General features: G+C 41.8%; 7 protein-coding genes, 3 long non-coding RNA genes and 1 pseudogene across 60 annotated transcripts; 6 read left to right on the forward strand and 5 right to left on the reverse strand.

Moving 5' to 3' along the window:
• The first annotated feature begins 3,546 nt into the window (after positions 1–3,546).
• LOC103160461 (C-type lectin domain family 2 member A) lies at positions 3,547–15,219 on the forward strand. The gene is made up of 6 exons (XM_027429819.2): positions 3,547–3,685; positions 5,304–5,466; positions 7,067–7,186; positions 9,867–10,036; positions 11,423–11,526; positions 12,443–15,219. Exons 2-6 carry the CDS (start codon positions 5,409–5,411, stop codon positions 12,540–12,542), a joined length of 552 nt encoding a protein of 183 aa, XP_027285620.1. The 5' UTR covers positions 3,547–3,685; positions 5,304–5,408; the 3' UTR covers positions 12,543–15,219.
• A 6,561-nt stretch (positions 15,220–21,780) lies between these two features.
• LOC103160463 (killer cell lectin-like receptor subfamily F member 1) lies at positions 21,781–33,632 on the reverse strand. Its single transcript, XM_027429818.2, has 7 exons — positions 32,679–33,632; positions 30,140–30,231; positions 28,230–28,328; positions 27,072–27,197; positions 24,445–24,587; positions 23,490–23,602; positions 21,781–22,230 (listed from the first exon to the last, which is right to left on the reverse strand). Exons 2-7 carry the CDS (start codon positions 30,228–30,230, stop codon positions 22,101–22,103), a joined length of 702 nt encoding a protein of 233 aa, XP_027285619.1. The 5' UTR covers position 30,231; positions 32,679–33,632; the 3' UTR covers positions 21,781–22,100.
• Positions 33,633–50,283: 16,651 nt separating this feature from the next.
• On the reverse strand, positions 50,284–57,642 carry LOC113837108. The gene is made up of 3 exons (XR_004771087.1): positions 57,179–57,642; positions 54,374–54,968; positions 50,284–54,094 (listed from the first exon to the last, which is right to left on the reverse strand). It is a non-coding gene; the product is annotated as an uncharacterized LOC113837108 (long non-coding RNA).
• Positions 54,823–68,859, forward strand: LOC103160462. 3 transcript variants are annotated; one of them, XR_003487770.2, is made up of 4 exons: positions 54,823–54,959; positions 58,761–59,984; positions 64,885–65,008; positions 67,975–68,859. It is a non-coding gene; the product is annotated as an uncharacterized LOC103160462 (long non-coding RNA). The 3 variants fall into 3 exon arrangements; XR_004771088.1 differs by having other exon boundaries at positions 58,761–58,832; XR_004771089.1 differs by lacking the exon at positions 58,761–59,984 and having other exon boundaries at positions 54,856–54,959.
• A 12,618-nt stretch (positions 68,860–81,477) lies between these two features.
• LOC100761692 (C-type lectin domain family 2 member D11) lies at positions 81,478–90,137 on the reverse strand. The gene is made up of 5 exons (XM_027429808.2): positions 89,942–90,137; positions 85,691–85,816; positions 84,099–84,277; positions 83,410–83,516; positions 81,478–82,479 (listed from the first exon to the last, which is right to left on the reverse strand). Exons 1-5 carry the CDS (start codon positions 90,015–90,017, stop codon positions 82,335–82,337), a joined length of 633 nt encoding a protein of 210 aa, XP_027285609.1. The 5' UTR covers positions 90,018–90,137; the 3' UTR covers positions 81,478–82,334.
• On the forward strand, positions 88,314–130,478 carry LOC103162176. 14 transcript variants are annotated; one of them, XR_004771170.1, is made up of 10 exons: positions 88,314–88,443; positions 88,876–88,976; positions 91,754–91,844; positions 107,753–107,889; positions 116,336–116,504; positions 117,639–117,787; positions 119,085–119,159; positions 119,433–119,528; positions 124,294–127,679; positions 129,026–130,478. It is a non-coding gene; the product is annotated as an uncharacterized LOC103162176 (long non-coding RNA). The 14 variants fall into 14 exon arrangements; XR_003487759.2 differs by lacking the exon at positions 124,294–127,679 and adding an exon at positions 124,130–124,258 and having other exon boundaries at positions 129,026–129,972; XR_004771172.1 differs by lacking the exon at positions 124,294–127,679 and adding an exon at positions 124,133–124,258 and having other exon boundaries at positions 129,026–129,972.
• On the reverse strand, positions 95,232–198,647 carry LOC100762270 (killer cell lectin-like receptor subfamily B member 1F). 34 transcript variants are annotated; one of them, XM_035448976.1, is made up of 9 exons: positions 198,380–198,647; positions 159,714–159,870; positions 137,455–137,558; positions 135,350–135,448; positions 134,647–134,721; positions 133,958–134,112; positions 133,496–133,611; positions 107,951–108,049; positions 95,235–96,247 (listed from the first exon to the last, which is right to left on the reverse strand). In XM_035448976.1, the coding sequence occupies exons 3-9, from the start codon at positions 137,537–137,539 to the stop codon at positions 96,019–96,021; spliced, it is 858 nt and encodes a 285-aa protein (XP_035304867.1). In that variant the 5' UTR covers positions 137,540–137,558; positions 159,714–159,870; positions 198,380–198,647; the 3' UTR covers positions 95,235–96,018. The 34 variants fall into 34 exon arrangements, 22 of the variants coding, with proteins under 22 accessions (XP_035304869.1, XP_027285594.1, XP_035304870.1 ...); XM_027429789.2 differs by lacking the exons at positions 159,714–159,870; positions 198,380–198,647 and adding exons at positions 143,055–143,151; positions 146,300–146,428 and having other exon boundaries at positions 95,236–96,247; XM_027429782.2 differs by lacking the exon at positions 159,714–159,870 and adding an exon at positions 183,663–184,017 and having other exon boundaries at positions 95,264–96,247.
• Positions 144,530–168,167, forward strand: LOC100761404 (C-type lectin domain family 2 member E). 3 transcript variants are annotated; one of them, XM_027429804.2, is made up of 6 exons: positions 144,530–144,973; positions 159,795–159,889; positions 161,970–162,101; positions 164,805–164,980; positions 165,507–165,613; positions 166,745–168,167. In XM_027429804.2, exons 2-6 carry the CDS (start codon positions 159,802–159,804, stop codon positions 166,887–166,889), a joined length of 648 nt encoding a protein of 215 aa, XP_027285605.1. In that variant the 5' UTR covers positions 144,530–144,973; positions 159,795–159,801; the 3' UTR covers positions 166,890–168,167. The 3 variants fall into 3 exon arrangements, with proteins under 3 accessions (XP_027285605.1, XP_027285604.1, XP_027285606.1); XM_027429803.2 differs by lacking the exon at positions 144,530–144,973 and adding an exon at positions 147,110–147,171; XM_027429805.2 differs by lacking the exon at positions 144,530–144,973 and adding an exon at positions 157,824–158,484.
• Positions 194,442–205,387, forward strand: LOC100762568 (C-type lectin domain family 2 member D11-like). Its single transcript, XM_035448733.1, has 5 exons — positions 194,442–194,481; positions 202,142–202,273; positions 204,262–204,440; positions 204,969–205,075; positions 205,243–205,387. The coding sequence occupies exons 1-5, from the start codon at positions 194,442–194,444 to the stop codon at positions 205,379–205,381; spliced, it is 597 nt and encodes a 198-aa protein (XP_035304624.1). The 3' UTR covers positions 205,382–205,387.
• Positions 205,388–215,742: 10,355 nt separating this feature from the next.
• Positions 215,743–219,954, reverse strand: LOC103161699 (annotated as a pseudogene).
• Positions 219,955–236,394: 16,440 nt separating this feature from the next.
• On the forward strand, positions 236,395–249,800 carry LOC113837106 (C-type lectin domain family 2 member D11-like). The gene is made up of 5 exons (XM_035448734.1): positions 236,395–236,416; positions 238,536–238,667; positions 247,932–248,110; positions 248,676–248,782; positions 249,656–249,800. Exons 1-5 carry the CDS (start codon positions 236,395–236,397, stop codon positions 249,798–249,800), a joined length of 585 nt encoding a protein of 194 aa, XP_035304625.1.
• The last annotated feature ends 16,598 nt before the right edge of the window (positions 249,801–266,398 follow it).

The following is a 266,398-nucleotide window of genomic DNA, read 5'->3' on the forward strand; positions in this document are numbered from 1 at the left end:
GCATAGATTGTCATTGGTGTTTTATATTTTAGCCATTCTGGCGTGTGTAAGATGGTATCTTAGAGTTGTTTTGAGTTGCATTTCTCTGATGGACAAGGATTTTGAGCACTTTCTTAAGTGTCTTTCAGCCTTTTCTGATTCCTCTGTTGAGAAGCAACATAAAATATCTTGGGATAACACTAACCAAAAAAGTGAAAGACCTGTATAGTAAAGAAAGAAGTTAAAGAAGATACCAGAAAATGGAAAGATCTCCCATGCTCTTGGATAGGTAGAATCAACATAGTAAAAATGGCAATCTTGCCAAAAGTAATCTACAGATTCAACGCAATCCCCATCAAAATCCCAACACAGTTCTTCACAGACCTTGAAAGAACAATACTCAACTTTATATGGAAAAAAAAAAACCTAGGATAGCCAAAACAACTCTGTACAATAAAGGGTCTTCTGGAGGCATCACCATCCCTGACTTCAAGCTCTATTATAGAGCCATAGTCCTGAAAACAGCTTGGTATTGGCACAAAAATAGACAGATAGACCAATGGAATCAAATTGAAAACCCTGATATTAACCCACACACCTACAACAAATGGTGATGGCACAACTAGATTCGGGCATGCAGAAGACTGCAGATAGATCCATATCTGTCACTATGCACAAACCTTAAATGCAAATGGATCAAAGATCTCAACATAAATCCAGCCACACTGAATCTTCTAGAAGAGAAAGTGGGAGATACCCTTGAACAAATTGGCATGGGAGACCGCTTCCTGAACATTATACCAGTAGCACAGACATTGAGATTTGCAATTAATAAATGGGAACTCCTGAAACTGAGAAGCTTCTGTAAGGCAAAGGACCCAGTCGGTAAGACAAATCAACAGCCCACAGAATGGGAAAAGATCTTCACCATCCCTACATCTGACAGAGGGCTGATTTCCAAAATATACAATGAACTCAAGAAACTACCCACCAAAACACCAAACAATGAAATTATCTCCCCCACTTTATAAGACGCTGATAAAATGTTTTAAACCCTCTCCCAACCTGGTAAAAAACCTTTGTTTACATAAAGCCTGCTCCCCCCACCACACACACACACACACACACACACACACACACACACACACACACACACACACACACACATTTCAGAACATGATGTCCTGGAGCAGTGACCTCTTGATCCTTCCCTTCATTCCCTGTGTGCCAATTCTTTTAAATCTATCCAGTCCAATGAGACTGTGGAAGGTGATTCCTGAGTCTGGAGTCTGTGAGTCACTGATGAAAACAGCCTTATATAGAGAGAATAGCTTCATCTTGCACTGGTCTTGGTGGATAATGAAGTTATTATCACGGAGAGAAACGCAGGCTACTCTGTGATTTAAAAAGAAAAGTCACACTTCCCCAAGTGACAGCACATATTGTCACCTGGTACAAATACATCAGCTGAGCCAAACTCTGTTGTACTGATAAAATCCAACTGCCCCAATGAGTAAGATTCTTTTTTCTTCTGTGTCTACTAACTAAAACAGAGGACTGATTCCTTGATTGCCCAAATGTCAATTCTGTAGGGCAAGACAAGACTATCACGTGACCTTTATATGAAAAATTTGCCCCCTTTTGACTTTGTAGCAATAAAATGAATGACTCACAAATAAAACGAAAGTCATTTGTTACTGTTTTCAAATTTGTCAATTGAGCCATCCAGCGTCGTGTAGGCGAAATGGGTCCTCCGTATGTTGAGTATTTTAATAAATGCTGTGTTTTTTTCTAAGTACAGTAATTAGTGTTCACAGTGATACATGTGGGACTAAAAGGAAAAAATACATCACTTGTAGAGCTTAAGAGACAGGATAGTAGCCACTGCTTTGCCACTGTACTTGAGACATGCATTTATAAACTTGTTGATCCTTGGGATCCAAAGTTTTCTAGAAAAACTGTTTATATATTTGTGCTTAGCTCTTATTTTATTTTCCTTTTATTTATGTGCTCTGTGTTTGCACACATGTGTGGAGGTGCCTGTAGATGCCAGGAGAAGGAATCAGATCCCTTGGTGCTGGCATTATTGGTCGTTGTAAACAGCATTTCATGGATGCTGGCAACCCAATTCTGGTCCTGTGCCAGAGCAGCAAGAACTCCAAACCACTAAGCCATCTCTCTGGGCCTAAGTGCTTAATTCTAAGTTAATAAATAACTAAATAATAACTTTTAATACAGAAACAAAATTGGAAAACATTTCCCCAAATGGAATACAGTGCTTGCTATATTTCTTTGCTTATTTTTTGTGTATGGTGTTTTGCCTGCATGTGTGTCAGTACATGACATATGTGTGCGGTGTGTGCAGAGATCAGCAGATCCTCTGGTACCGGAAATTGAACCCAAACCCTGAAGAGTCACAACTGAGCTATCCCTCCAGTCCTTCTTTACTATTTTAAAATGTATTTCTCCTATTCAGTAGCTGATGGTCCTTGTTAAACTTGAAGGGGAATACAGGATTAGGCAAGAACTTGGGCATCTAGTCACTTTTGCTTTCCCTAACTTATAATGAATTTCTTTCTCCTTCCTTCCTTCCTTCCTTCCTTCCTTCCTTCCTTCCTTCCTTCCTTCCTTCCTTCCTCCCTCCCTTCCTACTTCCCTCCTTCCGTCATTTCTTGTACATCCAGGCCAGTTTGCCCTCCCTCCTCTCCTCCACCCCCACCCCCACCCCACCTCTATTCCCATCCCCCAATCCACTCCTCTTCTGTTTCTGTTCCAGAAAGGGCAGGTCTCCCTTGGATATCATCAAAACGGAGCGTATCAACTTTCAATAAGACTAATCATCTCCCCTTGTATTAAGGTTGGGCAAGGTGACCCAGTATGAGGAGTAGGGTCCCAAAAGCCAGTAAAAGAGTCAGGGGCAACCCCTGCTCCCCTGTTAGGAGTCCTACAAGAGGGCCAAGCTACACAACTAACACACACACACACACACACACACACACACACACACACACACACACACACATATATATATATATATATATATATATATATATATATATATTGCACCTAGGTCCCATTCTTTCACATGGAAGATTTTCCATGTTGGCTTTCAAACAATGGAGGTTTAGGAAGATAATTGGAAGAGTCTGTATATGAAAGCCTAAGCAATATGTGTGTATGAAGGATTCCCGAATAAACTTTATGTCCTCTGTGAGAAGGGGAAACTACTTTAAAGGTGGATGAAAATGGAAATAACTGAAGGGTGGAGAATAGCTTTCCCAGTGGGGAACATGGAGCAGTTAAGGGCTCCAAGGTATCATAGGTAGCTCTCCTGGATATTCTGCTGAATAAACTGATCTCCTGTGCACTTAAGGAGAAATGTAAGGAGTTTTCCCTTAAATTGTTGCAGTTTTGCTTCTCTCTTCCTCTTTCTCACTTGACCCACAATTAGGGTTTGGATTTTTCTAAGTCCTGAGGTTTGGGGTTACTTAGCTCAGCTTTCATTTTCCTCTCACTGTGACTATATATGAGTCACTCGTTGCCTGTTACTTCTGATCCTACAGAGGGCAGAAGTCCAGAGGGCGAGAGCTGGGCAGAGGAGAGAACATCAGATTCCCTTGGAAACATCTTGGTTTTTCAGAGTCAGCATCCAGACATTCAACTAGTCTGAGAAAAGTCACTCAGAAGAAAAGCAGAGAGAACTGCAGTGAGTATTTGGGACCTGGCCTGGCAGAGGGAAGCATGTGAAAGGGAAAGTTTCTTGTTTTCTCTTTCTTCACTTTTGGGACTCTGAATTTAATGAATGACTTAGAGAAACTTAGCAGTCTCAAAGTAACAAAACTGTAATAGCAGAATGTGCATACTCACATGGGTGCTACAGGAATAAAATGAAGTTTATCAATTGATAATTAGTAAACATTTCTGGTCATTCCTTACTTAATAGGATATAATTTGCTCTCTCTTTCTGCTACATCACTGACATCTCCAAGAGAAGACAGAACCTTCAGCCTGGATCCCAATTTTAACCAAATGCAGGACAGACTTTGTGAGAGGAGATGTTAATTTAGTTAGAGCTTAGGTATAGTTTGTAACACAGTATTGAACAGCTATTGCTAAATGAGACAAAAGTAAATTTACAGAATAGTATGTGACACTTGAAGTAATGTAGTTCATTCTTCCTTTCTCTCCCCTTCTCCCCTCCCCCACATGTATGCAAGTGTGTGTGTGTGTGTGTGTGTGTGTGTGTGTGTGTGTGTGTGTGTGTGTATGAAAGAGGGAGAAAGAGATACAGTTTGTTTGTTAAAAAAAACTGGATTGTCATGTAAAACAATCTTGTTTCTAATTCAAATAAAAAATCTGCAAAAAAAAAAAAAACTCTTAGGAATGAGATTGACCAATTTCAATCATTCAGCATAAAATTATTCTTTTTTAACCCAGCTTAAAATTTCAATTACTTGTCATGATGTCAAGTAATATTACATGATTGTAATTATCTAAATTTGACATAGTAATCCAGTGCTTTTTGCTAGTGGACTTGAGACATGGTAATATCGGCTCAGCATATGAGGACATTTTCAGCAAAACCTAACAGGGAATCAGTAGAGTTTCTCTGAGTGGTTATATGAGCAGAGTCCTGATATCCATGCATGGCAACTGTTAAATATACTGAAAGAAGGGCAGGCTGGGAATTACAGCTGACATGTAATTCCCTTCATGAGGTTTATTAAAGTAAAGGGGCCTCTGAGTCATGACTCAGGCCCTGGGCTAACAGCTACACATTAGCTGTTTCCTTAAAGAAGCTTTTCAACCTCCCTAGTGTTTTAAGAAGTTAGCACATCTGTGAATTAAAGATCATATTTGATAACAGTGTGAATCTAAATAAAGTCATAGATATCAAGAGCTAAAACCTAGGCTATCATAAATCAAATACAAATTAGTGATGAGATGTGATCCTTCCTAGTGTTATTATTTTTGGTATTAAGGGCAAATTGGATTTCCTTCAACTGAATGCTGTTATTTCGTGCTCAAATAACTTAAGACAAAAACTGTGGCTTATCAAAATTAAACAAAAAAGTTGCTAAGCTGGAGTGGTGGTAAGAAGATGAAATATGGTGACTTCACTGGTGTGTGAGCCTCACTCCCCTCCATTGAGCTCAACAGAAGAACCCATTCATGTCTTCAGCTGAGTCCATTGTTCTTTCCAATGTATTGACATTTAAAGTCTTTTGGATGAAGTAACGGATTTTGAAGAGGTTATAAGGCCAGTCACAGTTCTGAGGAACTTTGGATATCTTATTTATGTTACCATGACAATCTCACTTTAGACATTCTTCATCTACATGATTGAAGTTAAATCCAAGGAGTGGCAGGCCTGATCCTGAACCCAGGGTGTCCATCACGACCAGACCACGTCTTTTTGTTTTAACTTGATGAGAGATATGAGTGAGGAGATAACACTGACAAATTCAGGAGACTTTCAATCTACAGGTAAGTCAGGCACATATAAAGGTTCAGTGGTCTTCATAAAAGTAGACTTTTGTCATGTGTGTTTATTTTTTCCTGGTATCCTTTGTTGTTGTAATGACTTAAGATGTAACACTGCTCTTTGGGACTCATAGTTCATTGTCTTATCTCTAAGTAGAAAAATGTTTATTCATTCACTCATTCTTGGTCATATTTGTTTTTCTGGTCTAGTTTTACTGTGAACAAGTTGTCTCTAAAATTAGTGTGTACATCTTAGTCTGTACTAATTCTACACATATGCTTCCATTTCTGTTGGGAAAACACCTAGGAATAGAATGTGTAAGCCCCAAGACAGTCATGGGCATGTCTTTGTGCATGTGCTGGAGGAGCCCAGCAGAGGACATTGGATCCCCTGGAGCTGGAATTTCAGGAGTTTGTGTCTGGATTTGAGGAACTGAATGCAGGTGCTCCGTAAAGACAGCAAGATCTTTTAATCACTGAGTCATCTTTCCAGCTGCTACTTGGCCCTTTTTCAATGACTAGTGGGGATTGATATTTTAACTCACACGTGGTTATCCAGATATCTTCTTTAGCATGTGTCTTTTCAGTTCTTTTGCTTAAACTTTTCTTGCCAGGTGTTGTTCATTAAATATGGAGATCTCATATATCCTGAATAAAAGTCCTTTGTCAGATGTAGAAAATGCAGCTGTTTTCTCTCAGTCTCTGGATTGTCTCTTCTTTCCTAGCACAGTCTTTTGAAGACCCAAAGTTATTAATTTTTAGGAAATCCCCTGTGTTTTCTGGTAGATCATGTTGTTAAAGAAATCTTTACTTATCCCAAGGTCACAAGGAAGTTTCTCCATGTCCCACTCTATCCTTTGAGGCTTTCTCTTCTCTGATCCATTGTGTTACTTTGTGCCAATGGGTTCAAATTTGATTGAAATAATTTCTCACACATACATATTCCTTTCTTCCAGTACCATTTATGAAAATGATTGTCTATTTTGTGTCTTTATCAAAAACTAATGGCCACACAGATGTGTATCCTTTTTTCTATTCTTTCTGTTTGTCTTTACACCAAAACCATGCTGTGTTGATAGCCCCAGCTTTAATGTCCTTCGGCCAGGCGATGCTTAACCTCTGAGAGAATTCTTTCCCAAAGTTGTTCCATGTGTTTCAGTTTCTTTACATTTTCATAAGTACTTCATAAGTAGTTTTCCAATATCTTCCAAAACAACAAAAACCAAAACCTGCTGAGAATTCTTTGCTGGGAATTACCATAAATCTGTAAATTGGTTTTGGTAGAATTAATAGCTTAGCAGAACTATGCCTTTTAAAGTTTGAAAACATCCTTTCCATCTGCTTATGCCCATGTTTCTCTCAGCAATGTTTTGTCATCCTCAATGGACTGATATTGCATGCCTTTTGATGTGTTTTTCATAAGTGGTTAATACTTTACCGTATCTCATATTTTACTTTACATTGATAGCTGCTAGTACATAGAAACACTATCAGTTTGTATTCATTGGTCTTGACATCATAGTCTATCTTTAACACACTTATCAGTATTGTAGACCTGCTTGGCATTTTATAGGAAATAATATCTTGTGCATTCATCCCACAGAGTCTCAGGAATTTCAAACCAGGAGCAAAAGGAGATTTTACCCTTCTCAAGTCACCAGCCTTCGTTTGATGATTGTAGTCTTCCTTTCGGTGATTGTAGCCTTGGGAGCGTCTTTAGCAGGTGGGTTCCCCCATTGTTATTAGGAAGTCTTTTGTCCTGTGTGTGTCTATCATGCTTAGTCAAGTGTTAGGGGTGATTTCAAGCCACACTGGATCCTGATCTTCCTACAGATGCTTCTTGACTTCATCTCAAGAAGCCCATTATAAACTGGGAAGTCATGGTAAGTTCCAGGCCTTCTATGATGAGGTCAGGAGGTGATGATATCCATTCAAGCTAGTAAATTTACCAAAGAGGCTTCAGTATTTTCAGTAAAAAGTAGTTAACTACAAAAATACACTTCCTTGTGGGATGCCACAAAAGTTATAATTTTATACACAACTAGAAATGATACATAGTTCTGAACAGAGTAATGAGCATTACTTATGTATATATATATATGTATATATATATATATACATATATATATCCATCATTTACAATATCTTTTCATGTATAATATATCATTTGTAATTTTGAGTTACCCAGTGAAGTGGGAACAGTGCTGTTGTCCTTTTTCCTTGTAAGGAACAGATAATAATATTGCAATCTATAGCAGCGTCTTCTGACTCATTTCTCTTTATGGCACCAATAATGTTGCATCTTTGTGAATAAGTTCATTTTCTCGGTTTTATATAGATGACATGTGTCATCCCATTCTTGGCAGAAAGCTTTGCCCAGGCCACCTGCCACTATGTGAGGACCATCGTCCCTCACAAAGTGCTTATGACACCCCCTCAGTGGAATTCCCACTGACTTCCTGCTGGCTCCCTGGTTGGAGCTATGCCCAAAGACTTTCTTACAATCTGATCACAAAAGTGTGGATAATTTGTGTAATCCAACAAAAGGTCCATAATTCAATTTCCTGATTTTCTCGCTGCTTAACTAACTTATTGAACAGTTGTTATCTCAGATTCCCCATCAATAGATAATTTGATTTGACTAGATAATTTTTACTGGCACTTGTTGCACTAAATGTCCCTGGTGCTCTAAAATTGTTCAGCAAAAGTTAAGTAAGGAATACTTGACACAATTCAGTAGAAGAAAAATAAGCGTAGCAAACTCATATATGGGTTGAATGACTGATTTTGTGCTTTAGAATAAGCAGTTTTCTTATTCAATAGATGTTGATACCGGGGCTAAAATGTATACTATGTCTAAGTTCTCTCTGGACACAAAGTAAAAAATATCCCTGTACTTAGGTATATTTGAGAAGGATGGGCACATGACGGTTATGTATCCTCAGGTGAAGTAATTCTCTATAGACATGAGGCTTTATAACAAGGATACAGTCTAACTTAAGAGTCATTAGATGATCTCATGATTACACAAACATCATTGGCTGTATTTACACAAAACTACAGGGGACAGGTGAGTCATCACTGTAGCATCTGATGCAGTTACAAATAAAGTAAATACAGAAGACTACTGTAATATACGAAGTCTGCTATTGACGGGATTGTGTGTGTGTGTGTGTGTGTGTGTGTGTGTGTATTGTAGAAAGAGATGTGTATACATTACACACACGTACATACAATACTTACATACATTGTTATATGTTGCCAATAGTTAAGGAAAGATCATCAATATTAAGGAAGGAAATAAGGAGGCAGAAAGTATCACTATGACTATGATATATTAAACTCAATGCTTTATTAAAAGCAAAGAGCATAGAAAATATTATTGGTCAATTCTACAGGACTGAGAGAAAGGAAGTTCCTAGGTAAGGTCATGCTTTAACAAATATGTCATTGCAATACTAGGCCATACTTGACAACTAGATTTGTTCATAGTGAGGACCTAGCATTGTAGACCATTTATCATTATAAACAAAGGCTCAGACATTATTTGCTGTATTACCTTATGGTATGTGCATGAACTACATGAGCTTTGGTATAAAGGAAGTTATACCTTTATATAATGAAGCATCTCCAGAATGGAGCATCTCCAGAGAGAATAAAGCACCCAACATAATTACAGATCAAATCCTGATATAATATTATTTTATTTTTTGTTAGGTCTAAAGAAAAGTATTGTAAACCTAGCAAAAGAAATTGCACTCCTGCTTTAGGTATATTTCACTTGGTTGTCTTGAGACCTTAAAATTTAACACTATCTTGCCTGTCTTAAATGCCTACAGTAGTCTCTGTATCACCTGCTCACCTCTCAGCCACATAAACTGCCATTGTCTGTCTAGTATGTAAAGATATGTCAGAAAAAATGAAAAACATGTATACTATAATCCTCACTTACAAAATAGAACTGCCCTCAACATGCAGAAGTTCTCTCAGTGATATTTCTCTTAGAAAGATTCCTTCTGGATATTTTCCTGAATTTATAGTGATTTGTTCACTAGTTCAGCACAACAATGGAGGAAATCATGCCTACAACATATTAGTGAAGGTTAATGCCAGGCAAACAAGCTCAGCCATCTAGGAAGAGCCTTGATGAGTAATATCATCAGTGACTCGAGTGGCTTCTATCAAGTGTTTATTTCAACCTACTGAAGTACAACAATTTAATGGAAAAAATAACAGTAAAAATACCATCCCTAAAACTTTCAGATTGAAGAACCAAAACCAGTCTCCAAATTGTATTCATCTGGAGAGGAAAAAATGTTTAAAATTATATTTTCCTATGTCATCAAAAGGAAATTCAACCTTCAGATCCTTCTGTCCTTAACATTCTGTTAAATCATTCTTAGTTGAAAAAAAGAAATTTCAAACCGATCATACACGATGCCTAGATGACTGGATTGGTTACCAACAAAAGTGCTTCCTTTTTTCTGAAAATACAACGACATGGAAAATGAGCCAGAGCTTCTGTGCCTCTTACCAAGCAACGCTCGCAGTATTCAACAGCACAAAAGAACTGGTAAGACAACAGCAGTCATTTTCAGAGGTTATACCTAATCTATGGAAGACACAAGTACAGTAGAAACTATAGAAATGATTGTGCAGTGCAGGGAAGACCACTTTTAAAAAATCATTAAAATAACATTTATTTTTCTGTTATTTACATTGGTGTTTTGTTTGCATGTATGTCTATACGAGGATATCAAATCCCCTAAAACTGGAGTTATGGACAATTGTGAGCTCTGAATGCCCAGGTCCTCTGGGAGAGCAGCTTCTTAACCACGAAGCCATCTCTCCTGAGACCACTTTTTATATGAGCATAAAACATTACAAATAACTTCACCACAAAATATTTTAAACTTTGTCAATATTGATAATTGTATAAAGAATTTTTTAAGTAATGGTTTTGACAATCTAGAATGTAGAACAAGTATGGAGACTAATTTCATGAAGAATAGAATATGTAGATTATCCTTTCTAAACCAACTAAACACAAAAAATAAAAAGTCAGCCCAACAACTGAAATAAGGAAAAAGAAAAAAAAAAGACAAAAAATGCACCATTAATAAATCGAAACCTAAACCTAGCAGCAGTTGCAATAAACAGTCTATTTAACTCATTTAAATGTATTTATTTAAACTTTTGATTTTACTAAAAAAGAAAATCATCAAGATGATTCTCTAAAAGCAACAAAGTGGAGCAAGAGAGACAGCTCAGTGGTTCAGAGCATACGTTGTTCTTACAAATGACCCAGGTATGGTTTCCAACACCTCAGGTGGCTCACAAGTGCCCTTAACTCTGGTCTCAGGGGAACTGATGCCCTCTGGCACCTGCATAAGATCCATAAATGTTGATTCAGGCACAAATACATATACATAAGAAGTAAATAAACAATACTGATTTTTAAAAGAAACAAAGTAAAGTGGCTGCTTACAGAGGCATGTCTGAACACGTGTGCACATACTCACAGGAAAATTAAAGAACGTGATAGTGAGAGATATGAAGAGCAACTACCAGCAATTGGCAAGCCATACCAGACCAATCACATTAGAAAATAAGATGCATCAGAATAAACTATAAGGCAATCTGAAATATGAAATTTGAATGAAATTGTAACCACTCATGCATTTAGCCACTAACCAAAATTCTCCCATAGTCAAAGGAACCAATGCTAGCAAACACACCAGCCCACACGAAACAGATTATCCCTACCTCATAAAAAGTCTTCTAGCTGGAAAGGTTGCTGTGTAATAAACACAGGCGCCAGGTGAAAGCAATGTGATCCCTAAGGTATTTCCCAAACAAATCTGCCCATAATTCTATAAAGAGTACGTTGAATGAATTGAATGACAATCTGAGATAATGGATCATTTGATGTGTGTCCTGTAAATGCTCCTTACTGAAGAACTTCCTGAAGCGATATGCAGACCATTCTCATTATTGGATTGGACTGAGTCGAGAAGAAGGCACAGAGTGGCAGTGGGCAGACGGAACCATATACAACAGTAGGTGAGTTCCAGTTTACATAACAAAGCCTTGGCGTAAGCCCTTCTCCATTACAGACAACGCCATCCTCTGGGAAGCTTTCTTTGTGGGGAAGTCTAACAGACATCAAAGGGGAATGAAGTCATCATTAACACAGTAATTTAATACTTTCAATATCCCAAACACATTGATTCTTAGTCCATGTGTATTTTGACTTGGACAGACATACCAAGAATGAGTATGTTCGAGTCCATTTTGCAGGTGAAACCCCTGACCCCACAGATTTTGAATACACAATACTCTGTAACACAAAATATTTGACAAAAAAAAACCTCACCCTTCCCCCAATATATAGGCTATAGGATTGTGTTATGGTTGAGTGAAAATGAGGGCAGGACCAAAGTATGACTGAGGAAAAGGATTGCAAAAGGTAGATATGAGGGAGAACAGCTGGAGGCATCTGGAAGAGTCCAGATTGAACTTTGCCAACAGAATATATTGGGCCATGAGAGGAGGAGGAATGGTGGAGAGCAAGAAAGGAAGAGAAGAGAGAGAGAGAGGAGAGGGCGGGGAGACAGAGAGCAAGCCTGCCAAGAGCCAAGAGGGCACAGAGCCAAAATAGCTGCATTATATAGGAATCACAAGCTGGGGAAGGTAAGAGAAGCCCAGCCCCTGGGCTGGAGAGGTCTAGGTTAGGGGGTGGGATGAGATGTTCTGGGAGTAGCCTCGGGTCCTGGGACTTGTTCAGGGTTTCTTTAGGACCTGAAAGTGGTCATGTCTCCTTGTATAAAAAAGCGACATTTTAAGTCAGAAAAAGAATGAATTCAGTTTGATTGGTAGCTAATAATTATTGTGATAGTAGGTGATGAATATTTTTCTCTGACACTTCCAATTAGCACTTATTAATTCTATGGCCTTTTCTCTATGTATTTTGTTCTAGGATTAAAATCACTGGTAATGGACAGTACGCATATCTACACAAAAATGGCATTAGCAGCTCAAGCAGCCATTTGTTTCAAAAGTGGATTTGTAGCAAATGAGATGCCTACACACCAAGAAATTAAGGCCTCATAGATGTAAGATATTCTACATTAAATGTAGCTTTAATTCTTCCTGGGAAAAAATTATATTAATATGATCATGCATGAAATTCATGCTTAGAACTGTTCATTCTCGTCTCATTTCAGATTTGATTTCCAAATCTAGGTTTTGTAAATCTGTCCAATTCTTGACAAGCAAGATGACTCTGTTGTAACCTATTTAAAAGTTTCTTGGCCTGGGGACAGCTCAGTGGTAGAGCGTATACTTGCTTACTATTTGCAAGGCCCTGAATCTTACCTCAGGTTAGACATATAAACATTCCAAATCTTATTATCAAATGAAAAATTTCATAATTAATATATTAAGTGTGAATGAAAATTGTCAACATATTTAATATATTCAAAGAATATATTAATTCCTTAAATTGATTTGAATTTGAATTGAAATTAATCTCATGTATAATTACCTCCCAAGAGCTCTAACTTGTCTGGATTTTAGAGGGTTTTCTCCTAACTTTTATGATCAATACTAGCAGTTAGCTATCTTTTACTTATGCAATATTTGCACTATTTTTTAATACAACACAAGTATGTAGTATAATTGACGCACAAGAATTTTACAGAAAACAAAATCCTTGCACTGTGGTCTTTCCGTGAGAGGCTTGCCAGCCTGTAAGTAAATGAATTGTCTGAATTAGCACCTCTCTCTACCTGTGACTGCCCAGGGTCTGTCACCTGATGGGCACTGGGAGTGGTAAGGCTCTAGCACTTAAGGGCGTGTTCTGAACTTTGCTGTTCAAACCTCTCCTAAGACTGAGGGAGATTCAGTGTTAAACATCAGCCTCTTCAGAGGATAGCCGTTCCATGCTCACTGAGGTTAACACTGTTTCCGTACAGCACACAAGCCTTTCTTAAAGTTACTGTGAAGCTGGTGACATGCGTCCTATGGCTGAAATTTAAATGGTCATGGGATGAAACCCAGAATGAGGCAAGAGCTTGGTACCTTTGTCTGCCATTGCTGACCACCTTAGCCTCTGTCTGTCTACTCTCTTCACCCTCATTCTTCCTTCCTTTCTTTTTCTTTCTATGCTTCCAATATCCCCACTGCTATAAGTGTTCCTTTGATTATTTCAGTCCCAAAATGAATAGAGGAGATTACTCTTCACAGTTAAGTACATCAAGTCAGTAAGAGACTAAAAAATGCAATGTCCTTTCTAGCCAGAACCCACCATGGCACATGGAATAGAACTCGGGAATTTGTTCCTTGCATCTTTATGCAATCTAGTTATATTGAATAATTACTCCACCATTCTCCTGTATCAGGAATAAACTAATAGGCTACAAATGGTAGTGGTGGAATCTTAGAACTAAACTTATAAATAATTCAGAAAATCAGAGACTCAATAAGTGTGTGGCTTTAGTGTTTTTACCAAATACTACAAGATGTACAAAAACAAATTTGTCAGGCATAAGAAGTGGTTAGTGGCAGAGCATAATGAAATAGCCAATGAAATTATCACAGGAAAAATATTTTCAGGTGGATAAGTAAAGAAAAAAAGAATGAACAAAAGGAAGAAAGAAAGAAAGAAGGAAGGAAGGAAGGAAGGAAGGAAGGAAAGAAAGAAAGAAAGAGAGAGAAAGAGAGAAAGATAGAAAGAAAGAAAGAAAGAAAGAAAGAAAGAAAGAAAGAAAGATTGATTGATTCTTAGGCAGACAAGGCAGTTTAGGTCTATAATTCAATACTGGGGAGGCGAAGGCAGGAGGATCTCAGGTTCACAGTCAATCTGTGCTATATAAAAATAACCTGGGCAGCGAGGCAAAACAAGAAAAAAGGACAAATACATTTCTACGCAGAAAATTCTCACCAGAAACAAAAGGCTCTTGTGAGGTTTGCACAATTTAAAAGTTGTGAGTTACGATGGCCTAGAAACATTGGAATGATGGAGTTTTTAAAACTAAGAGTTCAGGATGGGAGCAGACACTATGGACAAAGTGACCACCATGATCACTTAGAGAATTATAATTCAGGCTGAGTGGGTCAGCTTTGCTAGGAAATTACTAACTAACTAGATGGGTTTGTGACTCCTTCAAATGTGACCCCTCAGCTTTAATGATTGTTCTTGTGCTTTTCTGAATTTTCTCTGAATTTTGGTAAAACAAGGAATTTTATATAAACTTTTGTTGTTGTTGTTGTTGTTGTTGTTGTTGTTATATAGAGGAAAATACAATGAGGGTAGTACCAGCCATGATGGCAGGGAGAACAGAGAGAAGCTGATGGTTTGGGGGAATCTTAGACATAAATTTAATCAACACAGGATGAGACAGACAAGGACAAATTGGCAATATAATCAAATCCCGAGTTTGTGTCTCAGTTTACCAAATGTATTCCAGCACTGTCAGCCGACACAGAAAGGAGGGGGTACTGAGACAAGCTGAGCTTCACAGGGGGGTGCATATTCCTGGCAGAAATTCAGCCAGAAGCAAGAGGTGCAGCCATGGGAATAAGAAAGCGGTCTGGGATGAACACCGGAGACAGACATCAGGAGAGCTGCAGGGATGTGAAGAGAAAGCCTAGAGGATGAGAGGAGAGAGGTGGGGGCAGGGACAACAAGCAAGCAGCCATCACACTTATTTCCATGGTGCAAAAAGGAAGGAAGGAAAGAAGGAAGGAAGGAAGGAAGGAAGGGAGGGAGGGAGGGGGAGGGAGGGAGGGAGGGAGGAGGGAGGGAGGGAGGGAGGAAGGAAGGAAGGAAGGAAGGAAGGAAGGAAGGAAAACCTTCCTCCTTTGTTTTCTTTTATTCTTTGTTCATGTCTCTAGCTTTTTAGGAGGGGTGAGGTGGGGTGGGAGTGCTTCTTTAGGTCTTCTCTTTTCTAAGCTAAATTGTGCCTAGACTTGAATGAGTAAACAATACTATGGCTTCAGATAGAAGATTCTGTCACCACACATCTGCAGAAGTGGTAACTAACAGTGCTGCACAGTTTAGGAGATTGCTCTAACACACTATTGGATCTGCGATAATCCTCGGGCTGAGTAATGTCTGAACACAGTAAGAAAATGTTTAAATGGCTCTTTTTTTCCTTTGTGTTATAGTTTGTAATTCATATGACCATTCTGTTAGTGTTTTTGATGGTGATGTGTTCATATCAAGAACCCCTCTGTACAACTCATGGTTTTCACAGCACCTTACGCTTTTTTACACTTGTTGACACAGACTTTAAAATGTTGACTCATTCTTGTTAACTAATACTAAAATAAAAACTTAAAGAATAAATTGAGATTTTTGCTCATTTTTTTAAAAAAAAATAAAATCACTAATATCCCCACATAGCTATTGAAGGAAGTAGTGGGAAATTTTACCTGTAAATACTTACCGATAAGAATCTGGAAACGTGCATCTAAGGGTTGGAATAATGTTCTTGTTCACTGTAAAGATTTGTCACTTGTATTGGTTTAATAAAATGCTGATTGGCCAGTAGCCAGACAGGAAGTATAGGAGGGGCTGCCAGACAAGAAGAATTCTGGGAAGAGGAAAGGCAGAGAAGCAGTTTCCAGCCACATGCAGAGGAAGCAAGATGAGAATGCCTTACAACTGAGAAAAGGTACCAAGCCACATGACTAAACATAAGTAAGAATTATGGGTGTTAAGATATACACCTGGCTGACCTTGACCCCTAACGATGGGCGGAGCACGCACAGAAAACTGTGCTATGTCATCACCACATCACCTGCCACTCATTACGGCCTTGTGAGGACTCTGCGCATGCGTGAAACCTTAGTGCACATTCTCAGTCTTCCCTTTAAAAGGTCCAACCTCCACCCCTCCCTCTCTTCTTGGGTTGGCTGACAATCCAGCCCCATTCTCCCAGTCTAACAATTAAGTTGTATGAGTTTGTTAGGAATAAGCCTGAGCAATTGGCCAGTTTATAATTAATGTAAGTGTGTGTGTGTGTGTGTGTGTTTGTGTGTGTGTGTGTGTGTGTGTGTGTGTGTGTGTTTGTGTGTGTGTGTGTGTGTGTGTGAACCATGCGTGTGCAGGAGCCCACAGAATGTAAGTGCTAAAGTTAATCCCTAAGCCCCATTTACCCAAAGGCGGATAATTCCTGGAATGCTGAGGACTGTGGTTCTCGTGAGATAACAAGTCATATGCTTTTACCTCAATAAACAAGGTTGATTGTCCCAACTGCCCGGGTTGTTGAGATCACATGCAGGTGGGAGATATGTAGGCAGGAAGTATGTCATGGTGTATATTTACTCCAGATTAGAGGAAGGCGGGTAGTACCACAGGTTTGTAGAGTTTGTTTTTATGAGCACCTGACTGGACTAAATTCAGGCCCACGTCTCTGAGAATCCTGGGTATGGAGCTGGCCAGAGTTCAGTTTCCTGGCAAGTACTAAATAAAGCTTGCTTTAAATGGACAATTACCGTGACAATGTTAAAGCTTAACATCTGGAATTCCCTAGAGAGAGCAGACCCTTCACCCAAATTTTGAAGCTGGCCCTGCCTGGGCTCCTACAGTCATCCAGGAGGCATGCCCCTTAGATTCCAAGGATCTAGGACATACCTTTCAAAAGGGAAACAGCAAGCCAGCATGGTTTTCTTTTTCACGAATGCCCCCTTCTGGAAAGTCATAGGAACTTATCAGCATTTTCTGTAACATCTGGTTTCTGGTTCTGTGGGATTCCAACCTGGGGACACAAGGGTGATAAGAACCAAATATTTCCCTGTCCAGGGCAAAGTGAGACATCACATGGCCCTCTGGTTATTTCTGGTTAATTGGGAGTCCGGCCAGGGTCACCAGTTTCTTTCCTAACTTGCCTTAAGATACTGGCAATGCCCTGGTGGAGACTTGGGACTGAGAATAAACTTGGCAGGGACAGCACCTGGGCATCCAGTGGCTGGGTGTCAATGCCGAGGCTGTACAACAGAATGAGGACCTATAAGGAATTCACAACACCGGGAGCCAAGCGAAGGGTTTGGAGAGGCCCAGCGCAGGATGTCAGGCATTCTGGGAGCTGAGAATATTCAGACCTCTGGTGGGTCCCCAAGTGTCTGGATTGTGCGGGGCTGCTACTCAGGGAAAAGAGGGGCCTTCTATTTGTTAAGCAAAGTTCTTTGGTCAAACTAGTGAATCTCTGGATGATTTCAATCGTTGATGTCATTGTCTTGTGTTTGCTGCTGTCCTATTTGCACTGTGTCTTGTGTTATGTCTTACCTGTTTTTCATGTGCTCTGAGAAAAGAGAAAGTTGCATCTGTTTTATGTGTGTGGCTGTGGCTGTGCTTTCTGTTATGTCCATAAACTTTGTATTGCGAACATGGAGCTAAGGAAGAAATGGGTCAGGCTCGGTTTAATTATGAATTACAGCATGTTTTGTTTCTGACTGTTCTCCTTTAAATGTGTGAGTTTCCACCACCCCCATGGCTTTTTTGACAGCTGGGGCTCAGAATTTATCTCTGAGCCTTCTGGTCTCTGGGTTTAGTTCACAGTAGTTGTAAACTGGCTTTTGGATATGGATAATATTAAAGTTATTTTATGCTGTTCTACTTAATTGAAAATCTGTAGGTGGAGTTTTCTTGTCCCAGATCCTAAATAACCACACAGATACTTATTGTGAGCTATAAATGCTGTGTTGAAGGCTTAGGCTTGTTACTAGCCACCTCTTACAACTTAAATTAACCCATATTTCTTATCTATGCTTTGCCACATGGAAGTACCTTTCTTCAGCACAGCATATTCTTGTCCTGCTTCCTTTATATCCGGCTGGTGGCTACTTGTGACTCCACCCTTCTTCTTCCCAGCATCCTCTCTGTCTGGCTCTCCCACCTAACTTCTTCCTTCCTAGCTATTGGCCAGCTAGATCTTTATTAAACCAATGAGAGTAATACATGTCCACAGTGTACAAAAGGAGTATTCCACAGTAGAAATCTGGCTTTGGAATTGGGTTCTTTCCTTTTCAGACCCAGGCATGCTCTAAAAGTCCGTCTGGGGTCAGAGGATCCACCTGCTGCTGGGACAGGGAAAAGAGAACAAAGTAGAATAACTACAAAAGATTATTGGTTTCATTTAATTGCCTGAGACTTTTATTGAGATACAAACCTTATCTCAAGATTTGTAAGTTTATTGAGTATGGTTAAAAGTCTGTAATATGTGTAAAAAAAAAAGTTAACTCAGTAACATGGGATCGATAGTTTAAAAAAAAAAAAAAAACTATGCTTAGGTAATCTTAAAAGAGCCATGTGGCATGATGCCATTTTGGGACATAAGTAACATATGACTTTGCCACCATCTTTAGGCAGCCACATGGCTGGCAGCCATCTTTGCTAGGGTTAAAGAAGATAAATGGCATGTGATTTCCCCACCATCGTGATTAAAGATGATCACATGATGTGGGCCAACAAGGAGGTAACAATGGTTTCCAACATATTTTAGATTATGATGGATTTTTGTATGATAATTCCCATCTTGAAAACAAGGTTTATTAAAGGTAGGATTTAAAAACAACGCTTGTTTAACAAGTCATTCAAAGCAAGCCTCCAAGCAGTCACATACAAGAATGCACCTCATGCTGACAGCCAAACTTTATAATGTAAGAGTCATCCGGGTGGTGCTGGTTTTAGAGATATGCAGTCATCCTGGAGAGAAGCTGAGACTTGGCACTTTATGGCAGGGCTGGAATTCCTAAGAGATCCCAGCTGCAATGAGACCCCAGCAGTTTTGGAGATACAGGTGCCGTTGAAGGGACCAGCTCCCCATTTCGGCAGCCATGGAAGCCTAACACGTGCTTGCCTGACCTTGCCTTGGTCACTAGGAGGTCAGATGCCTGCCTCGTGGCAAGGAACCAATCAGAAGTTAGCTGGTGGTGCTATGCTTTATGGCTCTGGGTGTGCTTTACCGACAAGTGCACAGCAATGACTCGCAAAGCATAGCAACCATCCTGGGAGGGCCTATGGGCCATAACCACCAGTTGACCAATCAACACAGAGCAAGCCTGGAGGCACACCAATCGTGAGCCTGTGAGTACCCCTAGACACTCTCCTTATGCTGCCCTACAAGATCTCTATGCCATGGCTTCACCGCGTCTTTTCTAGCCATCCTCCATGGTGGATGGATGAAAGGCCAGAGCTAACATTGGGTTAGCTTGTTAAACAACTTCAATAAAGCCTCGTGCTGTTTGCATCAAGCTTTTGCCTCTGCTCCGTGATTAGGGTCATCGAGGTCCTGGGCCGAGATCCTGGGGGCCTGAGCCCCTGGGGGCCTTTCACTGTGTGATAACCACCCCAGTTCCAATGGAAAAAAAAATCTATCTGGGGCCTAGAACACGGGCTGTGTATGCTGTTGAGGGTGGGACCAAAGAGGTGACCTGAACCCCTTGAGAAAGCAGAGGATTATGAATGAAACCCAGATACTGAACACAATTGTTTGCACTGTTGCAGGTAAGTTTCACCTTGTGCAGATTATAGTTGTGCCCTGAATCACCCCTCTTGAAAAAAAGAAAAAGTTCTTTACTTTTTTTTATATTGCAGGAGCACACAGTTGAGAGATTATAAACTTGTTGTCTGTGAGATATTTCAGGATAACAATGGGGGGGGGGAAATCTGAAACATTTACTTATTCACCATGTACATGCCAGATGTCTACACAATGATGAGCAGTACTGATGATAATGGGTTCTGTCGTGTTAAAAATACCATAATTATACACATAAGATACAAAGTCTACAGGAAACTTAAAAACATGTTTCAAATCCACATAATTTATTCTGGAGTGGAAACGGTCAAAGCAGCATTCCCCGCCTAATGGCGTGTGACAACCTGAACAACAGAGTTAAATGGGGCCTGAGTGTGTGGCTCAACGGCAGAACGCTTGCCTGGAGTGCACGAGTCACTGGGTTTAATTCTCAGCACTAAAAGAATAAATACAATTAAAGAGACAAATAGGAAGAATGTTAAATGGAGACAACCAAATGTAAGAAGGTGAAGGGCCAGAGAGTCTGTCAGAGAAGAAGTGAATAAAGCTTAGATTGACGTAAATAGAGGCTTAGAAGTAGGGGCACAATGAGACAAAGCCACAGAGTGAGGAGGCTGGGGAAACAGAAAGTCCCCAGGGGATAAACAGAAGGCAGCATAGTCTGATGTGAAGTTTAGAGTAGCTGTACTGAGAGAGGGGAGCCATGGTGTGTCACAGAGCCACCCAGGACTGAGAGAGGAAGCCATGGAATGTCACGAGCCACCCAGTACTGACAATGGATTTGGCAAACAAAATATAAGTGAACAAAGAAGGCTCTCCTTGAAACCCAGAACAATAAACTGGGTACGAAGATAATGCAGATAAATCAAAATTAATCCAATTTGTAGGACTTAAGTGAAGCTTTGAATACTGAGGGAGAGAGGAGGGGAAAGTCATGGCGCACTCCAAGATCTCAGCTTAACTAGTGCAGGCAGGCTTCCGAAAATCTACTGGACCAGCAACGATAATAACATGGGAGACTGAGAGACCCCAAGATACCATATAGAGACGTCTAATGGACAGTCACTTGGCAAGGCCCAGTTTGTAAATGAGGGTTGGGAAGTAATAAAATGAGGACATTATGAAGTGGATGAGTTCAGTCAAAATGGATTCAGGCAAAACTATGCAGAATCTCCATATTTAGGAGAACAGAGGAGAGAACCCACAAAGGAAGGGCTACAACGACAGATGGAAGTGTGCCATAGACACCAGGCTAACCTTTCAAGATGAAAGGAATTGGTTAATACCAAGCAGAGCTGTTAAGAGCTCCAAAAATCTAGAGAGTCATCATTGTACTTACCTGGATGTCAGCCACTGGTTGCATGATGAAAACATTTTACTGAAGCAGGTAAAGTCGAAACCAGATTTTAAAGGAACTTGAAATAGGAGATAGGAAGTGGAAAACACAGGCACTGAAAAATTTTTTCGGCAAGTTTTTCTCAAAAGAGGTGGGAAAAACTGAACAGAAACCAGAAGCCGCAGGTGGTTACAGGACTGTTTTCTTGTAGATCCTGTAGGCTTGGTCATGATAAACAAGAAGTGAGAAAAGAGACAGAAGGAAAAAAGAAGAGGTCGGAAAACTTTGAAAGGCTGAAATTCAAACTACAGATTATGAGATTTGATTTAGTCAGAAAGGGGGGGGGCTTTATCCACAGTAAGCCCAGGAAGAGTAACAAGCAGCCATCTGTGCATACTCAGTGGTTTAAAAAAAAGTTCCAGAAATCATCTAATGGTCTCTTTTATTCTTGGAGTAAAATTAGATCTTTTGCGAGAGGTGAGTGGATTGGAGAAAGGTTTTCTCTTAAGGAACAGCTGTCAAGAATGATGATGAGATCTTGTCTCAGTGACAGGGGTGACCTCGGGAGTTCACATTTGTAGACACATATTTACACGTTATTGAACAGAGGCAGAAGAATATCTGTGAATTTGAGGCCAGCTGGTCTACATGAGTTCCAGAACAGCCACGGCTACATAGTGAGACCTTTTCTGAGAAAAAATACAAATCTCCATAGTATCTGATTCCTTTCTAGCAGGAGAAATAGCTGTGATCATTCAAACACTGTCCTCTGTAGATGAGTCTTGACAAATCCAGTGATGGTCGATGAAACACTTTTCAGAGAAAATGCCCTTCCTTGTTATCAGGGCGCAGGCATTGTCTTCAAGCTGGCCTGTAACTTGAAATCTGCAGAGGCAAAGGCCACACGTTAGAGACTCTCAAGAGGGCTGGGCTCCACTCCAGATACCCACCCTCTGTCGTGGTCTATAGGGTTGTTTTGTGTGTGTGTTTTCCTTCTTCTCTGAGGTAGAGCCTTCAGATATTACGATGTTCAGACAAAACCAGAGCCAGGTAGCCTGGAGTGCTGAGTAGCAAAGCAGAAGTAATAAGAGAAACCCTGCCTCAATGCAGGAGAAATAACTCCTAATGGTTGTCATTTCACACGGTCACTGTGGCATGAATGTGTGTGCCCCCCCACACGTAAATACATGTTTTGCAAATAAAAAGTAAATCAAATTATGAACCTTTTCATATTCCAGACCCAAGGCCCATAGGTCTCGATTCAAAACACTTTTCCTCATTGCTATAAAAAGAAAATCCTTTATTCTAATAATAATAACTAAAACATGCCTATTCTTTGGTATATTGTGACCATGCTAAAGATAGAAATACCAACTGCAGTCAGGGCTGAGGACAGAGTTAAGTGAAGACACTTTCGCCACACCTTTGTTCCACGGTGTTCAGACCAATCTTTTTTTTTTTTTCCTGTCTTAGATAAACAAATGACAACACAATTTCATGACCATGGTAGCTAATCTTGACTATTGACTTGACACATCTGGTAAGAGGGAACCTCAGCTGAAGAGCTGCCTCCAGCAGAATGGCCCATGGCCCTGATCCTGGATCATTTTCCTGAATGCTAATTGATGGAGGAGTTCCTAGCTCACTGTGAGTGGTGCCATCCCTGGGGAGGTAGCCCTGGGATATATAAAAAAGGTAGCTAAGTAAGCCTTGGAGAGCAAGCCAGTAAGTGAATTTCTTCCATGGCCTCTACTTCAGTTCCTTCCTCCAAATTCCTGCCCTGCTTGATTGAACTTCTCCCTTGACTTCTCTCACTGATGGATTGGTCAGAAAGTGTAAGCCAAATAAACCCTTTCCTCCCCTTGCTTTTGGTCATAATATCTATCACTGCAAGAGAATGCAAACTAGGATATGCTGATTTTAATTTTCCACTTCTAACTTCTGCATTATTAAATTAAATGGAGATGTAAATAGGACCATACACTACTTTAATAGCCTCTGGTTCTCTAAGACAAATTCTAAGAACCCTGTTATATTAACAGGTATCAAGCTCTCCCATCCTACAATCACCTGACCACTTAAAGCTCCTGAGAGCTACCAGTAGGGGGTGGACTATGGAGGTCTCCCAAACACCAAACACTCACAGCTGTGGGTGTAACGGTGTACCATCCAGCCAGGTCCATGTTTTCCGTGTGTCTGTAACATTCAGTCCAATCCAAAAGTAAACACCATCATGTATTTTGCTCTGGATGAAGTCCTGAGAAAAAAAGAGCCAGAGGAAATCATCTGGATGTCAGCTACAAAGAGAGACACTTCAGCCTTCTTCTGTTCAAACCTAAAAAGATTCTGATGCTCATATTTCCATCCAGAAATGCTATAAGAAGTCTTCTATATAGTGAGGAAGGCAAACCATATGGGGAGGTTTATCAACTGTGTGACTCTCGTGTACATTCTGTTTGATGGGACTATGGAGGATACAAATCACAGACTATGAAAGGGTACAGAGCAGGCCAAAGCTAGAAGAAAGCAATGGCTTGAAGGTGGCAGATACGCAGACTTTGAATGTGTGTAGAGACAGGTGAATCAAGACTAAACATCTGTTCTAACTAAAATATCTTCCCAATTACCAAGGTTCAGACATACTGCTATTAATTGGCAATATTTTATATTCTATTTGTTTTGTTATAAGGGTCTCACTGCATAGTCTAGGCTAGCCTCAAACTCACCTATCTCAATCCTCTTGCTCAGTCCAGTAAGCACTCCCATAGCTGGCTAAATTGGGAATGTTTTGATGGGTCCTTCAAACTCCTCTTTTTCTCCATGCAGGAGCTCAATATTGATAGTAAATTATCCTAAGACCCCGACTTACATGTAGAGTAACATAATCAATTTATGCCCCTGGAGAAATTGTGTATTCCCCCTGTAGCTGTAGGGAAAATTCTGTCTCACAAGTTTCATCTTAGAGGTAATTAAGATGAGAGTATTAAATTTCACTGCATAATGCCTAGCACGTGACTGTCATTCAACATATGACAGTAATTAACAGTGAAATAATTATGTTCATGACATGTACCCACATCTCCTGGTTTAGTTTCTTACCAATTCTGCTTTGTCTTGGATCACTAAGAGATGTGATTTCTTTACTGCACAGGATATTTCACTATGAATCCATGACTTAAAGTTCATGTAAAATTTGTAACACTTCCCTTGTTTCTGGAACCAGTCTTCGGGGCATGACTTTCCTGGAAGGAAAAAAAATAAAACAATATGGAAAGAAATAAGAACAAGAAAGAAGTGTGAAGACCAGAAGAAATTGTTGCATTGCTTTTAAACTTTAAAAGTTAACAACAACAAAGAAAAGGGGGTCTGCTAAAGTGCCTCAGTGGTTAAGAACACTTGCCTCTTTTGCAGAGAACCCAGTTGCAATACCCACTATCCATGTGGCAGCTGTAACTCCAGTTCCAAGAACCCAATGCCCTTTTCTGGGCTGTGTAGGCACTGTACATACAGGGTGCACAGACATGCAGGCATAAGACTCATACAAATAAAATAAGAATAAAGACATTTATTAAAAATAAAACATTGCCTCACTTTTAGGGAACCAACTCCCCTCTCACTTTCCATCAATGAACACATTTACAGTCAAATTTATTGACTAGCTACCATGCATGAAGTCTTTTCCTAAATTCTGAAAGCATGTGAATGTATGAAATATTTTCCTTACAAAAAACTTAAGACAGGTATAAAGGTATTAACTTCACATTCCTCAGTATGTAAATAAAGACAGTAAAGTTAAACTCAATAAAAATACAGAAAAACAGAACTTTAAATAACTGACTCGGGGTCGTATAACTGATTAGCGGTGGGCGGAGTGAAAATTAAAGCAGCAGCCACACATCCAAGCCGACTGCAGAAGAGATCCACGGTGGCCTCCGAGGCACACAAGGATAAATTCTCCACAGCTCATACTCTCTGTCTTAAACCCAGCTGTTCTATAACAGGGACCAGAGAAAGAAGTGCATCCTTTACCATTATCAAGATCTGACAAATTCACCTAAATAAATCTTTATTTACTCTCTCTCTCTCTCTCTCTCTCTCTGTGTGTGTGTGTGTGTGTGTGTGTGTGTGTGTGTGTGTACGTGAATGCACGAATACTCCACAGCCCTCATATGGAGGAATCAGTTCTCTCTTTCACCATGTGGGTCCCAGGGTTGGAACTCAGCCTGTCAGGATAGATGACTGGTGTTTTGCCTGCTGAACCATATGGCCAGCCAGGTAGAACAAGTTTTAAAACTACAACCATAAAAAATACTTTAATCTCTTTACAATAGATAATCACAGACTTTGCGGTTTTGAAGTAATGATCTAAGGGTGTTTAAAAACAGACACATTGGCTCCGAATGAAAAGTGCCATGCTGTGTGACATTTTGTTTGTGTTCTGAAAAATAAAGCTCACTTGTAGTCAGAGGGTGGAGCTAGCCACTAGTTAACCATAGAGATTGGGAGGACTGCAGACATAGAGACAGGAAGTGATAAGGTGGGTGGAGAGGGGATCTTGGCCCTTTTGGAGGGAGGAACATAAGCGGTAAGAAGGCACTGGTGGCCTCTTCTCGGCTTCTCTGATCAGTCAGGTTTTTACCCTAATATCTGACCCCTGATGTTTTTATCGGTAAAGAATAGTTGGATAAACGCTTCAGTGCTGTCGAAGCAGTTATTTTCAAAATCCTCTTCCAATACAGAAACTATCTTCTTCATACACTGCAAGAACATTGTAAGATAATTTAACCTCGGAGACCACTAGATTTATCTCCCTGAAAAGGAAAAATATGAATATTAAAATAAACCAATATTCAGAAATTAGTACATATGTTTTAATTGAAATAATTATTTATGCCTTAAGCTAAGTTGCAGGTATATAAAATTCTACTTTACTTAAATTTTAGTTATTTTTATCTAAGTAGTGAATATTTTTAAATGTTCATAAATATTTTAAAAACTTGATACATATCAAAGAGGATTAATGTGAAAGTAGAATCTTCCAAAAAATTTTGAAAATAAATGTTACACAAAAGCCAGCCATTGAGACTGGGAAGTTTTTCCTCAAGAAATGCAGAAATGTGTTTGTTTGTCTTGATTTTGTTTTGAGACAAGATCTCTCTGTGTACTTCAGGCTGGCATAGGACATTTGATGATCCTCCTGCCTCAGCCTCTTGAGTGCTGAAGGAATCTGTAACTGTCATAAAGGGCTTAGGGGGACCAGCAACATATCTCAGTGGGTAAGAGTGTCTGCCACCAAGCCTTCCAATCTGAAAGAACAAAGCAAAACAAAACCCCACAATTCCCCCAAGTTGTATTTGGTCCTCCACAAGTACATCTTGGCACATGCATCCACATACATGTGTACACACACACACACACACACACACCACACACACACACACACACACACACACACAGAGAGAGAGAGAGAGAGAGAGAGAGAGAGAGAGAGAGAGAGAGAAATTAAGATAAAAATAAGGGATTTCTCCCTTCCCTGACCTCAGGAATCTAGGTGAGGAAGTTGGTGAGCTAGCCTCTTCTTGTGTTAGTTCCCAGGTGCATTCCAATAACTTTTCTGTCATGAATTTGTCTTTTATCAGCTAAATTTGCTTAGCCCCAAAAGCAAAGGCTGAAAGGATAGAGGGAAAGATTCCCCTTCCTAAATGGCAGTAACATGAATCTCTTACCTGTGGAGGTTTTGTCCTGTTGTCCCTCACGAGGAATATCCATACAGCCACAATATCTGGTTTCATTATTACCAGGTATCCCCTCATTAGGCTTATCAATTAAGGAATACCTGCTCAGATGACTTACTGAGAAGTAAAAAATTGCAACACTAATTATATTTCTACAATACAAGCCTGCACCCCTTTGTCTTAATAAAATCACTACTGGATACACAAACTGCTCTTCAAGAAGGGGCTCTGATCAATAATATCTCCACCTTTTACTTTTATAAAGGACATGTGAATTTAGAGATGAGGTTTCTCCTTCCCAAGAGTCATATAGAGACACAAAATAATATTATCTAAATCAAACTAAAATAAATAAAACTTTTCTTTACCCATAATAAAGATTAAAAAAGCTAAATTTCCTTTATAGTTATTAAAATTTCCTGATGCGATGGATTGGAATTGTATGTGAGCTTATTAAGCTAGTCATAGGATCATTACACCACTTAGTGCCCTCATATGCACCAAAAGGAAAGTACTTGACACACTCCAGGTTCTCTGGAGACTGAAACATACTGTAAATCAGTCATTTATCCCAATTCGTAATAAGCCATCCTGTAAATCAGTCATTTATCAATCACTATTCTTAGCAAGCCATACTGTATCACAGTTCCTAAGAAGCCATACTGTAAGTCAGTCATTTATCACAATTGATAACAAGCAAGATCTGTAAATGGAGCAACAACAAACTTCAACTGTATATTTTTTATTTGCGTGCTCTTGACTTTAGCCATAGACCTTACATTTAATTTTGACCTAACTTTTCAACCAGCTGGTAAGTTTTGTTCCAAGTTTCAAAACATCTAATTTTGTAATACACTTAAAGAAAAGGCCAACTTTCATTAAGCTTGAATTCTCTCCCCGAAATCTACAACTTCATTTCCTACAAGAATTATGGCCAAATTCACATACTTACCAATTAGCTAAAATTAAGGCAGGACAGGTTTTCAAACTGACATATGCATAGGACATCATGAGTGATCACAGTGGGATCATTTCATGACAACAGAAGAAAAATAGTGACAGAAACCAGCATAAGGCAACATGCAAAATGATTCTGTAACTGGAGAAATCCAGGGAAACATCTGGGCAGGTAGCTTTGAATGCACTCACCGTAGATGACTAGTCCTATCACTGTGGCCACCAAGAAAACCACTGCAAAGCTGGCCAGTCTCAGAGCTATCCCATGCCATCTTGGACACTCAGGGTAATCTACAATGATGAAATTTCCTTCTATAATATTAAAAAATTTAAAATGTACTTGTAAACCTTTTATAATATAAATTGCTGAGAGAACACACTGTCTTAAGACAGGAAAGAAACCCATCATCTCTTAAGTGTAATGACTGAGATCTCTAAATGTAGCATTCAGGAAGTTCAGGCAAGAGCATTGCCAAGTGTTCATGGCCAGCCTGGGATAACAGAGTGAGAGTGTCTTTTTTTTTTTTCTTTCCTCCATTTTTGTATTTGAATTAGAAACAAGATTGTTTTACATGTCAATCCCAGTTCCCTCTCCCTCCCCTCCTCCCCTGTCCCCCACCCAACTAACACCCTATCTATCCTATACCCTTTCTGCTCCCCAGGGAGGGTGAGTCCTTCCCTAGGGTGTCTTCAGGGTCTGTCTTATCCTTTGGGATAGGGCCTAGGCCCTCCCCTGTGTGTCTAGGCTTAGGGAGTATCCCTCTATGTGGAATGGGTTCCCAAAGTCCATTCCTATGCTAGGGATAAGTACTGATCTACTACAAGAGGCCCCATAGATTTCCGAGGTCTCCTCACTGACACCCACGTTCATGTGGTATGGATCAGTCTCATGCTAGTTTCCCAGCTATCAATCTGGGGACCAAGAGCTCCCCCTTGTTCAAGTCAGCTGTTTGCCTGGTCTTGACCCCTTTGCTCATCCAGAGTGAGACTGTCTTAAGCAAACAAACAACAACCCCACCCAAGTTTTTCTGAGATGAATATAAGCTTAATTATCTTGAAAAATTGGATTATTGAGTCTAAGCGATAAAGATACTTTTTTTTTCACCCTCATTAAATAGTCTTATGTTGATGGGGGAAGACCTTCTGTATGCTGTGAATATATGTTTCACTTATTAGTTTCTTATAAAATGCTGATTATTCAGGAGCCAGGCAGGAAGTATAGGTGGGGCTATCCGATAAGGATAATTCTGGGAAGAGGACACAGGGAGGAGCCACCAGGGAGAGACTCCATGTAGATACCGGGAGATAGGACACACCCAGGATTCTCTGGCAAGATAATGCCATGTAGAAATACATAGATTAATAGCTATTGGTTAATAGTTAAGAGACACTTAGCCAATAAGAAGCCTGAGCCATTGACCAAATAGTTTATAACTAATATAAGTCTCTATGTGTTTATCTGGGGCTAAACGGCTGTGGGACCAGGTGGGACAGAACCTCCATCTACATTATGTTGGCCATTTCTTTCTAAAATCACCTTACACAGTAAAGTAAGTTATTTAGCTTTTGTTTGCACAATGACTGAGTTACTTAGATAATATCACAAGGAATTGACTTCCAGGAAGAAACACACAAGTAATGGCAAGTAATTGAGTGAAAGTAAAACAAAACAAAAACTAATTGTCTGATGAGGTATATGAGCAAAACTAGTTTTAATCATCTTTTCAAAACAAAATACATTTATATTGATTCATGTAACAAAACTCGGGTGCTGATCATTATCATCGTACATTTTACTTTAGTAAAGACTCCCTTAATCTTCAATTCAGGAAATATATAACTCATTACACTCACTCTAAGTATATGTATAAATATATTTTATGTGCCAAGAATTGGTCTACTATACAGTTACAGGTACAGATAACTACACACTCTAGTAGGTAGGCAAATAGATATGAATAGATCATTGCAAAATAGGTAACAACTTTCTTAAGACTAAGCTAGTTTAACTTGTAATTATTAACACTGAAAGTAGAGTTAAAATTCCCATTAACTTTCTAGGCATCTAGCCAGTCATCGAGTATAGGATTCTAGATTCCCACCTTTGTATGTCCACTTGTGTTGGCAGGGGTAGTAATGTTTTCTAGGCTTCTTTACAGTCACTCTTTCTGCGTGTTGCATCTGTCCAACCATCCTGTAAATAGAATAATCCATTTTTGAAAGAAACAGAGACATCATCTAAGAGAAAAAAAAAAGGTGCTTATAAAATTGTAGCACTGAAACACAACCAACACTGTAAAACCACAAAAGATATGGTCAGTGGGAGGAGAAAGGGGATCTGTGCTTTAAACCACAGACTTCCTTTTATTAAAAGTTTTAGAGTTGCAGAAAATTGCCGAAACCTCTCAAGTAGCCAATGCTCAGCCTTCGCTATTTTTATCTTATTCTCTTTCCTTATGGAGACAGACAGATGTGGAGAAAATGTGGAGGAAAAGCAGACATGCCATTTTTACGATAAATGTGCCACAATTGATGACTCAATATTTATGATCATTCCTAATTAATCCCTTGTCCAGATTTCCCCTATTCCCTGCATTTGAAGACTCAAGTGCCTACAGCAAGGCACAGTGCGCTTATCCTTCCTATCTCTTTGGGACATGCTTGGCTCTGACAGTTTGTTACTCCTTCTTAGTTTTTGAATATTTTGAAAGTTTTGAGGCATGCTGATAACGTATTTCATAGAACGTTCCCAATTTGAAATGGTCAGGTATTTTTCTCACGATTGCACTTAGGGAATAGATTTTGGATGAATAGAAAAAGGTGAATTGTCATTCTCACCATATCCTCGAGAGGGCGCCAATCATCAGCATAAATATCGCTGTATCTATTAACTACATAGCATTTGTCAAGTGCGTTTACCATCATATTTATTCCTCTACTTGGCTCTGTTTGAAGAAATTATACAAAGAAAATCTATAAACATTCACGTGACGGCTTTCCTAAGGCTTAGTTTTTTAAATGAGAAGGGTGATTCCAGAACCGTACCCCAGGTTGTCTTGCTTTATACAAACCTACTAAACTATCTTTCAGAGCAGCTGTTCCTTTCTCTGCTGACAGCGTGAATGAAGAGCCCCCGTACGTCATCACTTGATTTCAAGAACTTTAATGTTAGCATTGTAACAGGCATCTGCTGACAACTCAGGGCTGGCTTCATTTGCATTTCCCCACTGACAGATGATGCTGGACGTGTTTATGTGCTAATTGCTCTCCTATTCGTCGTCTTTCGTGCATCTATTTGGACTATAGTCTCAGTTTTTACTTGGGCTGTGCAGTACTCAAAGTTCTTAGGATATGTGAACATTCATCGTTTTATTGTTTGTGTTTTGCAAATTTGTGCTTCTAGTTTGCAGAAATGCAAATTCCCTTTTTTCTTATTCATGGATTGACTTTTAGGCATTCTATATAAAGTCTGCTTACCAAGTTAAGTTTATATAAATCATCACCTGTATTTTCTTCTGAGAGTTTTACAGTTGTATATTTAGTTGTTTGTCTAATTATTTGTTTGTTTCAAAATTAAGTTTGTCTAAAGTGTAGAAATTTATAAATTCTTTAAATTTTTTATATATTGAAATGTATTTTTCTGGCACCATTTATTATACACATCTCTGCATACTGTTTGTGTGTGCACGCAAATAAGAGTGTGCATCATACATGTTAGCTAGTGAAAGGCCTTGTGTTTTTCTCAAAAACTGAATCAGTTGCATTGATGTGACTTTATTGGGGGAATCATATTCTGTTCTGCGTATTTATGCATCTGTTTGTCCTTTTGTTGACTTTTGTTTTATTTTGTTCTTTGAAACAGGATCTCATGTAGCACAAATTGGCCTTGAACTATGTGTGCAAACAAGGTTTACCTTGACCAAAACCTGATCCTCCTGCCTATACCATTCAATGACAGATATGTACACAATGACTTCTCTATCAGTTTGTTCTGTAGGACCATGCTTATTTGAATATGCTAGATTGGAACCTTAAAATTGTTCCTTATGGATCCTCCAATGTTTTTATTTCTTATCAAAATTGTGGTGATTTTTCTAGTTGTTTCTATATACTTAAAATCAGTTTTTCAAAATCCTCAGGATTTATTTGAGATAGTAGACCATAGACAAAATTGGGGAAATTTGATATCTTAACAAGAGTGAGTCTACCCATCCACAAATATAGAAGGCCTCTGCATTTATTGAACAATTTCATTTCTTTTGGAGTTTGTAGTTTCGCACATTTATGTCATATATATTTACATCTAAATTTTTAATGTTTTGGTGCTTTCATAAATTGCACTTCTAAATACTAAATTCAAGTTATTCATTGTTAATATGCAGGAAACAATTAGCTTCTTAACGTTAACCTTCAACCCTGAATGTTTAAAGTTCTCCCTTCTACTTTGGCGAATTTTTTGGGAATTTTTTTTATCTTGGTTTTACAGATGGTCTACCTGGACAGATCATGTCATCTGATAAAGAAACTACTTTCTAAATATTGATTGAATAAAAGAAAAAATAAGTTAATATTTCCTTCCTTCCAACAATCTCATGGTTAAAAAAAGAAATTCTTTGGTTCATTCTTTTCAAGTCGCTATACCTTTTGCTTTGTTCTCATATGAGTCCAGGACTTCTCTTTCTTCACAAAGAGCTTGGGCTTCCAGTCTAGTGTGAAAACAGGTGGTTAAAATGGATATCTTTGCTTCTGATTCTTGAGGAAGACATATTTTTGTCTCTCACCTTAAAACCCAATGTAAGCTGAAAGCTTAGATATTCAGATCTCTAGGAGTTCTATGCTAGCTTGTTTCACATAGCAAGTTCCATGCCAGCCTAGGCTTCATAGTGAGACACTGGATAAAGAAAGAAATGAAAGGACAGGGGGCATACCTTACTTACATAATATAGGGCAACACAAGCGTTTTATTTCTGCAATGATGTTATTTCTGCTCCAACACAGGACAAAATACATAGACGCAAAATTGTGAACCAGAAGGAAGGCCTGGTGACATACATCTATAATCCCAGAGTGGGAGAGTGAGACAAGAGTTCACTTAGTTCAAAGCAGAGTGAGCTACATAGCAATACCTTGTCTCAAAACAACAAACAAACAAAAAACAACAAATAAACAAACAAACAAAAAATGTTAAGTAGAAAGTACATAGAACAATCACTCTATACCCCAAATTCTAAACACATTTGGTCCTGTTAGTTAAGGGCCCTGCTCAGATTTCTAAACTTCTTCCTACATCAAAGAAAGGCAGCATGGTGGGGCAACCGCAGCCAGTTCCTTGTCAGCAGCATCAGTGAGGATGTCATTTCTTAGACACACTGTGAAGACTGTGGTTTATCTAGATTCTTATCATCTATTTCCTGTGTATCCATAATTTGACATTTTTGCAAAAAACTTAATCGTTCAGAGTAGCATGCACGAAAGTACACACAACACACAATCTGCAAGCTTGAGGGGTGGGAGCAGTAACAGAAGAATCACGTGGAAGAGAAGCTTGGCCTCCAAGGGGATTCTTCAATCTCCACTAGGAAAGACTATTTGTCAAGAGGTTGGAGCAGGCGGAGAAGCAGAGAGCAGAATAGAGCAAACTGGAGAATGAAAATCACAATGAGTTTAAAGGCAGTTCTGAACAATGCGTTTGTGCATACGAGGAAGCTCTCCTGATGCCTAGTGCAAGTTGTTAATGCAAATGTGGTGCACAGACATACAGATCAGAAAAGAGCATCCGATTCCCCGGAACTTCAGTTACAGATGGGTGTGAGCCCTCGTGTGGGTGCTGGGAATGGAGTCCTGGGTCTTCTGCAAACAAACATACACACAAAATAACAAATGTAAATGACCTTAGTCATTTTCCCATTCACTACTAATAATTCAAATTGACCTTAAGAAAATTAAAGATGTAGTCTTCCAGGTAAATCCCAATTCTGAATCAAAGCATGCATTTCTAGAAGGCTATGTGGAAAGAAAGCCCTTCTCAGAAAACCAAGCCTGGTCTGTGAAATGGAAGATAGCATCTCTCATCTACACATTACCTGATCTTTAGAAATAGTGCTAAGCCAAGCACCCTTCAGGACTTGGACTATTGCACCTGACCACGCAGATAGAACATGCCTTTTATTGTGTTGATGAAACTGCAACACAACTGAGAATAAACTATGACGTTCTAGAATGAAAATACCTGTCTTTTCATATACAGTCTATCATAACTTTGGAGGTAAGAATCTATTAACATGACATTTTGAATTGGTGGCCTTGGTGTGTTGTAGAATGTGGCACTGCATTTTGAACCAATTAAGACACAAAGCATTTTTAAGTATTTTAAGGATTTTTGCCATCAATGAAATAAAGGTTACTATGAATCCTGCCATTTGAGTGTGCGATGAGATAATGAGATGAGCCAGATATATCTACATGACAGTGAAACAAATGATTGTTCTGAACTTGCAGTGGTGTAACAGGTCTTTCTCTGTCCCACCTGTCAGCTCCCAAATAACCACAGAGCCTTCTTGTTAATTATGAATGTTCAGCCTTAGCTAGACTTATTTCTAACTAGTTTTTGTAACTTAAATTACCCATATCTTTTAATCTATGTTCTTTTACGTGGCTTGGTTACCTTTATTCTGTACTGTCCATTCTGCTTCCTCTATGTCTACCTGATGACCATGTTTTCTTCCTCCCTGAGTCCTCTCTCTTCCCAGAAGTCCTGCATAACCTCTTTCTGCCTAGGTTGCCAAGGACTGATGCCTTTGGGGCTGTGATCAGAACCAGCCAAACAACCCTGGGTCTGACCCTGAGTGGGGGAGTGTGGACAAGGGAAGACTAGCTATCCAACAACGTTAAAGAAAAGACAGACATCTGATCATAACAGGAGGGCAGGGTCAGTCAATATTGAATGTGCCCAGTTTATTGATGCATCATCTTAAGTAACCATCCAAAAGTGGGGACAATGGAAGAAGACATCTATTGTCGTGTATAAAGGACTGATAGCAGTTATTTCCCTTAATCCTAAAGATACTCCTTTGCAGCACATGCTCAAGCCTTCAGGCACCCCATACCAGCAAGTCTCACCCAGTCTTCAGGGTGGGTGGAAACTCACCCTGGCCCAAGTCTATTGTTATTTAGATAGGAACCATTCTTCACCAAGGCAGGACATGCAGCAGTTATTAGCTGACATCTAAAAGACAATAGAAATCGAGGCTCTCCTGAACTCATGGCAGGGTGGAATAGCTTTCCAAATATGGGCCCGACACTAGGTAACGGCCATTTCGCTCTTTATTAAACCAATCACAGTGGCACATCTTCACACAGTGTAAAGGAATATTTCACAACACAATGGCAGCATCCACATATACGCATTCTTTTTTTTTTTTTTTTTTGAAGGTAGATTCTTGGTCTCAATCTTAAACTCTAATCCAATAGATTTAGGATAGTATGTAGGATTATGTGTTTTAAACAGTAACTGCCTCAGAGAAGATAAGCACATTTATTGAAAATACTAAAGTTCGGAAAAAGAAGATTAAAAAATATGTCAAAGTGTTAGCTGCTTATTCAGACAGTTTCACCAGAAAAGGAGAAACTAGGTCACACAGGCCTGGTTCCGTCCTAGTATTCTCCCCAGAACACAATTCTACCTTATCAAGTGCTTCAGAGATTACTGAATACAGCAACCTTGTGATTATTTTTTACAGTGTTTTACCATGTGACCATGGCTGTACTTGTTATGTTTTTGTTTAAAAAGAAGAAAAGAGACATGGTAACCAGTTTATTAGAGGCCCAGCAGAGTAGGGAGACTGAGAGAGAAGAGGAACAGGGCTAATGGCTGACCGCCATGGCCAGTTACCATAGAGAGACAGAGAGAGCACCTAGGTGAGAGAGAGCCAAGAAGAAACAGAGAGAGAGCAGCAGGGAAGTTGGAACTTTTAAAGGGAAGACTGTGTGCGTGCACTGAGGTTCCACACATGCCCAGAGTCCTCAGCAGGCTGTAATGCGTGGCAGGTGATGTGGTGATGACGTAGCACGTTTTCCTGTGTATGCCCTGACTGTTGTCGGGGGCAGGGTCTGTCTCTTAAAGAGATATTGCTGGTCAGTATTAAAGCCTGAACCTTTCATTCCCACCTCTACTTATTATTTTAAAAGGTGGGGTGTTAGACATTGCAGGTTAAGGAATAAGGGTGTTAAATTCTCAAGACTGCTTCCTGCTGACGTGGGGTGCATTGACCATCTTTGGGGGACCTGAGAAAGTTGGGGTGCTGCCACGTCCTGGAGTAGCTGGTTGTTTCATCGCAGTCTAGGCTGTATGGAACTCCTTGGCACCTCTTAGAGCTGGCAAGATGTTGGCAGAGCAGAGAATAAGGTTAAGTTTAGAAAATTTTTTTTCTTAGGTCCTGTCACTTGAGGGGAAGATTATAAGATGAGGGAGGGGTTCCTGAGAACTCCCAACATAAGAGAAGGGAGTCCTAAGACCAGGGAAAGATTGAATAACTGGAGTGGATCTGACCTGTTTGTTTGGATCCAATTCAGCTCCCTGGAACTTAAAAGAATCCTTAGAGTTTGTGGAAACATAAGTATCAGACACATTAACAGCATATTCTTGTTAGAAGCAACTTGGCTGAGAGCATTAACATTTTAAAATTGACAGATTTGTTTAGGACAATGAAAAGCATCTTAACCTTGACCTTGTAGTTATGATCCTATAGTGGTATTGTAGAACTTTACAATGAACAGTAGCATGAGAAATAGAGAAATCAGGAACATATTTCATTCTTTTTAATATCTCAACTCACTTTATCATCACTTAAGCCTTTTATCCTCAGACCTTCATAACATTAATTCATACCTTACCTTACCATCTTAGACCTTCCATTTTCAGACCTTTATACCTTCCATTCTCAGACCTTCATAAATTTGCATTTATCCACCATGTTAGACCTTTCCATCCTCAGACCTTTGTAATTGCTTTAAGCTGGCAAGACTACCAGTCATCAAAAGCATCAGAACTCTTGAGAAGGATAAAATTTTACCTGAATTCATGATTAAAGAATAACAGAGACTTGCCAGCAGGCTGCATGGACAGCCATCCCCCAAGGTCCTCCATCCATAGTAGCGGGCTGCAAGACACCTGCCTTCTTGCTGATAGCATGTGACCTGTGGATTACAGACTATACAAAGACTCGCCTACCATTGGCCCAAGCAACGTGGGGAAAGTCGATTCCACTGTCATCTTGTCCACGGTCTGGAGTATTTTGTAGCAGTTAAGGTGAAGAGCAGGGTTTCTCAGTGACCAGCGTTGTCACTGACTTGAGATAAAGTTTCTTCAGTGTCCATCAGTCTTCTTGGTAGAAATGGGGTGGAGCCAGCATCTGGCCTATCTCTCTGTTATAAAAAGCTTTTTAACAAAACGTTTTAAATGCCGTGTTCCCTAGATCTCTGAGCACTTGAGGGCTATCTGTCTGTTTAGTATCTCAGCAGTTAAAAATTTGCCTTTAGTTGGAGAATAATCCCATTTTGTAATAAAAGCTGTACCTTTGTAAATGGCTTACAGGATGGATTGAGTGGTATAAGTATTTTGTTAATTTGAAATAGACCTTTATGATTTTAAACTTTCATCATTTAAAGATACATGAGTTAAATTTAAGTTGTATAGACTTAGCTTATATTTTAAGTATAGTTAAATTAGACCTTTATGACTTTAAATGTTTACCATCATTTCAAGATACATAGCAATTTAGAAATATGAGATTTAGCACAGTTTAATTTAAGCTGTATATAGAGTTAGGTAAGTATACAGGTACAGAGACAACCAGGACTGGATAAGAGTAAAAGGGGGAACCAGAATGTAATCTCTGATCTGTACATTGTAGCAAATAGACAGGAGATTTAAAGGGACAGAGTAGACTTAAACAGAGGGCCCTGGAAAGGCACAGGGTTTAGTAAACAAGCCATGAGCAACAGAACCAGTGAAAGAAGAAATCACAGACAATAAAATAAAAAGCAAAAAGAATCTGACAGAAATCAAAACTCCAGCAGACAGGTTTGCTGGCACAGGCCTCTGGAGTGGGCATGCCTACAGGTAGGTCACATGGCCAAGATGGTGGTCCTCAGGTCAGTCCATATGGCCAAGATGGCGGCGACCATAAGCCCCTTTTTTGTCTGTTTACCCGCTTGTTGGCTGCAACCAGAAAGGTTCCTTATGCATTTCCCATGGATGAGGCAAGCTAAAATGGCAAAATTCACTCTCCGGAAGCTCGTCAGCCCGGAAGTGGTGCCAGGGCCATGCCTGAAAGACACAGGAGTCTGATAAGGAACTCAGCAGCCCCAATACCAAGGAGGACCCAGCAGTCCCAACTGAAAAATTGGCAAAAGCTCCTCTCCAGATGCCCGTCAGCCTGTGGAAGTGGCCAGGGGCCTGGCCTCAAAGGGGACACAGCTGTCCCTGAAACCGAAAAGGACCCAGTGGTTCAAACTGAAAAAGCAAAAAGCAAAAAAGCACCGCTCCTGGAGCAGGATCCCAAGCCTGACCTATGGGAGATGCACCCAACAAGTAAAAGAAATTGAAAGACCCGCTCGAAATGCCCCTGAGCCCCCTGCCCCGAAGCTGCCGGAGCCTCCCAAGCCTTCACCCCGGCAGGGCTCGCGCCCCCGGCCCGCCCCGCCTGGCACCGCGCCTCGGGGCTGGGGCCGAGCAACGAGCACCAGGTGGGCCGGCACGAGAACGAACACCAAGTGAGCCGGCCTGAAGCCCTGCCCCTGAGCCCCCGCCCGAAGAGAAACACTCCGTCCCAAGGTCTCCGCCCCCAAGGTCAGCCATCAGGAAGGGGGGGGGGATTGAGTCTGCTGTACCAGACACCAGACACCAGACCTTGAGAATATGCTGATCTGGAATGGCTCTGTGTCTCATTTGAACCATCCAATAGAAATAATTCTGTATTTCGCCTCATTTGAAAGACTCTATGTTTCACCTCATTTGAATAACTCTGTACTTTGCCTCATTTGAATAACCCTGTATAGCGCCTCATATACATTGACCAATGGGAATAGCTCTGTACAATGCCTCATTAGAATTATCCAATAGAATCCCTGCTCCTAGCTTGCGCCTTTTTCCCTATATAAGGACCCCTTTCCCTTGGCTCGGGGCGCTTAGCCACACAGAAGCTAAGTCGCCCCGGGTACCCGAGTCTCTAATAAAGCCTCTTGTTTTTGCATCCAGTTCGTGGCCTCGCTGATTCCTGGGTGTGGGTCTCCCTCTACGAAAGTACCTCTTCGGGGGTCTTTCATTTGGGGGCTCGTCCGGGATAGAGACCCCCCACTCAGGGACCACCGACCCACGTTTGGGAGGTAAGTGTTGTGCGGATCCACTGTTTTGTCTTGTCTGGTCTGAGTCCGTCTTGTGAATTGCGCTTGCGTTTGTAGTATACAGCTGTGTACATTTGTATTTGGCGGCTCCGAGAGGAACTGACGAGTTCGGACTCCCGACCGCGGCTCCAGGAGACGTCCTGGTAGCGTTTGAAGCCCTCGGTGTGAGGGATTTGTACTTTGAACTTGGGAAGCCCTCGGCGTGAGGGATTTGTACTTTGAACTTAGATTTATGACTGGACATCTTCCCAGTCTCTTTGGAGAAGGCCCTCGGCTTGAGGGATTTGCAATCTTTACTGGGGACGAAGAAGGAGGGCCCCCTTCTTCGACCCCCCCCCTCAATTCTTTCGACTCTCTGTCGAAACCGCGCTGCGAAAACCTGTTCTGTGTTCTGTGTTGTTTGGCCTTTGTTTTATAATTGATGTGCATAAACGCAAATGAATTACTCTTTGTTCCTCATCTCGAGCGTATAAACTTATCTGGCCTGATCCGGACATCTAAACGGCCTTAAAGTTATTAAGAACTGTAAAAAGGACTTTGATAAAATTTTGATGTTAACTGAGAAATGAAAAAAAAAATATAGGAGACGTAAATAATAAAGAGGGAAAGAAAAAAAAAGAGAAAACTTGTCTAAAAATGTCTAAGAGTCAGAGAAATGAACTAGGAGGTTATAGAGGATTAAAGCAAGTCATAGCAGAAAAGATTGTTATAAAAGGTTATAGAGAGTTAAAGCAAGCGGTAAAAGTTACAGAGGGTTAAAGCAAGTTGTTGGAGGTCACAGAAAGTTACAGAGGGTTAAAGCAAGTTGCAGAAGGTCAGAGGAAAGTTGTAAAAGGTCAGAGGAAAGTTATAGAAGGTCAGAGGAAAGTTGTCAAAGGTCAGAGAAAAGGTTGTTACAAGTCACAGAAAAACCCTGCCTAAGAAAGAAGTTAAGCTACTGTTTAAGGAATCCTGGCACTTAGATGTGCCTGCCCTGGCCTTGCATCACCTGTACCTCTCTAGAGCAGGTGCTAATTATTTACAGAAATAAGACCTTACCTAGCCACCTGTAGATACTTAATGTGTGCTTAAGGCAAGTAATTAAAACAGACAAACAGACCTCTAATGCTTCAGAGATCTTCAGAATATGGCATTTAAATTGTTATCTTTAAAGTTTTTAATGTCAGACAGACTGCCAGATCCTGACAATGACCCAAAATCTCCAAAAGATTACGAGGCACCTCGGTTCCCGCACCTGGACCAGTGAGCGAGATGCTCAGATATAAAACCTGCCGCCTGCCAGAACCTGGCCGAGACCGTGGACAAAGCTGCTGGACGCTGGAAAATTGATTGTACCCCTTTGCCTAGACAAAACAAGGTCAGTCTTTTCCATGTCCCTCTTCCACAGAGAGAAAATAAAACCTCTCACAGTATAGGCCTGGTGAAGATTGTTGTTCTTTGAGACAGCTGCCTCCAACGGTAATGGAGAAACTTGGGTTTGGCTAACTGTATATGGACCTACTTCTAACTGGCTTCTGTCACTTTTTAGTAGATTCGGATAAAATATACCCTTCTCAGATCTCTGAAATATTACTGGTTGTCAGCTTGACAGCATCAGACAGTCAGATCCACTATAGACTAGTCAGTATGTTAGCTGATAAAATAATGACTATCTACTGTTCAGGCACAAGCTCAAGGTTTTTAAGTTTATTTTGGTTGTCATCTAAGTACAAACTTAAAGGGCTTTTCATCAGGCCAAAGGCACCTCTGTCCAATCCATACCCGGCTCTCTGGACAGAGGAGAAATGTACATGCTTATAGCCCAAATCTGTAGTTCTTGCTAGGACTCAAAGTTATAAATATGTTCTTGCTGTTTGAACAGATATCCAGATATCTGCTTTTTCTGCACTGTGGGCTTCAATAAATAAGTTTTAACCTCTGTTCCCAGTTTAAATATGTCTTAAACAGGTTTCTGCTTCTGACAGACATCTGAATATCAGTTGCAGACTACAGGCTGTTCTAAGTAGACTGCGAGCCCTGGACTTGCTATGGATATGAACCAGTCTGCTGATGTGGACACCCCCTACCTCTGCAACAGTGTCTGCTAACCAGAAGCCCCTGATGGATTCCCCATTGCCCAAATTCCTTTTTGCTTTTGACTAGCATTTCAACCTTCTGGGATCCCTAACTTCGTCCCAAAGTCAGCAGGAAGCAGTTTGGAAAGAAATTTTGCCGTCCATTTTCCCTGGTTAGAATGCTAAGTCAAAAGGAACTCCCTTGCATGGGGATGCGAAACGACAGGGGATGCTCACTGGAAGCCTTCATCCTCATGGGACAAGATTCAGGTAACCAGAGGATGGCAAAAGGGCTCCACCGGTACCACCTCTATGCCTCTCCTTATTTCCTTTACAGCGTATTAGGGAAATCAACCCGATATAAGAGGGAGCCAATATCCTTTACCGTGGCCCTATTATTAGGAGGGATAACAGTGGGGGGCATAGCAGCCGGCATAGGGAATTAATCATTTCAAACTTCTACAGCAAGCCATGCACACAGATATCCAGGTCCTAAAAGAGTCAGTCAATGCACTCGAGAAATCCTTAACATCACTCTCTGAGGTAGTCCTATAACAGACCATACAGGAATAGTTAGAGGCAGCATGGCCAAGCTTAGAGAAAGACCTAACCAGAGACCTCTGAATGGAAGATTCCATTCAGTTACAAGAGAAATGGGGGAATGAAAGACCCGCTCGAAATGCCCCTGAGCCCCCTGCCCCGAAGCTGCCGGAGCCTCCCAAGCCTTCACCCCGGCAGGGCTCGCGCCCCCGGCCCGCCCCGCCTGGCACCGCGCCTCGGGGCTGGGGCCGAGCAACGAGCACCAGGTGGGCAGGCCCGAGAACGAGCACCGGGTGGGCCGGCACGAGGGCGAGCACCAGGTGGGCCGGCACGAGAACGAACACCAAGTGAGCCGGCCTGAAGCCCTGCCCCTGAGCCCCCGCCCGAAGAGAAACACTCCGTCCCAAGGTCTCCGCCCCCAAGGTCAGCCATCAGGAAGGGGGGGGGAATTGAGTCTGCTGTACCAGACACCAGACACCAGACCTTGAGAATATGCTGATCTGGAATGGCTCTGTGTCTCATTTGAACCATCCAATAGAAATAATTCTGTATTTCGCCTCATTTGAAAGACTCTATGTTTCACCTCATTTGAATAACTCTGTACTTTGCCTCATTTGAATAACCCTGTATAGCGCCTCATATACATTGACCAATGGGAATAGCTCTGTACAATGCCTCATTAGAATTATCCAATAGAATCCCTGCTCCTAGCTTGCGCCTTTTTCCTATATAAGGACCCCTTTCCCTTGGCTCGGGGCGCTTAGCCACACAGAAGCTAAGTCGCCCCGGGTACCCGAGTCTCTAATAAAGCCTCTTGTTTTTGCATCCAGTTCGTGGCCTCGCTGATTCCTGGGTGTGGGTCTCCCTCTACGAAAGTACCTCTTCGGGGGTCTTTCAAAATCAGAGACAAAAAATAAAAAGCAAGATGTCTGGAGGCAGTGCTTGCCTGTGAAAGTCACTGAACTGAGTGGGCAGGCCTAAGCTAGGTCACATGGTCAGGATGGCAGCTCAGACCACATTGACAAGATGGTGGCCCCCCGGAAGCACATTCTCAACTGCTGGAAGAAGTTTTTCTCCATGAGTCAAACCTCATTCGTGTGGAAAAATGAAAACTAACAAACAAACAAACAAAAAACTCTCAGAGTGTCTCAAGCAGACACTGCCAACCAAGAAGAAACACGGTCAGAGATAGAACAGAAAATGAGGGACATTGCCAGGTGAAAGAAAGTTCCCACTGGGAGGCAGAAGAACTCCGCTTATTTACCTGCTCTCTGGCAGTAACCGAAAGGTCCTGTAACATGTATTTCCCGTGGGTGAGGCTAAAAATGGCACAGATTGCTCTGTCTGAGAGCACCTGGCAGAAAGCCTGAAAGAGGCTCAGCAGTCCGAAACCTAAAAATGGACCCAGTAGACCAAAAGGCAGTGAACTCCAAAATGGAGTGCTGGGTCTGCCCCATGGGAAAAGTAAGGGGGTATCTTACTGGATTGCAGCGAACAGGCAGATGAGTGAGTTCCAGAGATCCTTAGTTTGAAAAGCAGCGAGTTGAAGTTTACAGAGTTCCAGCATCTCAGGCCACTGGAGGTAGGAGGAAGTGTCAGAAAGAGCCAAGATGGAAGTGGGTTATGAGTTCAGATTTTAGGATCCCCAAGATTTCCCGTGCCCCTGGCAGGAGAGGTTAGAGAGAAAGCCTATCCCGCCAGCAGGCTGCAGGAGAGCTTATGGAGAGAGCCTAAACCGAGTCGGGTGCCAAATGTTATGTTTTTGTTTAAAAAGAGGAAAAGAGGCTGATGAGACATATTAACCAGTTTATTATATGGCCCGGTAGAGTAGGGAGACTAAGAGAGAAGAGGAACAGGGGTAATGGCTGACCGCCATGGCCAGTCACCATAGAGAGACAGAGAGAGCGCCTAGGTGAGAGAGAGCCAAGAAGAAACAGAGAGAGAGCAGCAGGGAAGTTGGAACTTTTAAAGGGAAGACTGTGTGTGTGCACTGAGGTTCCACGCATGCCCAGAGTCCTCAGCAGGCCGTAATGCATGGCGGGTGATGTGGTGATGACGTAGCACGTTTTCCTGTGCGTGCCCTGACTGTTGTCGGGGGCAGGGTCTGTCTCTTAAAGAGATATTGCTGATCAGTATTAAAGCCTGAACCTTTCAGTACTGCAAATTGCTATATGGACCTGGCTGACCTCAGACTCACAATGATCCTCCTCCTGCCTTTGCCTCCTGAGTAATGGAGCTAGATTTGGACTTTTTTCATAAATATGTTCTGATTGAAATAGGATTGACAGCTTTGGAGGAAAAGTTGTGTGTTTTTTAACCTAATTATCTTGGACTTTACTCTCCGGGTTATAAATCTCCTTTTGTGTTCTATAACAATATTCTAAGTTACAGTTTTATCAACATTCAAAGTCAGTATTTTGCACAATGATCCTGGACAGCATTTGTAGTTTTTAATAACTATGTCATTATTTCAACCAAGTTAACACTAGAACTCACCTACTTTCCCACTGTCTACTTGTTTGCTGTCATTGTTAAATTATTCAACCTGATTCCATCAGTTCTTGCTTCTTTGCTAAATACAACCTATCTTCAGGCAACACAAAACTTTACTTAAAATCCTTTGGCAGTCAGCTGGTGGATTGTTTTATAAAGTTCACTAAGAAAGTTAGGGTAAGAAAAAGGCAAATGGGGATGGAGAGACGGTTCCATGGTTAAAGGCACTGACTGCTCTTCCTGAAGACCTGGGTCCTATTCCTGGCACACACACCCCCAGCTGTCCACACTACCTGTCACTGCAGTTATTGGGGATTTGATGCCCTCTTCTATCTGCTGATACACAGGCAGATATGCAGGCAAAACAACCATCTATATAAAATAGAAGTGGTGAGTATGAAATTAAAAGAACATAGAACACAAGAAGACCAATCACACAGGGCTAAAGCCATCCTAAAAAGACTGAGCAAAGTGCCCCTTCCCTCAGGGGGAGTATCTTTTCTCCCTTACCATCTCAGGACAGCTGCAGGCATCTTCACAGGTGATAGGAGCCAAAACAGCCAGTCCTCAAGAGTAGGAAGGTACTTGCTGCCATGCAATGCAAGACACGCTTCCCAATCTTTTATCTCTTGTCCCCAATTAACTCCATTCTAATTTGCACAATCACGAAATGGTTCTCACCACACACACACACACACACATACACACACACACACACACACACACACACACACACACACACACACACAAAGGTGAGAAATTTTGTTTGTGGAAATCTGAATTTGTCAACCCAATGTGACCCAATTCTAAAAGGACAACCTTGCAACCCAGGGCTTCATCCAGAATCCTGGGCTTCATCCAGAAGCTTTTCAAGCGTGTGGCTTCCAGGCCAGCCCAGGATTATCCTTTATAAAAGCAATGCCTGTTTTAGAATGCTTCATTTTACCTAAGGTGGAGAAGGCAAATCTCCATGAACTTGCAGCATCTGGTCACATCACATCCCCAGTCAGAAGATAAGAGAGAGTAAACGCATCCTTCTGGGCACTTGTAGACTCCCAACCCAATGGTGCCACCCTCAGTGGTAGGTCTTCCCGCCTCAGGTAACATAAGCAGGGTAATCTCCATGGGCGATTCTAGATTCTTCCAAATTGCCAGTTCGCCTAACCCTTACAGTATATGTAACATGAAAAATAAATGACCCAGAGACTGATACTCTGGATATCAGAAAAGGAAAGCACTGGCCACTAGCTCTCACCCTTTAGCTCAGGCTGAAAGTGCTGATCCTGTCTCCACGAGCTCTTCACCAAGTCTCAGTCTGTAACCTCTCCTCAGTGTGACTGGAGACTGAATCCTCCTCTGAGACCTTGCTTCTGTCTTATATACTTCCCTAATGTTAGGATTAAAGATGTAAGCTACAATTCTCTTTTAGACTGATTTACTCTTGTGTAGATCAAGACCTTGAACTCACAGAGATCTATCTATCTCTTTATCCTGAGTCCTAGGCTTAAAGGTGTGTACCACCACCTCCTAGATTCTGGTTGCTGGGATGAAAGGTGTGTGAAAGGCTTCTATGGCTTGTGGCAGACTTTGCTTTACTGACTCCTCAGTCAAGCTTTAATTATAGATAATTTATCACTACAAGTATCCATTCCCTTCTTTTTCCTGTTGCTGTTGTTGCATCTGGACCTGAGGCTAATGGATAGGCTTCCTCCATTTAGAGACTTCCTCCCTCAGCTTGCTGACTACACACCAATTGTCCCCAGAAGCACCGTGATTTGATAAGCGTCTCCTAACCCAATCAAGTTTCCAACCAAAATTAGAGAACATGCAGACATATGATTAGCACCAAAATGTTAAAAATACCAACAAAATATAAGAAACGTAAAACCCACTAGCCAAAGTGACCAAAATCTTCTCAGAAAAGAAGATATCCAAATGACTTGTGCAGGTATAAAAAGCTGATTGTCATCATTTATGATCAGACAGAATGCAAAGTTTATCCCACAAATGATAGCATTAAATAAATAAACATCAGCAAATTTTAACATACTGAACACTTAAACATCAGTGAGACTATGAAGCAACAGGAATGATCATCTGTCATGAACTTGAGACAGAAAGGGATGCACAATTATTTGGAAAAGTAGTTTAATACTAGCCAGGAAAAGTCACACCAAAACATTCTCATCTAACAAATTCTACTCTTGGGTCTTTTTCCTAGGAAACAAGTAAAATGGCAGAAGTTACATCCATAGAAAACTCTCGAAAACTCTAAGCAGTGATGGCAGTAATTGACAAGTCCATCAAAATATGGGCTACAATGTTATTTCAGAAATTAATGGTCAAGTCAGCTTTCTGTGACAAGGCTGAGTCTCACAAACGTAATACTGTGTGAAAGAATAGTCACTTCATAGACAGAAAACTGATGCAGATGACAAGTAGATGGATACACGATGGCTAGATTATTGATAAATGATACCTAGACAGCTACATATATGCATAGATACACAGATACATAGGTATGTACATACATATACACATACATACGTGCATACATAGACATGTAGATACATAGCTCTAATACAGGTAGAATGAACTCTCTAGTGACTGAGAATGACCCCTATAGACGTGTAGATTTGAATACTTGGTGTGCAGTTGGTGAACTGTTTAAGAAATATTAGGAGGGTGGCCTTGTTGGAGGAGGTGTGTCACTAAGGGCAGGCTTTGAGGTTTCAAAAGCCCGAGCCGTTCCTAGTTAATTCTCTCTCTCTCTCTCTCTCTCTCTCTCTCTCTCTCTCTCTCTCTCTCTCTCTCTCTCTCTCTCTGCCTCTTAATTGTAAATCAGATGTAAGCTCTCAGCTTCTGCTCCAGTGCCTGCATTCGTACTCACCCTCTGAAACTGTAAGCAAGCCCCCAATTAAATGTTTTCCTTTGTAAGTTGCATTGACCGTGGTGTCTCTTCACAGCAACCACAAGCCCGAAAATAAAACCTTTCTTCTGTAAGCAGTCTTAGTCGTGGTATCTTATCACACTAATAGAAAAGGAAGTAAGACAGTGGCACTCCTTGTAACCCAGAAATAAGCACGGGGAGGCAGGAAAATGTTAAGTTTGAAGCTAGTCTATGCTAATGGGAGAGAGAAGAAAGAGGAGCGGGAGAGGAAGAAGCAGGAGGGGGAAGAGGAAGGAGAAGGTGATTAAAATGAAACCCGGAAGACAAGCCTGTATGACTAATAAGATAAAACTATTTTTAGCAGCTCCAAAACCTGTCTTCATTTTTTTTAAAACTTATAAATGACAATCTGTACAAGAGGCTTTTATTTTTAATTATATATTTTAATGTTTATCTTACAAATAATAGCAATACTTGGAAAATAGATGCTGATGCAAGATGGAGATAAGCCATGTATGTTAACACAATGAAAGACAAACGTGGGGTAGGGGCCAACTGATCTTTACCTGAAAAGAAAAAATACTTGTAAAAATAGATTCATCTTGTACAAGAACTTTAGCCACACACTGGGGAAAGCAGGAGTGGAGTGGACTGTTGTGATTTTACCCGTAGCTCTGTGAGAGGACAGAAAATACCCTGTCTTCTCTAACGTTCCCGTCCATTTTCTGGTTTTAATCACTCACTTGCCCACTCTGATATTTTTCCAGTTTGTTAGTAATTTCATCTGCAATGTAAGCTAAGATGAAATGTTATTTCCACAACTCTCTAAAATCTTGACTCTTTTATCTGTGATCTGTACCGTGCATCATATTTGCGCTATATTTGATGTTAAGCGTGAGCATCGGCAGTCAGAGATAGCGAGTTCACAATGACGTAGACGTCACACAGACACAGATGCTAACCCAAGATGAGCAGAGAGGTGAGCGCGAATCGTCTGTGAATAATGGTCCATGAGCGAAAAGTTTTATTTCTACTATTTTAACGTTGCTGCTTTCTCACAGAATCTCTTAGGGGCAGTAATTCTGAAAATGGAATTTTCGGAGAAGCAGCATCCTGATGAGAACGTTTTAAAGATGCTTCAACACCCCCTTGATGGCTTCACTGCTCCAATGTGATAGTCAAGACACAGTGATTGCTATTTGACATGTGATTTGAAAAGCATTTATTTATTTATTTAGAATTGTTTAGCTGCAGAATTTCTACTTGGCTGAGACTGTGCTTTAGCTGATGCATTATGCTGCTGCCTAGTGGCAACAACTTCTAAATGACACATTTACTTTCCATCATTATAGAGTTTCATGTTTTGACACGCCACTAAATGTTTTATGTGGCATTTCTCTAAAACTTCTTTATAAAAGTAATACTTCTTTATAAAACTTGACTTTTTCAGTGTCCGTATAAATACTTTGTTCTTATAAATTTGGTAGGCTGCTATAACAGCTTCAGATACTAATATTGGAAATTCCATTAAAAAGTGTTCCTTATTCTTGACGATATCTAGGTATCTAGATATTTATCTAGATATTTACCTCATCGTTTTGCTAGAATTAAAGCCTGAAAAGCCAAGTAGTCTTTCCTCTTGTTTTCCTCTCCACATATCAACGGTGAAATAATTATCACAATATGGGTAACATTTTCATACAAAGTTCTTTGGGCTTTAGGATCATAGAATGTCCATCTGTGAAAAATATCATATAACCCAAATGTTGCTTATGCATGAAATATATTAATTAGGTACTGATTTATAATTGCATAAATGATAAGATAAATCTTATATAAATCTTATATACCATACATCTTATATAAATGTTTTACATACTATGCATGTGTAATTTTATATAAAGATAATACATATATAAATATAATAAATATATCAATACAAATAAATAAAACATATAATATATAAAATAAATATGTTAAATAAATATTATATATTAATATAAACAAATAAAAATGAAATATAAAATTCATATAAACTTCAAAAATGTATAAAATAAATGTATGTAAATATGAATAAAAATAAAATATAGAAATATATAAAATATGTAAAATGAAATATACATAAAACAAATATAATATATACTAATATAAACAAATAAACATGAAATATAAAATTAAAAAATGAATAAAATAAATATATGTAGATATAAATAAATATGAAATATAGAAGTATATAAAATATATGTAAAGTAAATATACATAAAATAAATATATATTAATATAAACAAATAAATATGAGATGTAAAAATATAAAATATATATAAGCTTAAAAACGTATAAAATAAATGTATGTAGATATAAATAAATGTGAAATATAGAAGTATATAAAATATACATAAAATAATATAGTATATTTTAATATAAACAAATAAATATGAAATATAAAAATATAAAATACATATAAACTTTAAAATGTATAAAATAAACATATGTAAATATAAATGTGAAATACAGAAATATATAAAATATATGTAAAATAAAATATACATAAAGTAAATATAGTACATATTAATATAAACAAATAAATATGAAATATAAATATATAAAATATATATAAACTTAAGAAATGTATAAAATAAATATATGCAGATATAAATAAATATGAAATATAGAAGTATATAAAATATATGTAAAACCAAACATACATACATAAAATAAATGTAATACATATAAATATGAATAAATATTAAATGATCAAACTTAATAAACAACTTGAGAATGGCGGTTGGGTGTGTTAATTGGGATTTGTGTTCCTTGTAAACCGAACGATTTCCTGAGCTGTCGGAAGTGTTAGATCTTTGGTGGGTTACTTCTTCTCTTCCTGTTTTAGCTGAAGACTTAGCAAACACACTTCACGAGATATGACAGATATGACACGGTGTGTTTTCCTGAAGACTGGGGAGAGAGGCTGCAGTGTTAGCTGAGGAGCAGAGATGCGCTCGGGTTCCTACCAGAGCTATCCTTGGTTGTTTTGCGTTTTGCTTTGGTTATTAGTTAGATGAGACTTGGTTCATATGAAAAAAATAATTTTCTCGGGGAGGGGCCAGCAGCAGACAGGTTTCCTCGACTTTCTGCAGTGTTGTTCATTTTGAGTAGGACTCTGAGCAGTGTCAGTTCTGGCAGGTGAAGGTGACCCTTGTGGCTCTTTGAAGGATCATTTTTAGCTATATTGAGCTGGGTGAGAAAACAGGGCAGGGATGGGGGAGAAAGCAGGGCAGGGGAGGAAGGAGGAGAGAGGGGCAGAAGTGAGAAGAGGGCAGGAGCCTCCTGTGTATGGCTGCGTGTGCAGCAGTGCTCAGCAGAGGGCACTGAAATCTTGGGGAACTGGGCTAACAGATGGTTGTAAACTGACTAAAGGGGGCGTCTGGCAACAAAACTGTCCTCTAGAAGGAAAGCCAGCTCCCTTGCCTGCGGAGCCACCTCTCCAGCCCCTCGCTCCTCTTGGTGTTCTTTGCTCTGGAGGAGGAGAAAGGGGACGTGGAAGAGAAGAAGAAAGAAAGAAGAGGAAGAAGAATTGAGGTGATTGAAACCCCATCTGAAATGTAAGCTGCATGCTGATGATATCTGCAAATGTGCACAGATGAAGCGGCTTCCGCATCTCTGTGGTGTGTGGGAGCGGCTCTCGTGCTAGTCTCTACACAGACTAGTTACGGCCGCTCTTGCTCCCAGCATTGCACATCTGATGCTCGGTTCTCAGGGTGAGTAGTCTCTCCAGTTGTCAACATATGCATGCTTGTAATTCCACGTGTGCATGCGTGTGTGTGTGTGTGTGTGTGTGTGTGTGTGTGTGTGTGTGTGTGTGTGTGTTGTGCGTGTGCGCGCGCGCATTGGTCTCCCCTTCCACCACACGTGAGTCCTAGGAATGAAACTCAGGCTATTGGGCCCTGGGAGCAGAGCCCTTTGAGCCATCTCAGCTACCTTCATTTCAGGGGTTTTGCTTGCTTGGGTCTGTAATTGTAGATAGACCCGATTATTCTTGATATAAGAAGCAGTTTTCACTGTGCATCTTGCCTCCCCCCCCCCTTCTTATATGGGCAAAATTTTCAAGCCAAAATTGAGAAAGGCACCCATATTTTCCTTGAAGGACATATAGTGTCATTTTTACAGGCCCAATGATTTGATAGTTTTATGGATTTTCACAGCCAGTCTGTTATGGGGGGCTAGGGGGGGATGGAAGTGTGTTGGTCTCTGTCCTTGCCTAATTTGTTTTGTCTCCTCCATTCATTGGTTAAAAACTCTTAAAGCCCACCAGCAGCTATGTACTTTCTATGTCAAGATCACAGCTCCTAAAGGTTCCATAACATCCCCCCAAACATCACGCCCACCTAGGGACAAAATGTTCAGATACATGAGCCCGTAAGGGGCATTTCTCATTCAAATCACTGCGCAGTCTATCACTGAAGAGAAGTCAAGGCAGCAGGTGTTTGAAGCAGTTGGTCACATTATATCCACAGCGGAGAGGAAGAACAATGAAGTGTTGCACACACCCTAATGCTTGCCTCAGTTTCTACACCCTCCGACAGCTGAAATCCCCTGCCCAGACAATGATGTCACCTAGAGTGGGAGGGCTTTTTCACCTCAGTCTCCCTCAGATATACCCACACGCCAACCTAATCTAGATACTCCCTTTGCAAATGATTGTAGACGTTAAATTGCCAAGTAAAACCAACCATGGGGCGGGGCTGAGTTTAAGAGATAGGTGTAATAACTTTTGCATTTGTCCTTCTCTGCAGTGAAATGGCTGAGTCTACTCCCACTGTACCGGATTTATGAATTCCCTAATTTCTTTCATTGGCACTCATGGAATTTACTACTGTCCTTAGGTGTGGACAAGCATGTGTAGTGTAGTTTGGGCCTCTAGCATTGGAATTGGTGGGTCACATTGTAACAGGAGGCCTGGACCTCCTACTGTAACTGGACTCTGAGGTTCTAACATACTCCAAAGAAGAGTAATGATGGAAATATAAGGGGTTTAAGTAGAATGCCCATTCGGGAAACACAGGAATTAAGGCTGTCTTTAAAAAAAACTGACATCAGCTTGGGTTTTCAAAGAGGAAGAACTGGTGCAGGTGCCCGAGGGCTTCTTACTGTGCTGTGCTTGGTCATCAGCTCAGTTCTGCTTATTCCGGGTGCTTGGAAGAAGTCCCATTGCTTGAGAAAAACCATCCAGTTCCCTAACTCTGCCTGTTGGGACACGAAAGATGAACTTGGGGCCAATGGATCCCTTTCTTTGTTCCTCTTCCTGGTTGATTAAATTTCCTATCTCTGACCCCTGCTTCTGAGTGACAATGAGCCTTGACAGCTCCCCCAGCAAGGAAAAGAGTCAGAGGATGGAGAGAGGCTGACAATTCATCAGAGTCATGAGTTTGGAGCGCTGTCCCCAGCAAAGTTCTGAAAACATTCCCTTCCCAGTCCTTGACATGCACTGACCTCTGCCTGGATGCCAAACTCTGAAGAGAGGCCCCGTCTAGGTGGTTACCACGTTGGCTACCAGGTATTGCTCTAGATACACAGACCCCAGAAAAATCTAATGACCTTTGTAAGCCCCTTCTGAATCTTCAGGGAGTCTGAGTCCACTGTGAAACATTTCTGGCCAGAAACAAAGGAAGGGAAGGGAAAATACAGCTGCTAACCTGCTCTGTGACCCTTTCCTACCCACCGATGCCCTCAGAGGCCCTCCATCCCAAAATGCAAGATGGAAGAAGTCCTCTCTTTTTTTCATATTGAGAAGATTTTTTTTTCGGTGAAGTCATTTTCTTTGTCTCAACACCTTTTCTCTCTACTCAGCTACCTGATGATGGAGCAAAGAAAGCACACCCCAGAATAGCTCTACATAACTGGAGGGGCGGGTGCATAAATGAGCTGAGAAACCTGTGTTCTTTCCTCCTCCTTCAAGTCCTGATCCACAGGCTGCACCACCAGTGCATAGAAAGCTGGGGGAAAGAAAGGGGCAGGTGCAGTGGGACATAAAGGACTATTCAAAGCCTGGAATCCGATCACCCCCTTGTCCCCGCTGAAAATTGCAAAACAGAGAGTTGCAGCACTTCCTCCAACTGCAATGTGTGTTCTTTTCACAGAAACTTCTGCTTTCGTTCGGAAACAGAATTGAAACACAGATGTTAATCTCTGGGCGGGTTTTTCTCAGAATCTCCTATCTACACCAAGTGTGACTCTCACATCCTCAAACAGTTTTATCAAATCCATCGTGCTACACAGCAGACCAACACACACTAATTTGAAGAAGCTATGGAATTGGGGACATTTGGAAGAATCGAATTCAAGAAAACGCAGCCATTGGGATGGGTTGGGGTAGCACTGTTCAGTCACTTTTGTCATTCTTTTTTTTTTTTTTTTTTTTTTTTTTTTTGTCTCTGTGGCTTAGGAGGCTGTCCTGGAACTAGCTCTTGTAGACCTGGCTGGTCTCGAACTCACAGAGATCCACCTGCCTCTGCGGACTCACAGTTCCAAAGTGGGAACTAGTGTAGGAAGGGTGGAAATGATGCCGAAGAAGTAGAATTACATTTGACATCGTTGGCAATTTCGGGAAAGGCACTGAGGTTCTTCTCGCAGCACTTTCGTATAGTCACCAGGGGGCGGTAGAGATCAGTTTCGTCCATCTGTGATTAAGAGGTAAAGAGAGCTGGAGCTTGGCTAGGAGAGGGGCTCTGGAGGTCCCAGCCACCCCTTGCTGAGAAGCTAAGGGCAGTAGTGCCAGGAGGAGAGCCACCTTTCTTCAGAGGCACAGCTATGAAGAGGGTGTGAAACTGGGAAAGGAAAGAGCTAGGGACAGAAAAGCTGGAGGTGTTGTGTGGAGAAGACTATCACCAAAATACATTGTACGTTGCATATGACATTCTCAAAGAACACCTTTCAGATATATTTTTAGAAAGACATACTGCTGCTGCTGCTGCTGCAGCCACAACCTGCCATCCAAATGAGTCCAATAGCTGACTGAAGATGCCATGGCACCGACTTCATTGGGGGGAGGGCTTTATTTTGCAATTATGTTTTTTCCTTCTGTGACAAAATAAAAAGCAACAAATAACAACACATTATAAAGAAATAAAACAACTAGTTATAACTGACTCCATCTTCATTGTAATTGGCTTTGGTATAACCCAATATGGTTAAGAAAAACCACCAGGACTGAGGGCAGGTAGGGATAGGAACTTGAGGAGTTAGGTTGGGTGGTACGTGGAAGGGGAGAATACTGAAAGAGATGACTGGAATTGGGGACATTTGGAGTTGAGGTAGAAACCCGATGCCAGAGAAACTCCCATGAATCTACAAGGATGATTCATTCAGCTTTCTTGTAGCTGAATAGCTGTGCCTCTGAAGAAAGTCTCTTAACAAGAGGGGATGTATGAACTTATCTCCTATGATCAGACTGGAGACTACTCCAATTGTCATCAGAGAGCCTTCATCCAGTAACTGAGGGAAACAGATGCAGAGACCCACGGCCAAACCTTAGGCTGAGCTCAGGTAATCCTGCTGAAGAGAGGGAGGAAGTGTTATATTAACCAGAGGGGTCAAGGACATCACAAGAAAACCCACACCTGGGCTCACAGAAACTCACAGAGCCTGAACTGACAACCAGGGAGCCTGCAGGAGATCAGCCTATATGTGACAGCTGTCCAGCTTGTTCTCCTGCCAGAGTCCTAACAGTCGGAGCGAGGCTGTGTCTAATGCTTTGACTGACTCTTGGGACCATACTCTTCATACTTGCCCAGCCTTATTACACAGGGAGGTGCTTAGTCTCACCATAATTTGATAACCCATGCTTTATTGATCCCCATGGGATGCCTGCCCCTTTCTGAACAGAAACAAAGGAGGAGTGGAAAGGGGGGCAGAAAGTGGGGGGAAAAGGAGGAGAGGAAGAAAACTTTGGTAGGGATGAAATATATAAATAAAAAGAAAAGAGAGAGAGAATAAGCAAATGGGTGACTTAAGGCTTTAAAAAAGGTGTATGTAAATTGAGCCTTAAAAGCTATCCTGAGCACATTTTTAAGCAGGAGAAATCTACTGAGTAACAAGGAAAGAGCAAGTTTGAGAAATCATTAAGCTCATAAATGCTGAGGCCAAAAAAAATAAGCCACTGTGAATGCAAAACAGGGAAAAAAATAACCCAAACCACTAAGCATAATGTTCCAGACACTGCTGCCAACATCAAAGGTCTCTGAATAAGGTCGGTACTTTCCACACCTGCTTACACATGTGCGCTAAAGCGTAGGACAGCCTCCCTACTAGCCGAGAGCCTGTGTTGGCTCTGCATGCTAACCTTGTCTGCCTGTGGTCATAGCCACTTCCCCCTGATTCTTATTCACTAGAAAAACCCCTGTGCTTCCCGAAATGGGACTTCCCCATTCTATGGAGAAAATACACAATTCCTGCCTCCGGGAGTGAAATGGCTATTTCTGGAAATAAAACGGCTTGTTCTATTCTGTTTTTTGAGGGGGTCAGATAGTTTCCAAATAACCTGTCCTAATGTTTGAGTATGGAATGTCTCCCAGAGACCTATGTGCCTTGCTAGGCAACTTGTGCACTGTTAGTAGGGAAGTGCCAGAAACTCTAAAATCTGGGGTCCATTGAAAGAAAGTTAAGTCACTGGTGTCAATGCAAAAACACAGATCTCACCCTCTAAGAGGTAGTTTATTATGGAGCCATTGTGAGTGGCCACGGCCAAGGAACACAGACTTAGGGTACCCCCAAATTCCATGTTCCAACATGGAAACAGTTTTGTGAAGTTTTATACTTTTACAGAACAGATTCACATAAGTCAAGGCGAGTTTAAAATGCACTTAGCAGGGACATCAGAGAGGCAGGGGACAGAAATCTCTCCTAGAGGCCTCAGGTACTGTCTGATGACATTAGCTTGGGAAAGCTAGTAGTCTGTTAAGGAAATGCATTCCAAAAGGTTTTTTTTTTTTTTTTTTTTTTTTTTTTTTTTTTTTTTTTTTTTTTACCTAATTCTCATAGGATGTGAGAAATCCAGGAATTCAGGGCTAGAGGTAGTCTGTTATAGGACAATCAGCCTGTAGACCGACAACATCCCAGCCTCCGCTCCCGCTGCTGTTCTCACCAGCCAGTCTTTGGATAGCTTCTAGCTTCTTTACAGAAATGCCCACTGGCGCTGTGGTTGGGGTTTGGGCAGCCTGTGGGATGTCTTTTGCCCTCTACCTTTCACGTCTTGACAGGGGTGGGAAGAGTAGTTCTGATCTACCCTATAATCTCCCATCTTGGTGCATTGCCTTAACACAGGCCCAGAAGCAATGGGACCAACCAGCCAGCCATCGTCCAAAACCTAATCAACCTCTACCAAATGAGCCTTTTCTCTTTACAAGTTGGCCTTCTCAGGTGTTTTATTATAGCATCAGAAAGTTGATGTGACATCCTTTACCAAGTAACTTTACCCTGTTTTACTCTAAAACAGAACTTCCTTCCTTCCTTCCTTCCTTCCTTCCTTCCTTCCTTCCTTCCTTCCTGTTTTGCTTGTTTTCCTTCCACAGACTTGAACTGCACCTCCCCCTTTGTGCCAGGAAATTCCCCCAGACTTTTAATTCCATGGCTCTGTTAAACAAGGGGATGATGTATTTTGATACCTTGTGTCACAGAGGTCTATCAATAATAGTAGATGAGTTTTTTTTTTTTTTTTTTTTTTTTTTTTTTGCTTCCAACAGAAACATCAGTTAAGTGTGGCTTACCTGAGCTGCAGAGAGAGTTCAAGGCCTGTCTGAACAACTCAGTGACCGAATGCCTGCCTCAGAAGGCCGCCAGCGGGTGGAGCTCTGTGGGGGATACACAGTTCTGGGAACTACACCAGTTTCCAGGAAAACGAAACCGATCCTAACATCTTGGCTTTTTTCCATGTAATTCAATAGACAAAATCATTCCAAAAGCCACAGCCAGGAAGTGTTCTGAGGCATGCTGAGAAGAGATTAATTTGATCAGAGAATAAAAATCCCTAAAATACAAGGTGATTTACCAGCAAAACTAGAGGGTTGTGAGCTATCCTGGAGAGAGCAAGACAAAAGGCGATGGATCTTTGCTTAGGTACACTGCTGTGGCAAGAGAAGCAAGGCCTGGGGTTTATGTGAAGGTTTCAGGGCTCCAGTCTTGGCCAGAACAAATGGAAAATTGTATCAGTTCCTGGATTTATTTAGGCCCTTGGGTTGGGTTTAATAAACAATTCTAGGAAAAGCCTGCAGCAGCTGCCAGGGTCATAAAAAGATGTGGTGTGTGTGTGTGTGTGTGTGTGTGTGTGTGTGTGTGTGTGTGTGTGTGTGTGTGTTTGCCCGCCCTTGACTCGGCTCACACAGGAAAGTGGGGGTGGGGGAGGATTAGGCTGTCTTTCTGATGCTTTGTAGCAGTGCCTGATAGTATGCTTAGCACACAATAGCTGTCCAGCCAAGCTCTAGTGGAATAAACTGAGTGCTTTCTCATTGAGCCCACCATACCTGCCAACTAATGTCAGTACACCTAGGATCATGCTATACATTCGGAGTGTTGATGATTGTAGTTTTCCTCCAGGGATCCCAGCTGAGTTTATTAAAAAGCTGAAAGTTAGCTCAACTCCTAAAGAGGAAAAGTTAGACAGAAGACACATGTCTCTCCCATCCACCATGAGAGAGTCCAGCACATAGATTTTGAAAATTTGTTTATTTTACATCCTGACTATAGTTTCCCTTCCCTCCTCTCCTCCCAGTCTTCCCCCCCACCTCCCCTTTGTCCCACCACCACTATCTACTCCTCTTCCTTTTCTAGTCAGAAAAAGGAAGGCCTCTCATGGATATTGACAAAACATGATATATCAAGATAAAATTAAGCACCCTTGTCTTGTATTAAGGCTGGGCAAGGCAACCCAGTATGAGGAATAGAGCCCCAAAAGCCAGCAAAAGAGTCAGGGACAGTCCCTTCTCTCACTGGTAGGGAGTCGCACAAGAAGAACAAGCTACACAACTGTCATATGTATGCGGAGTGCCTAGGTCACTCTCATGCAGGCTCCCTGGTTGTCAGTTTAGTCTCTGTGAGCCCCTGTGAGTCAGGTTATTTGTTTCTGTGGGTTTCCTGTGATGACTTTGACCCCTCTGGCTCCTACTCCTTCCTCCCTCTCTTCAGCAGGACTCCCTTAGCTAGGAGGCCTAGGGTTTGACTGTGGGTCTCAGCATCTGTTTCCATCAGTTGTTGGACAAAGCCTGTGTGATGACTATTGGGCTGGGCACCAATCTATGAGTATAGCAGAATATCATTAGGCATCATTACACTGACAATTTTTTTTCCCTCCAGTCCTGTTTGATTCTATCCTAGGCCTCTGGGCCATCCAGCCTCTGGATCCTGGTGCTCCAGGAAGTTTAAGAGGTAGGCTCCCTCTTGTGGTACAGGTCTCAGGCTGGACCAGTCATTGGTTGGCCACTCCCACAATCTCAGTGTCACCCTTACCCCAGCACATGCCAAAGGCAGGACAGACTGTAGGTCACAAATTACGTGGCTGGGTTGGTGTCTCAGTCCACAAGGCTAGCCTGTGCAACTTAGTGAATCCCTTCCTGAGTATAAAAGGTAAAACAAAGTCTGGAAATACAGGTCTCTGGCAGTATACTTGTTTAGTATGTACAAGGCCCTAGACTGAACCCCTAGCACTACACCTCTGGAAAAAAAGGAAGGAGGAAACAAGGAAAAGAAGAAAGAATGAGAGAGAGAGAGAGAGAGAGAGAGAGAGAGAGAGAGAGAGAGAGAGAGAGGAAATGTTGGCTTCGTATCATACCCCTCTCTGAAATGGATTCTTGGGAATTGTGGAAAAATTAGATTGTATTGGCTATAATTCACATGAGATAATCTTATGGAAAATATTCTTTCACAGAAAATCTGTCTATGATCCAAATTTATTGCAAAAAATGCTTTGCTTAACAGAAAGAAACTGCTGCATAGTCAATTATGAGCCAATCATTCTGTACAATACTACTCAAGATAGAGCTTGTTGTTGCCTATCGTCTCTGCTAAGCTGTGATTTACTGGTTGCATGTTGTGGCTTGTATTTTGCAAACCTTGAAAATTAGCAGTGCAATCCATGATATCAGGCACATTCTCATATACATGTCAGCAATTTTTATGTTTTTTGGATAAAAATCTATTGAAATCCTCTATCCACCTATGAGTCAGGTTATTCATCACTTGCTACCTTATCTGGGTATAATGTATTGTGATGGTTGGTTGGATTTGGTTGTTAACTTGAACACACACCTGTGTTTGTGTGACTGTTTCCACAACAGAGTGTTTTGTAGGACAGTAACTGGGGCAAAGGAACACACCTTCAGTGTGTACATAAATACTACCAGATGACTGAATGGAAAAACAAAACCAGAATGGATTAGGTACACCTACAAGCTTCTTCTTAATGAACAAGAGCATCTATTGCTGCTGATGGTGGTGATGATGGAGATGATGATGATGGGTGACCACGATGAACTCTAGTTTCTTCCATCTTACAACTTGATCCAGTACCACTGTCTCTAGGTAACTACTAAGTAAAACATTCCAGTCCTTTGATAACATCCTGAGGCAGCTGAATTTCCTGAATTGGGCATTACCTAGTTCTCTGTCTTTCCAGCATACAGAAATCCCACTCGTGTTGGATTCCCCAGCTGATACTGGTCAACCAACACAGTAAATCCCTTACTGGGGATTCTAGATTTGTCAAGCTGAGAGTTGAAGTTAGCCATCACAATTCCCTTTAGAATATGCATTCTGTTGCTTCTGTTTTTCGAGAGGACCTTATATGATGCAAGTGCCTAGTGTTTCAGGCACCTTTGTTTCTGAAATAAATATATACTCCTCTTCTGACCTGAAGCAAAAAACAGAAGGAGAATCATTTGGCTACTGGATGTTTCCTCAATAGCTAGACAAACCAAGGTGAGAAAATCAGGAACCTAGTATTAACTCAGTCTTTGCAATACATATGGAATCTACTTAGAATCATTAACTACACAGGGAGATGGATGAAAATGGGGCCACACTCGGAAAGACAAGTCTCAAATGTTCATCTGTGAAATCTACGGGGAAATAAAAGACTGCAAACATGAACACAGGAAGGGGTCTGTCAGGGGAGCGTAAGGAGTTTGGCGTCAGTGTGTAAGGGGGTTTATCAGTCTTCAGTGGCAGCAGGAGACACTGCTCCACACAAATAGCTGTAGCATCCTGAGTGAGCCTCAACTTGGGTGGACTTTAACTCGAGTGAAGATGATGGTCTTGATTTACACTGCAGAGTAAAATAATTCAAGTCAATACCAAGCAAAGTTGGAATTAATTTTTTTTTAAATATGAATTTAAGCATGCATATTGGGGTGAAGGTAGGGCTTAATTACAACAGTGATACACTCACTGTGGTGGGCATGGCTTGACAAAAGAGGCATGCTGTCTCTAAAACACTTACATGATTACAAAAACACTTACATGATTAAAAAAGTTTTAAGTGTATGCATGATTTGCCATCATGTATGTCTCTGCACTGTGTGCATGAAGTTCTAGAGGAGGCCAGGAGAAGTCATCAGATCCACTGGAACTGGAGTTGCAGATGCTGGTGAGCTGCCATATGGATGCTGGGAACTGACCCTGGGTCTTCTGCAAGAACAGCCAGCACTCTTAACCTCCTAGCCACCTCTCCATCTTATATAATTTAGGAGCTTACATTGCTCAAAGCATTTACATAGTTTTATCTCAGGAAATTTCTTCAGTAGTAAGATCTCATAAGGTGTTTTCTGGAGTGCATTGTGTCAGGTGTACACACTGAAAAGTTCACCAGGAAGTTCTCTGCCTATGTTTTAACTACAAACATCTTTAATCTTTCAACTGTTTATGGATAAAAGAGAAGTTTTAGTCCCAAAGTGACATCTGCTTTCCTTCAAATGTGGTTCATACCATTTTGGCATGCTTATTTGAAATACACCTATTGAAAAATACTGATCTCTGTATGGATGTAATCTTCACAGAATGTTTCTGTAGTTGTACTGAAATTTTTGACTCTTAGACAGACAGAGATTTCAGAGTCCTCAGTGAGTGATCTTTCCCTTGCTGTGTCCCCTTATCTACCCTGTCTTTCTGTCTTGACTCACAGTAGAGGGAAGGGGGAAACATTATCTTCATGCATGACTATGTCACGTCATCCTGCAATATGCTAATAAAAATCAAATAAACTCAATAACTTCTGCCAGATGCTTACATACAAAATTAACTCAAAATATTACACATACATGTAGGATTTTAAATTTTAATGCTTTTAGAAGGAAACAGTCTTAGATAATTAAAAAAAAAAAAACCAGACACCATCAACATTATACGCTACTGTGTCTGAAAAGATGCCATCCAGAAAGTGCAAAGATAAGCCACGAAGTGGAAGGAACTATTTGAAAGTCATGTATCTGGTAAGAAATTTATTTGTAGAATATATGAATGCCTTATACACTTGAAAATTTAAAAGGTAACCCATTTTTAATGTACATACAGGTGTGTGCAAATGTCAGAAGATGGTAATGGTTCCCCTGGAACTGGAGTTAACAGGAAGATGTGGGTGCTGGGAACTGAACTCAGGTTGTCTGCAAGAAAAAGTGCTCTTAACCACTGAGCCACCCCAGACAAAAGTGTTCCGCTATTTAAATGGCGAAAGAACCAGCCATGATGGCATATGCCCATGAACCCAGCATTCAGGTGTCAGAAGCAAGATCTTCACAACTTTCAAGCATAGTGAGTTCCAGGCCAGCCCCTGGCTACTGTTCAAATACTTGTTTTCTCTCTAGAATTGCAGAATAGCTTCCTTCCCCAAATAGCTGGCCTCCACAGCCTTCATAAATCCCTTGTAACTTCTTTCATTTTTGGACACTGGAACCTCAAATGCTGTTCTGATGTCTTCAAGTGCCTGACACACACTAGGGTCAACACTGAGCTAAAATCTCTTCTTTAATTCCTTGATATTGATGTGGGTTGATGCGATGTCTTCATTGCTAAAACTTGCAAGACTTTAATGATAATATCTTTTAAGTACAAATGGTTTTCAATAACTAGCAGTTGCTACATTTGATTCTTAAAGTAAGATGCAGACAGCATCTTATTTTAACACCACTCATTCTGTTCAGTAAAGGAAGACATAAAATACAGCTCTAAATATGTGCAAGCATCTGTATTGTTCAGGGGCCCATTAGTACAAGAGTGTGTAAAAATCGATGTAGGCTCTGACATCTAAAACCTGTCCTCTGCTAAAGATCCAATACTAATATTTTTTCAAACAAATGTCCATTCAGTTCCCTTTTTAAGTGCATACAGCTCGATTTCCAGTACAGATGGTTTTACCATCATAAAACCTTCTCATCTCTCCAGACAAGCAATATCAAACATCTTTTTATCATTGTAAAGATTGTATAAATCCAAATTGAGATTAGCTTCTTTAGGGCCCAAATTTACTCATCCTAAATGCATTAGGATCATGATCTTCTTTATGAATAATAGGTATTGGTGTCACTTATAAAGTCATATGTAAATGGACTAAGATTGGTGCAGTGTCGGTTTTAAATAGTGATTTATCTACTCTGTATACTCCTTTAAAGATTAAGAGAGTCTATCATAAATATCAAAGGCTCTAGCCATCACTGGCAGGCTATGAGGGACAGGTACACTCATCCAAGTGGACAGGCATATTTTGATTTTTTTGCTGAGATAAAAAGCAGACCAAGAAGTGTGGTGTTCTCAACGTGAATTTCTAAGTTCCTGTTAATTGTGACACTGATGAGGCTGGAGTCTAGTCAAGTTATCTCAGTACAGTAGGTTCCTCATTCCAGGAGCAGAGCCTTTGTAGCTTGCCATTTTCCTTGCTTTCCTTTATGCTCAATCTTAAAGCAAATATTACTGAAGGTTCATCCAGAAAATATTTGAAATTTCAAAGAAAGTAGATTCCGCTAGAAATATCACTATTAGGTTTCCAGGACTTGCTGTCTTGTCCATCCAGTACATCCAATCCCAGAGTTTGACTTGCCCCTGCTCTACCTAATCCACAGGTCAGAGGAGCCACAGGAAACCATTCAAGGTCATGATTGACATCCTGGATATGTAACACAGGTTTAGTGATATCAGCATGGCTGCAATAACTGTGCTGATATTTAATTTACTCTTATGCCTTTGTCTCCCCCTTTTATATTCTGTCACACATTACATTTTCTAAGTTAATCTTTAAACTACATATTAATAGGGCTTGTTATGGCATCTCCGTACATTTTTCTCATACATTTGTGATGTTAAATTTATTCTCACTTTTCATTCCTATTGCCTCTACATGTAATCTCCTCAATTCTGTTTCGTTTCCCTTTTTTCCTCCATAGGATAACCTCTTCTACTTCCTTGTCACATGTATTCCATGATGCTTCTGCTAAACTTGAGAATCTCAAAGAGAAAAACACCAAATCCACAATTATCAAATTCAAGCAAACTGTGTTTGGGGGTGCATCCGGGACTGGCCATCCAGCTGTCTCACTGTAAGTCAGGATTTGAGAGAGCAGCCATCTTGGCCCTTGAGATCCTTTTCATAGAAGAGATGAGGTGCTCACAGAGGCAAGAGAGCTGACTGTTACACATTATTAGAAAAACACAATGAAAGGGAAGGAACAAGAGTAATGATGGACGTCATACGAATGGGGTCACAAGTCTAGTGTAGGTTGGAAAACATGCTTTGCAGTTTACATCAGATCTAAGAAACAGAAACTTATGGGCCTCATTCACAACAGAAATCTTAACACGCAAGGTGTATCGTTCCTGTTTTGGTTTCACAATTCCTCTTCCCATGTTCTTAACATTGCTTTGTCTTGTCATTGTTTACCATCTCTCCTTCCCAGCTACCACTCTGTCTTGTTTGTTGTTTGTTTGACAAGGTCTCTTTACAGAATCCCTGCTGCCCAGCAGCTGACTGTGTAGACCAAGATGGCCTCAAAATCACAAAGATCCCATGTTGGCCTCCAGAGCACTAGAATTAAGGGGGTGTGTGCACCCCAGGCCTATATCCTCTTGCTTCGTATGTTCTTTCTATATTTACATGCTCATTAACATGTGTCTCCAGTGTTAGCTTATGTATTTCATTGAAGTATATATTTAAAAGAGAGAGGTTCCTATGTATGTCAGTAAATTATATATTAAAAAAGAGAGGTTGCAAATGATGCCAAAATACTGTAACTCTGAGAAGTTTTTTTTTTTTTCTCTTACCTGCATATATTGCTAAGCTTATGACCGTTCTTTGTGCTACAGGTCTACATCGTAATCTGTGTCCTGTCTATCGCTGGGAAATTCCCTTTAGCGCTTCTCAGAGAGCAGTTCTACTGGTAGTGAGTGTCTTCCTATGTGGATTATCAGTAAATGACTCTATTTTCTTTGTTTTTAAAAGGTGCTTTGGCGGAGCATAGCATTCTTAGTTGACATGACTACAAAGCTATAGTATGAGAGAATCCCTGTGTCGAAGCATGTTTGTCAGCCTGTGCCTCGGTTGGAAGCGGTGGAACCTATAAAAAGTAAGATCATTCTCTTTTCTTCCCCAACTGGACCTTCCGGATGCCTCATGTTCTCCTCTGCCCCTTATCCCCTCCTCTTTCTCCTCCCTCCCCTCCCCCTCCCTCCATGCTCCCAATTTACTCAGGAGATCTTGTTCCTTTCCCCTTCTGGGGCAGGGGTGGGGGTGGGGGTTGGAAGGGTCTCTCTTAGGGTCCTCCCTGTTTCCTAGCTTCTCTGGGGTTGTGGATTGTAGGCTGGTAATCCTTAGCTCTATGTCTAATATCCACTTATGGGTGAGTACATGCCATGTTTGTCTTTCTGTGCCTGGTTTACTTCACTCATGACGGTTTCTTCTAGTTTCATCTATTTGCCTGTGAATTTCAAGATGTCATTGTTTTTTACTGCTGAGTAGTACTCCATTGTGTAAATGTACCACATTTTTTTATCCATTCTTTGGTTGAGGGGCACGTAAGCTGCTTCCAAGTTCTGGCTATTACAAATAATGCTGCTATAAACAAAGTTGAACAGATGTCCTTGTCGTATGAAAGTGCATACTTTGGGTATATGCCTAAGAGTGGAATTGCTGGGTCTTGAGGTAGATTAATTCCCATTTTCCTGAGAAACTGCCATACTGAGAAGGAGAGCAAGGAAAGAGACACCTTAATAGAGGGAGCCATTATGGGCTTAACGAGAAACCCCGTACTAGGGAAATTCCCAGGAATCCACAAGGATGACCCCAACTAAAAATCTAAGCAATAGAGAGAGGCTACCTTAAACGCCCTTCCCCTATAATGAGAATGTTGACTACCTTAAATGTCATCCTAGAGCCTTCATCCAGTGGGTGATGGAAGAAGAAGCAAAGATTCACAGCTAAGCACTAAGCTAAACTCCTCGAATCCAGTTGTAGAAAGGGAGGAGTGATGAGCAAAGGGGTCAAGACCAGGCTGGAGAAACCCACAGAAACAGTTTACCTGAATCAGGTCCTCTAAATCTGAGTGTCAGTTGGGGGGTCTGGACAGTCTATGGGGCCTCTGACAGTAGAACCAGTATTTATCTCTAGTGCATGAATGGGCTTTGGGAGCCCATTCCCTATGGAGGGATACTCTCTCAGCCTATAGACACAGGGGAAGGCCTAGGTTCTGCCCCAAATGATGTGACAGACTTCGTGGGTCCCCCATGGGAGGCCTCACCCTCCCTGAGGAGTGGATGGTGGTGAAATGGAGGGATAGGAGGACAGGAGGGAGAGAGAACTGGGATTGGTATGTAAAATAATATTGTTCTCATTTAAATAAAAATAATTTTAACAAAGAAGTGAGATCATGCTGAGAGAAGTTGGTTCTTTGGGAAGACACCCTTGAAGAGGTTATCAGAACCTTGTGACTGGAGCCCCACCCCGTCACTCTGGTTTTGGCCTGCCTTGAAGTGAACAGGAGCCTTCCACCATGCACTCCTGTCATGATGCACAAGCCCCAAAGCAACAGGACCAAGCCCCTTAGAAGCCATCAGAAGAAACTTTTCCTCCTAAGCTGCTTCTTTCAGGCATTTTGTCCCAGCAATTCAAAGTTCATCTCAGGCACGGTAGCACACATCCCCAGTCCCAGCAACTGGAAATCTGAGGTGGGAGCAATGCCGTAAATCTGATGTGAGTAGCTAGAGTTTGAAACCTTGTCTCAAACAAGCACCACTATAACAGCTCCCTTTGTCCTTCTCCTCTAAATATATCCTCCCACTGTCTCTAGTAGCTGCAGTTTCTCACGAGAAATTAGATGTTCTTAACCTATTAAGGATCAAACTAGCTCAGTCCCTGTACCTCTGCTCTGAGTTTCTGTTTGGTTCCTTTTTATATTCCGAACTCCTTAATGACACTCTCATTTTGTTCAGACATTATTTTCCCCAGCCCTCTTCCACTCTTTGTCTAGTTTTCTTTAATGCATTTTAAATACTTAAGATGGCTGATTCAGTATCCTTAAGTAATAATTCCAATATCTGAGTTTCCTGGGGGATTATTTCTAGAGAACAGTTGGTTTTGCAAATGGGCCAAAACATTTTGCAATGCTTTGCTGAGGAACAGATGTTACCAAGATTGTATTAGGGTTACTCTGATACATTTGATCTCCAGGGATTGTGTTAAATCTTGCTTTTGAAGGGGTGTAACTATCTGTAACTTTCCAAACTACTTTTGTAGAGTATACTTAGTCTGCTTTTACATAGCCATCAAAATTTCTTGTCTGCTGTCTCTGCAGTCAGCCAACTATCTGACAAAGACTTCAGGGACTGCTTCCTTCCAGGGTGGAGGGGGGATAAACAATGTAATTCCCCTAAGGTCCTAATCCACTTCAACCTGATATTTGAATAAACAGACTCCAGCAGCTACACCAGGAACAAAAACAGCCACCCCAGTTCATGGTATGACGGGATGTGGGAAAATAGACTGAAATGTAATCAAAATTTACCATAATCTGTTCATTGAAGTATCTGTGTGATGTCACAAGGGTTCCATTAAGACTTACGGCACAAAGTTAAACTCAAAAGGTCCCAAGTACAGGTGATCTTCAGCTCAGGATGTCTTAACTGAACACTTTGGACTTTATGGAAGAGCAAAAGTAATGGACTTGAATCAAAACTACACTTTGCATGCTGAATTTTTATCTTTGTGAGACACAAACTTTCTCATGAGTAGGCATTGCAGTCACACCACCCTATCAGCCACATGGTCAGCAACTGACACTCTAGTGAATAGTGCATGACTAAGCTGTGATGCTCAGTGTAGACTCAGCATCCTGATTCAATCATCATCAAATGAGCACCAGACTTAGTTCAAGTAGATCATGAGACATGAATCATTGTTAGACAGATGGACAGATTCCTCAAGCTTCCCACTCCAGCCTCATTCCTCCTTGCCTTTGTTTGAAACATGACTGATTTCACACACAACCTTAATATGTTCTTCAGCACTCCTAATTATTAAATGTATTGTCCTCAATAGGATGGTGAAAATCCCTGCAGACACGATGTCACAAAGGGCAAAGCTTCAATCCAAAGTGACACCATCTGTGCGGCATGAACTCAGGAACAAGTTAATAACGTTGTAGATTCTGGGCCTGCATTTAATCTGCTTCATCTGCTAAACATTTGTGCTTGACAACAGTATACACAGCAGAGTATCAGCTGCTGATCACATGTCTTGCACAGAGCTGTGTCTCATTGCTACAGCCCTTGGTCATAAGATACCCTATCTTTATCGCCAGCCTAGCATATCTAAATTCTGCTTTCATATCCTGCCTTCTTGTGCCAGGTTTAGCAAATAACTGAGATAATTTAAATATCAGGGCTTGTAACACCCAGAAAACATGTTAAGACCCTCAATACAAGACAAATTACGACTATCATAGGAGGGAGTGTCATCTCTGAGACTAGTCAACCAAGGACTGTCCTACTTGTCCTAAGAATGGCTACCTTGAATACCAACCTAGAGCCTTCATCCAGTAGCTGATGGAAGCAGAAGCAGAGATCCACAGCTAAGTACTGAGCTGAATTCCTGGAATCCAGCTGTAGAGAGGGAGACGTGATGAGCAAAGGGGTCAAGAACAGGCAGGAGAAACCCAGAGAATACAGCTGACTTGACCAAGTGGGATCACATGGACTCCAGTTGTAAAACTGGGGAACTAGCATTGGACTGAACCAGGCCTTCTGAATGTGGGTGTCGGTTAGGAGGCCTGGGCTGTCTACGGAACCTCTAACAGTGGAACCAGTATTTATCCCTAGTGCACAAATGGACTTTGGGAGCCCAATCCCCATGGAAGGGGTTACTTTCTCAGCCTAGGTCCTCCCCCAAATGATATGACAGACTTTTAATGATCCCCCTTGAATGCCTCACCCTCCTTGGGGAGTGGATGGGGGTGTTATGGGGGTGGGGGGACATGGGAGTATGGGAGGGAGAGGGAACTGGGATTGACATGTAAAATAAGATTGTTTCTAAATTAAATAAAAAATTTTTAAACGTTCTTGACAAATGCTTCATCCTGTTTACAAGAAGATTGCGCATTTCGTTACCCACACATGTACCCTGTGGGAGTTGTAGCAACCGTTGCAGATGGCTTACCACACTTCTGTTGTTTGTCCTCTGCCCTTGAGCTGTCAACCCAGTCCCCACTCTTCACCCACATTCTCACCACAAAACCCTGTGAGTTCGCTGGTTTCCTACAGTGCAGGAGGGAAGGTTTAGGTGCTGAGTGTAGGCCCTTTTAATCTTTCTTTGAATCTTCTTTTTTTTTTTTTTTTCTTTTCTTTTTTTTTTTTTTTTTTTGGTTTTTGGAGACAGGGTTTCTCTGTGTAGCTTTGGAGCCTATCCTGGCACTCACTCTGGAGATCAGACTGGCCTCGAACTCACAGAGATCCACCTGCCTCTGTGGTGCTGGGATTAAAGGCGTGCGCCACCAATGCCTGGCTCATGAATCTTCTAAGCAACTCTCCTTTGCTGATATTGTGATGGATAGAGTCTAGACGCTGCCCAACTCAATTGCTTGGTCTTGGTTGTGACAGAGGAGGGTGGTTGTTTAGGCATTGAATTTCAGATTTCAATAACCATAATTTAGAACTTGTCAAAGTCTTCTGGGACCTAATTTCTCCTTCTTTGCCTGGGTTCAGCCTCACACTTCAATCTCCTAGTGATGTAGTGAGTGGAAGGTTTAGGCACTATGCTTGCCTGCCCAGGTCACCTGGCCTAATGCACTCAGGCAGTACTCTGTCAGCCCAGGGTTCCATTGATACTAAGTCTGCACGCAGGTATAAAGGACCCCTTTAAAAGACAGACCCCTGCCCACTTATGCTCTCCTAATCTTATGCTCTTTTACTTTCCTGTCTCCTCTTACCCTCTCTCTGTCCCTCCCTCTCTTGCTCCCCGCCTCCTGCCCTGTAATAAACTGGTTAATGTACTCTCTATGGTTGGTGTTCCATCGAACCGGTTCCATCTCTCGGCTTCTAATATTTAAACTTAAACAAAAGAACAACTGTGAGGACTGCTCCTCTGGTTCTGAGTACACTGGGTGTTTGCCCTTTCAGGCCACCTCCCTCATCTAGTTCCTGATGCTGAGATTAGAGACATCCTGACTGAGGGGCTAAGCAGAAATAGCAAGTTCCTCCTAGACTCCTAGTCACCTCTTCCTTGTTCCTTCTTCCTGTTTATGAGGTGGGGAGGTTTTTGCCATGTTGGACCAAGCTCTGGCTGCTTCCTACACAGAGGGTCCTGGGGAGTTATGCATCGCTTTGTTTTTGCTTGGTAGCAGTCACTTCTTCACCATCCCCACCCACCCAAAGTTCTTCCTCGATAGCTTTCTTTTTCTGACTTTTCTTACTTTGGTCCTTTCCTTTATTGGCACAGTCTGGGACAGCCTCTAGTCTATGACCTTAGAACGCAGCCCTCTCTAATATATTACTATGTTCAAAATGGCAGCCCATGTGGAATAATAAAAGGATTTGCACAGAAATGGGAATTACCTAAGTATGGAGTATCTCAAGTGTTGCTGACTGTGGCTTATTACAGGCATTAGAAGGATCCATTTACTATTACTTCAGAATGCACAGAGGCTTTTGTTGCTAATCAGATTTGGCTTGATGGATGAGAAAGAGTTATCATAATGCCCTGCTTCCTTTGCTTCATGTCAGGCACATAGTAGAATGTACCTTCAACCATGAAGATCTCTTCTAGAGTGTGCTTAACAAGAAATATTTTATCTTCCAGGAAAGCTAGCTCTATCTGATAAAAATAAGTAAATAAATAAAAAAGACTAGAACATGCTGGAATAGCTAGAAGACTGTGGGGCATTAGTGCCTGCAGATTATTATAATAGCCCCCCTTGTAGTTTTAAGGATTTATTCTGTTTTTTCATGCATACTTAATAAGGAAGTAATATGAAATTTATGTCCCTAGCCTAGAGGACAGCCAGATGGACATTAGCCAAATGCAAACAGACTTTCTTCCCTCTTCATATTTGGTTAGCAAAGTTCAAATGCAATAAAGAGTAAATGTTTTGGCTCAAAGTTCATTCTGAGTAAATGTTTACTGAGTAAAGATTAATGCAGCAATCATGGTAGGACTTGCCCTTAACCTTACCTTTGCCTGTAATCTAAGACAATGGGGGTGAGGCTGCCAGTTACAACAAGGAAAGCAACGGCAAGCAGGATTTAACGTCTTTTTCTTGCAAAGGGAATAATCTAGATACTTTACATATTCATAATTATTTAATCTAAATAGCATGTTGATACACTGTATCTATCGTTTCTTTCATTTCCTTTTTACTATAGCTAACATATAGCTTGTGTGTATCTTATGCATTAACAGTCCTTCACATTCCAGATCACTACAACACAGACCTTTTTTGACTGAAGTGTCCTCAGTAGATTTGTTTGCGCTTTGTTTTTGGTGGTAATGAGGATTGAATCCAGGGTTTATTTATGCTAGACAGGTACCCCTGAGCTACATCATTAGCCTGGGGCAGGGCAAGGGCTTCCAGAAGCTCACAATGAACATGAATATTTTAGGAAATATTAATATTTTAACAATACGCTTGTCATATTTTGTCAAGAGAATATTTTGACCTGTCCTACAAATAATATCCACTTTATACTTAATGTGCGGTTCAATCATTGTAGCAACCCTGGGAACTGAACTGAAATTTCACTTCTTGATATTATAAAATGGTTTAAACAAGAAGCCAGGACTCAGACCCAAGCTGTCTACCCTCACTCTGGCCCCATTCATGCTCCTGAATTCAACCCTGGCTACTGTGTAATATGGCAGCATGATGAGCTATGAGAATGTTAATAAAGAAAGAGCAACTGGGTATTGAGACATGGTAAATAGGAGAAAGATCATAGATGCATCAGGCTTGTGCATAGTTAGTGTCTTAGTGTCCTATTGCTGTGAAGAGATAGCATGACCACAGCGATTCTTATACACAAAAACCTTTAACTGGGGCTTGTTAAAGTTTCAGAGGTTTAGCCCATTTTCATCATGGCAAGGAGCATGGAGGCATGGAGATAAATAATGGTGCTGGAGAAGTCGAGAGTTCTACATCTGCATCTGCAGGCAACAGGAAGAGAGAGCCCCTGGGCCCTGCTTGGGCTTCTGGAACTGTGAAGCCCACCACCAGTGACGCACTTCCTTTAACATGGCCACACTTCCCCAACAATCCCTCCTAATCCCTCTCAAGTACTCCCACTCCCAAATGAGCATCAAATATAAGAGCTTATAGGGGCCATTCTTATTCAGACCACCACAGTTAGTTATTATCTGGGCTTTCAATGAGTTATCAGTTTTTTCTGTATGACTTGGGAGTATGTCTTTCCATGGTATTCTGTTAATAGTCAATAGTTATTTTTTTAAAAAAAAAAAAAAGTCTAACCAACAGTTATGAAGTATTATAGGTGTGGACCAGAGTCCAGAGGACACCTGTTAAGAGTCCCAACTTCTCTTATCCTGAAACAAAGAAGTGCACCAGGAACATGTGGCTAGTGGTAGAAATAGAGGCGCTCTGGGCTGGAGAGCTAAGGCAAGCCTGGGGCTGACAAGTCCCCAGCCCCGTGACATTTGCAAGTCATTTGCCCCAGCCATGATATTTGCAAGTCATTTACACATAGGACCCATCTGCCCCACAGGATTCCCCAGGCCCTTTTTCTCACATGCTTTATTTTGTAACTCTGAGTGAGTTTCCAGTTTTTCTTGTCTTTCCCTTTGCCAACTAGCTTATTTCATATGGTAATCTTGATAACCAATCCACCCCATCAACCACCATGATATCACTATCTCCTGGGATAGTTTCACAGAATCCTTCAGAGTACAGCTGTTCTTGTTTCACAGCAATTCTTTCCTGTTCCTGGTAGCCACACACACAGAAAAGTGGAGAATACACACTGAAATATTCCCTCAAAAGCAACTAATGCCCAAGGAAGGCAAATAATAAAACTAGTTTAAGAAACTGAAAACTCTCATCCTGCCATAGAAATAAAAAAGAAAAGAAAAGAAACAACAACAAAAGCCCAATACAGTGTCACACTTTATATCATATAAACAATCTACATTCCAATGCATCACGTGGTTGGGGAATCAGCCAGGAGGAGGTGAAGGGAGGGAATGGGTGAGAATATGAACAAAGCACAATGGTCTGCATGCAGGGAAAATCCACACGCATGGAAATCTACATGCAGGGAAGTCTACACGCAGGAAAATCCACACGCATGGACATCTACATGCAGGGAAGTCTACACACATTAAAATCCACATACATGGAAATCTACATGCAGGGAAGTCCACATGCATGAAGATTTACTTGCATGGAATGACATAATTTAGCTCACTGTTTTATGAGCTAACCAAAAAGAGATAGCTGAAATAAAAAGAAATTAACTTTATAGTATTTTGAAATGCCATAATTTATAAATGCCAAGCAATTATGCAACCAAAGCAGACGTTATTTCTCAAGAGGTGGGAAGGATTTTGTTCTGTGGCACAGCTGCTTACCACAACTCCTGTTCTGGTCAATGTCCACCAGGAAGAGACAACAGTTTGAAATGTGCTCCAACCCCATAGCTGCCTGAAGGTTACTCTGTTTCCCTAACTCAGACATCTCTCATCTGGCTTGCTGTTTTCTTTTGAGAATATAATAACCACTATCTCTCCGAATATCATGGTCTTCCTTGCCACCCTCTTTTCCCCTGAGACTCCTGTTGCTCATGTTAGATCCATTCATGTTTGTCCTATCATTGTGCATAGTGTTCCCTGTCTTGGCTCCTTGCACGTCAGTCTGATGGCTACTCTGCAGCAATACTGCTCCCTTCTGCAGGGATCAATTCTCACACTAGTTTTCAATTACTAGGTTTCTGTATCAGGCCCCCAGAACTTAGCACAACTGATGCCATTATGGAGATACCATTCGGGCCATACAATGCAGCAAGTAGGCAGCACCACATGCCAGAATGAAAGCAAAGACCTAATTCATCGGAGTTCATACTGCTGGAAAAGTCCCTAAATGTAGCTTCTGGTTAACTGTTCTTATTAATTGGAGTATGTCAACCCAGGATATGGTTTTTGGCCTTAAAAGCTCACACTGAGAAAGGCTTGGTAGTACACTGGCATCCTGAATAGTCAGGGTGGTCTCCAGCCAGTTAATAAAGACTTTCTATTGGCTTAAACCCATGTCCAAGCAGTGTTCTCTGGTGGATACTCCACAACAGTTTCCATTAGCCTTTACCTCAAAATGCTGCTTCTCTAGTGGACCTTCATGGGAGCTTATTGAGGGTACAAGTTAGTTAAATCACCCTCCCTGCCTGGCCACACACACCTACACCCAAGGTCCTGATCATCCTGTAGGTTTTCACTGCTGTGATGACATTTCAGCTCAATGCTTAGTGACAACCACACCGCGGTTCCAAAATACCATGAAGGGAAGCAACCTATGCATTGACTGACAGCTCACGTCTGCCCACCCCTATGAGAAAAATAGTCCTCTAACAGAGAGCCAGGACAATTGACAACCTTCCGTTGGGGCAGCAGAATACTACAGCTTACCACTGCTCACTCTACTCCATACCCAGTAATAATATAGTTCAGTAGAAGCTGCAATTCAGCCAAGGAGGAGCTCTTGTGGAAGTAGTTAATATAGCTAAGTCCCCCATAAGTGATAGAGGACATAGACAAATGATCTGCTGGGAACTTCTGTAAAAACAAGACAAAGAAAAGCATAGGTCGAAATTGAAACTCTAGGACTCTTGATGGTTGTAAAATATCTGTTTCTACATGTACCTCATATGATGAAACTTGTCTGTAAATGAGTCAGGGGTTATAAAGATATGAATAATCTCTTAGCATCCATTCATCTCTAGACTCTGTTACCTGTCAGCCACCATGCCAGATGTGGCCACGGTCACCCTTTGTAAGGAACTTTGCTTGGAACTGAAAAGAGTATCTGTGATTTGTCTTGAGAATTCAGAAAAGGTAATAATTTGTTCTGTGAGCACTATTATAAACAAAATTCTGGGAGCTGGAGAGATGGCTCAGAAGTCAAGAGTACTGGCTACTCTTCCAGAGCGAGGTCCTGAGTTCAATTCCCAGCAATCACATGGTGGCTCACAACCATCTATAATGGGATCTGGTGCCCTCTTCGGGCATACAGCCATATGTGCTGGCAAAGCACTATACATAATAAATAAATAGATCTTAAAAAAAAAAAAAAGAAAAGAAAATTCAGTGCCAAGAACTCAGGCAGGAAATGCTTGAACATTTTACAGCTGGAATATGTGTAGCATTCAGCTAAGTAGAAGGAAAGTAACACATAGGATTGAGAAAAAAACAAAAAATAAAAAAAACAAAAAAACAAGAACAACAACAAAAAACCCCCAGCTTTTTTTAAAGTTTAAGTTTAAGGAAGTTCCAAAAGAGGTAAAAGTGAAATGAATCTGCCTGAGAATTCCCCAAAGCTTAATTAGACAGGCACTATAAAAAGAAAGAAGTCTCAATATAACTCCAGTTCTCACGAAGGCCCAATACTGTACTATATAAATGTGATGATTTCTGAGTCACAGTGTCCTGATTGTACCTGTGTACAACCCTGTGTCCAAAAACTGACACAATATAAAGAGAGGGTTTTCAGCACGAGAGACAAAATTGGGCCACAATCTTCATCTGAGATACTAAACTTGCAGTCGGAGTGGTCCTCAGGGAGTTGCAGTGTGAAGGATACACACAGTTTGATAGATGGTGATGCCACTGAGAAAGGGGATTTTTTTTTTCCTCCCTCCCAAATTTCCAAATAAAGGGTCTATTTAGAAAACAGAAATTAGTAACTAACTGAATACAAAAGGAAAAGAAAAAATGTCCTTTGGGTTAGTCATTACCACACCACAGAAGAATCTCCAGTGACTAATATCGAAGCCCTTTTATAAGAACTTATTCATTGCAATGGTTGAATATAAAAAAAATGGAAATGTCTCACCCCAGTTTTCCTCTGTCTCACTGCTCTTGGAACCTCTACCTTTGATAATAAGATAGGTGGTAGAGATATCAAATGAGTGAAGACCATAAAACACAGTTCATTATAAGACAAAAAGCCCATTTTGTAGCAAAACAGGCCTGTCTTCCATATGGCCCTTGAAGCCTGATAGTTATTTCAATTCAATAGACATAATAAACAGAATAGTGACTCCGAAGACACACTTGTCCTCATCTCCCACATTTCTGTACATGTTACTTCTCATCACAAAGGTTCTTCCAAATGAGGTTAAATTAAAGATCTTCAGATGAAGAGCTCTCCCCAGGCTAAGCAGATAGCCTAACCCAATCCTGGAATTCCTCAATAGAGAAGACAGGAGCATTACTGACAGAGAGAAAGCTGAAGGTGCCAGGCTGTTGTCTCTGAATGTGGAGTAAGAGACTCCATGGTAAACTGTTGCCATGGTAAACAGTTGGCTTCTAGGGATTGTCAAAGCCAGGAAACAGAGTCTGCTCTCACCCCCACTCCCCAAAAGAAAAATGGGCCTAGTATTCATTTGGTCCAATACAATTCATTCTGAACCTCTGGTCTTCAGAACTATGTAATTATGATATGCTTATACCAATTGTTTTAGTACATTTATGTTGCCATAACATTTATCATAAGCTGGGTAGTTTATAAACAATAGAATGTCCAAAATAATTGAAGTGGCACATTTGATGTCATTTGACTCATGGATGTTGTGATTTCACATGGTAGAATGGTAAGAATTCTTTGTGCACTTTTATAAGGGCACTAATTCCACTTATAGGGGTTCCTCCCCATGATCTACTCATGTCAAAGGCCACAACTCTTGATGCCAAGACAGTAAACATCTGAATTTCAATACATGAAGGGACAGCACATCCCTTCCAACCATAGCACTGCTAATTGTCACTATTATAAAATATTGTACACTTGCTCAGTCTCAATATCTATTTGATAATGTATTAGGTACTTTCCTAGGCAGACTTTTCCTGAGAAATCAAATATATAACTCAGGTAAAAATTCCAAATTAACATGATACTATCATACTGATGATGAAGTTATTATTAATTCTTGTCTGCTTAAGTAACACCCTGGACCCCATTGTCCAAGTTGGTATCTCTGTTGCTGTAACAAAATATTGATCAAAAGCAACTTTCGTAGCAAAGTGTTTATTGGCTTACCCTTCCTCATCACAGTTCATTCATCGCTGAGGAAAACTAGAGAAGGAACCTGGATACAGGAACTGATGCAGGACTGCAGAGGACACCGCCCTCTGGCCTGCTTCTCCTGGTTGACACTGCTTGCTTCCTTATACAACCCACCTGCTACAGGTAAAGCCAAGCACTAAGTACATAAAGAAGAAAAAGGTGACATGACTCCTTTTTACATAGAGCTGCAGTTTTCAACCACAGAGTGTCAGCTCACAACCTGAGAGTCCTCACTTAGCTTGAGCTAAGGTAGGACTACTTCTGATACCTGACTGAAGCATCAACACTGAATTGTCCAAAGACAGACCCCTAAGCTCCACACAGCTGGTCTACCACCTGACACATTGAAACACATGAACGGAAGCTTCAAACACCTGCTCGACAAGATTTCCATACCAGTAACAAGTACTTGCCACCTGACTAAAGATGCTTAAGTCTCATTACAAATGGGCAAACATGAATAACAAAAGTACCAAGTCTCCCTGAAAAAATTAGTAAGTCCAGAGTAATGTCCCCTGAGAAAAGCAACCCAGATGATGTACAAGACAATGATTTCAAAAATAGCAATACAAAAATAGACAAAGAATTCAAAGAGAATATAAATAAATGCTAGAACAAACACACCAAACCATGGTTGAATGAAGTTATGAAAAGCCAAGAAATGAAAACAGAATTTAATGGATAGAGAGCTTCTGAAGAAAAGCAAAAATTAAATAGGATTTAAAATGTAAAATTCAGGAATTCAAACAAATATCAGAAAACAAGATCACCGATAGATTGACCGTGTGGGAGAGAAATTATTGGGTCTTGAAGGCAAGTTAGAAGAATTAGATCATTCAATGAAAGAAAATATCTAATGCAAATTATCCCCCAAATCCAAAAGTACAGGAACTTGGACATTATGCAAAGACCAAACCTATAAAAAGTAAGTTCAGAAGAAGAGGAGGCACAGGTCAAAGGTAGAAAAGATTTTTGCAACCAAATCACAGGAAAAAAACTTTCCTTAATCTGAAGTAAGAGGAGCCTATTAAGGTCTGACAGGAATACAGAACATCAAGCAGACAACAATAGAAAAGAAACTCCCTCTGCATGCTGTGAATATGTTGTATTACCATTGGTTAATAAAGAAGCTTCTTTGGCCTATAGCAAAGCAGGATAGAGCCAAGTAAGAAATCAAAGCAGAGATACAGGAGAAAAGGAGGAATCAGGAGCAGATGCCAGTGAGCTGTCTGAGCAACAAGATGTACCAGAGAACTGCTAACGCCTATTATAAATATATAATATAGATTAACAGAAATGGATTAATTTAAGTTGTAAGAGCTAATTAGTAATAAGCCTGAGCAATAGGCCAAATGGTTTGTAATTATTATTAAGTCTCTGAGTGACTATTTTAAAAGTGGCTACAGAATGGGGCAAAACAAAAAAGTCTTCGTTTATACCCCTCATCATGTCAAAATACTAAATGTTCAGTGATGGGGGGGATGTCCTTCTGTATATGTTTCTCTTATTGGTTGATGAATAAAACACTGTTGGGCCAATGGCCAATGAGGCAGGAAGATAGGCGGGACTAGGAGAGGAGAAGTCTGGGAAAGGTAGGCAAGAGAGCCTGCCAGAGTCAGTTGCCATGTAGCAGGCAAAGGGAGTTAGACAAGACCGCTACAGTTCAGAACAACAGCAACAACCAAAATATAAAAACAGCCAGAGAGAAAGACCAAATCACATACAAAGGCAGGCTCATCATAATAACAGCAAATTTTTCAATGGAAACTATGATGGCCAGAAGGTATTGGACTAGTGTTCATAATCAAAAGACCCAAAGCAAGTCTCGGCAAATATAGGAAAATTGAAATTACATTCTGCATTTAATATGACAACTGTGTATTAAAGCTAGATATCAACAATTAAATAGCACAGATTCATGGAATCTAAACAACACATTACTGAATCAAAATTGAGGGAAGGAAGACATCAAGAAGGAAATTTAAGAATTCCCATAATTGAGTGAAATAAAAAAATATAAGGCAATTTCAAGAATAGAGCTTAACTCACTATATGCCTATATAAATTTTTTGAGAAATCTCAAATTAATAACTTATTGATGCATTTGAAGGCCTTAGAAAAACAAGAATAATCAACACCCCCCCCAAAGAAAAGTAGATAGGAAGAGATTATCAAAATCCTGGACAAAATAATGAAATTGAATTGAAAATTACAAAATAAATCAATGAAACAAAGAATTAGTTTGAAAGAATTTAGAAAGCTGACAAACCTATAGCCAAACTAACCAAAAGGAAGAATCCAAATTAATAAAATTAGAGATGAAAGGAACTTTCCACCAGACCCTGAGGAAATTCTGAGAATCATAAGGACATACTTTAAAAACATTATTTTCTACCAAACTGGAAAATATAAAAAGAAAATGGATGAATTTCTAGATAAATTCAAGCTCCCAAAGCTAAATCAAGATGAACTAAATAATTTAAATAGACCCATTGCATTCTGTGAGGTACAAACAATAATTATAAACTGCATATCCCCCCACAAAGCACATGGCCATATGGAATCAGTGCAGAATTCTACCAGACTTTCAAAGAACTAACACAAATACTCCTCAAACTCTTTTTAAAAAAATAGGATATTTTAAAATTCCTTTTATAAATCTGATATTACTCTGATACCCAAAGAAGACAAAGATCCAACAAAAAGAAAGAGAAAGGAAGGGAGGGAGGGAGGAAGGGAGTAAGGAAGGAAGGAAGGAAGGAAGGAAGGAAGGAAGGAAGGAAGGGAGAGAGAGAAAGAAAGAAAAAGAAAGAAAGAAAGAAAGAAAGAAAGAGAAAGGAAGGAAGGAAGGAAAGAAAGAAATTATAGGTCAATATCTTTGATGAACATGGACATAAAAATTTTCAATAAAATATAAAATTTCAAAGAATAAAAAAGAAAAATTTTAAGAATAAATTTGATGGATTTGAACTAGAAGGTGTAAATCCCAATATACTTGGATACTTCCTATAATGTATGTGAACCATTTGCTTTTATAGCCATAATTTACTTATTCTTTATTTATTGTGTGAAACATTGTCTGTCTCTGAACCAGACTGGTGACCAGCAGGCCCTGAGGCTCCTTCTGTCTCTATCCCCTGGAGACTTGCATGCTTGACTTTTTATGTGGAAAATGAGGATTTGAATTCAGGTCTTTGTGTTTGTACAACAAAACTGTTACCCACTGACCTATCTCCCCAGTCCATAAAAACCTAGGCCAGGCTTGGTGGTACACTCCTTTAAACACAGCACTCAGGAGGCTGAGGCAGGGAGATCTCTGAATTCAAGAAGAAAGAAAAAGATTGACTTCCTATATGCTGTTTAAATGATTCATTTAACTAGTGGTAAACTCCCTTGCCTATAAGAAACTGGTTTAAACAGCTCAGGGCAGCTTGTCAGGGGATTCCTTAGAGGGGCCAATGCTCATGAAAACTTACTGTTCTTTTCACAATTATTTCCACAGAGCAATGGAAGAAAACTTACCATGTGTTTACTGTGAGTCAGATGGAGGCACTGGAAAGACATTTCCCTGGGTCATCTCATTCCCTGAGTTTTAGGAGTTGGTATTAGCAAACCATTTTTTTTTTCAAGTCTACATTGCACAAGATTATTGGGTCAGATAAGTTCATAAACCTATCAAGTTTCTTTTGTAGATTAAGTTTACACAGTTCAATGATATAAAATAAACTTTGTGCAGAAATATAACTTCCTTTGTGAGGGACTTAGTTGTAACTAACCAGTCACATCCATAATTGTGAGAACATGGTTCACCCCCCAGGTCAGCTCTGAAGACCCCTGTTCCGAACACACTGCTAGTCCCTGAGGATGTTTACCATCTTCCTATCAGGGTACAGGAAGTAAAAACAGATTGCAAGGAAAAAGGCTTAATATGGCTAAATGAAGTGTGTGTGTGTGTGTGGGGGGGTGTTGAGAAAGTCATTTTCCAGAATAAAATATACTTGCATTCATCTAATAAATAATAAAGCATAGCCTTAAATAAGCATAATACATTACTCATTTGCACTTTTTTCTTAATTAAATTTATTTATTGTGTATATTATTTCCCCTCCCTCCCTTCCTGTAGAGCAGGCTGGTCTCTAACTCAAAGACCTCCTGCCTCTGCTTCCCGAGTCCTGGGATTAAAGGCGTGCGCCTCCAATGCCAGGCTTCTGCTATCCCCTTTATAAAATAAATTTTTGTTTACATTAAAATTAAATACATAAAAGAACTAGGTATAAAAGTATTTTTGAACAGAACAAGAGGGAGAGGGAGAGATGAAGAGGCCAAGGATGCTTTGTAACCTGCTATTTCGTCCTTTTTGGGACTCATCAGTACAGTATAGCTACTCTGTGAAGCTTTTAAATACTTTGATTTTTAGGGTTCAATAGTATACATACTACTGATAGATTAAGTATTGAATGTTTCAGAAACATTCAATATGGTGTGAAATAAATCCAATCAAATGGTGAAACTAACATGACATTTGTTTGTAAGATGTACTTAGAACAATAGAATTGAAATCTAGAGAAACATTTTGACAATGTCACTAATGTTTTAAATTGCAGAGTTTAAAGTAAATCTTAGTTTTAAATATTATTTCAATTCTTTCTTATATTGGAATGAATTTTGAAAAGAATGTAACTGGGCATTAGTGGTGCACGCCTTTAATCTCAGCACTCGGGAGGCAGAGGCAGGCGGATCTCTGAGTTCCAGACCAGCCTAGTCTACAAGAGTGAGTTCAAGGACAGCTGCCAAAGATACAGAGAAACCCAAATTATGGGATGGTGCAAATGGTCAACTGTCATTATTAAATTATCCCCATCCTTTCAGTCTCCCACTGTGAGCCTGTGACCCCCCCCTTTCCAACCCTGAAGCAGCTGGAGTTACAGGTGTGCATTGCACACCTGTCATTCTGAGTCTCTTTTTCTTTCTATCTTTCTCTACCAGCCCCCCCCCCCTGGGTAGTCTTGGCTATCCTAGAACTGTAGACTGAGCTGGCCTTGAACTCACAGTTTCTTCTGATAGGAAGATAGGGGACAGAGTAGCAACTGTAGATAGCAGATTACAAAGCATTTCTTAGCAAAGGCTAGAAAGAAGAAAAAGGAATTTGGCACTGAAGAGCATAGCTGCTGGGCTTGCTACAGATCCATCTCCTGTCTGCATAGACTCTGGCACTGCTGATCCCATTGTTATTCAGGTAGGCATATTCCTCCACTCCTCGGATGGAAACCCTGAAAATAAACCAAAAACAGTCAATCTGCAGAGCCCAGAACTGCATTCGCACCAGCAATGAAACCGTGCCTGTCTCCGCTGCTTGTGTGTAATAGGAATCAAAGGAAGGCAGAGTGCAAGAGGAATCATTTGCCTTTGTTTTGCACCTGCTGCCTTTTACATTCTCAGGATTTGATTTGAACACCATATCTTTGCCATTCATCCATGTTGAACCCTGTAATGCATGTACAAAGCATTTGACTGGTGCTTGATGCCATGTTCAAATGGACTACAGTCCTGGTGGCCTCACTGAGGGTGACTTTTCAATTTTGTTTTGGAGCATTTTACATATGGGAAACCCTCTTCTTAGTAAATCGCTGAAAGAGCTTTGATGGGCAAGACGGGGCTTGTGATCAAACATTCCAGTACAATGACTCCATTCAAAACAGCCATGCTCCATCCAAGAACTGTCTTGGGTGCTCTCTGATTACAAGACTTTAGAGGAGGTTTCCAATGCCCTTGGAGTCTCTGCTTCTGTGAACAGGAGTAGCCCTGCAGACAGTGGACTGTGAGTCTTGCACTTCTGCAGTGGCTTCCTGAAGTTTCAGAGCCCTCGCTGCCCACCTGAGGTTTGTCTCCATTCCACACAGGGCATTTATCAACAGCAAAAAGTTTAAATTGGTGAAGGAGAAGACAATAGCTACCCCAGATGCCATCATCCCAGTAAAGATTTTGAGTGAAATCACACCGTGAAGCTTTTAAAAATGATGGCCAGTGCAGTGTCCCTCTGAGGCTGGACAGTCATGTTTACACGACACAGCCATTCTTCTAGAGACATAACTCACACACTTCCCAACAAATGATCATAACAGGAAGGAGGGATAGCTCAGCCATTAAAGGCTAGGCTCACAACCAAATACGTAAGAAGGAAAAGTGGTATGAAAACATACGAGCTGTTATATTGAGTGTTGTCTGTCCACATCCAAGGGTGTTCTGGTGACTCTCTGCGCAGGCCAATCCAGTAGTCAAAAGCCCCTTTGTATCTCTTCAGGAATTCCTGTCATAGAACACAGAAAGTGAATATATGTGTTTTTCTGTTTCAGATGACCCTTGAGCGTCCCCACCCCACATCTTCCTCATTAGATGACAGGAGGGTGTAACTGAGGGACACAGACTTTGGAGTCATAATAGCCCTCAGTTATCAGTAGATCCAGTTGACATCTATAAACTCTTAAGTACCATATTTGAATTAAAGTAGTAAGTTTAATGACATATCCCTCTGTGGCTGGGACAGTTCCTGGCTAAGCCTCCCCCCACAGTTATTAACAGTTGTCACCTTCAGGATGCAACATATGGTAGCCTGGAGAAAATTGCTCATGACCACCAAGTATCTCTATAAAATGTCAGATCTGACCTTCCAGATTGACTGTGAGCACTACCTGAGAGAATGTTTCTTGAATGTCTCAGGGATCCAACCAGAAGTGTTACCATCAGCAAATGGCACACATTCCCATGTTGCCCATGTCTCCCTCTCTGTGGCATGGAATCCTTCCTCGTGTTTCATCTTTAACCTCCCTAGCTCAAGGCAGTACATACTAAACAGAACAAACAAAAGAAGCGACTCCTGATCCTTTCTTACCAGCTCCTCATCGCTGTCAAATTGAGCTAGATGGGCCTCTTGTTCTTTGCAGAAGTTCTGGCTGAATGTCCAGTCATTTGTGTTTTCAGAAAAATAAAAACATTTACTACCAAATCCAATCCAGTTTCTCGGGCAAAAAGCATAGGTATATTTGTCTGGGGTCTGTTCTGATCTTCTCACTAAAATTTGGACAACACAATGAATTATAACAAGCATTGGCATACTCCACTGAGCTCAGCTCTGAATTGGACTGTAGTTTTTGTAACTGATCTGTAGAAATCCTCTCCTTAGCATGATGGTCTTTTATTTAAAGGCATCCCAGCACTGACCTGTGCCCCAATATCTCTGGGGTTCCCACTGATAATAGGGCTCCCAGGAAGTGAATTTCTATAATGTCATCACTTTTTGTGCTTTATGGTTGCTCACTACAGTAGGGGTTGCTAGAGCAACAATCACTCTGTATGGACACCTATTTTGACAGTCAGCCTGATAATTGAGGTAACAGTGAGTACTATTGGGAAGGTAGCGTATACAGTGTGGACATGTTGCTCTAAGGGATTGTTCATATGTTAGAATACATTGCTGACTGGTTAGAGGCCACAGTCTGCCATAGCCTAGCGGCTTTCTCTCTAAACTTGACAATTTGGTACTCCCTCCCTCCCCAATGAAGCTTCCTGCTCTCTAATAGCCTTATCTGGAGGTTGTCCTTGGGCCTGGAGGACTAACCTTATCTGAAAGCTGTCTCTAAAGCAGATGCCTCTCTCTAAAACCAGATGCCTGATTTGTTTTTAGCTTGACCCTTGATACAGATCCCTGCTAAGAAGACTTGTGCTACAAGCTCTGCTATAGGACCCTACTGCCACATATCAAGTCTTATGATAGGAGTGTGCCACTAAATACAAATTGGGGTTTGTCCCCGGGCTCCCCAGTTCTATATATTCCTTATACTCTGGAATAAAGTTGAGTTGATTCACCGGTCTGTCTCCTGGAAGCCTCCCTTCATCCGTGCTCATGGGCTGCATACAAAGCTTTCTGCACCCCTTCTGCATCTTTCCCTTCTCAACCTAGGGCCCAGGAGGAAAGATGACACCCCACAGATGGCAACAGTACAAGACTTTCATTACACTATTCTAAACAGATCTAAAATTGATCACCTCAAAAACCTTTCATTGACTGCTTTCAAAATACAGTTGAACATGGTAATGGGGGAGGTGCTGTATCTTACTGGCCAGGTTACTCTTCTCTGCCCTCACACTTCCTTGAGGCTCCTGCTTTGAGTTTTCCTCTTCTTGTTCTCTGCCTTGAATTGTTCCCCCAGGAGGACATAGGTCTTCTGCATCTCTCTCTAGAGGTCACTGAATGTCATCTTCCCAGGGATGCAGAGCCTGGCTTTCTGTGCACACCACAGCCTGTGCTGTCCTTCACTACGTCTTCCTGCTAGACAGTAAGTTCCCAGAGACCATGAATTTCTAGTGAGTTTTCTTTAGAGTCCCTCCTAGAGTGAGTCCTTCCTCACAGTATAGGTATGTAAGTATAACTGACAATGTAAACGTGGACAGAATGCTGCAGAATTTTGAGAATGAGCCACTTACCTGACAAAGCAACAGAAAGTGCAAAAACAGCTACAGTGAGGACAGTGATCACTCCATAGCAGCAGTAAAGCTTAACAGGAGACTCAACAGAGACGATTCTGAAACATTGTCCTTGGAGCTTTTTACCTGAAAAATATAAATATGAGAATATCAACTTCAAGAACCTTTTAAGGAAAAAGAAATTTGCCCAGAATCATCTGTAGATTTGGCCTGTACGCTCCCATTGCAAACACCCTTCACAGAAGTTCCTGGTCTACAAATGATGTCTATGGCTCACGGAAGACTAGAAGAAAGGAAAACAGAATTGTTGCTATGGTCTTCCAGTTATTGAACCAAGAGCCAATAAAGGAGCAAGAAACAGAAAGAGTGAAGATCAGGATGAAAAAGAATAATGAAAAACCACCCATAGATTTAGTTCCATAAGACCAGACTGGTTGGGACTGGAGGAAACACTGTGGGGCTTGGTTGGGTGTGGCCTGGATCAGCAAGAGGCAGAGGGGTTAAAGACAGTTGTTGCTCTTCTAGAGGACCCAAGTTTGGCTCCCAGCTCTCACATGGGGCAGCCAATGACTGCATGTGCAAGGCCTGCTCCAGTCAATGAGACAGACACATCGGTACCCTTCTGTATTTCTGGTGCTAGAGAGGCAGAAGCTGGAGAGTCAGGGGTACAAATCCAGCCTTGGCTACATAGGAAATTTGAGGCCAGCCTGAAATACACAAGGGTCAGTTTCCAAAAACCCAATAAGGAAAAAAATTAATAAACACACTGTAATAGAATTGTAATTCTATTACAATTGTAATAGAACACACTGACATAATTAATGGGAGAAATATGGGAGCATTTTAACAGGCTGTCCAAAACCATGTGAAAAAGTTAACATTAGTTCAAATTAACAAAAACTCTTAACAAGTTAGGAATCAAAGAAACTCTTCCCAACATATTTCTGGATATTGAGCATTTCAAAGAAATTGTCAAGATGATTTCATCCTTTTTACATTTATTTTTATTTTATGCACATGAGTGATTTGCCTGTGTGTATGTCTCTGCATGCTGTACATGTCTGATCCACAAGAAGACCAAAAGACGGTGTTGAATCCCTCGGAACTAGAGTTACAGACAGTTGTAAATAGCCATGAGGGTGCTAGGAACTAAACCTGGGTCCTCTGTGCCATCTCTCCAGCTCAAGATAACTTTCAAATTGCATGAAAATGAAAAGGAATTTGTCTAGTTGAGCAATTTAGAAAAAAATACACCATATTTGTAGAAATGACACCACTTAATCACAGAGTAACAGAAACAATTTAGTGACTGTGGAACTATTGAAAGGAAGGAAGAAAGGCAGAAAGAAAGAGAAAAGAAACTACACAGCTATGTGGTTGATTCTCAAGTCAGGCTGCAGGACAGCTACAAAATCAGCTGTCCTGTAGCCTGACTTGAGAATTATTTCTGCTTGAACTAATCTAATCCAACAGTTTTCCTGTTGGTTTTTCTTAACCTTCTGCAAAATAAAAGCAGATGTTGTATTTTGAGCTGCCTTCATATTTCTGAATCTGAAACCGTTCATGGGTTAGTGATGCTTGGAACATAAATCTAAGGCCAACTGTTTGTATGTGACACTGGTGTCATACGTAGATGACTGCCAGATGTAGAAATCCATGTGCACAGCTTCAGGAACAGCAAATGTCAGGTCAGGGGTGGCCATGGTTTGGGAACACAGGAAGGCAGTGTCTGGGAAGAATCCACAATGGGCCTCAGGGCAATTTGGGTGGAGTTAGAGGTCTATATTTCACTGTGATGGAGACATTATAAATATATGTTTTTTTTCAAAACTCAGAAATGAGTACCATTTAAAAAAGGCTTCCACTGACTTAACCTCTATGCTTGTTTATTTCTATACATCTCCAAGTCAGAAGGGAGCTCATGTTTAAACTAACAAGAAAGACAACTGTTAGGGTTAGAAGATTGCAAGCATTATGCAATGTCTTTTGGATTTTGACTCCATACAAAATCCTCAACCTTCATTTTCTGTGGTTTATATTTGGCAAAAAACGTCTTTAGCAAGGAAATTATCATGATTTTTATTTTTTAAAAATTTTTTACTAAGGTGATACTCAAAGTGTCCTTTAAGCTCCCCAAGAAAGCCCACTTGTTCCACTGGTCTCCGGAAGGTCAGTTCATCTGTCAGTCCTTCCTCTTTTCTTCTCTTTGCTTCTATTTTTGAACATTTCTAAGCACCTTCAAATTTGAAATGTCCAGACTTACCTGTGATTTCTGAGTTTAGCATTGTGCTAAAAACCTCTTCCAAACTCTGAATGAATAATGCATACTCCTAGCTAATCCCTCTGACTGATGAGCAGTGTTTGGCTAACTGATTTTACTGAAAGCTGTCACCCTGGTCTACCCATGCTGTCACAAAAGACAGCATGTCATCCTCTCTTAAATTGGATCACAATTCTCCCCACTCATTCACTGAAAGATGCAATTTATTCTGAAGCAATGTTAGAAACGACCTCTCAAAAAAAAAAGAAAAGAAAAAAAAAAAGACAAAGAAGTGCAACTGATTGGGGATGTCCTTCTGCATATACGTTTTTTTTTATTGGTTGATGATTAAGCACTGGCGAATAGAGGCAGGAAGATAGGCGGGTGGAGTTGACGTGGAGAATTCTGGGAAAGGAGGCAGAGGGAGCCCAGCCCGCCAAAAGAGAGATGCCATGGAAGGGCCGGGAAGATAGCATGTGCCAGGTGTTCTCCGGTAAGATAGCATGTGCCAGGTGTTCTCCGGTAAGATAAGACGACGTGGAAATACATAGATTAATAGAAATGTGTTAATCATTAAAACAGAGCTAGCCAATAAGAAGCCTTAACCATTAGCCAACAGTTTAATGATTAACATGTTTCTATGTGTTTATTTGGGGCTAAGAAGGGGGGCGGACCAGGCTAGAAAGAACCTCAGCAACGTGAAATATTGCTGATCAGGTTTTTAGATTTATTTTTTTTTAAAATCCAGGTGGTGGTGGCTCAAGCCTTTAATCCCAGCGCTCAGGAGGCAGAGGTAGACAGACAGATTTCTGAGTTTGAGACTAGACTGGTCTACAGAATGAGTTCCAGGAGAGCCAGGGCTACACAGAGAAACCTCGTCTTGAAAAACAAACAAACAAACAAAATAACCCTGCTTCACTCACAGAACCAGTTATGGCAGTTATGGTTTCAAGAGTGGAGTTTCAAAACACCCAGTTATACAACAGCTGCCCTTTGAATAGGAGTTCCACCCACTGTTCCCATTGGGTAAGTATTTGTTTTCAAATGTCAACTGTGCTGGTGAGGGAGTTTTTGGCCAGCTTGTGATATAATACCAGACTTTCTCAAATAATCAATCAGCAGAAGGCTGAAGCAGCATCATCAATAGATAATAATAACAATAATAATGGTAATAATAATAATAGTTTCAGTTAGGAGAATACTTAAGTGGTAAGCATCAATATTTTTGTCATGAATTTTGTTTTTTGGTAAATATCAGTCTTGTTTTCTCAAAATCCAGGATCTTTCCCTAAATGGAAAAAAAAAAAATTAAGGTGAAGGGACAGGGAAGGGAAAAGAGGATGAAAGAATGAAATATAATGAAACAGACATGTTCAAAATGCAAGAAACACAATTTGGCTTTCTTCCTGAAGACTAAAGTAGAAAACCCCATTAAGTTCTTTTCCATAATTTACTATGAGCTCCAAAATGCAAAGAATTTGGTCCTGGGTGGGGTAAGCCTCCCACCCCAGGCCACCTCCTTACATTCCTTTTTTTCATTAGAGTGGATCTGCAAGACAAAAGCCCCAGCTTCCCAGGCAACGCCTTTGCTGTGGGGCATGTGGGGCAAGAAAGGAGTTGGTGTAATTCACCAATTTACCAGATCCCTGGGTAAAGAGTGCACTAGCAAACTAGCAAGCTAAGTACACAGAGAGAGAGAGAGAGAGAGAGAGAGAGAGAGAGAGAGAGAGAGAGAGAGAGAGAGAGAGGGTGGTAACTATTCAAGTATCATATGCTCCAAGAGAATAACTAATGTAACAACCTCGCAGCTAAACTCCTGTCTGCATTCTCAGGTCTGCAGAGACCCACTGTGACAGTCTCACAGGCGTGAGGTTCAGCTCCCCTGCTCTCTGTGCGTTTCTGTCCGTCTCTATCCCTCCCTGTCTGCCCCTGTCCCTGGCAAGCGCCTCTCTGCTCTTGCAGTTTGGTTCAAATATGGACTAAATACTTACCCATCTCACCCTCCTGCAGGCGGTGTGTTGTACCGAGCATGCCCACAAAAGCTTCTGCTGGCTGGTCAGCACCCATCTCTGAGCCCAGGAGCTGTGGTTCAGCTTACAGGAAGATAGAAACCTAAGGGCTGAGGCACCTCGTTGAAAGCAGTAGGGCGATTAGGAGTCACAGTTTTCCTTTGCCTACAATCAGCTTGCTCCTCCCTTTCCCCTCCTCTACTAGCACACGCACTAGCCAGTTATGAGTGAACACGGATTCACCACCACTTTCTGTCTCCGATAACACGCTCCAATTTGGAAGTGTTTTTGTCAGTGGTGTGGGGACAGAAAGATAGCTCCCACTGTCACCCTCATCAGTCCAAGAAATGCCTCTAGAGCCTTTCTGATGCGGGGTCCTTCAATACAGTTCCTCCTGCTGTGGTGACCCCAACCAGAAAATTATTTCATTGCCACTTCACAGCTACAAGCCTGCTACTGTTAGGAATCAGAATGTAAATATTGATATGCAGGCTATGTGATCCCCAGGATATGGTCATTCGACCCCTGCAAAAGGGTCACAACCCAAAGGTACCCGAGAATCACTGCTCTAGATTTTTCAGGCACCTTTGACTCAGGCCAAACCAAGGTTCATAGCTTTGATGCCAAAAACTTTCTCAGGGCTAGACAGTTAATGAAGCAGACTTGGAGTTTTTCTAAGATTCATCTGTATATTATTTAATTACATTTATATTTATATAAATATATAAATACATATTATATTTAATTATATTTAATTAATTGGGTTTAGAATGCAGGTGCCCCAGAAATGTAGCAAGGGGATATTATCACCCTCAAGAAAAACAGGTGTAGCATTGTTGTTATCACTTAGGAACATATGCCAAGGGAAACTGTAAACATCTTAGAAAGTTCTATTTGGGTGGTGGGAATGGTGGTACAGGACTCTGATCCCCAGAACCAGAGAGGCTATGACTCTCTATGAGTCCGAGGTTAGCCTTGTCTACATAGGGACAGCCAAGCCAGCCAAGGCTAAGTAAAAGTAACAATAGTAAAACATTAAATATAAATTATTATGTCATAAAAACATGAGTTAATAGAAATGTAGTCAAAGGGGTTTTGAATTCAGTTATTTGGGGTACTCAACTGTCAGTGTAGTTGGAGATGAGTGCCACCCAAATTTTCTGATGTCCAAGTATATTGCAGGATATTTGTTTATACTATGTGAAAATATGTCTATGTTTTGCCTAACCTACCTAAGGCGCCAGACTGGTTAATAAAAGGCCGAATGGCCAATATCCAGGCAGGAGAGAATAGGCAGGACTTCTGGGGAGAGAGAGGAACGCTGGGAGTAAGGAAGGGAGAGACATCAGTGAGACATGGAGGGAGCTGGACATACAGAATGGAGAAGAGGTAAAAAGCCATGTGGCGGAATAAAGATTAATAAACGAGCTAATTTACAGTGTAAGAGTTACTTGGGAACAAGTAAGCTAAAGAGCAAATTTTCATAATCAATAATGTCTCCGTGTTATTACTGGGGAGCTGGTGGCCTCAAAAGAAAGTCTTACACAAAAGTTCTGTTACACAAGTAGTTCCATCCTCAGACATCAACACAAGTTTGAGGTACAAGGCAAGACTGTAAGAGTCTATCTCCTGAGGGTTCAGAGCACAGCAGGTATTAAAAGAAACCCAACACCATCTTTTCCATCCAGGATGTAGGCAATCTTTGATCAGTGTCTTTTTTAACTAATGAAGTCGCCTGGTTTTGGACCTCATTCATTCATTCATTCATGCATTCATTCATTCATTCGTCTTCAGGAACTCAAGATGGGAGGGAAGACTCTGTTGTGAACCTAGCCTTTCACGGCCAAGCCATTTCTCCAGCTTCTAGTTATAACGGAGTTGCAAGGTAGGTGTCATGATGATGAGCAAATAGATGATGGAGGAATGGTCGAGAAACAGAAACAGAACGGCTTGTGTGCTGTGGAAAGAGGCAGATCTGCAGAAACAAAGACAGTAGAGAATAGGCTGATGTGGGTGGCCTGCTTGCTGCCCTGGACCAGGTTGACCTCTGGGCCCATATTTCCACAAAAGACCATCCTGCTGCCAGGACCATGCTGATCTGAGTGGCATGTGCTACCACCTGGGGCCATGCCCTGGGTACGGTGTAGGACTGTGTCTGGGTTTTTGGTCCTACCACAGCCAGGATCTGTATTGATGTTCACAGCTTCTGTCAACACTGAAAGCCATGCAAATACATGGAGTCTGGGCCATCACTTGAGGCCAGGTAGGGGTCTGAGAGTCTTGCTTGGAGCCACATAGATCTGACACCCATGGCCACATCTGATCCCTGGCTGCAGCTGAGAACCATGTCTAGGTCCATGGTCCTACTGCAGTTATGGTTTGTGTTGATGTCCATGGCTCCTGATACCACTGAAGGCCACACAGATGCCAGGGTTCTAGGCTGTTACCTGGGATAATATTGGCATCTGAGAACCACGCTGCCACAGGATCCATGCTGACTTGAGTGGCTTATGCTGCCACTCGGGGCAGTGGTGACATCTGAGACTGGGCTGCTGTCAAGGACTCAGTGGGTCTGTGGTCCTACCACAGCTGGGATCTGTGTTGATGTCTGTGGCCCAAGTTGCCATCAAAGGCCACACAGACGCCCAGAGTCTAGGCTGCAATCTGTGGCCATGCTAGTGTCTGAGGACTGTGCCACCATCGAAGTCATGCCTATCACCCAGGGTCATGGTGTCATACAGGCCAAGGCTCCTGCCAAGGGCCATGTCTGGGTCTGTGGTCCTGCTGCAACTGGAGTCTCTGATCATGTCTGTGGTCCATGTTACCACAGTGGGTCATAGGACCCATACAAGTTGAAATCTAAGGGCCATGGGATAGCTGGTCTTACACATCGATGACTATAGTAGGTGAGTTGGCCCAGCTCCTCATAAGAGAGCTGGCCCTCACACTCAGAAGAGATGATCCCACCCCTCATAATGTAAGGACCCCCTCCCCCCGCAGGGGGGGTCTCAGGCCTCCAGGATTTTTTCCCAGGACCGCAGCTACCCCAATCACCATGAGGAGGCAGAAACTTGATGCAAACAGCAAGAGGTTTTAATAAAAGGTAGACGTTTGTACAAATGGGCTCTCTCAGCATGCTGGCTAGAGAGCAGCCCCTTCCCCCAGGCACAGGTGTTTTTAAAGGCAAAAACCACAAGCTTAGGGAGGGGCCTCGACTCTCTGTGCATTGAGTATGTGACCAGAGTCATGGGGTCCTAGGAGGCCCTTTGTCTTGAGGGGAGGCCTGGGAATCAGATGGCCTCCTGACCCCACCAGTTGTAAAACCTGCAGACCTCAGGATGTGCCTGAGCAAATGGTAGCTTTGTTTCATAGGGACCCTTAATTGTTAATTATTGACTCATTGGCCAGTGGGGGAATCTGTTTCCTTCATGAGCCCTCGGGGAGGGTGGCCATCGGGGAATTCTTGGTACCCAGTTATCTTATGGCCTTGGAGTAATTGTTCTTGGCTGGTAAATTCCAGACACTAAGTCATAGTAATGGCCTTAGTCAGTTTCTGGGTTAGGCCGCCTACATTCCGTTTGGAGAGTTTCCTTATCTGGGCTATATTTCTTTGCTAAGTTTTAAGTCTTTCAATAACCCCACCTCACAATTTTAACCTGGGTAGTACCATACCCCGTCCCTCATAAACCCACCTCACAACTCAAATCCTGATCCTTCTCCCTGCCCCACTATCTCTGCCCTCTTCTTGCCTCTCTCTTCTCTCTCTCCCCTTCCTTTCTCTCTGGTCCCCCCACACACACACACTCACACCTCTTTCCCTCTCTTTCTACTTCTCCCCCTCTCTCCTTTCTCCTTCCTCCCTGATCACCCAGCCCTCCACTCCAGATTATAAAATCCTGCTGGCACATGGCTAGAGTCCACGCAGCCAGGCTGGCGCCATCTGGAGATCATTTACTGTTTTACTTTGTGTTTCATTTCTCTTGATCATTTACTGGTTTCCTTTGTGTTTCCTTCCTCTTCAGAGCTCTGAAGGGAAGGGAAACTGTTAACAAAGCAGACCTTACTAAGCCCCCAGGACTTTCAACCCACCTCTAGCTAGAGGCCTCTCCCTCTGAGAGATAATAGACCTCTTCCTGCCTCAGAGTGTAGCCTGGCCCAGTGATAAGCACAGTGGGAAGCCTGGGGCAGGGATGAGTACAGAGTGAATGCTAGCTCAGTGATAAAGACTTCCCATCCTTTTCTTATCACAGGCCTGCAGCAGTTCTTGGAGTGTGTGAGCTCCAGAGAGGCACAGGCAGAGTCTGACTTCTGGCCTGGGTTGGGGAGACACACCAGCAGAAGCCCAGGGACATTTAGGCAGTGAGGCAAGAGAAATGTGGCACACTAAATACTGTAACAAAATGAGGTTACTTTCTCAATGTCACTCCATGTATAAAAAGCTGAAAACCATTTACACAATTTGTTTCAATGTAGTGAAAATCAATCACATAAAATCACATCGTAACCATTAGAAATGGATATTGATGAGTTTTTTTACCATACAGTTGAGCATGCCACCTTTTGTACCACATTAATAATATTTAAAAACAAGAACTTAACCCTGCTGAGAAATCTCACAATGTCTTCTTTCATTGTCTAGAGTGTGTGACACTGAAGCTAACTGCTCTTATTAAAGACATTGATATGAAGTGCAAGCTGGAGAGATGGACCCTCAGTTAAGGGCTAAGGTTCACAACCAAAAGGATTCAGTTCTCAGCACCCAAGTTTGCCCCTCTGGCTTCTTCTTTGCCAAGCATAATAATAGATATGAAATAAACAAACTGATAAATGAATCAGCAATTAATATCTAATCACATGTATGTAATTATCTCCGTTACTATATACTATAACTGTGTATTTAAAGATGGGAGTGGAGGCATACTTGTTAGATCAGGATAGAAGCAGGATAATGAAGGACACCAGTTCTCTGTGGGAGTGGAGACCATGTACCCAGGCCCTTCTGGAGAGAAAAGTTTTATCATAATATATGTTCTTCACTGTCAAGGCTGAGTGATGCCAGCAGGTATTCTATGACTATTTTTTTCTTGTCAGGCAGGCTCTCTGTCTCTCTGTCTCTCTCTGTCTCTCTCTGTCTCTCTGTCTCTCTCTCTCTCTCCCTCCCTTCCTTCTTTCTTTCCCTTCTTTTTAAGAAATTTGTTTATGTTATATCCTGACCACAGTTTCCCCTCTCTCCTCTCCTCCTGTTCCTTCCCCTCTGCCCCCCCTCCCAATCCATTCCCCTGTTTTCTAGTCAGAGAAGGGTGGACCTCCCGTGAATGTCATCAAAACCTGGCATATCAAGTAGCAGTTAAGACTAAGCACCTGCCCTTGTATTAAGGTTGGACAAGGTGATCCAGGATAAGAACTAGTCAAGGACAAAAGCCAGCCAAAGAGTTAGAGACAGCTTCTGCTCCCACTGTTAGGAGTCCCCCAAGAAAGCGAAAGTACTCATATATTGGTACTTATCCCAATTGTCACCAGAGAGACTTCATCCAGTTACTCATGGAAACAGATATAGACCCACAGCCAAACATTAGGCTGAGCTCAGGGAATCCTGCAGAAGAGAGGGAGGAAGGATTATAGGAATCTGACAGGTCAAGGATGTCATAAGAAAAATCTACAGAATCAACTAACCTTGGCTCATAGGACCTCATAGAGTCTGAACCAACATTCAGGGCCCAACATGGGACTGATCTAGGCCCTCTACATATACTTGACAGTTGTGTAGTTTGGCTTTCTTACAGGTTTTCTTATTGTTATGCTGTTTCAAGAGTATCTTTAGTTATCTGAGATTTCTTGTTTTAAGTTGCCTCTGTCCCCTGGCACATGGGTCAGATTGATTTCATGTAGTAGGGGAGTTTTAACTTGACTAGCTGTGTGGGTCCTATAACTGCTCTCATGAGCTCCTGGAGAGAAATCTTTGATGAATTTGACAGGGAACTGTAGTTCATAAGATAAAACCAAAAATTAGAGGACACAGTGAGGGACCTAGTCAGGGTAGCCATTGTTCTAACATGGACCTAGTGATGACAGTGACTTGATCCAAGAGGAACTTCATTTAACAGATTAAAAGGCAGGATGAAAATGTGAGTGTGAGGATAATAAAGAGAAAGGAATGATGAAGGGGAGGAGCCTGAGTGGGAGCAAACCCAAAGTACATCCATAGAAGGAGGCATGGCATTGAAGCTTTTCTTTGGTCCTTCAGTCTCAAGGCAGTCTGGATTTGCTGGTGCAGAAGCAGCATTGTTCCTGGAGGAGGGCACAAATCCCACCATTAACAGTAGTCAGGAGACCTAGTCATCTTTAAGTTTGGATTATTGCAATAATCAAAGAATTGATCTGGAATTTCTATTAGGTTTTCTGAGAGCCGATGGGACAGAGAGATTAACTGATTCAAGCAAGCCCCCAGTCCAGCTGCTTCAGTTCTTCACAGCTGATGAAAGCATAACACACATCATATACGATACACGGTGCTTTATAATTCTCATAAACACATCACTTCTTATACGTTTACTATGCTTTTGTTTAATATTTTAGAAAAATCTCCTTTACATGTAAATATAAACACAGAAATAGACCCATGTGGCATCCTATACTTCATATCCATTGTGTCTCAGTTGCAACAAAGGGCCAATGTAAATGACAGAACCATGGTAAGGTTCTGGGTAAGGGTAAGGGAGTTCCCTCTGTCCTGCCATGGTGGGTTGAAACTCTTGTGAAAATGTGAGCCCTACTATGGCTTTCCTCCCTGAGTTGTGGACATTTTGTCTCAGCGATGAGATGGGCAATGAATTACATCTAATACGTCATCTTACTGCATTTTCCAGTCACATCACAAAGCTGCTGAAATCATCTTCCAGGTCCCAATCTCACTGGGAACGCTTTGTCTTTCTCACCATGGAGCATCGTGCTGCCACTGGTGTTTCACACATGTTCTTTATCAAGTTGAAGTTATTTCCTTCTGTCCTCTGTTTGCATCTATTAATGTGATCATGTTATTTATCCTTTCAGATAGCTAGTGTGTTAAACTGAATTACTTGATTTCATTTTGTTCAGTTTTATGCTTTTAACTGACCCATAATTGTATACATACATTGTAAAACCCCCGGAGACTCAAGCCTCCAGGATCTTTTCCCAGAACCGCAGCCACCCCAATCACTATGTGGAGGCGGAAACATGATGCAAACAGCAAGAGGCTTTAATGAAAGAAAGACGTTTGTACAAACGGCCTGGGGTCAGGGGAGGCCTCCTGACCCACCAGTTGTAAAACCTGCAGACCTCAGGTTGTGTAACTTAATCTTGCCCGAGCAAATGGTAGCTATCTCTTTGTTTCATAGGGACCCTTAATTGTTAATTATTGACTCATTGGCTGGTGGGGCAATCTGTTTCCTTCATGCACCCCTCGGGGAGGGTGGCCGTCTGGGAATTCTTGGTACCCAGTTATCTTATGGCCTTGTTGCTGAGAATATTTTCATGTATATCTTAGGGTAATGATTTGTAACTTCATTGCCTGGGGTGAGTCTTTTCAACTGGATTTATGTAAACTAGATCATGATGGCTTTGTGTCTTTGGTGATCCTATATCCTTGCCGGATGGAAATTTTTTTTTAACTATCTCAATAGGAAAGAGGGATCTCCTTCTCATGTTACACAGATACTAAATGGCAGAGCTGTCTGCCATTCATATTTAGAGGCTCCTCTAGTCCACTCACCACTCTGCTAATCAATTCCCTGACAGTAACAAATGGAGCTTTCCATTTCCTTTTAACTGCAGTCTAGTCAATTAGGTCCCCAATATTCTCTGGGAATTATGAAGATTTCACATAGCAAAAATATAGAAATTATAGAAAAATGACCATTCATAAAATCAACTCCTGCTTGAGATGTCTAGATATTTACAAGAGTTTATAAGAACGGTAGTAATAAAGTGAAAGCTACCAAACATTCACACAACTAGGTTATTCCTATTTCCTTTCTGTGGTAAACACCATGACTAAAAGCAACTTCGGGAGGAAAGGGTTTATTTGGCTTACACATCCGGATCACGGTCATTATTGAGGGAAGACATGACCAGAACTAACATAAGTCAGGAACCTGGAGGCAGGAACTGAAGTCCAAGCCATAGAGGAGTGCTGCTTACTGACTTGCTTCCCATGTGTTGTTTGGCCTCCTTTCTTACATAATCCAGGACTATCTGCCTAAGGGTGACTATGCAAAGTGGGCTGTGCCCTCCCACAATTATCATTAATCAGGAAACTGCCCTACAAAATTTCCCATAGGTCAATCTGATGGAGGCATTTTCTCAGATGAGGTTTCCTCTTCCCAGATGACTTTTCGTCAACCTGCACAAAAGTGGCAAAAGTGTTGTGCAACAACGTGTAAAACACAATCATAGGCAAAGCAATATTTTTGCCTTACTTGAACGTATATGCAGTCTTTCCTTTATAAGCCTCCTACTCACACCACTTAAACAGTCACAATGGGGAGTGCCTGAAATTCATGGTGATCATTATGCCTCATCCTCCAGATGCTGAGTTTGCAATGATGAGCCACAACATCCAGACGACAGTCTTTCATCGTGTATTTATAACATATCTGCCAGACACTGAGAACTACTGAAATGTGAGGAAGGCAGAAAAGTTCTTACTTTCTTAAAACGCTCACCATAAGGAAATATAGAAGAAGCAAAGAGTGAGTGCAGTAAAACTGAAGATAGGCTTACCATATGACCCAGCTCTACCCTTTCTAACCTGTACCCAGAGGACTTCACCACCCAACTTGCACATTCAAGTAACAGAAGCTCTATGCACAATAACAAAGAAATGGGGTCAGCCTAACTGTCCATCAAAGGAAGAGTGAATAACGAAAATGTTACACAAAGACACAATAGAATTTTACCAATCCATGTAGAAAAATGAATTTTCAGAAAAATTCACAGATCTGGAAATTATTGTATTAAGTGAAGTAGCCCCGACTCAGAAAAGCTAATACCACATATGGTCTCTCATTTGAAGATCCTAGATTTTACTTTATGGATTTTAATTTATACATGTATTTATACCTGTTATACATATCATTTTAAAATTTACATACATATGATATATATGTAAATGCTCATGTGTGTGTGAGCGGACCCAAGATTGTGTGTGTGTGTGTGTGTGTGTGTGTGTGTGTGTGTGTGTGTGTGTGTGTGTGTGATAGGTCATGAAAGTAGAAAGGGCAACAGAGGTTTTGTGAATTACATTGACATGAAAGCAGAAAGGGAAAACCAGGGCATAGAAATGTACAAGGGGAGGCTAAGAGATGCGAGCATGTTACTGAAGTTTGACTTAGTGCTTGCTTACTTGAAGAGCTAGTGTTTGCTGAGAATATTAGGAAATATCTGTATAAAGGGCCAAGACACTGTTCAGCAGGAAAAGTCATTTGCATTGCAAGTCTAACAACCCTAGTTTGATTCCCAAAACACATTAAAGGCACATGATGTGGCAAGCATCTGTAATCCTGCACTCCTCTCATGAGATGGGAGAGCTTCCCAGAAGCTCATGGGTCACCTAGCCTGTCATATACAGAGCAGCATAAACAAAAGAGACCTGTCTCAACAACGAGGAAGTAGAGAACTGTTTTAGTTGGGGTTTCTATTGTTGTGATGGATCATCAGGTCCAAAGCAACTTAGTGAGGAGTTTATTTCTCTTATACTTCCATGTCACAGTTCATTATTATTCTGTCACTGTTCTATCGCTGTTAAGAGGCACCATGCCAAGGCAGCTCTTATAAGAGAAATCATTTAATTGGGGGCTTGTTTAGAGGTTCAGAGGCTTAGTGCATTATCCTCATCCAGGTATCATGGCAGTAGGCATGGCACTGGAGAATCTGCTGAGTGCTATATCCTGATCCACAGGCAGCAAGAGGCAGCCTAGCCTGCAATGGGCTTTTGAAACCTCAAAACACACCCCCCTGACACATTTCTTCTAACAAGGCCACACCTACTCCAACAAACCCACACCTAATGCTTCTAATCCTTTAGAATAGTCCCACTCCCTGGTAACTACCTATTCAAATATGAGTCCATTATTATTGAAACCACCATAAGATCCAAGGCAACCATAGCAGGAACTCAAACAGGGCAGGAACTCAGATGTGAAGTGTAAGTCTTGTAAGGGGCCATGGGCCCAAAACTATGCGGCTTAAAGCCCAACTTTGTAAGCCTTTTAATGACCTTTAAGTTTGCGGCTTAAAGCCAGCTCTGTGAGCCTCCTGTAACCTGTAATTAGACACGGTTTGGCCAAGCGGAACTGCTCACTGCTTCTGTTCTGAGAAAGGGCCTGGGGCTTTTCTGTTCACTGTTCCAAGGAAGACCACTAGATGTTCCGGCTGATAAGAATTTTCCAGCCCCAGCAAATACCAGATGTTCCTTCTGTTATTCCTCCCCCCCTCTTACCCAATTTTTTAGTTGCAGGGCTATTTAAGCCCACTTTAAAGCCTTAGTAAATGAGACCTTGACATTGCATAGATGGACTCTTGTCTTTTCTTGCTCTGCTTGGTCTCCTTTCTTTCTCTCGCCCATGACTCTTTCAGGCATGCCCCCTTCAGACCCTGAATAACTGGACCCGCAGGATGGGTCAAGTCTAAACTGTGACTAGAGTCTGGAATGGGTGGAAGTGTCCTAAAATATATAATAGATATCTTAGTGAAACTCAGAAAACTCAAGTATAAAATTTATCTTAGAACATAGGATGGTATGAAATGTTTTTTTCCTATTTTTATTTCAAATCATTCAGAATGAAAGATTCAATAGACAGGTATTGGTGGCTCATTCTTTTAATATCAGCTCTTGGGGGGAGAAGCAGGACAATCTCTGAGTTTGAGGCCAGGCTGGTTGACACAGTGAGTTACAGGACATTCAGAGCTACACAAAGAAATTCTATCCAGTAAAACCAGCAAACAAACAAACAAAGGAGACAAGAGAGAGATAAAACACATTTGGGGAAAATGTGGGTTAAGTATAGGATTGAAGAAAAAGATAGTACTATTGACTCAACTGTTCTAGAACTTTTGCATAGACATGAGATTTCTCTCTCCTTGAACTACTGTGGTTCCATTCATATGCATTATGATCACAAGGGGCAATAGACCTGGCTTTGAATATAAGTGAGGCTACAACTGTATTTTAGTATTCAATAATTTTTAAAGCATCCAAACATTTCCACTTTGGTCATCACCAGTCTTTAAAAAACATTTTCAAATTCTTGTCTTCATCAAGACTAAGATGCATTCCCCAGGAAAAAATATTTTCAAATAAGTGACATATATTTTATGAACTGAAATTCCTTTCTTTGTGTGTGTGTGTGTGTGTGTGTGTGTGTGTGTGTGTGTGTGTGTGTGTGTGTGTCTGTGTGTCTGTGTGTCTGTGTGTCTGTGTGTGCTTGCAAGTATATGGATGTACCCAACCACACAGATACGTAAATGTCTGGGAGATCAGAAGAGGATATCAGATGTCCATTTTTATCATCTCTCCAAGAAACAGGGTCTCTTGTTGCTCCTGGAAGTAGGCTGGCAGGAGCCCCAGTTAGCAGGCCCTTCCCCCCACACAGCACCACCACATACATAGCTGGAATCACAGTCACATGGGCAGCTACACCCAGATGTTTTTGATGTTGGTGTTGGGACTGCTTTGTTTTTTGAAAGAGCTACATGTGTAGCTCTCATGTAGCCGAGGCTGGCCTCAAACTCTTTATGTAGCTGAAGATGACCTTAACATCCTTTTGCTCAGGCCTCTACCTCTGAGGTGCTGGATATGTCGTTATAGATCACCACTCCTGGCAGGAAAGTGCTTTTGAGGCCATCTAGCCCTACCAGACTTTCACACACATGCTGTCTGGAGTTTGCTACAAAACAAAATGATATTGAAGTTTTATATGGTTAAATAAAGCCCTAGTTCCATGCCTTTCCTTATATTTGTGCCATGTGCAATGTGACTTGAAACTCCTTCCATCAATTCACCACCCTTGAACATGGCTCATCCAGCAGAAAGTGCATGAGAGTACACAGAGCTGCACGGAAGGTCAAGTCTTGTTGTGTCTTCCAACTGTGTTCAATGGTCATGTAAACAAGCTGACAAAACACACTGGAAACATGTGGTGTGTCTATCAGTCAGTCCTCAGGTGACTACTCAAGATTCCATGGATGTCAGAGTCAGCCAGGGCAAAAGTCATCTGACTCGACCTGTGGAAATATTTAATCACATGCCAATGCTGCAGCAATATATGAAGCTTCAGGATGTGAAGATGATTGTCATGCTGAATAAGGCACAAATGACAATAATATTTATAGTCATTTATCCCATTGTAGTGTTAGACCCCCGAAAACTCAAGTATCCGGGGTCCCAGGCCACGTTCGAGGTCACCTCAATCACCAGGCAGATTCGAGAGCTTGCTGCAAACTGCACGAGGCTTTATTGTAATTTAACGAGCTAACCCCATGTTAGCTCGGGTCTTTTACCCACCCGCCATGGCGGACAGCTAGAAAAAGACGGCTCCTAGGGTCTCCCAAAAGATCTTATAGGGCAGCCTAAGGGGAGTGTCTAGGGGTACGCACAGGCTCACGATTGGTGTGCTTCCAGGCTTGGAGGGCTTGCCCTGTATTGATTGGTCAACTGTTTGTTATGGCCCATAGGCCCTCCCAGGGTGGTTGCTATGCTCTCTACGTCATTGTCGTGCGCTTGTCCGTAAAGCACACCCAGGGTCGTAAAGCATAGCGCCACCAGGTAACTTCTGATTGGCTCCCTGTCACGAGACAGGCATCTGACTTTCTAGTGTCTAGGTCAAGGTCATAGAAGCACATGTTTGACCATTATGGCTGCCAAAAGGGAAGCCGGTTCCTTCAGTAGTTCTAATTTAATGTTAAAAAACTTCATGAGGTAAATCTAAAATGAGCATGCATCACTTGCTACTGATTTGCTTGCTCTGGTTAAAATGATTAGCATTTTTAACATTTTTTAGATGTTCATATTGTGTTGTTGTTATAGACCAGGGTTATTTCTGTCTGTGTACAGCAGTAACCACAATGGATTCCAATTTATAAAAGCATTATAATCCAACCAAGCAGCTTGATTATTTGCTAAACAAGTGGTAAGTAATAGGAAAGTGTTTACATGCATGTAACAAATGGCCCTCAAGAGTCACATTTCACTTTGTGTGATAAAAAAAATAGACATAGAATTAGATTCAGAATATATGCACTACAAAGCTCGTGGCCAAGACTGGACCTGCAGTGTGACTTCATTGAAAACAGAATTTCCTGCAGTCAGAAATAACCATAGGCCCCATCTTAGGGAACAGAATTAGACATTTTTTCTCTAAAGATTTATTTTTATTTATATGTATTCCAAGTGCCTGAGGGTTCCCAAGGAGTATAGAAGAGGGTGTCAAATCCTGCAGAGTTACAGAGGGTTTGAGTTGCCATCATGGGTTCTGGGAACAGAACCTAAGTTCTCATCAACAGCAATTGCTCCATCCTCTAAGGTTGGATTTCTAAACAAGTATTTAAAATCTCCAGTGGACAAAAGAGAAAAGAAGGATATCAGAAGAAAAGTGAAGATGAACAACTAGTCACATTCCTCTAGGCTGTCTCCAAAGACTATTATCCAGCAAAAGACTTCAAATTCCACCTCACACCCTCATTTATTTGCATTAGCTGAGTACAGCACAGGAAGCCATGCTCCCCTGCTGTTAGGATACATTGATGAAGAAATATGAAAAGAAAGATGTTGTAGAGGTGTTTACATTGTGTATGTGAATGCAATTCTTGACCACTGTTAAAAAAACAACATTTCATCAATGTATTTAAATCATCCTTTATGACCCAAATAACTAATTGCAATATGGCAGTAATAAGCATATATTACTTTTAATGCATTAATCCTGAGATTGTTGCTGATGCATATTAAAAAAAGAGTGAAAGTAGGCTAAAGAAATTCATGGCCAGCCAGGTAGTATTGGAGCAAGCCTTTAATCCCAGCACTCAGGGAGGCAGAGGCAGGCAGAGCTATGCAAGTTCGAGGCCAGCCTGGTCTATAGAGTGAGTTCCATGACAGGTAGGACTTGTTGCACAGAGAAACCCTGAATTGAAAAAACAAAAAAAATTCATGGCCACCAAGAGAGCTCCACAGAAGATGTGTAAAGGACTCCTTTAGCATGAGAGAAAGACAGACAATGGGGAGGAAACAAGCAATATATAGCGACAGGAAATAATACACACCTTTCAATAGTAACTTCCATATTATGGTCCCCATCATTCAGTAAAGAAAACGGACTGGCAGACTGGATTAAAAGACAGGGCCTGCCCATTTATTGCCTCAAGAAACACAGCTCACCATCAAAGATCAGCACTAACTTAGAGTAAAAACATGGAAAATTGTGATCCTACTGCATCCTCCAACTTTCAAAATTAAATATTAGAACATCTCAGATTTTTTGTCTTTATAGGGATATATGGAGAGAGGGAGATTCCTTGATGGTGCATTGGATGTGTTGTTAATTTTTGAGGAGAGTGATTGATCCCTTGCTGTTCTTCATGGCAGCCATGTTAGCTTTCATTCCCATCATGGTGCACAGTTTTCTTTTGCTATATAACCTCCTCAAGATTTTCATCTCTTGTTTTGTTTGGTAATTGGCAGAAGGCAGTGTTTGAACACCTGGCTAACCATAAACATTTGTCCTGGATTCAAGTCATATTTAGGCATGTCAATAAACACTGACTCAGATCCTGTGGCCACCTGTGGGTCCACATCCGCAGTAATCCCACTTGTTAAAGAAGTCAAGACCTCTGGGGAAACCCAGAGAATCAGCTGACTCTAACTAGTGAGAGATCACTGACTCAGGTCTGACAAATGGGGAACTAGACTCCCTTAATATTGGTGACAATGGTGTGACTGGGACAATAGATGAGGCCACTAGCAGTGGGTCCTAGATGTAACACTAATGTACAAACTGACTTAGTGGAGCCCATTCTACATGGATAGCTTGCTTAGCCTATACACAGGGGTGTGGGGGTGGAGAGGCACCTTGGTCCTGCCTCAACTGGATGATGGGACAGACTTAGTAGACTTCCTATCGGAAGCCTTGCCCTCTCTGTGGAGCAGATGGGGGGGGGGAGTGAGGGGAGCGGAAGGAGAGGAGGGAGTGGGGACTGGGATTGGAATGTAAAAAAATAAATTAATAAGAAAGTGAAAAAAAAAGGCACATCTGTGTCTGTGTACATTTATAGAATAAAGACATTGGAAGTGAGCATCTGTAAGTCACAGAGGTTTTATAGTCCATGTTTTGTGCCACCAACTGTGCACTGGGAGGGCCGACAGACTTGACAGTTCAATGCAGATATCTGGTGTGGAAGGTAAAGTAATAGAGATGAGATTCCCAATCAGGAGTCAGGACACAGGATTTCAGTCATGTTTCAGAATCTTTTGGCAGATCCAGTGGTTGTCTGCAGAACAGGTCTCAGAAAACACTTCTTTCTGTGAGATGAAGTTGTTTTCATGTTCCTGCCAGTGATTCACAATCTAAAGAGAAATTAATAGCTGTTCCTAGAGTTTAGGATTTTCTTGCAGTTATCACACCAGCCACTTATTTTTCTGTGGACTTGTAAAGGTGCTGTAGATTACACAGTGTCTAAGCACAGTAACAAACATTATAAACATGTATAAACAGTAAAGATACAGCTGGTAGAAGCTGTGATTTCCAGTTTCGCCCTCACTGGAGAATACTTCCAGTAAGAATCTTCATAATGACGTATAAAAGGGAGAAGATTTTGGAACTGGGGGTGAAAACTCCTTATGCTACTACTAACATGTCATGTGACCATGTGGAAAGCATCTTCACTTTGCTGCGTTTCAGCTTCCTGAAATAGATGGGGTATAACCTGCTAATATTTAGGAAAGCTATTGAGACATACATGAATGTATGACAACAGTTACACACAGTGGGTACTCAAAGTATTCAGCATACAGCTGGGCGGTGGTGGCTCTCGCCTTTAATCCCAAAGCACTCAGGAGGCAGAGCCAGGTGGATCTCTGTGAGTTCGAGGCCAGCCTGGTCAACAGAGCAAGTGCCAGGACAGGCTCCAAAGCTACACAGAGAAACTCTGTCTCAAAAAAAAAAAAAAAAAAAAAGTGAACAAAAAAGTATTCAACACACACAGTGAACACAGTGGGTCTACAGAATTGGATGCAGAGAGAGAAAAAGAGCCTCAACTCACATGGAACAGAATCCAGTTTCTTCCTGTCTCATCCCATAGCTGGTGGGTCTTGGGTTTATCACAACACTAGTCACTAATCGTCACCGCACACCCAGGGTTCCTGGGATCACTGCAGGTGGCAATGAGACCAGAAGTCAAGCACCAACACCGGGAGCTTCTGGGTGATAACAAGGAAGGGATGAGTTCTCAAGACTAGCCTGTGTCCAGCAGAGGATGTCACACATCAGGCAGTAGGCAGGGCTCCCTCACAGCTGTCACTTTTCCTTTGCTCATTTCTTCACAGAGTCCCTTGGCCTTAGCAGCAAATTTGATGTCACCCTAGTACCCAGCATGCTAATCAAACTATGGACTTCCCTCAGCTGGGCTTCTGTAAATGTCCCTACATTTTATTTTTTCATCCTTTAGCTTCTTTCTTCAATCTGTATGCACGCGTATGCGCATGCATTACTATAAATTGCTGATATCTACTTGTACATGAAAAGTTTCAGCCAATTTTGGAATTGTCTTTCAGCCTACTCTGACCCTCTTAAGAATTTGTAAACTAATTTAAAATTTAATTTTCAGGAAAATGGATGTGAGTTACATGTTCAAATTAGTTCATTTAAAACTGACAGATCAGGACTTAAAATCAAGCCATTTGTCCACTTCCAGATCTTCTCTGCTGGTACATAATTTAGTTCAATAGAAAATAACTGTTCTTTTCCCTTTAAGAGGTCCTGCATGAATCACCAATCAAAGATTGTAGTGATAGGCTTCATGTAAAATCTGTATATTCGTGACTTGTTTTCCTTTATTAACCTTCTAAAACACTATTATTCCTGTTCGAACTCCTTCCTAGCTCTCCATCAGCATAATTCTCTGTACTTCATGAAATTGCTTTCTATATATTTGTAATTGATTCATCCCACTATATTCAGTTATTAATTGATTAGTCATATTAGTCTCTAATAAGAGCTGCCAAAAATCCAAGTCTCCACTCCCTCAGCATAGATAACTAGTTAAATCTAAAGATGACAACAAAGCTATGGGAAAGTGTTATGCTCTATTCTACCTTGTTCCTGCTACACCATAAAAATTTCCCAAAGTGGTTGCTTCATCAGTGCATGTTGGAACAAGGTTAATGCTGTCATATGTCAAGGAATCATAATTAATAACAAAGGAGTCATATTATGCTTCGTTTCTATTAATTAACTTCAGACAAAGTAACTGAGGATAAAATAACAGCCAAGTGGATTAAGGGACAAGTGTGGAGACAGGAAATATGAACCAGAAAAGCCCAGAACACATGGATTCACACAGCTCCGAGGTTCCATATGATCTGATTGAGAAGTCAGTCTGTGGATGTTGCTGAAACCCTCAGCTTGCTCACAGTCACACCTGAGCTTGCTCATCTTCAGTCACACCCATCTCAAGGGAAGGGTTAGCAGTCTAAATATGGGGCCTTCCAGTCTTCTTCATTTCTGTCATATTTTTGTCACAGTTGTAACTTTCATTTTTCCGCAGTTCTAGATGCACATATGCCATCCCCCATAATGGCTCTCAGAAAAATTGAGAGCATGGAAGAATCGTGATGTTTCTGTAGTGGACCAGAGTTGTTGTCCTGAAACGTTCAGTATCATTGACCTTCTCCTAGGCTCCAGGTATGAAAAAGACTAATGTTTATGTGGGAAATTATGAAGCTGAAGCTCTTACCTCACTTACCTAAGACACTGAGTCCAGTCAGGCTCAAGACAGGAAGAATCAGCCAAGCACAGCGGAGTTTCAGAGCCAACTGATGCCAGTATGGGAACCGACAGGCATCTAAGAAGTGCAAAGAATACACTTGTTAAATCCACTTGAGTACATCTGAGGTAAAAGTCAGAGGTGATTTTGTCACCACATAATACCTCCCTCATCTCTAAAGACTATTTCCAAGACACCTAGTGGACTGATTGAAACTGGAGATAGTGCTACACTCTGTACACACTGTTACACACACACACACACACACACACACACGCACACACACACACACACACACACAGAGTTTTCCTTCTTAACCAAGCCCATACTACATCTGGTGGCTATAAGTCACACAATTTGATGTGTGACGGTAAGAACAATGTTTTCCAGTAGGTGGAGAACCTCATACTATCTATCACCTTTCATTTAAAGGAATGCAGTATGGCTGCTCTTTGGCATGGCTGCACTGTTGTTATCAATACTTTTTCAATTTGAGGCCATTACTGAGTGAGTGGGTGTTGCTGGGACACAAGCACTGGTGATTCGCCTCTTGACGTACATGCTGTGAGACCTCATTGTTGCTGATCAGGGTAGTGTCCTGCTTAAAACACCAAGCTAATAATTCCTATAATTTTATAGTTAATGGTTTAGGACCGCTGTTGACATAACAGAAGCTACAGACACTGAAATGGCAAATAGTGGGTACTGTTCTGTAACATGACATTGTTAGACCCCCGAAAACTCAAGTATCCAGGGTCCCAGGCCACGTTCGAGGTCACCCCAATCACCAGGTGGATTCGAGAGCTTGCTGCATGCAAACTGCATGAGGCTTTATTGTAATTTAATGAGCTAACTCCATGTTAGCTCGGGTCTTTCACCCACCCACCATGGCGGACAGCTAGAAAAGACGGCTCCTAGGGGCTCCCGAAAGATCTTATAGGGCAGCGTAAGGGGAGTGTCTAGGGGTACGCATAGGCTCACGATTGGTGTGCCTCCAGGCTTGGAGGGCTTGCCCTGTGTTGATTGGTCAACTGGTTGTTATGGCCCATAGGCTCTCCCAGGGTGGTTGCTATGCTCTCTACGTCATTGCTGTTCGATAGTCCGTAAAACACACCCAGGGTCGTAAAGCATAGCGCCACCAGCTAACTTCTGATTGGTTCCTTGTCACGAGACAGGCATCTGACTTTCTAGTTTCTAGGACAAGGTCATAGAAGCACATGTTCGACCGTTATGGCTGCCGAAAGGGAAGCTGGTCCCTTCAACATGATATACATGGTATCTATAGCAGATATGGGGGTTACTGTGCTGTAGGTATAGCAGATATGGAGGCACTGTGTCTGTAGCAGATAAGGGATACTGTGGTGTAACACGGCATAGATTATATCTGTAGCAGATAAGAGGTACTCTGCTATAACATTTCAGGATTCTCTGTGACCACTATAGCCAGTAGTGTAATAATCTACTGTAGGCAAGAAGACAATTCAGTTCAACATGGCTCAGTACCCGGTGTTGGTTCAAACTTCTGGAGTCTGACTCCAAGTAGTTTATTTTTGGCATACTTAAGCACAGAACAATTTGGTGAAAACTTGCCTGGTGATAACTAACTCCAATCCTGTATACAAAATGAAGCTTTTGATGTGACCACAGCAAAACTCTTTGTAAAGTACATTTGACATCTTCCACAAACATAGGTTCTATAGATTGACAAGCTCACCATAGGAGAGGATTCGGTGTGGTCTCAGCCACCCAGTTAGTACACAAGTCTCCAGGGTATAGCCATGTCCACTCCTCCAGATAATGCATCCCTTCCTTTGATGGAACAACAACACTGTGTGTTTAACATTCCTGGTTCCCCTAGTGCTTATCTGTGAACACAGGATTTCCATGCCTTGTGGGGGACCAAATATTTCCACTATGGAATATTTTGAGATCCAGCCTTGGGTTTCACTAAACAGGAGCACCACCCACTATTGTATTGTTAATGCCAGTAAGGCTACTATTGTTTACCATGGCCTCAGGGTAATATGCCTCCTATTTGCATCTCTGTGGGCCTAAGCATCTGGATAGGCCTGCACCTGGTGCAGAGGTGTGTGAGTGACTAGGGAGGACAGGAGTTGGGGCGAGGGACGAGAGCAGAGAGGAGAAGGAAAGAAATGGTTTCCTCGTGGTCATGACAGGATGGTTAAGAAACACCAGAAAAGATGGCTAATAAAGAAATGACTCTAGTTGTACAACATGGAACTGAGAGCTCTCTAAAGATGACAGGATGCCTGTGTTTGGTCTTTATCGCCACTGGGTTGCTGGGAGCTTCCAGGTCCACAACCCCACTCAGACCGAACCTCATGGATTATGGGTGAGACATTCTGGGTCACAACAATGCCTCCTACTTAATGTGACATACACTATGTCTACCACACTGCTCTGCACAAATGCCATGTTAGGTATCTCTGCTTCCCTTGGTAACTATGTCAACAGTGGATGTCTGATATGTATTAAATAGTGAAATGTATTGATTTTTGAAATGTGGTCATCAAGTATCATATATTTGTCAATTTCATTTTCTTCTAGACAATTAAAACAGGGAATTTCATAGGGAAAACAATAATTTTGTTTATAAAGTTAATGTGGAGTTAAGCTGGCTCTTCCATCTCTAATTTAATCTAATTTAATCCCACAGCTATCTGCATGGTACTGAGACCATCTATGATGCTGTAGTTAATCTAGAAATTATCTAAAACATATAGTAATATACACATAGGTCCTGTACAAATAACAAATTTAGTAGAAGAGACTTGAACTTATATGCAGCGGTTCTGGAAGCAATCTGTATAGTCAGAGGTAACACAAAACTGTCATGGAATGAAACACACAGTTCATCGGACTTGTGGAATGCGACCATGGGTCGTCAATTCCCACTGTGTAGGAATGCTATTTTCTGGAAAAGGAGGCAGTAACAGATACCAGATAAGATCCCAAATATGAGGAAACCAGTACTTATAGCTGCCTAGAATTTCTCCTGAACACTAGTGTTGACATAGAGTGACAAAGCCCAATAAATTATCCTAATAAACCATGTTTCGTGTTTTACATATGTGTTTTATTTCATATTTCTGTCTTTTCTCAATCTCTCCCCCCTTTGAAAATCCATTTTGTGTAAAATAGAGAAAGCTTCATAAGTCACCATTTTAATGGCTTTTACTAAAGTCTAAGAATAAGAGCACTCACATCTCAAATTATTGCAATATAACATAGTGCAGTACAGTATAATATTGGGGAAATCTGTTTAACCCTAATAAACCATAAATTTCCTCATCTGTGAAATGGCTGGACAATATCTACTTCACAAACTTTTAGAATTTATGAAACAATTTTTATAAATTCCAAAACTGAATTTCTGGTATAGAGTACTATTTAGTAAACAGTGGTCTTCCTTCCTTCCTCCCTTCCTCCCTCCCTTCCTTCCTTCCTTCCTTCCTGCCTTCCTTCCTTCTGTCCCTTCCTTCCTTCCTTCCTTCCTTCCTTCCTTCCTTCCTTCCTTCCTTCCTTCCTCGGAAAGTGTTTTTTGTTTGTTTATTGTAACTAAAGGTAAAAGTTATTTGGGTGACTTTAGAAATCTCTCTCTCTTATCCCTAAGATATAAGAAACTGCACAGATACTGTGTCCTGAAAGATGAGCTCTATGTCTTGTCATGGCTCTTCTGTATTATATTAGATTGAGTGGAACAGTCATTAGTCTGAAGAGGCTACATGAACATTGGATGTACCTGCTTTGCTATCCACAGGATGCCTTCACTTTCCCCTGACTCTGACGTGAAGATAATAATGAAGCAGATTTGATGACTCTAAGATGGTTTCCTGATTTTAACTTTTATAATTTAATAGTTCCTAACCAAAAGTCCTTTTATAAGGATAATCACATGATTTCCACCATATAGGGATAATGACAAATTAAAAATGTTGCAGAGTTACTGATAATAGTAAATTCAGTTGAGTCATAGAATGCAATTTCATGACAATTTGACCAATTTTCTACCTCAGTTTCTGGACCCTTTTCATATTCCCTCATGTCATGTTATCCTGAGTATTACCTCAGTCTTACACATTTCTTTCATTTAGATTACTGAACTCTCTGGCAGAGGAGAGAGCTGCTTTATCCAATGCTGACTGCCACGGGTGTAACTGCAGTAGAGCTTAGTCAAAGAGTCTGTGTTCTGTATCAGGATTTGGAATGCGCAAGCTATTACAGCAAGTCTGAAGTGTCTGAAAAACAGTTTTCTGTTCATATATGGAATTTTTGTTTGTTTGTTTGTTTTTCGAGACAGGGTTTCTCTGTGTAGCTAGACCAGGCTGGCCTTGAACTCACAGAGATCCACCTGCCTCTGCCTCCCGAGTGCTGGGATTAAAGGCATGTACCACCAACGCCTGGTTAGGCATTGTCATACAGACCAGAGCACCTCTGTGGGACATTTGGGGACAAGTTGGGAAGTTGCAGCCCCAGCCCGTTTTAAAACCAAAGAGATGCATCACAGAGAAGGGAGTAAGAAAGGGGTGCAGAAGATTTATGAGGAAGCATCCCAGGCTGTTGAGATACAGACCTGTCTAAGATGTTCTCAGAAGCCTTGATCAAAGGACAAAAGGAAAATAATTCTTTGTCCTTGCCCAGAGGTAAACTTGGCAAGGCCAGGCTGGAGAACTTGAACATTCTGGCCAAAGAATTTATCGTTTTGGACATGGAATCATAGATTTTTTCCTTCATTAAAAATGGGAGTTACCAGCCTCAAGGCCAGGACGTGTTTATTCTGGCATGCACTTTTGATGCTCTATGTTCCCTTTGTGCTTGGTTAGCTTCCTGCTGGCTCCATCCCATTGTATGATAGCTTTCTTCTGACTCTGTCCCATTTCTCCCCTGGAAATAGTTTATGAGATGCTATATTTCTAATAAATCTTGATTGGCATGAGACACAGCTTCTGCAAGACCTCCCAAGCTCCCCTGTTCTATCTTCTTTATCTCGGATCCGCTGGACCTTCCTTCTCAGGATCTGCCATTGAAAAACAACCTGTTGGCTAGGGTCATCACAAATAGACCCCTCTTTTCAAAGAGGGGTATGTATGGCTGCCAAATTTAAGGTCATGAATGGAATGTTCTGGTTGTCTCCTGGATACTGGAGAACAGATTCTGTATTGCCTGTGGGCATGAAGGGACCAGCTCCCCATTTCGGCAGCCATAACAGCCAAACACATGCTTGTCTGACCTTGTCTTAGTCACTAAGGTCAGATGCTGTTAGACCCCCGGAAAACTCAGGTATCCGGGGTCCCAGGCCACGACCACGATCACCCCTATCACCAGGTGGATTCGAGAGCTTGCTGCAAACTGCACGAGGCTTTATTGTAATTTAATGAGCTAACCCCATGTTAGCTCGGGTCTTTCACTCACCCGCCATGGCGGATGGCTAGCAAAGACAGCTCCTAGGGCCTCCCGAGAGATCTTATAGGACAGCGTGCGTAAGGGGAGTGTCTAGGGGTACGCACAGGCTCATGATTGGTGTGCCTCCAGGCTTGGAGGGCTTGCCCTGTATTGATTGGTCAACTGGTTGTTATGGCCCATAGGCCCTCCCAGGGTGGTTGCTATGCTCTGCGTATCATTGCTGTGTGCTTGTCCGTAAAGCACACCCAGGGTCGTAAAGCATAGCGCCACCAGCTAACTTCTGATTGGTTCCTTGTCACGAGGCAGGCATCTGACTTTCTAGTGACTAAGACAAGGTCATAGAGCACGTGTTTGGCCCTTATGGCTGCCAGAAGGGAAGCTGGTCCTTTCAATGCCTGCCCCTTCGGCAGCCATAACGGCCAAACACTTGCTTGTTTGCAGACATAGAAAAATTCATCCTGAAATCTAAAAGGAATCTCAGAGGATTTAAAACATCAAAAACCATCTTGAAAGACACATGCTGCCTGATTTGAAAACATATTAGTAATCTACTGTAATCTAAATGTGTTGTACTAGCATAGATTCAAACAGACCAAAGGAAAATAGCACAGAACCAAGAACATATAAAAATTGTTGACATTTGATGTAAATAGGGAAATTATCTTGACAATTGATGTAAACAGGGCAAATAATCCCTTCAATGAATAATGTTTAGAAAACAAGATTACATAAATTATATATAATTATATAAAAACTCAAATGGTTTAAGTAGATAAACACAAAACCTAAAATTATAAAATCCCTGTAAGAAAAGATGAAATACCCATGACATTGTACTTCGTAATGGTTTGTGACAACAAAAAGTAAGATAAACAGGACCACATAAATCTAAAATGTTTTTACAACCAAGGTTATAGTTGACAAGATAAAGGGAAAATGAGAGTAGCGATTTGAATAAGAATAGACCCCCATACATTTGAGTGCTTAGTTTCTACTTGGTCGAACTGTTTAAGAAGGACTAGGAGGTGTGGTATTATTGGACAAGATATGTAAATGGACATGGGCTCTGAGATTTCAAATGCAGTCAGTTCTTTCTTTGCCTCCAATTTGTGGATCAGGATGTAAACTCTTGGCTACTGTGGCCGTCTCCCAACTGTCATGCTCCCCAACATGATGATTATAGACTAACCCTCTAAAGTCCAATAAATGTTTTCTTTTATAAATTGCTTTTGTCATGGTGTTTCTTCATAGCAATAGAAAAATAACTAAGACAGAAATTGGTGCCAGGAAGTGGGATGATGCTGTGACAGGCCTGACTACGCTCTGTTTTAGAACAATGTGGAAGATTTGGGACTCTGGACTATGAAAGTGGCCGAATGCTATAAGCAGGCTTAATGTCATTCTAGTAGGAGCTTGGAAGACAGCAGTGGTGAGAGCAGTAAGACAATGGAGGCCTGGCTCAAGAGGATTCAAGGGGGAACAATATCAGCTACTGAATTTAAAGACTGTACTTGTGATTTTAGACATAGAATTTAGATTCTTTAAATTGTTTCCTTGTCCTAAGAATGTCCCCAAGCCTCAACTGAAGAGTTTTGAATTCATCTCATTGGCAGAGAGATTTCAAGAGAATCTGATATCTCCACTAACACTGATTACTGTTATGTATATCTACAATGAAAATCTGTTCTGAAAAAGCAACAATAAATCAAAGCTTCTGCAAATGTAATTTAAAGAGGCAGCCAGCTTCCACCCCAAGCAAAAAGTAGCACTTGGTAGCATTGGCCACATGATTCTGGGTTTAGAGTCATGCAGCACACAGAGGTAAAGGGTTTGTGGATGCTTCCTCTATGGTTTAGGAGTGCCTCTGAGGGATTCTGATTCACTGCATTGAAGTCCAGAGATCCATTCTGTGAAAGTGAAAGTGACCCCTGGATTTCATGGGAAACTCTGAGATAGATATTCGAGATGCCAGAAGTATGAAGACAGAAAATGGAACCAGCTCAAGAGGAAGAAGCCCGTTGCAATCAGCAAAGCGGAAGGTTGAGCCATGGAGCCCTTTGACATCCAGTGGAGAGCTACAGGGTTAGGGGTTTGCCCTGCTGGGTTCCAGTTTCCCGCTGATCTAGTATTTCTGCGCTGTGTGCTTTTTTTCCCTTTTGGAAAGGTATATTTGTGTTTACTGAATCTTGAAAGTCTGTAATTTTGTTGTTTTGATTTTACAGAGGATTACAATTAAGAGATTTCCCCATGTCTCAGAAGAGACTTTGGACTTTGGACTTCTAAGCAATCTTGAAACTGAAAGATTATGGAGACTTATGAAGTTTAATTTAATGCATTTTGTATTATGGTGTGGCCACAAACCTATGAGGTCATGGAGTGCAATGTGGTGGTTTGAATGAGAGTGGCCCTGTTGCATAGGCTCATATTCTTGAGTGCTTGGTCCCAGTGGCTTGTTTTCAAGTGAATAAGAGTTGAGGTCTTGAAGTGAAATACCAATACCGAGGCAGGTATATAGGGTATTTGCTTAGGAGTGCCCTACTTACTCAGAACAGTCTAGCCAACTGGCAGGGAATGAGGTAAGTAGAGCAAGCTGAAGGAGAAGGGGAAGAAGGAGCTCCCATGTGCGTGCCCCTCACTCTTAAACCTCCCTCACATCACCTGACCACGCCCTAGCGGGCGTGGCCAGGCACGCCTGTAACCAGCCCCAAGCAGGTGGTTAGGGCATCCCCTACAAGGTCTTGTTGGAGGAAGTGAGTCAATTAGAGATTTCAAAAGGCCACTCCTTTCCTAATTCTTCCTCTGCTTCCTTGTGAATCAGGGTGTAAGCTCTGTACTCCTGGTCCAGAGCCATGCCTGCCCGCCAGCTGCCGTGTTCCCCACGATGACCCTGGGCTGTAGGAATCGAGAACTGTGAGCCCGAATAAACGTTTTCTTTTCTAGGGAGCACAACGTCAGTAATGATCATGAGGATTAAAGTGAAAACAGTGAGGAAAGACTCCTGACTTCCAGTTTTTCATGAAGGAACTTGAAAGTTTCCAGTTGACCCTCACACAAACACCCGTGCGAACCAGCTAGAAACCAAACACTTCTTCTAGGCTGTGCAAGAGAGGTGAGAACACAAGACAAAGACATACTCCCCAGCACTGGAAAGACAGCGGAGAGAGGGCAGGAAGCCATGTTTCCTGGTAGCCCAGTTCAGCACCGCTCTCCCACCATGGTGTGGCAGCCTATTTGATTACATTGTGAACTCTGAAACTGAGTTAATTAAATAAAATCAACATTAGTCAAGAGGCAGAGCTAGCAGCTGGTTGACAGGAAGTAGCCACAGAGAGTAAGAGGGAGTCGGGGAAACAGGTAGAGAAATACACAAGAAGGACTAAGGAGGCACTTTGAGTCTGATGGCTGTTGAATATTGGATCCCCGGTTACCTGATTCCTCTGCTGCAGATACAGTAAGCCACAAACTGGATTAATAAATCTACATTTAGAGAACAGGGCAAAGCAGAGCCCCCCGGGTGACTGTTAGGAAGGCAGGAAAGAGAACATGAGAGCACACCTGCAGATCTATTGGCCAGATCGTCAATAGTCTATAGGCCATCTTGTGCAGTTCCAGGGGAGGAGCGGCCAGATGGCAGACTTTCTCAGGGGTGGGGTCTGGATTGGGAGGAAAGGGGCTAGGTGGAGCTTCCCAACATCCCAATCTTTTTGGGTATATATGGACACAGGTTTAAGTCTGGCTTCTTCCTGCTGACAAGGGATGACATGGGGAGGGGGGGAGTAGACAGTTGGTGGGCTCACCCCCAGCTGCAGGTATGGCTGAAGAACCATTCGATTAGCTGCCATCCTGGAGACCTCAAGCATCTGTTCCTTGAAGGAGCTGAGAAGGCCAGTTACTAGAAGAAATAATAGATTGCTGTCATCCCCATGAGTTGGGGGGGGGGGCTAGCCACGGGCAGAGTGACACTGCTAGAAAGAATGAAATGGAGAAGTGCTATACTTGGTGGTATAGAAGAGGCACGGATGAATGAATGAGATGCAAGAGCATGCCCTTCATTATGACATCTTGGGAAACCAGGTTTCAGTTCCCTGTTCGAGCCTGCAGAGGCAGTGCCAGAAGCAATGGGGGAATTTATGGGCACCCACACCCTGAGACATTATCACACCTTTCTGACCCTGCACCTCACCAGCAGGCTAAAGGCTAACTTTGCCCTTCCTGATCTGGAACATTGTGTCTGATTGTCTAGGAAAATCACAAGGACAAAACATGTGACTGGAAGATCAAGAACAACCTTTAGAAGAAGACGTGTCAGGGTTGAGGAATTAAAACCAATGAGACATCACCTCCTACTATTGGATGACTAAACTAAGAAGACCGTTTCCCCACTAAGTGTGGGTGAGAATGTGGGGAATTGAAATCATTATTCATTGTGGTGGGGAAAAGATAATAGTGTTACCACCATGGAAAATTGTGCTAAACAAGATAGAGGAGGGAGGGAGGAAGGGAGGGAGGGAGGAGAGAGAGAGAGAGAGAGAGAGAGAGAGAGAGAGAGAGAGAGAGAGGGAGGAGAGAGAGAGAATAGTTTGGAATGTTAAAGTTGGGCAATGATGATGAACTCCTTTAATCCCAGAACTCAAGAGGAAGGGGCAATCTCTTTGAGTTCCAGGTCAGTCTGGTCTTCAGAGCTAGTTCTAGAACAGTCAAGGATACACACAGAGAAACCCTTCTCAAGAACAAACAAACAAAAAACAATATCTACAACCAGATTTCTGGATATATGACTATAAATATTGAAATGTTTATAGTCTGCTATGTTCCCCCCCACCAAAATTAATCTTGAAATTGGATTCCATCAAATAGTAATAAGAAGTGAGAAATCCTCTATGAAGCAGTCCACTACAGATGTTTTGCCAGGTGTACATATAGATAAAATAATTTCAAAATATTAATTTTTATCTTTGTGGAACAGTCACCTCTCAGCCTTGGTCAGACAAGTCTCTTTCAGAAATAGATGTGGGACAAAGTGGGGAATCATAGATGGTCAAATATGGAGAATAAGTAACTGCTCAGCTTCCAAAAAGACATCTATGTCACCTCCTTCAAGACCCAGAGGATAGAGTGGAATAGGGGTGGAGGGACTGATTGTAGGAGACCAGGATGAGGACGATTGAGATGGGATGCTGTCTTCTGGACGTGGCGTAGCCATTGTGAACACAAGCTTGCAAGGGAACCTGGGTGCAGGGGAGAAGAGAAGGAAGGGAAAGAAGAAAGGAAGAGAGCGGAAATAAGGGAGAATGGGGAAGAGAAATAAAGGTAGATAGAGGGCAAGCTGAGAAGCACAGAGAGTCAGTGGGAGTAGAAGGGTATCAGAAAAAGGAGTAAGATGTAAATGTGATCACAGCACCTTTTACGCAAGCATACAGATATGTAGGCTGGTTAATTTTATGTCAGCTCGACACAAGCTAAAGTTATCTGAGAAGAAGGAACCTCAATTAGAAAAATGCATCCATACAATTGGCTGAAGGCAAGCCTATAGGATATTTTCCTAATTAGTGATTGACAGGGGAGGGCCCAGTCCATGGTGGGTGGTGCCATGCCTGGGATGGTGGTCCTGGGTTCTACAAGAGGGCAGGCTAAGCAAACCAGGAGAAACGAGTGAATAACCAACACTGCTGCGTGGCTTCTGCATCAGCTCCTGCCTCCAGGTTCCTGCCCTGTTTGGGTTCCTGTCCTGGCTTCCTTTGATGATGAATAGTGATATGCAAGTGTAAGTAAATAAGCCCTCTGCTCCCCAAGATGCTTTGGCCATGGTGTTACATCACAGCAGTAGTAATCCTAAATAAGACAACATTATCAAATACAAAAATATAACATTTTAAAAAGAAAGGGGGCCTTTGGGGAAGTGACTAAGTCATTACTCACAAACGAAATAACATTTTATACAGGATTAAACCAACTTCAAGATCATTTTGTCATTTTACTGAGTCCTGCTGTGTAGGGACAGAACATTTCATCCCTCTGCCTTTTCATCCCCTTCTAGCATGTAAAGTGGCAGCAAGAAAGTCCTCACTAGACACCAGAGGCGAGGAAGGTGATACCTGTGCTTTTATACTGTAGTTCCACACCACTGTCCAAGGTAGGTCAAAATGAAGATGGATCCCGGGTGTTCAACAGCAGATGGTTGGATAAATTCACCAGAGAGATGGCTCAGCAATCGGGAGCACAAGCAGCTCTTCAAGAGGACCTGGGTTTGATTCCCAGCATACGCATAGCAACTCACAACCAACTGTAACTCCAGTTCCAGGGAGTCTGACACTTCTTCTGGCCTCCCTGAGCACCAGATCCAAGGGTGCACAGACAAACATGTTGGACAAATTAATATTTTAAACTAAATGTTTAATTATTTGTGTGGGTGTCTTTTCATCCCTCTCTATCGTCATGTCCGTCCCTCCCAGCCTCCCTCTCCCTGCTAACTTCTCTCCCTCCCTCCCTTCTTTCCTCTTTTCCTTCCCGCCTTCCTTCTGCCTGTCATAGGAACACCCTAACCACTTTTATGTTTTTCTATCTTTATATCCTTACCTTTAATGTAAATATAATTTCAGCTGCGTTTTGTCATTCTTGGTTATGTTCTGCTAAAACTGCATTATCCAGAACCATGGTAGAAAACCTGCAGTTTCTGTCATTGAACAGAATTCCATGCCCTCTCCTGAGATAGTTTTAACTACCAATTTGTCAGTATAATAAGCATAGGCCTCCCCTAAAAGGCATGAGAGAGAGTTTATTCTAAAGCCAAACATGGATGTCAATGGTCCAGTAACACAGGTTCAACTTACCCCCAAACTCTATGATCCAAAATGAATAGCAATAGAAAAGTGGATGTCATGAATCAAGCCACTTTTCAAATAGCTTGGAGGGAACTTCAGATGGACAGGTTCTAACAACACAGGGAAACCTCTGCTGTAGGTCTCGCATGCGACTGGTGGCATTCTTCACATTTTGGTTGGTGGGAGCGAGGAGCCTGTCAACACTTTTCAACCATGTTTCGCCTGTCCGCTGTAGGTATGTCAAGTCAGACACGGAGGTGCACAGCGAGTGGCTATCATTTTAAAGCTAAATTGTAACTGGGCTCCGGACCTGCAATATCCCTTCTTCTGCACAATTACTGAAGTTCTAACCAGGCAATCAGGGTTTGTAGAAGGGTCAAAGTGGGGTGCAATTTTAACTGCATAGAATTTAGTGAGTTCATTACAGGAAGTGATGACTTCAGTAATATATGTGTCTGAGATGTGCGTGTACAGGCATTAGAACATGCGTACTCACTGACTCTCCAGAGATAGACTTTTATTTCTAGTCATTGAGGTGGTCATGATGGAGTCTGAATCATGTCCTGTGTTTCCACTGGCATCAACTCACTCACTCCTTATATAGAAAATGAGGAACTTTGTCAGACATTCATGGGATTCCATGGATTGCTCCAATGTATTTGTCATTTCTAGTAAGTTTGCTGTATTAAAGTTTAGCTTCTCTTCTTGCTATCTATTCTTCAGGGATATCAACCTTACACTCACAACATCTCTTCCTTCTTTCAACAATCACCCTTTCATTGCTTTAACTTGGCTGGCAGGATCAACTTCATAGTCACCATTTCTAATGTAGTTCTCCTCTCTTTAGTCTTTATAGTCTTTCATATCTCTGCTAACCACGGAAGGCTCAATTATTCCCTCTACCATTGTGTTTTACTATTTTAATTCAAGCTGCTATGGGTGCTTTTTTATTGAAGTTTTGTCAGAGTTACTGGAGTATGAAGAGCTTTCCATATGAGTATGTTTTGCTTATCCTGAAATGTTCACTCTCATGTAAATTCTTCATCAACTTTCAGAATTGCTTTCCCCAGATTGTGATGTAGTTTTTGGTAAAAGAATGTCAGTGCTATGTCTATGCAAAATCCCCAAGCAAGCTATTCTTGTAATTACATGCAGTGTGCATGTCAGAGACCAGCGGCCTGAGGGTTCTGTCCTCCACCTGTTTGCAGCCAATGTGGGCAGACAGCAGCAACTGGAGCCCTCCAGTGTTCAGTCCTAGTGCAGACCTCAATGATCTTGGGGGTCAGCACTTGAGGGTTCAGTTCCCAGGATTCTGTCCTCTTAGTGCTTAGCAGAAGCCTGTGTTACAGCTCTCAACCCCAGGTCTGAGACCCTTGTCTGTGAAGACTTCTAGCTCTCTGAGACTTATGGCATCAAAGACCTGCTGTTTCTCTTCACTTGCTCCTTACAGCTCTTTATCCTTCTTCAGCGTCAGCCCTGCACCCCTTGTCCTCTTTCTCCTTCCCGCCTTCTCCCTCCTGTCCTAGAGTTTCACAAACTGAGCAGCTGCTGCTTTTTCAGCTGTCAATCATCAGCTGCCCTGCTATATTCACAGCATGGCCTGACCACACTCAGCTGTCTCTGCCTTCGCCATTCTGCTCTGTCATTCTGTGGCCTGTGCTGAAACCCCTGCTGTCAGCTATCCCTGCTGATTCTCCCCTGGTATTACCAGTACTGCCTGATCAGCTTAGAGAAGGCAAGAAAAACCCACTGCAGGGACTGATGTTGCAACACTCAGGATTGAAACATAGGAGGGCATCCATCAGACTTGATGAGACAGAGCAACATTCTTGAATAATTTGAGAAAAGTCACAGTCCCGGCCTTCAGTTTCTGACTAGTCACAGCACTTTGTGTAGGTCAATCATAGCCTTGACTTTTGCTCCAACCACAGTCTTTGAGGCTTCTGTTTGTGTGTGTGTGTGTGTGTGTGTGTGTGTGTGTGTGTGTGTGTGAGAGAGAGAGAGAAGAGAGAGAGAGAGAGAGAGAGAGAGAGAGAGAGAGAGAGAGAGAGGAGTAGGGTGGATGTGGGAATGAATGCCTGTGGATATTTGCTCTTGAGTATCGAGTGTGGGCACACATGCGGTAGAGTTCAGGTGGAAGACAGTACAGCTGTAGGCATTGTAAGCATGAGTCCTCTCACCCTTTACCTGGCTGGAAAGTGTCTTTTTAACTCTCCATTAGCCAGACTAACTGGCCCAGGGCCTTCTGATGATTGCCCTATCAATGACTCTCTTCTCGACATAGGGCCACACTGGGATTACAGATGTTTTCTTGCTGGCATTATCTGAGTGTTCCCCACAAGACTGAAATGCCAGTGGGTTGGTAAAGGGCTGAGATGTGAACCCCTCTGGAGACAGTTTAGGAAACAGCCTCTGCTTTGTTATACCTGAGCAACTCTTTTTATAATGGGAGCCTATGAACTGCGATTGGCTAACACATTACCTGGGATTGTACATTGAGTGATCATACCACTAAGGTCTTTATGTGGGAGACGCACATAAAGGAGACTGGAGAGTGCAGACTCTTCAGCAAGCCAGTTACAGGCTACTAGTGTTCTGACTTCTGGGAATACTCAGGAGCATGGTTGCCATGCTTCTTATTTAGAAGGGCAAGTGCCAGGTAAGCTGACTCCCAGGCACTGCCTACATTTTCGCCTGCAGTTCCCCCTCTGTATCAGTCTGCATTCCTAAGAGAAGAGCTTCCTGATCAAGGAGCTGAATACATCAACCAATACATGTTAGTTTGGTGTCTTTGTGTGACTCCTACAGTGGGAATGGGGTGTCTCTGACACTTTTCCATCTATTTTCTCACCCAGTCTTGATATGAGTATTTGTGTCAATTATTATTGTGTCTTACTATGCTGTGTTCAGTTGGTATCCCTAGGATGCTTGCTGTTTTCTGAAGGGAAATGGAGGAGGAATGGATTTAATGGAGAGGGCATACGAGGGGGTACTGTGAAGAGATGAGGGAGGGGAAACTGTAATTAGGATGAATTGTGTGAGAAAAGAATATATTTTTAAAAAACAAAAATGATTATGAAAGGCATGGGGAAAAACCAAGAGTAAAAAAAGATAGGAAATAATGCATACCTTTTAATAACTTGAAAACCCATGGATCAAATTTCCCAATCAAAGAAAACTGACAGATTGGATTAAAAGATAGGACACTCCTATTTATTGCTCCAAGAAACACAGCTTACCATCAAAGCCTGGCACAAACTTAGGGTAAAAAGATGGAAAATTGTAATTCTCCATCATCTAAATTTCAAAATTAAATTTTGGAACACCTTAGATAGTCTTTCTGTATTTGGATATGTGCTCAGAGTGTGTGAGGTCATTTGAGGGTGTGGTGGATGTGCTTTTATTTTCTGAGGAGAGGAATCACTCGCTGTTTTTCTCTCGGCAGTCTTGTTGGTTTCCATCCCCACCACGGTGGGCAATTTTCCTTTGTTACATATGCTCCTCAACATTTCCAAGTCTTCTCTTGTTTGGAAATTGGCAGAGGGCCAGGCTTGAACACTAAACAAACATTGACTTTTGTAGTGGCTTCTGGTAATGGTTAGATACATCACTAAACACTGACTCACATATGACAGGTGACTGTGAACACCTGTAACGATCCCAATTAGTCCTGATATCTGTAGCCTGTTGAGATACAGTGAGATGGGGCTTCCTGGTGCAATTTCACCTTCATAGCTTAAATGGATCTCAGTAGAATCCTGTCCAGTAGTAAGTTAATGTGGGAACAAAAGTGACAGAGATAGATAAATGCTTTTTGGGGGGTAGGTATCATGGGAAACCATCCCTGTAAGGTACCTTTAGGTTTACTCAATTTCTGATCTAACACCCGCATGCAATGAATTGACCCATCAAGAAGGACTCATCTCAATCTGAACAGCATCAAGAGATTGACAACAACTCCATCCCAAGAGACTGTGTGCACATTGTCAATTATGGAAATATTCCCTGCTGATTGGTGTTCTGTTGGTGTCATTGTTACCAGGTAACAACTTTGCCTCTATTCCCATCTTCTCACAGAAAGAATTTGGCCAAAGCACAATTTGAGCAGAAGTTTGCTTCACAAAGGAAACTAACTCAAAGTGAACGTACCTATCAGAGAAAGATTGGAGCAGGCTGGCCTAAAGGAGCTGGAAGTTCTTTGGGTTCTGCAAGGTGTTGTGGGTTAGTTGTCACAAAGGAAACTAACTCAAAGTGAACGTACCTATCAGAGAAAGATTGGAGCAGGCTGGCCTAAAGGAGCTGGAAGTTCTTTGGGTTCTGCAAGGTGTTGTGGGTTAGTTGACTGCACTTTGACTCCCCAAGATTGTGCTAAAAAAGATTCATCTTGGATAAGAGGGTGGGGCCAGTCAATAGTTGACCAGAATTAGCAATAGTGAAGCCAAGAATAAAGACAGAAAATTCACACATGAAGGAGTAGGGAAGAACTGGGGGATTTTTGGTCTGGGACATGTGGAGAGAGAGGTGCTTGCCGTGTCTCTGGTTAAAAGAAAGGAGGGTCAATTGGTCACTCTTGTACTGCTGATTTGATCTATCCGGTTTTAATCCAAAAATCTGACTCCTGAGTCTTTATTGTTACTAAAACAACTTACATAACGCAGTATGTTGGTGTCCAATGCATGGTATGAGGTCATGCAGTGGGAGACTCCCCTTTCCCCCTCCACAGCCACTCCTCATGCAGCTTTCCCCATGGCCGCCCTTCCCCAGGTCGTGGGCTTCTCCCACCCTAGTCCCCCAGTGTCTGCTCCCAGGGCAATGCCACATGCATCCTCCACATGACAGTTTCTGCTCAGGCTTCTGCTGCTGCTAATCCTCCACACAGGCACATGGGACATTCCATTGCTGCCAGCTTCCACAGCTTCAGTGGCCTGATGCTAGCTCTGTCATCCAGGCCTCCTCCGTACCTGCACCCATGGCACCCTTACCTCCTGCCATGCTCCCACCCAAGTCCAAGCATCCACCATGCCAGCCTAGCAGTTTTGGTAAGACACAATGGAAGTCCAAAGAAATAATTTCCACAATGAGAATGGGGGAAATATCACAACGCAGGGAGTTAGGACTCTGTATAGTGCCACAGAGAATGGCTTTTTTTCTTCCTTTTTTTTGGGGGGGGGTTTCAAGACAGGGTTTCTCTGTGTAGCTTTGGAGCCTATCCTGGAACTCGCTCTGTAGAACCGGCTGGCCTCGAACTCACAGAGATCCGCCTGCCTCTGCCTCCCGAGTGCTGGGATTAAAGGCGTGTGCCACCAACGCCCAGCTGAGAATGGCTTTGAAATGGAAAAAATAAATGAAGGGATAACTAACTTAGCTGGAATTGACATAATGCCAGTCATAAATCAGTTTGGTAATTTATATTTTACCACTAACAAGTGATTTGCTAAATGTACAAAATATGAAAAATTGACTGATAAGATACAAGCCTTAGAAAGATTTAATGTTGATAAGATACAAGCCTTAGAAAGATTTAATGTTGATAAGATACAAGCCTTAGAAAGACTTACTAAGGAAAATAAGAAAACTATTCAGACACAGACAGAGGAACTTAGACCAGAACCTATCACACCACTGTCTGATGAAGCTGAAGAGGGGTGGTCCAGGGTTATTAGAACACCAACCTTAGTTTATCCAGTTACTATACAAGAACAACCAGTAGACAATAGGCAACCCAAAGGTTACGAAGAAATAAAATGGAATCCCATAGAGATATTAGATTTGAGGAGAATTATATGGTATGCATTAACTCTTTGTGAAGCAAATGTTGAATTCATGGGCAATTCAGAAAAGAGTTATCCCCCAAAACTGGAGAGATTAAACTACAGCAGTATTGGAAGCTGATCCTCAGTTGTAATTGAGAACATGGTAAAAGAGGAAACTAGGGTAATAGAACAATGAAATAATAATAATGGAGGTATTGATATTTCACAAGACCAGTTCCTAGGTGAAGAAAAATAGGCTGATTTGCAAAGATAGTTTGGATTTGATGATCACACATTGACTTTATGTCATCTAGTATCTCTGAATGCTTGAGACATGGTTAGAGAATCAGGAATGAGGTTTGAATCATTTACTAAAATTACACAAGCCACCCCCCAAAAGAATTACTGATTTTTTATAAAGAAAGCTTCAGCTATACATAGAATAGCAGCAGATCCAAAAGCCTGACAAATAATAACTGAATCTTTGGTTTTTGTAAATGCTAATTCAAAATGCAAAATGTTGATTAGTTCTTTAAAGGTAAGATCATTAACAGTAGAAGAATGGATTAGAAATATGGCTGATATTGGATCTCACACTTATGATGAAAATTTGATAGAAATGATTTCCAAAAATATTTAAGGATAATCAGAGTGTCATACGTTTTAATTGTGGTAAGCAAGGACATCTGAAAGGGATTATGGGCAAGGTGTTCCTAGAAACATTTTTGTTCTAGAGATAATCCAAACAGATGGCCACACCTTCTAGAGTATGCAGAAGGTATGGCAAAGGTCGTCATTGGACTAATGAGTGCAGATCAACAAGGGACAGGAAAAGTAACCCTTTACCATCAGGAATCACCTTAGGGGATCACTTTCAGGACCAGTTATCAAATTTGGTTCAATCATTCCATGTTAGCAATGGAGAAACTCATCAACAGAGCAATTAGAAGACTTAATGCCTGCTGTTTGAAAATCATACTGTTCTGGATGTGCTCAAGAATACAACAGCTTTGGCAAATCAAACAAAGAATTCAGGAGATACCATAAAAGAAGTATTTTATGAACTTCTGTAAATGATCAGACCAAATCTAAAAATATGAATAAATGGCATTGTAATTGAAGGTTTAGTAGACAGAGGTGCAGATGTAATGATAATTTCACCAAATCCTTGGTATCCAGATTGGCCTCATCAGGAAGTAAATATTCAGTTTCTAGGAATTGGAACTTTATCTCAGGTAAAACAAATAAGGTGGATAGAGTATATGGGACCAGAAGGACATATAGGGAAGTTAAAGCCATATGTAGCTACTATAGCTATGAATTTATAGGAACATGAAATGTTATAGCAATGGAAAACATAGATGAACATTTCTCCAATTTCAGAAGCAAAGCATAAAATAAAGAATGCTTCTGGGAAAAAAAGTTATTATTAAGAACAATCACTGACCACTCAAGCTGTACATAAGCAGGGCACAACAGCTATTGATCTTTTAAAGGTTTCAACAGCGCTATCTTTAAAGTAGTTAACTGATAAACTGGGTAGAACAATGACCTTTGACATCAGAAAAATTGCAGGCACATGGACAGCTGATAGAGGAGCAGCTCAATGTTCAACATGTTGAAAAATCAACCAGTCCTTGGAATTCTCCTATACTTGTCATGAAATCTGGGAAATCAAGAGTGTTGAAAGATTTCGGAGTCATAAACAAGGTGATTCAGCCAATGGGCCTTTTACAACCTGAGATTTCCTTGCCTTCTTTATTAGCTAAAGGATGGTCTATTATAGTGATTGATTTAAAAGACTTCTATTTCACTATAACTTTCCAAGAATAGGATACAGAAAAAGTTGCCTTCACAGTCCCTACTTACATTAATTCCAAGCTTGTTAAAAGGTATCAGGGGGAAATTATTGCACAAGGGCTGTTAAAAAGCCCCACCTTGTATCAATATAACAGCCATTATAAATAATTCATTAACAGTTTTGGGGGTATACCTTACTAGCTTATTCAGACTCAAATACCTTAGAAAAATGTATGATGAAATAAAGAGAATTCTGCCTTGTTAAGAGTTACAAATTTCTCCTGTAAAAATACAAAAAGGAGATTTTATTGATTATATAATTCAGCCACAGAAATTACAAATTAGGAGAGATCAATTATGAGCTCTTAATGATTTTCAAAAATTGCTCAGAGATATTAACTGGTTTGGCCCACAATTGGATTAACAACTCAAGAACTAAGTAATTTATTTCAAACCATATAAGGTGATAGGGACCTAAATACCCAGAGAAAACTATCAACTAATGATGAACGAGAATTGGCTGTGACAGAAAAGAAGATACAGTATATACACGTGGATTATGTGTATCCAAAGCTTGAGGCTGGATTGTGTTTTAGTAATTTTTTCCTTTTACTCATTCTAAAGACCACTGGACAAATGAGACAGCTGAATAAGGATGAATAATCAAGATAAATATCCCAAGAAAAAGTAAATTTCCCAATGGTATAGCACACCTCCAACAGGGTAAAATTTCATAAATCTTCCCAAATGCCTGCTTTTGCTGCTCTGCATAAATATAAAAGGCAAATGGTCCTTTTAAAGTCCCAGTGCAACTAAAAATTAAAGCCAGCTTTGGAATTAGAGTGTGTCTCTCTCCTTCTCTAAACCCAGCATGATTGTTAAAGGAAACTACAAAATCTGTCTCATGACAGAAGAGCCACCTGCTATGGGACAGAAGAAAAACAAAAATAAGGGACTATTCTATTGCCACTAATCTCATAATCCTTTGGTTTTATTTTGATGCTTTTTTCTTAAGGGATAAATATTATCTCAAAATGTATAAGATTATATATACATTTTCTGTTGTGATATTAATCATCATATAGAGTACTAATGAATTTTAGAAATAAGCGTCGTATAGTTTGCTGTATATGTTTTCAGACTTGAGTCTGAAGAAGGTCAGTAGGAGCTAAGTTTGTGTACCCAGGGTTTTATAACAGAGTGTGGCCCTTTGGCTTCTCGTGGATATGCTGCTTATAACATTAAACATGTTTAAGTTTTTTGCAGTGAACCAACTGTTCCTGGAGACCTTTGAAGTCACCAAAAGGATGACGGGGCCCTGAAACAACAAATCAACCTGGATTCTGATAATGCAATTAAAGTAACCATTACTACCCAAAGATTATCTTTGGAGTACAAACTGCTCGGGACAACTTCAAAGTTGTTAGCTAAGCTGGTGCAGTCTCATAGACTACTCTAGCCAGGACTTCAGATAAGCCCTGCATTTTCCCATCACAGAGACTGGACAACAAGTGATAAAGGTGGCTCTCCCAGGACTTGACCATGTTCCCAGTTTTCTCAGGGTCCCCTAAAGATACTATCACCCCCAACAACAGGCAGTTAATTTTAAGAATATGATTCCCACATTCACAAGAGGTAGAATGGGTCATTTTTTGCCATTTGGTAGGTTATAGATGTTTGTCCTTGTTACTTGCAAGGTGTTACTGGTCATGGTTAGTTTATAGTGCTGCTTTTCTCAGAAGTTTTCTTAGATGATTTGTTACTAAGAATTTTCACAAACTGGCTTATTTTTTCAGGTTTCATATGTTGAAAAGTTACAATCAATAACAACTTAAGTAATTCTGACAAGTAAAAATTTTGGGGTTTTGTGATCGCTCAGTAGTTCAGAGCAGTGACTGTTTTTTAGAGACCCAGGTTTGATCTCAGCACCCACACTGCAGCTTTCAACCAAAGCTCAGAGTCTCAGAGGATCCAACGCCCCCTTCAGGCTTCCAAGTGCACTGCATGCACATGGTTCACAAACACATAAGTAAGCCGAACATCCATACACACAATAAATTTTAATAAAAATTACTTTTAGATGAAGTTTTATTTGGATCACAGCACATACCTCAATATAAGTAATTAAATTTGACATTGAGTGATTAGGTTCTGTAGATGTCTATTTTAACAGACATTGTATTAAATCTCATTATAAAGTAAATTCAGTCATTTATTTTCATTACTATGGGAAATTTGGCTTTTTTCAGTAAAGTGGCATTAAAGAGGTTTGCCATAATAAATACTTATTTAATTTTTCCAGTGAAGATTGAAAAGATGTCATTTCTTTTCTACTAAAATAATCAAATAGGCAGCTGCATACTTCCTACAGTTTGTTCATGAGCCGTAAGCTATAGAGGGGTGAGGAAGAAAGGAATGATAATGGTAAAATGGGAAGGACTTTGGAATGATGGGAAGAGACAAAGTCATGTCTTAGTCCATTTTTGCTGCCATAACAGGAAACTAGGTGAGAAGAGACACCCCTGTCTCACACTCTGGAGACTAACCAACGTGCCAGAATCTGCCCAGGTTCTACTGGTGGACCCCAGCAGGGTGGGAGACATCATCCAGACAGAGCTTAGTTTACTCAGAGTCACTGTCATTATCACATAAGTCAACTGCTAATTAATTAATTTAGAGGTGTCAATAAAAAAAAAAAAAACTTTGCATCCCAAGCTATTTCACTACACGGGCCTCTGGTGTCAAGAGTCAAGAGCAAAGACTTTAACCAGGGTTCTACAGTGCAGATGTGACAAAACTTGGAGCGAGAGCACAGATGGGGACACTGCAAACAGTTCTATGCAACTGTCTGCAGATGACTTCATGCACAGAGGCCACACAAGGCCTCTAGCGCCCCCTGCTGGCCTGGGCTTCCTTCTATAGAGCACCTCTCTTAGGCTAGCAAATCTGTGTCTGTGTACATTTACATTTACAGAATAAAGACATCGGAAGTGAGCATCTGTAAGAGTCATAGTGGTTTTAGAGTCCTTGCTTTGTGCCACTGACTGTGCACTGGGAGGACTGACAGCCTAGACAGATTGAGTACAGTGATCTGGTGTGGGTGGTAGTGTCATAGAGATGAGATTCACATCAGGAGTGAGGGCATGGGATTTCAGACATGCGTCAGCATCATCTGGCAGACCCAACGGCTCTCTGAAGAACAGGCGTCAGACAGCACTTCTGCCCCTGAAATGATGGCGCAGCTGCTTTATTTATCCTGGCCAGTGACCTGTAATCTAAAGAGCAAAGAATTGCTTTTCATGTTTAGGATTTTCTTACAACTATTATATCAGACTTTAACTATTCTTTGGAATTTAGAAAATACTGTAGATGACTTAGCGTTTGAGCATAGCATACACACTGGCAAACGTTATAAACACATATGATCATTAAAGACAGAGTTGATAGAAACTTCTAATGTTTTCAGTTGCACCATCACTGAGGAAGAATTCTTACCACGAGAATGTATATCATGATGTACAGAAGGAAGGTTTAGGAATTGAGGATGAAATCTCCCCATTCTACCACGACCGAGCCATGCGATCATGTTAGAAGCATTTTCCTTTGTTGAGCTTCAGTTTCCTTAAATATAGAGGTATCACCAGCTCAAGTTTAGGGAAGGCATTGGGAAGTGCATGAATGTATGACAGCAGTTACACACAGTAGGTGCTCAGGAAATGTATTCGATATACAGAGTTGACATAGTGGATCTACAGAATTAGATACAAAAGGAGCCTCGACTCCCGTGGAACAGAATGGAGCTCCTTCCCGTCTCATCCCAAAGCTGGCGGGTCTTTGTTTGATGACAACACTAGTCCCCCCCACAGAGCTCTTGCAGATTGCTACCGGTGGGAATGAGACCAGAAGTCAGCACTAACACGGGCATGTTTTGTAGCGATTACAAGGAAGGGATCAGTTCAAAACTAGCTGCACTAGCAGAGGATGTCACACACTGTGCAGTAGGTAGGGTTTCCTCACAGTTGTTCCTTTGCCTCTGTTCATTTCTTCAGAGAGCACCTTGTCCCTAAGTAGCAAATTTGATGTCACCCTAATCCCAGCATGCTAATCAAACTATAAACGTCTCTCAACTGGGATTCTATAAATGTCCCTACATTTTATTTTTTCATCCTTTAGCTTCTTCCTTCAGTCTTCAATCTGCTCAAATCAATGACTCCTTTTCAAAAAGCCTTGACAGATGCCCAGGGCTTCCCCAACCACACTTCTGGTGAGGGCTCTGGCATTATTTCACTTAATTCCCCAAATAAACCTAGTTGCAAAAGTCTTACTTTCCCTCTATTTTCATTTCCTGAAAATCAGGGCCCAAGGAGTTAAAATAAATATTTTCTGTGGGTGTGTCAGAGGCAGTCTGTGTAAGAGGGAGAGAGGAAGGTGAGAGAGCAAGGGTATAAGCAAGAGGACAATTTGGGGGGAAGCCTCCTTTTCTACTTTGTTTCTGCCCCTGTGCTGTATCCTGCAGGCTCACTGGCCCAGGTGCTTCTGGGTGACTCTCCTGTCTCCTCCTCCTGTCTCCCTGCAGCAGGGCTGTGATGCAAATGTGGACTTCTGAGTCTGACTTTTTATAAGGGTTCTGTATACTTAAGTCAAATTGTGAAGTTTATAGAGCTAAAGGATTTCCCCAGAGTCATTTTCTCAGCTCAGTACAAACAAAACCAGGAATATCTGACTCTCTTTCTGTTATAGCATGACAGCCTCCAAATGTACCTGGTCACTACCATTATTCAGAACATTGTTTTATCCAGAGTAAAATGACACATTAACTGAGCTAATCCTCCAACTACATACTGCTTCAGTTATCATCATATTTTTTTACAATGATTCAAACTAAGTAGCATTTTACATCATATCACAATTAAGAACACACACACAAACACACATTAACCAAAATCAGTTCACATGAGCACACACACACATACACAATAGAACATATACGAACACACACAAATCAAACCTTGCTATGTATGAAAATATTTTTGAAAGGTAATGTCTATTTTGGTTCTGTGTAGAAAAAATCATTTCATAGTTGCACTATGGTGCAACTATTTTGCCTCAGTTCTAAAGCACTGCTTAAAGATTTCTACATAGTGGCTGGAGAGATGTCTTAGAGGTTAAGAGAGCTTACTGCTCTTGCAGAGGGCCCAGGTTCAAGTTCCATACCCATATAGTAGCCCACAACCATCTGTAACTTCAGTTCCAGGGAATCTGATTCACTCGTCTGACTTGAGTGAGCTCCTGCAAATACATCATACACATACATACACTCAGGCACACACACATAACAAAACCAATAAAAGAAAAAAAACCTTAAATCCTATGTAAGTATAAGAAGTATAAAAGTGAAAAAGAATGAAAAAACTATGCATTCCAGATAGAAATTTTAAAATATTTTATCTCTAACCATAAGAAATTAATAGATTTCCTTTCCTTTAAAACTCCATCAAAAATAAGTAGAAACAAGTGCATACACATACAAACACATACCCACACAAATATACATTATTTTTATAAAGGGTTTATGTCTACTTGTTCATGAAAAGTTTCCACAAATTCTGAAATGGACTTTTCAGCCTACTCGGACATTCTCAAGAATGTATAAACTAAAAAGAATATTCAAGTTTCAGTGAAATGGATGTGAACTGAATATTCAAATTAGCTCATTTAATACTTACATATCAGGACTTAAAACAGAGGCATTTATACACTTCCAGATCTTCTCTGCTGGTACATAATTTAGTCCGATAAAGAATTGCTGTCTTCTTTTCTTTGAGATGTCCTGAATGAATCTCTATAATCAAAACATAGTACAAGACTTCATCTTCAATCTGTTTATTTATGACATATTTTCTCCTACAAACCTTCTAAAACACTGTTATTTCTATTTGAAATCGATCCTAGCTCCCAACCAGCATAACTCTCTCTTTTTCATGAAATTCCTCTCTACTTTTAATTGATTCCTCCCACTATGTTTTGTTATTATTAATTCATACATTCAATTAGTCACTCAGATTATGAGCTGTTTAAGATCCAAGTCTCCACTTCCTCAGCATAAACCATTGTTTAAAGTCCAGAGAGGTCAACACAGCTTCAAGAAAGTGTTATGTTCTACTGAGCAATTTTATTTGTCAATTTACCATATCTCCTTCATCTTCAAGGAGCAACAAAGTGGCTTCTTTCACAAAACAGTCAGCTAGACCTTCAGCCCAAGGTCGGAGAATTTGAGAAATAAATAAGCATTTATCCTGGTGTAGATGCCAGTCTCTTGGACACTTTAGCATGGCTGATCTCCCTAAAGCAAGAAAGAAGACTTGTTTATTTCTGCCCTGTTCCTGCTGCAACACAATCAACTCCACACAGGAGTTGCTGCATTAGTGCATGCTAGAACAAGGTTAATGATACATGGCAAGGAATCCTAATTAATGACAAAGGTTTCATTTTATGTTTCATTTCTATTTATTCACTTCAGACAAAGTAAACTGACCAACATTTTCATTAAATTAACCAAATTCCACTTTTTAACTGGATATGGGCCTATTGGGGATCACGTGCAGTAGCAGCCTGAAGCACCATGACCAGAGCATGGCCAGGTGTCTAAGATCTTAGATGTCAATGTCACGCTGCTTCAGTGTGGTTCCCTGAACCAACACTTACACACCCCGTGACTCCCTGCAAGCTCTTAACATTTTCATGGCTGTCTTTCAGATGGTACCATGGCAATCTAGTGTCCTCAGGGAGGGATGCTGTGCACTTTGAATGAGGTAACACGTTTTCTGTCAAAAATCACCTCTTATTCTCAGGAAATCCAAGCCACGCAGTTAGTTACCTGTTGGTTCAGTCCTGTTCTCTTGATCAGCCACACCGTGCTTTTCGATTGGTGGTTTCTCCATCAAGAATCGCACTAATAAATAAGGAAACACACAGAGAAGATTGAATGATGAAAGGAGTGTTGGAATGGGTATGCTATTTCTCATTTCAGGAAATCAAGTAATTTCAAAAAACCTGAACATATGGACTGAGGATAAAATATCAGCAAACTGGATTAAGGGCCAAGTGTGGAGACAGGATATATGAACCAGAAAAGCCCAGAACACATGGATTCACACAGCTCCGAGGTTGCATATGATCTGATTGAGAAGTCAGTCTGTGGATGTTGCTGAAACCCTCAGCTTGCTCACAGTCACACCTGAGCTTGCTCATCTTCAGTCACACCCATCTCAAGAGAAGGTTTAGCAGGCATGTAATAAGCTAAATATGGGCGCCTTCCAGTTTTCATTGTTATTGTTACCTTTTGTCCCAGTTTGGCTTTTATGTTCTGTAGCTCAAGATGAACACACGCCATATGTCATAATGGTTTTCAGGAAAGTGAAAAGCATGGAAGAATTGTGAAGTTTCTGTGGTGGACAAGAGATGCTGTCCCAAAACATTCGGTGTCATTGACCTTTCCCTAGGTTCAAGGTGGTCAAATGCTATGAAGAGGATTAATGTTTATTGGGGAATTAAGAATCTAAAGCTCTTGCCTCACTTACCTGAGATACTGAGTCCAATCAGGTTCAAGACAAGAAGAATCAGCCCAACACAGCCGAGTTTCAGGGCCAACCTATGCCAGTGTGGGCACTGACTGGCATCTAAGAAGTGCAAAGAATACGCGTGTTGAATCCACTTGAGTACATCTGAGACAAAAGTCAGATGTGGTTTTGTCTCTACATAAGACTCCCCCCTTGACTACACTGCCTTTTACTGTACTCCTGGTAGACTGACTGAAACTGGAGAGAGTGCTACACTCTACATGCACTGCTTTACAGACACACACAACACACACACACACACACACACACACACACACACGTGTGCATACACATGTATAGATTTTCCCCATCATTATTCTCTAGACAAATACTTATAACAGCCGTTTACGTGGCCTTGAGATTGTCTTAGACTCCTTAGCGATATGAAGATTACCTAAAGCACACAGAGATCCACACATAGCTCCCGTGCAAACACCACATTTCACAGAAGAGACTTGAACTTATAGGTAGAAGTTCTGTAAGCAATCTTCTGTGGACAGTGAGCAATGCTGTGTGGTCAGAGGTGACACAAGACTGTCATGGAAAGAAACACACAGGCATTGGGCTTCAGGAGCAGAACTGTGGATTGTCATTTCTGCAGTGTAGGACATGCTGTGCTGCTGGAAAAGGAGGCAGGAGCGTGCAGATATACAGATTAAGATACACGGGACTAGGAAAATATAGGTTAATTTTATTGGGGGAGAAGTCGCTTCCGTGAGAAACCAATGACCCACAAGTTCCACCTCCAAGGATCCACACCCAGCTGCTCTCCAGAACCCAACCGGAACCAAGAGAGAGCAAGCCTGTTCAGGACCCCAGACCAAATCCCACAAGCTCAGATAGGGACTAAATGGGCATGGTCAGTGCCACAGGTGAGGCTGGTTGGATCTCTCAGGAGCAGACACCAGAGAACACTGTAAGATCCCCAAAACACTCCAAATATGAGAACAGTATATTTCTAGCAGCCTAGAGTTTCTCCTGAACAGATAGAGTGATTTAGCCTTACATACCACGTTTCTCGTTTAATAGGCTTGTGCCACTTTACTTTTCTCTTTCTTTCTACTCTTGAAATTCCAATTTGTTTTTGAAAAATGCAGCAAGCTACACACAGTCACTACTTTGATGGTTTTTACTAAAGTCTAGTATTCAGAACAGTTTATTTCAAGTTACCACAACATAATTGCCATACAATATTGGGGCAGTATGTTTAAACTTCATAAACCACAAATTTCCCCATATGCAAAATGTCTGGACAGTATCTGCTTCATAAACTTTGGGGATTTATCAAACAATTCCTATAAATTCCAAAGCATAGTGTCTGGAACAGAACACTATTCAATAAACAGTTGTTTTCTTTCTTTCTTCTCACCCTCTGAATGTGTTTTGCTATTTATTTATTTACTTATTTAACTAAAAGTAAAAGACAAAATGTGGGTGACTTTAGAAATCAGTATTTCTTCACCCTAAGCATAATATACTATATAGACATCCTGTTTTGTAAGATGAGTTCTGTATCCTCGTTGAGCTGCTCAGCATATTAGATGGGAAAGAATTCCCATTCATCACTGAAGAGACCATGTGAATATTAGTTTTGTGGAAGTGTCTCTGTGGAGCTTTTATTTTTTATCCACAGAATGGTGCCATCTCCACTGTTTCAAGAGAGAGAGAGAAATTGTGTGTGTTAGTGAATGTGTGTGTGCGCGTGTGTTTAACTGAACGAGTGTGTATCAATGAGTGATTGTGTGAATGTGTGCATTTGTATGAGGTTGTGAATTTGACTGCAGGCATGTGCATGCATTGATGTGTGTGACTGAAGGCGTGTGAGTGACTAGAGGTGTGTGCATGCCACCCCATGAATAGAGGTCAGAGAACATCTGTCATGAGGTGATTCTCTTTCCACCAAAATACTGGTTATGGAACTCCGTTTGTCAGGTTTGTGCAGCAAGTGCTTTCACCTGATGAGCCATCTCACCATCCCAAAGCAATCATTTCAAACTGTAATATAATACTAGAAGCTTAACTGTGGAAGATATTCAAGTACCAGAAGGAGAAATAAAGCCACCTACCTGGGGGAAGAGATGGAGGTGATGCACACTTGTGTCCTGGGGTCCTAAAGGTCTTTACATTGACATAGACTCTTGATGTGTCCATTGTAGCTGTGAGACATGAACTGTGAACAGTGAGAAATCCTGTGAGACCAAAGGACCAAAAGGACATCTTCTGTGAACACTGTGTTCTCCATGTCCATGCCCACCCACAATTGCTGCTGAAGGTTTCTCCACAGTTATTTAACTTGGGTCTATTGTTCCTTCACAGTTGATATTTTTCTCTTTCAAAGAGTATATATAACATGTGATTGTAGCATAAAAACCCAGAAACAGATATTGGGGTTCAAGCTGAAGATCAGAAAAGCAAAGCATCCAAGACACTGGAGAGTTCTTACCTCTACCAAGGCTCAGACAAACAAAGGGGTGATCCTGTCCTCAGGGTGACTGCAGACTGTAATGCTCTCCACCAAACCTCAGGCTGCAATGAGCTCCTGTCTCTTCCTGCCTTATATACTTCTCTCTGCCCAGTCATATCACTGCTGTCTCCACCTCCCTAGTGCTGGGAATACAGACGTGTGACTCCCGAGTGTTAGGAGCACCTTTGTGTGAGTTCTATTTCTCTTTTTTAGACAGATTCAATGTCCTGTAGTCCTGCGATTAAAGACGTATGGCACCACAGCCTAGCCTCTAGTGGCTTACCTCTGTGCTCTGATCTTCAGGCTAGCTTTATTTATGAAAACACAAATAAAATATTACTACATGTCATCTACTGTGGACAGTTTTGTTCTTCCTTTAATCATCCATTTTGAGTTATGCTTTCAGGGCCCAGAATAAATAAAGCACTTAATCTTAAATTAAAATTTGAGGGGTCCCTCCCCACCAAACTCACAGAAATCATTCTGTGTGACATTGTGTAATTAAAAACTGAATGATGAGAAAGCCGCTAGTGCTTTTCATCGTGTTCTGAAGTTACGAAATCCTCCTAAAATAGCCATATTGTGAATATAGCTGTGAAAGGTGGCAATGAGATGAATGTGGTTAAAAACAAAGAAACAAAAAACATGATGGACACAATAGGAAAACCAATGAGGAGGGAGCCTCTCAGCATTGTCCTGAAGGTCCCTGTGGATGAGACAGCATTCACAGTGAAAGTATTTCATCTGTCAGAGCTGCAGAGAGTGGACACGTAGGACTTGGGATGTACTGACTCCTCCAAAGACTTCAAGGCCTAGAGCCTTAGAGCAGGACTACAGATTCCAAGTCAGACATTCTCACGTTACAAGAAGAAAAGCAAGGACTTCCTTAAGGTCACTTTGAGTGGTCAGAGTGGAATTGTCTCAGACACTCACAAGTGCATGACAGCGGCAGCAGGTTGCCAGCTGTGAGTTCTGAAAGACAGGCGGTGCAGTGCATACACAAAGCATTGGGATGGCACTTATCCCCAAGACCACTGGTGATTACAAAGTGGGAAGGAGCGTATGTGAAGTGCTCACAGCACACTTTAGACTCAGTTAAACCTCCTCAGCTGTCACGGATGATAGTCATTTCACTCCAAACCAAGCCTGGGGACCTGCTTCCTGGGGCATCTAAATCTACGATTTCAACCAGTGTTCAATTTTTTCCAGCATTTACCATCTTGGGGTATTCTACACATTTCTAGAAAAATAACCAACTCTGGTGTGTAGAAATTTCAATACATATATTGTAAAGGGTCTTGAGTTTTGTCATATATCACCAAAGGATTCGTTAATGATGCGTGTGCTTGCCACATGAATCCCTTTCTTTGTCAAAATAGCCACAGCCTTACACAGGGAATGTGTGAATAAACATTCCCCGTATTAAGTTCATTCATGGAGCACACTTAAATAAGCAATCCTTCGGCCAATGAAAGCTGTGGGTATGAGTTAGAAATATCAATAGAGTGAAGAGAAGTCTAATGGTCTAAGCAGAAGATCCAGACAATGTTGTGAGGACACTGAACTTGAGCTGTAAGTTCTGAAGCCATCTGTGGCTACTGAGAATCCACAATAGCTCTGCTAAAACTGGCAGGTTGTGGTAAAGTGAACTAACTGGAAAAAACAACCAGAGCTGAGCGTCATTTGTCCAAGTAAGTGTGAAGCAAACTGACCACTTGCTGCTTGCAGACTATCAGGAGGAACACCAACTACTGCACAGTGATGATGCCATGGTAGCTCAGATAAAAATAATGCCTTTCTAAGAAAGAGCACCTTGGAAATTTAGCTGTGCTAATGACGTCCTTCGATTGGCTCATTGTCAGAATGGAATTTTTAAGCCATAAAATGCATCAGGTTTCAGAATTACCATGCTATTGCAAAAATAAAATATATTGGAAGAGAAAAAGACAGACAAAGAATATGAGAGAGATTATAATGTGATATGTGCAAGGATTAGATATCAAAAAGAAATAAGTCAAATGGTAAATGATTATGAATAACCCAGGGTGGTAGAGTGTGGAAATAGTAAAAGTGATATTGAGTGTCTGAAAAGGAAATAAAGAGGGGTTTTAGTTACAAGCCTATTTTGGTACTAAGCCCTTCCAGGTTAATAATGGAAGCTGTGATATATATATAAAAAATATAGTGTAAAATATCAACAGTAGAACTCACAACATTGTCTGAAAACAAATGTCATAATGGAATAATTTTATGAAATAATATAAAACTACGAACTAGAAAGTATTAATTACCATGTAAAAATCCCATGCTTCAGGTTAAAAAGACAAAGGAATCTGGAGACATGATCAGGATGTCTCACCAGGAAGCTATAAGACCTCCTTCTCCAAAGAGGCATTGCTTTAGGCATCGCCATACAGAGCAGAGCACCTCTGTGGACATTTGGGGATGAGCTGGGAAGTTGCAGCCCCAGCCCATTTTAAAACCAAGGAGATGTATTGGTTTTACATACAGAGAAGGGGGTAAGAAAGGGATGCAGAAGATTTATGAGGAAGCATCCCACACTGTTGAGAGACAGACCTATCTAAGGCTTTCTCAGAGGCCCTGATAAAAGGAAAAGGGAACCTAGTTTGTGTCCTTGCCCAGTGGTGAACCTGTAAGGCCAGCCTGGAGCTGGTGATAGGGCCTCAAAGTGCTTAAGGTTTGCATTCCTGGGAACTGGGCTTTTCCCTCAAAACAAACAAACAAACAAAAAAGCAAAATAAATAAAATATAGGAATTATCAGCCCCAAGGCCACTGTGTGCTTGGTCTGCTGTGCTCTTTAGATTCTCCATGTTGTCTTATTTTTTCTTTGTTTGTTTGTTTTTGTTTTTTCGAGACAGAGTTTCTCTGTGTAGCTTTAGAGCCTATCCTGGCACTCGCTCTGTAGACCAGGCTAGCCTCGAACTCACAGAGATCCACCTGCCTCTGCCTCCCGAGTACTGAGATTAAAGACATGCGCCACCAACGCCCGGCTCTCCATGTTGTCTTTGTGCATCACTGCTTGGTTACCTTCTTGCTGACTTCATCCCATTGTATAATAGCTTTCCTCTGACTCTGTCCCATTTCTTCCCTGGATAGAATGTAAGATGCTGTATTTCTTAACAAGCTTGCATGCCATAAGACACAGCTTCTGCAAGACCTCCCAAACTCATCTTATTTATCTCTAATCCCCTGGACCTTCTTTCTTAGGACCTGTCACCTGCTGGTCAGGGTCACCACAGAGAGGCTCGTTCATTTCAATGAAACAAAACAATGGGCATGAATGGAATATTCAGGTTTGCTTGGGGATACCTGAGAATTGTTTTAATTCAGGTATCATTGTCATAATTGGATTGTCCATGGGCTTTTTACCAGTTGGAGCCCACATACAATACAGAAAAGCAGCATGAGTGAGGCACAGTTTGCAGACAGACAGTAGGGAGAGAGAGAGAGACAGGTAAATAGGTTTGAGAAATAAAACAACATGAAACTGAATAATTTTCCTACTGCCCATCCTTGAGGGTGGGCTTCCCCCATTTTTCCTTCTTGTACCTCTCCCCAACCACTAGGACTTTGGGCCTGGAAATCTTTTTTTAAATTTAAACTAAAACAATCTTATTTTACATACCAATCCCAGTTCCCTCTCCCTCCTGTCTTCCCCACCCCACCCCTCATCCACTCCTCAAAGAGGTGAGGCCTCCCATGGGGGATCATCAAAGTTTGTCACATCATTTGGGGCAAGACTGAGGCCCTCCCCCATTTATGTAGGCTGAGAGAGTATCCCTCCATAGGGAATAGGCCCAGAAAGCCAGTTCATGCTGTAGGGATAAAAACTTCTTCCACCTCCAGCTATCCCATAGAATACCCAAGCCTCCCAACTGGCACCCACATTCAGGGGGCCTCATTCAGTCCTACACTGGTTCCCAGCTGTCAGTCTGGAGTCCATGAACTCCCAACTTGCTCAGGTCAGCTGTTTCTGTGGGTTTCCCCAGCATGGTCTTAACCCCTCCAGGAGTTTTGGTTCAGTGCTTAGCTGTGAATCTCTGCTTCTGCTTCCATCAACTACTGGATGAAGGCTCTAGGATGGCATTTAAGGTAATCATTAATCTTATTATAGGGAAAGGGCATTTAAGGTAACATCTCCACTATTGCTTAGATGCTTAGTTGGGTCACCTTGTTTTTTCCTTGGAATTTCCTAGTGCCAGGTTTCTCATTAAGCCCATAACGGCTCTCTCTATCACAGTGTCTCTTTCTTTGCTCTTCTTCTCAGTATGGCAGTTTCTCAGGAAAATGGGAATCGATTTACCACAAGACCCAGAAATTCCACTCTTAGGCATAGACCCAAGGGATGCAAAAGGACATCTGTTCAACCATGTTCATAGCAGCATGTTTGTAATAGCCAGAACCTAGAAGCAGCCTAGATGCCCCTCCCATGCTCCCAGTGTACACCCAATGTAAGATGGTCTCCTAAACTTCTTTACTTTCTGTCCCCAGTGTATACCTGTCCAAGCAGATTGCCAGTCACTTGGAGACTTCAAATTACTCTAAATACAAATCAGTGAGCCCTAGTCTTGCTGAAAGCTGATATAAACTAGATTCTTCTAATGGACTTTCCAAGCAGCCTAAACCCCTTGCTTGGACTAGAACTTCCAGACTGCTTGAAAGCTGCCTACGATTCATTGCTGCTGGGTGGTCTCTGCATTGACTCGTTCCCCCCAGGTAGACGTATGTCTTCTGTTTCTGTCTAGAGGTTGCTGAGTGTCATCTTCCCATGATGCTGAGCCTGGCCTCCTGTGCACGCCACAGACTGTTTGACCCTTCACTGCATCTTCCTGCTTGACCCTAAGTTCCCAGAGAACATGAATTTCCAGTCTGTTTTCTCTCCAGCCCTTCACACAGTGCTTGGCTCACAGGGGTCAGTAAGTATTTATATATTTGGCAGTATGAATGTGGACAGAATGCTGCACAGTTTGGAGAATGAGTCACTTATGTGACAATAACAAAGTAAGAGAAAGTGCAATTATAGCTACAGAGAGGGCAAGGGTCACTCCATAGCAGCAGGAAAGCTCAATGGGAGACTCAGGGGAGATGATTCTGAGACATTGTTCTTGGAGCTTTTACCCCAAAGTATAAATATGAGAACATCAAGCTCCAGAACTGTTTAGAGGAAAAGATAAATTTACCCAAGAGTCTTCTGTAAATCTGTCTTGTACTCCCGTGCTGGAAACCCCCTTCACTGAAGGTCTTGCTCCATAAATGCTGTCCTCGATGCACAGAATACTAAAGAGAATTTTTGCCATGGGGTTTTCCAGTTATTGAATAAGGGCCAAGGAAGGAGCAAGAAACAAAAAGAGTGAAGATCAGAATGAAACAAAAAAACAACAGCAACAACAAAATATAGATTTAGATTCATAAGTGTAGACCTGGTTAGGACTGAGAAGACTGGAATAATAATAAAAAGGAAAGCAAAATTAATATGCCACTTGTGTTGTCACAGGACTGGTTTTAGCACATGGGAGATGGAGGCCTGAGAGTCAAGAATCCAAAGGCGTTTGGGCTAAATATTGAGTTTGAGAATGAGATGAATTATATTGGACCCTGTTCTTTCTGTCTATGTATCTAACTCATTATAATAATGAACTTTGTAAGTGTAATTCAATGTGTTAACAGAATCAGAAAATAAAAAAGGAACACTTCAGTAAATTCAGCAAAAGCATCTGCAAAATTCAATATAAATCCACAGTAAGAGATCCCTGCACAGTAGGAATTGAGGAATTTCTCTGGAGCTGTGGATTGGAGTCTGGTTTTCCTTTGCTTTACATCTAATATCCACTTATAAGTGAGTCCATACTCTGTTTGTCTTTCTGAGTCTGGGAGAGAAGGGGTGGGAGGGAGACCTTTGGTTGGAATGTAAAATGAAATTTAAAAATAATAACAATAAAAAGGAGAAAAAAAGGATGTAAGGAATTTTCTCAAACTCACAAGACCTATGATAAACCAAAACAAAATTCTAACTACAGCCAGCACAAATGCTTCCTCCCAGAGAACCAGAGCAAGGCAAGGATGTCTGCTCACCATTCTATTGTGACTCTGGAGGTCCTAGCTAAGAAAATAGGGCAAAAAAAAGAACAGTCATGCCTCCTAGTTATATGGTTACATCTACATGTAAAGTTCTAAGGAGGCTATTAAGTGTCTGTGAAATAATTAATGTGTTTAAAATGCTGCCAAGCATATCAATGCATAAAATGATTCAATTCTCCTTGAAACTGGAATGGTGTTGGGTCTTTCCCAGTCCAGAGTTGAGAAATGATTGAATTCCTGTTTCTTTTCTCTAAGGGAGCTCCCCACCCTGATGCTGGGCATCAGGGTGTAACTGATACTGCTCATGTCTGCTGAGCACCTTTAGAGATGTGTCCCTAGATTTTCATGAAAGAAATACATTGTGTCAAGTCCTCAGCTTTAGCCTGGAACTTAAATAATTTGGGGCTCTTTTGAGCATGAAATTAACAGTAGCATTTGAGGTCTTTGAAGACATCAGTGCTCTGTTGAGTTCCATTTCCTCCATAAATAGAATGGAATCTGCTTCTTGGCCTGGGTAGACATGACACACCACTGTGTCCTGCTGGGCCTGTCACTCATCTGGCCAAGACACCACCCCTCAAGAAGGCTGATTCACCTAAAGCCATGCTAAAGAGGTGTCAGGAGAAAGTATTTCTCTACTGAGATAAGGAGCTTTTCCTTCCCTGATCTCCACTCTGCGTGGTCACCTGTGGAGCTGCAGCCAAGCAGTCTGTGTAGCTCGACGGCTTTTCTGAGTTCTAAATCAGAAGATCTGAGCTTCTCTGTGTTCTGCTTCTCTTTCTCTTTAGGAAACTATCCAAAGCTGGACTTTTTGCTCTTTCTCTGAACCCACCTGACTCTCCCATGGAGCTGTCTGCCTAATGTGGGGTCCCCAAAGTCTCTGGGTCAGCGTACACAATGTCCTTTGGATTTTGGCTCAAAGAAACTTCTCAACCCTCTTTCTTTGCAGCTGGGCACTAAATAAAGATGTCCTTTGAATTCATCGCATCAAGATTTCCATAATAGCTTTCTTTGCAGTAAGGTAATGTGTGACGTTTATTTTAATTACCCTCAAACCCATTTGCATGTCTCAGTTCTGGAAATTGTTTATGTGTTTACTTACCTACCTATGTAGCACTTATTTCCTTCTTTCCTTACTATTTTTGTTTAAGTTCAACTCAAAATGTTTATTATTCAAAATATCAAGTACATGCAAAGACAGAAAAAATAATGTGATGAATTCCCAACCTGGGCTAACTTGTCTCAAAGAACTGGTGTGTGTGTGTGTGTGTGTGTGTGTGTGTGTGTGTGTGTGTGTGTGTAATGAAAATGTTTTCAGTTACAGGAGCATTTTGTTTTTTAATTTTAGAAGTACTCTTATTTACATATCAATCTTCCATTCCTTTGCCCTCCCATCCTCCCATGCTTCCCACCCACCTCCCCAACCCATCGACCACCCACTCCCCAGGGATAATGAGGGCCTCCACAGGGAACCATCAAAGTATGTCATATCATTTGGGGGAGGGTCCAGGCCCACTTTCTTCTATCTGGGCTGCAACAATATCCCTGCATAGAGCATGGGCTCCCAAAGTCCAATTGTGTACTAGGGATAAACACTAGTTCCACTGTTAGAGATCCCATAGACTGCCCTGGCTTCCTAGCTGGCACCCACATTCAGAGGGCTTGGTTCAGTCCAATGCTGCCCCCCCCACCCCAGCTTTACTACTAGGGTCTCTGTGCTCTCACTAGGTCAGGTCAATTGTTTCTGCAGGTTTCTCCAGCACCATCTTGGTTTCTTTGCTCATCCCTCCTCCCTCTCCACAACTAGATTCCAGGAGTATTGCTCAGTGTTTAGCTGTGGGTGCCTGTTTCTGCTTCAGTCAGCTACTAGATGAAGGCTCTAGGAACAGCAACCAAATTAGTCATCAATCTCATTATAGGGGAAGGGCATCAAAGGCAGTCTCTCCACCACTGCCTAGATTCTTAGTTGAGGTCATCCCTGTGGATCCCCTAACATTTCCTCTGTGCCAGACCTCTCTCCAAGCCTATACTGGCTCCCTCTATCAAGGCGTCTCCTTTCTTGCCCTCCTCTATTTCTCCCCTTTCTCAGTCTTCTCGTTCTCCATACCCCTCCCCTTATGCCCCTCCCCCTTCCCACATCAGCCCCCTCTCCCCCCATGCTCCCAATTTGCTCAGGGGTTCTTGTCCCCCCCCCCTTCTTCGGGGGACCATGTGTTCTTCTCTTGGGGTCCTCCTTGTTTCCTAGTTTCTCTGGTGGTGTGGATTGTAGGCTGGTAGTTCTTTACTTTATGTCTAATATCCATATATGAGTGAGCATACCCTGCTTGTCTTTTTGTGATTGGGTTACCTCACTCAGGATGTTTTCTTCCAGTTCCATCCATTTGCCTGAGAACTTCAAGATGTCATTGCTTTATTTCTGCAATGTGTAGATGTACCACATTTTCTCCATCTATTCTTCGATTGAGGGGCATCTAGGTTGCTTCCAGGTTCTGGCTATTACAAACAATGCTGCTATGAACATGGTTGAACATATCCCCACAGCATCACCTCTGACTTTAGGGAAGCAGGCAGGAGACCACACCTCTCCGAGATAAGAGTTCCTAACCAAAGGTCAGCCCTGACATGTGAGAACTGGGCAAAGAAGCTCCATGGCTGTCGTGACAGGAAGGCTTCCCACTGACCGCCCACCCACACAAACTCTGCCTGTGAACTGTGGGATCGTTACAGGAATCTGGAGAAGGGAGGAGGCCGTGAGGACCCGTTTAATAGTGGGGACATTTGAGCACAAGTGTCATGGAAAAGATGAAAATATCGGGAGTGCCTGTGACCTGGTGTCTTCACAGAGGCTTGTAACAGGAAAAGCAAATGATTCAGAGACTGATAGTGGGGTTCAAACTTCAAGCTGAAGATCAGAAAAGCAAAGCAGCTGGCCACTAACTTCTTACCGTTACATCAGGCTGAATGGGCTGATGCTGTCTCCAGGAGCTCTCACCAAGCCTCAGGCTGTAACCTCTCTTCCCTGGAGCTGGAGAATGAATACCTATCTTCAGTGTGGCTGGAGAATGAGTGCCCCATACTCCTTGCTCCTGCCCCCTATTGCTTGGATTAAAGGTGTGAAATATAATTCTCTTTTAGACTGACTCAGTCTTGTGTAGATCTGGGTGGCCTTGGACTCTCAGAGAACCATCTTCCTCTTAATCCTGAGTCCTAGGATTAAAGGTATGTACCACCACCTCCTAGTTTCTGACTGCTGGGATTAAAGGTGTGTCTCACCACTGCCTGATCTCTATAGCTTGAGGCTAACTCTGACTTGCTGAATCCTCAGTCAAGCTCTAATAAATCATAAATAACATATCACTACAGAAACTCATGGGAGGTAGGGAAGAAGGATGGGAAGGGGGAATGAACCAGATACAACAATAATGAAACCAGGTTGCTAAGCTAAGTAAAGCAAGAGAAGACAAACCATGGGTCCTATGGAGCATGTGGGGCATGTGCTGTGGGCCGTGTGGAGGATGTGTGGCAGTCAGCAGGCGGGGAGTATGCTTCCCTTTGGCTGGACATTTCCTGTAGCCCCACACTGCTCTGAAACCTAAAGCTGATGCACAGAGCACTAAGGACCTCCATCCCCAGAAAAAGGCTGGTGCAGACCAGACACGGAAATGGAGCACTACGTATTTTCCAAATGTGTCACTCCCAAGAATATTCTCTGTTTCAAGCTGAACTTTAAAGTTAATTGATTGGAACAAATTTAATGATCTAAAGGAAACTAAGTAGAATTGGGTTAGGCTTAAACATTGAATTTTAAATAAATTTAAAGTAAAAATGGTCCTTTTTTTTAAGATCTAATCTTTTCTTTTCATTGAAGTATGGCATGGCCTATTAAAGAAATAAGAATTGTAGCACCTGGAGTGACAGCTGTGGCTGCTGAGAGCCAAGCTCTTAACGTTTGGTTTGGACCTTTGCCTCTAATGGCTGAATCATCTCTATAGCCCATCCCCTCAGCCTGCTCAAGGCCTTGCCGTCTTTCCCTGAAGCACTTAAGAACCACCATTGGGAAACCACATTTCTGTTGAGCACATTCCTACTTCTGTTCCCTGAGGAACTGTTGGCCTGAGTCAGAGGGAGGTAAAAATAAATACTGGATCAGTCAGGAACTTTTGCAGTGATCACTTCTGCTCTGGGGGATGGCTGCTCTCTGCTTCTCATCAGCACAAATAGCAGAAAAAGAACCAAATGGGCAGGGGGCTGACAACACTGACACGAGGAAACCAAGTTTGTTAGGACAGGGGTGTGGCCTGCAGGCATAGACAGGCCTGGGATCCAGCTGTGTCAGTCTGGTCATGAGCCAGGGCTGGCAGCTGCAGCCGTGTGACTGGGAGAGCTGATGCAAGCCGGCTGTAGGTAGCTGAGAGCAGCTGGAGTGGAAAGAGGGGCTTTGAGGCTTTTGGAAGGATGCTTTGGAGTCATGTGTGACCATGGATTCATGCTGAAAATGTTTGCAGAAATAAAAAATCCCAGGCTGGCCTTGAACTTCAGATCCCCTTCCCTCTGCCTCTTCAGGGAATACTACAGTGTACCTCTCAGCTGAAGGAAACAAAGAGAGTTAGAGGTCTAGTTGATTAAGTTATTCTGTGATGTCACAGGCCCCACCTCGAAGGCAGAAGCTCAGAGCTTGAACTGCAAAAGAGCCTTGTCCACACTGCCTCAAACCCAACCTCTTGGGGGGGTAAGAGGGGGAGTCAAGCACTCCCAGCTTCACACTAGACTCCCTCCCTTCAGGGAAACAGATCATTTAGGCCTGGAGGCTCTTACTGCCTCACGCCCCCTGCTGGCCATTCTGGAAAATGCACTCCTCCTACTCCTTGGGCATGGGAGCTCTACTGAGCAAAAAAAGCATGGAATCCTCCATGTTCTCTATTCCTTTTCCCAGTGGCCCTGCCATTCACAGCAGAAAATCAGTGCCCAGAGGGAGGCTGCACAGAGAGGTGGCCTTCCTAAGTGGTGACTGGCAGGACTCAAAATTCAGTCCCAGGGCAACTTCCTGGGGCCATTAGCACTTGAACACTTGACACTAACTTCTAAGTTCCAAGACACCAGGAGAGGCCAGGTCAGGGTGTGAAGAGAACACCTCAGGAGTGCATGCACCCTTCTGGTTCTTGTCTAATGGTCCTCTCATCACCACAACACCTCCTTTAGCTGTAGATACCTCCTTCAAGGAACCCAGTGGCTCAGTGTGCATCTCATCCCAGCTTTATCTGTCTTTTTGCTTTTGGAAATTTTCTTTTTTTAATTTTTAATTAAATTAGAAACAATATTATTTTACATATCAATCCCAATTCCCTCTCCCTCCCATCCTCCCATGCTCCCCACCAACCCCCATCCCACCCCCAATTCACTCCCCTGGGAGGGTGAGGCCCTCCATGGGGGGGGGGTCATCAGAGTCTGTCACATCATTTGGGGCAGGGCCTAGGCCTTCCCCTGTGAATCTAGGCTGAGAGAGTTGTAGGGGACCAAAATATTTCTGCTATGGAATATTTTGAGATCCAGCCTTTGGTTTCACTAAACATGGAGCACCCGAAAGCTCTGGCCCACTATTGTATTGTTCTTGCCAGTAGGGCTACTATTGTTTACCATGGCCTCAGGGTAATATGCCTCCTAATTTGCATCTCTATGCGCCTAAGCATCTGAATAGGCCCTCACCTGGGCTGGGAGAGCAGAGGTGTGTTAGTAACTTGTGAGGACAGAAGGTTAGGAGTTAGGGGTGAGTTAGTGACCAGAGCAGAGAGAAAAAGAGAAATTTTCCCCTCGTGGTATAGGCAGGATGGTTAAGGAACACCAGAAAAGATGGCTAATAAAGAAATGACTCTAGTTCTACAACATGGAACTGAGGGCTCTCTGAAGATGACAAGATGCCTGCATTTGGTCTTTATTGCCGTTGGGTTACTAGGAGCTTCCAGGTCCATACACCCCCACTCAGGCAGAACCTCATGGACTAAGGCTGAAACATTCTGGGTCACGTCAGAGAGTATCCCTCCATGGGGAATGGGCTCCCAAAGTCCATTCCTGTACTAGGGATAAATACTGGTTCCACTGCCAGAGGCCCCATAGACTATACAGGCCTCCTAACTGACACCCATGTTCAGGAGACCCGAGTAGGTCCTATACTGGATCTCCAGCTGTCTGTCAGACTTGGGTCCTTGAGCTCCCATTTGATCAGGTCATCAGGTCAGTTGTTTCTGTGGGTTTCCCCAACATGGTCTTGACCCCTTTGCTCATCCCTCCTCCCTCTCTAAAACTGGATTCCAGGAGTTTGGTTCAGTGCTTAGCTGTGGATCTCTGTTTCTACTTCCATCAGCTACTGGATGAAGGCTCTATGATGGCATTTAAGGTAGTCATCAGTCTCATTATAGGGGAAGAGCATTTAAGGTAGCCTCTCCACTATTGCTTAGATGCTTAGTTGGGATCATCCTTGTGGATCTCTGGACATTTCCCTAGTGCCAGATTTTTCTTTAAACCTATAATGGCTCCCTCTATTATGATATCTCTTTTCTTGCTCTCCTCTATTCTTCCCCTGACTCAATCTTCCTGTTACCTCATGTCCTCCCATCCCCTCCTCCCCTTCTCTTTCTCCTAACTCCCTCTCCCCTCCTTCCATGCTCTCAATTTTCTCAGGAGATCTGTTCATTTCCTTCTCTGGGGGACCATGCATGTCTCTCTTAGGGTCATCCATGTTTCCTAGCTTCTCTAGAGGTGTGGATTATAGGCTGGTAATCCTTTGCTCAATGTCTAATATACATATATGAGTGAGTACATACCATGTTTGCCTTTTTGTGAGTGGGTTACCTCACTCAGAATGGTTTCTTCTAGTTCCATCCATTTTCTTGAGAATTTCAAGATTCCATTGTTTTTTTACCTGCTTAGTAGTACTCCATTGTGTAAATGTACCACATTTTCTCTATCCATTCTTCAGTTGAGGGGCATCTAGGCTGCTTACAGATTCTGGTTATTACCAATAATGCTGCAATGATCATAGTTGAACAGGTGTCCTTGTTATGTGAATGTACATTTGAATAGTTTCCTTCACATGTGTGCCTACACTTAAGACTGCAAAACAAATGCATACATATCCACTCTTACAGCACACACACACACACACACACACACACACACACACTGCATTTGTTGCATTATTTCACTAAGTTTGGTTTAGCTGTTGGCAACAGTTTAAACCAGTCTTTGTTATGAAAAGTTTCACTGAGCTCTACATGACCCTGCAGTGATTTTCACCAAGGGGAGAGGAGGAATACATCTCCTGGTTGTCTAGCAAAAAGAATTTTATGACTGATGCTAACAGTCCAGTCTGTGATTGGTCAGAAACATAAGCCTCAAAGCTTGTGGTTGGTGCAAAATTCAAGGTTGTGGATGATCTAAGTGAAATGTGACTGGTCAGAAACTAATGGCCATGACCACAACATTTTTAAGTTGCTCAAGAATATTGCTCTGCCTCATCAGGTCTGATGGATGTCCTCCTGAGTTGCATCCCCAGGTATCGAAACAGCAGTCCTCAAAGGGCTTCCCTGCAGTGTGCTTCTCTTGCCTTCTCTAAGCAGATCAGGCTGTGCTGGTAATACCAGGGCAGAATCCGCAGGGATAGTTGAGAGCAGGGGTGATAGCATAGGCCACAGAATAGCAGAGGCAGAATGGCGAAGGCGCAGACAGCTGAGTGTGGTCAGGCCATGCTGTGTCCACAGCAAGGCAGCTGATGATTGACAGCTGAAGAAGCAGCAGCTGATCGATTTGTGAGCCTCCAGAGCAGGAGGGAGAAGGCAGGAAGGAGAAGAGGACAAGGGGTGCAGAGCTGATGCTGAGGAAGGAGAAAGAGCTGTAAGGAGCAAGTGAAGAGAAACAGCAGGTCCTTGTTGCCAAAGAGATTCAGAGAGCTCCCAAGTCTTCACAGACAAGAGTCTCAGATTGGGGTTGAGAGCTGTAACAGAGGCTTCTGCTAAGCACTAAGAGGACAGAGTCCTGGGAACCGAACCCTTGAGGGCTGACCCCCAAGATCATTGAGGTCCGCACAAGGACTGAACACTTGAGTGGCTGCTGATTCTCCACATTGGCTGTGGCTCACTTCTACAAACAGAAATGGAAGAACTTCTTTCCATCCAGGTGGAGGACAGAGCCCTCAGGCAGCTGGTCTCTGACATCTCCACACACAATGCACACTACATGGAATTACAAGAAAGCTTGCTTGAGGGCTTTTCATAAACATAGCACTGGCATTCTTTTACCACGAACTACATCAGAATCTGGGGAAACAAATCTGTAAGTTAACAAAGTATTTACATTAGAATAAAAATTTTAGTATAAGTAAAATATAATCGTACAGAAAGCTCTTTATGCTCCAATAACTTAAAGGCAACTTAAATTGATTAACACCCATAGAAGCTTGAGTTAAGATAATAAAGCAGGGGGGCGTTGGTGGCGCACGCCTTTAATCCCAGCTCTCAGGAGGCAGAGGCAGGCGGATCTCTGTGAGTTCGAGACCAGCCTGGTCTACAAGAGCTAGTTCCAGGACAGCCTCCAAAGCCACAGAGAAACCCTGTCTAGAAAAACGGAAAAAAAAAAAAAAACCAGATAATAAAGCACCATGATGAATGGAGTAAATGAACCTTTAGTAGTTAGCAGAGGCATGAAAAACAATAAAGACTAAAGACAGGAGGACTACATTAGAAATGGTGACCATGAAGTTGATCCTGCCAGCCAAGTTAAAGTGATGAAAAGGGTAATTGTTGAGATGTTGTGAGTGTAAAGTTGATATTCCTGAAGGGCAGACAGCAGGGAAAGAAGAGAAGATTTAACACAGCAACTTTCTAGAAATGACAAATAAGTCTTAGAAATCAATAGCACCCCCCTCAGCCTGGTGAAGTTCCTCATTTTCTGTATGAAGAGCAATTGAGTTGAGCCCAGTGGAAACACCAGACGCGATTAAGACTCTGTCTCAGCCACCTCAATGGCTAGAAATAGACGTCTGGTGTGTGTTCTCTCTGGAAAATCAGAGAGTAACCCATGTTCTTATGCCTGTACAGGCCTCAGACACATGTATTAGTGGTCATCACTTCCTGTAAAGAACTTACTAATCACTGTGCAATGAAACTTGCACCCCACTTTGAACCCTCTAGAAATCCTGATTGCCTGATTAGAGCTTGATTGATTGTGGAGAGGGAGGGATATTGCAGGTCCAGAACCCAGTTACAATTTATCTTTTAAATGATAGCCTCTCACTGTGTACTTCTGTGCCCGACTTGACTTGTAGCTGACAGGTGAAGCATGTTTGGACAGTGTTAACAGACTCCTAGCTTCCATCAACGGAAACCTGAAGTATGCCACCATGTAGCATATGAGACTTTTAGCAGAGGTTTTCTCATGTTGCTGTAAACTGTCTTTCTGATGGTTTCCACCATATTTGTAATGAGTTTTGATTTATGGCACTCTTTGTTCTATTAGTATAAAAACTTTGAATCGTGGCATTTGGGGAAACTTAGTCTGTGTTACTGGGCCATGGGTATTCATGTTTAGCTCTAGAATAAGCTATCACTCACTCCTTTTATGGGAGCCCTTTTTTCATACTGATACATATACAGTTCAAATGATCGCAGGAGAATGAACCGCATTCGATACAATGACAGACATGACACATTTTCCACTAAGGCTACAGATGGTTCTTGATAATGGAGTTTGAGTAGAACACAACCAATAAAGGCAAAACACATCTGAAATGTCTCCTTACAGAAAAGGATATAAAATAGGAAAACATAAAAGTGGCTAGGCTGTTCATATGACAGGCAGAATGAAGGAAGGAGGGAAAAGGGGAAAGAAGGGAGGGGGAAGGGGCTGGAAGGGAGAGACATGAAGGTAGGAGGGGGAATGCAAAACACACACACACATAAATTAAAACTCTTTTAATGAGAATTTGCCTTCGGGTATGTCTGCATGCCACTTGGTGTCTGGTGCCCATGGAGACCAGAAGAGGGTGTCAGAGCCCCCTGGAACTAGCATTACAGATGGTTAAGTGCTACTATGTAGGTCCTGGAATTCAAACCCAGGTTCTTTAGAAGAACAGCCTGCCCTGAGAATCACTGATCCATCTCTCCAGTTCCTATATATGAAATTTTATCCAACCATCTGCTGTTGACCACTTGGGCTCCTTCTACTTTTGGGCTATTGTGAGCAGCAACTTGAACAGTGGTGTGGGTCTACACTAGAAAGTTTAGATAACAGATTATTTAGTTATTTTTTACATTCCAATCCCAGTTTCCCCTCCCCCCTCTACTCCCACTCTCCCCATTCTCCTCCTCAGAGAGGGTGAGGCCTCCCGGAGGAAGTCTAAGTTTGTCCCATCATCTTGTTCAAGCAGGATCAAGGCAACTCTCCACCCCCACATCCCCGTGTCTAGGCAGAGCAAGGTATCTCTCCATATAGAATGGGCTGTACTACGCCAGTTTGTGAATTAGTGTTAGATTTTGGACCCATTGCCAGTGGCCTCATATATTGTCCTAGTCACACCATTGTCACCTATGTTAAGAGAGTCTAGTTTGGTCTCATGCAGGTTCCCCATTTGTCAGACCTGAGTCAGTGATCTCTCACTAGCTTGGGTCAGCTGATCCTGTGGTTTCCCCATCATGGTCTTGACTCCTTTGTTCATATTATCACTCCTCTCTCACTTCAATTGTACTCCAGGAGCTTGACCCATGGATTAGTTGTGGAATTCTTCATCTGTTTCCATCTGTGTCTGCAAAAGGATTCTAGCTTCTCTGGGGTTGTGGATTATAGATTGGGTAAATTTTGCTTTTGGTCTGGTATCCACTTATGAGTGAGTACATACCACGATTGTCTTTTTGTGACTGGGTTACCTCACTCAGGATGGTTCTTTTCTAGTTCCATCCATTTACCTGTGAATTTCAAGATTCCATTGTTTGTTTTTTTTTCCATTGAGTAGTACTCCGTTGTATAAATGTACCACATTTTCTTTATCCATTCTTCAGTTAAGGAGCATCTAGGTTGTTTCCATGATCTGGCTATTAGGAATAATGCAGCCCACTTATTGGCATGTCACCCCAAGTATTGAAAGTGGGGTCTCTGTTCTGTCCCCTCCAAAATTAATCTTGAGATTGGATGCCATGGCTTAGTAATTAGAGTTGAGGAGGTCTCTATGAAGGAATCTACTTCTGATGTCTTGCCAAATGGACATGTAGATAAATGCCTTCGGTAAGTATTGATTTTATCTATGTAGAAGAGTCACCTGTCAGCCTTGGTCAGACAAATATCTCTAGAGAATGGTCAAAGTGGTGACTCAAGATGTCCAAGTACTGAGAATAAGTAGCTGTTGCTTGTTCAGCCTCAAAGCCATCATCAATATCGCTAACACCCTGAGACCTCATCAGACTTCCTTGTCTCTGCTGGTGGACAGCTCTTCACTTGTTCCTTACATCCATACATCCTTCTTTCGCCTCAGAGCAGCACCCTTTGTCCTCTTTCTCCTTCCCTGTCTCTGGTGTTCTGTGGCCTTGGTCAACATCACCATTGCTCTCAGCTGTCCCTGCTGCTACTTCCCTACTGTCATCAGTTCACCCTGAACTGATTAGTGTGCACAATGAAAGGCCGAGAGGTCTTATGAAGGCCTGTGAGGCAACACATGACTATATCTTCCAACAGACTTGGTGAGCCAGAGCAAGTATACATGGGCAAAGTACTGAGTAATGCTGATAGTTCAGTTTCAAACAAGGCATTTAATTTCACTTAATCCTAAGTCAAGGGAATACTGCCGAATGTGGTCAGAAGGACTGACTGTAGAGCTGATGGATATGGAGGACTGAGGTTGGATGCTGTCCTCTGGACATGGCGTGGTCTTTCTCCCCCATCTTTGGCATCATAATTACTCTTCCTTGCAAAGACAGATTTTAAATATTTAGTGTCAGTGAGAGCAAAAACCTCTGACCTCTGAAGTTTATTATCCTGCCTTTTAATCTATGGCTTCTTTCTTTCCTCCCTTCCTGTCAGGGTGTTATCTGCCTTCACTTTTATGATTTGTAATTTCAGTCCTTATAGCATGTACCAACCTTTAGACTGAGATAGCAAAAGAATGTCAGGCACCATGTGAATCACAGTCTCAGACAATCTTTGAAAAGGGATGACCGTGTCTATGTACAGAGCTGGATTCCTACATTGTTCCTACCTGACCCAAGGTTTTCAGAAGAGGCTATGTGAAAAATTAGTGGTTTTCTCAGAAATCTATGGGACCTCCTGTAGAAGCCCAGTATTTATCCCTAGCATAGGTGTGGACTTTGGGAGCCCATTCCATATAGAGAAATACTCCCTAAGCCAAGACACATGGGGGTGGTCCTAGGCCTTATCCCAAAGGATACGAAAGACTCTAATGACACCCTATGGAAGGCCTCACCATTCAGGGGGAGCAGAAAAGATATGTGACAGATAAGGATTTAGTTGGGGGGTGTAGGGGAGGACGGGTGGGAGAAGGGAACTGGGATTGTCATGTAAAACAATCCTGTTTCTAAATCAATTAAAAAAGTTGGAAAAAAATTAGTAGTTTTGACATCAACTGAGAGTCAGAGGAGATGAAGATGGTGGAGGTTTTAGCTTTGCCATATTGGCTAATCTTGGTAAAGCTGCAGCCTCAAGAAACAGGATCTATCCCACAGGAAGCTGGCTTCAGTCTCATTTTTCATAAACAAGTGCTCCAGTGAACTGTAAGCTGCCAACTCAATTAAATGTTTTCCTTTATAAGAGTTTCAGTGATGGGGTTGGAAAGTTGGCTCAGTGGGTAAGAGTGTTGGATGTTCCTCCAGAGAACCCAGATTCAATTACCAGCCCCTACATGGCATCTCACAACTGTCTGTAACTCCTTATTCCAGGGTATCCACATCTTCACACAGACATGCATGCAGGCAAAACACTAATGTACATAAAATACAAATAAATAAGTTATAAAATGTTTTAAAAAGGAAACCAGAGAACCATCACCCTTTACAATAGCAACAAATATAAAATATCTTGGGGTAACACTAACCAAACAAGTGAAAGACCTATACTACAAGAACTTTAAGTCCTTGAAGAAAGACATTGAAGAGGCTATCAGAAAATGGAAAGATCTCCTATACGCTTGGATAGGGAGGATCAACATAATAAAAATGGCAATCCTACCAAAAGCAAACTACAGACTCAATGCAATTCCCATCAAAATCCCAAAACAATTCTCCACAGACCTTGAAAGAACAATATTCAACTTCATATGGAGAAACAGAAAACCCAGAATAGATAAAACAATCCTGTATAATAAAGGAATGTCCAGAGGCATCACTATCCCAGATTTCAAACTCTACTAAAGAGCTATAGCAACAAAAACTGCCTAGAATTGGCATAAAAACAAACAGGTAGATCAAAGGAATCAAATCAAAGACCCTTATATCAACCCAAACACCTATGAACACCTAATTTTTGACTAAGAAGCCAAAATGGCACAATGGAAAAAGGAACTTCTCTTTAGCAAATGGTGATGGAATAACTGGATGTTAACATACAGAAGATTGCAAATATATCTGTAACTATCACCATGCACAAAATCCAAATCTAAGTGAATCAAAGACCTCAAAATAAGTCCAGCAAATTCAGCATGATAGAAGAGAAAGTGGAAGTATCCTGGAACACATTTGCACAGGAGACCACTTCCTAAATATAACAGCAGTAGCACAGACACTGAAAGCAACAATCAATAAATGGGACCTCGTGAAACTGAAAAGCCTCTGTAAAGCAAAGGACACTGTCAAGAAGACAAAACTTCAGCCTACAGAATGGAAAAAGTTCTTCACCAACCCCACATCTGACAGATGGCTGATCTCCAAAATTTATAAAGAACTCAAGAAACTAGATATCAAAATACAAAATAACACACTTGAATGGGATATAGAATTCATATAAACAATGAATTCTCACCAGAAGAAATTAAAATGGCCAAAAGACATTTGAGGAACTGCTCAACATTCTTAATTATCAGGAAAATGCAAATCTAAATGACCCTGAGATACCAACTTACACCTGTCAGAATGACTAATATCAAAAATATAGAAGAGAGGTTATGTTGGAGAGGATGTGGAGTTGGGGAACACCCCTCAGCTGCTAGTGGGAGTTCAAACTTGTACAGCCAATTTGGAAATCAGTATGGCAGTGTCTAAGAAAATTGGGGATCAATCTACCTCAAGACCGCTACTGGGCATTTATCCAAAGTATACTCAATCATACCACATGTTCATAGCAGCATTCTTTTAAATAACCAGAACTTGGAAACAACCTAGATGCCCCTCAAAAAGGATGGATAAAGACATTATTGTACATTTACACAATGGAGTACTACTCAGCAGTAAAAAATGATGACCCCATGAAACTTGTAGGCAAATGAATGATACTAGAAAAAAAAACATCCTGGTTGAGGTAACACAGATTCAAAAGACAAATACGGTATGTATTCACTCAGAAGTGGGTATTACATGGTAAAGCAAAGGATAACCAGACTAAAGTCTACAGCTCCACCTAAGTAACAAGGGTGACTTCTTAGGGACATATGAGTCACTCTGGAAAGAGATGTTATATATCTCCAGGGTAAACTGGGGGCAGGGAGATGGTAACGGGGATGGGAGGGGATATGAACAGGAGGGAATGATATGGCCTAGGTGGGGAGGGATTCAATGCAAGAGCAATGAAAAGATATCTTAATAGAGAGGTCCTCCACAAGGAGGACCCCAACTAAGACTCATAGCAATAGTAGAGAGGATGCCTGAACTGGCCTACCCCTATAATCAGATTGATGAATACCCCAACTATCACCATAGATCCTTTATCCAGTAATTAATGAAATCAGACACAGAGATCCACAACCAAGAACCAGACCAAGCTCCGGGAACCCAGGTGAAGAGAGGAAAGAGGGAACTTTGAGCAAGGGAGATCAAGATCATAAAGGAGAAATCTACAGAGACAGCTGAACCAAACTTATGGAAACTCATAGAACTACAACTGTAGACACTCCAGGGGAGCAAACTAGGCCCTCTGGATGTGGGATACAGTTGTGAAGCTTGAACTGTCAGAGGGACCCCTGGCAGAAGAACCATGTGAGCCTGGTACATGAGCTAACTTCTTGGAGCTCATTCCCTATGATGGGTTGCCATGCTCAGAGGCAGTAAGACCATGATATAATCCCGGTATATGAGCTAGCTTTTTGGAGCCCATTCCCTATGGTGGGATGCCATGCTCAGTCTCAATGCATGGAAGAGGAGCCAGGCCCTGCCCTAACCTATTGTACAAGACTATGTTGACTCCTCTTGGGAGCCCTTATCTGTGAGGAGGAATGGACTGGGTGAGGGCTATGGAAAAGGTGAGGGAGGGTGGGAGGTGGCAGGGGGTTGGGAAGAGGGGTGGGAGGGTGAACTGTGATTGGAATGTAAAATGATATCAGAAAATAAAAAATGGGAAAAATGAACTGGTATACAGAGAAAGGAGGAAAGACATGAGTCTTAGATCATTTACTACCTGTAGTGTGCTTAGACTGGTCTTCACAGTGGCCATTGCCTAATATGTAATTCTATAATTCTATCTGCTGAGAGGTGACGTATTCAGGACTGATAAGGAGTGGTTAATGAATCACCTAGACAGGCTGGACTGAGCATGTAAAGTGCTTATAAGGACCAACATACAGAATGCAAGGCTTTTTCAACCTCTCCACAGTTTTGAGTTTCAAACCTCCTCCTGAATTCAGTTGAGTTTCTTCCTTTCAGCTCACAGATGACTGCTGCAAAGATTAAAGAAGCTTCCACAGGCTTGTTAAAGACAGACGTCACTACTCCAGACAGCCTGAAAGATGTAGAAATAGGTATGTATGTTAATCTTATTTGATTCAAATAAAATAGATGAGATTCACCTGGGACCCTCAGAGGAACTGAAACACCTGCCTGTTAGCCTGTCATGGTGGGTCTCTGTAGAAGTGGAGATTGGAGGAGGGCTCTCTTATATTAGCTTCTCTGTCAGAGTACATAACATTTAAGTATTTTTAGGCAAGAGAAATGAATAATGAATTAATTACAAAAGCCTGAGACATGGTCTTTGTTTTCTTGGTTGGAATGCATTTGTTTGTTTGATTTACTTTTGGTGTGTATGGCCCAACTTAGGGACCTGTGGGGACAGCAGGCTGAGGATCATTTTACCAGCATAATATATGGGTAGGTGCAAGCATAATGTCCAGGTTTCCTTTTTAAGTCATTTTCCCCAGTGCTGAGTAATGTTGTTTTCCTTTGTCACAAGCTCAGGGGATATTTGAGCTGGAGTAAAACACAGGATTAATTTATAAAGCTGCTGTCAACACAGGGAGGATTTTATATAAACATAGGCATTTCCCTTAGGTACAGGACCTGAGGGAAATATGGTCTCTTTTAACAAAATGTTAAACTATTTTTCAACTATTTTCCCCAGATTTTGGTAATATTAAGCGTAGTTAATGCATATAATTACTATGTAAGCAAAATTTTATTCCATAATATGGCCCATTTTTCTTTTTAAAAATCAATGTGTGTTTATAGTGCATGTGAGTGTGTACTGTAGACTGGGGAAGGTGGACAATTCTTCAGTAGGAAGAGGATAAACACTCTTCTGTATATGATGATAGACAGTGGGTTTCCATGGTAGACTCACACCTCATCCTGTTTATCATAACAGACTCAAAATGGACCACACACCCAAATAGGAAGTCTAGAACTTAAATCTATTTGAAGAAAACAAATGAAAAACATCTTGTTGAATAGCAGCTTTCTTAGGCAAAGATTTCTTGGTTACAATACCAAACACTTTACCTATACACTAGAAAAATAAATTGGATTTAGTGCAATGAACACTCTGATCTGGACCCTAAAAAGTAATAAAAAGATAAATGGTGGGCTAGTAGGGTCCCCCCATGCTCTGTGTGTGTCTCTATTCTGTCTGTCAGTCTGTCTGTCTGTCTCTGTGTGTGTCTATCTCTGTCTGTGTCTGTCTTTGTATGTGTCTATTTCTGTCTGTGTCTGTGTCTGTCTCTCTCGCTCAAAAGAAATTGTACCTACAATGTACTAAGAGTTTTAAAAACCCAATGTTTCATTAGATAAGTAATTGCTTATTTAGAAGTACTATGAATATTGCTATCCTTATATAATTATTTGCCTGTGATAATTGCTGGTATATAAAAATGAAATTTATTTTGCCTATTGACATATTTTCCTGCAATGCTGTAAACACTTTCATCATTTTTACAGCCCTTTTAATAGACTTTGTAGAAATTTATCCCCACAGAAACAGCTGACCTGAACAAGGGACAGCTCATGGAATCCAAGCTGATAGCTGGGAAACCAGCATAGGACGGATGCAGACACCCCACCTCCCCCCGCTTGTGGGTGTCAAGAGGCCTGGGCAATCTATGGGGCCTCTGGTAGTGAATCAGTATTTATCCCTAGTATACAAATAGACTTTGGGAGCCCATTCCACACAGAGGGATACTGTTTCAGCCTAGACACATGGGGGAGGGCCTAGGCCCTGCTCCAAATGATATGACAGACTTTGAAGATCCCCCATGGAAGGCCTCACCCTCCCTGGGGAGCAGAAAAAGGATAGGATGGGGGTTGAGTGAGGGGCAGGTGAGGAAGGGAGGGAGAGGGAACTGGGATTGGCATGTAAAATAAACTTGTTTCTAATTGAAATTTAAAAAGGCAAAAAAGAAATTTATGTGTAGATATATCCATGTTGTCTGAATATCAAGACTTTTATGTCTATAAGGCCTGACAGTTTTTTCTTATTTTTGTCCCATTGTCCTGCCTAGGACCCCCAGAGTCACACTAGAATGTTGAGCGGACACACTAACCCTTTTCTGGGTCACCTTTACCTGCTTTTACAAGTTCTTGAAATTGATGTTCTGATATTGATATTTTCAGGTAAAAAAGTCCAAGGAAAATGTCTGAGAATCATCTCTGCTGAGTCTCCTGCTAAGCTTTACTGCTGCTACGGAGTGATCGCTGTCCTCACTGTAACTGTACTTTCACTTTCTGTTGCTTTGTCATTGTCAGGTGAGTGACTTGTTCTACAAATTGTGCATCATTTTCTACACAAGTATGATGTCAGCAAATCCTTAATTACCACTGTGAGCCAGGCACTGTGTGAAGGGCTGGAGAGGAAACACACTGGAAATTCCTGTTCTCTGGGAACTTAGGATCTAGTGGGAAGATTCGGTGAAGGGACAGCACAGGCTGTGGTGTGCACAGGAGGCCAGGCTCAGCATCCCTGGGAAGATGGCATTCAGCAAGCTCTAGAGAGACGCAGGAGACGTATGTCCACCTGGATTAACTACTCAACACAGAGAAAAAGGAGAGGAAAACTTGAAAGAGACTCTCAACGAGATTGCTACAGCTGAGGGAAGTGAGAACATTGAAGAGCAATAAGGTGGAGAAAGGTAAAGGACGCCCAACCCATGACCCATGGTTTCAGTTAAACATTTCAACCATGGTCTGACAATATTAAATAGAAAGTTCCAGAAGATGTGATTCCTAAGTTTTTAGTTGTAGACTGTTCTGTATACTGTGATAGACTTGTACAACTTTGTTGCCATAGTGGGAGGAAATGCTCTATGATATCGATATATATTGGTTTTCTGAGACAGGGTAGCTCCATGTAGTCCTGGCTGTCCTGAAACTCACTGGATACACAGGTTGGCTGTGAGCACAGAGATTCACCTGCCTCTGCCTCCAAAGTTCTGGGATCAAAGGTGTGCACCACCACCATCCAATATTGTTTAATGAAATCAACTTTAGTCTGCCAAAGTATTTATTCTGACAAGTATTTGCCAACAAGACTTAGTAGGTGTAATCTAAACTATTATGTAGCTCTGAAAAGAGTCAGATAAAAAGAAGTGACAGTAACCCTCAGTGCCCATTGCATTTGTCCCTGTCTTGGTATAAGAACTGACAACAGCTACAACAAATTTCCCTCCACTAAAATTAATTGGGTGGCCATTTCTGGTGTTTAACATTTCTAATCAAATAACTTATTTCTAAGACTCACTAGATCATTGAAACAGAAGCACATATGTTCTGGACTGCTAAAGAAAGAAAAGGTTGAAGTTAGGTAAGAAAAGTGTCTGTTATTCTTCTAAGCTGTGCTCTGAAAGCTTGCTGCATTCAGAGCTTCTTACACACACACACACACACACACTTACACACATACATGCACACACATAGACACACACAAACACTTTTTTATAATAGATTCCTAAATGAAAGCATCACACAGCTCCATTAGCATAGCCACTTCAACATGTGTCAAGTTCAAACTCTATGTATCTCATGGAACTTCCACACAGTTACAATAGCCTTTTTGAAGACATGGAGCTTTGGCTATGGTTTTACACTTTCACTGCCAAGCAAATTATTATGTATTTATCAACCACAAAAAAGGAAAGAAAAACTGGTAGAATTGAAACTAAAAAAAAAAGAAAAACCTCTTCCCTTTATACCCTTGGTCATGTTTACAGGTCCTTTGCTGCACCCTGTCCTTCCTAATCACCTTACGTCAGTCTTCCTTGCTCTCATCCCTGTGTGTTACACCAGGCCCACACTCACAGGGGTTCACACTGTACATCACTGGCTGGTTTTGCCTGTGAGAGAGTACATGGGTCTCTTTCATTCTGAGTTTGGGAGACCTCACTCAATATTATACCGTCCCAGGACACCCTCTTTCCTATCATTTTCATTTTTCATTTACAGCTGAATAACATTCTGTTTTGTACATGTAACATGTTTTCATTATCTGTCCATCAGATGATGGACATGTAGGTCAGGTCCATTTTCTAACTATTACAAATAGGGGAGCAATAACCATGAATGTACAAGTTTCTCTAGGGTAGAATGTGGAATTCTCTTTTTACATACCCAAGAGTAGCAGAATTGTGTCACATGGCAGGTCTATTAATACATTTTTCTGAGAAACCTCCATACTGGATGTATCAGTTTGTACTCACACCAACAGTAAATAAGTGTTTCTAATTCTGCACATGCTTCTAATGTGCAGAGAACAACCTGCCTCTGCATCCCAAGTATTGAGATTAAAGTCAAGCTTCACCTCTGCCCAGCATTGTTGTCAGATTCTTTATGACAGCCATTCTAATTGGCTCTAATAAGAGCCATCATTGGTTATATACATTTAATGTGTGTGTTTGTGATAGAATTTTAGGAAGCCCTTGATTAAAATTTTGGTATTAAAGAAACATTTTACCCATGCCATGGTTTGCAGGAAGGTATTTCTCTACAGTAAAACCCAGACAAGGGAGGAGTTTTGTTTCTTTAGTTAAGAAAATAACAGAATGTGAAGGAGGATTCTGGGAAAAGAAACTATAGGAATCCAGGAACCAGGAACAGCCCTAAGAGGCTGATAACTTAGGAATGATTTCCTCACACAATATGATGTCCTTTGTCCAAGCACTCAGGGGGCACAGCCAGGAGGATTACCATAAGCTCCAGACAACTACAGTCCTACAGTAGGCAGGGGATAGACATATTGCGATTCTGTCTCAAATCAGAAAGTACAAAGAAGAAAATGAAGCCTTTCCTCAGAAACTACTGGAAGGCCCAGGTATAGGGACCATAATGCTAGGATGTTCTCTTGGTGATCAGTTTTGAATGTACAACACAAGGACTCACCTCACCTCTGACATTTGGGTGGCTACACAAAGAAACCAGACATGGGAATGTTTATTTGTGGCACTGTTTACATTTTAGGGAGACCAGTCACTGAGAACAGTGGACCTTGCTATGCTACCTGCCCAAAAGACTGGATTGGATTTGGAAATAAATGTTATTATTTTTCTGAAGAAATGAGAAACTGGACATTCAGCCAGACTTCCTGCATGGCACTAGAGGCCCATCTAGCTATACATGAGAGCCAGGAGGAGCTGGTAAGAAAGGATCTGGATTAGTTTGTGGGTTGTTCTGTTGAATGTGTATTGCCTTGAGATGGAGATCTTAAAGCTGAAGCATAAGGAAGGACCCTACCCTAGGCAGATGGCCATATATGGAGCAGATTGTGCCATTTGCTGGTGTTATCGCTTCTGGCTGGAGCCCTGACATATAGGAGAGACATCTTTTCATGCAGTGCACATATTAAAACCTAAATGGCCAGACATAGAATCTACTGGTCATTTAAGTTTTCCTCCAAGCATGCACATATTGCGTACTGAAAGTGGTGTCTATCAAAAATCTCAGGGACATTTTTCATTAGGGACTTTCCCAGCCACTGTGGGAAGGGAGCATTGTATTTTGGATTATGGATATAAAATGCACCCACTGGGACCAGAGGGTTATTGTGGCTCCAAAATCAATGATCCTCAGCTGCCATCCTGAAAGACGTCTGTAGGTTGGAGACACTCAAGGGTCATCTAAAGCTGAGAGACACATGTATTTGTTTTCTGTGTAATATGGCAGAATTTCCTGAAGAGATACAAGGGACCTTCTGACCACTGGATTGGCCTTCACAGGGAGTCACCCGAAGACCCTTGGATGTGGACAGACAACACTGAATATAACAACTTGTATGTTTTTAGAACACTTTTCCTCCTACTGTGATCATTTGTTGTTAAGTGTGTGTATGTGTGTGTGTGTGTGTGTGTGTGTGTGTGTGTGTGTATGTGTGTGTGAGCATGTCTGTCTGTGTGTGTGTGTGTGTATGTGTGTGTGAGCATGTCTGTGTGTGTGTGTGTATGTGTGTGTGTGTGTGTGTGTGTGTGTGTGTGTGTGTGGTGTGTGTGTGTGTGAGAGCATGTCTGTGTGTGTGTGTCTGTGTGTGTGTGTGTGTGTGTGTGTGTGTGTGTGTGTGTTTATGAATGGCTACATCAAGTGATGTCAAATGTACAGGAAAGGAAGAAATAGAAACCTTCTGATGTGAGCAGATGTGGCTCAGAGGCAGGGTGTGTAGTTCCATGCAGAGCCAATTCCCAGACAACTCCACGTTCTTACACATTTAAATCTTTGAATGTTCTCCCATTTATAGGCCATCATTTTCAAGGCTTTTACTTAGTGTGATTTTACTCAAAGTCCTTTTTAGCTTGATGAAGGCACCTGGAGTAGATGTTGTCTGCTCCATCACTAATCAAAAATTTTCCTTGATGATAGACACTCTCATAAGAAGATGGTCAATGAGAGCTCTGAAAGCCTAGGAAGCCACTGTAGAAATGCTGGGGTAGTAGGACCTGTCACACAGCTGTTTGCACAGCTGCATCTGTTCACAGAAGCCGAGACTCCAGGGGCATTGGGAATGTCCTCTAAAGTATCATCATCAAAGAACACCGAGTCTGCTCCTGGATGAGAAAATAGCTTTCTGAATGGAAGAATAGAACATAGGCTGGGTCATGTCCATCATTAAAAACCTCTCAGTAATTTACTGAGAAATGGGGTTTCCCCACCTTTATACATGTGTAAAATGCTTTAAGATAGAATTGAAAATCACCCTCAGTGAAACCACCCATGGAGTAGTCCATTTGAACACGACATCAAGCACAAGTCAAATGTGTTTACAAACAATGTAAGACTCAACATGAACAAATGACAAAGGTGTTGTATTCAAGCCAATCCCTGAGCATGTAAAAGATGCTAGGGTAAAATTAGTTCAGGTGTTTAAAAGTAATATCGCCTGTATGGAAATTGTTTTTTGTTTTTTGTTTTAGGGTTCTCACCCAAGGTGGAGGAGAATATGCCTACCTGAATGACAGCGGAATCAGCAGTGCCAAGGACTACATACATAAGAAGTGGATTTGTAGAAAGTCTAAAATATGTACTTCACAATGCCCAGAAATTTTAAATCCAGGCTAGGGAATGTGCCAAAGCATGCATGAGAAACAGATGCTCTTTGACCTGTTATATACAGTTGCTACTCTACTCCTGATCTGCTAAAATTATCTACATCCATCAATAATATGTGTTGCCAAAAAGATGGAAATTTACTTAGAGGATAACAGATATGGGAAGAGAGCATGGATGATTCTGAATTATACAGACTTTTGGGTATAAGCTAGTATTCATATTCTTTTTTCTTTTGGTTTGTTTTGTTCTTTTTCATTACTTTATGTTTTACATTCCAATATCAGTTCCCTAGTATTCATATCTTAAATCTGAAATACAATCATGTCTGTATTAGTGAACTACACTTTTATGACAAGTTATGAATTTTTATTAGTTCTTGATTTGAATGCATGGGACATAAAATTGTAGGTTGGCTGAACCCATGGAAATGGTTCAATAATCACAAAAAGATGAGGTTGGCCTGTGTCCTCCAAATAAACATGATCATCATTTTTTTTTTTACAAAATTCAATGACCAATATGAAGGGAGATCTAGACAAGATCACATTCTATGGTTTAATGCCATTGTCAAAGGTTTTCAACTTTACTTCTTGGTGTTCTTTTTTAATTAAAATAGACTAAGAATATGTGATAAGCAAATGTAATTTTAGTTTCCTAATTTAACATTTTGAGAGTTTCATATGTGAGTATGCCATTTGAATTTTATTCCTTGTTAGGCTCTTTTCAGATCAGGAGACAATTAATTCCAGAACCTCCTTTAAAGCATCTGATGGCTAATCTTGCCTTCATTTACACTTGTTAATTTTCAGGAACAAAATAATTTAAGTTTATGGTCATATGCTATACTGTACTGAGGAGTCCCAAAAAGGACGAAATAACAGGTCACAAGCATCTCTTCTTTTAACTCTGTTCTTTCTTTATTGACATTATATTAAACCTTCTCATGCATGCTAGGCAAACTGTGTACTACTGATGTTTGACACTCTCTAGTTTTGTGAAGTTTGTTTTGTAACAAGGTTGCTATGTAATCCACAAATGGCAAGAATCGAGCTATAAACTACCACATAGGACATATCTTTACTCTTTACTAAAACATGTGTTTGGGCTCTGTTATATGGCTCTGAAGGTAAAGTCACCGTCCACTAAGACTGATAACCTGAGTTGGACACCTGGACTCATGTGTTGGAAGTAGAAAACCTTCCACAGGAAGTTTGTCCTATGACCTTTGTGCTGTATAGATACACATTCACAAATAAATGATAAAATCAAATAAAAAGTTAATGTTCATTTTTTGTAGTAGACTGTGCTTATTTTGAGTCTGTAACTTTATTTTTTATTATTGTTTTTCTTTCTTTTGTTTTGTTTTGTTTTTTGAGACAGGATTTCAATGACCTTTGCTTTGCTTTGTAAACCAGTTTGGTGTTGAACTCAGAGATCTGCCTTCCAATGCCTCCCAAGTGCTGGGGTTTTTAGTCATGTGTCACCACCACTGGGCTTAGCCAGTTTTTCTTAATTTTTAAATACAGACATCTTTTATTCAGGAAAATACTTTTCTCAGTGTTCTGCTTCAACTTAGTTTAGCCCCTTTTGCTTTGCCATCCATTTTATTCCCAGTAGACTAATGAGAAGGTCCTGTGTGCACTTCTGTATTCACAGAGAACATCACAGTGTGTCCAACCCAAGGGTTCAAATCATATAAGTGAGGAAGATACGTTCTCAAGACAGTGACTATGGGATTCCCTCTTGGATTATATATAAGCATAAATTACAAAAAGGCTATTTTCCTACAAAAAAATTCAGAGAAACAAATTACTTTATATCATTAAACTGTGTGTGGTTGTCATGTGAGTAACTTTCCTTGGGAGATACAAGACACAAATCTACTCACCCCAGAGAGGGAGCTCATGGTGGACCAAAGTACAGATATCACCAAAGTTCAACTTGGTCACCCATGAGTCTTATCGGGGTTGCATATAGGGATATGGGTGTGCAGTTACTTACAAGAGCAGAATGGACTAAAAGACAGATGCCCCAAAGCCCATTCCTGTAACATGAAAACAAAAACCCAGAGATAGATACTGGGGTTCAAGCTTCAAGCTGAGGATCAGAGAAGCAAAACAGCCAAGACACTGCCTCATACTTACCTCTACCTCAGACTGAAATGGTAGTCCTGTCTCCACCAAATCCCAGACTGCTGCCTCTCCTCAACTTGGAAAAAGTCAAATTCTCTCATGAGACCCTTTGCTCCTTCCTTTTATACCTCCCTAGGGCTGGGATTAAAGGCTTGTGATCACCTTTATGTGAGCTGTTTCTCTTTAGGACTGGATCAATTTTGTGTAGCTCGGTGTGGCTTTGAACTAATAGAGATCCATCTGCCTGTCTTCTGATTCCTGGGATTGAGGCTATCTGCCACCACTGCCTAGATCTATGGCTAGTTAGTATGGATGCTGGGATTAAAGGCGTGTATCATCACTGCCAGACTTCCATGGTTTGTTTCTAGCTTTGATTTCTGTACCCTCAGGAAGACTTTAATAAATCATAAATAATATATTACCACACATTTCAGCATGGTGACTGCTCATTAAAGCTGGGACAGAGGGACACACTGCACAGACTGCAGATAGCTCATCAATTTGAAGAGTGCCTATCTTGGTTACTTTTTATTGCTTCGAAGTAACACAATGACCCCGGCAATTTAGAAATAAAGAAGTTACGGGCAGCTTGCTTAGCATTTCAGATGGTGAGGCTATGAGCATCGTAGTAGACAGCATGGCAGCAGGCAGGCAGGTATGGCGTGGGAGCAGCGGCTTAGGTATGGAGACAAGCATGAGGCCAGAAGAGATCGCTGACTGGGCATCATGAGGGCATTTGGAACCCCAACCCCAGTGACACAACTCCTGCAATAAGGTCACACATCCTTCAAAAAGGCCATCTCCCCAACAAGACCACTCTCCTCAAACAAGGCCATATTTCTTTATCTTCTCCAAACAGATGCACCAAATGTGGAGCAAGCATTCAAACACATGAGCCTAAGGGACCATTCTCCTCCAACTCAGCACAGTGTCCTTGCCAGGGCCTCAGGTGGTCTCTGCCTCCTCTAGGCAATCCTGCTGGTCTCTGCTTCTTCCAGGCATCTGAGCCTGTCTGAGTGAAACTCTCAGCAGCCACTTACTGCATATACTCTCTGGGGGAGGAGGGGACCTAGTGAATCTGTTCAGTGTCAGGAACTTGGTGAAGCCATTTTGAGTTGTTTAATTCCTGTCTTCCTCATTTCTTTCCAGTATGGAATATTTCCCTGAGGAAACAGCAGCACTACAATATTAATTCACAAAGTTTGATTGCTGTTGTAACCCCAGCTGCTATAACATTTATGTAAAAACTGGCTTCTAAGTCACATACCAAGAAAATGTGGATTACCCTATTTACAATCCAGTAACTTGAAAATTTTTGTAGCCCCTGTCACATGGCTTATTCATATGTAAAATAGGTCAGCGAAGGGCTACATTACTGTCAAGCTCATCCATGAATGTAGCTCACCAGGCTCAGTAAATGCTTACTGTCCTGTTCTTCCACTGTTGCCTGGTGGGAATGAAAATTACAGTAGCAATAGTCTTCACTAAACTGTGCATCTGTTTGGAGAAGGCAAAGAAATATGGCCTTGTTGGAGAAGAGCAGTCTTGTTAGTGACGGTTCTGCCACCTACTGGCAACCGCTGTTCAAAACAGTCTCATAGTGAATTCACCACCAGCTGAAGGAAATGAAATTTGAATTTCAAAGTTTTTCTGTTTGACAAACTGGATGTGTGCTTCTGTCATGAAGGACAGTAAGACCTGGCACTCAGTGGCTTCGTGGTCACAGTGTTTCCTGTGGTCAGCATTGTTTAGACGGAGTTATTGCATACATTTCAGGAGAGATACAAAACCACATTATAAAGGCATTATAGACTGGGTGTAGTTGTGCACATCTTTAATCCCAGTGACCAATTGGCAGAAGCAGGAAGATCACTGTGGGTTTGAGGCCAGCCTTGTCTGCATAGAAAGTCCCAGGCCAGCCAGGGCTCCATGGTGAGATCCTGTCTCCCAAAGAAAACAAACAAAAAAACAGAGCAACAACAACAACAACAAGCCCAGGCTTATGTTAGTGCTCTACTTAAAAGCAAAATCCCACTGAGGGGCTGCAGAGATAGCTCAGCAGCTAAGAGCACTAACTACTTTTGGTGAGGAATCAGGTTTGTTCTTAACACTCCATGGTGGCCCATAACCATCCCTAACTCAAGTGTCATGGGACCTAGTGCTTCTTCACACCTTTGTAGGAGCCATGTATGTACAAGATACACATACATGCATGCAGGCAAACACTATCCCGAGGGTGTGGGATTACCAGCAGCACCCCCACCACCAAGGTCTCTGCCCGGAGCACATGGAGCTGGGGCGGGTGAACCATCTGGCCTGATCCAGACATTCTAAAGAAAGGGCCTTAAAGTTATTAAAAACTATAAAAAGGACTTTGGTAAGAGTTTTTATGTTGACTGAGAAATGAGAGAAAACGTAGGAGACTAAAGTAATAAAGAGGGGAAGGGAAAGAGAAATTTGTCTAAGAATGTCTAAGGAAATCAGAGAAATGAACTAAAGGTATATAGAAAGTTATAGAGGGTTAAAACCACTCGTAGAAGGTCAGAGGAAAGTTGTCAAAGGTCAGAGGAAAGGTTGTTAAAAGTCAGAGAAAAATGTAAACTGTTTGCTGTGGTTTCTCATGAATACAAATAGTAAAAATTGGTAACATAAGTTAAAATTTTAACCATGTTAAGTTAATTCTATTTAAAAAGTTCTGTTTATTTCTCAAGTAAATTATGTATGCTTGTTTTAAAATGTTCTGTTTCCTGGCATAACCTAAGTTCTGTTACAAGCATACAGCTAAAACAAATGGTGCAGGTCACCACCATTTTGCAGCCAGCCACATGGCAAGCTGGTCGCATGGCTGACTAGTAACCATTTTGCTGAGGTTGAAAAAAGATACTTGAACCGCCATCTTGACTAAAGGTGACCACATAGAAATTAGAGGTACCATCTTAGAAACAAGTTTTTCAGTTAAGATTTAAAATGTTAATGCTTCTATATATTACAGAAAGACATTAAGGGAATTTAAATTTCCTTTTAAAACCAGTTTTTTAAATGTTTATGTTTTTTATTAATGTTTTTACTTAAAGAGCTTCAATTTAGAATCATTTTTTAAGCAAAGTCTGACAATGTAAAGCTCTTGTTTTAAAAAAGCTGCCAATCTATTATAAGATGTTACAGTTTATGTTTTCAGAAGTTAAGTTTAGGGGGTTGATGGCACACGCCTTTAATCCCAGCACTCAGGAGGCAGAGGCGGGAGAATCTTTGTGAGTTCCAGGCCAGTCTGGTCAACAGGGCAAGTTTCAGGACAGGCTCCAAAGTCACAGAGAAACCCTGTCTCAGAAAGAAGTTAAGTTTAAGCAAGAAGCTAAAATGTGTACATGTAGCTATTGTTTAAGGACTATAAGGTAACTATATGCAGTTTTAAATTCAGCTGTGCTAAGTTTCAAGTATTTTACTAAGTTAAAACCAGTTACAGTTAGGCTGAAAATTATTTAATTAATTACAGAAATAAGACCTTACCTAGTCACCTGTGTACTTAAGGCAAGTAAATAAAACACACAGACCTCTAATACTTCAGAGACCTGCAGAGTATGGCAGTTAAAACGGTGTTTTATAAGTTTATAATATCAGACAGACTACCAGATCCTGACAGTGACCCAAAGTCTCCAAAGAAGATTATGAGACACCCCAGTTCCTGCACCTGGACCAGTGAGCGAGATGCTCAGATGTGACACTTGCTGCCTGCCAGGACCTAGCCAAGACTGTGGACAAAGCTGCTGGACACTGGAAAATTGATTGCACCCCCTTTGCTAGACAAAACAAGGTCAGTCTTTTCCATGACCCTCTTCCACAGAGAGAAAAAAACCTCTCACCTTATAGACCTGGCGAAGATTGCTGTGCTTTGATACTTCTGCCTCCAGTGCTAATGGAGAGACTTGGGTATAACTAACTGTGTATGAACTGGCTTCTAACTGGCTTCTGTCACTTTTTAATAGATTTGGAAAGTGTATAACCAATCCATACCTGGTTTTCTGGACAGAAGAAAATGTACATGCTTATAGCCCAAATCTGTAGTTTTGCTAGGACTCAAAATTATAAATATGTTCCTGCTGTTTGAACAGATCCAGATACATCTGCTTTTTCTGCACTGTGGGCTTCAGTAAATAAGTTTTAACTTCTGTTCCTAGTTTAATCATGTCTTAAACAGGTTTCTGCTTCTGGCAGACATCTGAGTATCAGTTGCTAGTCAGCTGTTCTAAGTAGACTGCGAGCCCTGGACTTGCTGCGGATGTGAACCAGTCCAGCTGATGTGGGCAACCTGTCTCTGCAACAGAGTCTGCTAACCAGAAGCTCCTCTCCTGTCAGAGAGGTTCTCTATAGAAGTGCAGATGCCTGGAGGCCTCTGTTATTTTACTTATTCTCTAAGAGTATATAATACTCAAGTATTTCTGGGCAAGAGAAAAGAACAATTAATTAATTACAAGAGCCTAAAGCATATTTTTTGTTTGGTTGTGTTTATAGGTTTGGTTCTTTCTTTGGTTTGTTTATGTGTGTGTGTGTGTGTGTGTGTGTGTGTGTGTGTGTGTGTGTGTGTGTGTGTGTATGTATGTATGTGGGTGTGTGCACGAGTGTGTGTGTGTGTGTGTGTGTGTGTGTGTGTGTGTGTGTGTGTGTGTATGTATGTGTGTGTGTGCACGAGTGTGCGTGTGTGCATGCTAGAAGTTCAATCTGGTAATCTGCACTCTGGTGAGTTACAGGAAGTGCTGTAGAAATTCTCCTTATGTCCCAGAGTGAAGGAAACTCTAACAGCACAGCCTTCAGTGTGCTCAGCTAAGGAAGTACCCTGTGGGGCTGGGGCCTGTGGTTTCCAGATCCAGTGTGATTCAAAGGACAGGTGGGGAGGGACGGTGCAGTGGGAGGTTGAACCCCAGTACAAGCAAATCCTCTGGCATTTCTGGTTTGTGGTTAATTATGGAAATAAAAAGTCTTGTCTTGTTGCATTAACCATCTTTGTGGGACTTCAGTCAGATCCAGCTATTTACCAGGTTCCTTCCTGAGAAGGGGAGTGTGGATTCAGAAACAGCAGGTAAAGATGCTAAGAAAAAGACAGAGACACAGAAGAGAGTCAGGAGGACAATCCAGTGAATACTGAATTGCCAAATTTATTCTTCATCATCCTTAAATACATCAACCAAAAAGGGGAACATGGCAAAAGACTTCCTTATCAAGATACAAGGAATAAACAGACCTTATTCCTTAACTCTGTCTGGCCTCTTAGTCTTATTAATGAAGGAGTTTTTAAAATGAAAAACAAACTCAGGGACAATATTATTAGAAATTGGGAGAAAACTACAGGGAAGGCCAACTGAAAACCTGGGTGCCAACAGTGGGTTTATTGTGGTGGAGAGTGGCACGGAAAAGAGGAAGAGAAAACCTGTTAAGTTATGCCAGGAGGTTCACTCAAACATGGGGAGCAACAAGGAGCCACATTTAGTAAGCAGCTACAAGGAAGAGCTAGGAAGATTCAGAGAAAGAGTGAAAAAGCCCAGCTTTGGCCAGCATCCTAAAGAGATAATCAGAACACAGAGAAGCTCAGATCTTCTGTTTTAGAACTTAAAAAAGCCATCGAGCTGCACAGCCTGCCTGGATGCAGCTCCACAGGTGAACAGTCAGAGTGGGGTTCCAAGGAAGGAAAAGCACATTGTCTCAGTAGAGAAATACTTTCTCTTGCCACCTTAGCACAGCTTTAGGTGGATCAGCCTTCCTAGGGGTGGTCTCTTGGCCAGGCGAGTGACAGGCCTAGGCAGGACTCACTCTTATGATTGGATGTGTCTTGTCTGTACAGGTAAAGAAGCAGATTCCCTTCTTCTGACATGAAGAAAGAAGACTCAACAGACCACTGACATGCTCAAGAATCAGGCTACTGTAACGTTCCCTGTTCAAGCCACCCAGAAGTCATTTATTTATAGGCTAAAAGCAAGGGTCTGATTCAATGTGTTTCTGCCGTGAAAATCTAGGGGTCAGTTTCTAAAGCTTTTCAGCACACATGTTTACTGTAGGTTACATCCTCACACACAGCATCTGGGTAGGAAGCTCACACACCAGATAAGAAACTAGAGATCTTTCTGGCATTTCTGAACTCTGGCCTGGACAGAACCAAAGATGTTCCCAGTTTGTACCCAAGTACATTTGTAACTCTCACCCTTGGGCCCTCTGTTTCTGACTCTGCTCAAACCATTTCTGGCTCGTGTCCTCCTCAGCTTAAGCATCCAGTCCTCTCTCAGCTTTTCCTTAGTCTGATCTGAGACTCCCCGTTATCATGGAGTTTTGGGAAAATGAACAAAATGTGGTGGTTAAAGTCAGCTGGTGCTTTTTGAAATGTAATTTATATCCAGTAAAATTAGCTCATCTCTTCTACATTTCCATGGTTTTTGAGAGTGTGTAGAATCATGAAGTCTCCATCACAATCAAGATATAGACACACAGACCCCAGCCAAGAACTCCACAGTGTAACCCAGGCACACATGGCTGTCACAGTTTGCCACCACTCTGCTGTCGTAGCCCGGCTGGTCTAGGCTCCAAGCCACGACAGGCATGAGGTTGAGCTTCAGCGGGGAAGCATGGGCTTGGAAACTCCTAGCAACCCAGTGGTGATAAAGATTCCACAGCCAGACCTTGCAACTGTGTTGGGACTGGAATATTCTCTCCTCCCATCTCGTTTATGAAATCACTCTAGTCCTGCAAGGGCTGGCCCAAATGCCACTCTTCCTGAGCTCTTCTACAAGTCCTATCAACCAGATGCTTGCTGGGAATTGAGCACAGGACCTCTGGAAGAGTAACCAGTGTTCCACAGCCTCTGAGCCATATCTCCATCCCCCCCCAAGAGAAAAATGTCTATGAAAGAAAGGATTTCCTCATAACCAAAAGTTACATATTTTCCAACAATCAAAATCTTTACATAAGAAATCATGTTAAAGCTGGACATTGGTGGCAGAGGCCTTTAATCCCAGCACTGGGGAGGAAGAGGCAAGCCCATCTCTGAGAGTTCCAGGCCAGCCTGGTCTACAGAGCCAGTGTCAGGATAGGCTCCACGCAACACAGAGAAGTCCTGTCTGGAAAAACCAAAAACCAAAAACAAACAAAACAATCACAATAAGTTACTGGTTTTTCTTAGAAGCCCACAAGTAGTTAAACATTTTTCTTTGTGTTAATTTTCCTGCCATAACATCTGCACCCTAAACCAATGATTCCTTTTTTAAAGTGGAATAATTTTATGACTAGTTTGAAAAATACTTAAACCTACCTTATTGAAAGCACACTTTATATACCTGGGCTCCCTAACTCTTTGCTATCACAATATACCTTCCCTGTATGGTACGTTATAATTTATAATTGCTTATCTAATGATTTAGCTAAGTTGTCTACAGTTCAATACAAAAACTGCCTACTTTGCCAAAAAAAAATAAATAAAATAAATAAATAAATTTAAAAAAGGAACTGGTGGTCTTTGTTAAGACAGTACTCACATGGAAGATGCTCTAGAGGCTGAAGCTTGGGCTGTGGCCTTAGGTACGGAATTCCTTGCTTCCTTGCTCATTAAAACCATTGCATTATAACCTCTATCAGGCCACAGAGAGAAAGTCAGGATAAGGGACATAAAATGTCCAGACCTAGAGAGCAGGTTCTGGCTCTACTAATCCAAAAGGCACATTTGTGAGGAGGTAAACATGAAACATTAACAATGCACAGTGATGACATCTAATGAGAACTTAGATCCAGTATCTTGAAGTTTCACCAAAAGTTTGGCAATTCCTTTTCTTGGTGGAAGGGGAATGGAGGGGGGGGCAGTGATGAATTAACTAGGTTTGATTTCAAGGCAATGAAAGAAAAATGTGGTCCACACAGCCCAACAATTGCAGATTGTTTTTGGTTTGCTGATGGTTCTATTGACATAACCCTTGAGAAATCTAATCCTCCCCACTTCCTTCTTATGGTGCTTTCATTCTTCTTCGAGAATGAAGTCATCACATGTGGTAAACGTGCCTCCCGAATGTCTGAAACAGATTCCACAGCCAGACCTTGCAACTGTGTTGGGTTGGAATATTCTGTCCTCCCATCTCATTTATGAAATCACCCTAGTCCTGCAAGGGCTCGCCCAAATGCCACCCTTCCTGAGCTCTTCTACGAGTCCTGTCAACCAGATGGACTCCCTTCTGGAGGGCTCGGCAGTGTTTCTATTGCTCTGCAGTGTCTGCGCTGAGTGGTGTTCAGCTGAGGAACATGTCTGCATCGAGTCTATCCAGGTTTTTATTTTTCTCCTTCTATTTTACCAAAAAGTGACCTTCTAAGGCTCAGAAAACTGAACTGTGAAGACGACAAAAATGACCCCAAGGCGTGTGACCAAAATCTCACTAACAGTCAAGGTGGTTGTTCTGATGGAAGCTCCACCTCAGCCCCTGTATCCATATACCCAAAGCCTCTGGAATGTTCTCATGGAAGCTCTACCTCAGGCCTCTGAATCCACATACCCAGCAGTTCCCTTGGGTTTCTCCATATCTGGGGGGAGCAGCTGCTTGGCTTGCACTACCAGCAATTAACAAAGGAATGTTGACCCAAGTGGTGGACAGTCACCTCCCCTTCTCTGAGAGCAGGGCTCAGGCATCAGCTATGGCCTTCCCAGTCACTAGAACTTGCCTTTTCAGGGTCCAAGTTTTTAAACTTCTGTTAATTTTAATTTTTGGTCCTTCAAACCTAAGTAGTTCTTCACAACCAGCCATTCCACACTGCAGGGGACATCAAAGGGACAAATGATTCCTCTTCTCAAAAACACGCTGACCAATGGCCCAACAGACTGCCCAACATGTCCTAACTCTGCTCTAACAACAAAGACATCTCCAGAGCCTGTCTTGTATTCTCAAGACACTCCTGCCCCACAGCCGTCCCGATATCCAAGACACTTGAGAGTCTCAGTTTCTGGACTATGGAAGTCATTTCTGCCCCTTTAAAGGTTGCAGTGAGGTTCTTCCAGTGGGAATTCTCTCTCATCCCTCCTCATGGTGTGGATGTTTGCTCATCTCCCCACAGGCCATGGGATGTATGGCCCAACAATCCCTGCATGTGAGTGAGACTGAGATGATGCCCTCCCCATGTTTCCACCAATATAAACACAGTCAGTCCTGGGTGAAGGTCAGCCTTGCCTCTCTCTCTGTGCCTTTTCTGGTTCCTTTCACCTGCCCTTAATAACCCAACACACTCCTTCCCCATGAACACCACCCCCTCTGATGGCTGATATCTGTTGGGTGAGGGGAAGGCACAAATACTGAGAGGAAGAACACCGAGGTCTATAAAACAGAAGCAATCTTTATTCAAACAAACACACAAAAAATCACCTCGGGGTACAAGAAATTTACCAGTTAAGTGGGATCACAGCCAGAGATCAGTCTTCTGAAACCATGGCAACCAGGGCTGGTTTCCAGCCTCTTCTTATAATAAAATCAAGCACCAGGTGGGGTTCAAAGAGCTTTTATAACCTGGAGGTCATGCTTAAAGTCACATTACATTTTAAGTTTTACTTTTCATTATAGGATGTTAAGTTAGGATGTTTGGGAAAGCCAGTAGCTGACACAGTGCTGTCCCTGAGAGAATACAAGGCAGAGAGCAGAATCACACTGGACGACAGTTAAAACTTCAGGGAATACAACAAGAGGGTCCCATGGAGGCAATAGCTAGAATCTTGTTTGTCTGCAGTACCTGCTTAGCTGGGAAGCTGGGAGGCAGGAGACAATTGTTAAAAGTTTACCTCTGTACACAGTGGCTGCCAGGATGTCTGCTCTTAAGGCAGAAGGTGGTTTGTATATATATATATATATATATATATATATATATATATTATATATATATATTTGTGTGTGTTTATGTATACACACATATATACACACAATCCCCAAATGTGTTTGGGCTTACAATTTTATATTTCCATACTCCTGGACCCGTCTATATCCTGATTTACCTACGCTCCCTATGCTAATCAGGCTCTGCTGTTCTATCTCTGAAGATGCCCATTCCCCAAACTTCCACTGACAGGCTATTTCTAAAACTGCTAGCTGAGTCAAACAAAATACACAGGGTAGGCGTATCTAATGTAATACAAACCAAGCAGTCAGCAAATTAGCACTGCTTAGCCAGACCCCTGACTCAGATAATCAGAGAGGTGTGGGGCCTGTAAGAACTCCTCTTTTCACAACTAGATGTGATGCCAGTGGGGACGGCTGTGGCTGGAATCCAGGACTAGAAAGCAGGATGCACCTGTGGTTATTGGCTGACCAGCAACTCATGGAGACCTCCTGGTTGCTATGGCCAAACGCTCCCCCTTCTTTATGTATCAATAAATGAAAATCTATACCAATACACAGCAACAAATGAAAATCCATACCAATACAAAGTATTTTTGGGAATTTGGGCGTCGTTCATTCCAAACGGCTGACTGCTGGATGGGGACGCTATCACGGTGATTTTGAAAAACCACAGAAACCTAGCTAAGTCCTTGTTTTTGTTTAAAAACTTTAAGAGTTGAGGTACACTTTTTCCAGTACCTTGTTTCTTTACCAACTGTTTCAGGAGTTGAGGTACCCATTTTCCATTACTGTGACTCTTTACCAACTCTCTTAGGAGTTGAGGTACCTGCTTTCCAGTACCTTGCCTCTTTATTAACCCTCTTAGGAGTTGAGGTACCCATTTTCCAGTACCTTGTTTCTTTACCAACTCTCTTCGGAGTTGAGGTACCCATGTTCCAGTACCTTTCCTCTTTACAAACTCTCTTAGGAGTTGAGGTACTCATTTTCCAGTACCTTGCCTCTTTACCGACTCTCTTAGGAGTTGAGGTACCCATTTTCCAGTACCTTGTTTCTTTACCAACCCTCTTAGGAGTTGAGGTACCCATTTTCCAGTACCTTGTTTCTTTACCAACTCTCTTAGGAGTTGAAATACCCACTTTTCAGTACCTTGTTTCTTTATTCACTCTCTTAGGAGTTGAGGTACCCATTTTCCAGTACCTTGTTTCTTTACCAACCCTCTTAGGAGTTGAGGTACCCATTTTCCAGTACCTTAACTCTTTACCAACTCTCTTAGGAGTTGAGGTACCCATTTTCCAGTACCTTGTTTCTTTACCAACTCTCTTAGGAGTTGAGGTACCCATTTTCCAGTACCTTAACTCTTTACCAACTCTCTTAGGAGTTGAGGTACCCATTTTCCAGTACCTTAACTCTTTACCAACTCTCTTAGGAGTTGATGTACCCATTTTCCAGTACCTTGTTTCTTTACCAACTCTCTTAGGAGTTGAGGTACCCATTTTCCAGTACCTTGTTTCTTTACCAACCCTCTTAGGAGTTGAGGTACCCATTTTCCAGTACCTTGCTCTCTTAGGAGTTTACCAACTCTATTAGGAGTTGAGGTACCCATTTTCCAGTACCTTGCCTCTATACCAACCCTCTTAGGAGTTGAGGTACCCATTTTCCAGTACCTTGTTTCTTTACCAACTCTCTTAGGAGTTGAGGTACCCATTTTCCAGTACCTTGTTTCTTTACCAACTCTCTTAGGAGTTGAAATACCCACTTTTCAGTACCTTGTTTCTTTATTCACTCTCTTAGGAGTTGAGGTACCCATTTTCCAGTACCTTGTTTCTTTACCAACCCTCTTAGGAGTTGAGGTACCCATTTTCCAGTACCTTAACTCTTTACCAACTCTCTTAGGAGCTGATGTACCCATTTTCCAGTACCTTGTTTCTTTACCAACTCTCTTAGGAGTTGAGGTACCCATTTTCCAGTACCTTGTTTCTTTACCAACCCTCTTAGGAGTTGAGGTACCCATTTTCCAGTACCTTGCCTCTTTACCAACTCTCTTAGGAGTTGAGGTACCCATTTTCCAGTACCTTGCCTCTTTACCAACCCTCTTAGGAGTTGAGGTACCCATTTTCCAGTACCTTGTTTCTTTACCAACTCTCTTAGGAGTTGAGGTACCCATTTTCCAGTACCTTGTTTCTTTACCAACTCTCTTAGGAGTTGAGGTACCCATTTTCCAGTACCTTGTTTCTTTACCAACTCTCTTAGGAGTTGAGGTACCCATTTTCCAGTACCTTGCCTCTTTACCAACTCTCTTAGGAGTTGATGTACCCATTTTCCAGTACCTTGCCTCTTTATTAACCCACTTAGGAGTTGAGGTACCCATTTTCCAGTACCTTGTTTCTTTACCAACTCTCTTAGGAGTTGAGGTACCCATTTTCCAGTACCTTGTTTCTTTACCAACTCTCTTAGGAGCTGAGGTACCCATTTTCCAGTACCTTGTTTCTCTACCAACTCTCTTAGGAGTTGAGGTACCCATTTTCCAGTACCTTGCCTCTTTACCAACTCTCTTAGGAGTTGAGGTACCCATTTTCCAGTACCTTGACTCTTTACCAACTCTCTTAGGAGTTGAGGTACCCATTTTCCAGTACCTTGTTTCTTTACCAACTCTCTTAGGAGTTGAGGTACCCATTTTCCAGTACCTTAACTCTTTACCAACTCTCTTAGGAGTTGAGGTACCCATTTTCCAGTACCTTAACTCTTTACCAACTCTCTTAGGAGTTGATGTACCCATTTTCCAGTACCTTGTTTCTTTACCAACTCTCTTAGGAGTTGAGGTACCCATTTTCCAGTACCTTGTTTCTTTACCAACCCTCTTAGGAGTTGAGGTACCCATTTTCCAGTACCTTGAGACTCTTTACCAACTCTCTTAGGAGTTGAGGTACCCATTTTCCAGTACCTTTCTTTACCAACTCTCTTAGGAGTTGAGGTACCCATTTTCCAGTACCTTGCCTCTTTACCAACTCTCTTAGGAGTTGAGGTACCCATTTTCCAGTACCTTGCCTCTTTACCAACTCTCTTAGGAGTTGAGGTACCCATTTTCCAGTACCTTGTCTCTTTACCAACTCTCTTAGGAGTTGAGGTACCCATTTTCCAGTACCTTGTCTCTTTACCAACTCTCTTAGGAGTTGAGGTACCCATTTTCCAGTACCTTGTCTCTTTACCAACTCTCTTAGGAGTTGAGGTACCCATTTTCCAGTACCTTGTTTCTTTACCAACTCTCTTAGGAGTTGAGGTACCCATTTTCCAGTACCTTGTTTCTTTACCAACTCTCTTAGGAGTTGAGGTACCCATTTTCCAGTACCTTGACTCTTTACCAACTCTCTTAGGAGTTGAGGTACCCATTTTCCAGTACCTTGTTTCTTTTCCAACTCTCTTAGGAGTTGAGGTACCCATTTTCCAGTACCTTGCCTCTTTACCGACTCTCTTAGGAGTTGAGGTACCCATTTTCCAGTACCTTGTCTCTTTACCGACTCTCTTAGGAGTTGAGGTACCCATTTTCCAGTATTTACCAACTCTCTTAGGAGTTGAGGTACCATTTTCCAGTACCTTGCCTCTTTACCAACTCTCTTAGGAGTTGAGGTACCCATTTTCCAGTACCTTGCCTCTTTACCAACTCTCTTAGGAGTTGAGGTACCCATTTTCCAGTACCTTGCCTCTTTACCAACTCTCTTAGGAGTTGAGGTACCCATTTTCCAGTACCTTGCCTCTTTTCTCTTAGGAGTTGAGGTACCCATTTTCCAGTACCTTGTCTCTTTACCAACTCTCTTAGGAGTTGAGGTACCCATTTTCCAGTACCTTGTTTCTTTTCCAACTCTCTTAGGAGTTGAGGTACCCATTTTCCAGTACCTTGCCTCTTTACCGACTCTCTTAGGAGTTGAGGTACCCATTTTCCAGTACCTTGTCTCTTTACCGACTCTCTTAGGAGTTGAGGTACCCATTTTCCAGTACCTTGCCTCTTTACCAACTCTCTTAGGAGTTGAGGTACCCATTTTCCAGTACCTTGCCTCTTTACCAACTCTCTTAGGAGTTGAGGTACCCATTTTCCAGTACCTTGCCTCTTTACCAACTCTCTTAGGAGTTGAGGTACCCATTTTCCAGTACCTTGCCTCTTTTAACTCTCTTAGGAGTTGAGGTACCCATTTTCCAGTACCTTGTCTCTTTACCAACTCTCTTAGGAGTTGAGGTACCCATTTTCCAGTACCTTGCCTCTTTACCAACTCTCTTAGGAGTTGAGGTACCCATTTTCCAGTACCTTGTTTCTTTACCAACCCTCTTAGGAGTTGAGGTACCCATTTTCCAGTACCTTGCCCCTTTACCAACCCTCTTAGGAGTTGAGGTACCCATTTTCCAGTACCTTGTCTCTTTACCAACTCTCTTAGGAGTTGAGGTACCCATTTTCCAGTACCTTGTTTCTTTACCAACTCTCTTAGGAGTTGAGGTACCCATTTTCCAGTACCTTGTTTCTTTCCAACTCTCTTAGGAGTTGAGGTACCCATTTTCCAGTACCTTGTTTCTTTACCAACTCTCTTAGGAGTTGAGGTACCCATTTTCCAGTACCTTGTTTCTTTACCAACCCTCTTAGGAGTTGAGGTACCCATTTTCCAGTACCTTGTTTCTTTACCAACCCTCTTAGGAGTTGAGGTACCCATTTTCCAGTACCTTGAGACTCTTTACCAACTCTCTTAGGAGTTGAGGTACCCATTTTCCAGTACTGTGACTCTTTACCAACTCTCTTAGTAGTTGAGGTACCCACTTTCCAGTACCTTGTTTCTTTACCAATTCTTAGGAGTTGAGGTACCCATCTCTTCCTGAGTTCATTAATAAGGAAGTATAGAAAAGAGGCTTTTGCTGCCACTGGCCTGTAGCACTCTCTGGTCTCCTTGATTTTTCCTTCATATCTCCGGGCTTGTATCACCCTGTGCTCTATCTCTGACATGGTGGCCTTGGTGGTCTCCAGGTGCTCAACCAGCTCAGTGTCATCCAGAAAGCTCCACTGTGTGGTAGAGAAGCACAGCCAGCCTCCCAGGGAGATCTCTCAGGGTCTTCTTTATCCCGATCTCAGTGGAACCTCCTCTTGTTTCTTGCACCAGGAGCAAGTCTAATGTATGGGGGGAAAGCCTGGAGATTTAAATGATAGATAAGATGTCCGGTCACTTGTGCTAAGAGAATGTAAGTCTGCGACTCTATTGCAGGTAGAGAGCAGCCTTATATACACACTTACAGCACAGTGGAAAAAACCCAGGTGTAAGAGCTGGTGTTTTTACAACTAGATGTTGATGCCAGTGGGGCAAGGCTGGGTCTGTAATCCCCGTCTAGAAAACAGGATGCACTTGTGGTTATTGGCTGACACGCAACTCACTGAGACCCGATGGTGGCTGGGGCCCAACAGAGAGGCTAATTGTGTAGGACCAGAAACAAATGACACACATTGGCTCCCTAGGCAAGGGCATCAAATGGGAATTAATTTGCATGCCGATATTGCACCTACACTTGCTGACCTGGAATGAAAATGTGTCACAGTCTCCTTCACTGCAGACTCAGGTGTTCTCCTGGCACAGGAAGCATATTAATACCTTGTTCATAATATCAGGAAAAACAGAAGCCACATTCTACTTCTGTACTGCTGGAGAAGGCCATAGAGAGGCAACCACCAGCTGTGAGGCAGCAGTAGGGCTCCAACAGGGACAGCACTGCAAACTGAACAGTCATATTTGAAAAGTTCCTACACCCCAACAAGCCTGTCCACCGATGCAGCAATGCAAATCAGATGAAATCAAATCAAATTAGAAAAAGCCAGTATTTAATGGATACAGCACTCCCAGATGGCCTTCATGACCCCCAGATTGGAGACAGGTAAAGGAGACAGGAAAAACCATGAGTCTGTTTTCTGGGGCACAGTTTAAATACCCTGTGGGAGTGGTCTTGAGCATCTCTGGGGAAGGGGTCATCATTTGGCGGGCTTTCTGAGATGCAGCAGGGTTTGGAGAGAGATGGGGGGAGGCTTGTGTGTAACTCCACCATAACATTCCAGAGTCTTTGGGTGTATGGATGCCAGGGGCTGGGGTGAAGCTTCCACCATAACATTATTAAGGAAGATCTGACCCTGGTACAACAAAGCATAGTCACGCTACAAACTCAAACAGATCCCCAAACCACAGAGGGCTGGACTTAATAACTTCTGGAAGAGGCTCCTGTGCCTTTCTAGGAGAGGAATGTTGCTCTGATGTGAGTGAACCTGGCCTAGGAAAGGGGATGCTAGACAGTTATTAGAAAGAATCAAACACAGAGAAAGGGCAGACGATGCTTTCTGGAAATCCCCTCTCTGCTTGGGGATTTTGGAGGTGCCCTTTGAAGGCCCAATCTTTATAATTGTGTTAACTTTATTGTTTGGTCCCTGCTTTTTTAGCTATCTCACTGACTTCCTCCAACAGACACTGCCTGCTTTCCCAGCCAGGAGCATCACTGGAATTGTCATGCCCCCAGAGTAGCAGCTTTTATCTAACCTGGAAGCATCCTCAACATGCTCACTCCACCTTTGGGACCCACCAGCCGAAGACTCCTCAACACTATTCTCTGTTTTACCCTACCCCAGTTGGGGTATTTTGAGTAAGAGCCTCAGGTCATAAGGGATTGAGTCAGGATGCATTGAGCTGTAGCCCCAGGAAATAAAGAATTTCTTAGCCCCAAAGTGACTGCAGCAATGATGTGCCTGGTTAGTGAACACAGCTTCCCTGCGTCCAATCAAACTGTAAACACAGCTGTTACTTTCTGGAAGCTACACACACACACACACACACACACACACACACACACACACACAGAGAGAGAGAGAGAGAGAGAGAGAGAGAGAGAGAGAGAGAGAGAGAGACCAGCCCCTCTAAGTGTGCTCAACCTTCATGCCATGGAAAGATTGGTCCCCTCTCTATTCCAATAAAGCACTCTCAGCCTGCTGGTACCTAGTCTACCTCTTCTCTGCTTCACTTTTCCTATGGTGCCAATGTGCTCTCCTATCCTGTTCCCAGACAGTCACTGCCCATTGTGTGCAAAACACAACTCTCACCTCAAAGGAGATAAGAGTTTACTCTGGAGACAAAATGAGTGACCATGGCCCAGGAACACCCATTTATATCACGCCAAATTCCATGTTCCAAGGTGGGAATAGAGTCTTTACAGTCACAGACCAAAGGAAGCCACACATGAAGACGCTTTTCAAGCACATTGGTGGAAACACCAGAGAGGCTGTTACAGCAATGTAGGTGGAGCTTTGTCACAGGGGTGAGATGCTACCTGATGATGCTCTTAGCTTTGGGGTTATGGGAGCTATCTGTCTGTTAGTACATTGCAAGGAAAGCTAGTCTTCAGAGTTACCTGATGGTCACAAAGGTGAGAGGCAGAGATTAGCAATAAACAGTTACTGAGAGGGCTAGAAATGGAGGACTGGAGCGCTGGCTCAGTTCCAGGAGCTCTGCTGCTCTCTTTGACCTCCATGAGCCCCAGGGCAGGCACAAGTGCACATACGTATATTCAGGCGAAACACTAATATGTGTTACGATAAATCTTTCAGCCAAAAGCCGCCTAAGCCCTACCGCCATGTGGGCAGTGTCCACCAGCTGCCCAAGTTCTGCCCGCCACGTGGATGGCTCAAATAATACAGAGACATATTAGGTACAAAGTTGCTTGGCCAATGACTAGGATTTCTCATCTGTTAGCTCAGTCTTAATTATCATAAATCTATATATTTTTTAAGACTTATCTTATAGAGGATGCCTTCCGCTAACGACTTCTCTTGCTGGTGGCTCACATGGTGCCACTGGAGCAGGCGAAGGGGAAAGAGGGACACTTCCTTTTTCTCCTTTCTTAAATATGAGTCTCCTTGCTATGTCATTTCCTGTCTGGATCACCACTTCTCTACTACATTTCCCAGAATCCTCTTTGACTTCTAGTCCCATCTAACTTGCTGTCTCATTGGCCAAACAAGTACTTTATTCAATAATCAATAAAATGAACATACACAGTACATTCCCCATCAAATATGCATAAGATAAAATAATGTTTTAAAAAAGAGGGCTAAAGATATCTCCAAACACACAGGTTTCCAAACCTTCTATGGTCACTGCTAATTCACCTTGGAGCAGGGGCTGTGAAAATTGCTTCTTCTTTCTAGAAACTTTCATTTCACAAGGCTTGAAAAGGGCTGGCAATTACATTTCATCTTTTTGCAGTTGTTTTGCTTTTAGGTTGATTTCCACAGGACAGTGAAACACCCCATGTCATCCTGCCTTGGCAGCAGAGAAACATGCGTGATATTGCTGTAATTAAAAACTATTTTGCACTATCAACATCGAATACATTCCTCAGTTCTTTTTATTTTGTTTACAGTACACATTTCTTTTAAGTCACACTCCCTCTCCAAATTTGTAATTCCATTTCTCCAAGAAGCAGATACGAGGCACCAAAAGGGTGACCACGTGCAGGATCATCCATCAGGGAACAAATCACTGGCATGGTGGGCGGAGCTTCCAAATCAGCTGATTTAATGCCAAGCCCACATAAGTTTCTCTGCTTTCAAGTGTCGACTTTAGTCATCTGAGTTTCTTTACTCTGGCAAGAAGATTGGTGGTTAGGACCCAACACCAGGCTGACCCCGCCCCCTGATAACTGGCGGGGCATGCATAGTGTAGTGCTAAGCCATCACCACATCCCTTGTTAGGCGTTACATACCTGTGTGAGGAGTATGCGCATGTGTGAAGCCTCAGTGGGCATGTTTGCTTTTCCCCTTAAAAGTGCCACTTCCCCCTGCCTTTCTCTACTCTCTCTTCTCTTGGCTTAGCTGCCAATCCACCCTCATCTGACCGCCCCCCCTTCAATAAAGCTCCACGTGGATTTGTTGATTCGAAGTTTGTGTTTCACCACCAATTGCTGCAGCAGAAACTTAACATTGTCGCCCAACAAGCAGCACAGGGACAGTCCACTGACCAATGGCCCTCTTCCCGGCATTTTGGACATGGTTTGTGTGGTGCTTGGGAATTAGGACAATCCCGGGCCCAATGCCTAACACTGGCACCTGGATAATGTGGGTAGGTTCTCCCTGTAATTTCCCCTGCTACCCGAAGGTTGGTGGGAACTTACGGGGACCCTAACACTTGGATCAACAGCCCACCCTCCTTCTCACTGGGTTGCTGGGACTCTACATGCAACAGCAACACCAATTTGATAAGGGAACCCTTTCCGTTGGTGTAAATGTCTCCCTGAACCCTAAGGATTGACCGTTGAGTGTTCGGCATCCTTCTGTTGTTTTGGGGGGCGAGGGAACCCCTGGCCATGACCTTCATTGTTACAGTCGACCCCTGTCGCTGACAATGGTTCCTGGTATATTTCACATGGGTGAGCTCTATCTGTAGCTGTTTGCCTCCTTGGCGACAAGCCGATGTAGAGACCACTGGGTTTTTTCTTTTTTCTTTTTTCTTTTTGGTACTGGAACTGCTGTGTCCCCATCAGACTGCTGTGTCTTTTGGGCCTGGCCCTGGCACCCCTCCCAGGCTGATGAGGTTCTGGAGAGTGGATTTTGCCAATTTTCTTTTTTGCTTGTTCCACCCATGGGAAATAAACCAGCAAAACAGTTAAACCCATCCACTCCAGTGGGATGTCTTCTGGAAAATTTAAAACCCCTTCACTTAATGCCATTTGTTAAGGCATCCAGGCTCACTTATCTCAGCACAAAGAAATGACCCAAATATCCCTTAGATAACCAGTCTCACTGGCCCCCCAATGCTCTCTAGACCCTGAAATTTCATGGGATTTATCTAACTTCTGTCAGCAAACTGGGATATGAGAGGTGTTAGCTTATATCCAAGCTTTCTTTAACCTCTCTGCTAAGCACTATCCTCCTCGTCTCCCTCCCCAATCCTTCTAGCTACAGAACATAAACCCGATGAAAGCTCCATTGACTTAGATCCCCCTGACAAACCTCTGACTAAGCCTTCTGACCACCCCTCCCCCCATTAATTTTCCTGACTCTTCTGCTTCAACTGCTCCTGCTTCGGCTCCCTCCTCTCTGGCACTGGGCTCCTCCAAGCACCTACCTCTCCTTCCCCCATCACCAGCTCTCAGAGGGGACCTTGACCTGCCAAAGCTACAGTTCCTTGTGGGAGGTGGTCTGGATGGATGGGGTAGTTAGGGTCCATGTTCCTTTCCCATTGTCAGAACTTTCACAGATACAGCAGAGATTAGGGTTTTGCACAGCTAACTCCACTGCCTTCATAAAGGAGTTTCAGGGCATTGCACAATCTTATAGTCTCACTTTTCATGATATTAATCAATAACCTGAGGAATGCAGGTAAGTTTGGGAAAAGGCAAGGGCTTATGCAAATGAGGTACACAAACCCACCCAGCTCACCCTGCTGGGACAGAAGCAGTTTGAGATAAAAAACCACATTGGGATTATAATACCCCAGGAGGAATTTTGGCTGGAGATCAGTTTACGACCTGCCTCATGGCTGGTCTATATAAGGCTGCCCTGAAGTCAATAAATTATAATAAGCTTCTAATGTAGTTCAAGACAAAACAGAGAATCCCTCTCAGTTCCTACAAAGCCTTACACAGACTTTTTTGCAGTATACTAACTTAGGCTCTGAGGGGATAGAGGGAAGACAACTCCTTATGGCATATTTTTCTTTTCTCTTAGATATCCTGACATTAGGGCTAAACTTAAGCATCTAGAGAGGGGACCCCCTAACCCCACAGGAAGAGGCTCTAAGAGTGGCATTTAAGGTGTACCATGGGAGAGATAAAAAAAAAAAAAGCCCTTAAACACAAGTACCAGATGCTAGCCAAAGCCGTCTGACTGGCATCGGACTCTGCCGGGGATCCCTTTCTGTCCGGGGCTCGAGGACCGCAGAGTCATATTTCAAATGTGGTCAGGAAGAGCATTGGGCCTGGGGTTGCCCTAATCCCTGAGCGCCACACAAACCATGTCCAAAATGCTGGGAAGAGGGCCATTGGTCAGTGGACTGTCCATGTGCCCCATGTGGCAGGAGGACATCAGACACACTGCCCTCCAGCTGACTTCCTAGCCCTGGCTATGGACGAGGATGATGAATGAAGGAGTCTGAGGTCTTTTAACCCAACCACTGTCATCTCTGAAAGGGAGCCCCGGGTAGACATTAAAGTATCAGGGTGGTCCATCTCCTTCCTTTTGGACACAGGTGTCACATACTAAGGGAGTTTTGGGGACCCACCTCTTCTTCTCATCTCTCTATTGTTGGGGTAGGGGGACAGCCTTACTTACCTCAGCGGACTCCACCACTCAGTTGCATTTTCAGGGGGAATTCCCCTCACTCATTTGTTTTTGGTTACACCAACTTGTCCTGTGCCCTTACTGGGGAGGGATCTTTTAGCCAAGGTAGGAGCTTCTATTTCTTTTGTTCCCCACATTCACCTGACTCCAGACTCACCAGCAGCTCCCCTCCTCCTCCTCCTAGTCACTCACCCTGCAGGTTCCAGTATGTCGTTTCCTCTACCAGCCTCTCAGGTGGACCCTAAGGTCTGGGACACCCAAAACCCTTCTGTGGCTAGACACCATTCCCCCATTGTCATTCAGTTACAGGACCTCTTGAGGTACATGGCTCAAGTCCAGTACCCAGTGCCACTCCAGAGCCTTAAGGGACTTAAACCTATTATCTATGACCTCCTAAGGAAAAAGTTACTTTGTCCTACCACCTCTCCTTTTAACACCCCTATACTGGCAGTTAAAAAACCTATTGGGAATTATCGTCTGGTTCAGGACCTCCGGCTCATTAACTCTGCAGTGGTCACCTTTCATCCTGTGGTTCCTAATCCCTACACACTTCTCTCCACTATTCCCCCAGTGACATCTCACTTCTCATTTTAGATCTTAAGGATGCCATTTTCTCTATACCTCTCGACACCTGAGCTCAAAACATCTTTGCTTTCACCTGAACTGACCCTGATACTCATGCCTCCACTCAGCTCACCTGGACTGTCCTACCTCAGGGCTTCCAAGACAGTCCACACCTTTTTGGTCAGGCCCTGGCTTCTGACCTGCTCTCTCTGTCTCTCCCCAAATCTAAACTCATACAATATGTAGATGATATTTTACTTTGCAGCCTGTCCTCAGAAGTGAGCCAGGCTGACATCTCTGCTCTTCTAAATTTCCTGTTACAGAGGTTACAGAGTCTCACCTTCTAAGGTTCAATTGTCTATTCCTTAGGTCACCTACTTGGGACTAACCATTACCCCAACTCACAAAGCTATTACTTTAGACAGAAAAAACCTAATTCAATCTCTTGCAGTTCCTTCTACTAAAGAGGAGATTTTATTGTTTCTAGGAATAGCTGGCTTCTTAAGCTCCTGGATCCCTTCTTACGGTCTCCTTGCTCGTCCCCTATATGAGGCAGCCCATGGCTCTCCACATGAACCTCTCCTTATAACCCGGTTACTAAGCCCTTTCAGAAACTCAAGCAGGCTCTTCTCCAGGGCCCAGCCCTTCAACTTCCAGACCTAACTCCATCGTTTCTCCCTGTACGTAACAGAAAAAGGATGTGCCCTTGGAGTTCTAGGTCACCAGCTAGGACCTTCCTTTGCAGCTGAAGCATATCTGTCGAAGAAACTAGACCTAAGAATGGGCATCCTGCATACGTGCTTTAGCAGCTGCTCAGCTCCTTATCCATGAGTCAAAGAAACTAACCTTTGGGTCACCCATCACTGTCTTCTCTCATCACAACCTGTCTCATCTCCTAACCTACAGAGGCTTACAAACTCTACCTCCTTCCCGAGTTCTTTCCCTCCAGGTGGCACTGGTAGAAAATGTCACACTTACTTTCCCATCTTTCCCACCCCTTAATATCTCAAATCTTCTACCTCAACCTAATACTAACTGTTCTCCAGCTCATTCCTGCATTGAAACCTTGGAGGAACTATTGCCCCATCCTTCACACATACAGGAGGGCACACTACCTCAGGCCACCTGCACCTGGTACACAAATGGCAGCTCCTTTTTATATGAGGGGTCTCATAGAGCAGGCTATGGCATAGAGTCAGATACCAGGGTGGTGGAAGCATGGGCACTTCTGACCCACAATACTAACCAAGAGGCTGAATTAATAGCCCTCACCGTGCCTTCCAATTGCCACAGGGACATTCTCTAAATGTTTACACAGACTCTAAATATGCTTTTTCATAGCCTCCTGCCCAAGTAGCTATTTGGAAGGAATGTGGGCTACTTACAACAAAAGAAGGATCTTTAGCTAACTCAGGTTTTATTATGGCCATGCTAACGACCTCTCACCTCCCCAAAGCTATAGGACAGACTGACAGCTCTATTATCTCTAGGGGTAATAACTGTGCTGATGGAGCAGCTAGGGCTGCAGCCCTCCGAGACCAAGATCTACCTCACACACCACAGGGAGTTCATACACTACAACCCACATCCTCACAGTCACCTCCTAACACTCGACAAATTCTGTCTTTCTTACACCAGCTCTTCTACCCTGACAGTAAGGCTCTTTCTCTGTTTGTCAAGGCTCACCTCCAACCTACTTCTGAGGACTTAAATTTCTTAAAAACTAAAACTGCCTCTTGTAAAACCTGTCAGACATCAGACCCTAACTTCAGGTATCGTAGTCCCTCTTTTCCCACACACCAGGTCAGGGGCTCTCTCCCAAGGACTGACTGGCAACTTGACTTCACCCACATGCCCACAGTCAGACCAGTCAAATATCTCCTGGTATTACTGATAACTTCTCAGTGTGAGCCAAAGTGTTTCCTACCACTAAAAGAAAGCCCAGACAGTCTCTGACATCCTTCTCAGGGAAATTATTCCCCAGTTTGGGATTCCAGCCTCTCTTCAGTCAGACAATGGTCCTGAGTTTACCTCTCAGATCTCAAACCCTGTCTAAAGCTCTCAACATCCCTTGGCGTTTTCATACTCCTTATCACCCCCAGTCCTCAGGGAAGGTAGAGCAAACTAACTGTTCTTTAAAGAATGAGTGTTCTTGTTAAAATGTCACCAGACTTCACCTTGACTGGGTGAAGCATTTGCCTCTGGCCCTCTTCAGGCTTAGGGCTCCCCAAACGACCCCTTTTCATCTCACTCTTTGAACTCAGGTATGGGCGGCCAGCTCTAACACCTGGCCTCTCACCTAAACCCCCACCTCTCCCTGCTTACACCTTTACTTCATCATCTCCGTTCCCTCCTATGGGAATTTGCTGACCACTCTCTACCTCAACCATGTGCTACACCCTGTACCCCCCCAATTACTATGGGGATCAGGTTCTTCTCTCTCCTCCAGACCAATGCCCCTCCAACCAATGTCACTGCAACAGCTGCCACGATTGAGGGCCCCCCACACTGGATTCACGTCTCCCACCTCAAGCCCTTTACTTCTCCACCTGAGACTCACCTCTCATACAGTTTCTGCAATAGGACCCTGTTCCCTTAAGCTTCGGAGGACACCAGGATCAACTACTTTGCCTCCTATCCCAGAAGAATAAGGCTCCACTCCTACAAGGCTGATCTAAAGTCTCCTGTTTCTAATAACACCCTGCTCATCAATCTCCTATGTATCCCACAATAGCTCACATAAAACTTGTAATCCAATCGATTAGCTGTTGTTACAGGAATGCCAGCCTGAAGCCATGGATCTAGAGATACAAAGACCACCAAACGTTTGTGCCTGCTGAGGAAAGGTAACCAGAAAATTCCATGCAGTCTAGATATGATTTAATGTGTCTAAAATTTATGTTTTCCAAAACTCAAAGGGTTCTTGTAAGTTCCAGGGAGCTGAATTGGATCCAAACAAACAGGTCAGATTGACTCCACATAAATATTATTCAACCTTTCCCTGGTCCCGGATTCCCTTACCTGATCTCGGGACCCCTTGGAAACCCCTCCCTCATCTTACAGTAATCTTCCCCACAAGAACCAGGACCGAAGAAAAATTAAAAAACAAACAAACAAAAAAGAAAACCTAACGTTGTCCTCTACTAACATCTTGCCAGGTCTAAAGAGTTGCCAGAGTTCCAAGCAGCCTGGACTGCGATGAAACAATCAGCTCCGCTAGGATGCAGCAACACCCCAGCTTTCTCAGTCCCCGACCCCAAGATGGTCAACGCCCCCAGGTCAGCAGGAAGCAGTTTTGAGAACTCTAAGTCCTCACTTCCTAACCTGCCTCACCCAACTCCCCACCTTTAATAGTAACAAGAGTCAGATTGTTAGGACCCTACACCAGGCTGCCCCCCCCCCTTGAGAACAGGGGAGACACGAGCAGTGACGCAGTGACGCAGTGACGTAGTGACGCAGTGACGTGCCACCAATAGACACCTGCTTGAGGACTCTGCGCAGGCATGCATGAAACCTCACCTGTTCCTTCCTTCCGCCTTGGGGAAGCTGCCGATCCACCCTCATCTGACCCTCCCCCTTGGCATTCATTAAAGCTCCACATGGGTTTGTTGATTCTTAGTTCGTGTTTCACCACCGATGGCTGCAGCAGAAACAACACAGGTGGTGTAAACCCCTCGTGAGAATGTTAACCGCAGAGTCGGATTCTCTAGACTTCTTGACAGGTAACCGTATGTATTTAATAAATCGTTAAGTAAGTTAAAGGGAGAGGGGAATCTCATCAGGGAGTAGACTCTTCTGCTTGTCAGCCTGCCGCGGGAGTTTCTGGAGTTCGGTAGACGCTGGGGGTGGGGTTGGGAGCTCTGCGCTGGGTAGGAACCCCCGGTGCAATTCTGTATTATTTATTACCGAGGATGTTATTTAAACATGTTTGGAGAAGAGCAACCAACAGCGGACTTGTTATGCACGCTTCTCAGGAGTCGGGAATTTGAACTCAGCTAGCTTTCCCGCCAGAGTGAGGCAATGAGGAGGAGGTAGCCAGAGAGGCTGGGATTTTCTGTCCCTTCACTCCCTGTATTTAAAGGAACTGTAGCCATGTGTTACAAGTGTTAGAGTTGAACAAACTGCCCATCAGATTACATTTCCCCGTAGTCTTACAGTCTACGGTGTAGACACCGGGCCCTGCCAGTTGCAGGGAAAGATAAACAGCCCTTTTGAGTTTGTAAAGCCAAGTAGGTGCTGGATGGTTGCTGGAGGACCTTGGACATGCTCAGACACATCACTGCCATCCAGTGCACACCTCAAGTGCCCCTTCTCCATCCCCCAACCTTCCTTTCCTGACCCCCCAACCCCATCACCCACCCCTGCCGTGGGCCTTTTCACCCATACTTCCTGGCTGTCAGAAGTTCTCCCCTTCCTTAGGGCACTGAGATACTCCTTGAATGATTCTATGGCATCAGGGAACAATCTCAGTCCCTCTGTATCCCAGGTTCTTCAGGAGTGTAGGGATTTGAGATTGATCCCACCAGCAAATCTGTGTACAGTTTTAGTTTATGGTCAATGATTGGAAAAGGACACTGGAGATTTGTTGGGACCCCTTGGGGGTCTGCTGCTCATCTTGAGACTAAGGGTGACCCACTGTGCCCTGGGGGTCTGCTAACTGTCTCTTGACTGGTCATTTTCTTCCTTGTTCCCTCCTTCTGACTAGGCCTGTATGCAAGAATGCAAACTATCCACCCATTGCAGGGGGGTGAGGTTGGGGCATGAACATTGATCTGAATATTTTTCCACTGTGGCTGTTATGGTATATACGTCTACTCTCCTTTGAAGTAAAGGGCATTCTCCTTGTAAGGATGACCTCCTGTCTTGTTTCAATCTTCAGATTCCCTTGCCCAAACCTGAGAGAAGCATTGTAACTCGGGCCTTACAGAGATTTCTATTTTAAAACTGTATCCTCTCATTTTGAAAAAATGTTTATGTTTCATTCTTTTTGAATCTCTTTCCATTTTGTTTTTAAAATTTTATTTAATGTGTGTGGGTGTTTTGCCTACATGTCTGTGTGTCACATGCATGCCCGGTGCCCACAGAGAACAAAAGAAGGTGCTGATTGCAGGCTACCAGGTGAGTCCTCTCTCTGCAAGGGCAGCAACACTGAACCATGTCTCCATACCCACCTTAATGTTTCTGTTTAGGAATAGAATATTTCTTGAAAAACAGAGCTCACGATTATTGTAAACTCAAGGGTCGAGTGGCAATCTCAGGAGATCAAGCCAAGTTCCTCTAGGTGGACAGAACCCTGCTGTTGTGATGGGAAATACTGATCTGGGAGGTTGGGGACACACTGCAGAGGAAGTCATTCCACCAGGCCTCCCTCGAATCCCTGGGACCTGTCCTGTGCCATCCAGGGCACAGGAAAATTGTCTCCTCCACACCCACCCAGGACCCTTTAAAGACTGAGGAGCCTCCTCCCTGGGACAGAGCAGCGGGTGTCATTGGTCTCTGTCTGCTGCCCCTCAGGTGCCACCAAGTCACATATTCCTCATGATAAGACAGAGTCCTTGGTGTGCTGGGAAAAGTTTCAAAAGTAAAGATTTCTCCTTCTTCAGGCTTCTCTATGGGCTGAAAACCATAACCAAGTCCTCAGGAGTGGCCAAAGGCCTTAAAGCAACTGACTTAGGTAAAGTTGCTACATCTGTGGACCCGGGCTCTCGAACTCACTACAGTCTCTTTATCACTTAAACCTCCTCATCTGCTGTCTGAGGACCTGACTCTCTCAAACTCCCAGCAGCCTCTCTAACAGTTTCACCTCATCTGACTAATACCCAAAGGGAAAGTTCTTGAATAATACTGCTGTTTCTCAGGTAAGCCAAGTACTTCTGAGATATTAGGGGTTAGATAAATACCGTGCAGGCCGTAAGACAGCCCATGACTAAGCAATGAAAATGGTGAACTTCCAAAATGGCGGGTTCTTCATCACATGACTTCCAGATGTGACAAAATCTGGCTGCTTAAATCTAAGGCCCAGCAAGCTTTTTCTCCTGCCAGTGGAGGCCCCTACTACTAAATCAGTCTGAACTGCTCAAGGCCAGAGGCAGATTTTTGACTGACACATTAAAATTAACTCGTGTTCATTGTTTCATTATGGTCAATATTAGAAACACACAGCTATTTTTAGAAACACTGTACTTATTGTGACCTGAAGTAATCCTACTGTGCCCTTTAATACCGGATCTGACACACTTTATAGGAATATTGTCTACTTGCTTTCTAATTCCTGCTAGAGATGTTTGTGCCTGATTGTGTATTGTAACTCGGTTCCTATTAGCTAGCACATGGAACACCCCTGAATCTATCAGTGAATAAATGGGGAAACTGTGAGACATATTCCTGTTGGGGAGCTGCAGCTGGGGCGGTGCATTCCACACTCCAGTCTCACTTCTCCAATTCCAGAACCTTCTCTCTCAGAAAGCCAGACAAGCAGCAGCCCCTCCCCTCTGAAAGCCGGCCAAGAGTCAGTCACCCCTGGGACTGCTGAAGAACACAAATACAGGCCACTTAAGACCTAGTTGTCACACACTCATGCTCTCTCCCCTGCCTTCCCTAGAGCCACCTGGGAGGTGCTTTGGTCTCCTCAGATAAAACCTGGATTTATTAATTCAGCTAGATTGGCTTATTGCATTGGCCGTGGAGGATATCCAATAACAGCTGATCCAAAACTTATCAATTCCCATATATAACAGATTACTGTGCACCAATAACAGAGGATGGGATGACTTCTTTGGTGGCAATATGGGTGGACCTAGGTGACATGGTCAGAGAAATTAGTCAGGCTTTGAAAGCCTAACACTGCTCTTCAGTCAGAGAACTAGTTAAATCAGACTAGATTTGGAAGGATTTTTTTTTTTTTTTAAAGCACAATGCAGAAGTAGAAATCTCAAGAAAGCCTATTTCCCAAGATTCACTATGTATAGGGATGTGAAGCTCTGTGAGGAGGACCCGGGGAAACCAGATTGCTCACGTGCTAAGAATCTCTGGAGCTGTCAATGAACACGAGAGAGTAAAGAATGGAGGTCCAGAGTTCTGTGTGGACCCCAAACCCAAAGGCCACCGTTGAGGGCTTAAAGCCTTCCAGTCCTCCATATCCTTCTCTGTTATTAGTGGGACAGAGTGGTGTGAACCAGCAAAAGGCAAGGGTTAAACTCAGTGGAAACTTTGTAAAACGTCCAGTTTGCGTTTAGTAAAATTAATTCATTGGTATAAATTTTCATGAATTTTGAAAACATCTAATCATGTATTCTTCATCAAGATATGTAGGGACTCAACCATTAAGAACCTGTATTGCTCTTAAGAGGACTGGGTTTGGTTCCCAACACCCATATGGTGGCTCACACACCCACCCTTAACTCCAATTCCAGGGATCCAACATACTTTTCAGAACCTTCCCTAGCACTAGGCATGCATGCAGTACACATATATACATAAATGCCGACACAACAGTCATACACAAAACATAAATCAAAATCAATAGCTAATAAAGTGTATGTAGACCCCCACCCTACCCCAACTTCCCCGTTCCCGGCTGCAGACACCCTGTATCTCTGTCCCCGGGCTTTAAACACTTACTTTTTCCAGAATGCCCTAAAATGGATCCCTGAAGCAGAGACTTCACATTTGACTTCTTTCAATTGTCACAGCCTTGCATTCTGCTCGTCAGGAAAAGTGTCCATTAACAGCACCTAGATTCTAGAGACTGTATCCACAGCACCACTGAGGCAGGAACATATCTGACCCAGAAGATTGGAAGCACCTCAAATCAAATCTTATACAAAGAGGTTAAGAAGAGCTGGCAGGAAACGTGTGCAGAAGTGAGAGGAGGAAGTGAGTTGTGGCAGTTGGCTTTTTTTTTTTTCAAAATAAAACAGAAACAAAAAACCCGGAAGGAAGGAGACAGTTTTCTGTGGCTCACTGCCTTTAAGCTTGCTGACTGGTTTAGGGACTTTGTCCAGGTACAGTGGTATGAGATATAGGGAAATATGGTTTGCAAATGCTCAGTTTTTCACAGTGATCCCTAAAGCTGCTACAAATAGGAACATAAAGGTTTCTTTTTCTTTTTTCTTAAAACTTAAATGAGGTTTCCCTTTCTTCATGGCTATATGTGGGCAGGGTGGGGGCATCACCATGTTGTATACTTCCTGTACAAACAGCCATACAGCTTTCTAGTGTCTGCACAAGTTTGTTTTTCTGAAAAAAGGCGCTAGAGTCATATCAACATCTAATTCATCAACCTTCTGTTATATAGACAGTGACTTTGCTCTTGGATCTAAGACGACTTTTGCCTAAGACAAGTTCACAAACATCCCCTCCCCCTGCCCTTTTTAAAAAATTAAATGACTTTACAATACTAAGCTTTGTTCTTGGGTTTACAGTCCGGCTTGATTCTTGTTTTTAGCAGACAGACACCAGGTTACTTCAGTAGCACATACATACTGGAGCGATGCCAGCCTTTCCCTGTCTAAAAACCAAACTCTCTGTGAAATATCTGTTGACCATGAGTGTTTGATGTAATTTCTGGAGTCTTTTTTTGTTTTCCTGCTGTATTGTTCTAGTGTCTAAATTTTTTGGTAGCATCAGGCTGTCTTTATTCCTGTTCCCCTGAGTCATGGAGTAGGCAGCAGGATCTCTGAATTCAACCTGTTTTTTTTTTTTTTTCAGTATCATTTTTGACTATTCTAATTTCTTTTTAGTTTTCATAAGACTTTTCATATAATTTGGTGCTATGTCTTTCTTTTTTGAAGGCAACCTCTCCCCAGGAAGTGAAACTCCTGAATATATAAATTAGCTTAAGAGTAGAGTGTTGTTGGCCCATGCCTTTAATCCCAGCACTTGGGAGGTAGAGGCATGCAGATTTCTGTGAGTTTCAGGCCAGCCTGGTCTACAGAGTGAGTTCCAGGACAACCTGTGACGCAATACAGAGAAACCCTGTCAGGAAAACAAAGAACCACCACCACCACAACAACAACAAAAAATTAGCTTAAGAATTGTTGACATATGAGCAATATTGAGTGTTCCAGTTGCTTATGTGTTTAGAACTACTTTGAATTCTTTCCTTTTTTATTATTAAAATTGTATGCATTTGAGTTGTTTTTGCCTGCATAATTATCTGCTTTAAGTGCATTCCTAGTGCCCACAAAGGTCAGGGAAGGGCATCTGTTGTTTTTATCTAGTTGTTCTAATACCAATAAAGACTCTGGAGTCAGATATTGGGGTGAAACCTGACCGATCAAAGAGGAGGTGGAGGAAGGACCAGCTGACCTTCCCCTTTTTAGCGGCTCCCCAGCATGCATGTCTCTCTCCACATGTCCCAGACCAAAGACCATGAAATCTCTACGTCCCTCCCTCCACTTCTTGGGTTCCTCCCTATCCATCTTCCTGGGTCCTTTGTACTTTCTATGGATAATTCTTGTCAATTAGTTGCTGGGTCTGCACCCGATCTCAGGTTAATTTTGTTAACATGGTCTTGGAGTTTCACAGTGCCAGCAAATCTCCTGCAACAGGTGTCAGATTTCCTGAAACTGGAATTATAGGTGGTGTGAGCTGCTTTGTAGTGCTGAAATTGAACCCAGGTCATCTTCAAGAGTAGCAAGTGCTCTTACCCACTGAGCCAACTCTCCAGCCTTGCCCAGATTCCTTCATAGTTTTAATGTAGTTTTTGTTATGCTGAGTATGAATTTTTTTTAGATTTGTATTTTATGTTTTTTTTGGTCATTACTGTAAATGGTGCTGTCTTAGACAATCATTTCCAATTGACAGAAAAATGCCACTGACTTTACCATGCTGGCAATATGTCCTACAGCTGTGTAAACCCATTTTTTTTCAAACATCCAGTAGTCTTTTGTATATTTTCAAGAATTTTGATGCAGATAGGACCACATCATCTGTGAAGAGAAACTCTTTGATCTGTTTTCAGAAGTGTAAACCCTTTTTCTTCCTTTAAGAAACTTATTTAATGTATATGGCTGTTTTGCCTGCATGCTTGTTCATCGAATAAGTGCCTGGTGCCTATAGAGGGTAATTTTTCCAGCAGTGGGAGATGGGTTCCTTGGACCTGAAGTTGGCAAGATTGTAAGCTATTTTGTGGGTGCTAGAAATTGAACCTGTGTCTTCTGGAAGACCAGCAAGTGAGCTTACCTGTTGAGCCATTCTCTAGTCTTGTGACCCTGTTTCTTTTCTCTGACTGGCCCTCCCGTGAAAAGTCACCCTGGAGTAGTGAGCAGACTTCCTGCCTCTGTTCCCGGTGGTGGCTGGGACAGCATTCATAACTGCACCCTTGGGAATGAAGAAGACTGCAGCTGAATTTACTGTTTTGTTTTTTAGTGGATAATTTTTGTAGGGGTGGGACAGTTCCTATGAAAATTATGCCAAATATTCACAAGTTTTGCTGTGTATTGATATTTCTATTTCCTTCTTTTCTTAGTTTGTTGATAGGTCTAGTTCCACTGATTTTCCCCCTAATGTTTCTGTTCCCCCTTCTCACCAGAACACTTTTTATGGAGAGCAATGCAGCTGACTGTTGTTGCCTTTCACCGTGACCCTCACTCCTTTCATTTCTGGCTCTTTCACCATTCACCCTTAGTTCAGTAACTAGAAGACCCCTGGCTGAAGTGCCGTTTCCAGCATCTCTGGTCTTCTTTCCACCTGGCCATCCTGTATGGACCAGGGCCTTCTTTGAAAGGATTTTAGTGCCCTTTCAGGTACTTGTAGGCAATTGTAAAGTGGGTTTTTGTGCTAAGTTTATCTCATCTTCCTCAAGAAATTCTTGCAGCTCTTCTCCCTGCCTAAATAAATAGAAAAGAAAACATATAGAAGGGACAAACTGGACAAGCCTGCCCTGCCACAAACAATTGCCTGACAACTTCTCTGACCATCCACAGTGGGAAACTCAGGAGAAAATCTGTCCCTTCTCCAATAATTGATTCAAGAAAAACCATGTGTTCATTTTTTGTTTTAATGTATTAAAGTATTATAGTACATAATAATCAGTTTTAACATTTATAACTCTTTTTTTTCTGTTTTATTTGTTGGAGTATAGTATACTATTGTATCTTCAGTGTTTTTCTATGTTTATCTTATGTTTTATTATGTTATATTATTAATACATTTTTAATACTTTTTATGTTTTAGTTCTCTTCTTTCTCTTGATGTAAATATTACATATGTGTGTATTTATATGTATATATATATATATATATGTTTATGTGGTTTGTAATATGATTCTTTATAGAAGGCATCATTTTTGAGTGTCCAAAGTTATAGAGCAAATTAATTGAGTTATGAGTTAAAAACAAAAATTCTCTAAGTCGACACTCTCCTATTATTCTTTTACAGGTAAAAACTGTCAAGGAAAATATCTGAGAATCATCTCCGCTGAGTCTCCTGTTAAGCTTTACTGCTGCTATGGAGTGATCGCGGTCCTCTCTGGAGCTGTTATTGCACTTTCTGTTGCTTTGTTATTGTCAAGTAAGTGACTCATTCTCCACATTCTGCAGCATTCTGTCCACATTCTCATTGTTAGTAAATACTTGCTGATCACTGTGAGGCAGGCACTGTGGGAAGGACTCTAGAGAAAACACACTAGAAACTCCTGTTCTCTGGGAACTTAGGGTGTAGCAGGAAGATACAGAGGAGGAGCAGCACAGGCTGTGGTGTGCACAGGAGGCCGGGCTCAGCATCTCTGGGAAGATGGCATTCAGCAAGCCCTAGACTGATGTGCAGGAGACTTGTGTCCATCTGTGGGAATTATTCTAGGCAGAGAACAAGGAGAAAAAACCCAAGGGAGGAGCCTCAAGGAGGCGGCTGCAGCTAAAGGGAAGTGAGGACAGTAACAGGGTTGGGGAAGGTCCAGACGCCATATGGCCCCATGCTTCGTAGTTTCAGTTACTAACTGCAACTATGGTCAGAAAATATTACATAGAACATTCCAGAAATGTATCATTCCTGAGCTTTTAGGTGCAGACTATTCTGAATAACATGATAAAATCTTGTACAGCTTTCCTGCCATAGCTGGAGTAATGATTCCTGATATCATTTTATAAAGTCAACTTTAACCACCTCGATGAATCATACACAAGTCTAAACATGGACAAACATTTGCCAAGAAGACTTAGTCAGTGTTACCTAAACTCTTACATAGCTCTGGAAAGAGACAGATAAAAAGAAGAGACAATACCCTCAGTGCCCATTGCATTTGTTCCTTTTGTTAAAGCCTCATGGTGCTGGGTATAAGAATGGGGAACAACTACAACAAATTAGCCCCCACTAAAAATAAGTGTGTGTGTGTTTGTGTGTATTTCATTTCTAGTATGTAATATTTCTTATCAAATCATTTATTTCTAGGCTCAGTGCCCCTCAAAAGAGCCACGCAAAGTTATGAAAGAAAAATGTCTGTTATTTTTCTAAGTGGTTCTCTGAAGCCTTGCTGCCTAAAGAGCTTCACACACACACACACACACACACACACACACACACACACACACACACACACACAATCACTTTATCATGATAGACTCACAAGTGAGCACATCACATAGACACTCCAACCCTTGCCAAGGCCCAAACCCTGTGTATCTCACTGAACTTCCACACAGAGTGGCCATCCTGAAGCCATGGAGCTTTGGTTATGGTTTTAGACTTTCACTGTATTTACATTTTTGTACATTTATGAGCTACAAATTAAAAAAAAAAACAAGTAAATTTGAAAGTAGAAAAGCAATGCTATTTATAACATTTTTCACAACTCATGGAACCTTTGCTGCACCCTGACTTCCTCATCTCCTCTCATCACTCTTCCTCCTTCTCCTTTCTATGTCTTAAGCCACGCCCACACTCAGAGCTCCTCATTCTGTACTTTCTAGGCTGGGATAAGCATGTAAGGGAGTACATAATATTATACTTTCCAGGTCCCCACTCTCCTGCAAGCTTCATTTTTCTTATATCTGAGGAACATCCTGTGTTACACATGTACCCCCTTTTCATCATCTGTTCGTCTGTTCATGGGCCTCTAGGTCAGGATTTTCTTACTCTTGTAAATGGGGCAGCAGTCCACATGGATGTGCAGGTATCTTGTGTTATGATGCACTCTTCTCTCATATATGCTCAGCAGTGGCATAGCGGGGTCACAAAAGGTCTATTTTTAAATATAAAAAAAGGCTCCCATACTGGATATATCAGTTTATACTCCCACCAGAAATAAATAAGTGTCCCTATTTCTGCACAGAGTTCTGACATCTGTTGTGAGATTTCTTGATAATCGCCATTCTGACAGCCCCTAACAAGAGTCAGTATGTTTTCATATGGTTTTAATGTATATATAATATAATAACAGGAAGGCCTGGATCAAGATTTGGTATCAAAAACCTATTTGACCGTGTCATGTGTTGTGTGCTGGTATTCATCCACAGTGAAATTCAGAGAAGTAAGGAGTTTTCTTTATTTTGTCATTTCAGGAGCAAGAAAGCCAGAAGAGGTCTCAATCAAATGTGTCTGTGCCTTTTGTCCTAGAGATTGGATTGCATTTGGAAGTAAATGTTTTAATTTTTCTGAAAAAGTGGAAAACTGGACATCCAGCCAGACCTTTTGCGTGGCACAAGGAGCCCAGCTAGCTAGATTTGACAGCCAGGAGGAGCTGGTAAGAAAGGATGAGGAATTGGTTTGTTGTTTTGTCTGTTGAATATTTACTGCCTTGAGGTAGGGAGACTAAATATGAAGCATGAGGAAAGATGCCACCCTAGGCTTTCAGGGAGAGTCATGGGGTGTGTGTTAGTTTGTGCTACTTGTGTTGGCAACAGCCCTGAGACATTCCAAAGACATACTCTCCTGCAATGCTAATAGGCAAACTGCATGGCCACATAGACATGACTGAGAAAAATGGCTGTCACGTTAAGCCTTTTTCTGAGCTGACAGGTGTTGCATACCTAAGGTGACAGCTGCTAATAACTGCAAGTAGAGGCTTAGCCAGGGACTTTCTCAGCCGCAGAAGGATTGGTGGTTGTCAGGGTGCCATGCATCCACTAAGAACTGAAGATGATTTAGGCTCCAAAGTCAATGACCTTCAGTGCAAACCTGCTGCCATCCTGAGAGGAGGCTGTAGGGCAGAGAGACTCAAGTCTTATCTGAAGCTGAGACACATGCATTCGCCGTCTGTGTTCTATGACAGGAATTTCTGAAGAGATACAAGGGGGAGCATGACCACTGGATCGGCCTCCACAGAAAGTCCTCAGAACACCATTGGATGTGGACAGACGGCACTGAATATAACAACTTGTATGTTCAGAACACTTTTCCTTCTACTGTGATCACTATTGGGATGTGTGAGGGTTGTGGCTGTGAGAGAAGACAGGCGGTGTCATGGGAGGTGACCTGACTGGGGAGATAGCATTGCAGGAGTGAATAAATGGCAGACTGCAGAAATTCTGTTTGTTTTGTTATAGGACTTCCCCCCGAGGAGGAGGAGAGTGTGCCTACCTGAGTGACAGTAAGGTCAGCAGTGGCAGGAACTATACTCACAGGAGGTGGATATGTAGCAAGCCCAACAGTTTCACAGCTTGTGATGTGCCAAAGCAGTCGTGAGAGGTCTGTAACATGTTATCTCCAACCACAACCTCATTTCTTTAATCTTATGAAATTATCAAAATCCTTTTATTCTAGAGCTTTCAGTTGCACTGTTAATTCTCTAGTGTGACTATTCTCCAGTTTCTTCATATGTGCATTTAGTGCTATGAACTTTCCTCTTAGCACTGCTTTCAGAGTGTCCCATAGGTTTGGGTATGTTGTGTCTTCATTCTCATTGAATTCTAGGAAGTCTTTCATTTCTTTTTTTATTTCTTCCTTGACTCAGGAATGGTACAATTGCACATTACTCAATTTCCATGAGTTTGTAGGGTTTCTGCAATTTGTGTTGTTGTTGAATTCTAACTTTCAAGCTTGGTGGTCTGGTAAGATACAGGGATTATTCCAACTTTTTTGTATGTGTGTAAGTTTGCTATGTTGCCAAGTATATGGTCAATTTTAGAGAAGGTTCCATGTGGCCCTGGGAAGAAGGTATATTCTTTTGTGTTCAGATCGGATGTTCTATAGATGTCTGTTAAACCCAATTGGGTCATAACATCCGTCATTTGCTTTGTGTCTTTGTTAAGTTTCTGTCTGGTGGTCCTATTTTTTGGTTTGTCTTTTCTTCCATTTCATATAATTTTTTGCTTGTTTTTTCTTCTACTTCTTTAAGGGAGTTTCTTGTTTCCTCTTTAATGGTCTCTATCATCTTCATAAGATAATTTTTGAGGTCCGTCTCTTCTTCATCCTCTGTGTTGTTCTTTTCAGTTCTTGCTGGTGTGGAGTCCCTAGGTTCTGGTGGTGTCACATTGGTCTTTCTGTTGTTGAGTGTGTTCCTATTCTGTCATTTTCCCTTCCCTTCTTCCTGTGGTTGCAGGCGGGGTCTCTTCCTCTCTCAGGTGGCAGCTGGAAGGCAGAGGTGGGAAGGAGGACAAGGTAAGGTGCATCCGGACTCAGGGTGCGCCTTCCAGTCTGGGGAGGTCCATCTTGTCCCCAGAGGACTAGATGCCAGGAAATAATCAAACTAGGGCAGAAATCAGTAAAGTAGAAGCTAGGAAAACACTACAAAGTCTCAATGAAACAAAGAGTTGGTTCTTTGAGAAAGTCAACAAGATAGACAAACCTTTATCAAAACTAACCAAAAGGCAGAAAGAGAGAGAGAGCATGCTAATTAACAAAATCAGAATGAAAAGGGGGACATAACAATGGACACTGAGGAAATCCAGAGAATCATCATTTCATACTTTGAAAACCTTTACTCCACAAAATTCGAAAATCTAAAGGAAATGGACAATTTCCTGGATAGATATCAGTTAACAAAATTAAATCAAGAACAGATAAGCAATTTAAACAGACCTGTAACCCCTAATGAAATACAAGCAGTCGTCAAAAGTGTACCAACCAAAAAAAAAAAAAAAAAAAAAAAAAAAACCCAGGGCCCGATGGTTTCAGTGCAGAATTCTACCAGAAATTCAAAGAAGAGTTGTTCCATACAACAGCAGCAGAAGGGACATTGTCAAGCTCTTTCTATGAGGCTACAATTACCTTGGTACCCAAGCAACACAAAGACACAACAAAAAAAGAGAATTACAGACCAATATCCCTCATGAACTTTGACGCAAAAATATTCAACGAAATACTGGCAAATCGAATCCACAAACACATCAGAGAAATCATCCACCATGATCAAGTTGGCTTTATCCCAGGAATGCAGGGATGGTTCAACATACAAAAATCCATCAATGTAATCCACCATATAAACAAACTGAAAAAGAAAAAGCACATGATCATCTCGCTAGATGCTGAAAAAGCCTTTGACAAAAATCCAACATCCCTTCATGACAAAGGTCTTGGGGAGATCAGGAATAACAGGATCATACCTAAACATGATAAAAACAATATACACCAAACCAACAGCCAACATCAAACTAAATGGAGAGAAACTCAAGGCGATTCCTCTAAAATTAGGAACAAGACAAGGCTATCCACTCTCTCCATATCTCTTCAAAATTGTACTTGAAATCCTAGCTAGAGCAATAAGTCAACAAAAGGATATCAAGGGGATACAAATTGGAAAGGAAAAAGTAAAAGTTTCACTAATTTGCAGATGATATGATAGTTTACATAACTGACTTGAAAAACTCCAAAAACTCTACTACAGCTGATAAACACCTTCAGCAAAGTGGCAGGATACAATATTAACTCAAAAAAAATCAGTAGCCCTACTATATACAGATGATAATTGCACTAAGAAAGAAGTCAGAGAAACATCAACCTTTACAATAGCCACTAACAATATAAAATATCTTGGGGTAACACTAACAAAAATGAGCAAGACCTGTATAGTAAGAACTTTGAGTCTCTAAAGAAAGAAATTAACAAATATATCAGAAAATGGAAAGATCTCTCATGCTCTTGGATAGGTAGAATCAACATAGTAAAAATGGCAATCTTGCTGAAACCAATCTACAGATTCAATGCAATTCCCATCAAAATTCCAACACAATTCTTCACAGACCTTGAAAGAATAGTAGTCATCTTCATATGGAAAAACAAAAAAACCCAGGATAGCCAAAATAACCCTGTACAATAAAGGAACTTCTGGAGGCATCAGTATCCCTGACTTCAAGCTCTATAATAGAGCCATAATCCAGAAAACAGGTTGGTATTGGCACAAAAGTAGACAGGTTGACCAATGGAATTGAATTGAAAACCCTGATTTTAACCCACATATATATGAACACCTGATTTTTGACAAAGAAGCTGAAGTTATACAATGGAAAAAAGAAAGCGTCTTCAACAAATGGTGTTGGCACAACTGGATTCAGACATGTAGAAGATTGCAGATAGAACCATATCTATCACCATGCACACAACTTAAATCCCAATGGATCAAAGGCCTCAACATAAATTCAGCCAAACTGAACCTCCTAGAAGAGAAGGTAGGTGGTGCGCCCGAACAAATTGGTATAGGAGACTCCTTTCTGAACCTAACACCAGTAGCACAAACATTGAGATCAACAATTAATAAATGGGAACTCCTGAAACTGAGAAGTTTCTGTAAGGCAAAGGACAAAAACAAGTCAACAAGACAAAACGCCAGCCCACAGAATGGGAAAAGATATTCAATAACCCCGCATCTGACAGAGGGCTGATCACCAAAATACATAATGAACTCAAGAAGCTAGCCACCAAAACACCAAACAATGCAATCAAAAAGTGGAGTGCAGAACTAAATAGAGAATTCTCAACAGAGGAATCTAAAATGGCTGATACACACTTGAGTAAGTGCTCAACATCCTTAGCCATCAGGGAAATGCATCTCAAAACCACTCTGAGATGCCATCTTACTCCTATCAGAATGACTGAAATCAATAACACCAATGGCAGTCTATGCTGGAGAGGATGTGGAGAAAGAAGAACACTCCTCTATTGCTGGTGAGAGTGCAAACTTGTACAACTACTTTGGAAATCAGTATGGTGGTTTCTCAGGAAAATGGGAATGAGCCTACCTCAAGATCCAGAAATTCCTCTCTTGGACATATACCCAAAGAATGCACATTCATACAACAAGGACATCTGTTCAACTACGTTCATAGCAGCATTATTTGTAATAGCCAGAACCTGGAAGCAATCTAGATGCCCCTCACCTGAAGAATGGATAGAGAAAATGTGGTACATTTACACAATGGAGTACTACTCAGCAGAGTATTACAAAAAAAAAAAAAAATGGAATCTTGAAATTTGCAGGCAAATGGATGGAACTAGAAGAAACCATCCTGACTGAGGTAACCCAGTCACAAAAAGATAAACGTGGTATTACTCATTAGACATAGAGCAAAGGATTACCAGTCTACAATCCACACTGCTGGAGGAGCTAGGAAACAAGTAGGACCCCAAGAGAAGATTGCATAGACCCTAGAAAAAGAAGGGGAGGGGGACAAGAACCCCTAAACAAAGTGGGAGCATGGGGCAGGGGTGGAGAGGAAGGAGGTGGAAAGGGAAGGAGGGAGGGGGATGAGAACACGAGGACTGAGAGAGGGGAGGAATAGAGGAGGCAAGAAAGGAGATGCCTTGATAGAGGGAGACAGTACAGGTTTTTAGAGAGCTCTGGCACAGGGGAAATGTTAAGGGATTCACAGGGATGACCCCAACTAAGAATCCAAGCGGTGGTGGAGAAAATGCCATTGATGCCCTTCCCCTATAATGAGATTGGTGTCTACCTTGGCTACCATTCCTAGAGCTTTCATCCAGTAGCTGTTCGAAGCAGAAACAGGCACCCACAGCTAAGCACTGAACCATACCCCTGGAATCCAGTTGTGGAGAGGGAGGAGGGATGAGCAAAGGAGCCAAGATGGTGCTGCAGAAACAGTTGACCTGACCTAGTGAGAGCATGGTGACCCTAGTCGTAAAGCTGTGGAAACAGCATTGGACAGAACCAAGCCCTCTGAATGTGGGTGCCAGCTAGGAGGCCAAGATAGTCTATGGGACCTCTAACAGTGGAGCCAGTCTTTAACCCTAGAGCACAAATGGACTTTGGGAGCCCATTCCCTATGGATGGATACTATTGTAGCCCAGATACAGCAAGGAAGGCCTATGCCCTCCCCCAAATGATGTTTACTTTGAAGGTCCCTGGTGGAGGGCCTCACTATCCCTGGGGATGAGTTTGGGGATGGGTTGGGGGGAGCATTGGAGGGTGGGAGGGCGACGGAATGTGGGGATGGATATGTCAATATGAGTAGTAATTAAAGGATTTAAATAAAAAAATAAAAAAGAATTGAATGTGTAAAAAAATAAAACTATCAAAATCAATTCATAATCTGTGGTAACATCAAAGATGAAAACCATCATAGAGGACTATACATATGGCTACTAGGGAGACTATGCATGATTCTAAATTATATAAGTGTTTTGGTATGAGTTGGTACTCATATCTTACACCTGAATTACAATCACATCAGCAGTAGTGACCTCCACTTTTATGATCAGATAATGAAAATTTTTTTTCATTAGGTCTTCCTTTGAATGACTGGTACATTAAAAAAAAAGTGGAGGACAGGATTGAGCCAAGAGGGCTGCAACACACAGGGCTCCTGCAGAAGGCCAGAAGAGGAGGCAGATGTTCGAGTCTCTCCTGCACCCTCTCCCCACAGCTCTGGGTATCCTGCATCAGGCTGCATCACAGGTCTACAGTCACCAAGAAGGAGCCTCAGACGACGATGCCACAGCTGCTGCAACCCAAGCCAGAACTGAATTGAGGCCCTGTTGTTAGAAAATTAGGGATGGGTGTCAGAGAGAATAGCTGACTCTCTGATAAACGAGCCTTGGCTCTGTAAGTTCTGTTATCAGAACCTTTTAACAATATTTGAAGATTGATTCAAGATGGTGTCTAGTAGGGTGGCTTCTTGGTCCCAGCTGGAGATGTAAGACCCCCGGGGGACTCAGGTCTCCAGAATCTCAGCCCAGGACCTCAGTCACCAGGTGGATTCGAAAGCTTGATGCAAACTGCATGAGGCTTTATTATAGTTTTTTAACGAGCTAACCCCATGTTAGCTCGGGCCTTTCATCCACCCACCATGGCAGATGGCTAGGAATGACATCTTGAAGTGTCTGCATAGAGATCTTATAGGGCAGCATAAGGGGAGTGTCTAGGGGTATGCACTGGATCAGGATTGGTGTGCCTCCAGGCTTGGAGGGCTTGCCCTGTGTTGACTGGCTAACTAGTTGTTATGGCCCATAGGCCCTCCCAGGGTGGTTGCTATGCTCTGTGTATCATTGCTGTGTGCTTGTCCATAAAGCACACTCAGAGCCGTAAAGCACAGCGCCACCAGCTAACTTCTGATTGGTTCCTTGCCACGAGGCAGGCATCTGATCTAGTGACTAAGACAAGGTCAGACAAGCATGTGTTCGGCTGTTATAGCTACCGAAAGGGGCAGGCATCTGACCTTAGTCACCAAGACAAGGTCAGGCAAGTGCATGTTTGGATGTTATGGCTGTCTAAATGGGGAGCTGGTCCCTTCGGAGACACTACTCCTGTGGAGCTGCCCTTGGGCCACAGGTACAATTTTCACACCTAATGAGTCAGCAGACCGGCCTTCACTGAGGGCAGAGAGACGTGCAGAGGCCTGGAGCTCTAGTGGGTCCTGCCCATAGATACGCTGTCCAGCTGGAAGTTCACCTTGGCTTTAAGCAGCATCAAAATGTCCGTGATGAAGAAAGGTTTCTTTTCTGGATTAGGCCTCCTCAAACACTGGCAGGGTGGTGGTCAACAGCAGCCTGGACCTCTCGCAGGCTCTGTTCCCTAATGCACTACCCAGCCCCACGACCAGCCTGGCTCTGAGGGACAGTGAGATATCCAAGATGGAGAATGGTTCACTTTCTGGATTGGGCTCTCTAAATTTGGTGTTGTCAGGGGCCATGAGAATTATCGAAGGTCACAACTAGTGGTCACCGGCTAACCGGCAAGCAGTCCCTGTTATAACTGTTCATCAGATAATTATTAATGTGAAACTTTGAACTTCAGGAATCAATATCATAGAAGAGGAAGGAAATCTTAAACATGGTATATTTTTATTTTTTATCATTACTGGAGTCTTATCAGTTTTGTTTATTATGAGAAGTTTAAACATGTTAAATGTCAGGGGATAAGTAAGCAATAATTTGTATCAGTAGTAGTATGTTTATAAATATAGTTTGGAACATATAAGAGAATATATTTAAAGATTATTTGTATGTATTTGAATAATATCTGTAATATTAGTCAATCTGTGTTTTTGAATTATTAATAGCATAAAATTTAAGTAAATTTGTTTAGTTTTATTTATTTGTATATTGTTTAAGTAAAATTACTTATAATTTAAGTATAATTTATAATTAATAGCTAGCCATTAAATTGTATTTTTAATTATCTTTAATAGTTTATAATTTAAGTAAAGTTATCCCTAATAGTTTATAAGTTAGTAGTTAGGTGATTAATCGTTACACTGCCTTTTTAAATTATTTTAATAGTTTATAATTAAAGCAAACTTATTTTTTAAGTTTATAATTTAAGTTTGTTGTCTTTATAGAATTAGAATTTTATGTTTTATTTTTGTTAAATTTAGCATTAAAGGTAACAGATGGAATTGAATTTGTAATACAGAAACAAAAGCTCTTCCCCTGAAATACAACATATAAGAAGAGTGCAGATAGTTGCAGAGAGATGGTAAATGTTAATCTTTAAGGTCTTTGAGCTCAGCAGACATCTCTAAACAAACTGAAAGACCATTAATCAGACCTTTATGACACGGCCATAAGTTTATAAACAAGCAAAAGATCTGTCAGTATGCGTACATTTACCCAGAAAGAGGAGAGGAGAGAGAGAAACAGACTTTTAGAGCTAGAGAATCATCTTATCTAACTATGCTTCATCAAATACAGATTATTCAAAGCAATACAATTAATCAAAACTAATAGATAAAATTAACCCTCTAAATTCAACCATTTCCTTTAGATAATGTAAAATCATAATATTTAGACACATTTAGCCACATCATGTCATACTAGTATAGATTTTTATTACTCTTCTGTCTTATTATAGATTGGAGATATTCTAAAATCATATATAACTCACCTACAAGATGGTTAAACTAGTTCTCAGATTGTCATCAATATACATTATTGATTTTTATTAATTTTAAAATCATTATAATTCTTCCAGTGATCTTCAGACTTTCAATTAGCCACAATGCTCACTGCCCTAGAGAGATTTACATGCTTTTTAAACAAAAAAGGGAAGATGTCAGGGACCATGAGAGTTATAGCAGGTGACACCTAATGTTCAGATGTCAACCCACCAAGGACTACAGGAACATCAAATCTGGAAACTGTTGCTCACTTGCTAAAGCATCTTGGTGTCTCTTCAATACCTGCATTGTAGTGTATAATCTCCTGAGGTGTACATATGGCATCTCATGACTGCTCCTGAATCTTCTGAGCACACATATGTGTGGGTGGTCAGGCAGATGACTTTTCATTTAGCTCTATAATTTTGATATATAGAAAATATCCTGGGGCATGCTTCATAACTGGATCTATTTGTCCCACAAGGTCTGTGGACACCGAAAAGCCTACCTTGTCCTTTTTCTTATAGGGTCACTTTCACCCAGTCTGTGGGACCTCCACATATTTTTAGAAACAGCATTCTTTCGCAAAATTCAATAGCCCATATGAAGGGAGATATAGACAGGATTAAAATCAGTATTATACACTCTGCAATTTAATTCATAAGGAATGTTTGTGAAAATGGTTCTGGATTTACCTCTCAGTTTTAAATTTTTAATGACTGGGCTAAGAACATGTTACAAGCAATGCCATTTTACTTTCTTGATTTAACTTTTTAAAAGAATTTCATAAGTAATTTCATTTTAATTCTATCCCATTTAATTTTATCCTTTGGTCAGATTTGTTGAAGATCAGGAGAAAGCTAATTACTGAGCTTCTTAAGGATTTGATGCCCAATCTTCAATTGTTTACATATTCTTTAATTATTTTTTTCTTTAATTAATTTTTGTTTGATCATTCACTGCACTGTACTGACAAGTCCCCAAAAGAACAAAAGAGCAGGTCACATGCATCTCTTTTCTTGACTCTGTCATCTTACTATACTGATGTATAGATTAAAGCTCACAAGACCTGGAATTGTTCTTTACTAATGTGGAACCCATTCCCTTTTGTAAGTTTTGTTTTGTAACAAGGTGTCCATGTAATCCCCAGATAGCTGAAATTAGATTTGTGCATCACCACACGGGACATGTCTATTCTTCATTAGAATATATGTTCAGGGCCAGTGACATGGCTCAGAAGGTAAAGGTACCTGCCACTAAGCCTGATGACCTGAATTTGACCCCTGACTTCATACTGTAGAAGAAAACCAATTCCATAAAGTTGTCCTGGGATCCTCAAGCTTGCACTGTATGCATAAGGCAAAATAACTAAATATTAAAATGAAATAAACATGTAAAATTCTAATAGACTGTGTCTGTCTTGAGTCTATGGTTTTATTATTAGATAAATGTAAGCTTAATCTCACTCAGGAAACTAACATTTCTCAGTGTTCTATTCTTACTTCATTCAGCCCCTCCTTGTTTTCAATCCATTTTATTTCAGATAAACAATGTGACACTATTTCTTTTTTTTTGACACTCTTTCTAAAATAAATAACTACTTCATGTTGAAATTACTTTGCATTTAGCAGTTTTAAATATTTACAGTACACATTAATCCCAAAGATTGGAGGAAAAAGACCACTGACCCAAATATTCATGACCAAATGAATTAAAAGAAACATTTTTATTCATGTACATGGGCTGCCCTCCCCTAAGATAGGGTTTGAGGTCAGCATTTGAGGTGAGGAGACAAGAGTTTTTTGTAAATCTCAGGGGTATTGAGTTTGCAAATGGGAGACTTGATAAGCAAAAGAGGCGGGGTTGCAGGAGCAGAACAGAAGCTTATGCATCAGTCCTATCCAGGCTCCTGACACAAAAACATGTGTAACACAATAAATAAACGACCCAGAAACAGATACTGGGGTTCAAGATGAAACGTCAGGGAAGCAAAGCAGCTGGCCACTTCTTACCTCCTTTTCAGGCAGAATGGGCTGATCCTGTCTCCATGAGCTCTCTCTCCCAAGCCTCAGACTATAACCTCCCAGAGTGGATGGAGACTGAATGCTTTTATCTTCAGTGTGGCTGGAGAATGAACGCCTCCTACTGAATCCTGAAGACCCTGCTTCTATCTTTTATACTCCTCTAGTGCTGGGACTAAACTGGGTGGCTTTGGACTCAGAGAGATCTGTCTGCATATTAATCCTAGTCCTAGGATTAAAGGTGTGTACCACCAGCCCCTAGCTTCTGGCTGCTGGGGTTAAAGGTGTTTGCCATGCTTTTATGGTTTATGGCTGACTTTGCTTTCTGAATCCTCAGGCATGCTTTAATAAAGTGTAAGTAATGTCACCTCAGACATGACATGGTTGCAAAGTAGGCATACCAAGGTAGTCATTAACAACAAGGAGTAATAGGTGGTTATGTAACCTTTTAAAACAAAGCTAGTGTTGCAAGATGGTTGTAAACAACTTTGGGAAACAAAGACATGATTGCCATTCTTGGAAGAAGCTGTACAGAACCATTTGTAGTTAAGGTTACAGATGGGGTATAGCCCAATCCATGAAAAACAGCCATTTAATTATAAACAGGAATGAACTGAAGGACAATATTGTTAGAATTTGGGAGAAAATGACAAGGGAGACAAACTGTAATCTGTCTGGGAAGCCACAGTGTGTGCTGTGGTGGAAAGTGACACAGAGAAGAGGAGGAGGAAAAGTCTGTTGAGTTGGACCACCAGGTTCATTCAACAAGGAGTCGTTTGACCGCTACCAGTGCTGAGGAAAAGCCAGACAGGTTCAGAGAAGGAGTGAAAAGTCCAGCTTTAGCCAGCATCCTAAAGAGAAGGAGAATCAGAACACAGAGAAGCTCAGATCTTCTGATTTAGAGCTCAAAAAAGCCAGTGAGCTGCACAGACTGCCTGGCTGCAGCTCCACAGGTGACCACACAGAGTGGAGATCAAGGAAGGAAAATGACATTATCTCAGTAGAGAAATACTGTCTCCTGCCACCTCTTTAGCATGATTTTAGGTGGATCAGCCTTCCTAAGGGGTGGGGTCTTGGCCAGGTGAGTGACAGGCCCAGCAGGACTCTTAGGACAGAACACAATGTTGTGTTGTACCTGCTCAGGACAAGAAACAGATTCCATTCTTTTGCCAGGAGGAAAGAGGGTTCAACAGAGCACTGATATTTTCAATGGCCTCAAAGGCTACTGTAAATTTCCCTGCTGAAGAGACCCAAAAGTCATTTAAGTTATGAACTAAAACTACGGAATTGATACAGTGTAATCCTGCCCAGAAGATCTAGGCGTCCAATGCTAAAGCTTTCAGCAGACATGCTAGTGTCAGTTCCATCCTTAAGCACAGCATGCGGGCAGGCATCTCCTCTTGGGTATAAGAAACCAGAGCCTCTTCTGTCATTCCTGAAATCTGGCCAGGACAGAACCAAAGAAGATTCCTGCTTCTATCCAAAGAGGATCAGAGCTATCCACCTTTGGGATTTCTGCTTTTAAGTCTGTTCAGCCCATGTGATGACTATTTTGGTTGTCAACCTGACCACATCTGGAATTAAGTGAAGCCCTAAGATGGGGAGCAAACCGGTGAGTGAGGTTTTTTTTTTAAGTTGAAGTGGGAAGATCCACTTGAAATCTGGGTCATTGAGTGGGAAGAAGTGCCTTTGTCCTGGTCGTTTGAGCTGGGAAAACCCACATCTAACAGGGACCACACCTTCTGCTGGAAGCCTTTGACAGCTGCTCTTGGTTGTCATTTGGAATGAGCTACAATTCAGAAACGGAGGTTGATGAGGGATGTTCTTCTGTATATATGTTTCTCTTATTGGTTGATGAATAAAACATTGTTTAGCCAATAAAGGCGGGAAGATACTCGGGACTAGGAGACCAGGAGAATGCTGGCAAAGGGAAGGCAGAGTGGGACACCATGTAGCAGAGAAAGGAGAAACAGGTGCAGACCCTTCTCTGGTAAGATAAAACCACGTGGAAATACTGAGATTAACAGAAATGGATTAATAAGTAAGACAGAGCTAGCCAGTAAGAAGCCCTAGCCATGGGCCAACAGGTTTATAACAAATACAGCATCCATGTGTTTCTTTTTTTTTTTAATGTATGGATTGATTTGTTATAATAATGAGCCTAAACATGATGCATGTTTGATACAATTATGAGCATATTACAAAGTATGCTTTGTGGATATGTTCCTGGAAATACGAACAATGATTACAGTAGAGTAATCCTTTTCACTGTAATCTTTTTTTTACAGATGGTATTATTATTATTAATCATTCTCTTGTAATGCAGTTTTAGGAAATATTCATCATACATGGTATAATATCTTTGCTAACAGAGCGGGGGAAAAAAGAATCATATCCCAGAAAAACTGGAGACAATAATACAGAGCTCAGAAAAATCTAGGTTGACTCAGTATGTTTCTCTGTTTTAAATTAAGTGTGAGTGTGTGCACATGAGCACAGAGCCTGAGGAGGTCAGAGGGGGCACTGAACCTGAGCTGCAGGAATTGTGAGCCACCATGTGGGTGCTGGGAGCCCAGCTCCAAAGGAGAAGCATGTGCTCTCAACAACTGAGCCACTTCCCTGACTCCCAGCATCTCAGTGTCTCAATGGCACCCAACTTTTACACTCTGTGTCATTTGTTCTGTATTTTAGTTTGATGGCATTGGAATATAAACCAATCACTTTGATCAACAGCTATGGCATGACGCCATTTTCTATAGCCATCTTCCCGGGGCTGTGTTTCTCTGCTGAGTTCATACGAAATCTGTTTTTAGGGTCTTCTTTCTGAGCAAAGGTGCTATATTATTGGGAGTAGAACCCCTTCATGTTTCCAGGTGGTGGGACCCTTCAGGGATGAACAGTTGGAGATCTGTCTAACTTGGGGAGCTGGTGTAGATGGTAATGGGGGAGGGTGTTTGTAAGATCTGTCCTATTCTGAGGAAGACTAGTGCTGTAACACTCAACTGTTTCACATGCAGGAGGGTGGCCACAGCCAGGCATGCCTGGATTTGGGTTGCTACGTGTGATGCCAAGGGTGCCCATCAGGACACTGTATCATCACCCACATCTGGCTTCCTTCCTTCCTTTCTCTTCCTTCCTTTCTTTCATTTTTTGACTTCTCAAGACAGGGTTTCTCTGTGTAGCCTTAGGTGTACTGGAACTCTGTAGACCAAGCTGGCCTCGATTTCAGAGATTCTGCTGCCTCTTGAATTCTGGCATTAAAGGTGTGTGCCCTCACAGTTTACACCTAGTTTCTAATAAATGACATATGGCTTTTAGTTTGCTTGACTTTGCTGTATCTGTCTTTCAACAAATTCCCATTAAGGAAAAGGACTATTAAAATGACTTTTCTAACATATAGTATGTATTCTATGAAATTCTAATTTAAAAATGTACTTTAAATCATTTTTGTGTGTGAGTGACACGTATAACTCCAATACGTAAGTTGAACAGAGTCACTTCCAGAATGGCATGATCATAATAGGTGTTTTGTAACATTTCTCTCCTCCTCTTCCCTCTCTCTCTCTCTCTCTCTCTCTCTCTCTCTCTCTCTGTGTGTGTGTGTGTGTGTGTGTGTGTGTGTGTGTGTGTTCAGAGGAAAGTTTCTGCGAGTCTTTCCCTCTTTCTATCCCGTGAGTTCTGGGGATGGAAATCAGACTTGGTGACAAACACCTTTTCTGATTATCATTCTAAGATGTCAAAATCAAATTTCCTCTTGAAGCCAGGTTCTTCACACCCCTCAGCAGAGCGTCCTCACATCACACCCCAGCACTTTCTCACCCTCAGGAGGAAATTGAGCCTGGATAAGGATTCCAGGAAGATGTCAGCTCCGTTGTTTGAGAACTCATACCTCCCAGTGATGAAAAGGAGCAACGTCTTCTCAAGATCAAAATCCAAATGACCATAGAAATGACCTCGAACAAAATCCTGGATTCTGGCCTTGTACATAACATGGAGATTTTGAAATTCATGCATTGCAGAAAACTTCTTAACATTCAAGCCATTTGGAGTCACTACATCAGGCTTCTGCTTCAGCTTGTGCTCTGGCTCGATGGCTGTGATTCTGGACACGTGGTGAACATGTGGGCGCAGTGCACCGAAGCCAGCTCCATGCAGTAGCCGTGATAAATCTTTGTCCATTTGATTTCTTTGTATAAAGGTTGGGTCTAGAATGATCCAGATTCACTTAGGGCAACTGCCTTTCCCCCGGCCTCTTTGTCTATGTTGAACTTCTCAGGCTGGTTGTAGAAGTCAATATTTGCTGCACAGAGATACCACCCAAGTAGCATGGCATGGGTTGTAAATATTGTGGCGATGGGGAGTTTCCTGGCACGAGAAAGGACTAGCCCAGTTCCAGCCTGCCATTCATGGAATTGGGCAATGACATGTTTACCGTCTGCATGGTCTGTCGCCTCTTTTAAGAACCAGACAGTTAGAGACCCAAATTTAGAGACCCAAATATGAGCATGTCGTTGGCTTCTCGGTCGTGATGAGGGATGCCAACGCCACATGCCTTCCAGAAGTCACCCTTCCACCTGTCCAGGTTCCATGCTGAAGAGCTTATGTCAAAAAGCACCACGTATGGACTCCCTTCTATCAGCCATCTTCCAAAATATACCTGGCAGCCATGTTTATTCATTGCATCCATGGATTTTCTGACAGCATCATTGATGGGCTCACACTGTTCTACCTGAGTCTTCATATTATGCTCAAAATAGAGACCTATCAGAAAGTGGTTTTCTCCCCATTCATCTGCTGTTGTTTTGGCCTTGCTCTGAATCACAGTATAGATGCCCCCAACTTTGTTGCTTACCTCCCAAGAAACTTTAAAAAGCCGTATGTCTTCCACAGGGAGTCTTTTGGCTTACCATACAGGGAGCCCACTCAAGGAAGTCACAGACAAGGACCACAAGGACCGGCCTCTGGGCATTCTTCTGGTGTCTTTGGGGACCTGTTTCAGCTATCTGTAGTCGCAGGTGGTGAGCTGGTAGCACAAACAGAGGTGTCAGCCTTGGGATCTGCTCTGCAGTGCAAACCAGCAAGGTGGGGTCACACGAATTCGCAGCTGGATGAAGCCTTATTTAGGATGTCTTCCATTGGCACCCTCGTGCCGGGATCACATGGTGACTCTCCCATGTGTTTCTCTGGGCAGTGTCACCTGGCAGAACAAGAGCCTCCACCTACAGAAGGTCATAGCTGTGAAAGTTTTGCTTGGTGTGAGGTGGGTGAATCCACTTCTAGTCCAGACTTTTGAGGTAGGAAGACACATGCCTTTAATCCCTGAAAGTGACCCTTGAACCAGTGTGGCCTTTTCAGGCAGTTACCCTAAGTGAATCTGGATCATTCTAGACCCAACCTTTATACAAAGAAATCAAATGGACAAAAAGAAAAGATACTTGCTGTCTTTCTCTCATGCTAAAGGAGTCCTTTACACATCTTCTGTGGAGCTCTCTTGGTGGCCATGAATTTTTTTTGTTTTTTCAATTCAGGGTTTCTCTGTGCAACAAGTCCTACCTGTCATGGAACTCACTCTATAGACCAGGCTGGCCTCGAACTTGCATAGCTCTGCCTGCCTCTGCCTCCCTGAGTGCTGGGATTAAAGGCTTGCTCCAATACTACCTGGCTGGCCATGAATTTCTTTAGCCTACTTTCATTCTTTTTTTAATATGCATCAGCAACAATCTCAGGATTAATGCATTAAAAGTAATATATGCTTATTACTGCCATATTGCAATTAGTTATTTGGGTCATAAAGGATGATTTAAATACATTGATGAAATGTTGTTTTTTTAACACTGGTCAAGAATTGCATTCACATACACAATGTAAACACCTCTACAACATCTTTCTTTTCATATTTCTTCATCAATGTATCCTAACAGCAGGGGAGCATGGCTTCCTGTGCTGTACTCAGCTAATGCAAATAAATGAGGGTGTGAGGTGGAATTTGAAGTCTTTTGCTGGATAATAGTCTTTGGAGACAGCCTAGAGGAATGTGACTAGTTGTTCATCTTCACTTTTCTTCTGATACCCTTCTTTTCTCCTTTGTCCACTGGAGATTTTAAATACTTGTTTAGAAATGCAACTTTAGAGGATGGAGCAATTGCTGTTGATGAGAACTTAGGTTCTGTTCCCAGAACCCATGATGGCAACTCAAACCCTCTGTAACTCTGCAGGATTTGACACCCTCTTCTATACTCCTGGGGAACCCTCAGGCACTTGGAATACATATAAATAAAAATAAACCTTTAGAGAAAAAACGCCTAATTCTGTTCTCTAAGATGGGGCCTATGGTTATTTCTGACTGCAGGAAATTCTGTTTTCAATGAAGTCACACTGCAGGTCCAGTCTTGGCCACGAGCTTTGTAGTGCATATATTCTGAATCTAATTCTATGTCTATTTTTTTATCACACAAAGTGAAATGTGACTCTTGAGGGCCGTTTGTTACATGCATGTAAACACTTTCCTATTACTTACCACTTGCTTAGCAAATAATCAAGCTGCTTGGTTGGATTATAATGCTTTTATAAATTGGAATCCATTGTGGTTACTGCTGTACACAGAAGAAATAACCCTGGTCTATAACAACAACACAATATGAACATCTAAAAAATGTTAAAAACGCTAATCATTTTAACCAGAGCAAGCAAATCAGTAGCAAGTGATGCATGCTCATTTTAGATTTACCTCATGAAGTTTTTTAACATTAAATTAGAACTACAATGGGATAAATGACTATAAATATTATTGTCATTTGTGCCTTATTCAGCATGACAATCATCTTCACATCCTGAAGCTTCATATATTGCTGCAGCTTTGGCATGTGATTAAATATTTCCACAGGTCGAGTCAGATGACTTTTGCCCTGGCTGACTCTGACATCCATGGAATCTTGAGTAGTCACCTGAGGACTGACTGACAGACACACCACATGTTTCCATTGTGTTTTGTCAGTTTGTCTACATGACCATTGAACACAGTTGGAAGACACAACAAGACTTGACCTTCCGTGCAGCTCTGTGTACTCATGCACTTTCTGCTGGATGAGCCATGTTCAAGGGTGGTGAATTGATGGAAGGAGTTTCAAGTCACATTGCACATGGCACAAATATAAGGAAAGGCATGGAACTAGGGCTTTATTTAACCATATAAAACTTCAATATCATTTTGTTTTGTAGCAAACTCCAGACAGCATATGTGTGAAAGTCTGGTAGGGCTAGATGGCCTCAAAAGCACTTTCCTGCCAGGAGTGGTGATCTATAACGTCATATCCAGCACCTCAGAGGTAGAGGCCTGAGCAAAAGGATGTTAAGGTCATCTTCAGCTACATAAAGAGTTTGAGGCCAGCCTCGGCTACATGAGACCCTCTTTCAAAAAACAAAGCAGTCCCAACACCAACATCAAAAACATCTGGGTGTAGCTGCCCATGTGACTGTGATTCCAGCTACGTGTGTGGTGGTGGTGCTGTGTGGGGGGAAGGGCCTGCTAACTGGGGCTCCTGCCAGCCTACTTCCAGGAGCAACAAGAGACCCTGTTTCTTGGAGAGATGATAAAAATGGACATCTGATATCCTCTTCTGATCTCCCAGACATTTACGTATCTGTGTGGTTGGGTACATCCATATACTTGCAAGCACACACAGACACACAGACACACAGACACACAGACACACAGACACACACACACACACACACACACACACACACACATACACACACACACACACACACACAAAGAAAGGAATTTCAGTTCATAAAATATATGTCACTTATTTGAAAATATTTTTTCCTGGGGAATGCATCTTAGTCTTGATGAAGACAAGAATTTGAAAATGTTTTTTAAAGACTGGTGATGACCAAAGTGGAAAAGTTTGGATGCTTTAAAAATTATTGAATACTAAAATACAGTTGTAGCCTCACTTATCTTCAAAGCCAGGTCTATTGCCCCTTGTGATCATAATGCATATGAATGGAACCACAGTAGTTCAAGGAGAGAGAAATCTCATGTCTATGCAAAAGTTCTAGAACAGTTGAGTCAATAGTACTATCTTTTTCTTCAATCCTATACTTAACCCACATTTTCCCCAAATGTGTTTTATCTCTCTCTTGTCTTCTTTGTTTGTTTGTTTGCTGGTTTTACTGGATAGAATTTCTTTGTGTAGCTCTGAATGTCCTGTAACTCACTGTGTCAACCAGCCTGGCCTCAAACTCAGAGATTGTCCTGCTTCTCCCCCCAAGAGCTGATATTAAAAGAATGAGCCACCAATACCTGTCTATTGAATCTTTCATTCTGAATAATTTGAAATAAAAATAGGAAAAAAACATTTCATACCATCCTATGTTCTAAGATAAATTTTATACTTGAGTTTTCTGAGTTTCACTAAGATATCTATTATATATTTTAGGACACTTCCACCCATTCCAGACTCTAGTCACAGTTTAGACTTGACCCATCCTGCGGGTCCAGTTATTCAGGGTCCGAAGGGGGGATGCCTGAAAGAGTCATGGGCGAGAGAAAGAAAGGAGACCAAGCAGAGCAAGAAAAGACAAGAGTCCATCTATGCAATGTCAAGGTCTCATTTACTAAGGCTTTAAAGTGGGCTTAAATAGCCCTGCAACAAAAAAATTGGGTAAGACGGGGGAGGAATAACAGAAGGAACATCTGGTATTTGCTGGGGCTGGAAAATTCTTATCAGCCGGAACATCTAGTGGTCTTCCTTGGAACAGCTAACAGAAAAGCCCCAGGCCCTTCTTCAGAACAGAAGCAGTGAGCAGTTCCGCTTGGCCAAACCGTGTCTAATTACAGGTTACAGGAGGCTCACAGAGCTGGCTTTAAGCCGCAAATTTAAAGGTCATTAAAAGGCTTACAAAGTTGGGCTTTAAGCCGCATAGTTTTGGGCCCATGGCCCCTTACAAGACTTACACTTCACATCTGAGTTCCTGCCCTGTTTGAGTTCCTGCTATGGTTGTCTTGGATCTTATGGTGGTTTCAATAATAATGGACTCATATTTGAATAGGTAGTTACCAGGGAGTGGGACTATTCTAAAGGATTAGAAGCATTAGGTGTGGGTTTGTTGGAGTAGGTGTGGCCTTGTTAGAAGAAATGTGTCGGGGGGGTGTGTTTTGAGGTTTCAAAAGCCCATTGCAGGCTAGGCTGCCTCTTGCTGCCTGTGGATCAGGATATAGCACTCAGCAGATTCTCCAGTGCCATGCCTACTGCCATGATACCTGGATGAGGATAATGCACTAAGCCTCTGAACCTCTAAACAAGCCCCCAATTAAATGATTTCTCTTATAAGAGCTGCCTTGGCATGGTGCCTCTTAACAGCGATAGAACAGTGACAGAATAATAATGAACTGTGACATGGAAGTATAAGAGAAATAAACTCCTCACTAAGTTGCTTTGGACCTGATGATCCATCACAACAATAGAAACCCCAACTAAAACAGTTCTCTACTTCCTCGTTGTTGAGACAGGTCTCTTTTGTTTATGCTGCTCTGTATATGACAGGCTAGGTGACCCATGAGCTTCTGGGAAGCTCTCCCATCTCATGAGAGGAGTGCAGGATTACAGATGCTTGCCACATCATGTGCCTTTAATGTGTTTTGGGAATCAAACTAGGGTTGTTAGACTTGCATTGCAAGTGACTTTTCCTGCTGAACAGTGTCTTGGCCCTTTATACAGATATTTCCTAATATTCTCAGCAAACACTAGCTCTTCAAGTAAGCAAGCACTAAGTCAAACTTCAGTAACATCCTCGCATCTCTTAGCCTCCCCTTGTACATTTCTATGCCCTGGTTTTCCCTTTCTGCTTTCATGTCAATGTAATTCACAAAACCTCTGTTGCCCTTTCTACTTTCATGACCTATCACACACACACACACACACACACACACACACACACACAATCTTGGGTCCGCTCACACACACATGAGCATTTACATATATATCATATGTATGTAAATTTTAAAATGATATGTATAACAGGTATAAATACATGTATAAATTAAAATCCATAAAGTAAAATCTAGGATCTTCAAATGAGAGACCATATGTGGTATTAGCTTTTCTGAGTCGGGGCTACTTCACTTAATACAATAATTTCCAGATCTGTGAATTTTTCTGAAAATTCATTTTTCTACATGGATTGGTAAAATTCTATTGTGTCTTTGTGTAACATTTTTGTTATTCACTCTTCCTTTGATGGACAGTTAGGCTGACCCCATTTCTTTGTTATTGTGCATAGAGCTTCTGTTACTTGAATGTGCAAGTTGGGTGGTGAAGTCCTCTGGGTACAGGTTAGAAAGGGTAGAGCTGGGTCATATGGTAAGCCTATCTTCAGTTTTACTGCACTCACTCTTTGCTTCTTCCATATTTCCTTATGGTGAGCGTTTTAAGAAAGTAAGAACTTTTCTGCCTTCCTCACATTTCAGTAGTTCTCAGTGTCTGGCAGCTATGTTATAAATACACGATGAAAGACTGTCGTCTGGATGTCGTGGCTCATCATTGCAAACTCAGCATCTGGAGGATGAGGCATAATGATCACCATGAATTTCAGGCACTCCCCATTGTGACTGTTTAAGTGGTGTGAGTAGGAGACTTATAAAGGAAAGACTGCATATACGTTCAAGTAAGGCAAAAATATTGCTTTGCCTATGATTGTGTTTTACACGTTGTTGCACAACACTTTTGCCACTTTTGTGCAGGTTGACAAAAAGTCATCTGGGAAGAGGAAACCTCATCTGAGAAAATGCCTCCATCAGATTGACCTATGGGAAATTTTGTAGGGCAGTTTCCTGATTAATGATAATTGTGGGAGGGCACAGCCCACTTTGCATAGTCACCCTTAGGCAGATAGTCCTGGATTATGTAAGAAAGGAGGCCAAACAACACATGGGAAGCAAGTCAGTAAGCAGCACTCCTCTATGGCTTGGACTTCAGTTCCTGCCTCCAGGTTCCTGACTTGTGTTAGTTCTGGTCATGTCTTCCCTCAATAATGGCCTGTGATCCGGATGTGTAAGCCAAATAAACCCTTTCCTCCCGAAGTTGCTTTTAGTCATGGTGTTTACCACAGAAAGGAAATAGGAATAACCTAGTTGTGTGAATGTTTGGTAGCTTTCACTTTATTACTACCTAGACATCTCAAGCAGGAGTTGATTTTATGAATGGTCATTTTTCTATAATTTCTATATTTTTGCTATGTGAAATCTTCATAATTCCCAGAGAATATTGGGGACCTAATTGACTAGACTGCAGTTAAAAGGAAATGGAAAGCTCCATTTGTTACTGTCAGGGAATTGCTCAGCAGAGTGGTGAGTGGACTAGAGGAGCCTCTAAATATGAATGGCAGACAGCTCTGCCATTTAGTATCTGTGTAACATGAGAAGGAGATCCCTCTTTCCTATTGAGATAGTTTAAAAAAAATTTCCATCCGGCAAGGATATAGGATCACCAAAGACACAAAGCCATCATGATCTAGTTTACATAAATCCAGTTGAAAAGACTCACCCCAGGCAATGAAGTTACAAATCATTACCCTAAGATATACATGAAAATGTTCTCAGCAACAAGGCCATAAGATAACTGGGTACCAAGAATTCCCAGACGGCCACCCTCCCCGAGGGGTGCATGAAGGAAACAGATTGCCCCACCAGCCAATGAGTCAATAATTAACAATTAAGGGTCCCTATGAAACAAAGAGATTTGCTCGGGGCAAGATTAAGTTAGCACATCCTGAGGTCTGCAGGTTTTACAACTGGTGGGTCAGGAGGCCTCCCCTGACCCCACGCCTCCCCTCAAGACAAAGGGCCTCCTAGGAACCCATGACTCTGGTCACGTACTCAAACAGACAGAGAGTCGAGGCCCCTCCCTAAGCTTGTGGTTTTTGCCTTTAAAAACGCCTGTGCCTGGGTGACAGGGCTGCTCTCTAGCCTGCATGCTGAGAGAGCCCGTTTGTACAAACGTCCTTCTTTCATTAAAGCCTCTTGCTGTTTGCATCATGTTTCCGCCTCCACATAGTGAGTGGGGTGGCTGCGGTTCTGGGAAAAGATCCTGGAGGCTTGAGTCTCCGGGGGTCTTACAATGTATGTATACAATTATGGGCCAGTTAAAAGCATAAAACTGAACAAAATGAAATCAAGTAATTCAGTTTAACACACTAGCTATCTGAAAGGATAAATAACATGATCACATTAATAGATGCAAACAGAGGACAGAAGGAAATAACTTCAACTTGATAAAGAACATGTGTGAAACACCAGTGGCAGCACGATGCTCCATGGTGAGAAAGACAAAGCGTTCCCAGTGAGATTGGGACCTGGAAGATGATTTCAGCAGCTTCTTGATGTGACTGGAAAATGCAGTTGGATGACGTATTAGATGTAATTCATTGCCCATCTCATCGCTGAGACAAAATGTCCACAACTCAGGGAGGAAAGCCATAGTAGGGCTCACATTTTCACAAGAGTTTCAACCCACCATGGCAGGACAGAGGGAACTCCCTTACCCTTACCCAGAACCTTACCATGGTTCTGTCATTTACATTGGCCCTTTGTTGCAACTGAGACACAATGGATATGAAGTATAGGATGCCACATGGATCTATTTCTGTGTTTATATTTACATGTAAAGGAGATTTTTCTAAAATATTAAACAAAGGCATAATAAACGTATAAGAAGTGATGTGTTTATGAGAATTATAAAGCACCGTGTATCGTATATGATGTGTGTTATGCTTTCATCAGCTGTGAAGAACTGAAGCAGCTGGACTGGGGGCTTGCTTGAATCAGTTAATCTCTCTGTCTCATCGGCTCTCTGAAAACCTAAAAGAAATTCCAGATCAATTCTTTGATTATTGCAATAATCCAAACTTAAAGATGACTAGGTCTCCTGATTACTGTTAATGGTGGGATTTGTGCCCTCCTCCAGGAACAATGCTGCTTCTGCACCAGCAAATCCAAACCGCCTTGAGACTGAAGGACCAGAGAAAAGCTTCAATGCCATGCCTCCTTCTATGGATGTACTTTGGGTTTGCTCCCACTCAGGCTCCTCCCCTTCATCATTCCTTTCTCTTAATTATCCTCACACTCACATTTTCATCCTGCCTTTTAATCTGTTAAATGAAGTTCCTCTTGGATCAAGTCACTGTCATCACTAGGTCCATGTTAGAACAACGGCCACCCTGACTAGGTCCCTCACCGTGTCCTCTAATTTTTGGTTTTATCTTATGAACTACAGTTCCCTGTCAAATTCATCAAAGATTTCCCTCCAGGAGCTCATGAGAGCAGTTATAGGACCCACACAGCTAGTCAAGTTAAAACTCCCCTACTACATGAAATCAATCTGACCTATGTGCCAGGGGACAGAGCCAACCTAAAACAAGAAATCTCAGATAACTAAAGATACTCTTGAAACAGCATAACAATAAGAAAACCTGTAAGAAAGCCAAACTACACAACTGTCAAGTATATGTAGAGGGCCTAGATCAGTCCCATGTTGGGCCCTGATTGTTGGTTCAGACTCTATGAGGTCCTATGAGCCAAGGTTAGTTGATTCTTTAGATTTTTCTTATGATGTCCTTGACCTGTCAGGTTCCTATAATCCTTCCTCCCTCTCTTCTGCAGGATTCCCTGAGCTCAGCCTAATGTTTGGCTGTGGGTCTATATCTGTTTCCATGAGTAACTGGATGAAGTCTCTCTGGTGACAATTGGGATAAGTACCAATATATGAGTACCTTCGCTTTCTTGGGGGACTCCTAACAGTGGGAGCAGAAGCTGTCTCTAACTCTTTGGCTGGCTTTTGTCCTTGGCTAGTTCTTATCCTGGATCACCTTGTCCAACCTTAATACAAGGGCAGGTGCTTAGTCTTAACTGCTACTTGATATGCCAGGTTTTGATGACATTCCCGGGAGGTCCACCCTTCTCTGAATAGAAAACAGAGGAGTGGATTGGGAGGGGGGGCAGAGGGGAAGGAACAGGAGGAGAGGAGAGAGGGGAAACTGTGGTCAGGATATAACATAAACAAATTTCTTAAAAAGAAGGGAAAGAAGGAAATGAGGGAAGGAGGGAGGGAGGGAGGGAGAGGCAGAGGGAGAGAGAGAGAGAGAGAGAGAGAGAGAGAGAGAGAGAGAGAGAGTAAGTCTGCCTGACAAGAAAAATAGTAATAGAATACCTGCTGGCATTACTCAGCCTTGACAGTGAAGAACATATATTATGATAAAACTTTTCTCTCCAGAAGGGCCTGGGTACATGGTCTCCACTCCCACAGAGAACTGGTGTCCTTCATTATCCTGCTTCTATCCTGATCTAACAAGTATGCCTCCACTCCCATCTTTAAATACACAGTTATAGTATATAGTAACGGAGATAATTACATACATGTGATTAGATATTAATTGCTGATTCATTTATCAGTTTGTTTATTTCATATCTATTATTATGCTTGGCAAAGAAGAAGCCAGAGGGGCAAACTTGGGTGCTGAGAACTGAATCCTTTGGTTGTGAACCTTAGCCCTTAACTGTGGGTCCATCTCTCCAGCTTGCACTTCATATCAATGTCTTTAATAAGAGAAGTTAGCTTCAGTGTCACACACTCTAGACAATGAAAGAAGACATTGTGAGACTTCTCAGCAGGGTTAAGTTCTTGTTTTTAAATATTATTAATGTGGTACAAAAGGTGGCATGCTCAACTGTATGGTAAAAAACTCATCAATATCCATTTCTAATGGTTATGATGTGATTTTATGTGATTGATTTTCACTACATTGAAACAAATTGTGTAAATGGTTTTCAGCTTTTTATACATGGAGTGACATTGAGAAAGTAACCTCATTTTGTTACAGTATTTAGTGTGTCATATTTCTCTCGCCTCACTGCCTAAATGTCCCTGGGCTTCTGCTGGTGTGTCTCCCCAACCCAGGCCAGAAGTCAGACTCTGCCTGTGCCTCTCTGGAGCTCACACACTCCAAGAACTGCTGCAGGCCTGTGATAAGAAAAGGATGGGAGGTCTTTATCACTGAGCTAGCATTCACTCTGTACTCATCCCTGCCCCAGGCTTCCCTCTGTGCTTATCACTGGGCCAGGCTACACTCTGAGGCAGGAAGAGGTCTATTATCTCTCAGAGGGAGAGGCCTCTAGCTAGAGGTGGGTTGAAAGTCCTGGGGCCTTAGTAAGGTCTGCTTTGTTAACAGTTTCCCTTCCCTTCAGAGCTCTGAAGAGGAAGGAAACACAAAGGAAACCAGTAAATGATCAAGAGAAATGAAACACAAAGTAAAACAGTAAATGATCTCCAGATGGCGCCAGCCTGGCTGCGTGGACTCTAGCCATGTGCCAGCAGGATTTTATAATCTGGAGTGGAGGGCTGGGTGATCAGGGAGGAAGGAGAAAGGAGAGAGGGGGAGAAGTAGAAAGAGAGGGAAAGAGGTGTGAGTGTGTGTGTGTGTGTGTGTGTGTGGGGACCAGAGAGAAAGGAAGGGGAGACAGAGAAGAGAGGCAAGAAGAGGGCAGAGATAGTGGGGCAGGGAGAAGGATCAGGATTTGAGTTGTGAGGTGGGTTTATGAGGGACGGGGTATGGTACTACCCAGGTTAAAATTGTGAGGTGGGGTTATTGAAAGACTTAAAACTTAGCAAAGAAATATAGCCCAGATAAGGAAACTCTCCAAACGGAATGTAGGCGGCCTAACCCAGAAACTGACTAAGGCCATTACTATGACTTAGTGTCTGGAATTTACCAGCCAAGAGCAATTACTCCAAGGCCATAAGATAACTGGGTACCAAGAATTCCCAGATGGCCACCCTCCCCGAGGGGCTCATGAAGGAAACAGATTCCCCCACTGGCCAATGAGTCAATAATTAACAATTAAGGGTCCCTATGAAACAAAGCTACCATTTGCTCAGGCACATCCTGAGGTCTGCAGGTTTTACAACTGGTGGGGTCAGGAGGCCATCTGATTCCCAGGCCTCCCCTCAAGACAAAGGGCCTCCTAGGAACCCATGACTCTGGTCACATACTCAATGCACAGAGAGTCGAGGCCCCTCCCTAAGCTTGTGGTTTTTGCCTTTAAAAACACCTGTGCCTGGGGGAAGGGGCTGCTCTCTAGCCAGCATGCTAAGAGAGCCCATTTGTACAAACGTCTACCTTTTATTAAAGCCTCTTGCTGTTTGCATCAAGTTTCTGCCTCCTCATGGTGATTGGGGTAGCTGCGGTCCTGGGAAAAAATCCTGGAGGCCTGAGACCCCCCCTGCGGGGGGAGGGGGTCCTTACATTATGAGGGGTGGGATCATCTCTTCTGAGTGTGAGGGCCAGCTCTCTTATGATGACCTGGGCCAACTCACCTACTATAGTCATCGATGTGTAAGACCAGCTATCCCATGGCCCTTAGATTTCAACTTGTATGGGTCCTATGACCCACTGTGGTAACATGGACCACAGACATGATCAGAGACTCCAGTTATAGCAGGACCACAAACCCAGACATGGCCCTTGGCAGGAGCCTTGGCCTGTATGACACCATGACCCTGAGGATAGGCATGACTTCGATGGTGGCACAGTCCTCAGACACTAGCATGGCCACAGATTGCAGCCTAGACTCTGGGCATCTGTGTGGCCTTCGATGGCAACTTGGGCCACAGACATCAACACAGATCCCAGCTGTGGTAGGACCACAGACCCACTGAGTCCTTGATAGCAGCCCAGTCTCAGATGTCACCACTGCCCCGAGTGGCAGTTCAAGTCAGCATGGATCCTGTGGCAGCGTGGTTCTCAGATGCCAATATTATCCCAGGTAACAGCCTAGAACCCTGGCATCTGTGTGGCCTTCAGTGGTATCAGGAGCCATGGACATCAACACAAGCCATAACTGCAGTAGGACCATGGACCTAGACATGGTTCTCAGCTGCAGCCAGGGATCAGATGTCACCCAGGCCCTGGGTGTCAGATCTATGTGGCTCCAAGCAAGACTCTCAGACCCCTACCTGGCCTCAAGTGATGGCCCAGACTCCATGTATTTGCATGGCTTTCAGTGTTGACAGAAGCTGTGAACATCAATACAGATCCTGGCTGTGGTAGGGCCAAAAACCCAGACACAGTCCTATACCGTACCCAGGGCATGGCCCCAGGTGGTAGCACATGCCACTCAGATCAGCATGGTCCTGGCAGCAGGATGGTCTTTTGTGGAAATATGGGCCCAGAGGTCAACCTGGTCCAGGGCAGCAAGCAGGCCACCCACATCAGCCTATTCTCTACTGTCTTTGTTTCTGCAGATCTGCCTCTTTCCACAGCACACAAGCCGTTCTGTTTCTGTTTCTCAACCATTCCTCCATCATCTATTTGCTCATCATCATGACACCTACCTTGCAACTCCGTTATAACTAGAAAGGCTAGGTTCACAACAGAGTCTTCCCTCCCATCTTGAGTTCCTGAAGACGAATGAATGAATGAATGAATGAATGAATGAGGTCCAAAACCAGGCGACTTCATTATTTAAAAAAGACACTGATCAAAGATTGCCTTCATCCTGGATGGAAAAGATGGTGTTAGGTTACTTTTAATACCTGCTGTGCTCTGAAACCTCAGGAGATAGACTCTTGCAGTCTTGCCTTGTACCTCAAACTTGTGTTGATGTCTGAGGATGGAACTACTTGTGTAACAGAACTTTTGTGTAAGACTTTCTTTTGAGGCCACCAGCTCCCCAGTAATAACACGGAGACATTATTGATTATGAAAATTTGCTCTTTAGCTTACTTGTTCTCAAGTAGCTCTTACACTGTAAATTAGCTCGTTTATTAATCTTTATTCCACCACATGGCTTTTTACCTCTTCTCCATTCTGTATGTCCAGCTCCCTCCATGTCTCACTGATGTCTCTCCCTTCCTTACTCCCAGCGTTCCTCTCTCTCCCCAGAAGTCCTGCCTATTCTCTCCTGCCTGGATATTGGCCATTCAGCCTTTTATTAACCAGTCTGGTGCCTTAGGTAGGTTAGGCAAAACATAGACATATTTTCACATAGTATAAACAAATATCCTGCAATATACTTGGACATCAGAAAATTTGGGTGGCACTCATCTCCAACTACAGACAGTTGAGTACCCCAAATAACTGAATTCAAAACCCCTTTGACTACATTTCTGTTAACTCATGTTTTTAATGACATAATAATTTATATTTAATGTTTTACTATTGTCACTTTTACTTAGCCTTGGCTAGCCTGGAGTTCCCTATGTAGACAAGGCTAACCTCAGACTCATAGAGAGTCATAGCCTCTCTGGTTCTGGGGATCAGAGTCCTGTACCACCATTCCCATCACCCAAATAGAACTTTCTAAGATGTTTACAGTTTCCCTTGGCATATGTTCCTAAGTGATAACAACAATGCTACACCTGTTTTTCTTGAGGGTGATAATATCCCCTTGCTACATTTCTGGGGCACCTGCATTCTAAACCCAATTAATTAAATATAATTAAATATAATATGTATTTATATATTTATATAAATATAAATGTAATTAAATATAATACAGATGAATCTTAGAAAAACTCCAAGTCTGCTTCATTAACTGTCTAGCCCTGAGAAAGTTTTTGGCATCAAAGCTATGAACCTTGGTTTGGCCTGAGTCAAAGGTGCCTGAAAAATCTAGAGCAGTGATTCTCGGGTACCTCTGGGTTGTGACCCTTTTGCAGGGGTCGAATGACCGTTTCCTGGGAATCACATAGCCTGCATATCAATATTTACATTCTGATTCCTAACAGTAGCAGGCTTGTAGCTGTGAAGTGGCAATGAAATAATTTTCTGGTTGGGGGTCACCACAGCAGGAGGAACTGTATTGAAGGACCCCGCATCAGAAAGGCTCTAGAGGCATTTCTTGGACTGATGAGGGTGACAGTGGGAGCTATCTTTCTGTCCCCACACCACTGACAAAAACACTTCCAAATTGGAGCGTGTTATCGGAGACAGCCTGAATCCGTGGTGCTGGGTTATGTTCACTCGTAACTGGCTCCAGAATTAACGAGCTCTTATCCCCGGAGAGGTTGAGAAGTGTCCACTGCAGGTCTCCAGCTCTCTCCATTCCGACTCCATCTCTTAAAGGTTCAGTCTCTGGATCCTTAGCACACAGAATCCTTTGACTATGCCCTGGTGCCTCTTAAATTTTAAAAACCTGGAGCTTTCCAAAGATCACTTTTTAAAGCACACACTGGTGTGTGCTGGTTGAGTAAGGGGGAGGGAGGAGTAAGCTGATCATTGGCAAAGCAAAACGGACGAGCTAGTCACTGCCCAACTGCTTTCAAGGACGTGCACTTGTATTCTTTGCCTCAGCCCTTAGGTTTCTATCTTCCTGTAGCTGAACCACAGCTCCTGGGCTCAGAGATGGGTGCTGACCAGCCTGCAGAAGCTTTTGTGGGCATGCTCGGTACAACACACCGCCTGCAGGACGGTGAGATGGGTAAGTATTTAGTGCATATTTGCACCAAACTGCAAGAGCAGAGAGGCGCTTGCCAGGGAGAGGGGCAGGCAGGGAGGGATAGAGACGCACAGAGAGAGCAGGGGAGCTGAACCTCATGCCTGTGAGACTGTCACAGTGGGTCTCTGCAGACCTGAGAATGCAGACAGGAGTTTAGCTGCGAGGTTGTTACATTAGTTATTCTCTTGGAGCATATGATACTTGAATAGTTACCGCTCTCTCTCTCTCTCTCTCTCTCTCTCTCTCTCTCTCTCTCTCTCTCTCTCTCTCTCTCTCTCTCTGTGTGTGTGTGTGTACTTAGCTTGCTAGTGCACTCTTTACCTAGGGATCTGGTAAATTGGTGAATTACACCAACTCCTTGCTTGCCCCACATGCCCCACAGCAAAGGCATTGCCTGGGAAGCTGGGGCTTTTGTCTTGCAGATCCACTCTAATGAAAAAAAGGAATGTAGGCAGGTGGCCTGGGGTGGGAGACTTACCCCACCCAGGACCAAATCTTTGCATTTTGGAGCTCATAGTAAATTATGGAAAAGAACTTAATGGGGTTTTCTACTTTAGTCTTCAGGAAGAAAGCCAAATTGTGTTTCTTGCATTCTGAACATGTCTGTTTCATTATATTCCATTCTTTCATCCTCTTTTCCCTTCCCTGTCCCTTCACCTTAATTTTTTTTTTTCCATTTAGGGAAAGATCCTGGATTTTGAGAAAACAAGACTGATATTTACCAAAAAACAAAATTCATGACAAAAATATTGATGCTTACCACTTAAGTATTCTCCTAACTGAAACTATTATTATTATTATTACCATTATTATTGTTATTATTATCTATTGATGATGCTGCTTCAGCCTTCTGCTGATTGATTATTTGAGGAAGTCTGGTATTATATCACAAGCTGGCCAAAAACTCCCTCACCAGCAGGGTTGACATTTGAAAGAAAATACTTACCCAATGGGAACAGTGGGTGGAACTCCTATTCAAAGGGCAGCTGTTGTATAACTGGGTGTTTTGAAACTCCACTCTTGAAACCATAACTGCCAAAACTGGTTCTGTGAGTGAAGCAGGGTTTGTTTGTTTGTTTGTTTGTTTTTCAAGACGAGGTTTCTCTGTGTAGCCCTGGCTCTCCTGGAACTCACTCTGTAGACCAGTCTAGTCTCAAACTCAGAAATCTGTCTGTCTACCTCTGCCTCCTGAGCGCTGGGATTAAAGGCTTGAGCCACCACCACCTGGATTTTTAAAAAAAATAAATCTAAAAACCTAATCAGCAATATTTCACGTTGCTGAGGTTCTTTCTAGCCTGGTCCGCCCCCCTTCTTAGCCCCAAATAAACACATAGAAACATGTTAATCACTAAACTGTTGGCTAATGGTTAAGGCTTCTTATTGGCTAGCTCTGTCTTAATGATTAACACATTTCTATTAATCTATGTATTTCCACGTCGTCTTATCTTACCGGAGAACACCTGGCACATGTTATTCTCCCAGTCCCTCCATGGCATCTCTCTTTTGGAGGTCTGGGCTCCCTCTGCCTCCTTTCCCAGAATTCTCCACGTCAACTCCACCCGCCTATCTTCCTGCCTCTATTCGCCAGTGCTTAATCATCAACCAATAAAAAAACCGTATATACAGAAGGACATCCCCAATCAGTTGCACTTCTTTGTCTTTTTTTTTTTCTTTTTTTTTTTTGAGAGGTCGTTTCTAACATTGCTTCAGAATAAATTGCATCTTTCAGTGAATGAGTGGGGAGAATTGTGATCCAATTTAAGAGAGGATGACATGCTGTCTTTTGTGACAGCATGGGTAGACCAGGGTGACAGCTTTCAGTAAAATCAGTTAGCCAAACACTGCTCATCAGTCAGAGGGATTAGCTAGGAGTATGCATTATTCATTCAGAGTTTGGAAGAGGTTTTTAGCACAATGCTAAACTCAGAAATCACAGGTAAGTCTGGACATTTCAAATTTGAAGGTGCTTAGAAATGTTCAAAAATAGAAGCAAAGAGAAGAAAAGAGGAAGGACTGACAGATGAACTGACCTTCCGGAGACCAGTGGAACAAGTGGGCTTTCTTGGGGAGCTTAAAGGACACTTTGAGTATCACCTTAGTAAAAATTTTTTAAAAAATAAAAATCATGATAATTGCCTTGCTAAAGACGTTTTTTGCCTAATATAAACAACAAAAAATGAAGGTTGAGGATTTTGTATGGAGTCAAAATCCAAAAGACATTGCATAATGCTTACAATCTTCTAACCCTAACAGTTGTCTTTCTTGTTAGTTTAAACATGAGCTCCCTTCTGACTTGGAGATGTATAGAAATAAACAAACATAGAGGTTAAGTCAGTGGAAGCCTTTTTTAAATGGTACACATTTCTGAGTTTTGAAAAAAACATATATTTATAATGTCTCCATCACAGTGAAATATAGACCTCTAACTCCACCCAAATTCCCCTGAGGCCCATTGTGGATTCTTCCCAGACACTGCCTTCCTGTGTTCCCAAACCGTGGCCACCCCTGACCTGACATTTGCTGTTCCTGAAGCTGTGCACATGGATTTCTACATCTGGCAGTCATCTACGTATGACACCAGTGTCACATACAAACAGTTGGCCTTAGATTTATGTTCCAAGCATCACTAACCCATGAACGGTTTCAGATTCAGAAATATGAAGGCAGCTCAAAATACAACATCTGCTTTTATTTTGCAGAAGGTTAAGAAAAACCAACAGGAAAACTGTTGGATTAGATTAGTTCAAGCAGAAATAATTCTCAAGTCAGGCTACAGGACAGTTGATTTTGTAGCTGTCCTGCAGCCTGACTTGAGAATCAACCACATAGCTGTGTAGTTTCTTTTCTCTTTCTTTCTTCCTTTCTTCCTTCCTTTCAATAGTTCCACAGTCACTAAATTGTTTCTGTCACTCTGTGATTAAGTGGTGTCATTTCTACAAATATGGTGTATTTTTTCTAAATTGCTCAACTAGACAAATTCCTTTTCATTTTCATGCAATTTGAAAGTTATCTTGAGCTGGAGAGATGGCACAGAGGACCCAGGTTTAGTTCCTAGCACCCTCATGGCTATTTACAACTGTCTGTAACTCTAGTTCCGAGGGATTCAACACCGTCTTTTGGTCTTCTTGTGGATCAGACATGTACAGCATGCAGAGACATACACACAGGCAAATCACTCATGTGCTTTATAAAATAAAAATAAATGTAAAAAGGATGAAATCATCTTGACAATTTCTTTGAAATGCTCAATATCCAGAAATATGTTGGGAAGAGTTTCTTTGATTCCTAACTTGTTAAGGGTTTTTGTTAATTTGAACTAATGTTAACTTTTTCACATGGTTTTGGACAGCCTGTTAAAATGCTCCCATATTTCTCCCATTAATTATGTCAATGTGTTCTATTACAATTATGTGTGTGTTTATTAATTTTTTTCCTTATTGGGTTTTTGGAAACTGACCCTTGTGTATTTCAGGCTGGCCTCAAATTTCCTATGTAGCCAAGGCTGGATTTGTACCCCTGACTCTCCAGCTTCTGCCTCTCTAGCACCAGAAATACAGAAGGGTACCGATGTGTCTGTCTCATTGACTGGAGCAGGCCTTGCACATGCAGTCATTGGCTGCCCCATGTGAGAGCTGGGAGCCAAACTTGGGTCCTCTAGAAGAGCAACAACTGTCTTTAACCCCTCTGCCTCTTGCTGATCCAGGCCACACCCAACCAAGCCCCACAGTGTTTCCTCCAGTCCCAACCAGTCTGGTCTTATGGAACTAAATCTATGGGTGGTTTTTCATTATTCTTTTTCATCCTGATCTTCACTCTTTCTGTTTCTTGCTCCTTTATTGGCTCTTAGTTCAGTTACTGGAAGACCATAGTAACAATTCTGTTTTCCTTTCTTCTAGTCTTCCGTGAGCCATAGACATCATTTATAGACCAGGAACTTCTGTGAAGGGCGTTTGCAATGGGAGAGTACAGGCCAAATCTACAGATGATTCTGGGCAAATTTATCTTTTTCCTTAAAAGGTTCTTGAAGTTGATATTCTCGTATTTATATTTTTCAGGTAAAAAGCTCCAAGGACAATGTTTCAGAATCGTCTCTGCTGAGTCTCCTGTTAAGCTTTACTGCTGCTATGTACTGATCGCTGTCCTCAGTATAGCTGTCATCGCACTTTCTGTTGCTTTGTCATTGCCAAGTAAGTGGCTCATTCACCAAATTCTGCAGCATTCTGTCCACGTTTACATTTCAGTTATACTTATATACCTGTACTCTGAGGAAGGACTCACTCTAGGGGGGACTCTAAAGAAAACTCACTAGAAATTCATGGTCTCTAGGAACTTACTGTCTAGCAGGAAGACGCAGTGAAGCTACAGCACAGGCTGTGGTGTGCACAGGAAGCCAGGCTCAGCATTCCAGGGAAGATGACATTCAGCGACCTCTAGACAGAGATGCAGAAGACCTATGTCCTCTTGGGGGAACAATTCAAGGCAGAGAACAAGAAGAGAAAAACTCAAAGCAGGAGCCTCAAGGAAGTGTGAGGGCAGAGAAGAGTAAAGTGGCCAGTAAGATACAGCACCTCCCCCATTACCCATGATTTTAATTACCATGTTCAACTATATTTTAAAAGCAGTCAATTATAGTAAGAAATTACCAGTACGGAGTCAGGTAGAAATATAAGGGTATTTAATAGGGAAAAGCCTTACTTACAGAGCGAACCAGCCAGCCGGTGGTAGTCTGTACCGCAAGAAGCAAAGAGAAACCGAAACCGAAAACGCAGTCCCCCTACTCACTCTGACCACGCCCTCACAAGCCCTCAGGTACTCTTGTAGCCAGCCCCTAAGAAGGCGTGGCTACAGCTTCCCCTACAATTCCCCTTTTAGTCTAAAAGAGGATTAAAACTTAACAGTATAAAGGTAAAATATAAGAAGATAACTATCTATTTTAACTAAACCCTAAAGTCATAAACAATAGGAAGCTATTCCTAACTAGGTATATACACTATCCTAAGTGACAACAATGGGGAAAGGGGGCGTAGCATTTTCCAAGTTACTTCCTGCTGAAATGGGACGATGATAGTCATGTGGGGTCCTGTAAAAAGAAAATGTTAGTATCTAGTCCATGTTAGATGGGATTTACTTGATTGAAGATCTCGCTTGAAATCCTCAACTTGATTGAAGTCAGTACCCGAACCTCTGGCCGGAGTGTCAGCTGAAATGGAGCAAGTTGGATCCAGTGCAGTCGAGGAGATGTGGCCCATTTTCTTTTTAGGGTGTCCAGGGATTGCTGTCAGGCAGGTCTTTATTGGCTGTGTGGGACTCAAACATAAACAGTTAGCAGAGAAATGTTTGCTTGTGTATGTACACATGTTAGGGAATGCAACCATGAGAGCATAACAATTATGAAAGGGTGTACATCTTGAGAGAAAGATCCAAGAAAAGACAAAGACAGTCCCCAAATTCTTCTTTTATTCTGTATTACATCAATTGGCTTCTTGATACAACACAGAAACATTAAAGCTTAGTTAAATAATGTGCTTGGATTTTAGAGGAGGAAAGCCAAATCCATCTCTAAGTCCAGCATTGGTTTAATTGAATAGGGACTAGGAAATAAAGAGAAATAGAGTTTTTTGAGAGACAGCTGTAAAGTTTATCGTATGGCACATTCCTTCTATTTGATGGTTATAGCTACCTTGTCTTCTTAAGTATCTATCCATGTAGTGTCTTTTGCCTTCTGAAGATGAGTTTTCCTGTGAAGATAAAAGCAAAACACTTCCCTTTCCTTTGGGAGGTTTTTATTTAGTTTATAAGATATACCTTAGTAGAATACCTGTCATTTGTCCTTGTCGAGAGGTTTTTTCTTTTTTAGTCGAATCTTGATCAACTTTGATGGTATCTAAAGTGTTTCTTCTCCTGTAGAAACCAATGCAAAACCCCTACCCCAACGTAATACATGTCCTGGTTTCCATGTAGAGGTTAGTACATCTTTGAAGTATACTGGCTGATTGAGTTCAGCAGTTTTTTTCGTAGTCCAGTGTCTTTCTGTAGCTGTTTGTCCTTTTTCATTGGCATTAAGAAAGTTTAGTGTTAATAAAGCATTATGCAACCTATGTTTGGGGGGTTTAGTCTTCCAAGCTTGTTTGTTGAGCATCTCCTTAAGTGTTCTATTAGATCGCTCAACCACTGCTTGTCCTGTAGGATTGTGTGGTATACCAGTAACATGCTTTATGTTATAATATTTGAAAAATTGTTCCAATTTCGTAGAGACATATGCTGGAGCATTGTCAGTTTTTATTTGTGCAGGTATACCCATAACTGCCATCACCTCTAGCAGGTGTATAATAACAGAATCAGCTTTTTCAGAGTTAAGAGCAGTAGCCCATTGGAACCCTGAGAATGTGTCTATGGTATGATGCACATATTTCAAATTTCCAAACTCTGCAAAGTGAAAGACATCCATCTGTCAAACCTCATTTCTCCGAATGCCCTTAGGATTACAACCTGCTGGCAATGGAGTTTGATTATAAAAGGAACAAGTAGGACAGTTTTTCACTATCTCCTTGGCTTGTTGCCAAGTGATAGAGAAGTCCTTTTTCAAACCTTTGCTATTTACATGATGTTTCTTATGAAATTCTGAGGCTTCTAGCACACTTCCAATTAATAAACGATCAATCTATCATTGCCTTGTGCTAGTGGGCCAGGCAGACCCATATGGGATCTGATATGTGTAATATACATAGGATTACTTCTGTTTCTGATAGTTTCCTGTAATTGTAAAAACAGAGAAGTTAATTTTGTATTATCAGGAACAAATTCTGCAGTCTCAATATGTAACACGACTCTCTCTGCATACTGAGAATCAGTAACTATATTAAGAGGTTTTGTAAAATCCTTAAGTACCATGAGAATTGCATATAATTCTGCCTTCTGTACAGATGTATATGGACTTTGAACTACTTTACTTACCTCACCTGCTTTATAACCTGCCTTACCTGATTTGTTGGCATCAGTGTAGAAGGTAAGAACTCCAGAAATGGGAGTTTGTCTTACAATACGTGGAAGAATCCAGACTGTCTTTTTTATGAATTTAATTCTGTCAGTTTTGGGATAGTTGTTGCTAATTGTTTCCAAAAAGTCAGTAAGAGCTATTTGCCAATATTCATTATCTTTCCATAAGGAAGAAATTTCTTTATTAGTTAAAGGTACTATAATTTCTGTTGGATCTTTTCCAGTCAGTTGGCGAAGTCTTAATCTATCCTTTAAAATCAAATCAGAAATCTTTTTTATATATGTCTTTAACTTTTTATTCTGTTTATGTGGCAGAAATATCCATTCCAATATAGTGTCTTCCCTCTGTATCAGAATTCTAGAAGGGTATTCTCTGGATGGCAAGATAACCAGAATACAGTCTAAATTAAGGTTTATCCGATCTACATGTGCATTCAATATTCTGTTTTCTACCCATTGTAACTCTTTTTCTGCCTCATCAGATAATATTCTAGGACTGTTTAGGTCCTTATCACCTTTAAGGGCCATTTTTAAATGCTTTAAGTCATGTCCTTCTACACCAATAATTGTCTGTAATTGAGAAATTTCCCCTAATAATTTCTGAAGAGAATTAAGAGTTTGATACCGATCTCTCCTAATTTGTACCTTTTGAGGTCTGATTCTCTGTAAGTCTATCTTGTAACCTAAATAGTTAATAGAATTTCCTCTTTGTATCTTTTCTGGTGCAATCTGTAATCCCCAACGAGGCAGAACTTCCTTCACCATTTCAAACATACGTTCCAAAGTTTCCTTATTAGAATCTGATAAAAGAATATCATCCATGTAATGATAAACAAGAGATTGTGGAAATTTCTTACGAATTATTCCCAAAGGTTGCTGTACAAAGTGTTGACACAAAGTAGGACTATTTAGCATTCCTTGTGGCAAAACCCTCCATTGATATCTCCTAACTGGCTGTGAATTATTAAGAGTTGGTACAGTAAATGCAAATTTTTCTCTATCATTTTCCTGTAACGGTATTGTGAAAAAACAGTCTTTTAGATCAATGACTATGATAGGCCATCCTTTAGGTATTAAGGAAGGTAATGGCATTCCAGGTTGCAGAAGAGCCCATTGGTTGAATTACCTTATTTATAGCTCTCAGGTCTGTCAGCATTCTCCACTTACCTGAATTCTTTTTGATGACAAAGACAGGAGAATTCCAAGGACTGGTAGATTCCTCTATGTGTCCAGCATCTAGCTGTTCCTGTACTAACTTTTCTAAAGCCTCTAGCTTCTCAGAGGTCATAGGCCATTGTCCTACCCAAACTGGTTCATCTGTAAGCCACTTCAATGGCAGGGCCTTTGGCTCCTCTGAAGGTCCATCATTTGTACCTAGTTTCTGTACAGCATGGATGGTTGGTAACCGTTTTCCATAGCGTCTTACCAGTTCTTTTTCATAATTTGTATCTGACACTGGAGGAATATTAATCTGAGTATTCCATTGCTGTAAGAGATCACGACCCCAGAGATTTATAGCTATATCTGCCACGTATGGTTTCAGTATCCCTTTCTGTCCTTCCGGTCCAATGCAGACCACTGAGTTAACACTCTGTCGAACTCTAGATAGAGTTCCAATTCCTAAAAATTGTACATTTGCCTCTCTAAGAGGCCATTTCTGAGGCCAAGACTTTTGAGTAATAATAGTTACATCCGCCCCAGTGTCCACTAAGCCAGAAATAACTTTATTATTAATTTTAACTTTTAACTGAGGCCTTTTATCATTAATAGAAGCTTGCCAAAATATGTGTTTCTCATTTTGTCCATTCACACTTGATTCTTCATCACTATTCAAACTACCATCTAGAGCAATATCTTTTTTCACAATATGCAAAGTACTATCTATTGTTCCTGTGAGAGATTGTCTTCCACTGCTATTGGGAATGACCTGACCTTTCTCGATGTGGGGACCTTCTTGAGGCCCCCCTCGGGGTTTCCCGACCTTAAGGGGTTTCCTTGTATGTCCCTGGTCGATCTACATTCATTGGTCCAGTGTCTGCCCTTACCACATCTTCTACACAATCCAGAAGGCAGTGGCCTTCCATATGAGGCATTGTTAGAATTCATTTGTCTACAATTTCTCTTAGTATGTCCCATTTTACCACAGTTGAAACATCTAGGTTCCTGGCGCCTTCGTGGTCTCAAGGGGAAGGCTCTTCCTCCCCAAGGTTCTGGTTCATAGTAGTAGTAACCTCTAGCCTCTTGGTACCTATGTTGACCTCTGTAAGGTGCTTCTCCTTGCCAAGCCCTTACATCCTCACCTCTAGAACTTTTAATTTCCTGTTGCCGTTTTAAACCTTTGGAGATGGCTTCTCCTACCCAAGCTCCAGTATCTTGCACATTATAGTCAATGTTGGCTGCATACAAAACCCATTCTTCTAACGGAGCTGATCTGATCTTTAAAGGCAAAAGTATTCTTTTGCATATAGGGTTTGCATTTTCATAAGCTATTGTATATATAATTGATTGTCTTGTTTCTGGATCTGTTACCTGTAATTCTACTGCCCTAGTTAACCTTTGTAAGAAGTCCTGGAACTGTTCTGTAGGTCCCTGTTTTATTCTGGTATAAGCTTTTAGACGTTCTCCTGGCTCACGAACCTTATCCCAGGCATTTAATGCTGCTTTCCTGTAAAGAGACAGTATATCGTCATCATATTCAGCCTGAACCTGTGGGTCAGCATAAATACCCTGACCAAGAAGCTTATCTAGAGGGGCTTCAAAACCTTCCTTTATGCCCTGACGTTCAAGGAGCTTTGCCTCTTCCCTTACCAATGCCTTCCACTGGATTTGGCATGAATTCTCAAGTACAGCTGTTACCAATAGTTCCCAATCTGTGGGTGTCACCCTGTTAAAGGTTGCCCATGAATGTAATAGCTGTTTTACGTATGGGCTATGGAGACCATATGAGACAACTGATTCTTTAATATTCTTAAGATCCTTCGGCTGTATAGGTTGCCATTCATAAACCATTCGTCCATGAGGGTGTTTCTTAGAAGCTGGCTTTTCTACCATGGCAGCTGGGTACACTAATGGTGTACGAGTAACAACCTTAGAAGAATAGTCACGATACCTGGGTGGAGTAGGTGCCTGGGATTGGAGTGATTCTGCTTCTGAGGCATCCCACTGATCTTTAAGCCTAGCAATGATATCCTTTTGAAAAGTTTCAATCTCCTTAATCATAAAAGATTCCAAGCACGTTAGTGAATCTGTAAATTGCTCTAACTGCTCATCTACACGTTTTTCTAGGTCTTTCATACGATCATCCTTAGACAGCATCTGGATGGCATGGAAACTGCCTTCTAGGTATTGGAGTCTAGATTCCAGGTCATGATTTGCTGATTTTGAGTCCTCAGCAATCGACCGTATGGACCTATGTAATCTGTCAGCCCTGTACTGTAAATTATCTTCCAAACATTCAAATCTAGACTCAAACTTCTGATCTGCTACCTTGGATGCTTCAATGACTGATTGAATGGCATTGTCCAATTCTTCAACCCTATGCTGGGTATTTTGCACCGTTGCATCTAGTTGATGAGTAACATTGCCTATCTGAGTTTCTAGCTGGCTACAGATATTCTTTAGCTGGTCATGGTCTTCTGACAGCCTAGCCTCTAAGGCCTCAGACATGGAGGATCTCTCTGTGTTTATCTTATCATAAATACACTGTATCTCATCAGACAGCTCTGTCTTTAGTGTACTGGACACAGAGCCAAGCTTATCATCCAATTTCTGTTCCACTTGCTGCACAATTGTGGTCTGACCTAATCTGTTTTCCAAAAGCTCATTGCGTAAAGCTGTTATTTCCTGCAAGCAGGTGGTGAGGTTATTTCTGTCCCTGTTCCTGAGTCCTCTGGCTAGTAATACTATTTGTACCAGCAAGCTAACTGCCATTATGGCATATAGGCCAGTAATTGGCACATTAACATCCTCCTCAAACAGTGAATTCACGTAATAAGCAAAAACATTACCAATTTCAGCAAATGATAAATATTCCGCCATGATTTTACCTGATTTCTACTCCAGATGCAGTAAATATATTTGACCAGCAGGTAGCACAGGCCTTCAGTTATTCCGAGGCGTTTGGCAGCAGTCGGTCAGCAGTGGAGAGCGGTCACAAAAGCGCCTGCGCTTATCTTAGAGAGTATACGGCTTTTCAGCTTTGGCTTTCCCGTTCTGCCGCAAGGGGAAGCCTCTGCTGAAAGCCGAAACTTACTCACCTCTAGGCAGCTAGAAACTGGGTGGATGACTGAGCCACACAGCTGCCGTGGGTCAGCTGCTAGCCTGCAACGCCTATGGAAAGAGGGTGCTTTCCCGGCCTAGGCGGCGGGCCCGATGGAACCCACAGCCTGTCCCAAATGGGGTGTGGGTTTCCAATATCCCGCTTCTGACAACCAGATATAGTAAGAAATTACCAGTACGGAGTCAGGTAGAAATATAAGGGTATTTAATAGGGAAAAGCCTTACTTACAGAGCGAACCAGCCAGCCGGTGGTAGTCTGTACAGCAAGAAGCAAAGAGAAACCGAAACCGAAAACGCAGTCCCCCTACTCACTCTGACCACGCCCTCACAAGCCCTCAGGTACTCTTGTAGCCAGCCCCTAAGAAGGCGTGGCTACAGCTTCCCCTACAGTCAATGAAAAGTTTTTGAGGTGATCAATTTTAGTACCACACTGTTCAGAATAGTGTAATGAAAGTCTTGTACTGTTGCCATCTGTGGGGTGTCATCTTTCCTCCTGGGCCAGTTGGCCCCCAGTTTGAGAGGGGTAAGATGTAGAAGGGGTGCAGAAAGCTTTGTATGCAGCCCATGAGCACGGATGAAGGGAGGCTTCCAGGAGACAGACCGGTGTATCAGTTCAACTTTATTCCAGAGTATAAGGAATGTATAGGCCTGGGGAGCCTGGAGACAAGCCATGGTACACTCCTATCACAAGGCTTGGCATGTGGTAGTAGGGTCTTATAGCAGAGCTTATAGCACAACTCTTCTTAGCGGGGATCTGTGTAGGCCTTTAGGTCAGCTCCAATGAGGCAGGTATCCTGGAACCTGGGCGTCACAGAATACTGTTATACAGCTGAGTTGGAAAGGTATCCTGGAGCTTGAGAGCCAAGGGATACCACAGGTCACACAGTAAGCACAGCAGCTTACAACCCTGTTTCAAGAGGGGGGCTTCTCCACGTTATCTATCTCCTCTGGCAGGAAAGGGCTTCTCCTGAGAAGTTGTTTCTGCTCCAGTCCCTGGGAGTGTAACATTTCTGCTCTGTCAAGAGAATGTTTGTCTTGCCGGAAGTGTTACAACATTGCTTGCTCTGCTGTTGAAGTTCTACTGCTCTTCTCTGCTACTCCCCTCTCTGCAGCTCCACCGTAAAGGAAGGTCTTCACCCAAAGCTCCTTCAGGGATTTTTATTCTCTCTCATTCTCTCAACAATTCCATGTGGACACAGGTTGTATTTGGTTTTTCCAGGGGGCAGGGATTGTCAAATTTGAATCCCTGAAGTGATTGACCTGCTCTCTGTTCAGGGAATGGTTAGTTTTCTGCATAGGCGTAGAGCCAGTTGGGCTCTAGTTTCAGGGCCAAAATGTGTTTCTTTTACTGTTATTTTTGGCTTTCTGGTTCTAGTTTTAGGGCCATTGTGTATTTCTTTCACTGGCTCTGAAAGGGACAAAGTGTCTTTCTTTGGCACTACTTTCAGAGTCAGGGTACATTTCTTTAGCTCTGGTTGCTGGATCAAAGTCTGTCCTTTGTCTCTGCTCAGGGTGTGTTTCTTTGGCTAGATCCTTTTCCCTACAATGTGTATCATTGGTCAAGCTAAAGATGAATCAGGCATCTGGTTTTAGTGACAGGCATCTGCTTCAGAGACAGCTTTCAGATAAGGTTAGTTTTCCAGGCCCAGGGACATCCTCCTGATAATGCTAGGTAGAGAGCAGGAAGCTTCATTGGAGAGGGAGGAAGTACCAAATTGTCAAGTTTAGAGAGAAGGATGCTAGGTTATGGCAGACTGTGGCCTCTAACCAGTCAGCAATGTATTCCAACTTATGAACAATCCCTTAGAGCTACATGTCCACACTGTATACACTACCATCCCAATAGTCCCCACTTTTATCACAATTATCAGGCTGACTGTCAAAGTAGGTGTCCATACACAGTGATTGTTGCTCTAGCAACTCCTAGTTTAGTGAGGAATATAAAGCACAAAAAGTAAAGACATTTTAGAAATTCACTTCCCTGGAGCCCTATTATCAGTGAGAACCCCAGAGAGATTGGGGTGCAGACCAGAGCTTGGATGCCTTTAAATAAACAAACATCATGCTAAGGAGAGGATTTCTATAGATCATTTACGAAAACTACAGTCCAATTCAGAGCTGAGCTCAGTAGAGTATGCCAATGCTTGTTATAATTCATTGTGTTGTCCAAAGTTTAGCAAGAAGACAAGAACAGACCTCAATCAAAAATATACCTGCTAATTGCCTGAGAAACTGGATTGGATTTGGTAGTAAATGTTTTTATTTTTCTGAAAACACAAGTAACTGGACATTCAGCCAGAACTTCTGCATGGAACTAGAGGCCCATCTAGCTCGATTTGACAGCGATGAGGAGCTGGTAAGAAAGCATCAGGAGTTGCTTTTTTGTTTTTTTCTGTGTAATATGTGCTGCCTTGAGATAGGGAGGTTAAAGTTGAAACACGAGGAAGGATTCCATGCCACAGAGAGGGAGACATGGACAACATGGGAATGTGTGCCATTTGCTGATGGTAACACTTCTGGTTGGATCCCTGAGACATTCAAGAAACATTCTCTCAGGTAGTGCTCACAGTCAATCTGGAAGGTCAGATCTGACATTTTATTGAGATACTTGGTGGTCATGAGCAATTTTCTCCAGGCTACCATATGTTGCATCCTGAAGGTGACAACTGTTAATAACTGTGGGGGGAGGCTTAGTCAGGAACTGTCCCAGCCACAGAGGGATATGTCATTAAACTCAGTAATTTAATTCATATGTGGTATGTAAGAATTACAGATATCAACTGGATCTAATGATAACTGAAGGCTACTATGGCTCCTAAGACTGTGTCCTTCATCTAATGAGGAAGATGTGGGGTGGGGACGCTCAAGGGTCATCTGAAACAGAAAAACCACATATATTCACTTTCTGTGTTCTATGACAGGAATTCCTGAATAGATACAAAGGGACTTTTGACTACTGGATTGGCCTGCACAGAGAGTCACCAGAACACCCTTGGATGTGGACAGACAATACTGAATATTATGGCCCGTATGTTTTCATACCACTTTTCCTTCTGTTGTGATCATTTGTTGGGAAGTGTGTGAGTTGTGTCTCTAGAAGAATGGCTGTGTCATGTGAACCCAACTATAAAGTCTCCGAGGAACATTGGCTACCATTTTTAAAAGTTTCACTTAGTGTGGTTTTACTCAAAATCTTTACTGGGATGATGGCATCTGGGGTAGCTATTGTCTTCTCCTTCACCAATTTAAACTTTTTGCTGTTGATAAATGCCCTGTGTGGAATGGAGACAAATCTCAGGTGGGCAGCGAGGGCTCTGAAACTTCAGGAAGCCACTGCAGAAGTGCAAGACTCACAGTCCACTGTCTGCAGGGCTACTCCTGTTCACAGAAGCAGAGACTCCAAGAGCATTGGAAACCTCCTCTAAAGTCTTGTAATCAGAGAGCACACAAGACAGTTCTTGGATGGAGCATGGCTGTTTTGAATGGAGTCATTGTACTGGAATGTTTGATCACAAGCCCCGTCTTGCCCATCAAAGCTCTTTCAGCGATTTACTAAGAAGTGGGTTCCCCATATGTAAAATGCTCCAAAACAGATAAAAAAATCACCCTCAGTGAGGCCACCAGGACTGTAGTCCATTTGAACATGGCATCAAGCACCAGTCAAATGCTTTGTACATGCATTACAGGGTTCAACATGGATGAATGGCAAACATATGGTGTTCAAATCAAACCCTGAGAATGTAAAAGGCAGCAGGTGCAAAACAAAGGCAAATGATTCCTCATGCACTCTGCCTTCCTTTGATTCCTATTACACACAAGCAGCGGAGACAGGCAATGTTTCATTGCTGGTGCGAATGCAGTTCTGGGCTCTGCAGATTGACTGTTTTTGGTTTATTTTCAGGGTTCTCATTGGAGGAGTGGAGGAATATGCCTACCTGAATAACAATGGGATCAGCAGTGCCAGAGTCTATGCAGACAGGAGGTGGATCTGTAGCAAGCCCAGCAGCTATGCTCTTCAGTGCCAAATTCCTTTACTTTCTTTCTAGTCTTGGCTAAGAAATGCTTTGTAACCTGGTATCTACAGTTGCTGCTTTATCCCCTATCTTCCAACAGTGCTATCAGAAGGAACTGTGAATATTCGTGTTGACATCACAAATGAAAGGACTGCACATACATGGGTTTAGAAGAACACAGATGAGTCTAAAATAGGTGTTGACTCTCATACCTTAATCCTGAGGTACAATTAATGTTAGTGAACCCCACTTTGATATGAAGTTTTTGTGCAGAAAGTCCTCCTTTTGAGTTCATGAGAACACAAAAACTAGTTCCCCGAAGTGCATTTGCTCTTGGACTTTAGTAATGAAAATCAGAGGGCAGTGGTGGCATAAGCCTTTAATCCCAGCACTCAGGAGGCAGATGTACGTAGATCTCTGTGAGTTTGAGTCCAGCTCAGTCTACAAAGTGAGTTCTAAGACAGGCAAGACTATCCAGTGACAGCTTGTTTCAGAAAAAAAAAAGTTAAGATAGAAAGAAAAGATAAATAGTAGAATTGATACACACACCTGTAATCCCAGCTACTGCAGGGTTGAAACAGGGGGGTCACAGGTTCACATGTGGGAACTGAAAATATGAGAATGATTTAATAATGACAGATGACCATTTGTACTGAAGGGACCAGCTCCCCATTTCAGCAGCCATAACAGCCTAATACGTGCTTGCCTGACCTTGCTTTGGTCACTAGGAGTTCAGATGCCTTCCTTGTGGCAAGGAACCAATCAGAAGTTAGCTGGTAGTGCTATGCTTTACTGCTCTGGGTGTGCTTTACGGACAAGTGCACAGCAATGATGTGCAGAGCATAGCAACCGCCCTGGGAGGGCCTATGGGCCATAACAACCAGTTGACCAATCAACACAGGGCAAACCCTCCAAGCCTAGAGGCACACCAGTCCTGAGTCTGTGAGTAACCCTAGATACTCCCCTTACACTACCCTATAAGATCTCTATTCCATGTCTTCAACGCGTCTTTTCTAGCCATCTACCATGGTGGATGGAAGAAAGGCCTAAGCTAACATGGGGTTAGCTCGTTAAACAACTACAATAAAGCCTCATGATGTTTGCATCAAGTTTTGCCCTCCACATGGTGATTGGGGTGGCTGCAGTCCTGGACTGAGATCTGGGGAGCCTGAGCCTCCAGGGGTCTTTCATTTGGGGGCTCGTCTGGGATTTGCAACCTCCCCTCACCTGAGTGGAGTCAATCTTGGAGGTAAGCGGGTACCTGTACCTATTCTGTCTCGTCTACTGTCTGCCGGCTCTGTCTCTGTCTATTCTGTTTCTGTAAAAGCACACTTTTGGTTCGGTTTTTGGTTTGCAGTTGTCTTGGTGGTTGTGAGGCTTCCTCGACTGTGATTGGATAGCGGTGATTGTAGCCGCCTGGTTCTGCTGCCTGTCTGCTGGTGCCATTGCCTTATAAGCTGCGAGGACAGATTGGGTTTGCATCTGTTCTTTTCTGTCTATTCTGTCTCTGTGTGTTTTTATCATTGGTTTTCAATTCAGGATCCACCACAACACCCCTTTTCGTTGAGTCATGTGGTGCCACACGAGGTAACTTTTTTTTCTGTCTTTTGTTTCTGTACAGTTTCTGTAAAGCCTGGAGGGTTGGAACAGGCTGTGTGACTGGATAGTTGAGCAGGTTTGTTATCTGATCTGTTGCAATCCACACCCTGCCTGCCTGCTTTTCAGTTCTGTGTCAGTTTTGTGTTTTCAGGTCTGCTGTTTCTGTTAATTGTGTAAATGTAAAGGTCCTATGTTGGGTTTGATAGCAAATTTGTAAGTAGGCCTACAAGGAAGGAGACGAGAATTGAGGGGACGCCCCAATCTCTTTAATGGCGGAGGTTCAGGCTGCAGCTTCTGCAATCTGTATGAAGGGGACTTGGTGGAAGCAAGATGCCTGTTCCATCTGTAAGGGGACCCAGACAGGTCGCCAATCTGTAGGGGAGACTTGGTTGTGGACCAAGTTGTACCCCATGGGGCTAGCCATCTGAAATTCTGAATAGGACCCTAGTCTGTGTTACTGTGCTGTCTGTCCAAGTTTCACATTTGTGCTATGTGTTTGTTAAGCATCTCTCTCTGTCCTTACTGCCCATGCACATGGCATGGGGTCAGGGGTCTTTTCTTGCTGCCCTGAGCATGTGGCGTGCAGGACAGGAGTTCCTCTGCCATGTGCCACGGGTTAGTGTGTGCTGCATTGGAGTCCCCTGTCTCCTAGCACATGGTGAGGCTGCTGTTTTGAACTTCAACCACTGCTGCAGCTCTCACATCTGGACCTGGCCAGTGCAGGTGAGTCTATCTCTCCATCCTCACCTGCCCATCTGTGAGGCATGCAAAGTGGGGCTCTCTCTGTCCCAACTGCCATCCTGCCATGGATCCAAGCATGTGGCAGGAGTTTCCCTGTCCTGAGCACATGGCTTGCAAGGTCACCATTTGCCTTGCAAGGTCACCTCCGTGCTCCACACACGTGGTATGCAGAATGTTGGAGCAGGGAAGCTCTGTGTAGGGGTTCTTTTTCCTACCCCTGCATGGGCAGAGAGTCTGGGCTTACCAGGCTTACCAGCAGCCCACCCCCAGGCTTCTGCTCTGAGTACATAGTGCAGGGAGGTTGAGCCAAAGTAGAATAGCCTTAAAGTTAACTAAAAAAAGGACTTTGATAAGAGTTTTTATGTTGACTGAGAAATGAGAGAAAATGTAAGAGACTAAAATAAAGAGGGAAAGGGAAAGAAATTTGCCTAAGAATGTATAAGGAAATCAGGAATGAACTGAAGGTTTATAGAAAGTTATAGAGGGTCAAAGCAAGTCGTGGAAGGTCAGAGGAAAGTTGTCAAAGGTCAGAGGAAAGGTTGTTAAAAGTCAGAGAAAAAATGTAAATTATTTGCTATGGTTTCTCATGTCTACAAATAGTAAATTTTAAAAATTGGAATTATAAGTTAAAATTATAATTAAGTTACTTCTGTTTAAAAAGTTCTGTCTATTTCTCAAGTAAATTATATATGCTTGTTTTAAAATGTTCTGTTTCCTGACATAACCTAAGTTTTGTTACAAGCATACAGCTAAAACAAATGGTGCAGGTTACTGCCATTTTGTAGGCAGCCGCATGGCAAGCTGGTCACATGGCTGCCTGGTAGACATTTTGCTGAAGTTGACAAAAGATACTTGAACCATCATCTTGACTAAAGCTGGCCACATGGAAATTATGAGGTACCATCTTATAAACAAGTTTTTCAATTAAGATTTAAATTGTTAATGCTTCCATATATTACAGAAAGACATTAAGGGATTTTAAACCAATTTTTTGAATGTTTATGTTTTTTTAAAAAAGTTTTTATTATTGTTTGTACTTAGAGCTTCAATTCAGAATCATTTTTAAGCAAAGCCTGACAGTGTAAAGTTGTTTTATAAAGGCTGCTAATCTAAGATGTTAAAAATACATATTATTACAGTTTATGTTTTCAGAAGTTAAGCTTAATCAAGCAGCTAAAATATGTTCATGTAGCTACTGTTTAAATAATATAATATAATACATAATTTAAATTCAACTGTGCTAAGTTTCAAATATTTTACTAAGTTAAAAACCTGTTACAGTCAGACTAAAAATTAAATACAGAAATAAGGCTTTACCTAGCCACCTGTGTGCTTAATGTGTGCTTAAGGCAAGTAACTAAACAGGCCGACAGACCTCTAATGCTTCAGAGACCTGCAGCATATGGCATTTAAAACGTTGTTTTAAAAGTTTAAAATATCAGACTGCCAGATCCTGACAGTGACCCAAAGTCTACAAAGAAAATTATGAGGCACCTCAGTTCCTGCACCTGGATGATGACAGCACTGACCAGTGAGTGAGATGCTCAGATGTGATACCTGCTGCCTGCCGGGACCTGGCCAAGACTGTGGACAAAGCTGCTGGACACGGGAAAATTGATTGCACCCCCTTTGCCTAGACAAAACAAGGTCAGTCTTTTCCATGTCCATCTTCCACAGAGAGGAAAAAAAAAACTCTCACCTTATAGGCCTGGCGAAGATTGCTGTTCTTTGAGACAGCTGCCTCCAGCGGTAATGGAGAAACTTGGGTATGGCTAACTGTATATGGACTGGCTTCTAACTGGCTTCTGTCACTTTTTAATAGATTCAGAAACTGTATAAGATTTACCCTTCTCAGATCTCTGAAATATTAATGGTTGTCAGCTTGACAGTATCAGACAGTCAGATCCAATATAGGCATTAGTCAGCATGTTAGCTGATAAAATAGTGACTACCTACTGTTCAGTCACAAGCTCAAGGCTTTTAGGTTTATTTTGGTTGTTATCTAAGTAGAAACTTAAAGGGTTTTTCATCATGCCAAAGGCACCTCTGTCCAATCCATACCTGGCTCTCTGGACAGAAGAAAAATGTACATGCTTCTACCCAAATCTGTAGTTTTTGCTAGGACTCAAAGTTAGAAATATATTCCTGCTGTTTGAACAGATATCCAGATATCTGCAATTTTTTTCTGCACTCTGGGTTTCAATAAATAAGTTTTAACATTTGTTCCTAGTTTAAACATGTCTTAAACAGGTTTCTGCTTCTGGCAGACACATCTGAGTATCAGTTGCTGACTACAGGCTGTTCCTAAGTAGACTGCGAGCCCTGGACTTCCTGTGGATGTGAACCAGTCCAGCAGATGTGGACACACCCTGCCTCTTCAACAGAGTCTGCCAACCAGAAGCATCTGATGGATTCCCCATTGCCTAAATTCCCTTTTTTACTTTTGACTAGCATTTCAGCCTTCTTGGGTCCCTAACTTCGCCCTGAAGTCAGCAGGAAGTAGCATGGGAAAGAATACGTCACCCATTTTCCCTGGTTGAAATGCTAATTCAAAATAAATTCCCTTTTATAGGGGATGCCAAGACCTCTCACTCCCTGATGAGGATGCTGGAGAGACAGCAATTCCATGATTGGAATCTCCAAAAAAGAAAATGGGGGAATGAAGGTACCAGCTCCCCATTTCTGCAACCATAACAGCCAAACACGTGCTTTTCTGATCTTGCCTTGGTGACTAGGAGGTCAGATGCCTGCCTTCTGGCAAGGAACCAATCAGAAGTTAGCTGGTAGTACTATACTTTATGGCTCAGGGTGTGCTTTACGGACAAGTGCACAGCAATGATGTACAGAGCATAGCAAGTGCCCTGGGAGGCCTATGGGCCATAACAACCAGTTGACCAATCGACTCAGGGCAAGTTCTCCAAGCCTGGAGGCACACCAATCCTGAGCCTGTTCGTACCCCTATACACTCCCCTTAGGCTGCCCTATAAGATCTCTATGCTGTGGCTTCACAGCATCTTTTCTAGCCATCTGCCATGGTGGATGGATGAAAGGCCCGAGCTAACATGTGGTAAGCTCGTTAAACAACTACAATAAAGCCTTGTGTTGCTTACATCAAGTTTTCCCCTCCGCATGGTGATTGGGGTGGCTGCAGTCCTGGACTGAGATCCTGGGAGCCTGAGCCTCCAGGGGTCTTTCAGTAGCATCCCATAATTTGGGGAACACACTACACATTCTTTTCAAAATTCATTCAACATACAGAAGAATTTAAAAAGTATTTAAAACTATAATTTACTTTATACTCTGCAATTTAAAACATTAGTGAACTGTCAAATGTTTCTCTAGGTTTCAATTTATTCTTCTGTTCTAGGTACCTCTTATAAGCAAATGCCATTTTAGTTTCAACATTTGGTTGTATTCATTTCACATCAAATTCCAGTTAAAGTTTCTCAAACATTCAATACTTAATCTATCAGTAGTATGTTTACTATTGAGCCCTAAAACCAAAGTATTTAAAATCTTCACAGAGTAGCTACAGTGTACTGATGTGTCCCAAAAAGGACTAAATAGCAACTTGGCCTCTTCATCTCTTCCTCTCCTTCTTGTTCTGTTCAAAAATACTTTTATATCTAGTTCTCTTATGTCTATTGCTTGCATATATGTACATATGCATAACATCTGAGCTGACAGAGATCAGAAGGCATCAGCTCCCTGGAACTGGAATTATAGACCAATGAGAATGGTCATGTAGGTGGTGAGAATGGAATCTAGGTCTTCTGCAAGTAAAACAAGTGCTCCTCACTGCTGAGCCATCTCTCCAGCCTTCAAAGTCTTCTTTGTCCATGTTTCTTTTATTGATAATTCTTGGCAAGCTTTGCAAAAGTAGTGTGTATCTCCAGTAGTTTTTTTTTTTTAAGGTATTTGTTCGTTTGTTTGTTTTTTGAGACAGAGTTTCACTGTGTCACTGTGTAGCCCTGGCTGTCTTGGAACTCACTCTGTAGACCATGCTGACCTGAAATTCTTAGAGATCTGCCTGCCTCTGTGATGGGGAAGTGCTTCTGTGTATGTGTTTATCTTACTGGATGATAAATAAAGTACTGTTTGGCCAATGAGGCAGCAAATTAGGCAGGACTAGGAGTCAAAGAGGATTCTGGGAAATGTAGTAGAGAAGTGGTGATCCAGGCATGAAGTGACATAGCAGGGAGATTCAAATTTAAGGAAGGACAACCAGGAAGTATCCATTTTTCCCCCTTGGCTCCTGCTCCAACAGCGCAATGTGATCCACCAGCAAGGGAGGGCGCCAATGGAAGGTGTCTGAAAAGATAAGTCTTATAAAATATATAGATTTATGATAATTAAGACTGAGATAACAGATGAGAATCTTAGTCATTGGCCAAGCAGCATTTGTACTTAATAGAAGTCTGCGTATTATTTTGTCCATCCATGTGGCGGGCAGAACTCAGGCGGTTGGTGGAGACCACCCACGTATTGGTAGGGTTCAGGAAGTTTTTGACAGAAAGATTTATCATAAAGCCTCTGTCTCAGGAGTGCTGGGATTAAAGGCTTGTGCCACCACAGACATGATCCTTCTCTATTTCTGTTCAGAAAGGAGGTTGGGGGGGGGCTCTAGCAGTGGAACCAGTGTTTATCCCTAGTGCATGAATGGGCTTTGGGAGCCCATTCTCTATGGATGGATACTGTCTCATCCTAGATAAATGGGGGACCCTTAGGCCCTGCCCCAAATGATGTCACAGACTTTAATGATCCCCCATGGGAGGCTTCACCCTCCCTGGGAAGTGGATGTGGGGTGAGATGGGGGATTGTTGTGAGGCATGGGAGGACGAGAGGGAAAGGGAACTGGGGTTGGTATGTTTTTAATATAAATAAAAACTTATTAAAAAATAAAGGTGGTAGGATGGGGATAGGAGAGGGAAGGGAGGCAGAATAATGTATAAAATAAATAAATTTAATTAAGAAAAAGTGCAAATGAGTAATGTATTGTGCTTATTTAAGGCTATGCTTTATTATTTATTAGATGAATGCAAGTATATTTTATTCTGGGAAATGACTTTCTTGGCACCCCCCCACACACACACACACACTTCATTTAGGGCTATTAATCCTTTTTCCTTGCAATCTGTTTTACTTCCTGTACCCTGATAGGAAGATGGAAAACATCCTCAGGGACTAGCAGTGTATTCAGAACAGGGGTCTTCAAAGCTGACCTGGGGAGTGAAGCCATGTTCTCACAATGGTTGTGAGACTGGTTGGTTTCCAGTGAGTCCCTCACAAAGGAAGTTATATTTCTACACAAAATTCATTTTATATCATTGAACTGTGTAAACTTAATCCACAAAAGAAACTTGATAGATTTATGACCTTATCTGACCCAATAATCTTGTGTACTGTAGACTTGAAACAGTGGTTTGCTAATACCAACTCCTAAAACTCAGGGAATGAGATGACCCAGGGAAATGTCTTTCCAGTGCCTCCATCTGACTCACAGTAAACACATGGTAAGTTTTCTTCCATTGCTTTGTGGAAATAATTGTGAAAAGAACAGTAAGTTTTCATGAGCATTGTCCCCTCTAAGTGATCTCCCCACAAGCTGCCATGACCTGTTCAAACCAGTTTCTTATAGACAAGGGAGTAAACCACTAGTTAAATGAATCATTTAAACAGCATATAGCAAATCAATCTTCTTTCTTCTTTTTCTTTTTTGAGACAGAGCCAAACTATGTAGAGCAGTCTGGTCTTGAATTCAGATATCTCCCTGCCTCTACCTCCTGAGTGCTGTGTTTAAAGGAGTGTGCCACTAAGCCTGGCTTAGGTTTTTATGGGCTGGGGTCCATAAAAAGGGTCAGTGGGTAACAGTTTTATTGTACAAACACAAAGACCTGAATTCAAATCCTAATCTCCCATATAAAAAGTCAAGCATGACTTTCCTCACACTTCTATTATTTCAGGTCTACAGGGGACACAGACAGGAGGCGCCCCAGAGCCTGCTAGTCATCAGTTTGGTTCAGGACGAGACAATTTTTTATACAATATATAAAGAATAAGTAGATTATGGCTATAAAAGCAAATGGTTCACACACATTATAGGAAGCATCTAAGTAATTTGGGATGTACACCTTCTCCTAGTTCAAATCCATCAAATTTATTCTTAAAATTTTTCTTTTTATTCTCTGAGAATTTTATATTTTATTGAAAACTTTTATGTCTATGTTCATTTTAATAGTGAACTATAGTTCCTTCGTTCCTTCCTTCCTTCCTTCCTTCCTTCCTTTCTCTTTCTTTTTGTTAGGTCTTTGTCTGCTTTGAATATCAGAGTAATATCAGATTTATAAAAGGAATTTTAAAATATTCTCTTTTTTGAAATAGTTTGAGGAGTATTTGTGTTAGTTCTTCTTTGAAAGTCTGGTAGAATTCTGCACTGAATCCATATGGCCATATGCTTTAGGGGTGGGTGGGTATGCGGTTTGCAACTATTGTTTCTATCTCACGGGATGCAATGGGTCTATTTAAATTATTTAGTTCATCTTGATTTAACTTTAGAAGTTTGCATTTATTTAGAAATTCATCCGTATCCTTTTTATATACTGAAGTTTGGTAGAAAATAATGTTTTTAAAGAATGTCCTTATGATTCTCAGAATTTCCTCAGGGTCTGGTGGAAAGTTCCTTTCATCTCTAATTTTATTAATTTGGATCTTTTCTTCCTTTTGGTTAGTTTAGCTATAGGTTTGCCAACTTTCTAAATTCTTTCAAACTAATTCTTTGTTTCATTGATTTATTTTGTAATTTTCATTTCAATTTCATTATTTTGTCCAGGATTTTGATAATCTCTTCCTATCTACTTTTCTTTGGGGTGGGGGGTGTTAATTATTCTACTTTCTCTAAGGCCTTGAAATGCATCACCAAGTTAATAATTTAAGATTTCTCAAAAAATTTATATAGTCATACAGTGAGTTAAGCTTTATTCTTGTAATTGCCTTGTATTTTTTTATTTCATTCAATTCTGGGAATTCTTAAATTTCCTTCTTGATTTCTTCCTTCCCTCAATTTGGATTCAGTAATGTGTTGTTTAGATTCCATGAATCTGTGTTATTTAATTGTTGATCTCTAGCTTTAATACATGGTTGTCAGATTAAATGCAGAATGTAATTTCAATTTTCCTATATTTGCCGAGACCTGCTTTGGTTCTTTTGATTATCAACACTAGCCCAATCCCTTCTGGCCATAATAGTCTCCATTGAAATATTTTCTGTTATTATGATAAGCCTGCCTTTGTATGTGATTGGTCTTTCTCTCTGGCTGTTTTTATTATCTTTTGGTTGTTGCTGTTGTTCTGAACATTTAGTGTTTTGCTATGATGAGGGATGTAAATGAAAGCTTTCTGTTCCTCCCTGTCCTATAGCCTCTTTTAAAATAATCACCCAGACTTAATATTAATTACAAACCATTTGGCCTATTGCCCAGGTTTATTACTAATTAGCTCTTACAACTTAAATTTACTCATTTCTGTTAATCTATATTATATATCTATTTATAACAGGCATTACCTGTTCTCTGGTACATCTTGTTGCTCAGACAGCTCACTGGCATCTGCCCCTGACTCCGCACTTCTTTTTTCTGTATCTCTGCTTGGATTTCTCACCTGGCTCTATCCTGCCTTGTTATAGGCCAAAGAAGCTTCTTCATTAACCAATGGTAATAAAACATATTCACAGCATGCAGAGGGAGTTTCTTTTCTAGTGTTGTCTGCTTGATGTTCTTTATTCCTGTCAGACCTTAATAGGCTCCTCTTACTCCTGATTAAGGAAGTTTTTTTTCCTATGATTTGGTTGCAAAAATCTTTTCTACCTTTGACCTGTGCCTCCTCTTCTTCTGAACTTACTTTTTATAGGTTTGGTCTTTGCATAATGTCCAAGTTCCTGCATTTTCTTTTTCTTTTCCTTTTTTATTTTGCATAATTTGGATTATTTTCTTTCACTGAGTGCTCTAATTCTTCTAACTTCAAAAGTTCATTCCATTAAATTCTGTTTTCATTTCTTGGCTTTTCATAACTTCATTCAGTCATGTTTTGTTGTTGTGTTTGTTCTAGCATTTATTTATATCCTCTTTGAATTCTTTGTCTATTTTTGTATTGCTATTTTTGAAATCATTGTCTTGTTCATCATCTGGGTTGCTTTTCTCAAGGGACATTACTCTGGATATACTAATTTTTTCAGGGAGACTTGGTACTTTGGTTATTCATGTTTGCCCATTTGTAATGAGACCTAAGCATCTTTAGTCAGGTGGCAAGTACTTGTTACTGGTATGGGAATCTTGTCGAGCAGGTGTTTGAAGCTTCCCTTAATGTGTTTCAATGTGTCAGGTGGTAGGCCAGCTGTGTGGAGCTTATGGTTCAGTCTTTGGACAATTCAGTGTTGATGTTTCAGTCAGTTATCAGAAGTAGTCCTGCCTCAGCTCAAGCTAAATGAGGACTCTCGGGTTATGAGCTGACACTCTGTGGTTGAAAACTGCAGCTCTGTGTAGAGGGGAATCATGCCACCTTTAATTTCTTCATGTTCTTAGTGTTGACTTTACCTGTAGCAGGTGGGTTGTATAAGGAAGCAAGCTGTGCCAACCAAGAGGAGCAGGCCAGTGGGCAGTGTCCTCTGCAGTCCTACATCAGTTCCTGTATCCAGGTTCCTTCTCTAGTTTTCCTCAGCGATGAATGAACTGTGATGAGGAAGGGTAAGCCAATAAACACTTTTCTACTCAAGTTGATTTTGATCAATATTTTGTTACAGCAACAGAGATACCAACTAGGACAATGGAGTCCTGAGCATTACTTAAGCAGACAAGAATTAATGATAGTATGATACTATCATGTTAATTTGGAATTTTTACCTGAGTTTTATACTTGACTTCTCAGGAAAAGTCTGCCTAGGAAAGCACCTAATACATTATCAAATAGATCTTGAAACTGAGCAAGTGTACAATATTTTATGATAGTGACAACTAGCAGTGCTATTGTTGGAAGGGGTATGCTGTCCTTCATGTATTGACATTCAGATGCTCACTGTCTGGGCGTCAAGAATCCTGGCCTATGAGACATGAGTAGATCACAGGGAGGAACTCCTACAAGTGGAAGTAGTGCCCTTATAACAGTGCACAAAAGAATTTTTCTTGTCATTCTACCATGTGAAATCACAACATCCATGAGTCAAATAATATCAAATTTGCCACTTCAACTATTTTGTATATTCTATTGCTTATAAACTACTCAGCTCATGATAAATTTAATGGCAACATAAATGTACTAAAACAATTGATATAAGCATATCATAATTACATAGTTCTGAAGACCAGAGGTTCATAATGAATTGTATTGGACCAAATGAATACTAGGCCCATTTTTCTTTTGTGGGGTTGAGAGCAGACTCTGTTTCCTGGCTTTGGCAATCCCTAGAAGCCAACTGTTTACCATGGCAACAGTCTCTTACTCCACATTCAGAGACAACAGCCTGGCACCTTCAGCTTTCTCTCTGTCAGTAATGCTCCTGTCTTCTCTAATGAGGAATTCCAGGATTGGGTTAGGCTATCTGCTTAGCCTGGGAAGAGCTCTTCATCTGAAGATCTTTAATTTAACCTCATTTGGAAGAACCTTTGTGATGAGAAGTAACATGTACAGAAATGTGGGAGATGAGGACAAGTGTGTCTTTGGAGTCACTATTCTGTTTATTATGTCTATTGAATCGAAATAACTATCAGGCTTCAAGGGCCATATGGAAGACAGGCCTGTTTTGCTACAAAAAATGTGGCTTTTTCTCTTATAACAGACTGTATTTTTAAGGTCCTCACTCATTTGATATCTCTACCACCCATCTTATTATCTAAGGCAGAGGTTCCAAGAGCAGTGAGATAGAGGAAAACTGGGGTGAGGAATTTCCATTTTTTTTGACTTTTTATGTTCAACCATTGTAATGAATAAGTTATTATAAAAGGGTTTCAATATTAGTCACTGGAGATTCTTCTGTGGTGTGGTAATGACTAACCCAAAGGGCTTTGTTTTCTTTTCCTTTTGTACTCAATTAGCTACTAATTTCTGTCTTCTAAATAGACTCTTTATTTAGAAATTTGGAGGGAGGAAAAATTTCCTTTCTCAGTGGCATCACCATCTATCAAACTATGTGTTTCCTTTACCCTGCAACTCCCTGAGGACTATCTGACTGCAAGTTTAGTATCTCAGATGAAGAGTGTGGATCTTACAAGGCCCAATTTCATCTCCAGTGCTGAAAACCCTCTCTTTATATTGTGTCAGTTTTTGGACACAGGCTTGTACACAGATACAATCAGGATGCTGTGACTCACAAATCATCACATTTATATAGTACAGTATTGGGCCTTCATTATTACTGGAGTTGTCTTGAGACTGCCTTCTTTATTATAATCTAATCAAGCTTTGGGGGATTCTCAGACAGATTCATTTCACTTTTACCTCTTTGGAACTGTCTTAAACTTAAACTTAAACTTAAAAAAAAAGATTTTTTTTTATCAATCCTGTGTTACTTTCCTTCTACTTAGCTGAGTACTACACATATTTCAGCTATAAAATGTGCGAGCATTTCCTACCTGAGTTCTTGACACTGAATTCTCTTTTTTTTTTGTAAAGATCTATTTATTTATTGTGTATAGTGCTTTGCCAGCCTATATGCCTGCGTGCCTGAAGAGGGAACCAGATCCCATTATAGATACTTGGGAGCCACTATGTGATTGCTGGGAATTGAACTCAGGACCTTTGGAAGAGCAGCTGGAGCTCTTGACCTCTGAGCCATCTCTCCAGCTCCCAGAATTTTGTTTATAGTAGTGCTCGTAAAGCAAATTATTGCCTTTTCTGAATTCTCAAGACAAATCAAACACAGATACTCTTTTCAGTTACAAACAAAGTTCCTTACAAAGGGTGACTGTGGCCACACTTGACATGCTGGCTGGAAAGTAATAGAGTCTAAAGATGAATGGATGTTAAGAGATTATCCATATCTTTAGAGCCCATGACTCATTTACAGACAAGTTTCATCATATGAGCTACATGTGGAAGCTGAGATAGTTTACATTAGTACAACCATCAAGAGACATAGAGATTCATTTTTGATCTCTGCTTTCCTTTTTGTCTTGTTTTTACAGAAGTTCCCAGCAGATCATTTGTCTATTAACTCTATCATTTATGGGGAAACTGAGACATATTAACCACTTCCCCAGGAGCTCCTCAGGAAGGTGAAACTACTGCTCTCAGCCTCCTTGGCTGAATAGAAGCTTCTACTGAACTATATTATTATTGGGTCTGGAGCATAGTGATCAGTGGTAAGCTGTAGTATTCTGCTGCCCCAACAGAAGGTTGTCAATTGTGCTGGCTGTCTGTTAGAGGATTATTTTTCTCATAAGGGTGGGCAGTTGTGAGCTGTCAATGCAAAGGTTCCTGCTTTCACGGTAGTTTGGAATTGACGTGAGCTGTCAGTCAATGCATAGATTGCTTCCCTTCATGGTATTTTGGAACCATGGTGTGGTTGTCACTAAGCATTAAGCTGAAATGTCATCACAGCAGTGAAAACCTACAGATGATCAGGACCTTGGGTGTAAATGTGTGTGTCCAGGCAGGGAGGGTGGTTTAACTAACTTGTACCCTCAATAAGCTCCCATGAAGGTCCATTAGGGAAGCAGCATTTCGAAGTAAAGGTTAATGGAAACTGTTGTGGAGTATCCACCAGAGAACACTTCTTAGACATGGGAAGCCAAAAGAAAAGTCTTTACTGACTGGCTGGCAACTACACTGACTATTCAGGATGCCAGTGTACCTCCAAGATTTTCTCAGGGTGAGCTTTTAAGTTCAAAAACCATATCCCGGGTTGACACACTCCAGTTAACAAGAACAGTTAGCCAGAAGCAGAACTATAGAAGTAAAAAACAAAAACAAAATGAACAAACAAAAACAAAAATACAAAAAAATGAGGTTAGTACATTTAGGAACATTCCCAGAACTATGAACTCTGATGAATTAGGTCTTTGCTTTCATTCTGGCATGTGGTGCTGCCTACATGCTGCTTTGTATGGCCTGAATGGTACCTCCATCATGGCATCAGTTGTGCTAGTTCTGGGGAGCCTGATAAAGAAGCCTAGTAATTGAAAACTAGTGTGAGAATTGATCCCTGCAGAAGGGAGCAGTATTGCTGCAGAGTAGACATCAGACTGACGTGCAAGGAGCCAAGACAGGGAACACTATGCACAATGACAGGACAAACATGAAAGGATCTAACATGAGCAACAGGAGTCTCAGGGGAAAAGAGGGTGGCAAGGAAGACCATGGTATTCGGAGAGATAGTGGTCATTATATTCTCAAAAGAAAACAGCAAGCCAGATGAGAGATGTCTGAGTTAGGGAAACAGAGTAACCTTCAGGCATCTATGGGGTTGGAGCACATTTCAAACTGTTGTCTCTTCCTGGTGGACGTTGACCAGAACAGGAGTTGTGGTAAGCAGCTGTGCCACAGAACAAAATCCTTCCCACCTTTTGAGAAATAACATCTGCTTTGATTGCGTAATTGCTTGGCATTTGTAAATTTTGGCATTTCAAAATACTATAAAGTTATTTTCTTTTTATTTCAGCTATCTCTTTTTGGTAGGCTCATAAAACAGTGAGCTAAATTATGTCATTCCATGCATGTGGATTTCTCTGCATGTAGATTTCCATGCATAAGGATTTCCCTGTGTGTAGACTTTCCTGAATGTGGATTCCCATGCATATGGATTTCCCTGTGTGTAGACTTCCCTGCATGTAGATTCCCATGCGTGTGGATTTTCATGTGTGTAGACTTCCCTGCATGTAGATTTCCATGCGTGTGGATTTTCATGTGTGTGGACTTCCCTGCATGTAGATTTCCATGTGTGTGGATTTTCATGTGTGTAGACTTCCCTGCATGCAGACCATTGTGCTTTGTTCATATTCTCACCCCATCTCCCTCCCTTCACCTCCTGTTGGCTGATTCCCCAACAACGTTATGCATTGGAATGTAGACTGTTTATATGATAGAAAGTGTGACACTGTATTAGGTTTTTGTTGTTTCTTTTCTTTTTTTTTCCCTATGGCAGAATGAGAGTTTTGAGTTTCTTAAACTAGTTTTATTATTTGCCTTCCTTGGGCATTAGTTGCTTTTGAGGGCACATTTCAGTGTGTATTCTCCATTTTTCTGTGTGTGTGGTTACCAGGAACAGGAAAGAATTGCTGTGATACAGCTGTACTCTGAAGGATTCTGTGAAACTTACACGTGTCCCAGGAGATAGTGATATCATGGTGGTTGACTGGGGTGGATTGGTTATCAAGATTACCATATGAAATAAGCTAGTTGGCAAAGGGAAAGACAAGAACAACTGGAAACTCACCCAGAGTTACAAAATAAAACATGTGAGAATAAAGGCCTGGGGAATCCTGTGGGGCAAATGGGTCCTATGTGTAAATGACTTGCAAATATCATGGCTGGGGCAAATGACTTGTAAATTTTATGGTGCTGTGGTCATGATATCTCTTCACAGAAATAGAACACTAAGACACTAATTATGCACAAGTCTGATACATCTACGATCTTTCTCCTATTTACCATGTCTCAATACCCAGTTGCTCTTTCTTTATTAACATTCTCATAGCTCATCATGCTGCTATATTACACAGTAGCCAGGGTTGAATTCAGGAGCACAGATGGGGCAGAGTGAGGGTAGATAGCTTGGGTCTGAGTCCTGGCTTCTTATTTAAACCATTTTATAATAACAAGAAGTGAAATTTCAGTTCAGTTCCGAGGGTTGCTACAAGGATTAAACCGCACATTAAGTATAAAGTGGATATTATTTGTAGGACAGGTCAAAATATTCTCTTGACCAAATATGACAAGCATATTGTTAAAATATTAGTATTTCCTAAAATATTCATGTTCACTTTGAGCTTCTGGAAGCCCTTCCCCTGCCCCAGGCTAACGAGGTAGCTGAGGGGTAGAGTACCTGTCTAGCATAAATAAACCCTGGAATCAATCCTCATTACCACCAAAAACAAAGCCCAAACAAATCTACTTAGGACACTTCAGTCAAAAAAGGTCTACATTGTAGTGGTCTGGGATGTGAAGGACTGTTAATGCATAAGATACACAGAACATATCCTTAGCTAAAACAAAAAGGAAATGAAAGAAATGATAGGTCCAGTGTATCAACATGCTATTTAGATTAAATAGTTATGAATATGTAAAGTATCTAGATTATTCCCATTG

The sequence above is a fragment of the Cricetulus griseus genome, chromosome 8 (assembly GCF_003668045.3).
Source record: "Cricetulus griseus strain 17A/GY chromosome 8, alternate assembly CriGri-PICRH-1.0, whole genome shotgun sequence".
Classification (NCBI taxonomy): Eukaryota; Metazoa; Chordata; class Mammalia; order Rodentia; family Cricetidae; genus Cricetulus; species Cricetulus griseus.

Coding starts and splice junctions, on each gene's coding strand:
- LOC100761692 (XM_027429808.2), bottom strand. CDS start 90,017: ATGGGTGCTGACCAGCCAGCAGAAGCTTTTGTGGGCATGCTCGGTACA. Junction 85,817..89,941: donor CCTGCAGGAGGGTGAGATGG/GTAAGTATTTAG, acceptor TATATTTTTCAG/GTAAAAAGCTCCAAGGACAA. Junction 84,278..85,690: donor ACTTTCTGTTGCTTTGTCAG/GTAAGTGGCTCA, acceptor TCCAAATTTTAG/TGAGAAGATCAGAACAGACC.
- LOC113837106 (XM_035448734.1), top strand. CDS start 236,395: ATGCTAAACTCAGAAATCACAG. Junction 238,668..247,931: donor TGTTGCTTTGTCATTGCCAA/GTAAGTGGCTCA, acceptor TCCAAAGTTTAG/CAAGAAGACAAGAACAGACC. Junction 248,783..249,655: donor AATACTGAATATTATGGCCC/GTATGTTTTCAT, acceptor GTTTATTTTCAG/GGTTCTCATTGGAGGAGTGG.
- LOC100761404 (XM_027429804.2), top strand. CDS start 159,802: ATGACTGCTGCAAAGATTAAAGAAGCTTCCACAGGCTTGTTAAAGACA. Junction 164,981..165,506: donor ATGAGAGCCAGGAGGAGCTG/GTAAGAAAGGAT, acceptor GTAATATGGCAG/AATTTCCTGAAGAGATACAA. Junction 165,614..166,744: donor AACACTGAATATAACAACTT/GTATGTTTTTAG, acceptor TTTTTGTTTTAG/GGTTCTCACCCAAGGTGGAG.
- LOC103160461 (XM_027429819.2), top strand. CDS start 5,409: ATGAGAGATATGAGTGAGGAGATAACACTGACAAATTCAGGAGACTTT. Junction 5,467..7,066: donor AGGAGACTTTCAATCTACAG/GTAAGTCAGGCA, acceptor TTCATCCCACAG/AGTCTCAGGAATTTCAAACC. Junction 11,527..12,442: donor GGAACCATATACAACAGTAG/GTGAGTTCCAGT, acceptor ATTTTGTTCTAG/GATTAAAATCACTGGTAATG.
- LOC100762270 (XM_035448972.1), bottom strand. CDS start 182,139: ATGGGTACCTCAACTCCTAAGAGAGTTGGTAAAGAAACAAGGTACTGG. Junction 181,692..182,047: donor AGAGTTGGTAAAGAGACAAG/GTACTGGAAAAT, acceptor TAAAGAAACAAG/GTACTGGAAAATGGGTACCT.
- LOC100762568 (XM_035448733.1), top strand. CDS start 194,442: ATGTTAACCGCAGAGTCGGATTCTCTAGACTTCTTGACAG. Junction 202,274..204,261: donor TGTTGCTTTGTTATTGTCAA/GTAAGTGACTCA, acceptor TCATTTCAGGAG/CAAGAAAGCCAGAAGAGGTC. Junction 205,076..205,242: donor GGCACTGAATATAACAACTT/GTATGTTCAGAA, acceptor GTTTTGTTATAG/GACTTCCCCCCGAGGAGGAG.
- LOC103160463 (XM_027429818.2), bottom strand. CDS start 30,230: ATGGTTGGACAGATGCAACACGCAGAAAGAGTGACTGTAAAGAAGCCT. Junction 27,198..28,229: donor GATAGGACTAGTCATCTACG/GTGAGTGCATTC, acceptor TTTACTTCTCAG/TAAGTCATCTGAGCAGGTAT. Junction 22,231..23,489: donor ACACCGTTACACCCACAGCT/GTGAGTGTTTGG, acceptor TTGCCTCTGCAG/ATTTCAAGTTACAGGCCAGC.